Genomic DNA, 280,157 nt, shown 5'->3' with positions numbered 1-280,157 from the left:
TCGTCTCGCTCAACCATTCGCTGAAAACTGTGTGAAGTTTTCTGAATGCACGTCCCCATTCAAAACCCAACACACATATTTAGGGCTGCTTTTGTCCAGCTTGTTTTGTACTGAGGTGCATTTGTAAATCTTTAGTTTTGGGCCGTAATGATTTAAACATAAAAAGTGGCAAATGTTTTGCTTTTTTATCATACAATGTACAATGTGGCTGTAAGATCATTAAACTTTGATGCGTATGTTTTTTATTTGGTGTAAAAATGAGTCAAAAATATTTCTAAATAAAAACGAGGATGTTTTATTTTGAGGGGCATATACTATGGAGTTGTATTTTTATCATTCACTGTGTAAATATCTACATAATAAATGTATTATCATTGTGTTATAGTTCTACAATAATTATCAGATTAATGATAGCTAGATTTAATGATACCAATAGCATTTTACTTCAAGGCAGAGCTCTCATCAAACATGTGAAATGTTAAGATTTGAATTTGTGAAGTCTAGTTATAATAATTTTAACAAAAACTTGCGTCAAAAGGTTAAAGCAGTCATTTCCTGTTGCCACTAGGTGGTGCTATGATTGCGATTGAGTGTTGTCACATAGATATGTTCAGGCCAAGACTCTTTTTAGACAAGTGACGTTTGGTACAGATTTGACTATGTACAAGCTAGTAACAAAAACAAACACAAAAAAAACTCTATGTCACAGTGCTGTCAGCAAAAACTAAAACACCTCACAGTCACACATCATCAGTTTCTTAAGATCAGATGCACAAAATTAGAAGTCGATTGCCAAAGGACTAGTTCATCGAAGTAGGAGGTGTGGATAGCAAAATAAACATTTAAATTTGACCAATAAATTTAAAATGGCAGATCTTGTGAGGACATGTGCCTTTAGAACGTAGTATTGGGAGGCAGGGCTAAGACACCCCTTCATCCCCCACCCCCTTACACACAGATATTTTAAACACACACACACACGGCAATTTGCTTGCTAAAACAAAGTCATTTAGTTTGACTACTTATGAGCGATGACTCCAGCGGCAGCACACACACTTTTGTACCAGAAATGTATAAAGAAGGAGAGGGCCTCTCATCTCTAGAGTTTCGTCACTTCCAAGACGATAGCCATCCCGAGTTGTTTGAACCACTGTTAAAGGTGGCAGAGCTGAAGCAACCATGTCTGAGGACATGGAGGGGCAGGAGAGGACCTGGGACATCTATGAATGATAGGCGAAGGTGAGGTTTTGGGGTGTAACTTCAGCAGATGAAAATGAGCGCAGCTTTCCAGATTCCAACTCATGTCGCTGGTGGTTGATTATGCAGTATTGGCCCTCCAGAGTCTGAACACTGGGTGGCCCTAAGAGCCATGTTTTATTTATTTCATTTGATCTATTTATTTATTTATGACAGGGACAAAGCTCATTAATCAACAGCAAAATGACTGTAAATGAGCTAGAGTTAGCTCAACAGGCTAATTTCCATCTGTAGTCCCTGGCCAGCTACAATTAAAATAAAATGACTTGTTCTAGTCAACACATACAAACAATATATGCAGACTAATATTCAGACAGAAACAATTAATAACAATAAGTAACAACACAACAAACGATACAAAGGACAGCAAGTAAAAACCAAGACAAACTGCAGTCGGGCAGCAAAAGTCAGCAGGTCGTCAGTGGTCTAATGTGCACACATCTCAATAAGCCAATTCTTCAGCTGACCAGTAAAGGAACGATAAGTATTTACTCTTGTTCAACCCATAGATGTAGAGTATGGTAATAACTGAGATATTAAAACCAGCATTCATATGTTTAATCAAAGAACAGTAATACAATTGAGTTTACATCTTGGAGTGCAGGACGTGAATAACCATGTACTTACCTGCCACCACTCAAACAAAGTAAAAGTATGCTAAGGCACTTTAAACTTAAATAATTACAATTCAACTTTATGTCAAATCTTTTTTAACGTGTTATGTCAAGGTTACGTTGGGTCCCATCGATGATTGACCTGCTGCGCATGCCGGAAGCTGGTCCGGAACAAGGAAGCGACATCGTATGCGTGCTCCCGAGTGACTACCAAACATAGGGGTCTCAAAATATGCCTGAAGTGGTAAATAAAACAGGTTCCTGGTAATGCCAGTGGGTATAAGTGTAATAAACAAGAGAACCGAATCAAATATGAAGAACTCACTGTGTTACTAAGTGGCTCGGGGAACGGAAACGCAAAGCCGGAAGTGGCCTACGATTACTCTCACGGAAACTCTGTAATCTCTGGTTGGTGTTTGGCCGAGCCGGCAGACACTACGTCACTTCCTCAAGTTATTTCCATTTGTTTGTGACCAACGCCAGCAGTTATCCTGTACACGCCACAGATAACGTAACGGCTTTGTTTTACAACATGTCGGGGTGAGATATCGTTAAACTTCTGTTCTCTGAGATTTCGTCGGAGATCTGGTAGCTACCAAACGTGTTAGCTTGAGCAAAGGCAGGAAAACGTGCATCCGCGAAGATAAAGTACTTGTTCGGCTAACGATAGCTAGCTAGTTTAGGTTAATTGGCCACCTATTGTTAGCCTGGTTCCCGGTGCTGCGGTGTTGGATAACGTTAGCCGGCCTCGTTCACCGCCGTGGGCCGATGGAGTGTCCTCATCTGAGCTCGAGCGTGAGCTGCGCAGTGGACTCACCCGGGTTCCCTCACGGGGCTCCGTCCTCCTGGTGCTGCAACGGTGAGTCTGTCACTCTCTCTCATGTGACTCCCACCTGACTGGGTCTCACCTTTGGGGCCAAGCGGGACAGATGCTGGGACCATTTACACGACGCTGTCGCTGTGACACATGGAGGAGTGATCCGTTAAAAAACGGTCACAGCAGTGTGTTATCACTTGTTTACAATTAATTCAGCTTCGTGTTTTGTCTCCAGCCTGCAGGTCTAATAAAAGCCCTTGGATTTGCCTCACCTGTACCACGGTCCACTGTGGAAGGTGAGATACTATCTGATGTTTGTGCTGCAACTCCATCTGCCCTCAACCCACCACAGTAGAAACTTCAAATACTGGCGTCTCAATGCTTTTGCCTTTTGAGGGATTATTTAAACCCTGGCAAGTCAATGAAGCCTCCATGAAAGAGCTGCAATTCTTTTAGATGGATTGATTCTTTATTTGTCCCCGTAGGGAAGTTGCTTTGCAGAGAAAACATCCCTCACCAACATAACAAAAACATCAACTGACATAACCAACACTTACAATGCACCCTAAGAAGCTCTGGATTGACAGAGGTAGACGTTTGAAACAGACCAGCTAGAGATACTACTTTTGGAATAAAGGACATTTTTTTATTATTTTTTAAATGAGTTGGGGAGGGGACTCCTCATTGGCCACTGTGATCCTTGCCCTAACTCTGTCTGTGTATATACATTCCATACATGGTAATGTAAGTCCCAACAGTTTACTGGCTGTTGTTCAGTTTCTTTTTTCCCCCCAGACTTTTTTTTCTGGGCTTCAGTAGCCAAACCAATACAGAGCACCAAAACACTTTCCATACATAAATAAAGCTGTGTAGATGGTTCTGTTTACTTGGACAGCAATATTCAACATAAACATAGGTAAATATAACTAAGGATAGTACTTTTAACTTTTGGTACAAGCCATACTACAAATAAAGCAAGATTATATTTAATTTCCGTTGCCATTTCTATTTGGAAAAGGGATTGAAGTTGGAATTTAAGAAATGGTTAAATATCTATTTTAATATTCTGCAGGTAGATTACATTTTGACCCAAATGGTTGGAAAAGTCTTTAATCTGGAAATAATAAAATACAAAATAACAAAGTGTTCTTACACAGCCTTGTGGGTTTTTCAGAGATCAAGGATTTGTGTTTAGTTTTTTTCCCTTTCTTAGACAAACTTATGCTTAGCCTGTGTGATTTGAATGTAATGGAAATACATTAAAGGCACAAACACGTTATGAATTTGGAAGTTGAGAAGCAACTTAGGCCGACCTCTGTTGATGTTTGCGTGCTAAAATAACTTGTTTTTCATCTAGATATGTCAATGGACATGCAAAGAAGCACTTTGAAGACACTCAAGTCCTTGGCAACGGTCAAAGGAGGGTGGAGAAACAGGAAAAAGAGAAATCCCATCACTCTGTCTGCATGGACTGCAGCAACTTCAGTGTGTTTTGGTGAGTTTCCCTCATGACCAACCTATCTTCCTGTACGATCTGTGACTCACCATGGGGCCCTGCACACGGTCATTAAACAGTTATCAGTCAAAGCATTGAGATTCCATGGTAATGGGAACCAAATGTTTTAAACAACCTTCATTAATCTGTTGGAGCTTGATAAGATGCTTTGCAACATTCTTAGGTCACATGCCACTTAAACAGTGATCCAAATTTTAAACTGCATTCCCAAACATTTGATGACAATCACTCCTGCCACATGTACACCTGTGGTTCAGTGCTGAGTGCTACAACAGATACACACATGTATATTAACGATGACTGTTTCTTATCTAAGATTCTGATTCAATCCTCTGTAAGTTTGTTCTGTTTTCAAACGTGCATGTGTCTTTTCTAATGTGTCTTTTATAGTTACAGATGTGATGAATTTGTTGTCAATGACACTAAACTTGGGCATGTGCAGAAGGTGAGGGAGCATCTTCAGAGTTTAGAGAAGTAAGTACCAATCTCAAGAACTGAGTCTCAATATGTTTGTTTTCTCGACAATAATCTAAGTGGAGCATTAGTTTTGATTGATTGGTGGTTGTCATTAAGTGAAGCCTTTTCAGAAACATGAAGCATTTTAAACATGTTCAATAAAAGATCACTACCCAAGTTAAATGTTTTTCTCTCGTCCAGCTCAGCTCTGATGGGTGACAGACAGAGGAAAAGGAAATTTCAGGAAAGTCCAGCTCCAGACAGCAAACTGTTAAAAGACAATGTAAGTAAAAATATATATTACGATTGTTTTCATTTTCATGAAGAAGTTAAGTTGCAGCCGCTTTACAATTGTGCCCTAACACAACTGTGTACTTCTACTAACAACTACTAATACCAGCTTTGCTCAGATTTTCCTTTCATTAAACTATATTTACTCAGTTCTTCAGTGAAATAAGTCACAGCAGCCTTTGCAGACCTCTAGACAAACTGACTATTGTGATATCTTTAAATACTAGTTTAAATCATATATAATGTTTATATATAATAAACATATTAATGCGTGTCACTTGTCTCTGCCAGGACGGGGCAGCTTTAGGTGCTACAGGCCTGCGGAACTTGGGCAACACGTGCTTCATGAACGCCATTCTGCAGTCGCTCAGGTGAGGCTCTGTGCTGAGGATGAGGTCACATTAGTGGTGAACTGGTTTTGCAGCTTGGTTCAGTTCCTCCGCTCCCGTAGACCCAGGGCCCCACGACCAGTCACCCTTTATTAAGACTGTCTGGGGCACAGTCAGGGGGATTATTACACAGGCTGCTTGGAGACAGGACACAGTAAAAGGCCAGACTTTCCAACTAACACAGTTCCAAACTGTGTTCCAAAAGGATTATGCTGATGCGGTTGCACATTTACTTTATATGAAGAACATCTGATATTACTGCTGACTATTTGCCAAAGCATGTGATAGATAAACAAAATATCTGGTTTCCTACTTTCCTGGTACCATTTAGTTTCCATTTATTTAAAAATGGTGTTAACAATCTGAATCTTAGAAAAGTAACTTCTGACAGCAATTCAATATTGTGAAAATACATTCAGTTCTCCACATTAAAGTCAATATATCATCAGTGTAGTTTCACTACATCATTGTTTATGAAATACAATGTAAAATCTACCTTTGCAACTTCATTATCATTTATTGTTATTTTTAAAGATAAACAAATGGAGAAAAAAATAAGAAATATAACATGAACACTGTGTAGCTCAGACCACATCACATCATAGTTTACAGGACTGTCAGCAGTAAATTCACTTTGATGCAATGCATCAACGATTTAAATGCCAAAACAGCTTTTATATAGTTCAGCAAACTTAATTATTTCATTAACTTAGTCTGTTTACTCAGCTGTTAATAGTTTATTACCGTATGTAACAAATTGAGCAAATCTGTGATGTGGCACTCTTCACTAAACGTGTGGGTTTTTTTCAACAGCAACATCGAGCAGTTCAGCTGTTATTTCAAGGAGTTGCCTGCTGTAGCTCTACGCAGTGGTAAGACAGCAGGAAGAAGGATGTACCACACCCGCAGCCAAGGGGACAACACTGTGTAAGGTCCACTTCTGAAGGGGGGAGGGTTATGGGCTGAGTGCATTGATCTGAAAGTCATTTCAGCCAGTGTGAAATTGGCAGAATTCCTACTTGTAAATGATCATGGAAGACAATCCTCTCAGAAATCTTTTCTTATTATGCTCCTAACAGCCGAACTGAAAGTGTGCTACTCAATATCACAGACATAGTGTGATACAATGACTGACAAGAGAAGTAAAAATGAGTGTATATTGCATTATGTAAGAGTATTAGACTTTCTTTAGTTTCTGACTGCAGCAGTTCATGCAGCTTGGTAACAGGGTTGCTCTGTGTTGAACAGGTCGTTAGTGGAGGAGTTCAGGAAAACCCTTTGTTCGCTGTGGCAGGGCAGTCAGACCGCCTTCAGTCCAGACTCCTTATTCTATGCCATATGGAAAATCATGCCAAGTTTCAGGTAAGCCCACGTTGTTCAGAGGTTTGGCAGAATGAAGCTTCTTATACAGGCAATAAACTTTATTTTATTGTGTCTGTGTGTGTAAGTGTTGCATGTTATGGTCTGTATCCTCAAAAATGCACCACAGAAACAATCTGTTATGTGTTATTGCAGTCGGGTCATTTAAAGCTGTGTATTTTGTGTCCAGGGGTTATCAGCAGCAGGACGCCCACGAGTTCATGCGTTACCTGCTGGACCACCTCCACAGAGAGCTGCAGTACAGTCGCAACGGGTCGTCGCTCCCGGTCTCACCTCAGGATGGCGTCAGACTCTCCACAGCAGAGGGCAAATGCTGCATGCAAGTCCATCCAACTTTACAATTATTTTTGTGTTTTCTTCTCTTTCCAAGCTAAATTTATATTGAAACCTGTGAAGTGCAGTAGTCCTGCTGTCAGCTGTCAAAACCCAAGCGTCTTATTTTTTCTTGTTTATTTTTTTATTAAAAGCAATGTAGTTAGAGTTTCTTACCTTTTTTAGAGGTTGTAAAGAGCAGAGCCAGAGATGAGTAACTGTCTACTTGAGTACATTTTTAAAAAATGTACCCCTTTTCTAATCAGTAAACATCGATTGGGTTCAGAATATGTGGGGTTCTTAATTAATTTTCCTATGTGTTAATTGATCACAAGAATATTTGAATCTGTGCACATTTATTGATTAAACCTGCTTTGTTTGCCTTTTGATTCTCTACAGAAATGGGACTGCCAGTGTTGTCACTTCAATTTTTGGCGGATTGCTTCAGAATGAAGTCAACTGCCTGATATGTGGGACAGAATCTCGAAAGTTTGATCCATTTCTTGGTAAAACAACTTTTGTAATTGACTAAATGTTCACAACACGTACAACAAGTTGAAGAAAGAAAGATTACCAGTAATGTTGTGGTCTAGCAAAGTTATTAATTCAGCAAACTGCTCACCATTAGTGTAACATGAATGTAAATGTGACAGTTAATGTATAGATTCTTACTCTATATTATAAAGTCAATTAAGGAATGTAAATCCTGTCATTTTGGTGGAGATAAGTAAAGCAAGACAAAAACCTGATGATAAATGACATCCGAACATTTGTCTCCTTCTCACAGATCTGTCTTTGGACATTCCAAGCCAGTTCAGACAAAAGAGAAGTAAGGACCAAGAACCAGGACCAACCTGCACCTTACGTGGTAATTTCCCTTCTTCATAGACAATGACTCATTAGACATGTTTTTTGGCAGTGTTAGATTCTATTTGTAAACTGCTGAGATTAATGACATTTTATACTGTATTTTTAATTTTTTTATTAGACTGCTTACGTAGTTTCACTGACCTGGAAGAACTTGATGAAACAGAACTGTACTATTGCCACAAGTGTAAAAAGCGACAGAAATCCACTAAGAAGTTCTGGATTCAAAAGCTGCCAAAGGTAGGAGACAGAAAATCGCAATTCATTTACAGTAATTCACCAATTTGACTTAAAACGTGTGTACTGGTGTAACGGGGGGATTTATTTCCATCTGTAGGTTCTCTGTCTGCACCTAAAGAGGTTCCACTGGACAGCCTTCTTGAGAAACAAGGTCGATACCTATGTGGAATTTCCACTGAAAGGCCTGGACATGAGGGGTTACCTGCTTGAGGTGAGCACAAAACAGAAGAGATGCAGATCATGCAATTTTACATTAAAAGTTTTAAACTGTTATATCTCAGCCAAAAGATTTTAAAGAGTAGGAGGTATTTTGTGACAATAGCGATCAGTCTGAAAAGGATGAAAACCAAAGGAACAATACCTTTATCAAATGATGACTGCTGCAGCTGAGTCATTGAAAGCCACGCCAATTCCACAATTAAGTAGAATAATAGGTCAGAGGTCAGCTGCACCTCTCAGGACTCGAAGTACTTTTCTGTACCTATACCACAAAATGCTAAAAACTAAACATCAATAATACTTATTAATAGGCCATCCAAGCTTTTCTTTCCGTCCACTGTTTGGAAAGACGAGAATATGTTTGCAGAAGTGGTCATTGTGGACATTTTATTTGTTTTGCCTCCGATGCACCAACAACCAAGTGTACTTGTCTAAATTTAACCCCATTGTAATTAAGGTGGTTTGGTAATTTTAAAAATAAGCATAATGCCAGACAGCTGACTTTGGTAAGACATGTGAAATTTAACACTGACCTGTAATGACTGCATTGTAAGTTCAGCACAAACAGTGCAGCTGCGGACAGCATGAAGAATAAAATAGAATAGATCGTATAGAAGGTTTGTATATTTACAAAAATTACAGTAGCTCCTTTGTCAAACTGGTCATTTAGTCAAACTAAATTTCCCCCGTCACATCCAGCTGATGATGGATTTATATCCACAAAGAAAAACATGTCATGCAGAGATATACATTTTGGTTTCTTACAGACACAATACATCCAAAAAAGATAGGGATTTTCTTTTATTTGAGTTGTTTACACACACATAGAATATAGACAGTTGCTAGGAGCTCTAGTGTCTCCAGGGGGTGCTATTGCTTTGCAAATCAGTTTGACAGCCTTGACAATGGATGCAAGGAAAAATCACATTATTTTTGTTTTTGTTATTAGCTTGAAAGTTGTATCATGTTCAAGACGGTGAAGCCTCTCGTCTTTTTATGAAACACCTGAGTCCTCCATAAAGACTTATTGAATATTATAACATTTTATAAATCATTTTCATTCAGTTAAGTCAATATTTTGGGTAAATGGTGTGAGTAGAACTAAGAGTTGAGAAGAAATTCAATTTAGGTTTATTTGCGAATCTCCAAATCCCAACTAACTTAACTCAAGTCACTTTACATCATAAAGTATAGACCTTACAAAAATATAGAGAGAAATCCATCGGTTCCCACAATGACCAAGCACATGGTGACAATGGAGAGGGAAAACACCTCCGACAGACCTGAGGAGGGCGACTTTGAAGGGGAGAAATGGGAAGAAAAATCAGAGAGGGATAGAAGGGGTGAAAGAAAAGGGAAAGAGACCAGGATCACTTGTGTAAATTCTCATCTTGCTCTTATGTTTGTAGCCAGAGAACTCGGTACCAGGGAGTTGCCTGTACGACCTTGCGGCTGTTGTCGTGCATCATGGTTCCGGGTGAGTAGAACATTTTTTTAGACTTGATCTTATGATCAGTATTTCAGTGCTTATGAAATAGGAAGACTAGAAAATGCATTTTTAAAACTTATTTTTCTTATAATTTACTCTATCAATGAGCACTGACAGCAGCCTAGATGTGCTTTAGTCACTGTCTCTTAGCAGCTCTACCTACCACAGTCGGCTGTCAGTCACCCCACCACTATAAAAGCAGTTCAGATCCAGTTTTGTTCCAAAGCCTTGTAGACAGCTGAAGTTAAAAAATTCATGAAGCCACTAAATGCTGAAAGCCGTTAGGCTGAGAGTCCATGAAAAGCATTTAGACATGCCAGGAGGAACTGTTGATCAAAGTGCTGCTGTTTTGCCTCTGGCCTCTAAGTGGCGATGTTGCGCTGCTGCATCGCTCACCCCTCAGCAGCAGGAAATGAGGTCTTGTAGGAAGCCAGAGAGTAGAAGCTGATGGATGTGTCTGTGTTCACAGGGTTGGATCAGGGCATTATACAGCATATGGCAGCCACAAGGGCGGCTGGTACCACTTCAACGACAGCACAGTATCTCTGACCAATGAGGACGCGGTGAGGAAGGCCAAGGCATACATCCTCTTCTACGTGGAGAGGACTGGCCACGTGCCCTCGGACAAGACCACCACCAACAAACCCGCTGTGGACAACACGGCCCCGGACGGCGTTTCTTCAGGAGCAGGTGGTCGGGACAAAGTCCCAGCAGATGCAGTCGCTGCAGACGGTGTTTCGATGGATGCAGCAGCCTCACACATGGTGGATACCTTGGACGAGAAATCCCCAGATAATGTCAACATGGCAAATGTGGGCAGAGACATGGATGAAGCTGCTATAGATAGAGACTCCTCTGACAAGGCTGCAACAGAGGAGAGCAGCCGAGCTATACAGACGTCTGCTCAATGATTCAGTCAGACTTTACTGCCTTAGACCAGCTCCTCACTCCATGTCGGCTCCACGTCGGCCCCATCTCACACAGTGCTTGATTATAATAGTTCATTTTGTTATGTATAATAATATATGTGCAACAATTCTTCTTTTATGACTTGCATGACAGCACCATGTATAATTTGCTGCTTGATTTTTGTTTAGTAGACTCTTTGCATTTATTTCCTCGATGTTGTAATCCTCAGCTGAGGTAGACTTCTCCGTATGTAATAGATTACAAAGGTGATTGTTAAGTAATGAAGCTTTAGCCTTGGAAAACCTCAGTTGGTCCAATGTTTAGACTGATGAGACACTGTCATTGTGAAAATAATAGTTTTTTTTTTCAAAGTTTCTAACTGTATATTTTCCACATATTAAGAACCTGACAGTTCTTTTTTTTACAGGTATTAGTAGAGATTTTAGGATTTACAATCCAACACATTTATTGACAGACAGGTGCTCATTAGAGCTGTAGAAAGTTGTTTTAACCTCTTGACCAGAACCAATGTGAAAGAAATGTTCATTGTCAAATTGTTTTGTTTTTGTCTGTACTGGTGTTGGAGTATATTTGAGCTACACTCGCCCCAATGAACTTCAGAACATGTATCAGGCAAAGTGAACATGACAAAATACAAAGAAGAATCTTTTTTTCAAATGTTTGATGTTTTGTTTTTTTCTGTGTTTCTGAGCGCTGCTCCTTTTCTCCTGAGCCTGGCAGTGAGCCGTCACCACAATCAGACTTCCTGTAACACTGATGGCTAAACACACACTCTTCTGATACACCTGCTCTGAAGGTCCTTTTTTTAATCACGCTTCAATAGGAAGAATATTGCATCGAACGAGACAGAACAATAAGCTCATAGACTCACACAACCGCAAATGAGAAATGTCAGATTTTAGATCCAGGTTAAGTTTATTCCTGATTCAGTTTCTCTAAATTAGGCTCTCGGTTGCAGAATTATAAAATTATAATGATGCTTCAGCAGCTGCTATATCATTGATTTATGTGTAGAAGAAATGTTCAACTCCAGGACAGAGGGGCGGATAAAGTTGACACGGTCAGTCAATCGACAGAATATTAATCTGCAATTGATAAAACTGTTGACTTGGGGTTTCAGACATTTGATACTTGTGATGTTTTTATATACATTTTTTTTGTTCTATGACAAATTTCAAATGGCCAAAATGTAAAATAAATATAGACTACAGTACATTTTTCCAAATGTAAACATTTAGTTTAGTCATTTATTGCTGTTTACATATGATGTCTTTTGGTTTCGTAAGCTGGACACATGCACACCAGAAGGGACACTGTTTACATATTCAGTATAATTGTCCCAGCACCGGTATTATTGTTGTTCGTTAATGGAAAACAGCCTTTGATATGTTCAAATACGACCTTAGAGAGAAAAAAATGTTTTAGCATACCTCTTTTTTTCTCCCTGTCCTCTAGCGAACATCTCCACCCACACACATACTCATCCACACACACACACACACACTCATGAGCGCTCCCCTCAGGACACGTGCCAGCCAGTCAGCCTTCTCGCTCAGGCAGGAACAAGTGCTTCTGTATATGCTGGAGAACAGCTGCTCGTCCTCACCTGCTCACCGGTGGCTGCAGGCTCGCTGCTCCGTCCCCATTAATGACACAAGTGCCCTTTCTTTCTTTTCCCCCTTTTCTCTTGGAGGCTCAATCACAGCAGCTAATAATGAGCTCACGTTGTATTTGTTCGCATCAGGGGTCTGGTTAAGGACATCATGACACGATGAGTCACAGCACAGACTGTAATCAGCCTCCCAACAGTGCCATTTCCCACTGTCCTGCATTTTTGGGACATTGCTGCTGATAACAAGTGGAACAGGACTTAGCTGGTAATGGAGTGATGACACAGATATAATGGTGTTTTGCCTTTTGCCTTCTAGTGTTTTCTCGAGTTGGGGAGTTTTTCAGCCACACTGAGTCATGGTTCATCATCATTTCATAACCTGCTCCCAACAGGTTTGTGTGATGGTTTCTTCACTTTGATGTTTAACATTCACTGTGGAGTATTTATGAGCACAGTGTGACTCAAGACGGGTGTTTTCACATTCTTAGATTTTCAAAGAAGACATTTTAACAAGGGAATTAAAGTATTATCTTTAAAAACAAATATAATTCCATGTACTTTGAACATGATATAGAAAAGTAATGGAAAGGTAATAAACTGGGTCATTAAAGCTGTGTTGTTAGACCTTCGCTTAATCCAGTAAAATAGGTTTTTACCATTATAAATACTATACAGTGTATGTATATGTACTTTATATATATATATATATTTGATGATTCTGTACAAAAATAATGTGTTGTGTACTGGCACTACTGACTGAGTTGTATTGTAAGTAGATTTTTGCTCCAGCCTATATGAAGTGGACAAAGAGTATATCTTGAATATCTTGCACCACCTTCAGTTTGTTTTTAAAAATATGTTATAGATTTCACATGGTACATAACATCTGCTGCACTCTTGTTTGGATAATACATTTACTCTGACACGGTTTTTCCACAAAAAGTTTAATTGCATTGTTAAAAGTTCTTAAAATTACATTTACTCCTCCTTCATTAAAAAATGATGAATGTGACAACTCACTGTGAGTTAAACATCAAAATAAAAAGACATTAATATAATTATAATGTTTTAGTGAATTACAGCTTGGCTTATCAGCAGCTGCACATTTTGACCTGTGGATGGTTTTGCTTTGCGATGAATTATGGAGGCGTTTGTCTTTTTGTGCGTCATTCAGTGAGTATCTGTGTTTGAGAAGTGGATCAGGGCATTGTAAACATCTGGCTCAGTCCACTGCTGGCTGCCTGTTGAGAGCCACGACAGATGGAAAGGGAGCGTATGGCTGAAACACTTCCATCTTTGACCGTGCCGACAGTTGTCTTCCCAAAATAGCCCACGCTCACACGGCCTTATATGTGCAGGCCTCCAGCATGTGCCTGAGAAGGCATCATGTATCTAGGCCACACAATACGGGCTGCAGGCTCATTGTTGCTGCCTACCAGCCGGCCTGTCGCTACCCGAGGCCCCTCTGTGTGTCTCTGGACGGCTCACCATGCACCTCACCCAGCTCAACCACGAGTGTCTCCTCCACCTTTTCTCCTTCCTGGACAAGGACAATCGCAGGAGCTTGTCCCTCACCTGTCACCAGCTGCGCCAGATCTTCGTGGACCCCTGCCTCTGGAATCTGCTCCACTTCAGCTCGCCGTGCCAGCTGACGAGGGACAACTTTGTGCTGGGACCCTCGCTGCGGTACTTGACTATTTGCTGGTTCTCCAGCAGAGTGCAAGTGTGCAACATCGAGGACTGGCTGAAGAGTTCGTTTCAGAGGGACATCTGCAGCAAACACGAGAGCCTGGTCAGCGCTTTCCTGGCCCATGTCTGCTACATGTGAGTGTTTGTGTGGGGTGTCCCTGCTATGTCGTGTCTTTTAAAGACAACCAACAAGGGAATTGCCCGTGGAATAGACCAATAGAGGGTGGACAAAACGAGACAGGTGCTTTTTTGTTTTGTGACCCACAGTTTATTTAACCATGTATTTGTACAGCAAAGCTAAACATATGCGATAACTTTTTCCATTCTAACTGGCTCTTTTGCGACCACTCACATTTACCTTGTGACCCGTTGTTTGGGTCCCGACCCCTAGGTTGACAACAATACAAACCTGAATCTTAAATGAGGCCATGGAGCTAAATGAACATTCATTCTAACACATCCTCAGTTAACATGAGTAGATTTATTTTTATTATTTATTTTGTCAGCCCCTATCGCTGCTTTTATAGGAAGATGCTTTGTGGAGCCTGAGGTGTCACTGGTGTTACACATGATTATGTTTTTTGTTTTGTGGAAAAATATAGTTATTATTTGGCGAAATGTGTCTCAATCACGATCTCACAATTTCTGTGTTTTTCAGGGTCATTCACAGCCTCCACAGGGAGGAAAATTGTTTTTCTTGAAGAGGCACATGGCTTAGTGAAGCTGCCATGTTTAGCTGTAGGCAGCAGGAAACAAAAAATCATTAGAAACAGATGGTGTGTCCTGAGCTGGCAGCAGAGACAGAGAAATGACACATCTGTGGGACATGAGAGTGATTCCATTAACTAACATAACTGTGGTCAGATATCAAATTATGTTTGGTGAATGCTGTGACAGCTGGATTTGATAGGTCACTGAAACGTAGCAGTATTGGCGTCCGGCCTCGTGCGGCCGGCTGCATGCAGGAATCAGCCTGGAGAGACATAATGAGGTCTCTGGATAATTTCTTCACTGTAACAGTAATAACGGTTGATGTGAGGGAGCCAGGCCACCACTGCTGGCCGGGACCAGAGAACGGAAGGGAGGCTGGCTTATGGGTTCAGTGTATGACCCTGTGAGGATTTCCTGTATTGTGAAAATTGAGACGCAAGACACGAGGGCTGTGCGAGCAGTCAAAACTAGAACCACCTACTTTGTCTGGGTCCTGTATCTCAACGGGCCACAGGCACACTCGTTGCATACTGATAAACCCTCCCAAATAGTCCACAGGAGAAGAAAGCAAGTGCACGTGACACAGTGGGAGGGGACACGCAGAAGCTGGGGGGGGGGTGGTGATAAAGAGTGATTTGGCTGCAGACCCTCCCAGTCAGCTGCAGACTGGAGATTTACACAAGCAGGTGGAGCCTACAATTGGCTCTTTGTTGCTGTTGGAGGAATGAACATGTGCGTCTGTCTCCGCCTGCCTCTTCCTGGATAAAATCATGCAACCTCTGACGCCAGGCTCATGTCTGACTGTTTTTTTTTTTTATCTCCATGGAAAAAGCTATAAACCATTGCATGTCAATGGGCCTCTTTACAGTGTAGTTTCCAGTGTAATGCTCCCCTCGTACAGATGACTACAGCAAATCAATCATCAGGAGCTGAATCATTTGATTCTGATAATCTTGAGGTCAGAGTAACAGGATTATGCAACATGAATTGACATGCTAAACATGCCATGTAATGTGGGTTGGACAGTGGGCGGCACAAGAAGCTTTTATGTTTTTTTTCTGAGTGGGTTCGTTCCAGTTTGAGGTATGCGCCATTTGAATAAACGGATGCCTTCTCTTACAAAACAAGCTTCAGCACGTTGTTTGGGTCATACATTAGGACGTCTTCTTGCAGAGTTTAAATATTCCCTGCTGCATCCAGATAGTGAAAAATTCCAAAAAACCTATTCAGCCTGTTAAAAAGTGGCCGGAGGAGTGGAATGTTAAATATACGTCTTAGTTCCTTTTGCAGTTCACTGGATAATTTGATCAGACAGAATAACCGTCAGGAAACCAAAGAGCTCATTAGGGAGATGATTACAGGTTGGTGGTGTGGAGCTCTGCTTGTGCTCAGCTCCAGGGTTAGGGTCAGCCCCAGACTGCCCTCTGTGTTGTGTGTTTTAATCATGTAAACTGAAGATGGTTGTTAATGTGAACTGCATGCAGAAAGATAGACAGACAGACAGACAGACAGACAGACAGACAGACAGACAGACAGACAGACAGACAGACAGACAGATAGATAGTTGATGGAGGAAAATAAAATCATTCACTGGGTGTGTGTTTTTCTAGTGTTCAGTTGTGAAACACAGGGGACGTTGATGTGGTTATATTAAGACAAGGTGACATGCAGATAATTACATGCTTTTGGGGAGAAAAACAACACACGGACACACACACACACACACACACACACACACACACACACACACACACACACACACACACACACACACACACACACACACACACACACACACACACACATATGTCTGCACACGGTGAGGGGAGGAGCCACGACAGGGTGGATTATGTAACAAAGGTTGATGAAGTTTTTATGCCCATTATGTTTACCTCGGTGCCTCTGCTGTGGTTATTAGAAGGCAGCTGAATCTCTAAATGTCACCAGCTCCTCGATCCATTTATCAGGACTCGATGCCACCTTCTTCTACTTCTTCTTTCTTTTTATCTTTTGGTCGACGTCAATGCTTTGCAGTCACAACAACACAAAAAAAACAACACATTTTTCACGTGTAACAATGCAAACGGGGGCACGTGGATTGATTCCCCTGTCCCATGTTCAGAGGTTACTGGGGCAGCACCCTCAACACTTGAAGGCAACTGCAGTGTGTTTGGCTCACATGTGGTAAAGTGGTAAGATTATGTAAGTCTTTATGTAATCTCCATCAGCAAACGTGTATTACATCCCCTTTGCCATCAGGGTGTGTGTCTGCCAGCTCTGTAGCTGCCAGTAGGTTGCAGTGCACTTCATGGCAATGGATGGAAATGAGCAGTCAACACATGCAATGATTCATTTTAGGCAGAATTTCCTGAAAAAAAATTGAGCATGAGAGAATGTGCAATGCTGTTATTCATGAAATATCCTGTGATTGTTCTGTGCCACAGTGACATTCTCCATTTGTACACGGGAAAGACGCATAAACCCAATTGGGCTGTTTAAAAATATTATATTAAACTGCTCTGTTATAGAATCAGGCTGCTGCCTCTTATTGTCATTGTTCATTTCTCATTGATGGTCTCAGATCAGACCTCTAAACAACAGCATACATCCCCCTCTGTTATGTCCCAAAGTGGAATGACACAGAGCAGGTCTGGTTATACTCCATGTTTGGAAACCTGTCACTGTTTAATGATGTCACTCGCTGTGTCACAGGTGTCCCAACCTGCTGGAGTTGACCCTCTCTGGCTGCGGCCACATCACCGACTGGGATGTGGTCACCTTGCTGCAGAGCTGCAGGAGAATGCGCCGCCTCCACCTGGAGAACTGCGTCCGCATCACCAACCGCAGCCTGGGAGGCGTGGTGGATCACGGAGACAGTCTGGAGGAGGTGAAGGTGGACTTTTGCCGGAACATCACTCAGGCGGGGCTGCAGGCTATCAGGGAGAGGAGGCCAGGCGTCCAGCTGACGGCAGAGAGAAGCGCCGACATGATCCCTGACAGCAAGCCCCAGGAGAAGGTGCTGCTGAGGAGGGCGCTACAGAAAGTCCTGCTGTTCTCCTGAGGGAAGAGCCGCAGCTTCTCTCAGATGGACTGCAAGGGAAAACAATTCTGTGACAAAATTTAAGGACTTGATTGTGTGATATTTTTACTATGAAGTGTTTTACAGTTTTGATATCTTTTTTATGCAACACACTATATGTTGAACATGAATAATCCTTACAAAAACATGTTATGTAAGCTGCTTCTATTCCATGTTAATCAAAACACACACACACACACACACGTGTCTACATGACTTCAGAGGGCATTGCATTGACTTACATGGATTTCCTGGAGACTTGTGTATGGGGACTTGATTTTTGTCCCCATAATCTGACTATATAAACAGATTTAGGTCCCCACTACATGAGTAATACCTGGACCAAACACACACACACATGTTTTATATACACATGAGGCCTTAATCAATGAATATTGAAAGAGGTGCATTCATACGACATAATCTGTCATTACTACTTATTGACTTTACAGATGTGAGGGTGGTGTCAGTTATCTCAACAGTTTAATTAAAATATAACCTCCCCTGAGGGCGAGATCACACACCTTCATGATACAAAGAGAAGTCATGTGGTTGCTCGGTGCTCTGTCATGGTGAGACATGTTGAGAGGAGACGTTCTATCAGGGCAGAGGGGCCCTGCGCCTGAGCCCTGATTGGAATCAGATTATATAAGACTGTGAGACATATGAAAGTAGGTTGATTGGGGCAATGCGTCTCCCCCTGTAAATGCCATGTGACACTTTTATTGCAGACTGCTGCTGTGGAGCGCGCCACATCCTGTGATGTCTAAAGAATTACCATATCTTCTCACAGAAGGTCAATGTAATCAGGAATAAGCTTTTTTCCCTATCCGACCAGGACGCGGGCTTTTATACTAATACTGTATGAGGCAGCTTTTCAGTTCCCTGTTGTTGTTCCAGAAAGGTCACAATACTGTGTGTATTCCTACTTTCTGTTTTTTTCACCTTACTCTGTGTTTGTGTTTGTTTTGATTTTTTACTTATTTAATATCTGGAAAATCTAATTTCTCCAATTTTGTGATGGACAATAAAATTTTTATGGCTGTATAATTGAATCTCTAGAATGATGAACCCTCAGAAATTAAAATAATACAAATTATAATTAATGATTAAATATGTTAATTTGGTGCAATAATTAAAAACCAAATGAGCCATACAAAGTTTTGCATTGAAGTATTACTGCAGAATCATAGCACTGATGATAAATTGTTTATTGATACTTGAAGAGCAATTTTATCTTTGCATTTAAAACAAATCTTTGCATATTGGGTTGATAAGAGCGAGAACACATTCAAACGAGTGACCCTAACCCTAACCCTAACCCTAACCCTACACTGGGTTGCTCTGGGATAATACTTGTTATACGAGGCTTACTGAAAGCTATAATACACATAAAGGAAAGCCCCCAAGTGTGGGTGAAGAATAGCATGTGCTACTTTAATATACCATAACGCTGCTGCAGTGAAACAGAGGCCACGGTTTATTATTTACTATCAAGAAACATGCTTTAATTGCAAAGTGCTTGGCAGGCTGGACCATTAAAGAGTTATGAGCTGCAGGTGGGGAACTCCTGAGGCACATCTGGCTGCAGACACAACTCCAACACAACAACACGACTGAGACATGTAACAACGCGACATAGTCAGCGCGTCACAGCTCTGCTCGTTTCTACTAGAGGCCGGTTTGTCTTCTTAAAGGTGCGGTGATTGTAAAATAACACAGTCCTGATGCATGTCCGTCACTGTGTTATTCATTGTGAAAGCAGCTGCAGCCCTTTCAGCCGCCACACCAATGTGTAACTTTGTTTTGCCAATTGCGAATGAAGTATCCGAGCACAGCCTGCACTCCCATCGCATTTAGGGAGAAGTGAGGATTTGTGCGATCAGACAAAAGACAACCTTGTGTCTGACAAGAGCAGCTACTGTGTCGACAAAACAAACATTTTCTGTGTGAGTGATTGGATATTTGGTTTCTGCAAGAAATTCACAGTGTGTGACATTCACATCTCAAACATTTGATGTGACGCAAAAAATGCTCTTTTATAAGATCTCTGCTGGTACACAGTGGTCGCATTGTGTTCTTGTGTTGGCCTTATTTCGCTGTAAAGAAAGGATTGTTCATGTGAGAGCTGGTGCAACATAAATCCTCCAAGATCAAATGTGGACCCCCCCCCCGTGTGTGTCTGTATCCACCGTGTCGAGTTAAAGGCCTAACCCATGTTTGAGCAGCCCTGCCTGAGGTGGAACACTGGATTCGGAGGTTGGGACTAACTATGTCTTCAAACAGACCACACCACGCAATTATATCCCTTTTTATGAGAACAGTCTGCTGGAGGGTTCATGTACAAAAAGTGTCTATAAGTCGAATATTATTCCAATTGTTATTTGCACTGCAGGCATCAAATCAATCAAAGGGAAACATTTCTTCTTTATGACTCTGCTACTGAAAATATGTGTAAAAAAAAAAAGATTGATGACTCGAGGCGTGTTTCAGCTGAAACATTTGACGACACCACCGCACTGCCAGTTTTTTTTCTTTGTTATGTAACCCCACAACCGAGGACACAAACTTGTTTAGATTTAGCATCTGCTTTTATGCATACGTGCTTTTACACAAGACGAATAATCCACCGACCGGTTTGAGTCTGGATGAGGAACATGGGGAGTGGTGGAGGAGGAATTCAAATCCTTTGCTCAAGTAAATAATGCCAAAGCCCCAGAACAAGTCATGTTACGCAAGAAAAAGTACAAAAGGGTGGAATATGTTTCAAGTTATAAAATGAAAAAGATTAATTATTATACACTAAATTGTTACACAATTTCATTAATATGACAAATATTCTAACACATAAAAGGCACATTTTTTGTATATGTTTGGGAGTATAATGCCAGAGGATAGGAAAATTCAAATAAAAGCTCTTTTCTTTCTTGCCTTTTTCGCCCAGACAAGACTGAGCTCAATTCAAAATAAATATGACTCAATATTAAACAATTTTCTCATCCTTGCATGTAAATGAGAAATAGTCATCCTCCTGTCTCAGCCTGGTCCTTATTTAAGATCTACTCCGGTGATTTTTATTTGTCCCAAATAACGAGATTCTAGAGATAAAACTTAGACCTGAAATGAAATTTGATTGGATTACACATGAGCCTACACAATATCTGAAATTTGTCTCACTGATCAAATACAAGTGTGAAGAAAACTCTTAGAAGACAATGAGCACAGCAGAAAATACTTCTGGTCAGGATCTGGGGGGGGTCATATTTCATAAGCTATGTTTTGTTTGTAGAATCTTAATTTACATAGCAACTACAAACTGCAGCTTTCATATATATATATATACAGTGTAAAGGAGGAAAAAGTACAATGTCTATGTTTATGTAAAGTAGTGACGTAAAAAATGGAAAATAAAATCACCCATGTGAAGTATAAGTACACTAAATTAATAAATGTATTTATTTATCTGACCAAACACGCAATCTCACTGTCGTGCTGAACAGTGATCGGATGAAATGAACAGCAACATTGGCTGACAGCAAAACATATAAAAGGCCAGTTCCAAGGGATGGATTCAATGTGTTGCTCTCGCTTCATTAGAATAACAAATTTCATTAAATAAATTCAGCCCAGGGAATCGGCTAACCCTCCTAATTGTTTTAATGAGCTGCCACACTCTCAACAAGATGCTCCACAAATACAGATGAGACACTGGAATGAGAATGAGGCGGCTTTTACATGTAATCAGGAAGATATACATTTATTACAATTTAATGTGAATCCCAAACAACATAAGTGTTTATTGTCCTCTGCCAAGGAGGTTTACGTTTTTATCCGTGTCCATTTGTTTGCCTGCATGACTACACAAAAACTACGGAACAGATTGGACATGGATAATGAAAGACTTCATTCAACTTTGGGGTCGAGCTTCACAAAATTCAATAAAAAAATGATTTTTTGTCTTTAGTAGTGTTATACTGATCTGGCGTCCTGGAGCATATAAATTAAAAGCAACAGAGAAAAATAATCACAACTTTTATTGTTTGCATGAAGCCATTTCTTTTACCTCCTTTGAATCTCAATGATACTGTTTATTTATAAGCTGGTGTTGTGATCAATAAGTGATGTTAAACCTGTGAAAATGATCCTGTGCAGTTCCCTCTACAACTGCATGGCATTAGAGTTCCACTGTTTTTCAACAAACCTCATAAGAATACTTTTGTTTTTTGCATTGCTCTGAGCATCGTCACACTCACAATACTGTATTCCTCTGAACATCATCACAACAGAGAGATTTCCTTTAAAAGGTCAAACTTAAGGCCGCAGTGTCATTTTATTTCCATGCATTTGACTCTCTGTCAAAAGACTACATTGCCCACAATGCAACACTACTGCAAACTTGTGACCCAGAAGTGTTAGCAGCAGCTGGAGCCCTGAGCTGTTGGCTTCAAGCAGAGATGAGATGAGATGAGTGAGCTACAGAGGCCTGGTAAGTGTTTTATGTTCAGACTCTGCCTCACCTGAGGAAATAGGTGCTTTCTACAACAATTTACTTTGATGTACAAAACCAGTTCCCTTCTACTAAAATGTAGTTTACCAGAATTTAAAATCATGCATATGACCATGATGACAGATACCTTTACATTTAAAAGCAACTCCAAAAAACGGACAAATCTGCTTTTCTGATACAGGAAATTCTTAGTACAACCTGACGTATGTAAAGATACTTCTGCCTGATGCTGAGATGGATGTAGTCAAAAGGAACTAAGCTTATAGAACCCTACAAAAACTGTATTAAAAAAGCAGATTCATTCTTTTGGAAAATATGAAGATTTAATTGACTTAAAACCTGTTTGTGAGCTCAACGAGAAGCTGCACATGATATAGCAGAATTTTACACAACTTAAACTATATTATATTAGGCTGGGTTCAAAGAATGTGAAGGAATTCTCAAACTATTAGAGCACACACCTCCTTTCAGGCCAAACCCTTAAATTCAGTCAATCTGCACCAAATTTCATCAAGATCCATGACTTAGTCCCTGGAAAATAAGGTAGATACAACATCTCAAAATGTGTACGAAAGTGAAAACAAAAGAATCCTGGATCCGCCACCTGATGCCACCAAAACTTAATGGTTTCTTTCCTGACCTTTACCACATGCTTCACCAAATTTTGGATAATCTGTCACACTTCCCCTCCACAAAATGACATGGAAGTCAGCTGAGTAGTCTTTGCGTGTTGTCCTGCTTAAAAACAAACAAACCAAAATCAACAAACAAAGGAACAGAGGTGAAAACACAGCCTCTTCGGCAGAGGTAATAACATTTCAACAGAGTTAATGTCATTATGAATTGCAAAGTAATTTACGAGATAAACAATGCAGAGTACATTCTGCATCCTGCCATTAGCAGAGCAGATTCCCTACATGATATATATAGATGCTCTGTTGATGACAGCAGGCGATAGGATCCAGCCGGTTATCTTAAGGATTCGTGCTGGATAAAAAAAGACCTTTTTGAGGAGCTGGTACAGCACAGGCCTTTCCGTCATAGAGGGCCGAGGGTGGGGAGACGGAGGCAATGGAGGTAAAAGGCAAGAGGTATAGCTATCTGAGCCCTGAAACCCAAAATCAGCAGTTTCCTGACAGCCTTATAAGGTCAGCCATGAGGCATTTCCAGTATCCACTGATTACTCACCCACGGAAGGGGAGGAGGGGGCATTGAGGCTTTGACGAAGGAAAAGGAGGAAGTATGTGTGTTTTTTTTTGATTACTCATTTATTTTGGTGTTTGAGCACTAGTTTTTGAGTCCGTGCCTCGTACGGGGCCTGACTCAGACGGGGGGGGGGTTTGCTGATGTCACTCACTACAGAGGGCATCTGAGGCGTGTGTGATATCAGTAACCGTCACTAATCAGTAACTGTTACTCTTTACAACCTAAAGCTTTATGTCTTAACAGTCTGGGGTATAGGCTGCAACCTAAGACTCGATGAATGATGTTGTCTAGACAGTGGAAGCATTTGTTATCTTCTCTTTTATGAGACAGGGCATAAAGAGGCTGTCAATTCCTCAGTCCCTACCCCTATTATCACGCATAAATATTAATGATCCCTTATTGTTTGGCGACTATAAATAGATTATTACAAAGATGAAGTTTCACCAATGTTTCTAAAGCGGCTTTCAGACATGCACTGAACGCTGGAGATCCTCTGGACACTCTCTGGAGGGTCTTTATGTGTGAACGCAAGTGAGTGAGAGCCTCCGGACTTTCTGCGGACTTTCTCCGGCCAGCCCCGTAGTACAAAGTCTTCAGAATGTTGGAAAGGAGCCGATGTGAGGACACAGCAGGAGATCCTCTGCAGGATTCCCTGCGAGTGAGTGGGACAGACGCAAAAATGCAAAAAACAAAAAGAATACAAATAGCGGAGCCACACACTTTCTGTGTTGTTGTGAACTCACCTGACATGTTCATGTGTGAAAAGCAAACTCCTGAGAGAGTCCGGACCCAATTCTACAGACATTCTCTGGAGTTCGATCACGAAAATGCTTTAAGTTGAATATAACAAGCACATTTATTCCAGTACTAAACATACAATTTAGTTGAGTATTTTCATTTGACGTATTTAGTTTGACTTTTCTTTACAGTGTAGATGCAGTTGGACTTCTGTGAGGTGAAGGGAGATATCTGGATGTTCCCACATGAACCTGGAATGCAGATAAATCTTATCTGGGTTACAGACAGAGGAGGTGACGAGTGTAAACATCTCTGAATCGGCAATGTCTTGTCCTGGACTCCCTGTCAGAGTTAGATTAGAAAAACCTTTCCCTTCAGAGCTGTTTCGCTCCCCGTGTCCTTCAGCGCTCGTATGTGTGCTATCTTGCACCTGCTTGAGTGTGAGTCTGTCCCCGGGGCCCAATGGGATCATTTTAATAATATAGCAGCGCTTTGACGCCCCTCTCTCTCTCGTCCTACGATACTTTATTCTTTATATTTCCTGCTGGAGTAACTCAAAGGCTCCTTGAGGTCTCAGTAACTATGTGGCTCTGAGTCTGTCTGGTGGATATAAGGCCCACAGTTGTGAATTATTCAGAGAGCTGGAGTCTTTTGTAGCTACGTGACTGTATATATATATTATCCTAGATATTTATGATGATTTAAATCCGGGTGGACACACAGGGAATTTATATCAAAACTGAGAATAAGCAGCAACGTCTTTCGAGTACAACATCCAGGTGTCGCTTCCTAAACTTTAGAGTTAAGATTTGTCTTCTTCTCTGTCTCTCACCCCCGTGTTAATATGGTGTGAGGTGTTGAAATGGGATGTGTCGCGCAGCAGAGAGGGAGAGAAACAACAAAAAGGAGGAGGGATGATGCAGAGCAGCATCGTTCCAGACGAGTGAAGGGCCGGCTCAAGGACACACCGATTCCAGCGAGGAGACATTGTTTGTGTCTGTCACAACACGACAGCCCCCCCCCCCCCCCCCCCGCCCAAAAAATTAAATGGCTCCAGCACACAGACAGAGGTTTGACTCATACGTTAGCAGTCTGCCACCTCCCACTTTCAAACGCTGTGAAACCACATTGAGATTTTATACCAGTTTTATATGCAGACCGAGCTGAGAGCGTGACTGAATGTACGCAGTTAAATTGAACATATAGCGTGTCAAAAGGAGGACACAATAACTAAATTAACCACAGATTGTTTTCTTCCACATTATAATGATGTTGTTCAGACTCATCGTTTCCACATATTGTTTCAGTGCTTCAGTTCTGCTTCCTTCCTATAATCCACATAGCTTCATGTCTAAAAAAAGGAAGATACAGAAGATAAATACCTGCTTTCATTTTCCTTCTCTCAATTTATATTTTTGCAAATTATAAGAGAACTACCTGTAACAAAGTTGATATATTTGCAGCCTGTCATTTCAATTGAACATGGACCAGACAGTGTCATTGACTGGCAGCAGAGAGCTCCTGAAATCAACCTATTTTCATAACAATATGTATTTATGCACACATTCCTCCTTCTCCTTCCCACGATAGTGTCCGTATGATCTAATAATTCCAAATTTGATTTCCCTGTGGTTCTTCGCTAACTTGTTTTGGCCCGAGGCGCACATGAAATAGGAGGCAAGAGCACACAGAAGTGGGGCTACTACTCCCCTGTGAGACCGAGCAAGGGTCTATTTGTGGAGCTGTTTCTGTGTCTGTCTGCCAGAGCATCCACGCAGGCTGCCGAGCCCCGGCCACAGTGCATGTGCAGGGAGTAACTGGGGCACTACAGGTGGAGGACAGGGTTGAGGCTCCTCTGATGCAGGGCTGCAGCAGAGGACAGAATCAAACGCAGTGCAGGATGTGAAGGAGCTCGCTGGCGTGATATTGCACAGCACGTGTTGTTTTTGCTTCTCCCCCATGCGGCCTGGTAATTAGACAGGCGGCGTCTGTGGATCTCTACAGCGAGGTTTCTTACAGGCTGCCTGCCCAACTGGTCACTGTCTCCAGGGGGTGTAGGAGGACAGCCAGCAGCCGCCTCTGACGTGCGGCACGGACGGACGACGGAGCAGCCGATGACATGTGCAAATAAGAGTAGGAGGGCTGAATGAAGCACACGGCATAGGCACACGTATAATGACAGCCTTTCAACTTGAGCTCATAATGCATTCACTCTTTTGTTGCCAGCGCTCAAATTGCAGGGGGAACATTAATGGGAAGGATCCCAAAATTTTGGAGCAAAACAAATTTAATAAAATGTGTTTCTTGTGAACAGGAGGAGAGCAGCAGCAGGCTGATCTGTCACTGCCACAGGCGGCAAAGGTCAGTTACCTCCACTTGCTTTCATACAAAATGAGCTGAAGAAACACGAATCTAAATGCATGCACACCGTCAGACTCTAATTTCTTTGTAAATGTAATATGGTGAAAAACAAACTATGTCAATGGAGCCTCAATATGACATTAATCTACCTGTTTATTATGATGAATGTTAAGACCTCTAAACCTGCATCAGCTGATCATCAGAAATCTCTACTGGTCTCATAAGCTTTGGTGTAGCGCCACTCTGAAGGTCACATGATCAGACAACCGCTATCATCATTTTCATCATCTTCAGGGTGGGGAAGAAATATTAACATCCTTTACTGAAGTAAAAGCAGAATTACACCATTTTAATATGGGCCTATAAAGTCAGACATTAAACTGAAATAAACAGTTATTATCTACAAAGTGTACCTAATGGAACAAATGTAAAAAAAACTCATCAAGCCACATGGTCCCATTCATGGTGTCAGATCTCCATCCATCCGTCATCTACACCGCTACTTCTTTTAGGGTCGGGAATATAAACCTGTGTATGAAGAAGTTGATTATACTGAAAACAGATTGTAACATTGGCAGGAGAGTGAAAAGTACAACATTTAGCAGGATGATGTATAAACTACGGGACGGATTACCATGAAACCTGGTGGAAGGATGTGTTGTGGGTCAGAAAAGAATCCATTACATTTGTCGTGGATTTGGACAAAAGGAGGGATCCAGGAAATTGTTGTCACTTTCTGTTTCATTGTGAGATGGGATGTTTTTTTGTCATTGTCAGCAATTTCCCAGGAAATAGTTCTTGGACTTTGATTTTGAATGGTCGGTCACTTTTAGGTAACTGATATCTATGAGTGTGTGGAATTTACATTTAAGGGGACTGTTGGGCCTTGGCTGGGGTATGCACTTCTAGTTCCCTCGGAAATGTAGAGGAGTAAAATAATGTAGAAGGGACTCGCAAGAAAAAGACAAGCCAAGTCAAAACTGTACAGTTCTTCAGTAAATGTATTTAGTTACTTTTCACTGCTGGTCGTCTCCGATGTCCAAGCTGACATACAGTGTTTCACAGTGAACCCTCTGTCCTCTGACCTCATTCACATGATTTGCCGGATGTCATTTCTCAAGTGTGACATTTTAGCCGACTGCGTGTGAATGTTTTAGAAAATGCATTCTCTGACGCTGGGGTCAAGCCAGACCTCACATTTCACAATGTGTCTTGTTACATTCTGACTCAAAAGGCGATGCCAAAGGTCAGGTGCAGTAAGTATAGGAGGATTCTATTGTCAAAACCTTCCTGTGCACATGCGACTGAAGAGGGTCTAAGTCCCACCCCCCAAGGTCAGCCGTTGTGTTTCAAAAGAAAATTCGGCAGTGACACAATGGAAAAAGAAGAAGCCACGTATTTAAGAAGTTTATAATTGTAAAGCACTTGAACTGTCCTTGTGGGGTGGACTGAGTTTTTGTGTCAACCTCCGAGAGTTTTTTTTTCCAGCATAGAATTTCTCGCTGAGTGAACTTGAGGCATTGAGTTCAATAAACAACTGTCTGGTCTTTTCATTTGAATCATATCTTCAGATTATATAAAAGAGAGTTTCTCGTCTTTTCATTTAAAACATTTCATCATATTATATCAAGAAGGAGAGTTTCAAAAACATGTATAACAAGTGTCCAGCTTTATCCAAATTTATTATGTTCTCTTCAGGAATTTTGAACGAGCACATTTCCCAAGATGTCAAATTGTTCCTCTAAATACAATATAACTCTTGTATTCCATTACTCGCCAGCACTGGTTGTTCCCGGCAGCTCGGACTCTGTATTTTCATAAGAGAGCAGCACTAAAGCTCTGCTGAGGCCAAGGACAATGTGAGGTCACCGCATGTTAAGCACCAGCAAGTGCACAGTCACTTTACTTCTCAAGTGTTTCCTTATCAGGTGCAAGAAAGGAGCCGTTAAAGATACATAGCGTCATTAGTCATTTTGAGTTTGGCTGATGATTTCCTGGCCGTGAGTCTGGCATCTCCTCCCTGAGCTGCTGAATCTCATTACGCTTAAATCTGCGGCGTGACATAGATCTGTAAATGAGATTCCTTTTAAGTGAGATTACGTCATTTCTGCTTCAGTGATTGTGAGAATGGAAACACCAAAAGGCTTTGATTTCCGAATTCCCATTCAGAAATACACACTAATCCACTAATTGGATACTCTTAACGGAAAAAAAAAAACTGGGACACTAATACAAGCACACTAATGCACATGGAGTAACACACACACACACACACACACAAATGTACACAAACCCATTGACCTGTTGAAAGCCCATCCCCCCGCTCTCTGTTTCGCATTGCTAAGAAATACCAGCTCCTGGGCTCAGCCATCTGTGACACCCTGAACCGGCTGACCTTGTGGAAAAGCAGACCCGTAAATTAGCCTAAAACATTCGGCTGAAACCTGTCCTCCAGAGGATCAGCTGTCAGGCTCAATGTACGGAGCTGTGTTTTGAGGCTATTCCCCCTCTGTTCACACCCCTTCACCAACAAACACTGAGGAGTCCCAAACCAAAATATACGTTAGTTTCCATTACATCATGCATCCACCTTACGTTGTTATGTTTCCTCCTCTGCCTGATCCTGATAGAGCATTCATTTAATACCCATTAATCGATCACGTCAGGGTCACTTTTCTCAATCCCCATCGCAGATATTCATCACAGACGAAGCTGAGAGTCTGGTCTCACTGCACGGTCCTGTTTTATTGACTAAATGAAAATACCACTGAGAGGATGGGCTTGGCTCGGGCGTTCTCCAGCCAACACAGCATGAAACCATAAGCAGAAGCAGATTCACATGCAACAAAAACACATATAGGGAAAACTTTGTGCTTTTTTTGATGGGAACAGAAAACATATCATTGAGAAGCCTCTGGGCTTTTCGGCAAAAGCGGATTGAGCGCTGGATAAACGACCGCAACTGTTCCGTGTCCTTGACTGGCTTAGTTTGTGGCTGCACATAATTAGCGGTGTGACTATTAAACTGTTTTACCAGGATCCCGCTGAGCTGAGCTCCAACCGATGCTGCCTGACTGCAGACCTCCTCTGGAAGTTAATGGGTCGTGGGGGCGGCTCGAACTAAAATTAGGTAAGAGTGTTTCATCCTGAGTATGAGATTTGTGCTCAAAGTCCACAGAATCTGAGCCCCCCTCATCCACCCCTCTTCCCCTGTCACCACTACTCTTTGGGCTGTTGGCAGATTCATTTGCGCTTGACCTAGTTAATGTCTCTGGAGAGATGGAGGAGTAAACACTGCTCCTCTCCAGAAAAACCTGGAATTTTCCACACGCCCAGTTCACAGGCCAGTGTCCACAAGAAGGACCTTTTTTGGCTCGTGAGCTGCGACAGGGGAAAAATCCCCAAACTTTACTGATAAAACTTTGACCTTCTGATAGTTGGGTCATCGAAATCTCATACACTCCCAGCTTCAAAATATTCTGTTCAATGTGAATAAACTCTGTTGGATCCAGTTTGTTGCTAGTGTTCTCCTGTACGGAACTGGATTTTTAGGGCCTTCTTATTCTGAATATATTATCTAGTCAAATTAAATGGCAGGTTTTTCTCTTTTCTTTGGTTTGTTATATCAGTTTTTATTTACATGTTCTGTAATTCTGCTAAGTCACAAGTCTGCAGCAAAGGGAGTCCTTCTCTCCAACGAATAACTCTGACTGTGCATAAAGATGGACGACACCTCTCCACTTCCTCTTTCTATCAAGAAATGAAGCCGGCGTTCATCAGGGCATGGAGCCACGGTGGTGAGGTCCCGGCGATACATGTGTCTGACAGAATTGTCATTCTCAGCTGTCAATCATGATGGCTCTGCAGCCATCCACCTGATGGACATGGAGACACTTTGGCATCACATTTTGGCAGCTGTCATGTCTTCCATCTTTATATACAGTCTATGGTTGGAACGCCTGATTTGCATTTCTAGCTTATTTACCATAAACTGTTTGCATCACAAGCAGGTTTTACTGTGACTCAAGCTGCTTTCAGTCCGCAGTTCCTCCATATTTTCTCTGGAGGAAGAAACGCAAATGTCAGAGTGAGACCGTTTCTGCGGACTCGCAAGCGAGTGGGGGTGTAGATGATGCTTTTAATAGGCGACAGACGCAAAAATTGAAATATACAAATAGACAAATATAATAAATATCTGCTGTGAAAAAGTGGACACACACGTAGAGGACACTGACAAAGATGTCAAGAGAGTCTTTGGTGAAAAGAGCTGAAGACAGCGTCTGTGTGTTTTCAAGAAAATCACGTGATCTCCACAGCTGAGTTAATACGTCACTTCCTGCCTCACCCGGCTGCTCCACCTCTTGCCTGAATAATACTGAAGATTTGATGCTCTTGTGAACGCATCTGTGCAGGGAACCTCCTGCTGTGTTGTGCATATGTGAGAGGCAAACTGCGGGTAAACTCCGTAGCCAATTCTTCGGATTTTACCCGCAGGTCTTGTCTGAAAATGGCTTTGGAGAATCAGAGGCTGAAATAAAGCAACTAAATAAAAACATATCACTGTGAAATGTCTTACTCCACTCTTATTTTCAAGTGGTTCGGGTCTGCTGCTTCGTCCTGACTTTCAATATCTGACTATCCAACAACTGACACCATTGTTACCATGGCCAGCTGACCAATCAGAGCAAACTGGCCACTTTGGGAGGCGGACCAAGAGCCTAAACAATGCGTTTTTGACAGAGGCTGAAAAGAGTTACTGCAGCAATGTATGGTATGAGACAATATTTATTTTGAGCATTACAACATGTAAACCTATTATAGAGAGTCCCAAATTAAAATGATGAAGTATTCGATCCCACGTCATAGAAGCTTTTACCCTTTTACATGTTGTAATCCAGTCAAAGCTGATACATTACTCCAGGATTTAGAATTTGGTTTATCTTGGCAGATCAGTTTTGAATGAACAGTGACCAGTACACTGAGGTCCTGAAGTGAGTGTATCAAGAACATTTATTCCTTGAGGCAAAAGTACTCTGTCTAGAATGTCACTCATTCACCCCCTCCTGTACAGTATGATAGACACTCACTAGTTTGAGTGAGGCAGTCCTGCTTGGGGCTGCGCACGTCGGCTCACAGGGAAACTTCAAGTATATCAGTGCTTCACCTAGTGTGAGGGGTCAAAATGTCAAGTGTGTGAAAATGGTGTAAATTGTCCAAAGCCTTCCACTTCCTGTACCCGGCATTCACTACTGACTGCAGAGGACTGCATAGTGCGTGCATCATAAACAAGAAGACTTTCAACCTGCTCTCACTGGACAGTCAAACAACTATCCAGTAGACAACAGCATATCATGCAGTGAAGTGCAGTTGTGTCTGATAAGTTAACAGTCTTGTAAGAAGGATTCACAAGCTCTTTTTGACCTAAATATGGGTCACAGGGCTGAAAATGTGATCTGAAAATATCACAATACTAGCTGTGATGCCACTGTGGAGTGAAAGGTGTGAAACATGCATGCCTGTACTTGCATTTCTATGTATGCTATTTTTTACTTTTTCCAAACGAAATTGAAATGTTATGCTTTATTCAGGAAGATGACGTGCACCTCCCCAAAAAAGTAACTACAAGTCGAGGCAACGCAGACCGCAAGAGCCAGATTGGTCGGCTTGGTAGCGTCACATCTCCGGCAGACTCGCCTCGCCTTTTTATTGAGTTGAAGGAACGAATATGGGCAACGTCTTTCTTTTCTTTGTTGCAGTTTTTTAACAGAAAAGTAACAGCTCTTCAACATCTATCAGCTCCAACTCCAACATGATCCACTCTGTAATACTCACCATTCTTCTGGAGTAAACAGAGACGCCAGAGAATTTGTAAATAAGCGGAGAAGACACTCATAGAAACTCTACAGCCACTGGCTAATTGTAGTGTGACTTACACCACCCCCCCCCATGCGCACCTGTGGTGTAGCTCAGACGCAGAAGCATAAATCTGCCTTAAAGGGATAGTTCACTGAAAAATGAAAATTCACTCTTTATCTACTGACCACTATGCCGATGGAGGGGTGGGTGAAATCCGGCGGAAGTGTCTAAGCTAGCGAACTTAGCTACACAACGGTGTGTCCGAGTGCCATTGAATGCACCTCGTAGGAAGATATCAGCGGACATTTAAGCTAAAAACATGGTGTAAATGATCTTGTTTGGAGTCAAATATAAATGTCGGAGCTTGTGGACACTTGGATGACACCACATGAGCAGTATGGAGGCATGGTATGTTTTTACTGTTGTTTTATTACGTCTGAAGTCTCGGTCACCAGTTGCTTCGATTGTATCTGATTCGGGTGATACGAGGTTAATTCTGAGACTCCAGAAGTGTTTTGTGAACTCAAACACTTCACCCACCCTTCCATCGGCACAGTGGTGAGTAGGTTATGAATGAATATACATTTTTCAGTGAACTATCCCTTTAAGTTTCAGAGATTCAGATCAGAGCTGCGGAACAACTTTGATATCACATGATTCGCAAACTTGCAAATTTGCGGGCAAATCTCTGAAAAGCGGGTGTCGTAAACTCATCTCTGAAATAACAGACTGCAATAAGAGTGCACATGTGCGTCCGCGAAGGTTCAAAATAAAGATTGGCCAATTCACATCAGTTTTTATTACGTTTCAGAACTTTTTTTCCAATGTACGAGCTCCAGTTTTCAAATAATCATTTAGATTTCAAACCTGGAAAACAAACGGATGCACAGGAACACACATTTGAGTGCTGCAGTTTTAAAGGACAACAAAAAACTTTCCAGCCTATCAAAACACTATGCAAAGGTTCAAAACTTGGTTTATGTTATGCAAGCCCTTTTTTAAAATCTTATTCTAACCTTTCAAAGCCTTTTTATCTTATTCGGAATATGGTAGATGATGGACGTGGAGGAGGGATGCTGCTGTTCATGCATGTGTGTACTTATGGGCAAGAGGGGATGGCACGAGAAAGAAGAGATGGGCGGGCGGGCGAAACAGGCTGTGGTGACTGACTGAAAGATCACAGCAGGAATGTGGAAAGGAAGTATAAATATGTGATAGAGAGCAGTGAGGGGGCAGGAACAGGATTAGTGTACTGTGTGTAGAGTGACAGGAGGCATGTGTGTGTGAGTGTGAGAGAGAGAGAGAGAGAGAGAGAGAGAAAGTTGCTGGGGGCAGAGGAGAGCGAGCGAGCAGCGTGTCACGTGTATTCCAGAATAAGCACGGAGCTGCACTGGGGCCGATCTCCGGACACAGCGGCAGCAGCCAGTCAGACCCTCGGTCCCTCAGGTCCCTCAGGTCCCTCATGCTCCTTCCACATGGACTTTTCTGTAGCAACCATACTATGTCACCTGTCCTTTCCCTCGCCCCATCTAATCACACCCCCCGGGCTTTTCTCTCACTCTCCATCCCTCTCTTGAGAATCACCCACCTCGTGCACACAGCAACCACGAATCAGAGCCGTCTTGCTGCAAAGATTCAGTTTACGTTGCCAAACATTTCCCCCGTGTTTTCAAGGAGTTCCTCTCTGCATGTATAATGTCAGTGCACATGCTGTTGTGCAGAAGACTTTACCATAAATGTACAGCATGTTTGTGGCATTTGAAGGCCATTATATATCCACTGCCTCGTGCATAAGTTCAGCTCCAACTCTGTGGCTAAGTACAGGGAATCCACTCATCGCTTAAAGTGCCATCCTGATGTGTATGTTTCATAGGATGTGATGGAGGAGAAGCAAACGCCTCCCCAGCCCTTGTTGAATCTCACTGCTTCTCAGAAGAAGGTAGGAGGGATGCCAGGTGCACTATAAAAGGTTGGGATGACATCCAAAGAAAAGAGCTGCAGTCTTAATATGGGCCTTGCGATGTTATGCAAGTGTAGAGACTCCAGTAGCAGCACAATGATAATAAAAAAAAATTAAAAGCCCACGTTGAAGCTTTTCTGTCTCTGTTGGTGAGGAGAGCAGAAACCTCACACGTGTTGGCTACAAACAGCCCCCGCTATACCGCAGATGTGCTCTGGATGGAAACGTCTGAGGTCTGACTCGTGCACGGTAGCTGCGCGGTGAAGTAGCTCTGAATGGACGACTGCTGTGCTCCACGTCAGCTCACAGAGCAAACATGATTATTAATGACATTCAACATAACGTTACTGGCTTAGCTCGTGGAAAAGAATACACGGGGGGATTATCAATGACATGATCAGACTTGACATTGTGCAGAATGACCTGTTTAATTTTGGTAATCAGGTAAATTTTGTATGTCTTATCTTTTCTAATTGTATCGGGGCTGCGACATTTAGTCGCCTCATGAATTAGGTGATTGATGGAAAATGTTTATATCATTTTTCAATTAAAAACGCTCAAAAGGTCAACGCAACTTCAATAGAAAGTCAAGAACGTATGTTGCTCAGCTCCTGTGAATTATGTTTGCCAGGCCATTAGCGATGGAGTTTTTGTTCAGCCCAGGACCCTGAGACCAAATAATTGTGTCATGATGATAAAACAGTTAACTTTTTTCTTTGTCTTGTTTTTTATACTGAAAATGAATATTACCTAATAATAGGAACAGGTCACTATGTGTATTTGAGGTTTACAATAATCAATTAAAAATCTCCCCGACCTCTGACAGGACGTGTCTGTGATGAAGCATCAGCTCCAAACTAACTATGATCACCAGCTGCTCTCCGAGTGAGGCTGGACGGTTGCCCACTAAAATAATTATCAGCCCATATCGCGCCACTTCTAGATCTCGCACTAAAACGCCCACATAACGATCCCATAAATGTGCTAGCAGAGGGAGCGTGGGCAGTTCTGCATTGGACGTAGATTTGGCGGCCAGCCGGTTGTCAGCCATCTCATCGGCTCTCCACAGGGAGACCCAAGTATAAGACTTGGTCAACCTATATGAAGAGAAGTGTCTGCACCAAAATGATCCAGTGATTTCGTAACAATCCACGGACCAATCTCGATTTAGCAAGTGTGAGTGAGTTGATCCGTCCGTTCCTTTCCCCCCTTATGTAACCCTGACCTTCACAAAAAGATTATATTATACTGGTGCTATTGACTGAAACGTTATATCATCTGAAATCAATAGAAACACATTTGCTGACGACGGAGATAAGATCTAACAGCTATGAATCACACCAGAGCGCAGTCCATGCACATTGGCCAAAGTTCCAGCCCAGTGAAGGATTATTCAACGTGCTGCTGCGAAAGGCAACGCTTGTGGTGAGCTCACAGTCCTCTGCATCATGCGTGGCCCTCCTCATCTTTGTGTGTGTGTGTGTGTGTGGTAGGCGCAGGCTGGAGCACTTACATAACCCAGTTAAAACATACCCCAGTCACATGTAACGTTCAGCCCTGCAGATAGATATCCCACTGTCGCTTGAGCTGCTCTGGCAGCCCTTCAGACGTTAGAGAGTGTAAACACACGCACACACACACAGAAAGAGAGAGAGAGAGAGAGAGAAATAAAAGATTTGACAGTGATTCGCTGCCAGACATTCTCAACTTCCTGCATGTGAACTGAACTGTCTGTGTGGAAAAGGCTCATGGAGCTCTCTCTGTGCATGTGACTGACTGGAGATGGACCGGGAAGAAGCCACAAAGGGAGTGGGCACATGACGAGCTGCCGGAAGTCCAACCTTTTAAAGTCACAAAAAATGCACCCATGTATCACTTCTCCTCCAACTACATAACCTCCGACACCAGCTCCAAACACTATTGGCTGAGCCTTGCCACACACAACTGGCAGTTTTTTTCTTTTTTTGCTCCACACGCTGCTGCAGCGTGCCCACACTACGTGCAGTCACATTTCTGCTGTGTGGGCGGGGTTAACTGGGCGGAACTAACATTTACTGTAAGAGGATGACATATCTGGAGGAGTGAGCAACGAGTGTGAAAAGGAAGATGCGTCCTCTGACTCAAAGAGTTTCAAGGGTCCAGACTCAGTCTTTTCCAACATTATGCAAGAAACATATTTGATTTTCAAATGTAAGATTCAGTCCATTGTAATATAATTGTTTTGTTATTATGATGTGAAACATCTGTGGAAAATATTATGTAACAAGATATATTGCCATGTTTTGAAAATATGAGTGTGAGATCCAAGCTGTAAAAAAAAAGTGAATGCACCATGGTTTTAATCCTGCTCCTAGACCTTTAAAACTTTTACAGGAAAAGTTACATAATCTTGTGATTACACAGCTATGAATCGCTGCTAAAGCCTAATGTCAACTGTGTCCGGCCTCTGCACGTGTCTTCAAGGTCTGTCCCACACTGTCATGGCTCACATGTTTGTGTTTACGTTGCTGTTCCCTGAAGCAGTAGCTTCAGCTGCCGTTAACACAGTTATGCAAATTCCAGTCGTTCTTCTTTTCCACCGAACCCTGTGCCTGAGTAACAATAGGGACTGTTAGTGGTGAACAGTCAATATGAATAATGCTGTGGAAAACTGATTGGTGTCCCAACATTAGAGTACAACCTGCACACACACACATGCTCGTGTCACTATAGGTCCAGATTTGGGAACAGGACAGCATATGGCCCTAAGCCAGGGTACACAGAGCTGAGTCATATGCACAGCTCATCCATACTCTGGTACAGCTGCTCGTAAGACAAGACACACACAAACATGTTCCCCTGCCAACAGCACCCAAAGACTCTCACATATATACGCCCGTATCTGCTTGCAGCCTACATGCAGGTAAGGACAAGTTCTCCTGTTATACAGCCTGCAAGTAAGATGAGGGTCAACTAAGGCTATCAGCAAGCGGTTCCAGAGAATGTTTTTGGCAGTTAGACTCTGAAAGTGTCTGTAAATCGGAAAATGAGAAACACATTTTGCAATGCCTCACATAAATCGTACACACATGCATGAAACCCCCACAGGGCCCGCAGGGTTTCCAAAGTTTCTGTAGGTTGAGGTGTGGCGTTGATGTGCACCCACGCACACGTGCTGTGCTTTACTGCTCGGGAGAGTTGGGACAGATGTTTAGTGCATGCCCTGTAATAAAGTGGGTGTGAGTCTCTGATTTGGCTTTTATTTTTTATGAATGAGAGCGGGAGACATGCAGTCTCCGTGGGATACAGAATCAGCCAGCCTCTCTGACAAATTGAAAATCACAGCGCCTGTTTGTGCTGTGTGACTCATCTCGGGTCCTGACAGGCGAATGCACACGCACAACCTAAATCCTTTGTGAGAAGATTGCAAATTGCTGCCGTTGTTCCTGACAAATTACGGTGCAACTGAATGCAGCCGGATTAATGTTAATACATAAACGTTCCTGGAGATCACACATTGGATTTACTGGAACCTCTAGAAGAATCTGCGGTTTAGCTCTGGAAAACACTTTAAACACTGTAGCTGTGGAAATCTGTTACTTATATAAACACACACACTGTTTTCTCTGCATTTCATACAGTGCCCGTGTTACTGCAGTTTAAAATGCTGCATGTGTGTGCCCGGAATATCTCTTTGATCCAAAACCCAATAGATGTCTGTTTCCTGTGCTTTGAAGTGGATGTGATGTATTCCACTGTGACATGGAAGCCTTGAAGACAAAAAAGGGAAATGAGCGTTTGCTGGGAAGCTGTAGGAAGCTCTCGGCCGTCACAACGTCTGGGGTCACCGAAGGACCTGGGCCTGGGGAGCAGAACAACCGGAGACTGGGCCGACTGTATGTTTAAAAGAGTGGAGCGGCCACATTGGACAATTAAAGTTCAACATTAGTGCCAGGCGTGCCACCTCGGCCGGCTTCATGGGTGCTCTGGTGTCTGAGGGTGCAGGATGTGATTAAAAGCGAGACACCGCAGTCAGGACACTGGGCTGTGGGTGCCCTTGTCCTGCTGCTCCTCATTCTGACAGCTGCACATAAAACAAACGTAGCCACATACGCTCCCCTATGATCACTTAACCATAAAATGCTCTTAGAATCTAATTACCATGGCACAGCCTCTTTACAGAAAGCTCAGAAGACGCTCCAAGACGTCCTCATGCATTTTATGTCTGACAGATTTGCACCCAGTTGTTAAAAAGAGTCTGGGCAGCCTCTCTGCCTCTGTCAACAACGACACACACGCCTTTGGATTTGCCCATGTGACCTGTTCACTCTGCAAAATGCATTGTCTCAAATTCGGTTTTGACCCCATCCTCAATCGTGGGGGGGGGGGGGGGGGGGGGGGGGGGGGGGGGGGGGGGGGGGGGGGGGGGGGGGGGGGAGACGAGGTGAGGAGTCTGGTGGGTGTCTCCCGAGCACACGTGACCTTGTTTGCTGCGAGAGGGTTCGTGACTCACTGGCTCCAGGCTCAGGATCCTCGTCTGACTGAGTGCTCCTAATCCCTCCCTCTCAGGCAGTCAAACAGAGGTCCTGTGAGTCACGCCTTTACCGCCACTGTGTCCCAAAAAAAAAAGGAAAAAAAGAGATGCAGCCCGAACACACACTGCATGTCGACTGCATCACCAGTTACAGAAAGTAAAGCTTGTAAAAGGATCGATAGGCGGCAGCTTTTAAAGATCAACAACATGATGCAATTCTTCCTCATTCCTCACCAGTCAGAGACCTCTCATGACTCATACATGTGAATTTCCCCTGTACATTTATTCAGGTGGTTGTGGTAATTAAGTATAATTTTCCGGTAGGTGTACGTAACTTGAATATTTCCATTATATGCTTCATCGTATTTCTGCTCTTTTACATTTCAGAGGAAAGATTGTAGCTTTTCATTTGTCATGTATAGGCACTGAAGAATAATTACTAAGTAGTATAGTATAAGTATACTTCAATCCACTGTGTAATTATACTATGGTATCATTTTGAGGTACTTCCTTTACATTTCAGAGGAAAACATTGTAACTTACTTTTCATTTGAAATGTAAGGATGAAGAAAATCTACAAATTATTGTAGTAAAGTATACTTTTGAGAGTACTTTACTTTACGTATTTATTAAATTGTATGCTTCTTTATATTTCAGCTCTTGTACATGTCAGAGGGAAACATTGTACTTTGCATTTCCCCAAAGCTGTAGTTACTACAATTCAAACACAAAATGTTTGATTTACCGCTCATATTGAAGAGTCAAAATTAGGATCCAGTAATAACACTGACAGGGGTCTGTCTATATATAATAAATACTTATACTTTTGACATCAAAGTACATTTTCTTGTTTGATGTTTGTTTCTATAGTGTAGTATTGCTATTTTTATTTGAGTGAGATCTAATCTGCATTATAACCGTAATCAAATGATTGTCCAACAGATGAGCGGAGATTATTTATTTAAATATAGTCTGCTCAAGTGTCCTGGAACAAACTCGTGCACGGGCCATCTCAGTTGTTCCTGAATTTGCTGACTGTGCGTGAGGAGCAGGCCGCTCAGATTACTGACATGCCACAAGTCAGCCATCATCTTCATCTTCATCCCCATGGTGTGGGTGATATGACGATGAAGAATACCTGCACAGTGACCGAACCCAGCCCCGGGTTGACTTTCCGCCCGTGGCTCGTTGAAATGAAACCGATCCGCGTGTCCACGTGTTTGTGTCATTTCCATGACATTTGCATATGTAAACGGCCCCCGCCTATCGCTGCGCGGCCGTGCTCGGGGGGGACGCGGATTGGTCGGCGGGGGTCGACCGCGGAGCCAATGGGGGAGGCGGCGCGCCGCGGTCCCGCCCTCCCAGACACGTTGCGCTGGGAGAAGCAACACGGGCGCGCTCCGCTGGCTGTGTCCTGGCTCCTGCGCTCGCTCACTCACACGCCGCACGTCCCGCACATCAGCTGCTCGGAGAGGCCGACGCGTCCTGCAGGATTTACCGCCGAACAAAGGAACCAGCCGCTCCATCCTGAGGGGAAAGGTAGGCTGCACCACCTCCGGCCGCCTCGCATCCCCACGATCACCCCGGAGCATCCGGATCAACTGCATCGATTACGCGCGCGTGCGGAGGTGAAATCACGTTTGTTTATTTTTTTATTTTTTTTAAAAAATCATCCAGAGGAATTTGACTCGATGACGCTCGCGCTTAATTCGTGGCGGCTGGAATGATGATATTAATAATGATGTGATATTTCAGATCTGTCGTGATGGAGATAATCACATGTGTGTGTGTGAGTGTAGTTTTATGTAACCTTCACTGTGTGCGCTGCCAAATTTACTATGACTGATGAGGAAGTCTTTTGTGCCTGTTACTGATGTGAAAGCTGCGGTCAGGCGGATTGATCCGAACATTGTACTACTAGCCGGCGAGGACAGATGCTGAACCCCTGGATGCTGAATTTCTATTTCATATGATTCGTGTTTGTGTCCATTTTTTAATAAATAATCAGTGTACGTGTTGAGTGGTGGACATCTCTATCCAGCTGCCCCACCTACACAGGTAGATGGAAACAGAGAGATAATAAGGGTAGGGTTCTTCTAATCAATTATGTCTTGTATATAAATATAAATGTGTGAATTTGAATGTATATCAGGGGATATTGGAAGTTGTTTAGGCCTATGTGGTGTATGATGTTATTAGAGTCAAATCAGTGATAAAAACGACTATATTTTAGGATGAATTGAATATCCCGAATACAATTTGATTTTAATCTAGGAAGAGAATGTTGGGTTCTCACTGATATTGCATTGATTTCTCTTCTTGTAGAGAAGCATCACTTTTGACTGAGATCAACTTCTTATTACAGATCGGATTAGTGTGGCGTAGATACATGTGCCACAAAAGTTTGACCATAAATACTTTGCTCATCCACTGCTTTTAATGAGATTAAACTATTTCTTCTGATTAACCTGTGTGTTACTTGCTGCTTCTTTTAATCTTTTCAAGTGTATACTCCTTGAAGTGCATATTAGTTTCTTGAAACTCTGCCTCTGTACGTTTTAGAAATCTTCATATTCAGATAAATGTATTTAAATCTGTTCCCTTGGCCTCGTCTTTGGACCTTTTTGTTTTGTTTTCGGTAAAACTGCTGAGCCGTGCGTGGTCACAGTTACCCAGAGACCATATGACAACCAGCAATCGGACGCGTCTAAATGTTCCCCCTTTGTGTCTTCTGTGTTTGTGTAACGTTAGAACTTGTAAAATCAGTAAACCCCCGCTCCACCCTCCTCAGCAACAGTAAGATCAGAAGGTGGCCGTCGTCTTGAGACAAAGAGCCAGGGAGCAATTAAAGTCTCCTGCCCTCAAATATCACAGCAAACCAAATGACATACCAGGCGTTCACTATACAGCCACCAGAAGTAATCTGTGTGCTGACAACGCTGATCTCCCTTCCATTATCTAGCAGTCAGTGCTGGAGAGATGGACAGATCCCCATTGAGCATCTGTGAAGAAGAGCATTTAGTCTGAGGAGTTTTACTCCACCAGGCACCATCTTCATGTTGGGAACACACAGTGCCACTTTCTCTTTTTCTAAAATCCCCCCCCCCACAAGTGTCACTTGTGTTGATGGAAGGCCTGCAGTCTGAAGCGCTGGTCGTCATGGTATCAGACCCCTGCCCCCTCTTTCTGAATAAACAACCTTACAGTGTTTATGAATGAGTGCGATGGGAACAGCTGGCCGCTGATATATAAAATGTTGAGATGTGCTCCTGTGTGTGGCGTCGCGGCGTGGAGATTTACAGTGACAATAAAGACGCCGGAGGCCTTGGGTTGTTGTGGACACTCGGGTGTTTGGCATTTGCTTTTGATTGCAGCCCGTGTGTGTTTACTGGCTCAGGTGTTGCTTCTGCAAAACAGACAGATCATTGTGGTTTCAACAACTTTGCTCTCAGAGCCACCATCTGCTCCGACCGCCCGGCTGCGTCTCTTCCTCTGTTCATGTCTGCTGGGTTGGCAGGAGGATTTTTTTATCCACACAAACCTGCACATTTCAATATTTCACATACATTTCCTGATGGCTGCTGATTAGATTTAAGCTACTACAGTTTCTCATCTTCACTTCTGCGCTGCCTGCTGCTTTTCACTACTTTCTGTTGTTGCATCAAAGTAACGCTGGTTTCCTCTCTCTGTCAGGTCAGTGATGGTCAGTGCTAGTTAGAGCCTGCAGCCAAGGATGTCTGCTACAGATTCGGACACCTCCATTGACTGGCTGGCTAGTGACACCGAGGACAATGAGAGCGAACGAGAGTTTGACTGTTCCAGAGAGCTCAGCCAGACAGAGGCTCCTCCGTCCCCAAGCAGCCCGACACACCTGGGTCCGTCTGACGCCAGCTGCCGCCAAAGCAGCGAGATGAAGGGGGAAGAGAGTGACTGGAGCGAGGTCAGGGAGGCCTCCAGCCGGGGATCTTCCCCCGGCCGCACAGAGACATACGACATCGCCATTGGACTGTGTAAAACACACCAAGGTGAAAAAGCGAACGGCAGAAATGCCCAACAAGCACTGAAGAGACCTCGCAGCTCCGCGGAAGAGGAGTGCGAGGAACGGCAGCTCATTTCCAACATGTCGGAGAGAGACCGAATTTTCAGCAGTAAGGTGAGGCCCCCCCCCCCCCCCCCCCCCCCCCCCCATGATGAGTGTCCTCTTCCCACAAAAGGTGGTTGACGGTGTCGGCAAAACTAGAGCGGGCCCTGTCACCTAGATTGACTCCCCTGCTGGTTTCACTGAACATTTCATGCATGTCATTTCCAGTCTTTAGGCATAATTAGACATGCAGTTATTCTTCGGAAGAGCTCGAGTCCCTGAGTCATGAATCAAACATTCAATAAACTGAATAGCAGAAGGAATTTAGAGTTATTTAAGTCACGTTGAGCACTTTGAATCAATGATATCAGGATTTTAAATGTTTTTTCATCACATTTTGGCAGCGATATCACTTAAAAATTATCTGTTTTCCTTTTCAGTGCATGGAGCTACAATGCTACATTCACCCACTGTCATTAATCTTGAATGGCCTTCGTTCAGGGAGATACAGAGAACGTAAGTCTGTCATTTCTTATCTTTTCTTCTGTTTTCTCAGTAGATTCACACTGTTTAACAATGACCTCTGTTCCTCAGCCTGTCTCTCTTGGTTCACTGTCCTTCTTGTGGCTCGGAGAAAAACAATAGACCTGATAGACAGTGTGCCATACTAACCACAAGTATTTGCTCACTTGTACGCCCGTCCAACTTCTGTAATGGAGCGTGTTCTCTATAAAGAACTCCACCGCTTAAAAAAAAATTTCACCAGTTGGAAATGAGAAATGTCTCATTTCAGAGTTGCTTGTAAATTGGCAGTGAGAGGGAGAACACTCTGTACAACCGTCTCCAGAAAAACAGCTGCTATTTGTGAGTTGTCCGATAGGTGCAACGCAGTCCTCTGGAAGACAGCTCCATGTTCAGACAGGCTGTGAAACTGCTTAGTTTGGGATCTTTGTCAAACCAAAACCTTGTGTGACCCAACACTTCCTGGCCACAGAGGCAGGGAGTCTGTTCCCTTTACACACAGTTCACACAACCCATCTGCTCCGCAGAGTCGGCCCTGCTGTCAGCACGTTTCATGCGGCTCATGGTACAACTTTCTTCTTTTCCAGGACTCAGCAGTTTCCAGGAGAGTGTGGCGATGGACAGGATTCAGAGGATCATGGGTGTTCTGCAGAACCCCTGCATGGGGTAAGTGTCCTCAGCACGACCCACATACTGGTCTGCGTGCAACAATGGGCTCTGTCATGTTATTGTTCGATATATTTCCTACATATATAAACAGTATAAAATAGAATAGCTCTCAGTAGAGCACATACCTCCACAGAGGCCTAACAGTCCCTTTATGAAAAGACCAAATTGAATAAATATCCGTCCCCTAATCATTTTTTTTTTTTCAACATCCATAAAGTATTCTCTGAGAAACAAACGAAACAACAACTTAATGTTAAATGAGTAGTAAAAAGATTCCTGGATCTGCCCCCTGATGTGGATCCGCTGACACATCCTGCATCCTTTCACTAAGTTCCGTGGTGATCCGTCCAGTAGTTTCTGTGTGATCCTGCTAACAAACAAACACAGATAAAAACCAAACATAAATGGGTAATAATTATCGCAACATGATGTTTATCATTGATGTCAGATTTGTAAAAAGTTGTAAAGTGTTTTTCTCTTTTCATAATGAAGAGTATAAAACCACAACCTTCGCTCAGGAGCAAAATGAGTCTTTACAAATTAAAAGAAAGAATAATGTGACATTAATCCAGCCCTATATTTGCATATATATACATGTGTATATATAAGCAGATGCATTTTGAGATGTATCAGTGCTTTACCTAGTCTTGTTTTTACACAAATTTTATGTTGGCTGAATTAAAAAGCCTATTTTTCGCTTCTGAGCTGCTCTAAAGCAACAACTACATTCAACCACCATATTGCACTTAATTATAACAGCTAGAAATGGCCCTTGCTATCCGTAGGTGAAATTGGTCTCCAGAATGTCTGTGACTCGTGGTTCACAGCAGGTTGCCCTGCGAGGAGTCGCTACCCCCACACGTTCAGGATGAATTTACTGCTAGGATGGCTGGGTTTCACTATAGCTGGCCATCTTGTTAAAAATGTAACAGGCTCCACTGTGGGAGCAGCACACTTGTGTCTGCTTGATTAGCTCTCCACTGGCCAGACAGCATAATGGAGTATATCACCCCTGTGAGGAGAAAGTCTTTTAGTCTCTGTAACGTGATCATTTATCAAAGGGTTTGATATTGTAAATCTGTTTTACATGATACATTAGTAAATTGCAACCTTTTTTAGGTGCTTTACCATCAGAAATTGTGTAATTAAATCAATATCATATTATCAATAAGAATATTTTCTGATAAACAGTTTTCATGACGATATGTAAAATCCATATAAAGATACATATAAAAGAATAAAATGAATGTTGAGTACTTGATATTGCATTCGGGAAAAACACAAAAGCAAAAACCATCCTAACAATCTCAACAAAATACCCATCATCATTTTTTCAGAGCTCACTGTGACACGCTCAAAATGTTTTGTCCAATTTATAATGATATAAAAGCAGGAATCCTTCACATTCTTAAAGCTGGAACGAGTGATAATCACAAATCAAAAAACGTGTCTAGCAAGATTCTTGATCGACAGAGTAACCAAATTATATAAATTGGAACAATGGCACAAGACAATAATGTCCATACAATATAAAGCTGACAGTCTGTAAATGAAATAACCGCGTCTGGGACCATTTAGCCCTCAATGTAAAGCACCCTGGCCGATTTCTGTAGGGGAAGCAGAGTGAAGGGAAAGCAAAGTGTGTCCTGCTGGGCCGAAACTGGCCGTGAGCCTCTGCATCAAGGTGCACTGACGTATAATAAAGTGCTGCTGAGTGTGGCACAAACTAATTGGAGTCCTCACCCACCAGCTGCTGCCCTCATATGGGAGACAAAGAGTGGGTGTGGCAGCATCCCCTGCAGACAGCAGGGGCAGAGGCTGGAAGGTGGACTGCACCCCTCCCTCCCTCGCTGCATCGCTCCCCGTGCTTTCTCTGTGTTGCCAGCTGGCAGCCCCCGCCGCAACACAATGGCAGATAGGATCAAAGTGACTTTTTTAGCAGTCGCCGTGGCGGATAATCTTTCACATGAATTTAACATGCCCTGAATGGAGTATAGCATGAAGGTCCTGATCATATGACACAGGCTAATCCCTACCCACCATCTGGGTTTAACTGGTAAATGGGACGCAGCTCTGTGCCCACCTCCGACGAGACCTGCGTCAGCGCGGGGAGTTTGTTTTCTCAGTGACACTGCTGGAGACCGTTGTGGCTTTAGTGTTTATATTTAGAAGCGAGCAGAACTATTATGCATCATGCCACGTGTGCGCTCAAAACATGTGAGAAATGTACTTAAGACAATCATTCCCCTCCTCCCCTCCCAGCACACACACACTCATGCGGCAAAGCCTTTGCTAAATGTGTGCAAGTGTTCATGGGCTTTTCAGGATTGCATATTTCCTGTGTGAGCGTGTTGGAGAAATGAGATTTCAGAGAAGAGAATTGTTTTGGTTGATTACTCGGATTCACTGCTTGACCAAATGTTTCTCTGGTTTCTTTCTCTCCTCCTCTCTTTCCGTTTCATTTTTCAGAGAGAAATACATTAATATCATTCTTAAAATGGAGGAAATGCTGAAGAGCTGGTTCCCTAACGTAAAACTCCAAGACCAACTTGCTGTCACGCAGACGGAGAAAGCCGCTCCTACCAAGAAACTGAAGGTAAAGGTAAAGGTGTGTGTGTGTGTGTGTGTGTGTGTGTGTGTGTGTGTGTGTGTGTGTGTGTGTGTGTGTGTGTGTGTGTGTGTGTGTGTGTGTGTGTGTGTGTGTGTGTGTGTGTGTGTGTGTGTGTGTGTGTGTGTGTGTGTGTGTGTTGGGGGGGGAGCGAGGAGCAGAACTGTTGTGTAACAGTTCTTTGCTGTGACATGGTCTGCTGCCAAGAACACATGCTGACAGTGCAGTGAAGGAGGGACTAAAATATCAATTGTTATTTAATCACAGGTCTGGGACAGGGAGGATTAAAGGCTATTTTTACTGAGGTATTACTGCAGTCTCAGGTTCGCTAAGAACAATGGTTGAGGAGAACAGGTAGTTTTTGAAGGAGTGTTCCTATGGGAATAAGAAAGGTCAGAATGCTCTGGAACATTCCTCCGCATTTTTTAGCAGTGAGGATTTATATGGCTAATCCTGACACGCCCTTCATTAAACAGGTACTGATTTAGTTCCAGTCAACACAGAGACGATGTTTATAATAGGTTCATAATACAAAAGCTGTAACTTTAAATTTGATATAATTAATATTTTATATAAACATAGGACTATTTATAACGTTAAAATTATCTCTTATAATGACCAATGCCCAGGGAGTTATCATCCAAATCTCCAGTTCTTTGCTCTACACAGCATTTTTATTTCTTTTAGCTCATTTTTCACATTTTACAGCCGACGTCTTTACGATTTTATCAAGGGGATGTTTTCAGCCACAATACATATTCGATTAATCCACAGTATGCTCCCTGTCCAGGCTCCAAACACCAGACAAGGGTTAACAGATTTTAATATGTAGCCACAAATGCCAGAGACAGAGATTTTTGGTGATTTGTTAGACCAAAAAAGGAGCTAAAAGAATCGTGAATATTAGTTTTGCTAATATGTTGTTCACAGCTCCGGACGAACGCCAATGTCGCTTTGTGTCTACTTCAATTGTAAATCGGCAAGTGTTTGCCAACAAGTGTTTTCTAACAAACTGAAGAGTTGATGATCTATCAGTGTTGTATTAGCAGCTTGTCACACTGCCCCCAAGTGGCCAATCAATCAGTTATTCCAAGACAGTCCCTATGAGGAGCGGTGCTGGTGTGTTGGTGTCAGCCTTTTCATCAAATCATTTCTGGGTCAGACTGGAGGACTGGGGAGGGACCACTGCTGGAAAAATTTAAATTCCAGTGGCTTTTTTTAGAAATACTTTTTTTGGGCGTGCCTTAAATATCAGATGAGAACATCAGATTGTTGTATTGCTCTGACAAATGTAGAGTTTTGTTGTTACTCAGGGGCCATTGATCCTGGCTTATAAATTAGTAAATGAATTAAACTAAATCATGTTTTCTTCTTTCCCCACAGCTGTCGCCAGTGAACGCCACTGCAGCCGAGAGCCCAGTCCCCGTGAGCGATCCCCCAGTCGGTGCCAAAGCCCTGAGAGTCACCGACCTCACTCCTGGTGGAGCCTACTCCGCCAATAACCTGAAGTGGCTCCACACGTCACCCATCTGCTCCCCCACAGCAGAGCAGGCCCAGGCTGGCCCCAGGCACCTGCTGCCCCCCAGAGACAGAGACCTTACCCAGGTTAACGCTGTGTCCTCCAGCACAGACGCCCACACTAAGACAGACTCTGTGCCGCGGGGCCTTCCGCCTGGCAAAATCAACGCGCCCTGCCTAGAGAGGCTCCTTAAATCGACAGAAAGCATCATCACCCGCAGGGAGACACGGGGTTTGATGGACAGCAGCTGGTCCTAGTCCACACAGAGGGCTGGGTGTCCAGCTGTTAGCACTGCACAGCCCGGCCTTGCCTTGCCCACCTTGCCTGGAGCCAGTCAGCTTGCTTAGCCCATTCCAGCCTTCAGGGGGAAAACGGTAGCCTTCAAAAGGGACGTCACATTTTCCTCTTTAATGTGGAAGGAGTGTCGACAAACACGTTGTGCTCTCTGTATGGGAATGTGCCCACTGTGACATGACAAGTGTCTGCTTTAGTTCCCTTTGGTTGAATTCTCTTTGTTTTTTTTGTTTTTTTCCCCCCCGTTTGCACTCTTGAATAGCGTGTGTTAGAGTGGGAAGGATAGATTTCACCATGGCGGGATCACCGAAGCTTGTGATTTCACGAGTGAATTGTTCCCACTGGCTTGTAGATGCAATAATACAGCTTGACTATCTGTGAAAACGCCATTATGTCAGAAAGGGAAAGAGCTGCAGGAGTAGATGGTGCTTGAAGGGAGTATTTCAGATATCCAGACATGTCAGTGGTCTACATATTGTTGTGCTGAAAACATCGGTGAAATGTGATGTAATCCCACCCACCCACCACCCACTCCACTTTTAAGTTTATTGATGTGACTGTTACTCATTTGTATACTTTATAAATAAGTCTTTTGGTACAACTGTTCTACCTCAGTGGGCACCACGTCATGGTTATTGAGTAGGAATGTGAACGCTAGTTATCCGCAGCAGTGAGCCCGTCAGCCCCTGACAGCGAGGTTTGCCGTACGAGCCGTCCCGCTTGTACAAACAGAGGATGCTCTCTCCATGGGGACGCTATTGTGGCCTGACTGGTGCCATTGTAAAGAATGTCAACTGCAGATTTCGTTTTTTGAGTTTCCCAGTCGAAGGCAAACAGTGCCTGTAATGTCAAGCTGTGCCTGTAAGCTGGTTTGATAAAGAGAGAGAGAGAACCATTCAGAATACCTGCTCCTCTGTGGGATGTACAAATCAGGAATTCTCACGCTCCTGCCATTTTCCTGTATCGATTAAGTTATTCAGATCTTGCCAACTACTTTCTGTGGTGGAGTAGAGCGATTTATAATTATTTTGCCACAGAACTGGGCAGTATGCTAGACCAGCAGAGAGCAACAAGGTGTTTCTCTGTGTAAATCTTACAGAAAGGTTGTCGATTTACCCTGAAAAGTGGCCTTTATAGTGTGAAATTTTATACTTTCAAAATAAATGTGGTTATATTTGTTTGATGCAAATTGCCTTTTTTTTTGTGTGTTTCCCGTGCGCAGCCTGGTCGCAGTTACCATCAATGTAGAGAACCTGCAATCGTGTTGCACTCAAGCTCTTTCACCTTTACGTTAAGCGTCGTATTCAGCACCACTTTGTTACAGCATAAAAGGCACAATTCAAAGGGTAAGACACAGGGAAAAGACCCAACTGTGTCGGCAAAGGACATGAAAAAACCCCATTGTTAAGTCTCAACTATAAGATCTAAAGCCAGTCAATCCACCATCAAAGAACCCCTACCTGGTATATATCACAGGTAGAGCAATTATAGGGTGGGCTGACTGGGAACACTTCAAGCGAGGCTTAGTTCCCAAATGAATAATAGGATTTATTGTTTGTGAGGAGGATGTAATTTTCAGCACAGTTCTGCTGTAAGTGAAATGGTTTTACAGAAGTGCAGTGAAATATGCCAGCGTGGTATCACTTCATGTTTCTAAGAAAGTGTTGCCACTCGGGGGAGGTTGGCTTCGGTTATTTCCATTCTCACACAGGAAAGTACTTTCGTAAGCCTGCAGTCAAACCAGTCTGCATAGCTACAACTATATTTTTTAATTTTATTGCTATTTCTTTATTAGATTTTTGGTTAATCTGGGCAGAGTCATTGAGATTTTTACTCTCTTTTTCAAGAGAAACATGAGAACAGGAAAGATTCACAATCAGAAAATAAAAGCAGCACAACAAGGACTTAATTAAAACATGAATCTTGTAAAACATCAGATAACGAAGACTTAAAATCCACCAAGGGGAATGTTAGACTGTAGTCTCCCGTCTCTGTTTTATTTAAACGGTGCATAACAGCTGAACACAGCTCTGCAGACATTAGAGTGAGCGTGGGGGATATCTAAGGTGCTGTAGTTACTGGATCATGTGCTGTAGTGACCAGATTTAAATGAGAGAAGAGAGGTGAGGTAGTTAGGAAGTCTCATCACTACACCTTTTATAAAGGAATAACATGAGATGACTGTGAAGATGTTCAATCAGCCAAGTGACGCAGAGAACAATGAACTATATTATCTCCCTATTGAGATACAACACATTCATCTCTCTCATGGAATAATACAAATAATAGAGGTAATGACAGATAGACAAGCATCATTTTCAGAGAAAGAAAACATTGGAAAACCTCTGCATGTATAAAACATGATTTAAAAATGTCTGCTGGAGAGAAGTGTTGGACTGTGCTCTGTGACCTACATTCGTTACAGCAGCAGCTAACTTTCCAAAGTTCAGTGTGATGAAAGAGACGATTCCCGCTGCCTGGAGCTGCACGATAAACTGCGCCTCAAAGAAATTATACCTTCACTGCCAGAAGAAGAAAAAAAAGGGTATTTCTGCAAAGTAGTCTTGAAATGACTGGTGTCCCCAAATCTAAAACCGAACACTGCCATCTATAGGTGAAAACCTCACAAACACAGAGTCCATCCTGTGTGAGAATACATTAGCATGAACTATTTTCTTCTTTTCCCAAATGAAGCTGCTTTGGAGTCACTCTTATTCTGTCAGAGGTAATTTGAAAAAAGATTTGCAGGACCATCCGTCAATGTCAGATATCTCAGGAGCTATGACTGAAGTTTGAGGGGGGGGGGGGGTACCGTGGTCTGGGAAACAATTTGCGATGTCATTATGGAGATAGTTCAGGTCTTCCACTTTTTTCTTTCTTGATGCGTCGTTCTCTAAATTGCAGTGTATAGTCACGTGTCTCATTTTCCAGATTAAAAGGGGTGGCTTACTGGAGGTCCATTACCCAGACAGCATTGTTTCCCTGCATTTCTGCCCCAGATTCCCTCTCCCAGGGCAGGGCTAATGGCACTGGACTCACGTGCGCAGTCGACCTGACAGCATCTGTATCAGAAGGCGGCTGGCACAGAGCTGCATCACTCTCGCCCTGCAAAGGGAAATTGTAATGAATGATAGAAAGAGCTGCAGCTACAAAAAGAAAAAGACACCTCTCTCATACGGCTCTGTGAAGGGAGTTGTTGTAAAATGGCTTCCAATGGTTCAAATGTGATGTGGAAATTGCACAGAAAACAAAGGGCAAGGGATCTTCAGATATGCAAATATGGGTGCACTTAAAAACACTCTAATTGTGAAAGATATCCAAAATAAATGCATTACCAGAAGCATGTACACCAAAAGAGGAAAGTCGGGCACAGAAAAAGGGCTACAAGGCCAAGCTCTTTAAAAATTCTCTCCAGAGGATACTTGTCATATTTTGTGAACATAAAAATACTCTGCATTACTAGAAGCATGCCCCGTGCACAGAAAAGCCAGCAAGTGCCAGAAACCCCCATAAGTGAATGTTTTTAATTTGTGAGTGGTCTCAGAACCCAGAATTATCTGCCGATGTTCCACCTGATGACACAATGGACCAGAAATCGCATCTCCATTTTAAAGGTCCAGGGAGGTCACTGATTGATGTCAGCGTATAGTTGCCTCGAGGCCCACATGTGGGAACAACTACAAAGCCTAATCACCACTGGAGGAGCAGAGATGGGAGTCTTTTGTTTGAAACATTGAAAGGCGAGTGGGAGAGAGAAAAGGGGAGAGAGGGAGGAGAACAGGTCCGCTCTTCCAAATTGCAAAAAAGCCGGAAGGAATAATAAATAGAGCTTAATTATCTCCAGCTACTCTTTCATTGTAAATCAGCCTTGATTCGAGCTCCAGCTGACTGTGAAATGACAAGGCAGCACCACGCTGAACGGGAGCCAAGGTGGCGGCGCTTCTCTTTGCTGCAGTTATTTATATGCACTGTATCTATGTAATTCATTTTCTTCAAGTCCTCGCAGACAGAAAGGGGCAGATGTGAAGTCACCTCCCAACCGCCAAGGCAAAAGAACGTTAGGTGTCACTTCAGGATGTAACAGGGTCTAATTAACCTCGGTTCAGGTAGTGAATTACAGGGAGATAATCCCAGCATCTCCCCTGCAGACCCTTATTCCTCAAGCTGTAAAATCACATTTAAAAAACAACATCCTCCTGTGATTCAACACTTAGACGCACATGATTGTAGTCTTTAAACCTGCACTATGAAAAAAAAAAAGAAGCCACGACCACACAGTCATCACAAGCATAATTAAATACTTGCGACCATAACTGAATTGCCATCAGCAGATTGTCAGCATTGAGGTTTAAAGCTTAATAACCACTTGAGTCGTTGGACGTAGAATCAAGGCCCATCGACTAATTTCTAAACGTTTCCATCAGAACAACAAATACTCGGCCTCCTCCAGGATTTACCGGTTGTCAGAGCAGCAGGAGTTGCAGGGGAGAAGAACGTGTTTCAGAACACCCGGCAACTTCGCATGAGAATGTCACACATTTCCATCTGATCTCAAAAGTAAAGAGGGAACTCATTATGTTGTTAGGAAGCGTGAGGCCAATTCATTCACACCCTACAGAGATAATGGTCTCTCATCTGTCAGAGGACTGAACACCTTTAATTACGAGAGAGCCGTGAACCCAAAATATCCCCCGCTCAATTATTAGAAGAGCGGGTTACACAAATGATGACACAACCACCGCTGCAATCTGCTTCCCACTGAGGGAGGGGCTGGTCGCGTCTCCCATAAAACTTCTGAGCAGTTTGCATGAACACTGGCGAGGTCTGGTCTTGCTTACTTTTATGGCTTATTAGCTAAATTGTACAATATATTTATTAGGGTAAATCAATGCTACTTAAAGGAGGCTAGTTACTGCTTCATCCTAATATTGCAGCAGGAATATCCTGGTCTCCGGAGCCAAGTGACCCCCCCCCCCCCCCGCCCATTGATCCCTGGTACAGACAGCAGTGGGCCTCTCCTCAATAGGTTATCCTCAGCCCTTTTAGCAGCAGAGATGTTCAAAGAGCACTGTTGCTGTTTCTGCGAGGCTCTTCCCAGCAACATTGAATTTGGATATATCTTCAGATCTTAGGCTTTTCATATTTCAAACAAATGCATTGCACAGAAAAAAGGTATGAGAAAAAAGCTTGATCATATGTAAGTGGATGTCCGACTATACCTTGAATACAATTTTAAACTAACAATTTAGTAGCACTTAAATGGCACTTACTTATAGCACTTTGTAGTTTGGCTTTCTTGAAGAAATTGTACTTTCTTGATTGTTATTGTTCTGGGTTTGTACCCTCATGGTTGAATGCACTTATTGTAAGTCGCTTTGGATAAAAGCGTCAGCTAAATGAAATGTAATGTAATGTAATAATGTCCATGAGGCTATTTAAAGGCTTGTTGAATTTTTCACGTGTTCGCGGCAGAGATGATGATGATCACATTGGAAATTATTCACTTTCTCAGTGTGCTCTCATTGTGTGGTCAGCTGTCCCTGATTCAACATTGTCCACAAGCTTCATCTTCATCATGGGGTTTAATTTGTATGCAGTGTTTCAAGCTGTGCACCGCCGGGGCCTCGGGGACCAATTATGGGAGTGTGGCATCGTCAAGCCCCCCCACACCACAACCTGCCACACACTGCTGGCTAATTACCTGCACTTACTCCTGTAGCAGAGGAGCACGACCCGCTCTCCTGAGGCTTTTGATTTTCCTGGAATAAGCAAACTATCCCTTTTAAAGAACCTACAAGAGGCATTTTAGCTCGGTGCATCTGGCAGATCTCACATCCCGCTGGGTGAGTATATACAGGAGATACTCCGTCAGGACCTGGATGTCCTGAAACATGTACTGTATGTGCAAAACAACTACAGCATTAAAGCCAGTGTATGGACGACAATTTCTTCAACAACGACTTCACACAATCAGATAAATAATCAGACAATATAAGAAATCTACTGTTATGCTGTGATTAAGACATGTATACGTCTTAATCACAGTTACGTCCTGTTGGAGTTTTCACAGCATTTTCAGACGTCAACATAATCAGTTACTAACAGCTTGATGTCAGAATCAGACTCTGCTCTGTAGGATGTAAACAGGAATATGAATGGAAGATTCATCATAAATATGATAATTGAAATAATAGGACTAACAATAGTCAGATTGTATGTGTCCAGACAAACAGTCAGTGTTGCACTTTAAAGCGTTGCCAGATCCACAGTTGTTTGTAAAGCTGCAAAACATAACTTTGATGTCATCTAATGAATTTAACTGAAGGGGCGTCCTCCATTCATCCTCAGCATCCTGAGGTGCACCACCTGTCCCCTCCCTGGAGTCTCATCAGCAGGTCCAGGGGACGCACATCGCTGAGGATGAAGCACAGAGGGGGGCGATGAGACCCCCGATACAGACACACCAGCCGGTGACATATCAAGAGCCCAGAGCCTAAATATGGCCCCCCTTCATTAAATCTCATCTCCAAGAATAGGGAGCAGGCCGTGCTCTCGTAGGTATGAATAATGGAAGCAGCCTCCAGGAGCTCATTTCCAGAGTGATCATGGAGCTAAAGAATGGCCCGATGATCACACAGATAAAGTGAGAGGCTGACATACAAGATTAATGCCTCCAGGTCTGTTTCCAGAGATTCACGGCCTCCGCTGTCAGATCTTCTGACGCCTGTGTTCCCCGAGCGTCCAGGATCAGATGCTCATAGAAAACAAGATCCACTATGAAACACTGGAGACGTATTGTTGACATTTGTCAGTGTGCACACAGCAGCTGTGATATCAGACGTATAATATAATTACACAAAACTAAAGGGACGATCATGCAATAATAATATATGACATATGGTGGATTGTTGTACATAAATGAGAGCTTGATCTCACAGTTTTGTTGTTGTGCTGTGATAGTTGCAATATTTATGCAATGCTTTTAATATTCATTCATACACAATTAATATTTAGTTTGTCACATGTTCGAACAGGATTCATCTGGTTAGGTTGTGCTCAACTGTTTAATTACTGCTTCTCTGAACATATTTCTGATGTTCATTTAATGTTGTGGCTCATTGATGTGAATCCTTTGTAACTTAAAAACACAGAAGAAATGGATCATCAGCTCTTCGTATTGACCACTAGGTGGCACTGCTCTCAAAGGAAAACAAACTCACTGCTGTGCAGCTTGTAAAAATAAGATTAGATAATCCTTTATTATATATTATATAAACACAAGGAAATATAAATATAGGAATAGAGCAGAAATAATAAGTGCAGTGTGAACAGTGTGAGCAGAATATATACAATGTACCTGGATTGCACATGAAGGCTTTAAATTCCACACATAGAAATGAACAATGAACAGTTACATGACTTCAACCTGAGTGAGTTAATGGTGCAGTTCCAGAAGTGATGTGTGTGGTCTACTGTGAGTAGAGCTACTTGATAACCCTCAACAGCTCAATGATAAGGAAATATAAATATATTGAATCACTTGTACTAATGGTGTGGTGAACAAGGGAATCCATTTTTACAAATAGGCAATCTATGCGGTTATCAATACGTTCCCGCATGGCCTAATGTTTATGATCTGTTTTCAGAAGTGACTTTGACAGCTCACTCTTCAGATTTACCTGTGTGAATATTTACTGAGGATCATCGTTGTTTGTCTGCCTCCTGCAGACGACATCACATGTTCCCGTGTGGCCTCCTGTCTGCTGCTGCTTCAAAGACATCTGTATCTCTGCTGATGAAGGACACGGTTTAGTGTTGCAGTAAATACATGCAGCGTCTGATATGTGACTGGACGCCTTATTTGTCTGTGTCAACGGACCACGCATCAGGTCATCTCACCGCGAGCCCGCTGGAATCTCATAAGCCCACAGCCCTGTGTCGCTGGTCGACCACAGAATTGATCCCAGCATACCAGCGGCGACTCTGTTACACGAGATGCTGCTCAGACCGATCTGTAATGACTGACTGGAAGGCATCTCACTTCACTCTCTGCCCATGACAAAGCTGCAAAAGACTCGGCTCATGTTGCAGTGAGACATGGCTGAAATATTTACAGTCACCAGCCCGGGGACTGACTCCATCAGGCCCATGGCAGACAAAGTGACCAGAGCGTGCTCTAAATCTTTTCCCTCATCTCATCCGGTGCCAGTAACTCACGGGTTGTCATCAAACAGGAACAGACTACTGTAGAGATGTAGTGTCACTATGCTCTAATAAGGACCTGACATCCAGCAGTGTGATACTGGCCATTACAGCCTGACAGCTGCGGATTTAACACCTTCAACTTTTTATGAGAGAAATATTAATCCAAAGAATATGCAAACATGCTAACGTGTTGCAACAGCCCAGGCTAAAGCAGGCTATTACCAAGAGCCCCTGAGAACAGCTTGGTCCATAGCAGCTTTTGTGAGCATCCCCTTAAATTCTATGATTGGCTACATACAGCAGAGAGCAAAGACTACATGGTTACAAACCTCCGTAACGAGGCCTCGTGTCAGTATTTTTCTGTTTTGAAAAGCATCATAACTTCAGAGATTTGGTTAAAGACTAGAACATCGAAATGCGTGTGTGATGTGTCCGGGGTTGGCAATCATTCAATTTACTACTTAACTATTATTTCCATGTACACACAATAAGTGCTTTGCTTTTTACTTTTGATAATAAAAGAATAGTTTGAAGATTCGATGATGTGTATTATGTGTTTCTGGGGTGGGGGGGGGGGGTCGCTATGGTTTGATGTAGGGCCAAGTCCCTTTTGCCCGGGGTCCCCCAAGTCCCTTTGAAACGCTCTTGATTCCATGACATGTATCCGGCTGTGTGTTCATTTTTATTCAAAATGTGAACATGAAAGCACATCTCTGAGGGGCCATTCGGGGTTCAGCATCTTGCCCAAGGACACTTCGGCATGGGCTGGGCTTTGAGCCGCAGACCTTCTGGTTGGAGGAAGGCCGCTCTACCCCCTCAGCCACAGCCCCCGCAATAAAGTTTTATATGTAAATCTTATGTGTGGGGGGGTTTTCATATTGTTTCTTAAACTCATGGCGACACCACCAACTTTACACACCTTGTCAGTTTAGTCATCACCAAGAGGAAAATGACTCAGCCTGTGAAAACGATTGTTTCTTCCATCACAACGGAGGAGCTTTTTCATTTCATTATTTTGTTCAATTTTTTTAATTTTTTGTGTATCAACACTGAAGCTACGTTGTCTTTAAAAATGATCTACTTGGCCCTGAAGACATTTTAACAGAAAGCCATATTGTTGATTCTTTCCACAGAACTTCATGAAGCGAATCATCCATGTGGACCCCCAGACCCTTTTCAAACTTTTATGTGCAAATACAGTGTATAAATGAATCAATGCTGTCATGGATCACTGAAGCACAAACAGGCCTTCAGATTTCAGACCGACCCACTTGTTGATCACTATACTTCTTTCTTGCAGTCTGTGGAATTGACCTATATTGTGTTGCTGCCAAAAATCTATTTAGTTCAGATCAAATGATGCCTCTGATCGTTTTCAGCCCAGCTGAACTCAAACAACATCGCTGTTGTGAGACCAAATAACGGAACAGCGGCCAGAGGAAAAATTAGAAGAAGAGCCCGACTACAATTAGAGCTCTTTGATGTCCAGAGAAGTAATAATGAATTTATTGTCAGGAGCAACTGGTGTCAGTGCAGAACACTTTAAAAAGCCCATGTGAACATAATCTTCATTGTACTTCATTGTACTAATAAAATGAGAGTTCTAAAAGAAAAAATAATGGCAATAACCAATAATTGGACCGTGATGGCGCCACTGATTCTTTATTTTATAAAAACTAACAGAACAAACAGTCACGTTTCATTAATTTATTACACAAAAGCTCCATTTACAATACATACAAGTGAACAGAAATACGTGTTTGTGACAGTGAACGTTCCTTTTGAGCTAAGATATGAGTAAAACTGAACTTAAGACATTTGGCTTACATTTATGTATATTTACACCATAAATATATAGATGTCAAGAAAGTCACAAGTGCATCATAAAGGTATTTATAAACTGTATTATAATGAAATGCAACTATTTTCCCATTGGAAAGTAATTGACAGTATTTCAAATGTCCTATATTCAATACAACCTACAGATATGTCTGTATAGTGAACAATGCAGGTAATTATGATGAGGCAAATACAGAGGTCGACAGTAAACACTGTGTTCACACAGACATGGCTGTAATTTAAGCAGAACAACATGTAAACATTTGTTTATGAAGACCTGCTAGCATCTTGTCTTCCCGCAGCAAGACAATGTGTCTATATACGTTGGACAATACAAGTCTTTCAGATCCTCACATGCACCCGACAATAAAAAGAGAGAAGGACTTTTACTGAGGCGTCAAACAACAGCCGAGGGACTTTTAAGACTGCAGTTATTAGAGGAAGCTGCCTACGCTCTTGTGTACGCGCCAACACCGGCGTCTCGGCTCCTGTCAACAATGACACATGTTACATCTTTAAAACCTACATTTGAATTTAGAAACAGCAGGAGGTCGTCTATCGTCTGCTGGTTTTTATGAGTGGAAAAAGACAAAGTCGCCTTGACCAATAAAAATGCTGCCTATTCAGCTGTCACTCAAACGGACACTGTGTCGGGCTCTTTGAGAAAACGTCAGCTGCAACGTAAAAAAAAAAAAAAAAGATGCTAAGTCACTACTTGCAACCGGAACATGAACCAACAGACTTGACACTTGGGCTTGAACACGCTGGTTGTTGCTCTCAGGAAGTGTTGCTTCTCTTTCTGGATCTTGGCCGTCTCTTCAGGACGTCTTCTTCGTTGTCACTTTCACAGTCACGCTGAGAAAAATAAAAGTAAAATCTAGTGTTTGAATTTAGAAACATTTCTGATTAATCTATGGGCTCATAACTGCACAGGTGGTACAGCTCTATGACTCCACACAGATTCAACCTCTGCTGCAATTATCACGGTTACATTTACAGTAACAGTTTAAAATACTATGAAATATGCTCTCTTGTTTTATTGCTGACAGTTGGATGATGAAATTAATTTGATTTTCACGTCCTTACAATAAATTAACGATGTATAGCTACAGCCAGGATCAGCTAATTTTAGAGTAAAGAAATATTTTGCCTGCTCTGTCCTAAAGTAACAAAATCCACCTACCAAACATCAACACCTTACATCTTGTTTGTTTCATTCAAACAAAAACTGGGGTGTAAAAATTAAAAAATTACTTAGCAGTGATTTCCAGATGTCTCAAGACAAGTCATCTGGCAAATAGCCCTCGTAAAAACACAACTAGTGGTTTTTATACTTCAGTTTTGCACGATTTCAAGATCCATTATGCAACTATTTTACCTTCAAACGATGAATGTTTGGTGAGGGGGTTGGGAAATACTCAGCAGGTTTACTGTCGGCATTAGGCCCAGTAACTTCAAAAGTAAGGCCAAACTGTCAAAAGCTACATAGTGCTTCTTTAAAGTAAGAAAATACAAAGTGAAATTTAATGAGCTTTAGAGGTGCTGGCAAGAAAGTTGTGTAAAATTCATGCAATTTGACATTTTAGTCAAGTTTCCAGATTTGCCAGAAAGCAAACGAGCTTGTTGAACTATTGTTTTAACTCCTGACTGAGCCGTGGCTGTTACTTTTACAACAGTGTGTTCATACCCCGTCCTGCTCAGGCAGCTTGTTGCCCTTCTTCATGATCCGCGTCAAGTGGTTGCACAGAGCCACAATTCTAAATGAGAACTGTTGAACAGAACAAAAAGAGAATGAGTTACACCATAAACCAATGATATACAGAACTTCGATTTACTGTAAGGTCGTAAATACTGCACGCCACCTTCCACCTGCGTCGGGCGTACTGTCTCCTAAAGTTATCCAGGTTCACCACCGACAGCCTCTTCACCATGGCCTGTCTGGTATTCAGAGGCTACAAAGACACAAGGAGCTTTCATGTTAATTTCAAATTTGGAGAATGCTTGTCAAAGGAGAATCTCAGGAAATAAACTGAAATTGCTGAAAAATCAAAGCAGATTGGAAATGGGGATATGTAATAAATAATGAACATTTATTTCAGAGGTTTTGACAACAGTTAAAAATGTCAGTGTGCACATCAACGGCGAGACCAAAGATCTGTGAGGTGTGAACATCTGTTGAGATGATGAAAAACACTGATAAAGGTGAAAAACTGATAAACTCACAATATCTCATCATAGATGCTGTTGTAACATCTCCAAGAAAGAAATCAAAAGGATTTTACATCAAATAAATAAATTCAACCTTCATTAAAAGTGCCCTTTGTTAATTAATAAGATCTATAAAAAGAAAGAAAAAATAACATTTATGACTACAAAAGTTATTTTACACATTTATAACCATTGTAAAAATATGTCTGTATAGTCTAAAAAAGAGACTGGGATAACAAAAACAATAAAATCAATCAGAAAATGTGAACTTCTAATACATTCAATTGAAAATATCTGCTGTTTGATTCTGTATTCATGTAAACATGACACAGTAAAAACATTCAGAACCATTATTGTCTTCATTGCTACAGTATGAGACACCAAACCTGCTCCATCAAAAAGAGCTGTGCGTAAATTTAATCAGCTTCTGTTAATAACACTTCAAGTTTAGTATCATTTTTAATATTGTACCACATAAAATAAATGACATTTTGTGAAATATGAATATTTGCTCTCTAAAAAACTAAATGTAAATGTCGAGTTGGCATTTTACAGGAGATCTTCAACTGGAAAGTTAAATTATTTTTGTTTTCACAAATAAAGAAATCTAGAAATAAATTCAAAAAGGAGACTACACAGCTATACATTCAGAAGTTTGTGTCTCCGAAAACAAAAAACAATGTGTAAAACACGTTAAGATCTATAAGTTCAATGAAAGCGTGTCTTCGTCTGTGCGTGTTAACCAGACTCGCTGAGCGGCTGCTGGGCCTCTGGGCACAGTTCCCCCCCGCAGGACTGACTCAGCAGCTCCTTCAGCGCCTGCTTCACGTCCATGTTCAGACTGCTGCTGTGGATGCTGCCAGCGCCCTCTGGATGCAGGGAGCTCATCACGTCCTGCAGCCACTGCATTTCAGAATCCAGCTCCAGCCGCAGAGCGTCCATCTGGCTCTGCCTCTGGTTGTATTTCCCGCTGATGCTCTCCAGACCGGCATCTACGGCCTTCACGTCCTCCTGCAGCAGCCTCCTGGTGGCCTCCACTTTGCGAAACTCATAGCGGACCTGGGAGAGCTGCTTCCTCGCTGCCTCGCTCTCCTCCTTGTACCAGGCCTCCTTGTCGTTGTAGATGGAGAGCAGCCCCTCGATGTCCCCCTGAAGAGTGTGGTGGGCCCCTGCCACCTCTGACAGCCCTGTCTCCATCAGGCTGATGTCTTCCACCACATGGGCGAAGCGCTCAAAGTTGGCATACGTGTTGTTCTGCGGAATACTGGAATGCAGCTGGATGGTGTACTCCTTCAGACGCTTAGTCTTCAGTTGCTCCGCTTTCTTCTCGGCCTCATGGGCGGCGCTGTCCTCCTCCGTGTGACCGCAGGACTTCAGACAGAGGGGTGGAGGAGGGGGAGGACACTGAGTGAGAGTCTCATTGTCTTTGAAACACACGAAGCGGGGAATATCCCAGCAGATGTGGTACTGTAGGATTAGTGTGTGACCCTACAGCGAAAGCCATGGCAGTTAGGAGCACCAAAAGGGACAGACATTGTTGTTGAGTGTGTTAAGTTTCCTGGTTTCATGCTGATGCGTCCACACAGGATGAAGACTCCACTGCAGACACTGCTCCCATGCATTTCAGCAGCCGACACTGGAGTGGAGTCCTTTGACGTTACGGGTTGTTAAATGTCCATGCCAGTAAAAAACACGATTAGTGACATGTTGCTTCACCTTGACCTCCAACTGCGAACTACAGATCTATTAGATCTGTGCTGCTGTGATGATCCCTATTTAAATCTAGTTATTATCACCAATGCGAGAGAGAAATATAATGAGAATCATATAAGCTCTGTCTTCTCCTGACCTAGAAAAGCTTATTCATGCCTTCGTCCTCTCACACCTGGATTACTGCAGTGCAGTATTTACTGGTGCCAGTCGATCCTCAGGGTCTTTGCTTCAGCTGGTGCAGAACGCTGCTGCTCGCATTTTAACCAACACCAAGCACAGGGCCCATGTGTCTCCTATTCATGCCTCCCTTCATTGGCTGCCAGTTAATTTTAGGATTGATTCTAACAACCCACTGTTATGTTATGGATCTGCTCACACCCTATGCTTCGGACCATAATTTAAGATCTTCCAACCAGCACTTACTGGTAGTTCCTCAGTCAAGACTGGTAACTAAGGGTGACCAGGCTTTTGCCATCAGGACCCTGAGGCTCTGGAACTCCTCGTCTGAAGAGATGAGACTTGCAAACACTTTACATGTTCAAATTATTGCTGGAAACTTATTTTTGTAGGAATATCTTTTAATCCCTGATTTTTAACTGGTTTTAATGGTTGTTGTTTGTTGTGATCATTTTCTTTTATGTTATTTATATCTCTCTGGTGGGCAGCATAGACCACAAAGGATGCGGTCTATGGGGCTGTCTACTGCTGAGTCATCAGCTCATCCTGCCCTTATTACTGGAGTTGGACACGACAGGAAAAGTTTGAAGTCCCTTGGTTTTGTTTAACATGTGTAACCATTAGCTGTTGAGTTGAGTTGAGCGTGAAACTGAAGCACTTCGTCAGTGAAGTGCAGAGAATCCTGGGATAGGTTGGGCTGCGAATGATCGAGCGGTTGGAGCCTTCGTTTCTCGGGGATGGAAGGAGGCATTTGTCGGCTGCATTCGAAGGAGACTTCGAAGTGGGACTGTCTATTTGTGCCACTGTGACAAAATCTGTTCTTCAAATGCAGCCTCAGAAGAATGCGGCCTCTGAATTGAGACACAGCTTATATAATGTACAGTCACTGTGATAAACTACTGTATGTTCCCAGAACATATAGAGTGAAGTTAGTGTTTGAACTCTCATGAGCCTGAAGTCACATTTTATTTTGTTCAAACAAACCTGCTTCCCTGTTTGACATGAGCTGTCTCGTGTTGTTTCACGTGTGTGGGTGGGGAGCTGACCGTAGTTATTAAGAACACCAAACACATGCTACAACACGGCACACATGTAGAGCATACCTTGATCCAAGGATGATTGAGGGTTTCTTGTATGGTCAACCGTTTTCTGGAAGAAGAAAATGCAGCTGAGTAAATACAGGAGGGGGGAGCAGGACGTCAGTCACACATTCTGCTGTGAAACATTCGGGAATACGTTCAGATGAGTTGAAAATTCACAGGAATATTCAGTTTCTGGGAGGGCGTTTTAAATGGAAACACTTGTTAAGCAACAGCACAGGACCACACGGTGCAAAAAAAGACAAGTATTGCACAATGGCTCGCCTGAAGTAATGAGGTTCCTTTGTAAATAATGTTTATTCAGCTTATCTTATTTAGTGTAACACAGTGTGTACCAAAAACAAATGTGCCCAAATCCTTGCTCTAGATTTCTGTGGACTGGCTGTGCTTTCATTTTCATTTGGATCAGGACTTAGGATTTATGGCAGTGAAACTGAACTAAAGCCGGGCTTTGTACTGGCATTGTCGGGACTTGACCTTTGGCTTTCAGCTGTTTGCCAGCGACCTGTTTGGTTTACCTCGTGTCCTTCTCCAGGAGCTGTGTGATGAAGCTCTTGGCCAGCTCGCTCGTGTTGCTGAAGAACTCCTCGTCGAAATCGTAGTTCATCGCTGAGATGTTTCCCATTGTTTCCTGCTTGGTGTCACCCAGGAAAGGTGACGCGCCGCTTAACCTGAAACAACACAGCGATCGTTCACACACTGACTAAGACCCTCCTCGATAATCTCCAAAATTCCTATTCATAATCACGAATCGTGGCAACTTACAGTATATACGTGATGACTCCGATGCTCCTGTGAATAACAGCACAAGGTTAATCCCAAGTTCTGCCCTGCAGCCTGTTGTATGGAAGGCAGCAGAGTCAGAGGTAATTAAAGGATCTTACCACATGTCTGCCTCCAATCCCAGTTGCTCGTAGTTGACTATCTCTGGAGCTGAAAATAGACAGGACATGGTTGTGCACCACAATCAGGCCACCAGACACCACACTGTCCTGCGGTGAAAACAAATCTCATACAAAACACTTACCGACGAACTCAGGAGTGCCAAAAATGTTTTTGAAATCTGCGCCAGCTTCTATTTTGTGTGCCAGGCCAAAGTCTATGAGTTTGATGCGGGGTAGAGGAACGTTCCTGTCCAGCAGCATTATGTTTTCAGGCTGAAGGGTGAGGAAAACAAAAGAGAGAGACGCACATTTGTAAGCTGATTTGCTCTAATACAGAGATTGATTAATACATAAAGACAATAAATAACTCACGTTGCCTCTTTAAAGCCGTCTTTTGTGTAAGCATTAACGAAAAACATTGCAACCGTTATACTTGTTATACTTGTTAGACATCTTTAGTGGTTTCAATTTTCTTATCTAACTCATGGCAAGAAAGTGGAAGTGCTTAATTTTTGCCAATTTAAGTTTAGACTTGTGTTTGCGTAAAACGCATGAAGAGAGAAGAGGTAAACAGGATGGTGGTTTTCAGAGAGCAGCGACGATGGCGACACTGCTCTCTGAAAGGGAGGAGATAACCTTGTGGTGTTTGTATCTGAGAATCTGGGCCTCAGCCAGAGCAAACAGGAAGGAAGTGAGATTCAGAAAAAGTGAGACTCTACTGACACGTACATTAGACACCTGCTATATATATTATAATGTCCTTGCATGTACAGTATGTAATGGTAGAGTTGCTGCGGAGGGAAAGAATTTCATCTGCAACCCCGGGACAAATGTAGTCTTATACGTGTGATGCACAGATGGAGCAGTTCGTACCTTCAGATCAAAGTGTGCGATCCTCTTGGAGTGGAGGTACTGGACTCCGTTCAGGACCTGTTTGATAAACTGAGTGGCCTGCTCTTCACTGAGAGACTCCTTCTGAGCCAGGAAGTCAAACAGCTCTCCTCCAGAGACCCTGAAACACACACACACACACACACACACAAACACACACTTGAATTTGATCTAAAGTGTGAATGGATGCCTTGTATACGTTTGTTTGTGGTACCAATTTAGCTCAGCTTTGCGTCTGTTTGACCAAATCATAAACGTTCCCCATTAACTTCACAGAGCGACATAAAGCATCCTTTGACCAGCTGGCATCCCAGAGGCATGATATTCTTTCACTGTCATACAAAGACGACATAATGGACGGATCACTGGATTACGCACACAGTTTGCGATCCCGCCGCTAACAGTCACAGTAACAGTTCACCCCTGCTTTAATTGGACCGAGCTTTCAATTAGTCCCAGTTTTCGGGTTCTCCATGTTCCCATGCAGGGGCTGGCTGGACACAGACAAGGTCCTCTCAGGACTCTTTTCAACACAACTATTACTGTCGCTGAGAGACATTCAGTTCTTTTCTGGAACAATGCTGGACAAAGGATTTCAGCAAACAAAACGTGGACAAAACTCTCATGGAGCAGGACACGTATTGAATGTTACAGAACTCTGTAAACACTGCTCAACATATTACACTCGATGTTAAACAGGCTGTGATCAGGTGACTGCAGAAGAAATGGATACAAATCTCTACTGTGTGCAGATGTTTGGGGGGTTTTTAGGGAGAGGTTTTTATTGTGGGAGGCGATTCTCCCAAAGGAAACAGTTTCAGGGGAGACTCAGTTCAATGAAAGTAAAAAAAATATTACATAAGTACGGTTGCTCTGAAGTGCAAAACACAAAATACGAAAACAAATTACAAAACACCTGCAAATGATAGCGCTCATCCCTGATTGGATGGATGCACTGTCGAAATGTGTTGTGATTTGTTGTTGTGTTTTCTTTTTGCTGTTGTGTTTTGTGATTTGTTGTGTTTTCTTATTTGCTGTTGTGTTTTGTGATTTGTGGTGTTTTCTTATTTGCTGTTGTGTTTTGCCTTTATTGAATTAGTAACCGAAAGGATTTCAGCCTAAATGCTTGTGATTTGGTAAAGTTCAGAAACACAGCGTTTGTTGGGGAATGTTTCTGTTTTACAGAAACTAATAAACTCCTGTCTTTACTTGCTTGTACTTGTTAAATTCTTGGTTGGCCATTGGATCAAATAAAATAACCATGGTCACAGTCGGTTAAGGGTGAGTGTAGGGGGTGGACTTTATCCGGGTTGTTGAATCATGCGGCGACTCACAGTTCGAGGATAAGCACCACGTCTGTGCGGTTCTCGTACACATCGTGCAGGGACACAATGTTTGCGTGCTGGAGCTCCTGCAGGATGGTCACTTCCCTCTCGATCTCCTCTCTCCTCACGCCTCGTCTGCTGGCCCGACTCTGGCGCTTCTTGATGAACTTGGCGGCGTATTCGGTGCCCGTGCTCTTCTCTGTGCACCGCTTGACTATTGCAAACTGTCCACTGCAGACACAAAATAAGACACAAAAAAAGGACACTGACATTACTTAACAACGTTATTACTGTTTTTTTTTATGTGGCAAATGATAAAAACCTTGTACTATCATATATTTGTGTAAATTTCAAAATAAGATTCTTGGTAATCAACGACAGGATATAGCTGCAGGTGAAGAAAGCCAGGGAGGAAGCCGTGTATCACAACCAGATGAAATATCGTGGTAGTTCATCATCACTTCCTGTTTCCCGACCAGACAAAGAACAATCACGCCTGTGTGGACAGAGCTGGTGTCCTCCCACTTCACCAGCATTCCTGCCAAATCTCAAACTATCCTCCAGTGATCAGTCCACAGAGAAAATAAAATCCCAGGAACTCTGAATATTTCACAACAGAGGCGTGGCTCGGGGGGAGCATCTCTCAGAGGACGATTGTTTCACTTTTCACTGAGCTCTTGTTTCGCGTGTTAGCCTCTGACATGCTCCTTCAGTGTCACTCTCCTCCAACATAACTACACGGTACTTTCACTCATAATTGACTCACTGACAGACAGATTGAAGAGTGTGAAAACATTTTCCAGCGTCGTCGCCCAGTTAAATATATGTGCAGAGTCTCTGTGATCAGAGCAGCACATGTAATCTCAGGCCTGACTAAGACAGATCTAGGACCTGAACTGCCAACACTGTAAATTCAAACGTCTTAGTCACTGATCCGAAGGCGACAGAGACATGAGGGTGAGTCCTGTGGTGGCAGAGATGTCGTTCTGCTCAAGGAGGGCGAGCATTGTGGCGACTTCGGTTAAGGAGGTAGAGCGGTTCATCCGCCAAACAAACAATGAAGTTGATGGTTTGATCCCCGGCTCCTGCAGTCAGCACGCCAAAGTGGGCAAGATACTGAACCCCAAATCGCCACTGATGTTTTTTTCAGCAGAGGGAAGAGTTTGATAGAAACAATATATAGTATCGCTGTAGGAATTCGTGTGTGGGTGGGTGAATGAGGCTGGTCGATGGCAAAAGTGAGACATAAATACAGTCAATATACCTTTGTCTTTGAATAATAGAGACACTTTGTATTTTTAGACATTGTGAAAAAACGCCCAGAGGAGGAGAGAGATAATAACTGGCATTTCATATATTTCGGACATAACTGTCGGAGATTCCAGGGTGGCTGTGAGAAGCTGTCCAATCTGTATCCACTATCATCATGGTGTCTAGTGGGGCTAAGAATAGCTCAGCTTCCAGGCTCATTCTGCTGCTGTGGAGAAAGAGAGAGGCGTCCTGCTGAGCGCGGAGGAGTGGAGAGCGGGGATGAGTGGAAAAGAGGAGTGCTAAGAGGAGCTGCTGGATAAAAGACAAGAGTCTACAAACGCATGGATGCCCACTCTGCTCCTGCCACACTCACTTTCCACTTTCACTCTCAAGTAGCACTCACACAGAGCTCATCACAAAACAAACCTCCGCCAAGGCCCAACAGTCCCTTTCAATTCAATCAAGCTGCACCACATTTCACGCAGTCATTGATATCAGTCCACTTAACATGCCTGTTTTTAGTTTTTCATAAACTATAATTAAAATGTATATAATTAATAATAATTAAGTATTTGCTCGGAGATTGGTGAAAAGGACCCCCCCAAAAAAATCTCGCAATGTTGAAAAAAAATGCCCTAATCTGGATCCGCACCAAAATTAAATGAGTTCTTCCCTGACCTATACCACGTCCCCCCAACCAAGGTTTGTTGCAATTCATCAAGTCATTTGTGTGCTATCTTGCTTATAAACAAACATACAGACCAACAAACAGGGGTAAGGACAAAACCTCCTTGGCAGAGATTAAATACCAACCAAACAACAGTTATCCTCTTTGTGGTTTGAATCAACCCATACAGTGAGTTTAACCTTTCCTTAACCACATAAGAGCAGGACGGGTGAGCCCATTTGCTCTTATGAGGCACACCCTGTCCTGCGCTCACTCAACAGTCACATCTGGGAGCAGCTCCACTGTACACGCTAAGCTCCCTACTAGATTTACCTCACTCAGAAACAATGAAACAAGTCACTGAGGTTTGCTTTTCATGCAAGCCAACAAAACTGTATTAAACTGAAGGGAAAACCCTCCGTTATGAAATGATAAATAGACGTCTCCCTGACAACAAAAGGTTAAAACTGAAAGTGGACAGAATTTTTTTTATGAGTCAGTATGCCTTCCGGATTCCAGAGCAGTACGTCGTCAACTGTAAAGCACAAGGTAGTTATTACGATTATTTCATTCATATCGGCGCAACTAAACGCCATCGGAGGGTGTGAACGTGTCCCGACAGAGAATGCAGAAGAGTAGGAGAGAGAGAGAGAGAATGGGGGAGAAAGCATCTTACATCATAACAAAGAGTCTCATGCTGCAGAGGTAACAACAGGGAGGGTGGGGTGATGAAGCAGAGCAATGTGGAGTCTCAAATTCTCCCCCTCTCTGTTCCATTCGGGCGACATCTACACCTCAGAGACGTCCCCGAGAGGCTGACAATGTTAAAGATGACGATGATAATGTGTGAACTGGAGAGGAGGGTAAGCCGTCCAATGAGATCTCTCTTGCCAAAAACAGGCAGCCCAAGGGGAGGAAGAGTCAAATGGCAGGAGCGGCAGCAGTGTCCTTGATTTGCCTGTTAGAGCAAGGCCGAGCAGAATAACCCTTCGCGTTGATGGTTGTCGCCAAAATGTGAGAAAGTGCCCGACACGAAGGTCTGCGGCGGGCTTTGCTTTAGTGTGGCTGCGAAAGTCGTGTAGAGTAACAGCAGAGAGCAGTGATGCTGGGAGTGGTATTCCACAACGGGCCAGGCGTGCCGGCTGTCTTAGCCTCTAAGCCGGGGCCGGTGGGGCTGAAAGTACCATCTCTCCGCAGAGTTTCCACTTCCAACAGCTGAAGGTTATTATCCACAGCCAAGGTTGGAGGAATGCTCGGACAAGTGGCGCCGGCCCAATATTTAAACACATTTCTCAACTGAACAAGCTCGGGGGGGCTGCGATGACAATGAAAGCCAGATTCATAATTGGCCAAGCCCTGTCCACCATCTGTAAATCGACGGCTGGAGGAGCAGCTCGGACTTCTAAAATAAGGATCCTCACACTGCAGAAAACAACAATTATTTTGTATTTAACAACTTAGAATACCGCTTTATCAGCCACCATGCTTTTGTTTTGAAATACTTCGACTTAAATGCCCTTTAAATTGTTCAGGATACTATAGATCCCCACTGGTTTTGAAGTGGTCCAATGTCAACAAATCATCTCCGGCTCAGCGAGGCTTTACGAGTGTTTGCTGACAGTAACGGGAGGACCCCTGTCAAACGGGAACTCCGGGAATGTCCAAGAGGTCAACGCGGAGTTCCCTCTGCCAGGCTGCGTTGAATAAACACATTTTTTTCCCACTCAACAGCAGGAATGCGTGTTCCTCAGAGCTGACTACGTGCATTCCCGACCTGCTCCGTGCACACCCTCCCTCAAAGCTATAGATAAACCTCGTACAGTAGATCCCATTGGAGAAATTCTATCACTTCACTGCATTCACCAGGAGCACCTGTTGCACCTCGCACTTCAACACATCCCAAGTGTGAGCGCTGCGGCCCCCACCGAGCATCGCCGCCCTCCCTGCGTCCTCGCCAAAGACAACAAACGTCTGCACATTTCCCCATTACATTTCCTTCTGCATTCGTTTTCATGTGTTTCTAGAAATGACATCAACCAGAGAGGAATAGGGAAACACCTTTGACGTCAGGTGTGGTGAGATCAGACCTCGTCAGTGTTTCTGCATTTGAAATGTGTCTAATTGAATCATGAGCATAGGGCTCTGGGAGATCCAACAAGATAGCCTGCTCATGTTTAGCCTTATGTTCACCATCTTAGCCATTGACTGTAAATGAGGATTAACGACATGAAAGCTCCCCCCCCCCCAACCTCCCTCGATTAAGACACCCTGCCTCTTCCATGTTAGTGGGTGAGCCGTAGACCAAACTAAAAAGTCAAAGTACATGTCAACTAAATTATTCTTAAAGACGGTTTCTGTAATTTAAGTTAGTTCTCATCACACCAATAAGTTTGTCTTCAATTAGTTATTTGATGCTATATAAAAGGAAGGAAACATCATGATTGACAGCTGACACTGACTCTTGGTCGAGCATGTGACATAACTAATCCGCTGCTGCACAGACTGTGGATCCAAATGCACAAAATGGCAGCGTTCATATCCTGGATATTTTGGCAATTCATTTCCCGATAGTGGGAAGAAGTGGAGACATGTCGTCTATCTTTATTCACAGTCTATGATCTTAGCTTAGCATGTTTGCTAACATTAAGTGCAAAGTACAGCTAAGGCTGATGGAAATGTTAATAGTTTTGTTGTTGTTTTACTATAAAGATTTTACCATATGGTGGTGCTATCATGGAAGTGATTATAATTCATCATGACGTGGACATAATAGATGTCATGGCACTCCATCTGTGGTTCAGTAGTTTTTTAAACAAAAAGGTCAAATTCATGGTGGCACTAGAGGAACAATCTTTATGATTCAGCATCTGGGGACCATGAATGCAGATTCAAAACTTCTTGTCAATCCATCCAATACTTGTTGAGATATTTTAGTATGGACCAGAGTAGTGAGCCGAACAACTGACACATCCACAAAGACATGCAGCCAGTGTAGATAAACACCACAGACTCAAGGCTGTGAAACCTGCGTAGTAGACATCATACTCACATCCGCCATGGTGTCAGTGCAGTATTTACACATTTCAGTAATTAGAGGAAGTTTACAAGTCTTTTATTTGTGTTCAGGAACGCAAAGACAATGGCACTTCCTACCCAACGGTGCATCCTGTGAATTTTTGTCGTTACTTGCTGATGACTTACAGAGATGGTGTTTTGTTTAAATCAGTAAGCGCTGCATGACCAACACGGAAATAACATCTTGTAAATGTACTAAGGTTGTCAGACCGAACATGGTGCTGGTCACGACCAAACATGGACAAGAACGAGTCTGTTGTTGACAGGTAGAGTTCACATTCTTCAGCACCTTGCCTTAATGGTCACTTGCACAACAGCTCACCACAGGTTCGTCGGGGGGGGGGGGGGGGGGGGGGGGGGGGAGCAGTGGCAGCTGTGGGCCAACACTCACACACTTCCTACTGTATGTCATCATCAGTGTCATCAATCGCATGTTAAGACTGGTACAGTTTCCGGTGAATGCCTCGTTGCACAGGGTTGTCCTACAGATAGGTTTACCAAACGTTCTCCATCGGTGGAAAGAAACAGCGAGTGCAACCGTGTGGGGTCCTGTGACTTTAGAATTTGTCAACAGTGGGGGGGGCTGATATGATGAATGGACTTTCCTCTCGGCTCAACAGTTCCACAGAGCACAGAACATTTAAATACACCACATCGATCAATGTCTGGCCCCACTCAATTTCCCCACTCTCTTGAGAGGACGATTGAGCAACAGTTCCACTGTGGAGAGGTCTGAACCCATGAGGTCAACACAAACTGAGGGCGAACTCAAAACTCACCATAAAGCTGTCTAAACAACACAGAAGAGCTACGAGCGAAAGACTCCGGCTGAATTTGTGATTAAATTCTCAGATGTGACCTGTGACTGAAAAAACAAAGTTTTGTGGTTTCAGTCACAAACATCTGCAGCGTTAAAAACCACAGTAGATGTGAGTTTCTGTTTCTCACGATGGTGAAGCTGAACACGTACAAACCTCAGGTCTCAGTTCTCCTCTCAAGCAACACATTTCAGCTCAACCACAACTCACTGACGATTTTCCAAAACATTTAAACAGTTGCCAGGTTATGACGTGATTAGTCTTTTATTAATCAGGAAGCTACAATATTGGAAATTCATCTGCAATTATGAATCATAATTTGTCATTAATTTGTTGCAGTTTATAAATAGTTAATACGTTATTAATAAGTGCATTCAGATCTCTGCAGCTCTTCTCATAGAAAGTGGTCAACAAGTAATTTGACTGACTTACAACTAATCGATAAAGCATTTATGAATAAAATCCCTATTTCCACCTAGTAAACCCTGAGTAATGGATGCCTTTTAATAATTGTGAAGTCATACCCAGTTTACGTCCAGTAAATTTCCGCTTTTCAATGCATTTGCATTTGAATGTTTAAATAAAAGAGGAAATATGTAGAATCTCAATGTAGCATACAATCAAAGTGCTGGACATGAAACCTCTCCTGAAACGCAGCTGAAGCACTTCCAGAGCAGATGTTGGTCTGTGCTGTCAGGGTGTGTCAGAGAGTCGGGGGCCAGCAGACACTGGGACACAGTGTGTATTTTGACAGGTAGCGAAAGGTCACAGGTCAGACGCTTTTCCCTCACACCCTCTCCGTCTGTTAACAAGTGCTGCGTAGGTCCGAGCTGTGCGTCCGTGCAAAAAACGACTCTGCAGCTTCCTCAGGCCCCAATGCAGTCTGCCAACTTCCTTTAATTTATTTCCCCATTAGACGCTGTTTCCTTGATGTGTGCTCTGAATTAACACCCCTCCTTAACGTATAAACTTCAACACATTGGTTCCACCACCGCCCAGAGTCACCTTTGGCAAAAGTCACATTTCATTCTCTCTGCTGGACTGAACCCAGTTGGAGCTTGTTTTCATAGAGAGCGTTCACTTTTCAGACTTTATCTCTGGCTGTAAACTTCCACCTAGTTTTGACACCGTGACACTCCCAAGTCAAGCTTAAACAAGCCAGCTGTTTGCACACATAGAGGCAAGCAGGGGGCTCCTCTCACACTCTGACGCACACAAAGTTTTTTGAGCATTAGTAATAAATATTTTCTACTGTACTCACCTTCCTAGTTCCTCCCCAATTTCATAGAAATCATCCACATTCTGTTGCTTGAAAACCGCCATGCCAAGTGTCTTCATTGATGTGCTTTATCTGATGTGGTCTGTCTGTCCAGCCTGTCTTTTCTCCACCAGTCCGGCCCTGTGGATATACAGTAAGAGAGCATTCACATTGATTTCTAACAGGAGCACAGAAAACCCTTATTACATGTTGCAGCTTGCTGTGGAGCATTCCATCTCAGAGCTGTACCTACTTTCACCTTCCTGTTCAGAAAGTCTTAACAACACTAGAACTTGACCAGCAAAGGAGAAAGTGCACTTGGTTTGTCTTTAATTTGTCTAAATACTGATTTACTGGCTTAAGATGCAACTGTGCCAAGCTGAGCCGAGTAACAGTGTTTCCTTCTTGTGATTATAACAGGATTACAAATTAAAAGATAAGAGCATTTGGGGTATTGAGGGCAGGGTATCTGTTGTGAAACATTTTTGTCTGACACAGGCCACAGCATATTCTTTGTATTGCTATTATTCCCTCTATGAATAGGAATGAATGAAATGAATAATGAAGTAATAAAATAGAATATAGAATAAAAGGCAATCTCATCTTTTTCACAATCTTAACTAGAACCAACTTCCCATGTTAATCTTCATGTCCCACATTAAACTGAGCAGCAGCCACATCTTACCTCAGTGTTAAAGCTTCTGTCTGCTGATGAACTCACATCTGTCCCCACGTCTCCAGCAGCTGCTCTGCTCTCCTCATGAAACTGGCTCCTTCACCGTCTCTGTTGTTTTCTGTCACTTGTGGCTGCACCATCAGGCTTTTGAGTCTGCACAAGTCCCTCCCCCTGATGGCTCCACTATGAAACTGAAGCATGAGAGGGACAGGCTATGAATAAAGATGACTGACATGTCTGCTGTTTGGTCTGAAGTGAGGATTACTAAAGCGTTCCTTATAAACACCTACAGAGGGGACGACAAACTCAGTCAACCATTTTTTTTATTGAATGTGTGCTACGAAAACATAAGAGTGGCGTACGCTCACTTCAGTGACATAAAAGCTTTGCACTTTATACTGAGTAACAATGAACAAGGTAATTTAGAGATTTACAAACAAATCAATGGACTGCACAATAATATTCTGACACTTTAGGGATGTGAAAAGAAAAAGAGGACGAAAAGAAAAACTGAAGAGGAGAGGGTAGCTTTACATGTAGCTTATTCGATGTGAAAATAAAATGACAAAACATGAAAAATGCTATTTAACAAGCATCAGAACAAGTGGCTGTGCATTGAAATAGAAGTGAACATTGGCATTAATTTTTTAGCTTAAACTGAACAATTGCTAGAGAGACCTGCTCTCATGAGGATCATTTCATTTCATTTGAACCTAGTTTTTTAAATCTACATTTCTATTTTAATAACAATTTTAACAAGGAAAAGAAAACATGGTCAATTTTGATGCAAACAAATGCTCTGTAAATAAAAGTAAAAGAAAGATAAAAGTTGTAAGCTGTAAACAATACATCAGCGAACAAGGGAAAAGGCTACGTGTCCAAACCTCGTAGATTTCAAACAATAACAAAATGTTGTTTAGCCAAATGAAAACATGGTTCTTTGTGTTTGTAAAATATTTTTTGACTGTAGTTAGTTGAACACCATGAATCATAAACCAGATGGTCACAGTGCTGGAGAGGAAACCGTCATGTCCTAGTACCTGGATGTGGAGGAGAGACAGCTGTTGCTCCACATGTTAAACAATCTCCATAGATGACAAATCATATCATCACTTCATTCTCACACAACAACCACACTGAAAAAGTGACTTCTCATCCTGAGCTGAAATCCAGCACAGTGATCGGTACCTGTGGACGCGTGTAAACACTGGACAGAGACCAATGTTGTACTGCCACACTGTGGACAACGAATGCAAATACATCAGCAATTTGAGATGAGGCTCAGAAATCCCAGCATTGGAAAGAAGTTGGGGTCAAATGTATGAAAAACACCAGAATCTTTGGGGAAAGAAGAATTACTGAAACCTAAATAATACATTAAGATTAGAACTCTGAGGCAGAGGTAAATTACAATGCACATGTTTTAAAGAAGTTATGATAAAATACTCAGGTAAACAGGAATCCACTAATATGGGTGATACTATCAAATGTTCTCCTGACAAGGTCCAAAGGCTGTAACACAGTTTCACACAAGCTTAAGTGCAAATGTAGATGCACATCACTTTGACCTTTAAGACTTTTCTTTGGAATATGTAAATATTGAGTTGTATTTAATAATAAAGTAATTTGCAAGCATTAAAAATGAAATAATTCTGCCAAATACAGACAGATGATATTAAATGGACTTAACAATATTATCTCTTGTTATTTGAATCCAGAGATAACAACATTCCACCTGATTTCAAACTGATAAGACAGGAGTAAGATTTTGTTTTTGATCACAAGAGCTTCTGGACCACACACACACAACATGGAATGATAAACACCCATTTATGATTTGAAGGCTCTAACACTTAAAGTTTAAGTTTTAGCAACATATGAATTTCAGCATCAATAGTTCAAGTTCATCAACAGACAAAAATTGTGTTGTTCAGAACAAGTGGAAAAAAGACATTTCAGAGGAAATTTGAGTTGCGATGAAAAGAAAAGAAGAGTAAACAATCATTTCTTCGACAGGTATAAAAATCTCCAACTTATTACAAGTTCACAGCCATGATTTCGAAAATACTGATTTGGACTGAAGTGAAAGTTTGAACTTGGCATTGGAGGATGAAGAGATAATAAGACAAACACAGTTTTGGCCGTCAGGTAAACACACAAGCATCCAGCAAATAAAGTATTTAGGAAATAAGGCAGGAATACTGATAGTAAGCCACACGGCCTGTAATGTTTTGGTCCTTTGACACGATTCCACCTCGACTTTGTATGAAGTCGATTGTTCCAGCATCAATGTGGAGACCAACTCCAACAGCTCTTTACGACAGAACATCCCTTTTACAACAGCGACACATCACTGGTGTGTGGAGGAGGTCTCTTCGTCTTCAGCTTCAGGTTAATTATCCTCCTCATCGTCGCTGACGAAGCTCCGTCCGTCCTGACTCGACTCCCTCTCCCTGAGGAAGGTCTGTCTGATGGCCTCCAGCTCCGTCAGCTCCAGACGGACCTTCTCTAGGTGGAAGGAGCGGCGGTTCTGGATTTGCCTCATGGGGAACGGGTTCATGTCCCCGAAGGCGATGCTCATCAGCTTCCTGGAAAAAAACAGAGACGGTGGAAAAACTGTTGTGTCAGTCTTGGATGTTTCATATTGTTGTGCAGACACTGTGCTGTGGATAAGTACTGAATTTGACATCCTGTTGTCCCTGTGTTGTGTATTTGTTTTAGGTTACTAAGTGTATTACTTAGTCTAAAAGTGTATTAGAGTTAGAATTTTTACCTCTGCCAAGAAAGTTGTGTTTTTGTTTGTTTGTTTATTTATTTGTTTGCAGGATTACACAAAAACTACTCAACCAATTTCCATGACATTTCCTGGAGGGGTGGGGCGTGGCCCAAGAAAGATAACAAATTTTGGGACAGATCTGGATCAGGGAGTGGATCCTGGAATTCTTTTCACTTTGTTCAACATTGCCAGACGTTTTTCAAAATTGTCCTTGATCTCTAAGAGAATAATTCCTGGATCTTGATGAAAGAAATCTGGCAGAAAAGAAAAAATATGAGATTGATATATATGAGTGTGCAATTTGGAGCAGTTCCAAATAAAATTCAGGATCTAGTGAATTTAAATGTGGTTTCATAAGGAGACTGTTGGGCCTTGGCGGAGGTATTCAGGCTACTGAGTGCCCTTCTGGTTGATTCTTGATTATTTAATGCTTAGCTACAGATGCAAACTCATACTGTAGATGAGCAGTATGAGTTGATATGCTCAGTAACAGAGCATGAGGACACAATCAGCTACTCCAGTGTAAATGACCTTGCTCCTTATTACTGCAGACACACTGGTCTGAGTCAGGCTGCAAATACCAAAACAAACAGTTAGCAGTGACTGTACCTTGAATCCAGGATTGTTCCTGTGAAGTATCGGAGATATTTGAAGATGGTTGTGGAATCCTGCAACTTCAAAAACTCTTCCTCCTTGTACTTGAAGAGAGCGAGGGCGGAGCGAAATATGATCTGTAGAGGGGAAAGTATCAGAAGCTGTGAAATCGCCACTGGACTTTCCTGTGTGAACATAAACGATAATCCCATCATCATCTTTAATATGCAAGGTCCATTTAGAAGAATGGAGTTTTTCTGACTTTTAGAGGAATGTCTGAAGGTAACAATATTTGATCAAAAAGTGAAGGTTCACCATTGTTGCATTTGCTTAAATGTGACCGAACCTTAAAGGTGGAAATACTCAGCTGTAGTGTTGACTGCTCATTTTACTCAAAATGTGTCTTTTATCATATAAAAGGTAGAAACTTGACATGTTAATATGTTTAAAAAGTCTCACCACGGGACTTTAACTTATTCGTTTTTTTGGACTTCAGTGTTTTGGGCCATTCTCACTACTCTGACTGCTTCGTTTTCAGTCAATGGAAAAACCCACTGGGCACTACACAGATATTGCCTCACACGGAGACCGAAAATGAAACAAAAATAAAGTGAATACTAAACATCGGGGAGCAAGAATTACTCCTAAAGACTGCTAATGTTGTCGTATATGCTGGATGTGTGACTATCAAACTGTGACCTAACAAGTTTACCATACATTACAAGAAGATAATAATAATATGCATGTTGGTGCTCTGTCCACAGTTTGGTTCTGTTGCCACCAAAGGGCCAAAACAAGTCCAGGTTTAATGTCGTATTCATTTATTGTGGTTAAAAACTGCAATGTAAAAACCACAGTGCCGACATGTAGCATTGATTTAGCCTGATACCAAAACTCCTTTTGGTTGGGTTTTTTTTGGTGCTTTGTCAGAGCTTTTCTAACTGAACATAGATGTGTGATGTTGTCGAAAATGAGAGTATATTTAACTTAGATAATAGAACCAAAACAAAAAGCTAAAATAGGCTAAAAAGCTCAGCAGCTGGATAGTTAGGGGATAATTTCATGTGGGCTCCTCATAAAACTTTTTAATAACACAAAAGCATTTGACCCACTGTAAATAAAAAAAGTCTATAAATAGATGTCTGGAGCTATACAAACACAAATGATTTTGAAGTTTTGAGACACAGTGAATTAATATGACAAGCAACTAAATATGCACTTGTGGGAACTTGTTAACACCCCAACAGAAAACATGCAATATATAGAAGGAGCATAATTTAAGCTCATACAAATAAACAGCTGCATTAGAAGTTCCAAGACGCTCACAGCATGCCCGGACAAATCCCAGAAATAGAGCGACAGCGTTTGAAAACGGAGACTCTGAGTTTTACTTTCTCTTTTGCCTCTTACCTTTGGACCTTCGTACAGGAAGGCGTCCCAGATCTTGAAGAGGATGTCGCCCACCACGCTGTCCACGAACACCACCAGGAACCAGTTGAAGGTGATGAGGGAGAAGTCGACCTTGTGCTGCTCAAAGTGGGCGTGAAGCCGCGGCAGCTTCTCGAACATCAGGTCCTTGAACACGCGCTGGTCAACCTGCAGAACCAAGAAAACAGAGGATTTTATTTTCACAGCAGGAGGAAAAACTTCAGAAAAAAGTCCAGCAGATAGAAAGACTGATCAGTGCACTGCATTCCTGCTCTGGTATGTCATGAGCAGCAGGCTCGGTCACATGAATATGACATCACCATCACAAGAAAAGAAAAAAACACTCCTGAGGAAGCAGCAACTTGTCCCGTGTTCTCCAGTATCACAGTATATCATTTCAGCGTGTTTACCTGTGAGCCAAGCAGAGTCTTGGTGTAATAGTCTCTCGGCATGAACACTTCCACAATAGCTATGAGGCTCCAGAAGGCGTCCTCTTGGTCCAGATAGAGCAAGGCAATGGCAGCCAGCCTGAGGAAATACATGCAATAAAAATGAATGGTTACAAGGCATAAGAGGAGAGAGGGAAGAGCAGGAAAACCAGATCCCCTCCAGTACCTGTTCAGTCCCTGACAGTAGCCAATATCTGGGTTCCTCCAGGAGAACGCCATCAAGACGTTCCTGAGTTTCTGGATGCCGCCCGCACTCGGAGAGGAGTAGTGCTTGTTGTTGGGCAAAGTACGCAGCAGGTCCAGCTCGATCTGCTTCGAGGCTGGGTTGGGCTTGTCCCTGGCTACATTCAGTAACGTCTCGTAATAGTCCGGCGCCAAATGGTCCCGAAATTTCTTGACGTGGAAGGAGACACACCAGCGCCACACCTGGGACCGGTGCTCGTGCGGCACACCGCAGCGAATCAGGGCTTTGAGCTCAGGGGAGTGCACCAGGTCTCTGTTCATGGTGCTGGCCAGGTAGTTCTCCCACTTTACTCCTACGGACACCTCCTGGTTCGTCATGGACAGCGACTTCAGCTCCAAGGCTCTCACCTTCGCAAACAGCTTCTCCTCCTCCTCCTCTTCCTCAGGCACCGTCTTGAAGCCAAACACGTCGTACTCACTGAGGTTGATTCAAAACAGAGAGACAAAGTAGTCAAGAATCAGTGACGCTCACTTTAATGCAAAAGATATTTAAACTTAGGCAACTCTGTTCTATCCAACATGATGTAAGGATTTCCTGAATTTATAATAACGAGTGCAGTGCCTGTTTGGAATGAGCTGTCCTGTGCTAGTGCTCCAGAGCTACTTCAGAATTATGAATTATTCCTTGTCATACGTGAGTCCTCCCTTAAACATGAAGTTTTTATAAAACAGTCTATGGTGCAGAGTGAAGTTAGAAAAATTGCTTTATCTGCAGTGAAGATTTTATAATCAGTGTTTTTCATCAAAATGAACCTGAATTTGCTTTAGTCCTGTTCACATGTGTGGCTTATATATAAGTTTGAAGTATTTATATAACATCATCCAATGCATGACGGCTATTTCAGAGTCTGTTAAACAGTTGGCACAATCTTCAGTTCCAAGTTCTGTGGAACTTGATGAAGCGTGGTGAAGCGTGGCACCTGTTACTTGTCAGATCTGCGTGTGTCTGATATGGTGAAATCAAAATTATCAAAATAGTTTGGTGTAGAGTTTGACCCAGTTACAGAAGTTTGCTTTAGTTTATGCAAGGACATAGAAGAACTTGATCCGTGGACTGACTATTAGCACACTGCCCCACCCCCACCTACTGCTACAGGGGCTGGTCGCCTGTTTAACTTTTTATTAATAATGAACATGTCGCATGTACAAACTGCACCAGATCAAACACTGCACTTCCCTGGACCATTAAGAATACACATGTCAAGTGTGAAGTTGATAAGACGAATGGTTCTTGAGATATGCTTTACACCGACAGAGAGAGATTCATAGAGCACTAGATATATTATTAGACCCATTCAGCAGAGCCTGTTTTTCTGGTTTAATAAATGGGTGTCGCTGTTAATCAAGGTACAACAGGTCTTGTGACTCTCATGCAACAGTGTCTGTTAAGACTACTGGGATAATATCCGTCTCTCCTGAAATAGATTTTTCCATGATTTGTGAAGTCTACATATAACAGCATGTCCAGGGACTGACACATTTGCTTCTAATGTTTCCTAACGTTTAATGTCCATACCTGACAGTGCTTGGTTTGAAGATGGGGTGCTCGTGCTGATCGGAGCCCTCTACCTGCAGAGCATCCTCTAACAATCTGGAAATGACGTCACAGGCAGGGCTCTGCTCCGAAGACGAACACACCGGGGTCTTCACTTCTTGAAGCAGCACCAGATATTTACTCTCCACCTGACACAACTTGGCCTCCAGGGCCGTACACTGCAGGAAAGGAAAAAAGCAGAGGATTACAATAAAGTTTCTGATTGTTTTGCACTTTAAGAATTAGGGGGCACCAGCCAAGCTCAACACTGGACTTCCCCTACCACTCAGACTTCCTGTTTCTATTAACAGGAAAATGCACCATTAACCACCAGAGACAAGACAGTACCTTTGCTTCTAAAGCTTTTTCTCTATTCTCTGCATTTCTGCGTAACACTGTCAGCTCCAGGATCTCTTTGTTCAGGAACTTGTTCTGGGATTTGTAGCCTTGAAGACTGTCCTGAAAATAAAAAACACATAGTTTGTCGGGTTAAACAGTGAGAACTTAACCACAAAAAGAAAATAATAATTGTGGATCATACACTGAAGCTAAAGAAAAACAAACTTTTCCTGGACTACCAATCGATTCCCACAGAATCAGTGCTCATAATCAGCAGCTTCATTGTCTCTCTCTAAAAATCAGGTTTAAGTGTTTTCCTCTGCACCTTCAGGATGTCCAGCTCCGGCTGCTCTTTGATTGGAGACAGTGAACTTGCATCATTTGGATTTCCACTGTCCTCAGGGCTCTGCTGCGACAGCTTCATGATGACTTCATCCTTAGCCTGGATGGTCTCCATCATCATACCCAGCTGCTCATTCATCTCCCCTACTTTAATCTTCAAGCCTTTCAGCTCCTGTTGCAGGCTCTCCTTCTCCAAGGCAAGACGCTCCATGTGGCCACACAGGGCCTGGATCTGTCCGTCTCTTTCCTGAAGCAGGTTCTCCAGCTGGGCGATTTCTTCCTGGGTTACTTCAGAGGCCTGGGCCTGGGCCTGGGCCTGGGCCTGGTCTGAGGCTGTGGATGGATCAGGAGCCGGGGCCGGACAGCGGACTGTTGGCCGCTCGCTCTGAGACGTCCTGAGAGTCTGCTGCAGAAGTCTAACCAGCTCCTGGGTGATAAAAGACAAAGTCAATTTGTCAACACATCAACTTGTAGGGTCAAAATTATGTTTTGAAATGACGTTGCCTGGTTCACAGAAAACATGCATTTGAAGTCATAATATTACAAGAGTAAAGTCTTAATTTAACAAGAAAAGAGTCATATTATGAGAATAAAGAAAAAAAACTATTTAGGAGAAAACCACCCAGAACACCCCTACTTGGCAGAGTTCCACTCTTTCTGGATCCAAAATCTTGATTACAGATCTCACTGTTTACGAAACCCCTTTGAATATCACTCAGAGGTAACCAACGATAACGTCACAGTCAACACAATTTCCTCGAGGATATATCCTCAAGTCTGTGTGAATCTTTCTTCAGAGCAGATTTAAATTTGTTTAAAGCCCTGATATGATAATGTGGTGCTGATGTGACAAAAGATGAAGTATTTTGTTATTTGTGAAACCTATAATACAGTATGCTCCACATTCGTCATTTTAACACAGACGACAGGCTGTTCTTCTAATATTACTCCTTTAAAATTACACTTAACCTAATAATAACAACTTAATAATAAATAATAAACTTAATAGATACTAAATGTAATATTGTGACATTTTCCTTGTAATATTACATCTTTATTCTCAGAAAATTATGACTTTATTTTCACAAAAATTACTACTTCTTTTCTATTACATTTTTGAAAGATTACTTTTCCCTTTAAGTGACCCCATTCTTCATCGTAAGATTTACTATGGACAATATTGAAATTACATTTAATATATTTGTTTACTCTAATCATTTCTGGGAACAGAGTAACTAAGCTTGCCAAATATTAAGGGTGTAAGTATTACTATTATGTAGTGTAATAATATGTAAAGTCCTACATTTTGCTCCACATACTAGTTGTATTCTAAATTAATCGCCACAATCTTGCAGCCTGTTACTGAAACTGACAACAAAACTCACGGAACAAGGAAGTAAATCTTAAAATGTCTTGACAAACATCAACTTGTTGTTCTAACCAAGCAGCCAAGTGTGTGCTAGTTAGGGTTTCCCACTAAGTTTTATGGCAGAGCTGGAAAAAACCCACCAACACTAATATAATAAAAAAATGTGTCGATGCTCATTTGGACCTGGAGTCAGGCTGACAAGAGAAACATGTGACGTTTATCCTCCACTATGCCCACATGACGTCTCATTCACATCAACAACAGAGGTGTACCATCGTCTAATATGCTGCACTGAGAAAATGTGGCTAGTGTGCTTCCACAAACACACCTACATGTGTGCTCACACAGATGGAGACACAATATGTCACATGCAACAAATTTGTATTGCATTTCCAGTTACACAGAGACAACAACCAGTTGTCTCCAGAGTCAGTTAGAAATTCCTGCCTAAGTTGGAGCTGCTGACTCTTAACTACCTCACAACTGAGGCGCACACACACACACACACACACACAAACACAAACACATACACAAGCTAGTCTCTTAACACTAAAAACAAGAACAGGGAACAGCTCACTGGTGACTGTTTTGAGGAGAACTGTTGTTCCATCAGTTCTTGCTTTAGCATGACTTTACATTTTTTGTCTTCCTGTGTCAGTGAGAGAGTCAGAACTACTCATAGCTCCAACTCAAACACCACCACCACAGGCTCCAGCTAAATTCACTGAAATACTATTTCAAGCACTAAATTCTGTTGGGTAATCCCTCTGAAGTGGATGAGTCAGACATTATGAAGTCCTGACAATCTATCATTGTGAAAACCAATGAATCCTTGCTACATCCACTTAGAGATGACACAAGACAGGTTGAACAGAAGAGATTAAATGGAAAAATGTGCACTTGATGTTTAATGATAAGAACTACTTAAACAAAAGAAAACATCTTTGAGAAAATATATTTGACATGTTATTGGACTTTTTAGTTTGGTCCGTGTCCCATCCACTAACATGGAGGAGGAGGGGGGTTTATGATCTATATTGCATCCAGCAACCAGGGGGCGATCAAGATGATTTGGCTTCATAAACAGTCATGGCAACATGTTGATATAAAGCAATCAGAATGTTTACATTGATCAACAGAAGTTTTGTGTGTTTAGCAAACACAATAAACAATAAAATTCTAATACATTCCATACTCATTTGATTAATCACACTCCTTTTTGAAATGCTATTACATTGGGAGAGATAATGACAGTGTGTACCTTCTGACTGGCGAGCTCATCTCGGAGTTTGGCCTGTTCCTGCTCCATGCGGCTCAGTTCTTCCTGTTGGCTCTGGAGGCGAAGCTGCATCTCCAAAGGTTTGCTGCCGTTACACTCCACTGGCGAGCTCTCAGCACTGCGTGTCTCAGCACTGCGCCCAAACCTCCCAGAGGCCATCATGTCCCGAAGCAGCGGCTTCTTAGGCCGGGCCGAATTTCGCACAAAGTCAAATGTAAATGCAGATCCAAAGGAATCTGAGAGAGAAGAGAATTTTCTTACTTGTTGCCTGTAAACACAGTTTTGTGTAAGTTATGAAAGAGACTTCAGGAGCTGGATGCAAAAAATGGATACATTTCTTCTATGGGGAATGTAAGCAGAGTATGAGTATTAAACCAGAAGTGTTTAAGGAAACATGAAGTGGACGTACGTCTGAGTGTGTCTGGGTGAGATTTCTGTTCAATGAAGTCCTTGGGCGGGGCGTCCACCAGCTCCCACTCCTCTGTGCTGTTGTTACCAGTGTAAAACACACTGCGCCTGTTCTCAGCTCCCTTGCCCTGCCGCAGATAAGACATGGAGTTCCTGACAGAACAAAAACCAGACAGCAGGGTGAGTAAGACCAGGAGTGGAGCTATAGTGACTGCTACTTTGTGCAAGCCGTTCAAATCCACAGACATCACGGACTAACTGCAGGGAACATGAAGTTCTACTCCTTGCTGAATAGTAACATAAGCACAAAGAAATCCTTTGTTAATATATTAAGAGTGTTGCCATAAATTCTGCTGCTGCTAATGTCTTTTTAAATTAAATACTAATCAATTATATCATCGCATTGGAATAAATGGGAAGCCATGAATCATAGTTATAAAAGCATTCTTTAAAGTGAAAACAGCTGTAAAAGGCCACGACAAGTGTGACACTCGAGTTGTCGCCTGCCTCACACCTCGTCAGCAGACACATCGACCCCACAACCGTCACACATTAAGGACACATTTTAACAAGTGTAGCTGCCCACAGAGCCCACATGATGAATCGCACTTCACTTTAGGCCTCAATAAGCATCTTTTAACCTCAGGGCTCTGCTGTTACAGTAAAGGCTAATTTATGCTCAACGTTAGATATGTGTACTGAAATGGACGGAGCCTAGTGTCTATCCTCGGCGCTCATTTTGTGCTCATCTGTGCACGTCTTCTGAAAGCTTCAGGACACAGATGAAACAGACGAAATGTAGCAGTACCAGAAGTAATCCTGGGGGGGCAGTGTAGCCAATAGTTGAAAAGAGATGATCATAGGACACGAAGAAGAAATTTCAACAATGGTGGAGACTTTACGAGTTGGTAAATTGAAACATCGCTGCTTACAACACGGCAGCATTTGCGTCTTTCTTAAGAAGCACATTATCAGAACCTTCTCCACTGTCGCCAACATAAAGGATACATGGAAGTATGTGGGCAGCGACAGTTTGAAACCCACGTATCACTGTTCGTACGTTAAGGCAGCATAAATGAGCCTTTACATTTTTTAGATTTAGCCGCTTCTGATCGCATCATTAGTTCTACGAGCAGAAAATAACACACTGACAGACACAAAACAGGTTCAGTTAGCAGCTCTACGGACCCCATTTCATAAACATTTTATTAAATTATCAGGACACAACTAGTTGCTCTGTATGTGTCTCAGGAAACACATTTTGCCTTTTGAAATGCCTTTGAGGCTAAATCATCTTAGAGCAGACTGGTATGGAGGGATGTCGTGTGGAGTCAACAGCATCGCAGCTGAGTTTCTCCAAGATTACCAGAAGGGGAACTCTTGATGTCTCAATACTGGAGCAACTTGTGAACTGGATGTAACCATTTCCTCTCCTGCTGACAACTTCAAGAAGAACGGAGGAGGTGTTTTGTTTCCTCACTACAGCTCTCTAGGGGCACACGCTGCAGCGGACAAACTAGCTGCACCTGTTCAGCAGGGACTCGAAACAAAGACCTGAAAATGTGATATCTTTTTTCAAAAACTGTATGTACGATATAACTGAGCCTTACTTGAGTTCTGTACCAAGGTTTTTGAGCGAGAAGTTGAGAGGGTTGGTGGACACAGCGGAGGCTCCTCTGGCCGTCTGAATCCCCACCATTGAACCGCCCTCTGTCTCCGTCTCCATGGCAAAGTCGCTGCGGACCTTCTCCATGCTCTCGCTCAGCTTCTCAAAGATGAAACCATCTGAAGTGCAACACAGAGACGATGAGAATAACATCGGATCAATACGACAGCACTCGCCTCACCACTACTCCTTCTTAGGATCTTGGATTCATCTTGTTATTTTTAGATTAAATGACACCAAAGGATTCCAAAATAAAGCAAAGAAATATTTGGAGTTACCCACAAAGCTATTTACAGCAGGATACATGCCTGTGGGTTCATGAGCAACTCTCTAACAATCACTGTGTTGCATTTCTAAGCCCAGCATGCTGACTATACATTTTCATCTTTGTATGAAATTAACTCGGAAGATGTGGGAACGTTGTATAAAAGGGAAAAATGGTCGCAAATGTGTTTCACATGATCTACAAATGTCAACAATGCTTTGTATGTACTTGTGTGTTATCACAAATGTGTGTTTGTAATTTAAGTAATTTGAACACATTTAAAATCATTTCACAAATGCACACTTCCAAACCTGAATACATTTTTACCTACAGCCTTTTTTAACTTGGCTGCAACGCTGTTTACCCCCGAGACTCCAAAAGTGTTTTGTGGACTCAAACACTTCACCCACCCCTCCATCGGCACAGTGGTGAGTAGATAATGAAAGAATTTTCATTTTTGGGTGAACTATCCCTTTAAGACATTATTCTGAATAAGACATCATGTGAACAGCATGTTCTGATCTTATCCCAGATAAACATAATTCAATTTAGACATGTGGAATATTCTAATCTTAGATAATAACGTCCTGCTGGAGTTTTCACAGCATTGTGCGACAACAACATTCAACAGTTGCCAACTGCTTGAGGACGCATTGTCCTGAGTTCCAGTGTAAACAAGCAGTAGCCTGATCAGACTATGCTATGTAACATGTTGCTCTATGAAGCTCTATAAATGCACTGTACTGTAAATGCTAATGGCCTGGATTTATTCTGACATGTTTCAGCATCAGATGTTTGTGAGTAAACGTTGCAAACAGCAAGCCTGATCCACAACAGAGCACTGAACTCCCGAGATCCTCCTCCTACCCCTCCTCCAGAGTTTCTCTGGAGGAGGGGTATATGTGGACGCAATTTTCCAAATGAGAGCCTCTGGAGTTTCTGCGGACTTTCTCCGCCTGGCCTCCTAGTATAACGTTTGCAGAAACTCAATGTGAGAGCACAGCAGGGGATCCTCCGCAGGATTCACCGCTCGATAAAACCACTCCTACATTCTCTTACTGTTAAAACTTGGGAACCTGGCAACAAAATAACTCGACTGGTGTTTGCAGCAGTTGTGTCAACATCAACCCATCAGATACAGTTGTTTACTTTCAGCTGGTGCCGGGACATGATGAAACAGAGCAGTGACGCGAGTGTCGTGTCCACAGCGTACATTCACACTGTGTGTACCTGTGTGTGTCTGCCTACCATTGTCTTTGCCGACAAGGCCAGTGGGAGGGTAGGCCAGGGTCGGGGAGCTCCAGCTGTCTCTCTGACCGGAGCTCCGAGTGCTGCTGTACTCCCAACGTTTCTGCTGCAACTGCTGGAGCCAGAAGTTCATCACCTGCCTGCTGGGGGCCTGGAGACACAAACACAACAACACGAATAAGAGTTTTCAGACGACCTGTGGATAAAGTCCGGAGAATTCGTTCCGCACTTTACTCGCCGTTTGCTTTTCACACATGCACAACGCAGCGGGGGGCTCTCAGCACCGACGCGTTCACAACAGCAACAAATCCTCCATATTATTCAGGTGAGAGGTCGTGCAACCGGGTGCAGCAGACAGGGGCAGGAAGTAACATTAATTCTGCTGTGGAGATTACACATACACTGGTGTCGCCTCTTATCACCACAAACTCTCTAGACACCTTCGTCAGTGTCTTCTAGGTGTGTCACCGTTTTTTCGCCAGGAGAGATTTGTTTTCTTGTTAATTTTTCATCTGTTGCGTGTAAGAAGCGTCAACAACCCCCCACAGAGAAAGTCTGCAGATAATCCGGAGGCTCTCACTCGGACATTTATGCGTTCACACATGCACCTCCTGCTGAGAAAGTGCTGAGAATCTGCAGAGTTCAGTGCATGCCTGAAAGCACAAAGGGTGATTCATTTGCATGGATAAAAAACAAACACTTCCATTAGTCTCAGAGGGCCAAGTGTTTGCCCAGGAGGCGTTTTGAGTTCAAAGATTAAATGACAACTCACACATCAATAGTAATGGAACGACACCCTGTCTGGATGCAAGATAACAGCTGTGGAGGCAAATTAAACATATGAAACAGTTTAAATATCAGGTTACTAAAAAGATCTGTCAAGTGAAAGAGCGCAGATCCTGGTTTCAGTCTCTGTTCCTGCCTCAGGCCATGCAGGCGGGCCTGGTGTTAACCATTCACTCCATCTGCTTCAGCCTAGGCAGCAGCCAGGAGGAGTGAGACCACAGGGCCCTGGTTTGGCACTGACCCCGGTCACAAGTCACATGACAGCAGCAGAGAGGGCATCACATGAGACACTTTAAATACAGTCTATAGCTGTGACACTTTTATATAAAGCCTATGGCTGTGACACTTTTATATACAGTCTATGGCTGTGACACTTTTATATAAAGCCTATGGCTGTGACACTTTTATATACAGTCTATGGCTGTGACACTTTTATATACAGTCTATGGCTGTGACACTTTTATATAAAGCCTATGGCTGTGACACTTTTATATACAGTCTATGGCTGTGAGACTTTTATATAAAGCCTATGGCTGTGACACTTTTATATACGGTCTATGGCTGTGACACTTTTATATACAGTCTATGGCTGTGACACTTTTATATAAAGCCTATGGCTGTGACACTTTTATATACGGTCTATGGCTGTGACACTTTTATATACGGTCTATGGCTGTGACACGTTTACATACGGTCTATGGCTGTGACACTTTTATATACAGTCTATAGCTGTGACACTTTTATATAAAGCCTATGGCTGTGACACTTTTATATACAGTCTATGGCTGTGACACTTTTATATACAGTCTATGGCTGTGACACTTTTATATACAGTCTATGGCTGTGAGACTTTTATATAAAGCCTATGGCTGTGACACTTTTATATACGGTCTATGGCTGTGACACTTTTATATACAGTCTATGGCTGTGACACTTTTATATACAGTCTATGGCTGTGACACTTTTATATACGGTCTATGGCTGTGACACTTTTATATACAGTCTATAGCTGTGACACTTTTATATACGGTCTATGGCTGTGACACGTTTACATACGGTCTATGGCTGTGACACTTTTATATACAGTCTATGGCTGTGACACTTTTATATAGAATCTATGGCTGTGACACTTTTATATAAAGTCTATGAGCTCATGTGCACTTAAATCTATGTTTAAAAGTAAACACACGGATCTGGAAGACATGACACTTGCAGGCTGTGACTGTGTCCAGTGTGAATGGGTGTGTCTGCCTCCCCTCACTCAGAGGAGGAAGTGAGAAATCACAGCAACACAGCCTCAGCGCAGCCAGGAGTCATCACACCTTCAGCTCCTACCTTCAGGAGGAACTCCTTCCCGGCGGTGCGGATCTCAAACTGACCCTCTTCCCCCTCCACGTCGTAGCAGAAACACGCGTCTCCCACCTCGATGTGTCCGAGCGGCAGCCTGTCCTGCGGAGTCTTGAAGTAGTACAAGTAGCACTTCCTCGGGTCGTACACGAACCACCTCGGCTTGTAGCCCCTCAGTGGCCCCTTGCCGGACAGTTTGTTCAGGTAGCCGCACAGCCTGGAGGCCTGCTCCTTCGCGCCCTCCACCTCGGCCACGTCCATGGACCTGGCGGCCGTGATCCGCGGGGCCGCCGCGGGGCTCGCGTCGCTGCCATCCTCCTCTTCGTGCATCTTTCCCCAACTTTCCTCTTCTTCTTCTTCGACTTTTCTGTGCAGCGGCGGATGCCCACTGCTACTTCCATCCGCATGACTGTCTGCCTCCTGCCCCGGGGGAGCACGGGAGATGTAGTTCACTTCAAAGTGTAGTTCATGTGTGAGGCAGGAGCACCGCTGGGTGGTGCTGTTTCACAAGGAGAGCAGCAACGTGACTTTTTCTTATTTTTCTACTTTTGATTACAACCATGTGCAAACAATTTGTACCAAAATAATAAATTCAATATAAATTAAATTAAATTATAGAAAAATATAAAAAAGAAGTTAAGTTATAATTAAATTTGTATAAAATATGTTCTTCCTTGGGTCATGGCCCACCCCTCCACAAAACTTCATGGATATCAATTGAGTATTGTTTTTGTGTAATCCTGCTAATAAACATACAAACGCAGGCCAAAACATGACCTCCTTGGCGGAGGTAATAATACACATAATACACAAAAAGTAAAAAAGAAAACGAATAGACTACATTTTGATGCTAGGGGATAACTGAAAGTGAAATAAAATATAAAATATTTATATGAAAATATTTAACTTGTTACCTGCTTTTATAGGTTTGATAGCTTTTTGTTTTGTGGGATGTCAAATTGAATCAGCGTATCGTCAGAAATCCCTCCTGAGTGCTACAAAGTCTCCTACAGTTTGAGAGAAAAGTACCACTAATGTTAAAATGCATTGTGTCATTGGGCTGAACGAGGGATGTTTTTTATTCTTTTCAGAGTTTAACAGTTTAATGATATGAGATCTAACATCATCAAGACTTTGTAGTGTTACTGCACCTTCTCTGTGATAAAGTCTCAATCTGTAAAGTACCCCTGTAACTTTACAGCTATAGATAAATGTAATAGTAAAATTAACCATGTATGATACTGGATGCTTTATAGTTGCACTCTTGTTATAACATGATGCATGTGGGAAAGAATAGTAGATGGGTGGTCTATGTTTGGAAGTGCACCTATACATTTTTCCCATGTAAACTCTTTTATATAACTGCAATGCAGTTTTACCCATTGTTTAAAGGAAGGTGTAAGAAAAACTGATGTGGTGCTTTTGCACTGACATTTAACAGGCATCAACACACTTGTGACCTTCTAAAGACCCACATCCTCCTCTTGGATATGTCGCCAGAAGACTTCAAAACGATCTTAAACCGCCTCCTGGCTGGCAACTGTCTGATGAGACAAATCTGCCTCTTTTTTCTACATATATCAGAAAATACTGTACTGCACTGCAACTGTTGAAAAACATGTACGTTTATGTTCCTTGAGCATTGTTAACAATTCATTATGTTCACATTTACATAGTATGCACAAATAGTGATTATATGGTAATTTACAAACACAACAGAGAAAGCATTTGACCCCAAACCTGTTCACACCCCCAGAGGAGCAGATGGTGACTCACAGAGACATTTAAAACCAGAAGACGGCACCGTTAAAGATGATGTTGAAATTCTAGGCCCTGGTGTGTTGCAATACTTAGTCATACAGGGAAAATATGTACAGTATGTACTTAGTGATAGGGCTGGTATTTGTTTCCTCTTCATGTCATGATAGCATTGACAGATGAAGTCGTCTGTGTCCCTCGCAGGACTGTAATAAACTAAATAAATCTTTAAGTGTTATATGGCCTTAGCTTCGACGAGGGGGCCGATAGGAGGAGGGTGGGAAGTTTTTTTCAAAGTGTGGCCTGCTCTTGACTTTTCCAGGATTACCTACCCTAGCTTTAATGCCGGCTGCATTGGTGGATCACGAGCCTCTAACTTAATTTGATTGTATTTTGTAATAATATAAACATAAACAAAATCCAAACCACATTGATCGCAGATGTTTTATCAGTTGAATTTACAGTAATAAAATCCAGTCTCATCCCGCTCAGTATGACACAGACTGTTTCTGGTCATTGTTCTCCCCCACGGGGGGTTCCTATACTGCTCCTCGCCATGGAGCTGGAACTGCTGGAAGTGACTCATGACGACTGTCTCAGCAGTGGAGGGTATGAGTATTTATTTATGACAAACACGGCTGGGAAATATCTGATTTAATTTGGGTTACGACTTCCAATGTCTTTGCAAGTTTTCTCAGATATTTCCAGTCCTTCATACCTGCCTCAACAACCATAACCAGAATGTATTGTAAAACCAAATGAGGAAACACAAGAGATCAACATGGTGACGCAGCTCAGCTCCCATTACTACAGTAAATCAAACAGTCTGTGGGTAAAACAACCTCCTCCTGCAAATGAATGCACCCGTGTGCACAAACCACATTTTCTGTACAGTTCTTTTTCCGTCTCTCTTCAGGAAGCTCTTGTTTGTTCAGCCGCCTCTTTCATGCAAATGAGACGTACAAACTGTTATTGTGTCGTTGCCGAGCATCACTGCTTTCCAAGCTGGTGGAAAAAAGTATGTAATTCTAAATGTCATCTGTCTATATCTCCTCATGTCTGGGAGTTGAACTCCCTCAGAACACCTTTGATAGCAGATCACAGGCTAATGAGAAGATGAGAGAAGGGTTTTTAATGTTTGCTGAAATGGCTCCAGGTTCAAACCCCACACGGTCAGTCTCAGGGGAAGGTATGAACTCTATCAAGAAACAACAGCATCAGAGCTTTATATCTAAACAAGAAAGAATCAGTGTTAATTTCTTTTCTTTTCCTAGGGGTTGAGAGGTGCGCACCGTACGGGAGACAGAAACCCAGATTGGAAAAGATCTTCTCAGGGTCGAAGGATCCAAAATCACCCTCCTTCAGGAATTGTCTGAATCTTTTCTTCAAGGTAAGAACACTGCTTTAATGAACACTCACTTATCTCACCTAAAGAAAACAATTTAATAACATCAGCAGGAGAGAAAGTCTATTATTACTTCAATTTTACTATTTTAAATCTACGATTATCATTTAAATTTAGATAGTCTTTGAATGAATAGGGAATACAGCATTATTTTTAAAGTCAGAGAGTTCTTTGAACATTTTGGATTCCGCATGGATTTGTGATTAAACAGTTAATACATGTTATACAGTATTAAAAAGTTGCACATGTGAGTAACAGTGAACAGTTTTTCCTGCAGCAGTGATGATATCATCGAGCTGCTTTGAATTTCTGGTTGACACCTCCTGGAAAATAAACAAATGAGTTCTGGATGTTAGGAGACAATAACAGTCTGTCGTCACTGAGTGTCTGTGTGGCTCTGATTAGGACCGAGCGAGGATGGAGCCCAGAGAAAAACACAGGAGTTCTCACGCTGAAGTGACCCAAGGAAAACTGAGGGAACTGGCATCAAAGTGGTTCCTAGAGACTCAAGTGCCCCACATCGTCCACAACGGTTTATTCCCCACCTGGTTCCTGGGCTTCATCACCAGAAAGTAAGTATCGATTGAGGAAAGCGTGTTAAATATTAAACTGCTCGAGACTACTCACTTTCTTTGGACATAAGCCACCTTTCTTTCTCTTTTTGAATCTACCACTCTGTTCCTTTAAACCATTTACATCATGCATGTGTACAAAAAAGTATTGAGTATTAAGTTTTGCGTCTTTTCTACTTTTATCTACAGGGATGCTGAAGACATACTCAGAGAAAAGGAGCCGGGCTGTTTCCTGGTGCGTCTCAGTGATAAGGCCATCGGGTACATACTCTCCTATAAGTAAGTAATGACTTAGTATGAACATTGTGTTGTGTTGTGTGGGTTGTTGTGTGTTTCTGTGTTATTTCAGTAATTTCCACTAAACTCCAATTCAAATTGTTATCATTTTACAATCAATAGAATCCAAGAAATAAGCATAAAGTTTTTGACGCAAAAATTTGATCAACTGAACAAGGATGTATTGTGCAGAGACTTGAGGCTTAAACAAACTGTTTTTTCTTGTTGCAGAGGCATAGATCGGTGTCGACACTTTGTGATAAACCAAAATGAAGAAGGGCAGTTTGTAGTCTGTGGAGACAGTAAGGGACATGACACGATACCTATGCTAATAAACTTCTACATGTCGAGCCCCATCGAACCGTTTGGAGAATTTCTGACATCTTCCTGTTCTGAGGTGAGTTTAAGTCACTTTATTGGGGTAAAATTTATCCAGAATGAATAGGTCTGACTTTTTTTGGTTTTTGCCTTCATGCAGGTGCTGAACGAAGAGCTTTACGATACCATCCAGCTCTCTCAAAAAGAAAAACCTGTGGCTTCCGACAGAGCTGGTAAGAATGTGCCAAAACAACGGATTGACTTGCCCGCTGAGCGGCCACGCACTCAGCCAAGGCAGAGCAACAGGACACTAGAGGTGAGTACAGTTGAAGTAAATGTAGAAGAATCAGTATCTCTGAGCAGATTTTAACAAGATGGCTTGTTGTGTCAACCAGGAAGTACCACCTTTGCCTCAGAGGAACAGGCACTTCGACAACGGCCCCCTGCACAACCAGGACAGTGTTTTGTACGCTCAGCTCAGGAAGCAGTCACCCAGGGAGAAACCAAGATCCCAGCACGTCTTTCAGGGCCATTTACCTGGAGACAATCCAACGAGGCCCGAGAGATCCACCAGCCAGAATCAGACTGTCAGTCGGTGTAGTCCTCCGTCAGGACAAGGACCGTCTCTGTACCCCCAACTCAGCCTGCCAGAGAGCAGCAATAGAAGGTCTGGTCCGGACTACAGCTCTGACGGGGAGCAATTTTACAGGCTGACTACACCCCCACACACCCCACCAAGACTTTCCCCCAAGCCCATCAGACAAGCCACGCGCAGTCTCCCACAGTCAGACCCATGTGGTCTAGGCCCTGCCCTTTATTACCTGGCTGGTAAATCTGGCAGCCCACACAGTGCAGCGCCTGAGAGCAGCTCACTGACATCAGAGCAGAGCAGTGAGTCACTGTACGCTGAGGTCCCTGGTGTGGCCCTCTTCAATCACCCCTCTGAAGACAACACATACGAGCTGATTCCTGTGCACGAGGACTCAGTTCATCCGAAAACCAACAATAACACTTACGAGCCTCTGGAGGACTTCAGACCCAAGGTAGTAAAGGTTAGCAATGTATTCAAATGTTTTTCATTCAAATTCTGAATTCTTCACATATAATTGTCATTCATCATATTTAATAATGATAATCTTCTGCAGAATGAGAAACGCAAATGGCATTTCCCTGAGGCCAAGTGGAAATGGTGAAGAGGCTCAGTAACCAGCCGCTGAAGGACATGTTGACTCTTGCCACTCTGACACTACTGTGCTACTAATATACAACCTGTGACAACTTATTTTATATGTTCAACGTAGACTTACGTGTTCATAGATATTCAAATGTCTTTTTGTTTTGAATGTATTTATTTAAAAATGATGATGCATTTGCATTTTCCAGATGAGCCAAATAAAATGCACATTGTATACCGAACTTTCCCAAAACCACTTATTTAACATAAATCCATACATGGATCAATAGGGAAATTGTGTTTCCTCAAGACCTATTTTATTTCAACAGAAACCATGTGGTCAGATAAAGATGACAGAGTCTGCCAGGCAGACGAAAAGAAGAGTTCAGGCTCTACAGTTTAATCACTGCCTGCTCATGACCCTCATTTCATTATTATTCAGCTGATACGGAGCTGGGTTCACTGCAGGGATTTAGGATTTGGGATGTGATCATTTGAATCCTTCTTGAGATAAAGGGAAACGATGTTCAGCACAGACCTAAATATGGAAACTTAGTGACTGTACAGAGGGAAAACATATGCTGTTTACCGTGCACACTATTGTGCAGTGCAATGTAGTTTTTGTTTAGGGAAATTTTCCTCATCTGCAGATACAATATTGAACGTATTCAATGTGCTCTATGATTTTCAGATTTCTCCGAGTTTTGGGGATAAAAGGAGACATGTTAAAAAGTTAAAAAGACATCAGTATAAATATATTTCCTAATAAGAAACAAAAATTCAAACCAGCTGCACCAAATTTCACACACTTATAAATTGCAGTTCAATAAACATGCCTGATTTTTTTCAACAAGATGCATGAATTATTCCCTGGGAAACTGATGAAATGTAAATAACACTGAGAAATAACAGCCTATCTTGCAATTCTAAAGAAAGTTATGCACCTACATGAAAAGTATCCTAGTAATACATGATTATGTCATGATGATAAAGGGGGAAATGGGGAAATTCTACAAAACCCTCATGTGTAGGTCTATTGTATTTACCACTTCACTAACGGGAAACTTGATTTGCATACAGTTTTCAAATGTCTGTATATGACAGCAATGGAGAGAAATGAGGCTCAAATGTCATTTATTGTATTCATCATTTACTGCTCTTTTCATTTCCAATTACAGTTTTTGTGATCTCAGTAGAATTTCTGTGAAGATAAAACTTCAATGACAATATTTAGATATTTCTGAAACTTTTCACAGTTGAAATCCTGATGATAAAGTGTAGATGGGAAACAGAAGTTAGTGTTTCTTATAAAGACAAAGAAGATGCCATAACTGCCTCATTGTCTATAATGAGTTTGTGCGATTTACACAGTTTAATGCAAAATAAGAGAAACACTGAATCATATGTGCTGTGATGTGGAAATGTGAATTACAATAACTCAAGAGATTACAAACACATCAAAAAAGCATTTCCCCTACTGGTAACACTTAAATCCCCATAAATGTAACATTCACAAGGACATAAACATGTAGTTAATTGTGTTAACTCACTCTAATATTGTTTTTAACAGATATAAGGCTAGTTTATCAAAGTAAGTTAATAAATGACTGGTAACACATTTTACAGACTATTCTTTAAAATACTCATCCTCTATAATAACTTTTTTAAACTGTTTAAAAATGTGTTAAGAAACTTGTGAAGCCATGTTAAGGTTGATTCTTGGTCTCAGAAATAGTAACACATTCAACTCAAAGGCCACTTACTGGTTTTCTCTCTGCACTTTCCATCACATGGCATGGCCTTCATCAGCGGGGGAGTTTGCTCAGTCATCGTGGAGAATGAAGAAGTACTTACGGATGAACTATCGTGGCTTTCAGCAGAGAACATACCTCCACCACATCCAAAACAAGCCTGCACATGATTACCTGGTTCTCATTGAAGAAATATAAACCTGATCATCTGAATGGTTTATTTGTCATAAAACATAATTATAGAAAATTCTGTATCCGCCCTTTAATCTGCACCAAAATCCTACTTTCTTTCTTTCTTTCTTTCTTTCTTCTTCCTTGGTTCTAAACCAACCAACACACAGACAGTGGTAATAAATATTTCCTAAATACTTCCTTCCTTCCTCCACTGTCGTCGTCACCATCTGAAGCAGCTCAAATGTAAATAAACAAGGTCCCGAGAAGAGAGACCAGCGTGAGGTTCACTCAGTTTCCTCAGAAAGTGTTGCTTACCGTTGGGGCTGCTTTACTGCCCAAGTATCACAGCGAGCCAGAAGCTTCTCTGCTGGAATCGTAATTAACAGATGTTCTCGGTTATTTAATGAGGCCACACAATCAGCACTGCTCAATCCTTGATACTGGCCTCATAAAGGGAACTGGAGATAATGGAGTGAATTAACTGGCTGCCCTGCGGATTGCACACTATTTAACTGACATCAACATCCGCCCTCCACACTCAGTATCAAGTCCTCTCTGTTTTAGCTGGGACGGTCTTTAAGATTGTGGCTCTGTTGTGTACACTTATATTTTGATGTTTGCTCAGAAGCTGCTTGTTTGTTTTTTTGTCTGCTGCCACATACAAGGTCCATCTAGCTCCCCATCTAGCAGGGATAAAGACAGTGGTACTGTATTCCTGAATCTGCTCCCTGATCCAGATCAGCACCAAAATTGAATGGGTTCTTCTCTGACCAATAGTGCATTATTCCATCAAGTGTTGCAATCCCTCCAGTCCTTTTTATATAATCTTGTTCACAATCCAACAAACATACAGGCAGGGGTGAAAACATAACCTCCTTGGCTGAGGTAACAATAGATCATCACAATCTGAGTGAACACAGTAGAAATGTTTTAATTATTTATGTATATGTCTTGTTGCAGTACATATTATATATAATATATTATTACAAAGAGCTTCAGGCAACTGGAAACAAACCTGAACTGTTTCCTCCCAACACACACCGCTGACATGTTGTTTGTCATATGTGTTTTTTTTGCTGTAGCTTGCGACCCAGTTTCTACTTTGTAAATCTGTCTGACTCAGCACCAACTAACCAGGTCACAGAAAGACGACTACAGTCAGACTCTAAGCAGATGCCTGGTCTGACCATCTGAGTGATTCATAATGAAATATTCTGCATGTACCCAGCGTCTGACTCCTTCGTGCATCCTGTACCAGAATCCTCCGCTGCACAACGACAACACTGTGCACTGTACCTGGTATAATATACCTGATGCAAATCTGCAACCAACAGCCTGGAAACCAGATCCCATTAATCATTGACCCACATGACAGAGGCCGTTTCCTGCAGCTTGCACTGAGATGAGGTGTGGGTGTGTGTGTGTGTGTGTGTGTGTGTGTGTGTGTGTGTGTGTGTGTGTGTGTGTGTGTAATGCAAACATGCCTGTGAATGCTGAGGCAGCTGGCTCTTGATCACATCCTGCTTAACAAGTTATTACGGCTCTTATGATGGGGAGGTGCACTCATTCATTTCCTGATCTTTACTGTGCACTCTCCTTGATCATCATGGGCGGGTGGGTTGAGGCAAACTGCTCGTAAGGACGTGATGTCGCTGCCAGTGTGGGCTCCTGGATTCAAACTATTCATTCATACCTTTTTTTCAGTGACAACAACAAAATCCCACAGATGCATTGACACAAATGCAATTCACCACACAAACTACCAGTACACACAGGAAAAAAAGCATTTATCAAAAATACCTGAAGTCACATAAAAATACTGTAACATGTGTAGTAACCAAAGGATGGCTGTAACTACCATCTCATGATAATGGCTGAGGCAGATGAAAGATACCACAATGAGTTCAGAAGACAGAGCCCTTCATTTAACCCGGAGAACAGGAATATATGATTGTCAACGTGCTCGAGAAACACAACCTAGCATGACTTAAAGCAACACACCGCATGTACAAATATTGCATAGCTCAATTAGAGAATATCTGTATGCCCTTAATGCCAATGCTGTGCTTGCATTCACTTCAAGCTTTAACCTTATATCTACTGTGTCATTGTAGGAAGACATGTGCAATGTAGGTAGATAAGCATTTTAAGTATAAGCAGCAATCCGGAGACGACTGGCTCATTTTAGACTCGTTTCATTTCCCATTTTTCAAACTTAAAATGTGGAAGAATTAAGTTTTCTCCCAATGAGAGACCGAAGCAGGTCAAGCCCTTAATAAGTAATAGGAGGAAAATACATTTTCATCTACAGTCGAGAAATCCAGAGTCCTGGGAATCCAGCTTTACCCAATATCTTGATTTCTAACTCGGCAGACTTCGATGGAGCCAGAGAGAACTGATGTGTGATTTTCTTTTTGACGATGGGAATGGAGGACAGGCACTGTACTGTGGCCAGGACACAGTTCAGGTAGAGTCCTGAGGTTCATCACGCCGTCGCCCTTGGAAAGCTTCCACTTAGCCCTCTCAGATTCGTATATGGAAGGTACTGGAGTAACAAAAGAGACAATATGAGGGACATTGAAACAGTGAGGTCATTGCACATGGAAACTGATTTACTGGATATCTGAGTATAAAGACACCAGAATCAGGAGATGTGTTCAGTGGAGACAAACAGCGGCGAGGTTATTTACATATAAATAATTAGTAGTAATTAGTAGTAATTAGTAGTAATTAAGTAGCGAGGGACACAGAGCCCACATTGCTGCAGCATGAGGGGTAATGCATGCTCAGCCCACTTTCAAAATGCCACTGCTTTTCCTATAAAATGAGTTGTAAACAATATATTGCCACATGCTTTTATACATGCAATCTTAAAATGTTACTTTATGGTACATTTATTACCTTAAAAAGTCAGGTGCCCTAGATATCATATTCTCAAAGTCAGCAAAGGAGAGTTTGCTGTCTCCGTCCAGATCGGCCTCCTCGATGGCTTTCTCACACACCAGCTCCACCTCCTCAGGAGTCAGCTCCTCCTTTGTCAGCCTATTCAGAGTCTTTTCCAGGTCCTCTTTGCACAGGTAATTGTCCACATTGAAATCTGTGGGTAACAGCGGTTACAGCAAACAATGGCTGACTTTCATTTTACACCGTTCTGGGAACTTTGAAAGAAAATGAAAGAGTATCCTTTAGAAATGCAGCAATACCATATATTTTGAAGGCATATATGGCCTTGAGTTCTCTGGGAGCCATTTCACTGAGGACTGAGAACATGTCCACGAATTCATTGAAGCTGAGATTGCCCATCCCGTCTTCTGAGAAAGACTCGACGATCCTGCTTCGAAACGGATTTTCCTGCAAATGAGTGCAACAACAATTAAATAAACACCAGTGCAAATATTAATGCGAAGGTAAGACTTGCTGCAGCGAGGAGCACATCACAATTTAGAGCTCAGAGTCTGGATGAGAAAAGAGTCTTCCTCTAAGGAACCATAGGTTTCATGACCATGTGGTTTTATATGCCGTTGTTTCACATATGAGCTGCAGCGGTTTTCTGCTGATCACAGGGTTTGTCTGAAAAAGGCTGACTCCTTCTCTTTGCAGATGTGGCCAAGCCAATATTTTCTCCTCTATTGCTCAACCGTTGCGACGAGTGGTTTTATATCCCAGGTAATTAGCTGATTTGGCACAATCTGCAATAAATTGATGCTGTCGTTGAGGCCATCAAAACAGACCTGTGTGTGATGTAAGGAAAACTGTTGTCCTGATCACAGATAGCATGTTCGAGCTCACTGCAAGCTCAGCCGCCATTTAGATAAACAGCCATCTAAAGCGATGCCATTTTTAATAGGATATGCTGAGACACGTCAGTGGAGCATGAATCAGGCCAATCGACTCAACACAGCTCATAAAAACCTAGTGAGACAGGAATGTATTTATGGGAATGTAGCTGCCCAGGACGTTGGGTGAGCATGTCTGGCCGAGGTCACATCGATCCTGCCTTGACTGGACTCCATCTTCTTCCTGCCACCCTCACACCCCTGTAATCACACGACAGTTTCACAGGAAAAGGTGCTAATTATACCCAGAGCAAGGACACATTTTGACTGTCTGAGAAAAACCCTGGGTGACAAAATGCGACATGGCATTTCTACAATTTCTGGATGTTCTTTTTCAAATGGCAGGTGCTTCAAAATAGGGAGGGAATCCATCTGTCAGGAAAAAGAGGCAGAGCATTTCATGGCACGTTAGCTTTCATACGCTGTGTCATACAATCAGATGTGTGATGATGATGATGGTTAAAAATCAATTCTGGCTTCTAGAAGAGAGTGTGTATTGATTCGGTGTCGGCCCACGTGAGTAGTGGGTGCCACGTTTGTGTCCTTTTGGCATATGTGTTGTTTAAGGCCCAATGAAGAGCAGTGTCGAATTTGCTGCGATTTGTAGACAGGTTACTTAAACTTTGATTAAACATGCAAAGTGCCTTGCAGGCAGTGAGGGTCAACAAAGTAAATGAAAACATTTGTTTTGTTGCTGCAATGCTTTAAAATCAGGCTGAATTACGGAGCTTTTATTTTGACAGTAATAAAATATACTCAGTTTAATTTTATGAAAAACATTGACTGCAAAAAGACCAAAAAGTGGTTGATCCAGATGGACAACAGCTTCACCGTTAAACCAGGTAGGATGAACACAAAGTTTTCTAACTTCACTCTTCACCATTGACTGTTTATAAAAAGCTCTGCACACAAAGTCCAGCACAGAAACACTAATAAACAAGGAATAATTCTGAAGTAGCACTGCACTGCTGGCGGGCACTGCACTAGTTATCCAAGTTACACCACAGGACTAAAACCTTACTGAGGTATATAAAGGATTATTTTACCTTTAACTCTGGCATGTTGACTATCAAGGCTAAAGGCACTTTGCAATCAGGCTCCTTGGTGTAGTCCATTGGTACAAGATGTGGAGCCAACTCATGGTATCTGCCATGTAACCTAGAATATAAGATAGAGACCAATTAATGTGCTGAAGTTTTTTACTCAACATAGACAGGTAAACACCTGAGACACAGAGAAATGTGTAGCATGATTGATTTACTAACATGAAGTTATCTTTTGATTTATAAAAAGCACAGGTAGAGAGTAGCAATTAGGGAGTAGACAAACTAAACACACATAGGAAGATACACTGAAATGCTCCAGCGTTAATGCTGGATTTGTCATAAAGCCGAAAGGCTGAAATCAGTGACCTCATGGTTACCAGTGACAACCTGATGTTACATAACTGTGATGTAACAGCTGCAGCCGGAAACACAGAAACAAGCAGTGTTTTATGAAGGTCATAAAGTGCGGGACCCTATTACGCCCCCTGCTGATTGTCAATTTGGTTTCCAGTCCACCGCTGACCACAGAATCAAGGTCAATTCAATATCACAAAGGAGAAACATGTACATGCATATGTTGATCAGTGATAAGAGGGTGAACAAATACTGAGTCACAAGTGAGAAAAAGGCATCTTCACCTTTCTTTCTTTTTTCAACATTTTCTCTGTTTCTCCCAGAGATCTTGATGAAGACAATCAGACATAATAAAGGGACTGACAACTATGACTGTGTCTAATATGGGACTTAATGGTTCCATCAAGGTTCAAAAACCTTTATTGCACATTAGGGCCAAATCAGACCCTAACTCCCTGCATGCCTGGAATCACATAACCTTTATCCTTAACTAATGTTGCCCCACAACATTCTTGAGTATCTGCATTTAATTTCTTTAAGTTGCTGCTTATCTTCCAGCATCAAGAACCTCCTGACAAAAGACACTGAAACATGAGCATCACTGGTCAATTCAATTAAAGAGAAAAGCAGGCGTCTTTTTTTAATTTATGCACATGGTCCTGGGACTGAGTGACAGGTAGAGAGGAATGATGCTAAACCCAGTGAGCCATGATACCCAGTGCAATCACTAAGAGCACGTTCATATTTATTTCATTTTTTAGGTGTTGAGGATGCACATGTTGACGGAGGTAGAAACGTGACACTTCATCGGGCGGTGCTGAAAACAACACCACAGTCAAAAGGTCAAAGTGACTTTCAGAGGTTTGGGTAACATCCTGATAATGCTGCAGGACGACATGGGGAGAAGATGGAAAGATATGAGAAGATCATGAATGTATTGGAGAAAAGAATCATTTACTTGTGATTCTAAGAAATGTAGCAGCCACTAAATAATCATTGACAGTGTTTGACCGTTTTGCTTTATTTATTTTGTACATACACATTGAAAACAATGTAATGTTGTTAATTTGATTGTACTTTTTTGTACTATTTTTTGTATTAATTCAAGATTAATTCCAAACTATATTTAGGATTCAATAACACATGTAAATCAGTTGAATAAGCCAGATTGAGACATGTGACATTTACAAAGAGTCAGTGCAGCTTTGCTCTGTATTATTCAATTCTTCGTGAGGTAAATCTATAAACAAACCGGGAATCTTCTTGCTATGAGGCAACAGTGCTAACCACACTTTGCCACCCAAACATTTAAAAAATATTACACATCAATAGTCTGCATTTATGCGAAAAAGCAATAATCAAGATGTAAACTACATAAAAACTTACCGCAAAATTTCTTTGCGGGTGAAAAATGTACAGTCCTGCAATGAGAAATACACATGTATGAGTTTGATAAAGAGCTGAACTGTACAACCTAATGCAGAAGGTACATGGATTACATACTGTACTCTCAGTGACACGTGTGTGAGTCATATATAATAACATTACTCTTCCTCTGACAGTCATGTTAACAGCCCTTACTGTAAAAGCGCTCATTGAGGTGTCCAGTTTCTCTTAAATGAGGAATGTGTGTGGGTGTTGTCACCTGCCACTTACGGTAGGAGCGATGAGGCAGGGAGGAACATGATCTGCCGTTGTCTGACATGCATGTACTGGCACACGCATTATCCAACAGCCCGACTGGGAGCACCTCAGTTTACATTTTCCCTTGTGCCAGTTGTGTCTGAGCTGTGTCTCCTGAGTGTGAGGCCAGCTGAGCTCCAGAGACAATATATGTATATAGGAAGAAATAAAAGGAAGGAGCCCTATTCACTGTGGCAGCTCGAGTCTAAAACAAGCCTACTGAGGATATGTGGGTTAATTAAAATGTGTGAGAATGTTTATAGCAATATCTGACAATGATATCAAAGACAACTGGTCTCCCTGATACAATATGATACTGTAATTGGAGCCTATACACATAGAAAAGATAGAAAGTGTAATTACAATATCAAGCTGTGAATTTCTTAGAGGAGAAATCTACAAAACATTGGTCAGTTGATTATGTATCGGGTGGTATATCTAAAACATTTGATTCTACAAAAATAAGAAGTCTCATCGGTCGATGTTGAAGTGAGGCTTAAACAAGAAGCAACAGTATTGTAAGGAGGACTTTTAACAACCAGGAGTAACCAGAGAGGCTCTTGAGAACCAAACTGTCTCCTGAGAGTAGAGTTTCACAGCATATCACTCTGACTTGGCATCAATTATTGAGTCCACACCTAATCACATGATAAACCTGTGCACATGAAGATGCGTTTCTTCACAGGACAAACCTGGATTATTGTTCCATTGAGAACAGAAAAAGGTCAGATGTTCTCAGATTATAACTCGACAGACAGCAGATCCTCCACTTCGCAGGGAAATCAAGACCTTCAGCTGTAAGACTTGATTTCATCTATTTAAACAGTGGAGTCATAAATGATAACACGTCAACTGGTATTTGCCTTTGATATCATTTACTTATGTGAAATACAGGACCACCTTCTTCCATTAGATTGATGTTAAGCGATATAGACGACCAATGTTGAGTAAATTATTTCCCTTCTTACAAATTGTATTCCTGGTGGGTTGAACATGCACAGTATATGTATGATGCACGTACAGACCCAGACATGCACGCTCACCTGGTAGGCATCAAGCTGCTCGTCAGTAAATATAGTTTGTTTATTACCCATCTCGATCAAGTGATCTGCTGCTTGAACATCCGGAGCCTTTTCTCAATGAAAGGCATTTAGTCTCCTCACAGGACAAGTCCAGGACGCTGGATAAGTCTCACTGAAATGTCTCTGGTGTCCTTACAGCTGATGTCCTCCTTCACTGCTAACTGTAGAGCATGTAGTATAAATGAAGAAAAGGTCAGAAAGAAAAAGCATTGTACCGGATGTGTCCAGCTGTGTCAGTGGAGCGAGTGGAGTCTGACAGCGGAGTCCAGGGAGAGCAAACTGATCTGCTTCTCTTTAAGCCCCTCGGCTGCTCTGCACCGGAGTCAAGACTGACCAATGACAACGCAGGTAAATAAATAAATAACCAAACAAATAAATAAATAAAGACACAAACTGCTGCTAAAAGGAGAAGCTGTCCATATATTCAGGCTGAAGTATAACGTGGATATATAATAATAATAGTAATGATAATATTAATAATAATGATAATAATATATGATTTTTGTTATTTTATTATCTATTATTTGTATTCATAATAATGTGTATGATAATAAATAATATTATATAATAATATGTATAATAAATAATTGTAGTAAAGAAAAATAAAAAACAAAAAATTATTATAAAAAATATTTTAGATACATATATTTCTGTATACTATACTGTGTATTAAATCATTTATAACATGTAACACATTATTATTATTACTGCTATTATAATAAGCATTGTTATATTTTTATATCCAATAATACCATCTACATACTCTGTTATCAACTATGTATATGTGTTTTGTTTTAGTATGGTAGTATGGTAATTGAAGGTATTAAACACATAAAGGCTAATGTTTCCATCTGAGATGAAGTTATTCTGCAGTGGATGTATGTTCAACACGATAATAACATAATGTCTGATTCTACAGCACCTTTAAGATTATTTATAATAATCCCATTTCAAATTATGTATTTTTCCTCATTTACTTATGATCCTCTTTGATGAAATCCTTATTTACAACCACAGTTTTCTGTTGTTGTTCATGCTGATCCTCACACGGATCCTCTCAGTCAGGGCTCCAAGTTTACAAGCTCCAAACTTCCCAGTGACACAGAGGAACCTGTTGCTCCGAGGCAGCATCTCACTCACAGACTCCTGCAACACTTGCTCTCTGCAGACGTGTCTCCATCTTGCAGCGGCCTGGTGAACACAGAGCGTCCCCCTCCCCGTGTGCTCATCCCGGGCTGAAGCGCCGCAGACACCGAGGTCCGTCTCACCCAGCATCCACCTGCCTGTGACTGGCTGCGGTACAGTACCAGTGAGTGTGTGCGTGTGTGTGTGCGTGCGTGTGTTAGTGGACACCCCGGGACAGATGCATGTTTCACACTCACACCAGCACAACCACAGCCTCGTCTTGTCCCCGCGCTGCTTCGCACCCTCGCCCACCGCCTCCACAGGCACATTTACAGGCAAACTTTCCCGCGATGGAGTCGAAGCGCGATAAAGACCAGGGTGAGTTGTGATGGATGGAGCTTGTTGCTACGTCGCTATGCTAGGCGCTAGCGGCGTATGCTAAAGGCTTATGCTAGGGTGAAGCTAACATGGTGACGTTTGTTCCACAACATGTTTTTTTGTTTTTTTTACGCGTGTCGCCTCCAGAGAGAGAAACAAATAATTAAACCGAACAAGCCCACGTTTCATCAGCTGAGTCATCCTCGTGAAAGCACGCAGCGTCACGGCGCTCTTAGCCGGGACACAGGTAGCTAACCCAACACGAACCGGTGGCCACTTGTACGGTGTCTGCAGCTGTCAACGCGATGTACTTGTTGTTTCCCCCATGTTGGAGTGACGCAAACAGTCGCCAGTGCACCTGTCATTGCGTTATTTACATGCAAAGTGAATGCAATGGAGTGTGAATCTGTTAATGTGACAGAATGGATAGGAACTGTGGAGCTCCGGCGTCGTTCCGTGTGGTTAACCAGATGAGTGTGCTGCTGCTGCTGCTGCTGTCTGCAGGCTGGTTGAACTCAGCAGGCTCAGGCTGCAGCATTCATGTGCACTCAAGAGTTATGGACTTTCTCCGCCTGAGGACGAAGAACCCAAATATAACCCCCATGCAACTGTTGAGACCGTGCATCACACAGTCATCCCACAGAACAGCACATCAGCCTTGTTTGTTTGTGACCCTTCCCCCCCCCCCACACCCCCACCCTCCCTGGAACTGCACATTTCCACTCTGCTGCCACATATGAAATCCACGGATTTGCTTGGATTGGTATTTGCCATTTGGAGAAGATTTGCACGAGCTGTTTTCATGCGCCACCATAAACGGAAGAGACACTGCGCCTCCAGCATTGAGCTTCTCCAGCGCTGACTCACTAAATAAGATTTCTTGCATATATAAGAATAGAAAAGTGAATGCTCTTCGCTGTTCCGCAGATGCCGACTGTGAGAAGATAACCGCCGTGCTGCTCAAGGGACGTACGGGAGAATTTGATCTGGAGTCCATACTCTTTCTCAAATTGAGAGGTCTCGGTAAGATGAAATTCGTATTTCAGTATTCTTTGTCTTTCCAAATTGCATCAATGTTTTCGTATTCTTATTTGTTTGGTTTGTCTTACAGGAATACATGATCTCGGATGCATTGGGGACTGTGCAAATTTGGAGAAACTGGACCTCTCTGGAAATAATATCACAAATTTGGCTTGTTTAACATCGCTGCGGCTTCTTTCTGTGCTCAATTTGTCTGCGAACAGGATTTCCAATTTAGGTAAGTTTTCAGGAGCAATAGTTTTATTGATCTTTACTGATCAAGCAACATTCTTTCATTAATATAATTGTATTTATTTATTTTTATTTAATGTGATTACTTTTGTACTTCCAGAGCCACTGCGCAGTTGTGACAGTTTACAGAACTTAAACGTGGCTGGGAATATCATATCCAGGTACTGCTGTAACGAATACTTTACCTAAATGAATGAGTCAACATGGCACTAATTACAATGTGTATTATGTACTGTAAACAATTTACAGCCAATGTTTGGCATGAAAATATTAAGTATTGTATTTTATGGCCCTGTAAAATGATCTTGTGTGTGTTTTGTTTTTCACCAGCATTGAAAGCTTTCACTGCCTTCAGTCTTTGAGAAAGCTAGAAAATATACGTTTTAAAGACAACACTTACAATTACACTAATCCAGGTATGTTATTCAGTGATTTTATTTATTCAGTGGATTGAAAATCTTGTTTAGTGAACTCACATTGACTCTCCTTGACAGTGTGCAGGAACACATCATATAGAACCATAGTTCTGGAGATGTTCTCCAACATTAAGGTGCTGGATGGTAAGATGTTGTTTTATTTTTTTTATTCTTATGCATTGCAACTCTTATACTTGTGAATGTTTCCCAAGGTCTGTGGATTTGTTTGTTTGAACTGTAGGTGAACGAGTGGTCGGACGTGGCAGTGAATTGTACCAGTTATGCAAAGACATTGATGACACCATCAAAGGTACATTTTCTATAAACACTAAGCAAAGCAGCATTTTAGATATTTAATTTGCAAATGTATTAAAAAGGAATAACTAAAATATCTTCATAGGGGCCTCCCATTTCTCTTGATCATTTTTGAAATGTTTCAACCAGATTGAACATCTCTGGAGACACATTAATGTCACATTAAACCTTATCCCAATGCAGCGAGAGCGCCAGAGGATTTGTAGAGAAGAGTGGCAGAACAGCTTTATTTGTGCCCGGAGGGAAATGCTTAGGCACATAGAGCTTGAACAAAAACAAGAAAGAAAACAACGAGGACATCAGTGCAATGTCCACGGACAGTTAGAGATCAGTGCAGTGTACTAACATTATAAAGGGAGAGTAGTGTATATGACTCTAAAAGGACGGTGAACAGGATAACGGCTATGAAACCTGATTGTAAGAACGTAGATAAAAACTGAATGATTAAATTGATCAGAGTGCATTGAGGTAAGTAATACAAACATAAATTATGTACAGTTAAGGTGAATGAAGAATATATGTGCAGGACCAGGTAGTAGCAGATGATTAAATACTGTAGCTATGAATAAATATATATGCAGCAGATAAATATATATACAGATTATGAACAGTTAAGTTCAATACTAATGATGAAGAATGTATGCACAGGATATATTTAAGCATATGAATATTGTATGTATGTTTGTATGTAAGAATGCACTGTAACGTGACAGAGTCACATTAGATGTAGTATTTATATTACATACCTACTCTACAAGCATTACCAGCCTGTGATGTTTTCCTGGTAGAGTAAGATGTTATCAGATTTAAAAAAATGTTTTTATCTCTCTCTATGAATCTTTAGCTGGTTTATATAAGAATGGACAACTTGTTGAACGTCCTGATTGCAAGCCATGGGTGGAGGATAGTTACTGGGAGATAAAGCGATCAAACAACGCCATTATTGAAGAAGCCTACAAACAGTTTAATGGTAAGATGTTTCCTGGGTGACTGTTTTACATGTGATCCAATCACCTGTCAACTCAACCTCTCTGTGTTTGCTGTATTGCAGTCTATGTACTCATTGTCCTTCATTTTACTCTACAGATGTTCTTCATGAATGCAGACTCCTCAACAACAGAGCCACACATGTCATTTCTCAAACTGAGAGATCAATGAGCTTGAAGAAGCAGCCAAAGCAGTATGCCATCTAAGTTGGGCTAACTTCAACGACCTTCCTTTGTATGATTTCCTATGTCTAATGTACTGTAGGCTTTTTAAATTACTAAGCTATATCCAAATGCTTGATAAGTATGTTTGCCAGATTCACGTTCTCTGTGTTGCAGTGCAAGCATTTGTTGAAACTTTATCGCATCCTATGCATTGGGTAGTGGACAATACATGCAAGTGTTTTAAAAGCCTTTATCCATACTGACACCCCTCAGTTTGGTTCAAAGATGTCTTTACTTGCACGGTGTGCATTTTGTACCATGTTGTAGCCTGAATTTATGCTGAGAGCTAATGCTGCTCAAGAATTAAGAGCTCTTTTCCATTTTCCATTGCTGGATAAGTTTGGGAGTTAATGTGTCCCATGCTGTATGCTTTCTTTGTATGTTTAACTTTTGCAAAAAGTGAATGAATGATTGTTCCAGCTGTTTCTACTTGTTTTATACCATAGACTTTATTATGTGTACGACCAACTTGTAGAAAATACAGTGCTTATAAAGGTGTTAATGTGTACTTCACTATTTTTATTTTACAAATTTTTACAAACTTTACTTTAATACTTATACACACACTGTGTACACATCCAGAACCAAAGAAAGTGTATTAACAATGTGTCTTAAGTAAAGAAAGGAGCAACACACTGAAGGCAGCCATGCATGGTGGAATTCATAGACTCTCAGTAACAGTATACTGGCGCCACCTGTTGGCGGTAATGTATGCTACAAAATTGTCTGAGGCACTCATATATTTGAATGCCACAGCTGCAAAGGACAAGTGTTTTGAATAAGTGCCATTCTCATAGATGAGTTAAATGACCCACAGACACATTAAACAGGATCAGCGGTGGCAGTGTCCAATCAACAGAGACCTGTGAACCCCAAACTGTTAGTATGTGCATGCTGTAGATTTGGATGCAATACTGGTTGTTGTATTGTGTGCTGGACAGACACCACGTTAGGTATATGTGAGGATATAATTTTTTCATATAAACATAATGAGTTAGGCACTAACAAAAGTCCCCTGATACATTCAAGAGTATCAGTCAAGCAGAGGAGGTCATGTTCATGTGGATTCCTGCACATTAAAAAATACTGAAGTAAACAATCTGCCACAATCTGAGTGTAGAAAATAGCCTTTTGGTAGCTGGGCTGTTTAAAGCATCAGGACTGGAAGAGAGACGTTTGACAGTTTGTTTATTTTGCAAAGTTAAGTTGGATGTTATGGATGGTTTAAAGTGGTGAAAGACAAATAAAAGCAATAATCAGTAAACAGTAAGTACTCTAAAAGGAAATCATCTAATCAGAGCACTTACTATTCAAAAAGAAAGAACAACAACTTAACAGATATCAGTGACTTACTCAAATAATGCATCTGATGCACAGTCAACTACAGGTAACAAAACTCCAGGTGGCATCACGAGACCGTTCACGTGCTGCAGTAAACACAGGGATGCAGGTTAATGATTGAGAAGACCTGGAGTCCTGAGGCAGGGCAAGATATAAGGTTTTCAAAAGACAGGGGAAATCTTAGTGAGGAGGTAAACTAAGAGTGGTGGCAGAATTTGGATTATAAAGCCAAACAAAGATATTATAGTAATAATAATAACCCTTTTATTATATGAAAACGTCCCAAAGATCATGTGTCAGACTCAAGGAGAAACTGTACATGTCATGTCATGTCACACTGCTGAAATTTAGGAAATTGTTGCAGAAATTGGGGTGATGAAGAATTAGTTGGGGCAAAAAATGGCAAAGAATACAGAAGCAGTGGGCAGGAGGGAAGATTTCAGTTTTAATCCTAGACTTACAATTATTATTGTCATTTTTAATATTATTATTATTACAATTTTTTAAAGATAAAACATTATTAATCCTACCCCGGGGAAATTCCCTTATTACAGCAGCAGATAGTCAGAAGGATATAGAACACAGAAAAGTATAAAAATAGAATAACATTTTATGAAAATACAGAGAATGTGTATATGATATACGCATAGCGGCTAACGGACTAACACCAGCAGGTGGCAGTAATGTGACACTGAGGCTGGAGACCGTGAAAGCCCAAAGAAGAAGAAGCGGCTCCTCTCCTGCTGCAGTACAGGATCGACCTTGGTCTGTAAGTTGATGATGGCGGGGAAAGCGTGGAGGTCAGGGGTACGTACCGTCAGTCTGTCAGTCTGTCACATGTGTTGTACCAAACCTCTGCGACTGTGTCCCAACAACGGTCAGTTGACTTCAGCCTGTTTGACCGACGCTCCTTCATTCACAGACTGACATCTGCTACCTAGCTAGCCATGCTACTTGCTTTTAGTTACTATAGCAACCTGATTCCTGACCGCCAGCCTGCTACTACGACATGTTTTCTTTTGTGTGACAATGCATGTAGTGACGGTGTATTGCTGACTGCTCAAGTTTGACATGTTACTGTAAATCTACGCTAAGGCAACACGTGTTCATATCATCTGCAGATTCTTAATCTACTAAGAAAGTGGGGTTTATCGGTCAATGACAAGGATAAAATCAAGGCCCAGGAAGTAAGTTAAACATGTAAAGTTGACTGTCCCCGCTGGGTTAGCACGGTAGCTAGCTAGCAACGACCCTCAGTAGAAATGCTACTCAGATCAGATCTGAAGTTGACATGTTATTGAAACTCGGCGCGGCTAAGACACGCCCTTCCCTGTAAACTGACAGCTCCTCTACAAAATGAAACCTCTCTTCACTGTTGTTCAGCTACAATAGCAACGTTACATTTTCTATCTCATCTAACCTTTACCTTTAATATAGGTATTTGTGTGGGTCCTTTATCCATTGTCCTTCATTAAGACCAAAACATTGTATTTAAGGAGGCCTTGCAGCTCCTGCTGTAATGAGTATCCTCTCCAAGAGAATGTATCTATCTATCTGTCTGTCTGTCTGTCAATCTCTCTGTCTGTCAATCTCTCTGTCTCTCTATATCTGGCTATCTGTCTGTATATATTAATATCTGTGGGCTGTAAAACACAACAATGCATAATTTTTGAGTCACCCTTTTCCTAGTACGCTCGCTGCCCCAGTAAGTTCACTGTGCCCAGTCTTCTTCAGTTCTTAAAAGTTTCCTCAGTCAGAAATACACAGCATAGTATTCGTGACATATTCCTGCAATATAAGTGAGACGGTAAAATAAAAAGTATTTGATTTTTATATTTCTGATTGTCAGGTGTCGCAGGTGGTTGGAGTTTTGATGAGAGAGACTCCACAATCCAGGACGTTCATGCGTGGGGTATTTATCTTCTACTTTAGGGATTAAATACATTTTAAATTGAAGACTTTTTACATATAACTCATTAAATTGTGACTCTGAAGTGAGTAATTGTTCTATCATCACTGAGTGTTATTTGTCTTTGTTCTGCCTCACAGATGCAAACTGTCACTTTAATCCCTGGTGATGGAATTGGTCCAGAGATCTCCAATGCTGTCATTAAAATATTTGAATCAGCTCAGGTAAATACTTATATTATAAGTCGGTATTTTTTAATTTATTTTTTAAATGGCTCTGTTCAAACTAATCTTCTGCTGCTGTACACTTTTAAATTAGGCACCTATTCAGTGGGAAGAGAGAAATGTTACTGCCATTCAAGGACCTGGTGGCAAGTGGATGATTCCTCCTGATTGCAAAGAATCAATGGACAGGAACAAAATTGGCCTGAAAGGTACATATTTACAAATATTTATTAAAAGTAGGATAATTTGCCAATAAGTTATTGCTAATGGTGTTGATGATATTGGTACAAATTTTTTCTAGTGAGTATTAACTGATTCCTCTATACCTGTAACATTTTCCCCATTAATTCCCACAGCAAATGTTAGGGATTTAGATCATTTAGAGATGTGAATTACATTTGCCAATGACACTACAAGATCAGTTATTTTATCCTTTGTGTCAGAGAAGGTGCTTTAAAGTAAATAACTGATACATTTCTGTAAATTGCTGTTAAAAATAATCATGGCACATAAATATAAGATCTTATCCATCGGATAGGTGTTTGTGTTGAAAGGTGAACAAATAAATATTATTGATTTATTTAACAATAAACAGGTCCTCTGAAGACACCAATAGCTGCTGGTCATCCCTCTATGAACCTGCTGCTTAGGAAAACCTTTGACCTCTATGCCAATGTGCGTCCCTGTGTGTCCATTGAGGGATACAAAACCCCCTACACTGATGTGAACCTGGTCACCATCAGGGAGAACACGGAGGGAGAATACAGTGGGATCGAACATGTGGTAAAAATCTTCACACATTACTTGTCAAGTTTTCACATTAAAATTTTTTTTTAAACTTGTTTTCTGTTTTGCCCTTTAATTTTACATAGACATGCATATAATCAAAATATAGGCAGTTTTCTTTAGCTCAAAACACTTATATTAATGTCTTTTTTAATTTAATTTCTCAGATAGTTACTGTAATTAATCTGTAGTGTGGTATTCACATTCACTATTGATAATATTCATTTCAGATTGTCGATGGAGTTGTACAGAGTATTAAGCTCATTACAGAGCAAGCCAGCCAACGCATTGCAGAATATGCTTTTGAATATGCCAGGAACAATCAGAGGGCCAGTGTTACTGCTGTTCATAAGGCCAATATAATGTAAGTTGTTTTTATTACAAATTAGTTTTAGAACTTTATTTTAAAGCTGTTTGCGGAAATTAAAAGGTTGTCCTCTCTTTTTTCTACAGGCGCATGTCAGATGGGCTTTTCCTGCGAAAATGCAGAGAGGCCGCTGAAAAGCACAACGATGTGAAGTTCACTGAGATGTACTTGGATACTGTGTGTCTTAATGTAAGTCCCAGTAACTTGTATGATGAATTAGTTTTAGATGGATACAAAGCAATATTTCACTGTAAATATTGTATATTTAACATCCAATTATGTTTTTACAGATGGTGCAGGACCCCACTCAGTTTGATGTGTTAGTGATGCCAAATTTGTATGGAGACATCTTGAGGTAAAACAGATTGTGTATGCATTTAAACACAACTGTGCATTGTGTCTTTTTGTTTTACTCTACATGTAGAAATGTGTTAAAACCAGGAGAGCAGTGCTGACTAGGTTGAATCAAGCAAACAATATATTAGCAGAAACTAATAATGTGTAACAATGACAAAAACGTTACTGTACGAACAAGAAATCTAAAGGTAAACCCCATGTGTTTACTATTACAGTGATCTTTGTGCTGGACTTATTGGAGGTCTTGGAGTGACTCCGAGTGGAAACATTGGAGCCAATGGTATTGCCATATTTGAGTCGGTATGTTGTTTTTATATCCAGAAAATCATGGTGTGGGAGGAGTTATTGAAGACACATGAACCTTTTGTCTGCATGTTTTTTTTAATCTTCATCATGATGATTGATTTTGATTAATTCCCTCTCTCAGGTTCATGGAACTGCACCAGATATAGCAGGACTAGACATGGCCAACCCCACTGCCTTGCTGCTTAGTGCCGTCATGATGCTGCGGCACATGGGTCTGCACGGCTACGCCAAGAAGATCGAAGCTGCCTGCTTTGACACCATTCGAGACAAAAAGGTAAACTTCTTCTCAAGACATTAAAGACACACATGTTCATAAGTTCCCTTTCTGACTTATTATGTTTTTTGTCATCCAACTTCAAGGTTCTCACAAAAGACCTGGGAGGAAACTCAAAGTGCTCAGAATTCACAGATGCTATATGTCAACGGGTGCGTGATATGGACTAATAGGATCCTTATGTGGCTCTGAGTCGATCATTAGTGTTGAAGTCTATAAACTTAATCATGGCATGTTGTATCTGCACATTTTTAACTGAAATATGTATTTAAAAAATACTCAAGATTTTGAGATCCTATATGTTTTATTTTTTCCGCACTTTCCAAAGCATTGTCTTAAAACGTTGGACCAACATTCAACACTGTATATGTTATATGCATATACTCTAAAAGAGATTTATCTGTGGTGGACATCGTCTATTTATTGGCTGTATTTAGCCTCCTGTGTGATGTATTGGACCCTTTTATTTTATCATTGAAGGCACAATTTCAGCTTTTATAATTTGAACATTATCCTTCACATGAAACTTGAAAATGTTTTGCACTCGTCTTGTTGTTCAGGTCTTAGTGTTCTTTGCTGCAAATATCAAGAATGTACAATATAAAGAAAATGAGTATTACATCAGAACATGTCAGACTCTTTATTTAATGATATGCTAATGACTATTCTTGGCTTTATTAGCGCCCTCCACTAACAGCAACAATCCCTATGATAATGATGTTTTTTGGGTTATTGTTTTTCATTTGTTCACATTGGTAAAAACCATGTACTGAATATTACCAAATAGCAGCACAAAATATGTACATTTTTAAGATCCTTTCAAGGAAGCACCTGGTAAGATTTTGACTGAAAAATAAATTATATGTCAATCAGGACAGATCTAAATTGAAAGATGAACTAAATGTATTGCCATGCTGAATAAGAGATTGAGTGATGTGATATGCACGAGTCTATTTGATGCTGAGGTCTAGACACTGGTGGTGGTTGATGGAATCTAGAGAATGTTGTGGATGTGAATGAGATGAGATTAGTGAACTCAGTCGAGCTTGACCAGACTGCACATGAAGACTGGAGGAGGCTCACAGTAAGTCACTGAAATTACAGCTGACAGACGCAAAGAGGAAAACAGATTTAAAGTTTGACTATAACAAGACGATTGGCTGATTAAGATCATGGCAAAATCTGATTTGATTACTATAAACATCCAACTGAAAAGAGAAAATAACATTTGTACATAATAAAAACATTTCACTGAGGAAATATTGTTTGTATCAAAATGTAATTGAGTAAAGTGCAGTGGCACAGGAGGATTGCACCAGGATGTTGGTTGATTGCACAAAGCAGGCATGGTACAAAAAATTATATGAGTATGCAACGATATGTATATATATATATATATATATATATATATACATATGAGGAATAATATAATGTAATATGAGGTTAATTTTGAACAGTTTCCTATTATTTGCCTTCAAATTTGTTATGGTAACTTGTAAAGCACCTTGTGTTATATACATAAATACAGTTTTTATTTTTGTTTGTATTATTATTGTCATTGATTATAATTATAAATGATTATTGTTGTTGTTGTTATAATTGTTGTGACGTTAATATTGATGAACTCCCATCTGAAGACCTTGAGGGGATATTTTACTTGTTTAAACTACTTTTAAATGAGCTGCCTGTGTCCCACTAAATGCTTTATAAGCCTCGGACCCTGGCACCACGGATCCAGTGTAATTTAACCCGAGGCAGAGAGGCAGAGTCCCGGCCTCCTCTGACCACACCTCCTTCGTGTCCCTGCGGCCTCAACCGACGAAACATCCGGCGCCTCTCCTGGAGCCCTCCAGAAAGTTCTGCACCGTGGAGAGGTTATAAGAGCCGGCCATCTTCCCCCAGCAGCCTCACTGTGCACCGAGGGAAACACGGAACCGTAACACCACAAGGTAAAAATATGTGAATTCATGTGTAAATGTGTACGAATGCCTTTGCTGCGTGGCTGTTAAACGCTGGTGGTTCAACGTAGGAGAACAAGAGCGGAAGGAATGAATGGTCCCTGAACGCCACATGTCCTGCAGCTGTTACCGTGTTTTTCATATTTAACGTCACCTTTGTCGCAAGGTAACATCCGCAAACGGTCATTTCACATTTACTGAAGAGCAATATTGATTTTGTTTCCCCCTTTTTCTTTTGGGGTTTGTTGTAGAGGAGCTACCATGGTTCACGAAACCGGCTTCTACGACCTCCTGGGTGTCAGCCCCAAATCCACGCCGGAGGAGATCAAGAAATCGTACAGGAAGCTGGCCCTGAAGTATCACCCCGACAAGAACCCCAGTGAAGGAGAGCGGGTGAGTGACGGACACACGCGGAGCCGCTGCAAATGTCTCTGCTAATTTTAAACACTTGACAGCAGGAAGTTTCTGGAAAGACCGACGCCATGTCCCCTGTCTCTGGCACTGTGTTAAAGCCAGGGGTCGATATGGTGACATGTCCTCGTTCTGACTCATGAGCCCAATCCATCAATCACATTTCTTTGTGTGGCCCATATTCACAAATCACCATTTGTCTCATAGGGCTTAAAGGGATAGTTCACCTAAAAATGAAAATTCACTCATTATCCACTCGCCACTTTGCCAGTTGAGGGGGTGGGGGAAGTGTTTGAGTCCACAAAACAATTTATGAGTTTCAGGGGTAAACAGCCACTTCTTCAACTTATAAAAACCATGAAATGCCTCCATACTGCTGCTGTGGTGTCTGTAAGCCCCGACATTCATGTTTGACTTGAAACAAGGTCATTTACACCAAGTATTCGGCTTAAATGTCCCCTGTGATCCTAACCCTGTGTTCGCACGTGGATCACAGCGGACATTTACTTTAATTGTATAGACTTTGGCTGCATCGCTGTTTACCAGAAGTGTTTTGTGGACTCAAACACTTCTTCACCTACCCCTCCATCTACATAGTGGTGGGTAGATAATGAGTGAATTTTCATTTTTGGGTGAATTATCCCTTTAACAAGGTGTGACGTCCTCTGTCCTTAACCCTCAACAAGAGTAAGGAAAAACTACCAAAAAAAACCTATTGACAGGGTAAAAAACATAGAAACCTCAGAGAGAGGCAGATGTTTAAAGTATTTGTACATGAGAAAATGTCTGAAAGAGATAAAGGGAGCAGCAATGGCCGATGAATTGAGGAGTTATTGTCAGTAATGGTATGTGAGTAGGTAAATCCTGCACTTAACTTTTTTTTTAAAGTGCATTTAGTATTCTTCCTCAGTAAGACGGCTGTCGAGATGTATCATTATCTTACTGTCTTGAAAGGTATGGATATTGCAGAATCTCTGTATTGTGATATTATTGAAAAATTGCCTATCATATTGTTAAAAGGGAAGATTGTTTCTTTTTTTTCTTTGCAACTCGTTTTCATTAAGAGTGATTGTTGGAATGCTATTACAGTGCGAGGCCAGTAGAGGGCTCCAGCACTATTTGCATAGAGGGGATTAGATAGTCATGTGCAGAGTGTATGTGACCACAGCAAGGAGAGGCTGTACTCCTATGTTGGTCAAGTTGTATGGTGGTACTTGCAATAAAGCCAGTTCACTAGAGGTGGAAGTCTCTGCATCTGAAGATATCACAGGTAGTTAGTCTTTCTGGGGTTTATTTGTTTGTTTTTCTTCCTGGTGATTCCTGTTCGACGTCACAAACTCACTGGAAACCGAAAAGCTCTCTCACTTTGCTGTCTTGCCAGTGTTGCATCTTGCAGATATTGAGTAACAAAATCACACATTATTACCAAGATGTAAAAACACCAATTACACAACCATTCATTCAATGCACGTTATAATGTTGCGCTGGGAAAGGTGCAGCATCTACACTGCCAAAATAAAGAATAGGTAATTTGTGCGTTCACCCGGGGCCTCATGGCCTGTGTCTACTGCAGAGTTATTTGAACTGGGAGTGAATCCTGATTGCATCTATTGCCATGGCAGAAAAAAGTGAGTCGTAAGTGGGTTTTTGTGGGATTTTGGCTATATAGTGGAAAATAGACTTTATTGATGAGCGTGTAAAGAACTTTACACTGATACCTACACATTTGTTTTATTTTTAGTACTGTCATCATGAAGTATGCTAACTAGAACAGCACTCAGTAGAGTGCATACCTTTGCCAAACCACATTCTTATATTCACCAAATCAACATTTTTGATCATTTTTATCTTAAATATTAGTCCACTAAAGAGGCCTGAAATTCACAGTCAAATTTAATGGGTTCTTCCCTGACCCATACTGCAGCCCTCCACCAAATTTCATAATTAAACTCCATGTGTACATCAAATAAATCTGAAAGATCCTATTTCAGGAATAATGAAACCATTATCAGTCATTAAGACTTATACTGAAGTATGTCAATTATTTATTTATGAAATGAATGCAGTCCTGTTTTCCAAAGTGAGGTAATGTTTTTTTTAAATTTTTAATCCACAGTTCAAGCATATATCTCAAGCATATGAGGTGCTGTCCGATCCAAAGAAGAGAGACTTGTATGACCAAGGTGGAGAACAAGCGATCAAAGAGGGAGGCATGGGCGGAGGAACATCGCCAATGGACATTTTCAACATGTTCTTTGGAGGTGGGGGACGGATGCAGAGAGAGAGAAAAGGTAAGATTTGTATTGGCTTAATAAGTAATCTACTTGCAGACTGTTTAAGTTTATATATTCCAAATGCATAATGTCTTTTAACCTACATACACCTATTTTTTTTATATTTTCCTACAGGGAAGAATGTTGTTCACCAGCTTAGTGTTACTCTAGAGGAAATGTACAATGGCGCCACCAGGAAGCTTGGACTCCAGAAGAATGTGATTTGTGAAAAATGTGATGGTACGTATTGGTTTGTTGTTAATCTTGTATCCAAACAAGTTTGTTCAGAAGTAACAAACTGTCATTATTCTCTTTATGGCAGGTTATGGTGGTAAGAAAGGTGCCCTGGAGAAGTGCTCGACTTGCAAAGGAAGAGGAGTACAAATTAAGGTGCAACAGATTGGGCCCGGCATGATCCAGCAGATCCAAAGCATGTGTTCAGACTGCCAGGGACAGGGGGACAGATTTAACGCCAAAGACCGCTGCAAGACCTGCAATGGACAAAAAGTAGAACGCAAGAAGAAAATTCTTGAAGTTCACATTGACAAAGGTTCATTTTCCTTCCATCTGAGATATTCTTATTGCTTTAAGAATTGTCGTTAGTATTAAATGTGCAAAGCAAACCAACCGGAAGATAAATGTGTTTCGCAGGTATGAAAGATGGTCAGAGATTGACATTCCAGGATGAAGGCGACCACGAACCTGGACTGGAGCCCGGGGATGTGATCATTGTGCTGGATCAGAAGGAACACTCTGCATTCCAGAGACGAGAGGATGTTTTGACAATGAAGATGAACATCAAACTTGTTGAGGCCCTGTGTGGTTTCAAGAAAACCATTCAAACCTTAGACGATAGAACGCTTGTCATCAGCTCACAGCCAGGTAACTGATCAGCTGCTCTCCAGCCTCCCTAACCCTTAAATGGAGTATTTCAAATTCAGAGTTCATTTAAATGTCTTTTTATCAACAGGTGATGTCATCAAGCACAATGACATCAAATGTGTTCCGAATGAGGGCATGCCAATTTACAAGGATCCCTTTGAAAAGGGAAAGCTTATTATTCAGTTCCAGGTAAGACGCTGAACGGTTTAACCAGTGTTACACCGGACTCTGGATTCAAATCTTTCTTCGGTTATCTTGTAGGACAAAACATTCAGATCAGGTAATTGTAATTTAACCCCTCAGGTGGCATTCCCAGAAGAAGACTGGCTTCCAGAGCACCTCATGTTCCAGCTGGAAAGACTGCTTCCTCCCAGGGAGGACGTGATGATTACTGATGATGCTGAGGAGGTGGATCTCTGTGAGGTGGATGAGCGGACACAACAGAGAAACTACGGCAGGGAGGCTTATCAGGAAGATGAGGAGGGTCCCAGAAGCGCAATGCAATGTCAGACACAGTGATTGTACACTATGATATCATAGGTTGTAGAGCATGTGGGGTTTTGTTGTGAAATGTTTTTGTTTCTTTAAAGTTATGATTTTGAAGTAATGCACAGCAGATTGTTCACATTAAGTTTAAAACAGTAAACAAACCATTTGTGTGCTTCTTTCCTGAAACACGAACATGCAACTGGGGTTTTTGTATTTCACATTTTAATTGTGCTCCCAAAGTTATCAAGTGTATGTTGTTGTTGTTGTTGTTATCTCATTCTCTTTTGTGGACGTATGCTTCTGAAGAAAACCAACGCACAAAAGATTTCTTTTCACTCAAAAGCTGAAAGGACTACGTGTATGCTTTCTGTGAAGGTAATTTCAGCCATGACAAACATTTTATTATTTCCCAATAAAGGTCCCAGAATGCCTAAATCTTTGGTTTTGGATTTATTGAGATCTCGCATGTCATATTTAACATTTTTAAAACTTTGCTAGCAAGTTAAAACATTTGCACAGAAACAGAACTGTGGAAAAATAGGGTATTTATCTTAAGCATTGCTGAATTACAGACATGATTGGGTATACAATCCCTTTTTATGTGGCTTCCTCCTGAAAGGGCAACCTGAAAAACGAATGAATTGGACTTCTAAGCCCCCCAGTTCCAACCCAGGAGATGCAATATGTCAGCTATGTGGCTTAATGCTCACCAGTGTTCTAAACATGCCTGTTTGGAATGAGCAGTTAGCTTGTGGTAAAGCTGGTTGCACAGTTTACTTCTGAAACTGTAAATGTGATCTGCGGTGATTGAGCAGTTGCAAGCAAAGAACAGCTGCACTTATCGGTTCACAGAAACCTGAAGCTATGCCACAAATATTTGTGACCGATTTTTTTTTGAAATAATGAGACTATTGAAATGCTCTTAACAATGTCTGTTTATCCCCCGCTTTACATATTGGTTCATGTGGGTTATGATTTCAGATCAAAACGACAGCGACACGGGTTCAAATTTGCAAAAATAAGTATGAATGTCCCTCTTGGCATTTAAAATGCGGTCAGGAGTAATTCACTGCTTGTAAAAGCCTTTAAAAGCCTCTCACAAATTTCTTGTGAGGTGTCTATAAAATGAGAGGGGGAACATTTCTACTTTGTTTGCGATATGGCACTGGGGAAACAGATTTAAAGTAGCTAAAAGTCCATCTCCAGCGCATGTATAAATAGCCTATCTGACATTAATAAATGGATGATTAATCCTAATTAATGTTTCAGCATTATTTTTAGAGAAAAACCTCTACTATCACACATTATCATGTCCTGTTTTACCTAAGACATGAAAGCATAACAGCCATAATGATTTGAATATATTTTATTGAAAGTGAGAATGGCAAGAACATTTGGAACTGTTGGGATTTATTATACAACATACGTATAACCATAATAAGCATTAAAACACGATCAATCGAATTACATTTTCATTTTTAAATTTGACCTGGAACAGCCTCAATGTACAAAAGTTTCTATCACCTGTACGAAAAGTATAATATATATCAAATTTCAGGCTAAGAGAAGACATTTAGAGTATTTTTACTTCTGTCAAATGTCACAACGGGACAAATCTGACCCGAACAGTATGTAAGGGTTAAACTGATGACTGAGAAACACACACAGGCCTAACTCTTAAATCTCAGAAGTGTAGCTTTGTCCAGGATGTCCTCTCTAATTCTTGTATAATTTGGATGAGCGGCCAGAACCTTATGACACACAGCTATGGCATCGTCATGCCTCTTTGCCATTAAGTAGTTGAAAGCAAGCTTGTATCCAATAGATGGGTTAGTCTGAACCCCATATTTCCAAGCCAGTTCATAGTTGTGTGCTGCATCATGGAATTTTCCATCTTTTTCCATCATATAGCCCAGATATTCATAAGCTTTACAGCATGACTTGTTATGCTTGAGGCATCTCTTCAGCAGGTCCCCAGCCATGTCATACCTCCCTGAATGGATGTAGATGTCTGCCAGGAGCAACCAGCTCTTTTCAAACTCATTGGCATCAACAAGGCTCCACTTCATCTGAGCTACTGGTTGGAGCTGGTTCCTGGCCCGCAGAGGTTCTTTGAGCATCATATAAGCTATCGCCACGGCCAACAGTGCTGGGACGTTGTCTTTCTCATTGTTGGCAATCTCCATGAAAACTCTGAGGGCTATTTCCATGTTGGCCTTCTTTTTGGTTGCCAGAAGGCAGTAGTTCTTCAGGATGCGGTGCTGTAGGTGTCCACAAGGTGTGTGAGGCTTTAACTCCTTCAGCAGTTTCTTAGCTGTTCTTATAGCAAGGTGCTGTGCTTCCCGCTTCTTTGTGGAGTTCTTCATTTCACTATCTAGATTCCCAAAGATTTGTTCTCCCATGGAGTCAATGTCATGGTTAAGGTAAATTTCAGTCATGTTGTACATAGCGTTTTGACCCCAATCGTTGTCTGTCCGAGCTTTATTAAAATGGTGTAGGGCATCATTAAGTTCTCCTGTATACCAAAGATAAAGTCCTTTGCAGTAGTTAAACCCAGGGTCAAACGCAGTCCTGGAAGAATTTTTTTCTGCCATATCAAGAAATCTGGGCCCTTCTTCCAACTTCCCAGCCCTCCTCAACAAGTCAATAAGACATGACAGAGTTTGGTAGTTGTCTGGTTTGCACTTCACAAGTTTTCGACAGTGGAAAACGGCCTGTTCAAAGTCCTGCTTCCTTGACATGATGTCAGCCATCATCATAGTTGCGTCCTCATTAAACTGGTCATTCTTCAGAATGAGGCAGCATTGCTCCTGGCACGCATCAACTTCATCCAGAGTAAGGTGCAACCGAGCCAACTCCAGCATCACCTTGCAATCATTCTCACAATACACAAGAACTTCTTTGTAGAATTTGACTGCTGTCTTATAATTCCCCAGACTTGTGTAGTGTTTAGCGATCTCAGTGCAGATCTCTGCAGCAAGCTGCTTCTGCATGGGGACAGTGTCAGGCTGCTCCAACTGCACCTGATTAAGTACCTTTCCCTGCACATCCCGGGCTCTTTTTAGGCAAACTAAAGCTTCCTCATTTTTGTCAACCTTGTTCTGGACATTTGCTAATAGGAGAAGATATTGGCAATACTCTGAGAGTACCTTAACTTCATTCATTGGTTGATGGTCCAGCGCTTCATGCAATACCCTCTCACAGTGCTCATACTTCTTCATCCTTATCAGCAGCACAGCCAGGTCATAGCGTAGGAAGTTCTGTTGCTCAGTTTTCAACGCAACTTCATAGTAATGTATTGCCTTGACATAGTTATTAGTCTCAACCAGTGCTTTTCCAATTTTGCCGGCTAAAGCACCATCTTCTGGGTTTTTCTTCAGAACATGGTCATAAATCTTGATGGCTTTCTCGTGTTCTTGAATCGTCACATAGGCATCACCTAGCAAGAGATATGTGTGACAGCTGGGCATCTTCCTCACTATTTCTTTATAACAGCTTGCATACAATTTTTTATCTTTTCTGTGGTTCAGATATATATCTGCCATTTTCTCCTTTGCTTGGATGTAGTAGGGCTGCTTGGGACAAATACTTCTAAGCATACTAAGCGCCATCTCAGAGTCACCACGGAACAGGGCCAGGTCTGCATCTGCAATAATGACACGTGGCTTCTCAGGGGTCCCAGAGAACTCAATGATGGCATCTTGTATCACCTTTGCTGCTTCATGCTTCATTCCCTTGAGCCTCAGGGCCTCAGCCAACTCCAAGAAGACAGAGACACAGTCAGAAATGCTCAGCTCAGTCTTATTACTCTTGGACTTGGACAAGGATCCAGCTCTGTGAACACCTGGGAGACTCATGGCCATCTGCAATGTTTGAATAGCCTCTGTCAGTTTGCCCATTTTCTTCTGACACTGAGCCTGGATCAGGTGGCACAAAAGATGTTCTTGAATCTCAAAGTTATGGTTGAGGCAGGGTTCAAGAGACTGGGAACACAATGTGAAGTTACCCTGCAGCAGATGGATCTGTGCCATTAGTAGATGAGCTTCTGCATGAGAAGGGCACTTTTCCAAGCAATGACGGAGAATCCTCTGAGCAGCGTCAGTGTCGCCAGACAGATATCTGACTTTGGCTAACAGGAAGACCGCTTGGTGGAGACCTGGCACAATCTTGACAACAGTATCCAACAATTTGTCACATTGCTGGAGTTGAGGAGCGAGAGTCTGGCCCTGGGCCAGAGGCTTAGCAGGACAAAGTGCAAGATACTCTTTGACTATCTCCAAAAGGAAGTCAGGGTTGAGCTTCTCCAAGTACTCTACTCCCAGAGGCACACCTTGCAGTTTGGAGAGGTGTATGTCCACTGCCTCGTTCAGCAGATTGGTAACCTCTTCTTGTGGTCTGCACTTTTTCACTGCCAGTAAAGCATGTAGGTACAGCAGCTCTCCTGATTTTTCAATAGATTGTTGATTCTCTGCGAGAAATTCCAATTGTTGTTTTGCATCCTCAAGGTGGCCCTCGATCAGCTGGCAATGAATTATGCCAGTCAAAGCAGAAACACTGGTCTCATCCAAAGTCATGGCAATCTTGTACCATTTCATAGCCTCCTTTATACTTCCCTGAAGGACCATCTGGTAGCCCAACTCTGTGGCTAAATATGAGTTCCTGGATGCCACAGAGAAGGCTCTTTCCACCATCCTGGACGTTTGCTCAATCACTTTCTCATTTCGTCCACAAACACGAGTGAAGGCAAGAGACATTCTGTAGATTAGCTCGGGGTTGTGGGGTTCCAGATAATCCAAGTTTCTGATTAGGGTTGAAAGCTGTTTCACTGACTCAGTAATATCTCCATTTTTACATAAAGAATGCAGAGCTAACATCCGTACTGCCTCCAGGTTATTTCTATCCTTCTCTAAAAGCCTGCGTGCTACCTTTATAGTTTGATCCCAGTCTTGAAGGCTGAGCACCAGTTTCATCTTCTTGATGAGCGCAGGCACAAACCCAGGGGAACTCTCAATGACCTGGTTGACCATTATTAATGCTCCAGAGTAGTTCTGAAGATATTCATGGTATTGTGCCTTCCCCATCAGGGCAAAAACATCTGCTTTCTCTTTCAGTCCCTCATCAAAGTATTTTCCAGTCTTCCTGGCATAGTCATCTTTACCAGATGTCACATCTATCCAGGCTTTTAGGATGATCCCCTCTCTAGAGCCATTGGAGAGTTTGATCATTTTCTCTGTGTACTCTCTTGCCTTATCATTTCGCCCATATAGCCAAAGAAACAGTCCAGCATAATAAAGACTCTTGGGGGATGCACTTTTACGATCCTGTCTGATCTTAGCAGTAAGTGCTTGAATGACTTCCCTGTCTGGGTTTGTCTTTTTTCTCTCAGCATAGACAAGAGCCATAACTGTGCAGAGAGATACATCTTGACTATCTCTTAATGTGTCCAACTCCACTGAAGCTTCTTGAATTTGGTCTTGCATCATGGAACCATATGCATGGAAAAAACTGTAGATGGGGTCATTGCCAAACTTCCTCTGAGCACCTTCTGCTGCATTTACAGCGTGATTGAAATACTTTTCATAGCAATAGAACTTGATCAAAGCCAACATTGTCTCTTCATCCTCTATGTTAGCCATCTTCCAACAACTTATTGTCTGGTAAAATGCAGCCAGTTCTTCTTCTTTGTTCGGTTTATTGGCATAGGCAACCAACATCAAGGATCTGCCCTTTCTTCATCTGTGTGGAGTCATATGCTTATGATGCCTCTGATCTGACTTTGAAGTTTTATTAAAGGTCTTTCTCAGATTTTCTAGAAAAACTGTATTCTCTTGTAATCCCCTTTACTTCACACATATGGCTCATTTTGTAGATAAATGCACGCATGCACTCTAACACTGTGGTACTGAAGTAATAAGACTTGTAGTTTTCTCACAGTGACACTAAACAACCAGATCAGCTTTTAAACCACCCATTTCAATGTTAACAGACCTCTGCAACTTCAACTTCTATCTCTCTATTTCACATTATTTACACAAATCTTGAATATCTGTTAGTTTTAGTTTTTGTGTAAAGTCTAGTTGTTTGAGGATTTCCTCTGTGGTGATTTATCTGCTATTAGTGCTTCCGTAAATGAAGATGACTTTAACAGCTGATTCAGTTCATTAAATACATTCTTTACTTCCCCCGTGGAGACAACCCATTCATATAATACATATACACAGTGTCATATTTTGTGTGGTTTATTTATTCAATAACTTTTTGCACAAAAAAAACAACTGTTAAAGGTGCCAGTGCCTGGCTGCCCATGCCCGCCAACCCATATATATATAAAATCACCGGGTGCCAGGTACCTTTAAAACATAAGCATAGACTACCAAAGTAGATAAAATAATAATTATATGGGCATAATTTAAATAGCTGCATTACACAAAACAAAAACAACAATACAGGAAGTTGCTCCAACACTGAATTAAAAATAAATTTCAGCAAAAGCCATGACAAAAGGTGTTTGAATTATCTAAACAATAAGGAAAGAAGCTTCCATGATTCCCATCGTAACTCCTTTAGCTGAGTAAACAATTGACCATACTTAATGAAAGTAAAGAACAAAATGCCGACCCACAATTCACTGCGGCAGCAACATTTAAAGCGAAGCAACATTGTAGTTGTACCTGGGAAGAAACATAAAAATTATAAATATTTAAAATAATTAAAAAAACCTGCAGCATTGTTCTCGTGACACAACACAGACCTAAATCTCCCATGAATGAGCTCCTGATTTCTCCTCTGTCACATCTGTTTATTCAGGAGTCAAGTTGAACAACATGTGAAGAAGAAGAAGTTTTCCCAAATATGACCTGTCATTTGAAGTAGTTCCTTTCACACTGTTAGATATGTTTTGGTGTTCATGTTTCCATAAGGTTTGTTTTTAATTAGTTGAAAGATTGTGAATATGTAAGCTCCCTGAAGGTAATGAATATCATGTCACTTGTGCAGGTAGTTTGCAGGGTCACAGATCTCCTAGCTGGTGTCCAAATTCAAACACCATTGAGCCATTGAGGTCACAATAAGTGGGTGGATGGATGGATGATTTTTCTGAACAATAAACATAAATTAATTAATTACCTTGCATACCATTACTTTCATAAGCTATGCATCCAGTAAGCCAACAAAACATCTCGTCTTCATCAGGAACACATATTTCCCTCTTTTGGGGGCGGCTGTGGCTCAGGGGTTAGAGCGGTCGTCAGAAGGTCAGTATTTCGATCCCAGTCTTCCCTTGTCCACATGCCGAAGTGTCCTTAGGCAAGATACTGAACCCCAAATTGCCCCTTCTAGTAGAGAAAGTGCACATAGATGCAATGTATGAACGTGTGTGTAAATGGGTGAATGTAAAAATGTACTGTAAAGCACTTTGAGTGGTCATCATGATGAGAAAAGAGCTATAGAAAAACAGACCATATATCAGCCATGGTCTCAAACACAGGAATGGGCCTTGGTTGGTATTCTTTAACATTAGTTTTTTGACACTATGAAAATGAGGTGAAACATTATGATTGACAGCTGAGACTGACTCGCGGTTGGACGAGAGTGTATTGGTGGGCTCTTGCTACGGCTCCATCTCCGATCCCCTCTGCACATTCTCTGGCTCCAAATGTGCGAGATGGCAGTGTTCAAATCAGGTTGGTTCCAGGAAAGTGGGAGGATTGGAGAAATGTGGCCCATCTTTGTATCCAGTCTTATATACAACACCGCAGGTTATTCACATAGTTTAAAACAGTTAGTAAAGCCATTTTTGTCTTACTCTCCTGAAACATGAACATGCAAGTAGAGTTCCTTTTATGTTCACATATTTAAGATACATATCTTTGTTGATGTATGCTTCTGAAGAAAACAAACACACTGAAGATTTCTTTTCACTCAGAAGCTGACAACTTGTATGCTAAGGGTAATTCCAGCCATGACAAACATTTATTCCGCAATAAAAGTCACTGAAGGCCTCAGGTTTTTATAACAGCTTTATTTATTGAGATCTCTCATTTCGCATTTTAAAAAACTGCTAGCAAGTTTAGAAACTCATCTTAAAAGTTGAACATTTGTACAGTGACAGTATCATTATTGAATGAACTACATTGTAATCAATGGAAAATGTTATCAACGCCATGGCTGAATTACAGACATGATTGAGTAGGCAATTCCTTTTTAATGTTGCTTCCTCCTGAAAGAGCAACCTGTAAAACAAAAATGAACAGGAGTTAGAAAGCCTTCTAGTTTACAACACAGGGGATATGTCAGCCAACTGGCTGTTGATTGTGACTGTTAACAAAGTAAACAGCTCTATCTGTACACTGGAATTAGGATGTTTTACCCTCTGTCAGTCTGGCCTTTCCTCCTTTTGGCTGGCACAACACAGTTGAGCATCCCACACAGAGAACCACCGTCTGTGCATGGCTGAACACAGTGGTGATCTTGTAGCAGCCTGCAAAAAATATGGTGTTAAAACTGTGAACAATAGGTCAAACAGGTAAAGTGCTAGGTAACAGGTAAAAGATATATCTGAGGGGTCCCAAGATTATAAATACTACAGAAATTTGAAGGCAGATCTGGTTAAGTTTCTTTTTTTCGTGAAACATTGGATAATTTTACCTTTTGGGGTTTTGCAATAATACACATGAACCATCTGAGAAGTTTAAAGTGGATAAAAGTAAATATGACGGAAAAAGTTCATATCACACAGAGTTGTCTTTGCTAACAGCTGTTAGTCTGTGCAGTTAAATTCTGCATTTTACAATAATACAACTGCTTACATGCGTAGGATACAAGCTATTATTGGAGCAATCTGCAACAACTCCCGTGTCCAGAGGGATGGGCTTGCCTTCCTGTTTCCACAGCATGCGCATGCCCAGTGTATGTGAGGGGTTATGGACGGAGATCGTTTTAATTTTCAAATTAAAAACTAGTAGTATGGATATAGCCTGAATGTCATATATGTAATGTTATCTACACAAGGGTTAAATCTGTGCATAGCAATGACAGGCAAATGAGTCACAGTGTGACTTAACAAAAACACAATATCTGACCTACAATGAAACTAGTCTTGTGAGTAATGTACTGTATAGCTGCTTTTCAGACATGGCCTCGGGAGGATGTCCGGAGAATTGGGTCCAGGCTTTCTCCAAAGTTTGCCTTTCACACATGCAAAGCGAAGCAGGAGATTCTCCACACAGACACGTTCTCAATAACACAGAAATCTCTGGAGCGTTCAGGTGAGGGGTGGTGCAGCAGGAAGAGGCAGGATGTCATGTATAAATTCTGCTGAGGTGATGTTTTTGTCTACACCAGCGTCGGCCCTTCTGACCAAACTCTCTTAACATCTTCGTCTTTGTCTATTACTTTTATGGCTCCGCTTTTTCATCCTTAAATAATTTTTAATATTCCTCACTTGCGGAGGATCTCCCCTTCTGTGTATTCACATCTGCTCCTCCGGACTTTTTGCAGACTTTCTACAAGGGAGCCACATGTAGAAAGTCCACAAAAATGTCCGGAGGCTCTCAGTCGGACATTTTCATTCACACACACATACACGACCCCTCCACAGAATGTCTGGAGAATCTTTGGAGTTCAGATTATGTGTTAAGACCTGAATCTATTCTGCCATCACTCACCTGGACACTTCACATCCATGAAGTAGGAGTTAGGACTCTGAACAAGTCTTTTCTTCTTGTGTTGTCTTCTCTCATAGTCGATAGCAGGGTGGAGGAGGTCTTTGGCCAACTAAAGTCAACGACAAATACAAATCAGGGGACACTTGACAGTTTTCAGGACATCCAGACCCGGTTGGTCAGATAAAAGTACAACAGTGGATTTCAGTGGATTTGTAATGTACCAAGTACTTTTGTCTGGTCTCACGTTATATACGGTTTATGAAGATGACTACATCTTCCTCTCGAGGTAAGTTGTCATTTGTTCTGTTTTAAAGCTTCAAACAACATGCAAATAGCTGATATTAACTCATATTGAAGCACTGATAACAAGACACAGAGAGCACACACTGTACTTTCTCCTTTTCCCAAGATGAATATTAGTGTTAGTAAAAGATGTAAATCATCTGGTTAAAAAACACGAGGGTCTTGTGTAAAAGCTTCGGGTGCGGACTGCTTCTTGGCCGCCTGTGTCGCACACGCCTTTGATACCGCTGTGTTTCAGCAAATAGTCGCCTCCCGTGCCTCACGCAGCTACGCTAGCTAACCTCACGTAGCCCCATGTGCTGCGGCTGCTACGCGTCAACAACACAACTCCGAGGCTTCGCTAGGTGAGAAGTCGACAGTTAACAACAAAGATAGCCGACATCACTGCACAGGAACACGCACAACACACGGAGCGGGGAACTTTTCAACTTACAGGCATTTTGTCCGTGTTAGCTTTAGCTTTCCTGCATGTACGTGGTGCTGCTGGGCAGAGACAGGAGGAAGGGGAGGAGGAGGAGGGGGTGGGGGGTGTTCATTCTGTCCACAGCGTATCTTCAAAACATGTTTACTGTTCTGTCAGACATCATGGAAAAGTCTGGCACCTTCCATGCCAAGTGTGTAAACATTTTAACATTTTATATTAATGAATTCTGTGCAGTCTTTCTCTGCAGTGATTGGGGATTTGATCCATCAGCCATTAAATCATAATAATAATAAATAAACGTTATTTGTGTAGCACTAAACGAGGTTACAAAGTGCTTCACAAAAAATGCCCATGGCAAAATGAAGAATCAATTGTATAAAAGATATTCTGTTCAGTCCAATTTAAGAGCCCAATCATAACATGATAAGGTCAAGAGCTTAGGTTTATAGAGAAACCCAACAGTTCCCACAATTAGCTAAATGTGTGAATATTTCTGATTGCAGGTGCTTTAAGAACAACATTCCTGGAGCTATAGAGGTTCTAAGAAACCCACAATGATGTTTGCAGTCTCCTCACAATTAACCTTAGTAAAATGCAGGAAAGATAACGGACAAGTCCAATACACAAATACAACTTTTTGTTCATGTGAAGTGGTTCAATAGAAGGGGGGAAAAAAGCAAATATTATTAGGCTACGTGTAGTTCTGCAGCACTTTGTCCTTTTTTTTGGTGCAAATTTACAAAACCCAGCAATAAATCACTACACCATACAAGAGAGCACAACATATAAATAACCCACAACAAAAAAAAGCCAAAAAACTAAACACAATGGCGAAAAAGAAATTCCCAACGTCAAATAAGAAAACACAATAGCAAAACAAAACACTACAACAAAATACCAGGGTAAACTAGAATACATAATAGCAAATAAGAAATCAATAAGGCAAATAAGAAAACACAACAGTTATTAAGAAAACACAATGGTTAATAGGAAAACACAATGGTAAATAGGAAAACACAACAAATTACAAAACGCAAAGGCATTAAAGAAAACACAATGGGAAAACACCACAGCGAATAAGGAAACAACCAGCTTGTGATTTGAGATTTGTTTTGTAACATTTGCTGTTAAATAATGAACAGTTTGTCGGCAGCAGCTGACTTCCTGTTTAGTGTGAAATTAATGTCGTTATGTTTTGGGCTTTGTTGTGCGTCTTTGATGTGCTGTTGCGATTTGCGCTTCGGGGGCCACCGTACCTCAAACTACATTGCCCACAATGCAACGCGGGCAGTGACGCCACAGCACCGGTCTGGCGCTCTGTCACACACAGACAGCTGAGGGGGGATCCCGGAGCGGCTCGGCCTGTTTCACATCGAACACGTTGGACTTCATGCTGCGTTCAAATGGCGAAGACGTACGATTACCTGTTCAAGCTGCTGCTGATCGGAGACAGCGGAGTCGGCAAGACATGTCTGCTGTTCCGATTCAGCGAGGACTCCTTCAACACCACCTTCATATCCACAATAGGTGAACACCCCTGCAGCCGCCCCTCGGGACACATCTGCCGTAATGCATGCCCATATTCACAGGTTGCGCTGCTTTGCTGCCATTGCTCTAATGTAGGTTGAATGTATGCAGAGACAGCAACGCATTTTGATACTAGCACAGACGTGCATCGTTAAATGCAGCATAAGACTAAGACAATGGGAACTAGTGATGAGCTCCTGTCCTTGATGCTTCAGAGGCATCATTAGACCTGGATGTAGAACGAGATCAAAACTGTAGTCATGATGTTCATCCGTCGGAAACCTTATTGAAATGTGAAGCCTTTAAGAACAGTTTTGATGCCGTTATATCCTCGTTAGTTTCGTTGCAGCTACATTTGCTGTGAAATTAAATTACGTCCTTCAGCAGGCTGACATATAGGATGGATAATTTGTCCCTAAGCATCATAGACATGTGACCGTTCACGATCATTAGTTGCATCCATCATGCAACTAATGGATGCAGCAAACATCAACTCATGCAGCGCTGCCTGTTTGTGTTCATTCTATTACAGGGATAGACTTCAAAATCAGAACAATAGAGCTGGATGGGAAGAGAGTCAAACTTCAGATTTGGTAAGTGTCTTTGTAAATGCAAGTGTGACGTGTATCTGGCTAATTTGATAACTGACATTGTTGCTTTGGTGTTCTTAGGGACACTGCAGGACAAGAGAGGTTCCGCACCATCACCACAGCTTACTACAGAGGTGCTATGGTAAGTCCTCCCTTCATCATCACACACCTCCTCACTGTGTGTCTACCAAAAATATCAGGGTTTGGAAATTCTTTCTGAGGTTGTTTTTCTTCACAGGGTATCATGTTGGTCTATGACATCAGCAATGAGAAGTCCTTTGAAAACATAAAAAACTGGATCAGAAATATTGAAGAGGTGAGCTCTCGCTTTAAAAGGGTTGTATGTACGGTTTTGCCTTTGCTAGATAGCAATGTTACAGCATTAACAGTTGTGTATCTACCAATCTACCAGAAACATTGCAAGTTCAGCATAAAATTGTATCCCTTTACTCACAAAATCAGTTTCTATTGATGGACGCTGTTGAGGGATGTGTGCTTCTGCTGAAGTTAGCATTTGAACCAGAGAGTCTTGTTGCGGCTTGTTACTTTCTAATAACGAGTCACTGTAGTCTGAAGACGTATCACAGTTCACAGGGTATACCTCTTGTCCATGTAAAAGCTGGAACCAAAGAAACCACGTGTGGCGGAAGAGAAAACTTGCATATAGCACCATTACCTAATATTAATAGTTAAACAAAATCTTTTGCAAAAAATGTATTTATTTTTGTTACAAGTGCTGTTGACATTGTCCTTGTTCTGAGCAACATACTTTGCATAAATAATCTTTTCATTTCTCCCAGCATGCCTCGTCTGATGTGGAGAAGATGGTCTTGGGCAACAAATGTGACATGAATGACAGGCGACAGGTGTCGAAAGACAGAGGAGAAAAAGTGAGTCTCTGCAGCCGCTCATTACTAAAATCAGTCTCAAACCAGTAAGGTGCACTTTTCCAGTTTGCACTAAGTGACACTAAAATTGCAATTTTTTTTCATCTCACTTAGCTGGCTATTGATTACGGAGTGAAGTTCTTGGAAACCAGTGCAAAGTCTGGTTTAAACGTGGAGGAGGTCAGCAGAAATGTTTAACCCTGGAAGTGTCACGTAACATGAGTGATAATGTATTTGCAGTTAACATTTGATCCTTTTTTTCTGTCACTCAAGGCTTTTTATACCATGGGAAGAGACATATTACATAATCTGAGCTCAAAGACAGTAAGTGATTAAGAGTTTCTTTTAATAGATTCTACAATGTGTGAAGGCTCACTTGTTTAATACTGTATTTATTCAATTTCTCCCCGTTCTAGACTGACAACGGTGCCGGAGGGTCAGGCAAACTGGTCAAGATCTCAGAGAAAAAGTCAAGGAGGATTAAGTTCTTCAAATGTTCGCTCCTCTAGGCTGCTCCTCTGTAGCGCTCGCAGCTCACAGCCTGTGTGACTTTGCTATTTTGGAGCGTCACTGCCCCCTCAATGTCCTCACAGCAGCGGCAGCACTGGTCATAAACAGAGAGCCTTACTGCTGTCATGAAGCTCCCAGTGTAATGAGTGGTTGAGACGCCATCGTGATCTGATGAGCAGAGGAGCATCACAGAGGAATGAGGCTCGATACTGTAATTGGCCTCGTGATAAGACTTGTGCGTGATCATCAGCAGTGGTTTGTAGCTGGCCATCAGTACCTGCTCACAGGGGGCCGTGATTCTGTCGGCATTCATGATACCTCTGGTGGAAAATATTCATTACAATATCTCAGTTACACATAGTTGTTGTAAAAATGTAAAACGATGTGGGGAAAAAAATCTTTTTTTCATATACTGTAGCATCATTTTATCCACGATACCTACTGTCTTATTTAATATGATGATTGTGTAAGTCTCAGCACTGATTGTATTTGTCTGTGTGAATTACTGTGTATTAATAAGCTTGGTCTCCTGTTGCACTTGCAGCATTTCTGCTTGCTCATGTGTGCCTATAGAAGGACTTACAGTATTGTTTAAGAAAAGACAAAAGTATGTATACATACAACCTACTGTATTCTCTCAATTTTTATTTATTCTTTTCAAACAGAACCTTTATTTATACAGGTTTGTGTGACAAAATGAAAGGAAAAGGTTCTTTGTTTCTTGGAAGATGTACTTAATACATATTGTTATGCAGTTGTCAGTATTTGCATGGAAGCTGTAGGGACGCCTCAGAGTGGGACATTATTGAGCACATTATACATTATATCTCAAAAATGTTTACAGACTGTATTTCAAAGTGTCAACCATATATAGGACATTCATGTTTTTGCTGTTCACATTGTGTACACGTGATTATTAAGAGTTGTATATATCCTTTAGTTTCACCTAAACTGTAGACATCAAACATGTTGCCCTTTTCGTCTCTACAGTGAAAACACAATGACATGGGAAAGCTGTAATGTGAATGATTGTCTTCGTAAGCTACTGTATGTTACACCAATGAAAAGAGACAGTAAAGAAAGTGGATCTTCAAAAGAGAATATTATGTTGGTTTTCACTATTTTGCAACAACGGTTAACATTTACTGCAAGATTGGAGAGTTTAGTAATCATCATCAAGTTTAGGTCGTGGTTGTGAACATTGTTTCATAGACACAGTCATCAGTGGCCTCTGGCTGTAACACGCCTCGCAGTTCCTCTTCCTCTCAAATACCTTCCTCATTCTGTTTTTTTGTCCCCTATTTCTGCTCTAATCAACCTCCTCTCTTTGTAGCTCTCATTTCTTTTCCTGTGCTTCATCTTTGCTCTTCTCTGCCTCCATCTTCTTCCCCACATCTTCCCCTCCGTCATCTGCCACCCTGTGGACTTCAGTGAGGTCTCTCTCGCTGCTGGCGGCTCCGGGCTCCTTGCAAACCATCAAGCTCTTTGTTTTCCTCAAGCTTGCGTTCCAGCTCTGTGACCTGTTAGATGGCAAGTAAGTTGCATCAGCCACAGTCAGATACTCAGTGGCGTCTGAGAGGTTTCTCTTCGCCTTCATCTTGGTTTGATCTGGCATGGGCTCTGCCGCCCGCTCGCTTTCTGAAGGACTTGGATCAGTCAGACTTTTCTCCTCTTTTTCAAGCACTGCAGGGGCGGCGCTAGTTTGAAACTGCTGGGCAAGAGTCCTGACTGTTGATACCTTAGGCAAATGCCCCAAAGTGCTGGGGTGCACCTGATACTCTAAGTTTCCCGGCCACTGATTTGGCGCTTTAGTTACTTGCTCCACCAGTGACCTGTAGTCTGCAGTCTGCAGCACATCGTCACCTGCTTCTGCTGGGTTGTAGATAATGCTGCTCATTGCCCTCTTCTTTGTGATAGGAGAAGTTTGACTCTGGGTTCCAGTGGGGACGTATCTCAAAGATTCAGTTCTCTTTGGAGAAGAGGACGCTCCCAACAGCATGGAGCCTTTTTTCATTTGTTCAGCTGGTTCATCAGGAGGGCTGATAATGATGGTGCTCATAGCCCTCCTCTTCGTCAAAGGAGATGTGGGTTGGTCTTCAACCGGATAGTACCTCAAGGATTTGGTCCTTTTTGGAGAGGAAGAAGGTTTTAGTCTATCCTTGTCAGTTAGGCTGTCTATCAGCAATGTGCTGCCTTTTATGTTGGTTATGGTCTCTTGACTTGATGCTGCAGAAGCAGGCTTTTGTTCACATGGAGATATGAGAATGTCAACACAAGAGCTGGGCCTCGATCTCTCCAAACCTGCAACATCTAAGGTCTGACCACCATCCTTTGTGTTGAGAGCACTGGAGGCTTGCCGCAGACTCCTCTGCCTCTCTAGACCAGTTTTGGTCATCTCATCGGTGTCCTTCTGCTTCTGTGCAAACTCCTCCATGTCCATGTTGAAACGATAAAGGCTGTAACCATCGGCACTGTTAATACTGCCCTGACGAAGGAGAGAGGACGGGTCGCACACTGAGGAGTTTCGTGAGTAGGTTCTGGTCAGCTCCAGTCTGTCCACACCTGCAAGTTTTTCAAGGGCGACTGCCATTCGTCCGTGGATCTCTTCCAGTTGAGCCAAACGCAGATCCACGGTCTGAAGAGAGGCCTTCATAGTGTTCTCCCTCTCATTTACCTCCTCCAGACGCATGGACATATTCTCAACTCTGCCACAAAAAACAAACGAAATGTATGTATGTATTTCCTGGAACTGGTGTTTAGAAATGTCTGTACACAAAGGAGGCTCACCTTTCTGAGGTAACCTTGATGCGTTCGTCACTGGAGGACTGCTGCTGGTCCTCTTTTGCACGGAAATATTCCTCCACACACTGTTCTTCGAACTCGTAGAGACTTTTTAACTCCTCTGGATTCAGCCTGAGCTCTGGTAGAAACAAAGCGCAACACTTTTTGTCAGTCTGAGGCTACATCTACGCTACTATGTTTTTTTTGAAAATGCATCAATTGTGCTACGTATATGCCTTGCATCCATACTACTCCGGAGATTTAGCTTTTAATAAGTTTTGTCCAGGCAAAAACACAGCCCCAAACCGCTTTAGATTGGGGCTGTGTTTTTGTCTGGACGGGCATAAATGGAGAGGTGGGACACTCGTAACCGTTTGCTAGTAAACAATCAGCATCAGCCTCGGGTACCATTGTAGAACGCAACATGGATAATCTATTACAAGCATTGCAGACCCTGTTATCTTTGTTAACAGCTGTTGTGCAGTTAAATTCTGCATGTTACAATGATATAGCTGCCTTCATGCATCCTACAAGTCTAAGACTGATCTAAATGTCAATGAGCTAAAACATGATCGGATTAGTTTTATTGAGCCAGGATAAGATTAAGATCTTGATATTAAAGGTTAAGGTATACATTTTTTTAATTATTAAAGGAAACTAACTGAGGCCTCGGTCCTTCTCATCCAGCTCTCCCTCTTGTTTCTTCGTGGCACACCGACGACACAGCCGGCTGAAGATGATGTAGAGGTGGCTGAAGATGATGAGAGGTGGAGGAAGGATGGGACGGTCATGAAAGGTCATGATCAGCTGATATCTCTGGAACTTCCATATCTGGTTGGAAATGGACTTGACCTCAAAGAAGGTGTTGCTGTGGAACAGGAAAAAAAGTGAGTATATAAAAATGAGTATAAACCATAACTGTGCAGTTGATGTTTTATGTAAAATACCAGAGCAGTCAGATACTGGAACATATACTTACTTAAAGACTGCAATGAGCAAGTTGACCAGAAGAATGTTTGCGACGAGAAGGTAACAGGCCATAATAGCAGGTGTGAGCCAGGCACCCGGGATGCAGGGAGGCAGTTTCTTTCCATCTTCGTCATATAAATGTTCACCACACGGAGCTGTGGGGAAGGGAGGTTACAGCTGTTGAATTTATTCCGAGAACTTTAGATAATTGATTGGAATTACATAAGTGACTTAAAAAGAACTTACGGTTGATTTCCATTGCATAGACTAGAGAAATCCGAGAAATGCAGAGTCAAGCAAAAACACGTAGAAAGCGTTAAAATCAATAAATGTTGGATTTTCATATCTCGCTTCTGTCAAGGTCAAGCTGACGTGCATCATCAAAATGTTTCTTCAACTTTCCAGCGAGGCAAGCATGTTTTTTCACTTTTTCACAAAGATCCAATTTCATATTTCACAGCCTCGTTGACATTTTTTTTAAAGCTGTGGAGCATTAGTCTTAAATACATGGAGCATCAAACATGATTAAATATTCATATTTATATAATAACCCAGATAATTCTGTTTTTTTTAATTGCTGCGTATTGCCTTCACCCTGACAGAAGAAACTGACAGAACTTGAAGGCAGATGATCATTATGCCGGGGCATGAGATAATGATACCTATTCTACTCTCCCTCAATGCAAAATTATGGACATGCATTTAAGACAGAGCCTATTATAAATCTACCAGCAGAGGGAGACAAAGTATGAGAGGTCCTAGCATAACATATTGTTTCACAGAATTAGACAAATACATTTATCTAACGCTGATCATCTGCCTAGAATCAGGAAACAGAATCTTACTATGAATTCTAGTCTTACGGTCTATCGAGTCCGCAAAAATCTCTCCATAAATCATCCAGTAGGGCATGTAGAAAATGTTTCTGGCCAGGCGCCAGGTCGGCTCCTCATCTGGGTGAAGGATGGCCTGTCGAGCCACCCCGAAGCTCATGAGCACCACCAGCATGATCACTACAAAGTACATCATATCAATCATCTGAAAATAAAGAGGAACAAACATTTGAACTCCATGAGAACTGCTGTTTATTCTGTTAGTTATGTATCATGTCTGTCACGTGACTTTCATAGGATTTAATTAAAACACTTAAGGTTATTACCATCTTCCCGATCATCATCACATAGGGTCCCAGGTATTTGTTGACTCCAAAGATGTCCAGGACACGAATGTACCAGAAGATAATGTCTATACAGTAGATGACTCGGCCATAGCCCATGTAAGGCTCATGCTGCAGCCGAAGCATAAGCCCAAACAGGAAGGTGGCAATGGCGACCATGTCTGTTATGTTCCAGTACTCCTCCATCCACACACTTATCTTCTGTCTCAGCTTTCCCGGCTCTGACATCAGAATCTAGACACAGTTCAGAGACCACAAGTGATCTTTAACACACATAGTTACTTGAACTTGATCAGACCATAAACTGTTCATAAATAAAGATGTCATGTCTCCACTTTCTCCTCTAGTAGGAACATTTAACTTAAAATATCCTGCATAAAGGTGCCGCCATCTTGTGCTTTTGATGTCATTTGGAGTCAGAGTCTGCACAGAGGTGATAGTAGTGTGGAGCCCAAGTATTGAGGTCAGCTGTCAATCATGACATAATCACCCTGGCTTTATAGCACCAAGTAACTAATCAAAATTAGTTTGGCCCATGTCCCATCCACTAACATGGAGGAGCCAGGGTTGTTTGTTGGCCTATACTGCAACCAACCACCAGGTGGCAATCAAGAGAATTTGGCTTCACTCTCATGTCGCTCATCTTTATATACCGTCTGTGGATCAGACTGATAATATCTTGTCCTTTTTACCTGTCTGACTTTTTCAGCGCCAAGCGTGATGATGTATGCAATGACAGTCCACTCCTGTAAACATGGCAATCGCTCCATTTTCACCAGGATTATGTAGTTGTACAGCATCAAATATCCCAGATAGCAAATCTATTGGAAGAAGACAAACGTTATAAGTTAGACATTTTTTATTGTAAGTTAGACATTTTTTGTAAATGCTCACTATAATTTGTCTCATGCACCAAAAGGGAACTCACCGTGTTGAACCAGAATTTGGTGAAGGGTGCGTCGTAAAACTCAAAGATCCTTTTGCCAATCGGAATTTTGCGGACGTGCGTGCTACCCTCCTCTTCGTCTCCCTTTCGGGAAGTTGCATCCGAATTGGGATCCTATAATGCAAGAACAATCTCTCAGTTCATCATCTTTCATCTTTGACAAAAATGGCTTATTAACAAGATGTAAAAACTGATTAATCTGACAAGTGCAGCATGATCCTGGACCTTGCCGGATTTTGCGTCGTCGTCCTTGTCTTTTCCCTTGTCTTTGCTGTCAGGTGCGTGATAGGATGCATCATCGCCAAGACGGAAATCCAACAGTAGAATCATAGGAGGAAAGATGATTCCCAGAATAACCTTAAAGAAAATGTTCAGTTTTTACAAGACAAAGTGATTTTTTGTTTTTTTCTTGTTTACAGTGATATGTTTTACTCCAATGTGATTCCACTACTGGGAGAAGTATTACAACTACTGATGTCACTGCTATCGTTCCCTCTGCCAAGGAGGTTATGTTTTCCTTTTCACTGTTTTTCTGAGAGCAGAATTACACCACAACTACTGTACTGATTTTCTTGAAACTTGATTAAATTTAAAGGGGGATTGTTGGGCTTTGGCGGAGGAATGAGACCTATCGAGTCTCATTTTTAAAAACGTTTTTATGATTGCTTGAAAGGAAAAAAAATTGTGTTATCAACCTTTAGGCCTGGATTCTTGCCGAACCTTAAGCAACCCATCCACATCTCAGTGAGCAACATCTGGCTGCAGGTGTGGGCGATGAAGTCGCGTTGCTTTGCAGCCACAGCCAGCTTCAGACAGGTGGAGTTACTCCAGTTTACCAGCTCGTATGTTAAGAGTTTCATGGCCACCTGCTCATCATGCTTGTAGGATTGATCTAACATCTCATACGCCAACTGGCCAAATTCTCTGTGAAGGGGAAGGAACAATGACAATTATTTCAACTCAGCACTTCTCCAAACAGTTTGAGTAATATGCTTTATATGTTATATAGAAATATAGATATTTTAATGCAGACTTGTGAGAGGCGAGAGAGAAGTTAGAGTAGTGGACTGGAAACCAACATAAAGGTGTTAAAATGAGAGTGATAGGCACCTTTTTGTTTTTAACCAACAAGTGAACCATATGTGAGAGACGTTATCTGTACTGACTTGGAGTTGTTCTCCAGGTCTTGGGAGATGTCATCCACCAGTTCACTCTCAGAGCAATCATGAGCCATGGCTTTGTATAGTTTACAAGCCACCAGGGCCTTTGCCATGGCCTCCTCTCCACGTTGCCAGAGGAAGAGCGCCATCTTCTGGCGCTTCATCAGCACCCCCCACAGCATCAGCTCGTGGAAGGGGAACTTGAAACGACAGACCTCAGGGTCATCCGCGTCGATTTCAACTTCTTCCTCTTTCTTCTTTTTTGCCTTTTTCTTGCCTTTGGTCCTGGGTTCATCGTCCTGATAAAGTTTTTGAAAATAAAATGAAGATGATCGATTATTCTGCTGTATGTGTGAGTTGTTGTTTCAGCTAACTGACAGAGTTGTAAAGGAAACCTCACCTCCATTCCAAGGAGCTTTAGAGCTTTTGGCTGCAAGAGGAGGAAAGAAAACGTGATAATCAATATCAGATGTCACTTAATATAATGAGCAAGTCATTGTCATTTATTTTCTTCCAACCACGCGTACCCTTTTTAGTCCATACAAATTATTGTAGAGGTTACGGAAAGCCTTCCTGGTGTAATTGCTCCTGTACGCTCCACCCATGAGGTACTCCAGCACCAGACCAATGTCAATCAGAGTGATCTGATAATCTGGAGGAAGGTTTCCCTGCAAATTCACCAGAGTCATATTTAACAAAACTGCTGTCTGAAGATGAAACCTGATATGATCTAAATAGTCAAACATTATGCATTAACGATTAATGCTCCAGGAGAGTTCATTTGTACCTTTTTGACGTCCCTAACCACAGCATGCAGGGTGTTAGCCGGGCCTAGTTTCTGAGAGAAGAGAAGAGGAGGAGAGGCGAGTGTCAACCTGTTTCATATTTGTCAGACCTGCATTCAGATTTGGTTTCTTTTTATTTATTGAATTTTTTCGCTGCGGTGTGTCATCTCCACCGTGTTGTATAACTCCTCCAGTCTGGGAATGGTGAGAAAGTGGTGAATATTGACACCATTCTCAAGAAGCAGTTTGACAAAGTCCACTCTGTCCAGCACCAGAGCATCCATCATCGCCTGCTCCAGAGAGTTCACCTGGGAGAAGTCAACACGAGACACAAGCCGATTATTATTTACACCACACGGCCTTCAATCTATTTACTCACATTTCAATCATGAGTAAAGTTTTTGTTGTGAACCCTGCTCTTACCCAACGAATACACTCCAACTTCCTGGGGTCTGTTTCTTCTGGAGGCTCAGGCTTTGCCTTTCCTTTCCCTTTGCCCTTCTTTCCCCGGGTCTTACTGCGAGGAGCGCTGGCGGGACTCCTCTGCTTTTCCTGCGTCATGGCTGTAGATGTAGTGGAGGTCATCATACCGGCAGGCTGACCACAAGGAATAAGAGGGGAGGAACGCTATATCTCTTCTTCGAACAAACATTCACAGAACATTTCAAACTTCGCCTTTTGTTATAAATATTTCTTGTTTATTAAATCATTGAATTTTTGTGTATAAGAGAAACACAATTCAGTTCGCTCAAAGTTCCTCTGTCTTTCCGCCAAAGTTTGAGAACACGTTGGAAGCATTTGTATTCTATTTCAAATATAAAACAAACAAAAACAATGATTGATGACCTTGCAGCTGTACTGCTCTCATTTGGAATCATTTATTCACATTATTCAGATGTGGTCACCACTCACGGGTAAATTGTGTCCGTAGACAAAGATGTGATTGCGTGCGATATCCACTCTGTTCCAGGCCAGAGCCAAACTGAGCTGATCTGCTGCTGAAGCATTGGTGCCTGAAGCAAGAGGAATGGAGGAACAGAGGGAAGACAGAGAGAAGAGATGGTATGTAATACGTGCTGTGCTGCAATAGCACCAATATTGTTGTGACGTATCGCCAGAAAATACCTTTTAACAAGGCTGTGAGAATGGCCATTTCAATATCTTGTTGTCCCTCAGAACCCATTCGAAAAACTGTGATCTACATGTGGGAGAAAAATTAAAAGAGAGGAGGAACGGTTGCAGCAGCACCATGTGACGGTGGGATATGTTTCTTAACAAACTGGATAGATGAATTGGTGAATCAATGAACAGATGAATGTGTATAACTGTCAGTATCGCTCACAAACATGTGGAGTGAACTGGTGGGACACTGTTTCAGCAGGACCTCTCGCTGCAGCACTCTGTGGCTGACCCCTCACACGCTAACAGCTCCTTTATTCGTCAGACACAGTGATAGTGCTTTCCTTGTTACAGGCTCGACTATATCAAATGAAGTTACGCTGACGGCCCTGTCACATGTGCAGCCGTGGTGAATGGAATTAGCTTGGCATGAATATGCGGCACTGTGCCAGAGATCTCCGAGCTGGTCTCGAGATGTGTCTATAACCGGCCGTTAACGTCAGCATCAGGACTGAAGACTTGTGTTGCTCTTCCAGACAGATGCAGGATGCAAACAGGGAGACAGTGGACTCCAAATTCAGTTAAATGATGTGTCCTGGTGTAACATCATTGTCTAACCCAGCTGTTCACATGCATTTAGGATGAGAGGATTAAGCAGGGCCTAGACAGTGACACTGATTCACCTGTAGGCTAGTCATGGCACTTTAGATAAAGAGCAGGCAATGATGGGGCCTCTTAGTTGTGTATAAAGTTCTGCCACATTGTCTGGGTCGGGTATCAGCGAGAACTAAATGGCACATGGGGGGAAAAAAAGGCCGCAGCAGCTTGATCTTTGAAAAAAAAAGCCGTTTAAGTTGCTTATCTGAGTGTGTTGGAGCATTAGGCAGACTAATACACCAGGGATAGAGGACACAAAGTCACTGGTGAAGAGATAGCACTCTGGGCCCTGAAAAAGAAAAGCCTGGGGAGTGGAGAGAAAGAGTAACCTGGCTGAGGATTAGGGAGATGGATCCTCTCCTCCATCTGTGTGCTGCATGTTTACCATGAATGGATGAAGTAAGAGCCTCTGCTAAGCAGTGGTAGTGTGCTCTGATCTTTCCCACCCAAATGTATAGAGTCTGGAGATTATATATCCCGGGTATTACAAACTACTAATCACATCACATGGAAATCTGCTGCGGATCCTCAAATGGCGCCGCTATTTATGCACCAAGGTCTCCCATCAAACACTTCTGAGAAACACTCATGGCTTGGGGGTTAATCTGCTATCTGTGGAGCCCCATCACTTGCTTCATCATATGAGCACCGAGCTGCATTGTTTACATCAAAATAAATACTATAAACTTGGCAGAAATCGAACATCAGCCGCCACCTCGCAGCTTTGCACTTATGCATGAGCATTTATTACTGGTCGGCGGTGAAGCTGCGAATGACCCGGATTACATGCCATGACCACGACAAGGAGGAGAGATGACAGGCAGGTTGTGGGGATTATGTTTATTCAATATGTTAATGGAAACACACAGATGAGTGGAATGGATGAATGACGATGGAGACCAGATGTTTCACAACAAATGATTTATTTATTGACACAGACAAGTTATTTTTCCTATACAGGATAACTGTGAAATACAAGGAGCCTGGAGATATTAACACATCATCCATCGCTTGTATTCTCCTACTCACCAGCTCCCTTTTCTTCATGCACTCCATTACCATGAGCAGGATCTGCTGCGATTGGCTTTTGGTGTAATTGAAGGTCTTCTGAATAGTCACCAACAGTTGGTCTCGGACGTCATCATTAACCAGGCTGGAGGGTGTGGGGGGGGGGGGGGGGGGGGGGGAGAATGACATTTCAGCCTTTTAACCAGAAGAGTAATGTGAACATAAAGAAGGAGAACTCATCGTCTAAAATCTCACCCTCCATCCTCTGAGAACCTGTGCGCGAAGGAAATGATGTCAGAAGCTCGGCCGCTGCCGTCGCACACCACCACGGGGATGGGAGGATCGTCTCTCAGGCTCTCCAGGGCGATGGAGATCACGTTGGGGCCTCCCTCCACAATCAGACACACCAGGGGGACGCCCTGACCCAGACCTGGAAAACAGCAAAAAATAAACAGTCTGTCGCTGAAAACCCATCCATCTGTTTTTATCACCCAACCTTATGATAACAGAACTTTGAGAGTCAAACGTTGAGCAAACAAAACGTTGATGTGATGTGTCAACAGGCAAAACCTTAGGAGGGAGGTGGTGAAGTCAGTGGTGACGGCTGAGCATCCCTTTGCTGTCCCTGCCTTAACCAAGCTCCAGGCATAGGATGACAAAGGGAAGCCCACAGGTCACAGAGGAGCTCTCTGCCCACGCGTCCAACAAGAGTGTCTCACAGTCACACAACACGGAGGATGTAGGAGCATGTTTCATTACGTGTGTGCAGCACCGTGTGACTTACGAGTGTTAATCTTCTGCAGGGAGATGTGCTTCTCCAGCAGTCGACGCAGTTTGACTTCAGAGCCATACTTCCCGCAGGTGCCGTTGTCAGTCAGGATGAAGTGGGAGTGGCTGTTGTTGAGCACAGCCAGTTTGCTCAGGGGGTTTGCCATTGTCTGATAGGGTCTGGTTACCTGCAAACGAAGGAAGAAATCTGTTTATAAGAAGAAACATTTGCATGAAAGTTTAAGAAATGAAATGCAGCTGCAGATGTTCTTACATCTTTCCCAATGAGGTCCTCTTTGTTCTCCAGGATCCCCCATGGAGCAATTCCAATTGCACACACCTTCCCTCGTGACTTGGAGGAGTGGTCCTTCAAGGCATCTCCCACATGACGGATCACCCCTGAGTTGTAATAATATAATATATTGTTAAACACAGCCTCATGGATAATGACGCTCTCAACTGCCTAATGGGGCTGCATCATGGGACACACTGGAAGACCCGCTGATTGTCTTTTGCGCTCAATTTTTCCACAGAAGCTTTAATTATAGAGCTTAAGCTGTGACAATAGGCTGGTCAAATCTCCCCTAGGAAATTGCAGAATTTGTATTATGTAATGACAATTTAGAACAAAGGTAATCTTCTAATGTCACAAATGGTTTGTTAAGGGAACATTAAAAGCATTGTCCTGAGCCGTCAGTGTCCTACCCGTGTTGACTCCGCCTGTGAAGATCCACGCTCCAGTGGTGACCGCAGCTTTGATCAGGCCTTTGCCAAACACCTGCTTGAGTTTGGGCTGGAGGTCGAAGTTCTGGAGGCCGCCATGAACAGAGATGAGCAACGTGGGCAGCTCCAGCTGCCAATCCTTCACCATCAGATGCAGCAGGTTGTCAGGCTTCGTGTCGTAGGAAACCCTGATGTACTAGTTTAGGAAAAAAAAGTATTTGATTTGTATTAAAACATATTGCATTGAGACTTATTTGAAATGAAACCACATTGTCACTTCATCTACTCTTGGCCACATCACGTCCACTCACATCTCTTAGAACCTCTTACAGCGCCATCTACATTCAACACAGACATTATTTTCCATTAGCTGAGACTCACCATGGCCTTGTTGATGAATCCTCCACCCTGGAACTCAATTAGGCCAAAGGCGTCTGTTGGGTACGTTCTGGTGTATTTTAACAACGTCCATTTATCCTTTGGGGTGTCGAGCTGCACCAGCTGGTTCGTTTCCTCTACCGAGTTGGCACCAGGAGGAATGGCCGCGTGCTGCGTTGTCAGCTGACCACAGGCACATCTAGACATCACAGAACAACAATCACTCTGTTAAAATATCAGAACTGATCCCTGATGTCTAAACTTAAATAAACTGTCTTTGTTTCTCATAGAAATCCCTGAGCGTTACACTGTCAAGTGTTGAGTGGATGAGAGTGACCTGAGTCAAAGAATGTTGTTTCGTGTGCCCATGCGACTGTGTCTTTTCCTCGAAACACACATTGTGCAGGCTCTTTCATGACTGTGCCCATTTCTGGGAAATAATGTGCCTCATCGAACAAAGGGCTGCGCTGCCTGACTGCTCTCAGCCTGTTCTCGGAGCCCAGCATAGTAACCATGTCCTACAATGAACTCTGAAAAACCAGGTTTAATCTCAGTAAATGGTTGATAACCTGTCATAGGTCTCATGATTTAGTGAATTACTTAATTAATTAAAAGGAAGAAATGAAACATTACTCATAATGAGTATAAAACATGATTAATATTTTATACATTATTAACATTGTCATGATTCTATAAAAACTGATCTTTCTATAGACTTGCATGACATTCACATTCTTTTCATATTCTACTCAATTAATTTGAGTGAAATTAAAATAATTGACCTAAACTGTTTCAAGTAGATAAATATAACTTGGTTTGGGATCATGCGCTTAATGTAAACTCTCATTATAAATGACTAAAGACAAAGCTGATGTTGCAACCTGACCTGAGTTTAGCACAAGTGACAAACAGTCATTAAATTGAATTACCTGGTTGGGTCCTTGGTGGGAAATATGTGAACACATTCTCTTTTGAGAAAGGTCCTCTCAATCCAAGCTTTCTGTGCCTGTCAAGAGAAACATTTTGAAAGAAAGAAAGAAGGTGTTAGTCGACATAACAAGTTGCCATACCACAGAGAGATCAGCCGTCTGTTTTTTTTAGTTACACTCTGGAAATCCTCTTAGCGGTAATCCTGGCTAAAAGATGAGGACTTTTTGTATCTTTCCCAAAAAAAAAAAAAAGAATAAATCAAATTAATAAAATGACAGAGAAGACAAATAAGACTTGTAATATCAATAGGCAAAAATATCTTCTGTTATTCCTGAGATTATTATAGATTGATGATACTGTGGTATTAGACACTTTGTCATCATCTGCTCAAGTTTGATGAGCAGCGCTGAGTTCGAAGCGAGCGTTGCTCTGAGAGCCGCTGTCGTTGACAGTGTTGACCAATTAAAACTGAAGCATTGGAGGCGAATCTGTCCAAACAAAAGCTGAAAAGTTAAACCAAAAAAAAGAAGGTATTTAACAACAGTAAACTTTATTTAACTTGATCTATAAATCTGAAGTCATATGAGCATAAATGAACGGACATAAATAAATTCCAATGCAGTCTTGTGACCAGTGACACCAAGTGCCCACAACACAGTGGAGTTACTGTTTTCTCTCGCTCTCTCTCTCTCGCTCTCTCTCTCTCTCTCTCTCTCTCTCTCTCTCTCTCTGGAGGTACTGCAGGAGGGTTGCTGCAAAAAGATCAACTTTGTCATATATATATATATATATATATTCCGCACATACATTGCAAAATCTTTTCATGAACTATAACTATAATATAAATCTTTATATCATACTCTGATTTCTTTTGCTGATCTGCGGCAGAACTGCAAAGACACACTTTTGTGTAAATAAAGAAATATTAACCATTATATTGTTTATATTGTAGAGCTGATATTATACAAGATTCATTCATTTGAATTTGTCTTTATCCCAAACAGTCATCTAAAAATGACTTGGTTCTGTAGATTTAATTAGTCAGTAATGATTTGCTAAATCAGAAGATACAATTAATTTAACTAAGAATATTAATCTACACAATCCAAAGTATTCTTTAGTCAATAAGTGTCATATATCAATTTAAACTATTCCTTTAAGAACACAATAATGCTGTGTGTATGTAAATTACAAATACTGCCCATCAGGTTTTTGTAAAAATACTACCATCCTGATGTATTTTTTTAAAAGACCAACTGGTTGTGGTTGTTTCCGTCTATTTTGTGTCCGTCTTGTCTCAGCAATTTTCCATCTCAGTGTTGTCGTGCATCATTGAGCACTCACAACTCAAACTGTGCTGCCCTGCTGACATTCACCACATCTAAATTCAGATTCAAGGTACCATAAATCGAACAACATCTCCTGCCACTCGCCAGCATCGAAATAATTCTGTCACAAAAGTGTTAAAAATAAAAAAAGTTGCTGCTGTAGATTGTAGATGCACTTACGGATAGTCTTCGGTCCGAGCTGCGGAGTCCTATCGTTAAGGCTGCTGGAGTTAAAGCCTGGAGAGTGGAGAGGTCTAGCGTCTGCTGAGTCTCTGCCAGAGCTTTCTCCTGCTGCTGCTCTCCCAGTCAAGTGCTCTTATTGAATCCCACAGGACATGAAACTTCTTCACTTTATGAGGGCCAGTTAATATGATGAGCATGTGAGCAGGGTCTTTGTTCGCCCAAGTCTCATGACTCCAGTTCAAGGTAATCCTTTTGGGAGTCCCATGACCAACCTCTCCATGCCCACAGGGTATTTTCATCCTTCGCTTGAACAAGGCACAATAAATCTACTTTGATACCCGGCCCCTAATCTCCCAATTTGTTGAAACTCCTTTCTTTGTGTTCACTTCATAGTGTGGAAGATCTTTAGTTTGTGTGAGAAGACAGAGCAGAGCGGCCGACCACGCAGGGACTGCAGTGTCGTTCAGAGGCTCTCCAACTATTAATTTGAAAGTTTTTACCCCCTCCAACTACTTTGATTTCAACCCAATTTGCATAATTGAGAGAATTGGATGCAGGCATTCTTTTGGAAGGCGCCTTGTTAAGACATGACTGGTCTCCAGTTGGGGGCAAGGTCACTCGCTGCTAATTGCAGTTAATCTCCATTTCCACCCACCTTGTTTTTGTGGTGTCAAGGAAAAACTCAGCAGAGGAGCAATTCAATACTCTTTTAATCCTCAAAGAACGATAGTGTTAAAGAGATTCCAGTACACATGTATAATAAATACCCAACCAGCAGGGTGAATTTAACAAACAGCAACATTACATTTAACATACAGGCAGCAGTTTGACTTTCAATTTTTTAAAGCTAAATGGCGGGGGGGGGGGGGGGGGGATTAGGCTTCTTTTTTATAGGGGAATGTCAACTCAGATCTTTTAATGAGTTCAAACTGAATTATGTGTATTGTACATGGTGAACTTCAAGTTTTAAATCAGTTTAAACTGAATTATGTTTATTGTACATGGTGGCCTATCAGTTTAAAACTATTAAGGGCTTCAGGTACGTGCTGAAATAACCAGAGGAAGGCATTAGGTGGGCTGGAAGCTGAGATGGAGTTAAAAAGCTCCGAGGTGCAGATACTCATTTAAAACCTTCCTCTTGTGAAAGGGTTTGATAATCGCTCCTTTTATGGTTGAAAGGAGCAGTTTGAGCCCGACTGTAATAAGTCTTGTTGGTGAAAAAAGACGAGGGAGGTCGGTGACTGATGTCTCAAGGAGACAAAGAGAGAGAGAAGCCTGGCACACACACACACACACACACACACACACACACACACACACACACACACACCCACCCCAACTTGCCCCGTTTGGTCCTGGCAACTGGTAGAAAAATTTGAAAAAAAAATTGCACATGGGCCACTGTTAATTATAGCTGGAGAAAACAAAGCGCATTTCCAGAAGGGTTTGGCCAGTATGACGCAGTTATTTCAGCTTACTTAAACTCATTAACCACAGCAATTAAAACCAAAATCCAGTCAGCAGCCAGCCGCCTCGTTACGAGCTGCCTCTGAGCACTTAGCAGCAAAAACCTTAAAGAATTAGATACCGTGGGATCAGATTGTGTCACGCCAGGCATATTAACACGACTTAAGACAAGCCCCGGAACAATAAACAACATTCATTCCAACGTGCTCCGTTTTCTGAGGAAACGCTGGTGGAAAACAAAAGGCAACTGTGTGAGATGAACATTAGAAGTGGTGCGTTGCTGAGGAGGACACAGGAAACAAATTCATGACTATTTCATTAGCTGTACTTGATGCAATGTTCCTTCTCTTAAATATTAGGCCACTGCTTTGCAATACTGCAAATATGCATATCATTCGGTGTGTTGGGGAAAGTCATTCCACCAGTTTCACAATGTTGTAAATACCATGTTTGTATTAAGTGAAGACACCTACAGTCCACATACACTGTGTGCCATACATTAATGCCTCTCTGCGCTGGAATCACATGGTCCCGGTCTCCTGACCCACGGCTTAGCGAGCAGCTAAATCACAGCACATTTGTTCCAGTTCAGCTACAATTACATGGACCATTCAGCCCCAGCAGTTTTAAGGAAAGGGTATAATGATGCCTGTATTTCTGTATGCTGATATGTGACCGGGATGCACATGATGCATGCTTTCGAGTTGGTGGCTTTATAAAGTAGAGAACGACGAGGAATCATTCGTTCTGAATATTGATTTCAGTAACGACGGAATTCGAACAACAAAAGCCTCATCAGCACAAGTGAAATAGATCAGAAAGGATTTGGGGGTCCTGTGAGGAATGTGATGTCTCCAGGGTCGAAGATAAAAGCAACTAATTGCTCAGCTTTGGTATTGAATGGCGACGTGCTTCGAGTTTGATGCTATGTGACAGGAAGGAAACCCATGAAGACTCCCTCACTGGCGAAAAAAAAAATATTCCAGACCCATGGTCCATCTCACGTGAACCGAATAAAGCGCTGCCTTTTTACGTATTTTCACTTGAGGGGAAAGATATTTGGAAGAAGGCGACACAACTCGAGTTACAAGCTCTGGATAGGCAAATTTGCATTAACTGTGAAGCTAACTGTTTTCACTCTGCCCTGTTTGTAAATGCTCTCATTGTGCTTCTGAGTTTGAAAATCCAGTTAGCCATCACATGAGTCCAACATGTCACTGATTATCCCCGAGAGTTGAGGGAGTCATAAGACGTTTTTTAAAGACACTGTTTCCCTGTGTTTTTCCCCTAAAGAAAAACCCTGATAGGAAAAGAGAATAAATGGAGATTTTCATGGAATCGGCGTAGAGATAACACCTGGGCAACGGACGGTTATTTATAAATCTGCTGAGGTTTGACGGCAGGTCACATATTAGAAGAAAAGTGTTTTTTTGACAGTGGTTGTTTTATTAAACGTTTGACTTGCATGCTGGGTTATATTTTTAAAAAACTGTTTTTCAAACACTCTTTGATTCTGCAGCATAAATATAAAGAGAGTCATCCTATTGCTAACATGTCACCATGTTTAGACGTGTTAGTGTATAGGATGTAAAAGTTTTACCATCTACAGAGCAGAATCAACAGATTTGCCCTTCGCTAAGACCACAGCTTTTATATTTTCCACTTGGTCTGCTTCATAATTTAATACAATAACTTCTCTATGTTTGTCCTTCAGTGACATAAACCCATTTAACTTGTCTTTGCTGCAACATTTGAGGCTCTTACTCCTTTAAGTCTTAGTTTTCACCAAACTCAGAGCTTCAGCCCGGCTCTGGTCCCACAGCCCCAGTATAATTCATGCTCAACCCTGACCTGAATCCTAAAGCTTTTTAAAGATTCTTGGCCCTCACCTGACCTGAGCCTGATGCTTACATCACACAGTCATATGATCTCACACAAAGAAAAAAAGCACTGTGAAAAATGCTGAATTTCTCAGTCCGATTTGTATTGATTTTGTTGCTTGAACAGCTTTTATTAATTTAGTTAATTTGGTTTTCTAATCGTCTGAATACAAAACTTCTCTCTGATCAGTCTAACCCGTTAAACTAAAGACGCTTTCAGTCCATTTCTTTCCTCACTATTGACATATTAGATATAATATCTCAGTAAAATAGGTAAAAGGTCAGTAGTCAGCTGGGTAGATGGGACTTTACAGGCAGCATCTTTATGGCAACAGACAAAGTAATATCATGTGAACGTATTTAACTGAATGTGCTCTCTGTTAGAGACTTTTACCCTCAAATCTAATCTGTCCAAACACTTCCAAGGGATATTGCCTTCAATTTCTGATGCACTATACCATGGATGAAGAGTAAATCCTCATCCTTCATACCACGGCCCACTGTAAATAATGAAGTATATCGTTTAAATAAAGCAGATAAATCCACGATTAAAGACTGTCAAGCATGACAACTATGCATGATCAGAAAAAAAAGGACAATGTTGGCTGTCAGCCGTCTGGTTTGTGCTGCCAATGAGTTTATATTTAGCAACATATCCGATCTCATAAAAAATTCAGCGGAGAGCCATGACATTGCTGGTTGCTTGACGGAGTAAAAGCTCATATATATAAAGAGGCTGTGGATTGTACACAGAATATTAATCTCACCCAATAATGCCTCCATTAACGTATAGAAACCCTCTCCCACTGGATACTTTTAGGGACGCCAGTGTCAGATGTGCAGCTGAAATGTACATCAGGAGCTGATTTAGCCACATAGTGAAGAATCTGCCTCAGTAATAAACTAAACGTTTCAGTACAGGAAAATGTTGGTGATGGTTATAGATAGGAGGTACATTTAATCAACAAAAGTTGAGTTTGAAACGCATTATGTGTTTTATATTTCAGTATATCTTCCATCTTTTTACATTTTAGAGAAAGAAATTTATATATATATGCAGTTCTATAGTAAGATGTTTCCACAAAACAGACACCAAGTGAGTGAATTTGTGGTGTGTGTCAGCGTGTGTATGTGTTGTGTATGTGTGTGTAATCCCAGCATACACTGCTCATTGGATTCGAGCTAGAGGCGAGCATGAATATAAAAATCACATCTTTCTTGCTTTCAAGGACATGTTAATAGGAGTGTGTTAATCACATGAAAGCAGACTTTAGAAAGATATAAAAGTCCTTAATCTGCCGAAGCCATGGTCTTCCATACTGGGCCATTATGAAGGATTAAAGTGGTGTACTGGAGTGAGCTGCTCGCTCGGCTTCCAACACCACTTAGCACTAAGTTTGCAGGGGCTGGGAGTGCAGACCATGTGCTCACTAATATACAGCCCACAGCCCTAAAGGATGCATGTCATTACGCTGTGGGCAGAAGCTCTCAAATGATTGGTTAGGCCCTAATATGGACTATAGTAACGGCTCCATGTGACACAAGCTGTGCAGCACCAGTCATTCTCAGAATAATCATGTGGTTTCACAAAAAGCCGCCAAGAGTTCACAAAAAGCAGCCAAGATAAAAATCCAGTTGTTTGTCATTGATATTAAAACTCTACTCTCTTTATATAATTAAATAGAACTCAAAGGGTAACATAAAACAAACTCTTAAAGACAAATAATTGCACTCCAGTTTGGAGCTAACTCAGACAGGGGACACTGAATCACCTGCTGAATGTGACCTCATCTTACCTTCTGCGAGCCAGATGTGGTTCGTTTGAGCGAGGACCTTTTAAAGGTGGAGCCCGGGCCCTTGGCGTCCATGTTGACGACGGACAGTTTGAGTCAAACTGACTTCGACAGGGATCCTTGGAGAGCGGCGACAGGTCAAGGTTCAGCAGCAGCGTCAGCATGAGAAACACACAGAAACCCCTGGATGTCCACTAAAGGAGCCAAGGCATGGCCACAACTTCTGTGTTCACACATTAGAGAAAAAAGAAAGCATCAAAGTTTCATCAGCATCATTGAAGGCTTCGGTGCTTCGCTCTCCTCTCCGCAGCTTACGCCCGACTGACAAGACAGAGATCCCAGCCAGGGATATAAATCACTCGATGACACACTTGACACATAGACCCTTTCCCTCTGCCGGGCATCCCATAATCAGGCTTAATGCAGCTGGCTCTTACGAAGCCTCAGAGTCTAATGGATAGAGATTTAATAAATGGTTATTGAAGGTAAATCTACTTTGGCACACCACAACCCCAAAAAAGGCTTAGAGAGAGAGACCATGAGAGCTGCAAGGCTAAAGTTAGCCGGCGCAGAGCCAGAGGTTGTCCCAGCAGATAAGGCTCAGTGTGTCTGACAGGGGGACGACAGGAGGGTCCCAACAGAAAGGTGCAAACACACACACACATACAAAATGTGATGCAGAGACAAAACACCAGAATCAACACACACACACCCTGAACAACAATTGAATCTAGAGGGACAGCATCAGACTCATCACTCAGTTTGATTACTACAGTTATGAACACAGCAGAATTTAATGAACAGTGGAGTTGTCTCATTTCCACTCAACAGCAGAATTTTACATGGATAAAGTCGTATCACAGCACAGATTCAAAGCAGCTTGATATTAAGTATTGTTAAGAGTTGTACCTGTTACATAAAACCAACGAAATTAATGGAAAATAAAACTAATATGGCCTAATAGGAAATTGAATTTAGCCAACGCTTACAAATTAGAGCAATTATTTTTGCTTTTAAATAACAAAGCTTGAAAAAAACCTGAAACCATTAGCCGTAAGGTACTTTAATACAGAACTTGTTGCAACTGCTCATGCAACATCATTTAAAATCATTTTGCAATGTTTTATTTTATCAAGGTTTTACCCTTTTCTCATCTGTAACATTTTATTATTTCTGTATTTGTGCACTATTGCTGTGTGATATTCAAATTGATTGAAAACATTTACCTATTGTTTATTTTTAACTGTTTCCTTTTGTTCACCTTAAATTTGCACTTGTTACTGTGTCATTATCTGTATTATTATTATTATTATTATTATTATTACTATTATTATTATTATTATTATTATTATTTACTTCTACTGAATCTTTATCTATCTAAAAAGAGACTATGATGTGTAAGTAACCTCGACCTCTACATTTAAGAACCTGAACAATATATTGTATATATTGTAATGTAACAGATCTATCATATGATGCTCAATATATAAATATTTAAACATTATAAATATATATATATTGATATATATATATATACACATTTATACATGTCTACATTTTCTTCTTTTCTTCATATATATATATATATATATACATTTATATTGTATACATGTATATTTATAATCTTTATATGTTTATATATTGTTATAGATAATCTGAAAATTATTCTAAAACCTCCGACCTCCTGAGCCACAGATGGAAAAAGAGTCAGATCAGATAAATTAGAAATCCAGTGACTCCCTCTGCTGGTTACTAAATTGAGCTGTAGCAGGAGGCAAATAAGGACAATTTCCATGGCAACAGTCAAAACTGTCGAGAAAACATTTAGAGAAAAACAAACCCACTTCTGCTTGAAGCAGGGCGGTCTATGTCTATGTCAGCGCCTCAGATCAGATAATAATCCTGTAAAACTGTAATGAAGCTCACATAAGCCTCAGGAAGCAACTGTACCTGTTGTGGCGAGTGAAGAAAGTCAGATGATGTTTTCTTGAGGTCAAAATCACAAACGATCAACAACAACCACCACCATGCATCTTTTTTTCTCTTGTCCATTGCAGCCATGTGTCTCAGTGTTGTCTGCCTGGATGAAGGATAATGCGTAATTTCTCCTCGTAAGCAGACACAAATGAGCTTTATCATCTGCTGGTGGCTTTGTGTGTGTGTGTGTGTGTGTGTGTGTGTGTGTGTGTGTGTGTGTGTGTGTGTGTGTGTGTGTGTGTGTGTGTGTGTGTGTGTGTCACTGCAGGAGATTATTTATCTGCAGGAGAAGGTGCAGCACTGAGCTGAGCAGAAGCAACGAGAGCTGCTGAGTTTGAAGTGTGGTGTTGACCAAAAATACAAAGGGGAAGTCAAAGTGCAACAAAGTACATTTACCCATTACTGTACTTTAGTACATTTTTCATGTATCTGTACTTCACTACATATATTATCAAGCATTTGTACTGTCTACTCTATTACATTTTTACAAAGCATTCCGTTACATATTCACATAAGTTTTTTGTGTATTGTTATAGAGTGATCAATAAGGGGAACTGGTCACATCTGACTCTGCCTGTAGCAGCAGCATCACTTGTATAGAAGAAACAACTAGAATGGATTCAGAAGAGGCCGAGACTCAGCCATAATGATGTAGTAGACAGTTACATTATGGAAGAGGATAAGAGGATAGTACTCACTCAGTAAGTACTTTTAATACTTAAAGTATATCTAAGAGGAAGTACTTACTTCTCCTCAAGTAGAAAAGTCAATGTTGTACGTTTACCTGTACTCATATTTTGTATATTTTGGCTATTTATTTGTACTATTACTTAGCACTGCCGTCCCCTTAGATCAGAAACAGATGGATGAATCTACATGTGGACATGACACTGAAGCCTGAGGAAAACGGACAATTTGAAACTACAGGCGCATTGATCAACAAACGATGGATTTTCAACAAACTGCAGTGAATGATATAGAGTACAGAAGATATTGGAGCCCACAAAAACAGGATGTTGATATACTATCATCTCTTCACTGGTGGCAGGTGACATCTAAAGTAAATCCAACCTGACGTGAATGCATCACTGAAGAGGTTGTTGTTGGCAGAGGAGGTTCATTGATTTTCCTTCCTTAGAAAATACATTGTCCCCTTTGCCCAAATTCATGTGAGAAAATAAATAACGCCTTATAAAGTTTAATTAAGATTATGTAAATAATCAGTACATTCATTTGTCAACAATAATAATGAGCGGGAAGCTTTGTGAATTTAAGGTATAATCTCATCAAGTATTAATATGACTGTATCTCCGTGCAGTACACAATGTACAGAGTACGATGCGGACGACAAAGAGCATGTAATTCCCAACTTCGGCCACAAGATAGCGCTCTGAACTATTATATGACCTGGGGATTTGTGCATCACTGTGAGTGTGGGGGGTCACACACACAGAGGGATTGACCTGCCATCATGACAGTCACTGTGGTTTCAGATCTATCTGGTGGTGTCTATATGAGATCCACCAGCAGAGCCACAAGCAGAGATGTGCAAACAGAGGAGGTGCTTCCTTTGTATTCAATACTTTGTTTGGCATCAAGCCCGATCTACCTGTGAGTTGCTTCACTTGATAACTTGTAAATATCTGGTGTGACTAATTTCTTCTATTAAGCCAGATGGGATGAAGCCAACAACTGGAAGGCAGGTCTAGGCCGAGCCGACTCCAACGTGTGATTCTCTGGAAGGAGACAGTGTTCATGAGAAAGAGAGGACGTCTCACTGTGTGCAGCTCGTTGAAGCCGTGGAAGAGTTTCTTTGTTCCTGTGAGGTGCTGACAGGCATTTCAATTCATTTAAACTTACAGAACCAGAGCAGTGCAGAAACCTGACGGAGACAAACACCAAACTAAGGGAATTACGTCAGCTTGTTCTCGCACGTGCTTTTTTTTTTATCAAGGTGATCTGCAGTGACCTAAGCTAATAAAACAATAATAAGTAGTGTGTTTTGTTTTTTTTGACTTGGTGAACACCCAGTGTTTCTGCTGGTTGCTAGGGAGACGGACAACACCCTCACCTGAGACCTTGGTGCTTCAGGTGTGTTCAGTCCCTCAGTACAGCGGGGGAGGACAAACACACCCGGCTGATAATAACATGCACGCAGTTGGACTGATAGATTACAGAAACGCTGCTTTACATGTGTCGAGGGAGATAACACACCACAAGGATGTGTAAATGAGTGAGTGTTGACATTTCATCTCTCTTTACAGACCAAACACTGAACATGAACCTGAACTGAAGGGCAGGAAACGTTCTTCAGTGTTTTGTTATGAGCGGGTCGTGTCAGGACATGTTCTCTCTGCACTCTTCGTGTCCATGTCTAGCATCCTGAGTTCCCCGCACAATAACCGCTTATTTGACACGACACGAGTAAAAGCTTGATTTGTACGTCTCAAACCCAACGGGAGGTGCATTTAAGAGGTGTGCAACACGGTCCTGAATATTGTTTAACTATCATTTCAAGCCAGACAATTTCACTTTTTATTATTTTGAAAGAAATGTCAGAATTGTGCTCTTGAAAGCTGAATTTATGAGCAACTCGAATGGCACACTGTAGAGTTCATATCCCTACTGAGGCCCAACAGTCCCCTTATGAAACCACATTCAAATTCACTAGAGGTCCTGATTTTTATTTGGATCTGCACCAAATTGCACACACTCATAAATATCAGTCCCCTACACGTGCCTGATTTTTCAAAACCAAAATACATAAATTATTCTAATTTGAGAAATCAACAAAAATGCTGCGAAAAGCCCAATCTTTCAATGTTATTTTAGAACATATGACAAGATGGAGGATATCCCTTGTACGTTTGAAGGTCTTCCGCACAAGTTAAGATGCCAGCCAGCAGTTAGTGGATGTTAGTGCTAAAGAAGAACTCCCTATCTGTCAATGTCAAAGAAAGTTGAAAAAATAATCCTGCATCCACACTGAAATTGAATAGATTCTTCCTTGGGTCAAGCTCCTCCTCTAGTTTTTGCGTAATCCTGCTAACAAACAAACAAGAGGAAAACATCCCCCCTGGGCAGAGGTAATAAGATGCACTTCAGCAAACTCAGGAATTAGCCTGCTACAGCTTTACTTCTGGTACTCGGTCGCCTGACTACAGTTCAAGTTACTAATGTTTGCCTACAAAGCAACTTCTGGGTTTGCACCCATCTATTTCAACACTCCTTCTAAAGGCACTGTGTTCCTCCCAGGATCGCGTCTGGCTTTGCCCTCCCTGCAGACCAGGCAGTCAGTCCAGACTGTTCTCGTTTGTGGTTCCCTGGTGGTGGACTGAGCTGCCAAATGTGATCAGTGCAGGGGTGTCCCTCTCTGTCTTCATGAACCTCTAAAGACTTGTGTCTTCTGAGAGAACCTCCTCTCCTAACACCTCTAACACCCAAACATGTCCCACTAGCACTTACTGTGCACTTTCACTTCACTTCTTCACCTGATCTCATGCACTTTGTCCTTTTGAACAGACTTAGTACTTCAATGTTTCCTCCTGCACTGTGTTTGGTGTTGTCCCTCAGTGCCCCTCAGTTCTAAGTTCCCAACAGAATTAATGTAAAATGTAATGTCACGTCCAGTGGCTTATTGTGTCTAATGATAGCAAACTTATGATAGATATTGTTGCGTAACTGACATTGTTATTTGTTAGTTTGCTGACTGTTGTCTGTAAAACATTTACTAAAACACAGCACAAAATGCAACTAGTTGTTTTTAAAGCCATGCAACATGGCAATATGGTTTTGAAAACTTAAAATATTGCGTCTGTTTTTGTCACTGTGACAATTGTGAAATCCCTGAAATTATCCACATTTCTGTATATCGAGGTCTTACAAAGATAATACCAATATTTCTGAAGTGTCTCATATTATGATTTATCATTTTTGTGACCATATTCAACTGCTACTACATGTAGTCTTCTTTTTACACTGTTTATCCTGTATAACACATAATTCGACTCATTCTACGCAGTGGACAGTACATTACATTCCATATATATCATCACCGTATATATACTTTTACTATTACTACGCCAATGGTATCATTGTTCTTGTGTCCATTTGTTTATCTTTTCATATATCTACAGTAAATGCACTGTTGCTACTTTGTGATGCCTTTGTGAACATGTTTGTGTGCAGTACCAATACGATATAATCCAATAGTCAAAGTTTATGGCTAACACTTGTTCACTGTATTGCAGAAAAACAAGCTAATCTAACACTACATCTAAAGATGCACAGGAAAATAAAAGCAGATTGTTGTCAGGAGCTGGAAAGCTTAGATCTTCTCAGGTTGAAAAGGGTCAAGGGTTCTTCCTCTCAAAAATAATAACTTATACTAATATAGAGTATACATGTGCGTAAATGATAAGGAGCTTTTTTTTAGAAGGTGAAGGAGGAAGAAGCCCCCTATGGGCCACGTCTCAGAGCTGAGGGGTGTGTCCACGCATGTCAGAAAAAGGATGTTTACAATGTCTGGGGCTCGAGAGGGGGCAGAATTGGCTGAAGGGTAAAATTGCGGACGTGTTGAGCCCTTGGTTTTTCCTGAAGGTTGCAGCTTATGAGGATAACACTGATGATAAGGCATATGTTGAGAGGAGTGGTCGCTCTGTACTCCACCGTCAGCACAAAATGGGTTTTAGGGAAGTGGATAGGAAGCAGGCGTGGCAGAATGTAGGTCTGTGTGCACAAGGCTAACAGCTCCTCTGGTGAAACACCACGGCAGGCTCGTGCACACCCAGCTCTGCCTGCCTCTGCTCGCGGAGTGGCTCACTGCACACCACTTGAGCAAAGCTGTTCCTGGAAACCTGTCCCCTGGGAGAAATGCATTCCATGAATCTCCTGCTCGGAGCGGTTAATCGTCTAGCCTGTTTATGTATCTCTATTCTGCCTGCTCAGTGATTGCATGCTGGCATAAGGCATTTCCGCGATTGACCTGGGGCCCCACACAAAGGTTAAGAGGGAATCCATGTGCTGCAGTGGAGCTGTAAAAGTGCCGCTCTCTTGACCCGCAGGAAGTTTCTCCAACCCATGACTCCATTTCACGATATCTGTCAAAACGAACAGAACAGTGGCTCCTTCCTATGATCAGAGAGGGGTTTCATAAACCTCCGTGTTTGTGTTTGCAGCGTCTGTGCTGTCAGGGGAAAGCACATAAGCCCTTCCCCAGCAGCTCTTTCTCACTGGAGGAGGGGGGGGATGTCGAGTCCTGTGCTCAGCTGCGTAAACTTCCAGAATCAACTTGTAGTCCAAGATCCAAACAACCAGATGCGGGATTCACACTCAGAAGCCCTTTTCCCCCCTACTCTTTCCTTGACCTTTTAAGGGGCCGACATGTGATGGACTGACGGAAAGAAATATTTAAACTGCATTAACACTCTGGAGATGTGAGACGGGAACAGACAGCTAGACTGACAAAAAACACAAAAAGTGCCGATCAGCACTTTTCGCACCAGGAACCGAAGCCACTCGACACAGTCACGGCCTGCGTCAGACGTCTCCAGTCACAGAACACAGTGTAATAGATGCAAATGAATGTCAGAATTGGATGTAAACAAGCAAAATCAATAGTCATTGCTGTGCTTGTTTGATTTCCTCTACAGCCCAAGTACTGCTGTGAGCGAGATTACTGGGAATTACGAGCCAAAAACGGTCAATATTTTTAGAGCTTCATCGGAGCCACAGGCTGTTGTTAATGCCACGCCGGCTCTGTATAATTCACAGAGATGTTTCTATGACTGGGGCATACAGAGAAACACAGTATTATGTGGGAAGAGAGAGCCATGAGCTTGGACTGTTCCAGACTCCTCCAGCCTCAAGTGACTCAAACATCAAGGCGGACGTATGTAAATATTATTCACTGGACCTAACTGCTTAAATGAGAAATAGAAAACTGGGGGGGGGGGGGGGGGGGGTGTTCTCAAACCTTTGACCGTCAGTGCAGGTCTGCAGCTGTGACGTGGAAGAGAAACACCCGTTCGTTAAAAAGGAAATAGCATTGTTTGTGTGTCTGAGCTTGAGACAAAGAGCCAGTGAGGTTCTCATCTCCTCATTGATTGGGCACAGTGTCTTACAGGGCGGCCATAAAGGCCCAAGTCAGAGCAAGTCGAGCATGTGTCTAATCCTGCTGATCATAGCACCATTGTCATTATCTATGGGCTCTTGCCTGTGACTGTAATTAGAACTGCCTGTGGATGATCTGAAACACAGATGGTGCTGGGAGACTATGCAAACAGCAGTAAGGTAATCGGTCGGGGCTGCAGACAAATCTTTAAAGACCTCAGCTGACTGAGGCTAAAGGCTACGTTCTCTTACGTTCTTTGGGGGCGTTTTCAAACCAGAAAGTTCTCTGTCCACACTAGCGTTTCGGCTCATTATCTGTTTTAATCCCCGTCCATGCTGACAGCCCCACCAGAAAATGTGAGTTCAGTAAATGTCTGAAAGCAGCTTTACTGTCATGAGAAACCTCTTCAGCCATGTGACAGCTGTAAAATGTGAATGATGGGTCTGAAATGAAACTCAAGGATGTGAAATGCAATTAATCAAACGTTGCCGCTGACGATTGATTCACACCAAGTCATGTCCTCGTGTTCATTAACCTTATCAACCGCGCCACACTCCCACATTATTCATGCACCTGCTGTGAATCCAGATGTTCTTCAAAGCTCGAGGGATTTTGGGGTCTTGAAGTTATGCTGAGGTCTTAATGCGAGCACCAGCCCGCTCTCATCTTGAGCAGCATGTGCAGGTACGTGTCTCTAAAAGTCTGTAAATCAAATCATTGCCCTTAAAGTCAAACTGTTTTCTCACACCCACACAGGAAGTGGGGTTTGACTGAGACACAGCTGCTGTGACACAGAACCTCCCCTGCAGCAAAGCATGTAAGGTACATGTTTTAGTTGCTTTCATGATTCTACACGAAACTTCAGGAAAAAATGTGATTCTCAATCAAAAACCAGCAGCTGCCTGTTCAGGACACAATCGCTTCTTCACATGTATACGCTCACGTTGATTCTCAACAACAACAGCAGATGACGAAACAAATATGACTCAAGGGCGATTTAATTTCAACTTTATCTTCACCAGCAGACTGTGTTTTCATTTGCTCCCGAACCTGCAAATTCACATTCTACGCCATCATTCACCAAAAAGTCCGGAGGCTTCTTAAACTCATGCTAAGTTAAGCTGTTTTAATGGGAGCTGAAGAAGCTCATCTCACCGATAAAGCTCCGCAAAAGTGGATTCTACTGCAAAACTCCCACTTCCCACATCTGCATCATTTGAGTCACTTTACAGGATGTTTCATTTGGCGTCTGGAAACATGCATCTTTCCAGCGGTGAATGCCTTGACTCATGCGCTTGTTGATGCAGGTGTGGGGCCGCTGTGCAGTCGCAGTATCAAAGGGATGAAATTAAAAGACATTGGGCTCAACACAAGAACCACCCTCACGACAAGACTGGTGGAGGCACAGGCCCAGTCTGTCCGTTTACAACCATTATGTAAAGATTTGCACTGTGGCGCTGCACACATGCACGTTGCCTGTGTGCTTTGGGGCTGCCTGAGTTATTTCACTGTTGCTGACCTACATACACACATTGCCATGTCAGCCCTCAAAATTCAGCCTGCCTCCATAGATCCTCCAGACAGGAGACATCCAGAGAACATAGCAACAGACCCCCCCCCCCCCTCTACCACCACCACTATTAACCCACCCCCTCCTATGCAGCTATGCAGGCCAGGACATGGGGGAAGGGACTGAGTTAACATATGGCTTATTGTGTATTGTGGGGCTATGGCTTTCAGCTCATCAACAACACTGGCTCTCCCTCCTCCTGTCACAAAACTGTGTTGCACTGTCGGGCTGGAAAATCACTATGCGGAGTTGTGTTTCTGAAAGAGTGACTCATTGTGTGTTTATACATGGACACAAAGTGACACTAAAAACTCCCTGAACGCGCACTGGCTAAACTTATTGTCCCCCTCTCACCTCCTTAATAACAACGTGTGTGTGACACTTAACAAGTGGTATAATCACACTGACTGTGCGCGCCAGGCGCAGACAGCTGCCGGGGAATGATGACTACCTGTTTTATAACCATGTTTGCTTTGGAGCAGAATGTGTTGCTGGCACAGTTTGTGGCTCCGTTGCGTGTCTAGCAAAATGGTCCGCCACAGTTTGGTGACGCAAGGAGGGCTATTAATATCGCAGGAACGGGATGTTCTCGCCCCGGCATTGGGGTCATTCGAGGATAAACAACGTGCATCCCCTGTAGATGGTGTTGTTACGGCGAGGAGCGGGAGCTGGGAACTTTGAGAAGGCGAGACGCTGCCGCAGATGCTCCCCCTTCTCATCTCCAGGCCTCCAGCGCGCACCGGAGCGCATCCACGCGGTCCGCCTGGTTCATAAACCGAGCAGCAGGGCTGCGTGTGCACCAGTCTGCGTGGAGCCTCGCCCACTTGTGAACCCGCTGACTTTTAGAGCGCACTCGGGTCGAAGCGGTGAAAACAACCATGTGATGCAAGAGCACCTCTGTGGAAAGCGTATGTTTTGAAATTAAGCCTCCCTTTTTGAACTCTAGCTGCCTCACATAGAGTTGAAGGCGGTGGTTCGTGCGCCCTGCTCGCTCCAAACTGACCCATAACCGTGCGTAAAAGAAAGTGGAAGACATGTAAGGAATTTGCACCAAACACATGGGCAAAGGGGGAATGAGGTCACATCATAAAAAGTCATGGACGCTTGTTTATGCCACCCATCTATCTATCTATCTATCTATCTATCTATCTATCTATCTATCTATCTATCTATCCAGGAAATATTTTGTCACTTTCTTTAACAGTGCTGAATATATATTTTCTGGTTTTCCCAGGAAGAGTCTTGGATCGTGATGGAAACAAATCAGGCATGTTAGCAACTGAGTTCTGTGAGTGGGTGAAATGTAAGGCGACTGTTGGGCATTGGTGGAGGTGTGTGTTCACAGAGTGCCATTCTACTAAAACAAAAGTCATCAGCAGATAAATCATTGATGAAAATGATCGCCAGTTGGAGCCGTAATGTCTCGCATCAAGTTATATATGTCTTCAGTTGCAGTGTTCAGTGCTGTCACAGGCCATGTTCATTCCTCGTGGATGACATGCCATATAAGTGCCTCTGTTGAATGGCGCTAGAAGAGATACCCTCATCCCCACAGCATCAGCACAGTGGATAATGCAGCGCCCGCGGACTCACCACCGAGCTGAATGGTGTGTTTCTGAGCCACTTCCCCTCACCAGTGCCTGCGAGGCTCATCCCCCCCCCCCCCCCCCCCCCCCCCCCCGCCACTGCACTGATCAATGCATTCTGAATAGGGCCACTACTGACCAGCAAATGGGAGCAAAAACAAAACTGTGTCCGCTTCACTTTGCTCTTTTGAGCTGTATTGTGTGCAGCAGACAAAGCCACCACGCTGTGATGTAAAGGGACAAAGATGGCAGTACATACTCATGGCTCAGCGTTAGCCTGGGGTCAAGCAATGACGTGGAGTTTGAACTCAACGGCACATACATGGCAGTCATCGCTTTCACGTCATAGGATAGAGTGGATTGTCTTGAGGAGGCTCTTCTGCTCTCATATTTTACAACGGACGATTCAAAATGTTCCACCGATGGGTGTTGGGCCGCACTCTGTCCTTTGTGGTGCTGTGCTGGGGAGGCAGCACCAAGGCGGGGGAGGCAGGCAGGATTAACATACTGGTGAAAAAGGCTGCCTCTGTTGTGTGGCTGAACGTGGACGGCCTAGAGGCACAGGCAGAGGGAGGATGACGACCAAGCTGAACTCCTTCTTCGACAACAAACACCTCCCACCCTTCTGTGAACTGATGCAGCCAACCCCCTTCCCAGTGTGCACCCTCTTCGTGCAAGGTGCCTCACAGAGCACCTTTGAGTTCTCTTTTGTGCTACACTTCCTCATCTTTCTTCCGGTCTCAACTTACTAGTTGTTGTTGAAGAGTGACACACCTGCGGGACAGCATCTACACAAACGGCCCTGCACTGCTTTTGTGTGTAAATCTGCATGTTAACTGCCCGAGCAGGTAATTTCTACCTCAACCCATAAAATCATTTCCTTATGTGCACAAGCAGCTTTTACAGGCGTGCAAGTTGTTTACACAAGGCATTTACTGTCTATGAACTGCATATACTATTGTCTGACCTCGTTAATGTGAACACTTTATAACACAATAAAGCTGCTGAAGGCAAGATTCAACTACCTCCAGGAATAGTTCGATGAATTTGGAAAGAGTTTTACCTGGTTACTCACTTTCTTGCTAAGAGTTAGTCTACATCAATACATTTTCGTTTTCATTTGAAGACCAGTTTTCAAACTAAAACAACCTCTGTCCACACAGCAGTTTTGGCTGCTTATTAAATTGAATCTAATCATATTAACATCATGTGACTGCTCACGTACACCGGGCATGCATGTGCCGGTGTAAACAGGAAGGCAATCATGTGCCGGTGTAAACAGGAATTGTTGCAGACTGCTCAAATAACACCTTTTTCTCCTATGCATGTGAGCAGTTGTATCATTGTAAAATTCAGAATTTAACAGCACAACAGCTGTTAGCAAAGACAACAGGGTCAGCAACTTGTTATTGATTATCCATGTTGCGTTCTACACTGGTAGCAGAGGCTAATGGGGGTTATTTTATTCCAGAACGGGGTCATGTGACATGAGCCTGACGAATCAGCGAGGTCTACTTCATGACAGAAAAGACCCAGTCAGCAAGCGAGTGGGTCTACTTCATCATTTCCAACATGTCTGTTTCTGCTCGTCCAGACTAAAACGCAGCCCTGGAGTTTTCAAACTAAAACGTGGCCAGCAGCGTTTCCAAACTTAGCAGTTTTAGCGGCTCTAAAACTTCGGAGTAGTGTGGACGGCTGGTGAATCTGTAGCAGTGTTGATGCGTTTTCTAATGAAAGGACAGCAGTATGGTTGTAGCCTTAGATGACAAGTACAATGCCACTATCCTGTTTGCCTGCTAAATCTGCGTAAGGCCTGCATGAGGACAATTAGCTTAGCATCAAGACTTGAAGCAGGTGGAAACAGCTAGCCTGTCTCTGTCTGAAGGTCACGACAGCCTCTTAACCTCATTACAACATTATTTTGTGTGTTTAAAAGCATGTATACATGACAATTTGTGGATTCACAGAGAGTTATGTGCCAGACCATGTCATGGATATATGGATCCTGTTATCTTGACTGAGACGGGCTGTTTCCCTTCACATCTTTATGCTAAAATAAACCAACTGGCTGCTACCTGTAGCCATGTATAGGCCTATATATCATTAATATATATATTTCATTAAGATCATGGAAAGAAAGAAAAGAAAAATGTTATTTTAGAAATTAAGCTCCACTCAAGATACACTTTTAGAAAAAACAAACTTTAGAATAAGTTGACTGACAAACAGCACTTTGGTAATAATCCTTTCTTAATAAAACACGAGAACGTTTCTGACCAGCATGGAGAGGAAGAACAGACGTGTGGGCTTGTTTGGTGCCAACTCGTTATTTGGCTTTCACTTTTGTCCCGAATTCTCAGAAGTATTTGTTCAGTCTCCTGTTTGCTCTATGCGTGTCTAATGGAAATGTTAGGACAGTAGAGGCTTGATGATAAGGACCCAATAAAGTAACCAGTATATCCTGCTCGACAGCAGCCAGGCTGCACTTTGTCACAGTTGCACCTGACTGACTCATTTGGCCTCATGTGATCACTGCGTTCATATATATGCTACATGTAATCTTAAATCGTAAAAACCTTGAAACTGCGGTTCATGTGGTTTGTTGTTACAGTGACCTACAGAGGGAGTGTGTCAGACTCACACTGTTGACTTATATGATCATGTTTACCCTCCGACACCTATTTAACGTCTTGTGCGTGACTAATCCTCTTTTCTTCTATACAGGTAAAATTGCCACCTGTTTTGTCAGTATTAGTCATGAGGCCCGACTGCTCGTGTGTCACTAAGGATGACTGAGCTTTGTAGAGCAACACAAAGAAGTGGCAGCATTGTGGGGCTGACGCCATAGCACCTCATGTTCTGTGTCTGTTCTCACAGCTCAAATAACGTCATACGCTGTTTTTTTTATCAGAGAGTTGTGGTATCTGATTTTTACTTGTCGAGTCGGTAACAGATAAGGCACATGACATTTCCAGAAAGACTGGCTCCGCACCAAAACATCCTTAAGTGCTGTGCTTTTTTCAGTTCTGATAAGAGCTGGCTGATTTTCCATTTAAGGGAAGTTGGATTGCCCAAGCAACTTCAGCTCTGAATTAAAGGAAATCCAGTAGAAACTTTTTAGTTAATAAATGATTACGATTACAAGAAAAGTTCTGTTTTGATGAAAAAACATAATAAGTATTGTAAAGATGTATGACGTGACAGCTCCCCAAAAGTGAGGCCAAATAATCTTGATCAACCCTTGGTGGCTAGCTGCAGTAGGGGTTATAAACCCCGCCTCCTTTAGGTTAGCAGATGGGACGTGGCCCAAACTAAGATGTCACACATATTAAATAATCTTTTCCTTAAAGATTATTTCAGTCATTTATAGTTAGCTCTTATCACATCGATGTTTGTTCAGGTGCGGATTTTTCTGGTATGTTTGGTTTTAGTTTTTTGATGCTCTAACAACGCAATGCTTGACAGCTTAGACTGACTTGCGATTGGTCGAAAATGATTATTGGATCTCCACACCAGGATCACTACTGCACAAACTCTGGCTCTAAATAACGTTAAAAACACAAGATGGCCGCACCCGTCTGTGGGCTACTTTATTGTCCTATAGGAAGTGGGGACGCATCGTCTATATTTATTTAGAGTCTATGTAAATAAATAAAAATACTAAATAAATACTAAACCTCCAAACATCAGCATGTTAGCGTTGTCATTGTCAACGTGTTAGCATGCTGATGTAACAGTGGAATGACACTCAGATAAGCCCGAGATCTTTGGCCTCTGCTGAACATCACCATCTGCTGCAGGAAAAACTCTCAATCCAAGTGTTGTGTTTCATGTTATTTTTATTGTTCTTTTTTGTCTTTTTTCCTCCTTGCCTTCAGAGCCAGGCCTTGACACAACATGCTCGACCAGATTGCTAATAGTGGTCAGACTGTCCTGTGCCTGAAAACACATCTCTCCCATTACAAACAGAAGCGAGAAGGCCAATCAGATTGCGAGAACTTCATGTCAGTGCCAGACAGTGTGCTGTTTAGACGCTGCCGCACTGATGAATCAGCACTGGGAATTTGGGGAATTTAAAACTGGTCTCTTGAATCATCAGATCGCAGTATAGCTACAGAGAGAGAGACTGTTGCATGTTACCTTTGGAGCTGCAGCCGCTCTCCTCGGGCCTTCTTGTGCCTAACACCCTGTGGGAATTGATAAACACTCGCAGTTTCTACACAGCTCTGGGAAATAACCCTGTGAAAGAGGAACTACACCCTCTTGACGTGCTCTAGCTAGAATAGGCTTCCTAAGCACCACGTGAAATACAAGAACGCCGCGTTTTTTTTTTGTGGTGAAAGAATATGTAAAATAATACAGCCAGATGGCCCTCTGAATGCCACATCGCCTTGCTCTCTCTGAACACTGGGAACTTTCTAGTGTGGGCTTTTGTGCACGGTGCTGAAAGTGTGCATTCATTCTCACAGGAGAGCATCAGCTGCTGCAGGGAAGCAGGTCTAATCCTGTATCACTGCAGTGTGTGTGTTTTTTCTTATTCTTAATAAACGTGTTTCAAGCGACCCCTTTTGTTAAGTGGTGGATAAATAAGAGGTGAAAAGCGGAGCACAGGGTGATCGCTGAGAACATCATGCACAAAGCAGAGTTTGGTCACGTTCTTCATCTGAGACGATTGATTCCTGAAAATGTATTTGAGATATAACCAGTGGGGTTAATTTGGGTGCATGAGCTTATCAGGGACATTCAAGTGTGTCCTCGCTGCTAATCAATAGCACCAGCAGGTTTGTTTTCTGACAGGACTTTGCAACTGGGGACATGTTATTTTCCAGCACTGCGTTTGAAAACCTAACATTGGAAACCTGATGAAAAATTGACTTGTGATTTTAACTCCAGGTTTCTGGGAAATATGTTTCCGACGGACTCGCTGTAAAACTAACACTGCGAAAATAAATGGCCGTCTGATAATGACAGAACCCTCATATCGCACAGCTCTGTATCTTGACTATTTCCTCCCCACAATGGTGTCACTTGTCTCTCGCCTGAGGATAAATTGAAGAAGACATTGCCTGTGGTGGCTGGCTGCCTTTCAGTTGGCAGAGACCACAGAGCTGCTCAGAGGAAGGTTCTGAGGTAAATTGCTGGTTCTGTGGAGAGTCAGCCGCCATATTTAAAAAAATAAATAAAATAAAGAACAAGCTGTTGGTGATAAATTTAGCAGAATATTACACTCGAAAATGGATCATAATCGTGACACATAGCAACTCCTGAAAAACAAATGTACACACAATCCCTGAAGAAGAAGAAGAAGGTTTAATCAACATGTTAAACAGGTATTTGAACCACTGTAACAGCTTTTGCCTGTAATGTTTACACCACTGTCTCTTCTTTGACTGAGGTGTAATTAAAAGCTTTTGAGAGGTTGTGAAGAAGAATTATCAGCCCTGTGGAATCTCAGCAGGCTACGCCAATAATGTGGCCGTTGGAAGCAGTTGAGCCCACTGCTGGATCACGGTCTCGTTGGCCAGGGTCCCGGAGGAGAAGATGACACAGTAACATTCATAGAATCAGGAGGAAGTTCTTGTCGATGATGATCTGCGGCAGCCGGTCTTTTATGCAGACCAGACAACTCACTCGCCTCAATGTTCCTCTGTGACGTGTGTGCTTTTCTTTATTGTTTCCTCATTTGTGATTGGTCATTTGTTAATGTGACACGGAGAGGAAGTCAGTGGCATACTTGTTTCAGAGATTCACCTCGAAAGAAGAAATTGCTGCTGTTTACCATCAAAGCACATTTCCTGTAAATTCCTCTGCAGACACTATCACTGCCTCCACTAAAGAGGAGGTGTTTTCATCTCTGTTTGTTAGTTAGCTGGATTGCGCAAAAAGTACTCTACCAATATCCATGACATTTTGCGGAGGGCTGGGGCTTTTCCCATGCAAGGAAGACCTCAAGAATGTCATTTTCTTGGGTGTTTTCACAGATTTCTCAGAGAACAATTCATGGATTCTGATGAAAAAAACCCTGACATTTTTATTGGACTAATATTTATGAGTGTGTGAAACTTCCAAAAAGGATCTGGGTCTAGTGAATTTAAATGTGGTTTCATGAGGGGGGACTGTTGGGCCTCGGTGGAGGTATGAGATCAACTGTATGAGCATGTGTTTTCTTCAAAGTGTATGGTCAAAATGTAGAATCAAGCCTCAATCCGATTTCTTTGTCATGAGTGTTTGATAACATGTTAACTATCATTGCCAGTAGTTCTTCTAGCAATTGTTTAAAATCTTTATTGTCTTATATATCTGTATTGGTATTCTTTACTTTCTAATATCAGCATCGGCCTGTATGAGCTCTATGAGTGCCATTCTGTTCTGGTTTATTTTGTTCCAAGGTTTTGCTTTACATCATTGCAGAGCTTTTATTATGTCTGGTTGTGATATAAAACAGTTTGAAGGCATCTGTCTGGATTGTATTCAACGCATTTCACTATTTTCAACACTTCAGTGGAATGAAATGAAAATGACCCCTGCATTAACGTTACGAGAGTCTTCAACGTTTCATTGGTTTTCTGATTCTCAGAGAATAATTGCTGGGTCCTGATGAAAACAAGACAGGCATGTTTCGGGGCCTGATATTTATGAGTTTGGGTAATTTGATGCAGATTCAAGTAAAAATCTGGACCTAATGTAAATGCTCTTTCATAAGGGGACTGTTGAGCCTTGGCGGAGTGTCAGTCTAATTGTTCATGTGTTTTCTTTAAAGTTTATGGTGAAGCCGTAGAATGTGAAGCCTCAATTACATTTCTTTGTCATATGTGTTTGACAACAACTACTCAGCTACTACTCTATATTGGCTGATAGATCTGTATTGGTACTCTTTTGCTTTCTTAAATTGGTATTAGCATCGGCACCTCGCCTTGGTGGAAGTATGTGCTCTACTGAGTGTCATTCTTGTTGTGGTCTGGTTTCTTTTTGTTCCAATATATGTATTTGATGCTTTCAGTAGTTTCATACCATTGCAACGTTTTTCTTTTGGACTTTTGGTGAGATAAGACAATTTGGAGCCATGATTTTGGAAAGGACCCCAGCATTAACGTGACCAAATTTGGCGCTTTTCCGACATCTTCACCGATTTTTCATTATATTGATGAGCATGTGCAACCTAGTGCAGGTCCCAAAAAAACAAACCGGTTCTAGTGAATTTAAATGTGGTTACATTAGTGGATGTATGTGCTATACTGAGTGTCATATAGTTTATATTATTTTTTTTTCCAATGTTAGGATTTGCTGCTTCTGTGTTTAAAAAAAAAAATTAATAATAGTTTGAAGACATAATTTTGCATTTCGAATGACACTATTTTCCCATGGATAAATCAGTAGAATGACATTAAAATGACCACTGCATCATCTGCATGTATTTGCAAATGTTACAACACGTGTCAGCGTGCATGCATGCATGCGGACTAGGATGCTGCAGAACGATCCATCCCGCCCAGTGCCAGGAGACAGCAAAACAAAATACTGTCATTGTATTGCACATTTTGTTCCTGAAATGTCTCTGCAGTGCATGTAACCGTCTCGCCCGTGAGCAACCTGTGGGGAAACTTTCAAGCAAACTCGTCCTGCTCGGTGCATCTGAGGACACGCGGTGCCCAATGAATGAGCGGCCACTCTGACGATGCTGCCGAAGCTCTGCCGGTCGACACGCCCCCAGCGCGGATACAACCAGCAGGAGCAGGCGCTCAGGAGACACACACACACACACACACTCACTATGCCGGAGTGTTTGAAGCCGCGATGGGAGTTAACACATCCAAGTTTGTAGAGTTCCTGTTTCCAGCGTCGTTGCACTAAACAAAGACTCTGCCTCTCTTCTTGTTTTTCTCCATCTGAGGGGGTTTGTCTGCATTTTTGTCCGAGGCGTCTCTCTCACAGGATGTTGATGATACTGGAAAGCCGGGGTGAGATCCTAAAGTCACTTCTCCTCTGACGAGAACCACCTCCTCTTCTCCACCACACAAAGGGAAACACGGAGCAAGTACTTTCCCCAACGCGCCATCATTTTCTTTTTTATATCACTGTTGTTGTTATTGTTATCTTGAATGTCATTCAGAAGCAGAGGGGGCTGTTTCAAAGACACGATGGATCACTTTGCTGCAGAGTGCCTTGTTTCCATGTCCAGCCGTGCAATCGTTCACGCTCCTAAAGGGAATAGGGAGATGAAACCAGAGAGCCCGTCCTCCTCCTCCAGGAGCGGGGAGGAGATGAAGGAGCCCCTGGTGAGAGACAACTCCTCTCTGTTCGTGGTGGCGCGGATCCTCGCGGATTTTAACCAGCAGCAGACTCCCGGCAATGTTGCCGAGCAGGCAAAAATAAAGGATGAGAGCATGCCGAAGCTGCTAGATGAGGATGATGATGATGATGATGATGGTGGTGGTGGTGGTGAGGATGATGGAAACTCTGCCACACCTACCACCATCTCCGATCCTTCGCTCAAACAAAGAGGCAAGAGATCGAGAGGTCGAGCAGAGCAGGAGTCCCCCCAGAAAAAGCACAAATGCCACTATTCAGGTTGTGAAAAAGTTTATGGCAAATCCTCCCACCTCAAAGCTCATCTAAGGACGCACACAGGTCAGTCTCACCGGATGCGAATGTTTCTTGCTGTGAACATCATACTTGTTGTGGTTCCCCCTTCAATATACACGGGAGCGGATGAGATGATTAAAACTACGAAAATACAGATTTGAATAAAGAAACTGGTTTCTGGTATACACCCAGAGAGATATGTGTGCAGAGGAAGGTGGGTGTGTGTCACATGCGTAAATACGCACGGATCCACCCTGGGATGGAAATAGACAGACGGATTGGGGCAGATTTGGCTCATAGTTTAATCATTTGCCTTTAAGTTGTGTGAACTTTGGGTAATGTCATTTTGATTTCGGGGAGGGAGGGAGTCGAAAACAGTGCCACTCCCACTCAAGTCTCCGAGCCTTGTCACGGCTTTACTCCCCCCCACACCGCCCTCATTGGACGGTGCGTATAAACCGAAAATACAAAGCAAAAATGCACAAACATCCCATTTTTCTTTCACGATCTCTTATATATTGACGTATATTCGTGCACAAAGTAAACTTTGGTTAGTTTAATGACATCCTGACAAAATAAATAACATTCAACAACACGCATTATGCACATCCCAGAATAAATAAACAAGTGTGCACGAATATGCGGATGCAAAAAAAAAAAGTTTTCAAGATCAATCCAGTGCGTCACACTGCAGAGAGAAAAGAGAGAGATGGGGAGAGAGGCTGCGAAATGCGCTCCAGATCGGAAGTAAAGGCTCGGTTAGCTTTGACCTTCCTGGAGGACCACACCTCCACATATGCGCTTTGCATTCCGCAGGACAGGGAGCTACACAGAGAGAGAGAGATTGGAGGGAAAAGAGATGTAGATCGGCTCAAATTGGGGGGTTTGATAAGCGCCGCGCAGTCCTCTGCCTGCCCAGAGCCCTTTGTTGTGATGTGCCACACCCCCAAGCAGACAGACTGCCAGCTGATCTGGCCAGCAACAGACTCAGCTAGCTGAGCCTCGACTGAGGAGCCTCTGCCTCCCTGTTACATGACTGCAGCTCTCACTCCCTTCCCTCCTCTGCTTCTTCCCACACACACACACACACACACACACACATTGATCACATGAAAACCTTATTTGAACTTGACATACATTTGAGTCTTTATGAGATTTTATGTAATAGGGGAAAAAAAACACCTGCTCGACTATGACCCCTTTCTTCCTCTTGTCTGTGACTCTATATACAAAGGTAGATTATTGTCTGTTTACTTATCAAGACCTTTTTTTCTTTATGCCTGTCTAACTGTGAGGGTGCACTCCCCTTTCCTGGCTTTGTGACTGGTTTGCATCTGTTTATATCTCCAGATGTATTATCCTTTAGAAGAAGTTCATATGGATGCCATATGCCTTGGAAATAAATTGAAACTATATAACTGCCAGCACACGCTACCTCAGGCCTGTTAGGAGGTGTCTTTTCTCTGATATGTGTGGTCAATCCTGTCGTGCTGTTGTGTATTTTTGTGTTTTTATCCATCAGCTGCAGCCTGGTGCTGCCAGCTCTGGTGTATTATCAGTTTAAGAGTCTAAGAAAATGAAGCCCTGATTTGACTTATGTCTATACATAAAGTGGGAGTACATGATACTAATAATAGTTTGTGTTAGTGCAGTTCTATAACTGTCCATCATTCCTGCCCCTGTTTCTTTGCTTATTAAGCCTTTCCTTTCTTTCAGGACACACTCCTGTGTCTGGCTTTTTGTGATTGGCTTGCGTCCGGTTTCTTCTTATTTGATTGGATAGTCACAAAATGTGAGTCATCTCAGTTCATCTGAGCCAGACGTGCAGCAGCGCCTCTCTCAGTGTGCCAGCCTCCAGTGCAGTGTGCTTCCCTTTAGCCCCAGCCATGTGTTTTAAGTGCAGTTTTATTGCCCTGAATTTGCCCAATCTCTTGTCTCTTTGCCTGCTAAGTGTTTCCTTTCGCCTGCCTCTCTGTGTCGATATGCCCGGCGTCTGGCTTCACGATTGGTTTGTGCCCCATAAATTCCCATAATAATGACTCTTGCTGCTTATTTGATTGGATAGCCTCAGAATGTGGGTCATCTGAGTTCAGCCAGGCTGTCTCAGCCAACCTTGCAGTGCTTTCACAGAGCCAGACTCTGGCGGTGCACTTCCCTTCAGCCCCTACTAACAGAGTCAAGAGAGAATGGATCCCATCCCCAGCCAAACACCACTATCTAATTGAGGGGGGTAAGCACTGTTATAGACACTAAACAAAGAGCTGGGAACAAGGTGTCCTTACTTGACTTCTCTAACGCCCAAAGCCTCATCATCCCACCTTTTCAAATCCTTGGAGCTAAAACCTGAGCTGCATTTTATTTCTGATGCACACATTTTGTACAGCACATCAAATAATTGATCTCATTTCAAACACAGAATGAACTTTATCCTTTTCATTTTAATCCATGCAAAAATCATATTTTAGTTCATGTTATGATGATTTTGTTGAACAATATTGGCTGTCTACTCGTTACTTTTATTGTCAAGAAACCAAAATCTAAACTAAACTAACACTTGCTAGTTATATACTTTGGTCAATTACTATCAGTATATTGTATATTGCAATGTATGTCATAGTTTCTTTCAAACTACTGAAGCTTTGTCGAGGGTAAATCTAAATGACAGATAACCACTGCTATAAATATAGATTCAGGGTTTATATATAGTTAAATATAGTTTTCAGGGTTTCAGTGTTTCTGATGCCAATCCAGTGTAATGGACATGAATAAAGGTTTGTTTACGGAGCTCAAAGTTTTTAAATGTAACTTTTGGAAAACTCTTGTCTTGTATTGTATTTTGGATAATTTACAACCCTAAAAAACATTCCACAGTGGATTTTCTCGAGAAACTGGTAAATTTATCTCTTTAAAGGTGTTAAAAGGTTCCCGGTTAAATGTCTAATTTTAGGTTTCAACCACACTTTGTGTCCTTCAGCCCAGAGTAAGATGGCCAGTAGGATGTAGCAGACATGGGTGTTCAGGCTGAATTTAAATCACTCATTATGTTGCATCTTGTTTGATGTCGAGGAATCCACAGCAGTTTAGGGGTCTATGGTTACCAGACAGCTTTTGTCTGATCTCCCGGTGTGGGAGGTGGGACCTTTTTTCCCTCCAGCACATACACTTATCCTGAAGTATGGAAATTGCAGTTGTGTAATGCTGATTCACAGATAAACTCTGCTTTACAGTCAAATGGAGCAAAGGAAGGCCAGAAAGGCAACAACTGCCTCTGATTCTTTCACAGGGAGTTTCTCGCGCTAGTTGGTTTCTTTTTATTCAATCTTTTTCTCTCTCTTCAACTGTGGAACAGACCCTTAACAATGAGGTCCCACTTTCCCAAGAGGTGTCTTGCGGTCATGGGGTACACAGTGTTTTCTGTGAAGGCTCATTACCCTGCTTTAGTCATGTCATGCAGACGGCCACGTCCAAAGGAGAGATGGCCCCTGACAAGCTCATTACAAGTCATGTCTTCTTCAGAAAGAACAGCCCGGCTCCTCTGTGCCCCCCACAGCTGGGCCTCACAAAAGGCCATCTTGTCAGTGTACAAAACCTATTCGAAAACTATTTGAATCACTGGGAGGAACAGGGTCAATATTTCTCAAAGACAAAGAGCCTAATGACATTTTACAGTTCGTTTGACGTTTTGTCTAGACATCTTTTGTGTTATGCTGGGGGTACCTCTAATACCGAGAGATTGCTGTATAGCCTTTTACTGTCTGTCCTAAAAACTAAGTGGCACCACCTGGCAGTACAGTTTCACCATCATGTAGCTCCAGTTGTTCATGCATGCTTTCTATTTTCGGTCAAATAACTGTGGTTAATGACACTATTTTAAAACGTAAAATTATCCCAAATTGGGTACGGAAAAAGAGAAGCAGGAGTCTCTGATTTTATATAAACTGCATCTCCGCCAGTGGTTTTATATTTGGCTGCACGGCTACACAGAGTGCAGTGTTCCTGTGTGGCTGGTGGCAGTGATGAGGTAGCAGGGTGGAGATGGGGTTTTCCTGCTCTTTCCCGAGCCTGACCTTGGTGCACTAATATGCAAAAACAAAAACACTGGGGCACAAGAGGTTAGTCACTCTACCTGCCACATGGCAGGATTTCCACCATCCCTCCTAGTTGAGTAATATTTCTACTGAAGTGAAACAAAAAGCGATGACTCCTTAGTCAGGAGATTCCCAACACTTTCCATTGACCTCCATTCGGGTGAGGCTACAAGTTAAATGTCTGTTTTAGGGCCAGCTAGCGGTGTGTCGTGCACCACTTAGGTCCAGACTGAAATATCTTAACAACTATGAAATGCATTGCAGTTAGGTTTGGTATTCGATCATGAATCCTAATTACCTTTTGATGATCATTTGCAATTTTATCATTTGCCTCTTGTTCCACCAGCAGGTTGACATTTGCAGTTTTATGTGCAGCGTCTCATTTATGACCAAATACCTGCAGATTTAATCACATTCCTATTAAGTTTAGCTGCACACTGGGTTTAGTGTAATTAGCGAATGTTAGCATGCTAAAGCACTATACGCTTAACATGGCACATGCTCATCACGAGCATGTTAGCAAATGTGAGCATGTTAGCCGGTGTCAGTTCAGCTCAAAGCCCCACTGTGCCACTGAGTCTGCAGCATGGCTGTTATACATTTAAAGAAGAATACATTTGAGTGTTTTGTCTCGCTGTAAGATAAGACTGGATGAAATGTGGTAGGCGGCGGCCCACAGTATGTCCAGTGGAAACAAGGTATTAGTTAAATCTACTTGATCCTTGGGATGCAAATACAACCAGTGGAACCACCATCTTGTCTGTGCTAATCCTCTGGTCCATGAAAGACCCCACCAAGGCGTGACGTGTTCTGGTGAACGCACTGTCCCTATGCTATCTTACATATGGACATGTAAAGATGACTGTAGGACAGTTCCTCGCTAATGTCAGGATATAAACCTGATTTAGCCATGATTAAGCATGCATGGTGGACACTCATAATACTGAAAGGCCCCTGTCAGGCAGTTCCCTGGCTTCGCTGCTTTCAATGGCCCACGGGGCTCATGTATTCTTTAGTTAGCTCTGGAGTACTACTATAAAAGCTACTCTGTCTGTTCCCCCACCAGCCCCTCCCACGCTTCTCCAGCCTGCACAGCAAAATAGGTGCTGAAGCGTGTTGTGTTCCCAGGCCAAGACCCGGCCAAGGCTCGTGGTGTGGTGTTGATTACCAGCGGCAGGAAGAGAGGGATACAGACCTGTGGAACACTGTGCATTTTTCACCTCTGCTATTAAAAAATTGCCAGCCGCATCTCGCATGCAAGGGAGGGATCTGCAGTATAGAGACGGAGAATGTACAGTGTGGCGGGGTGGGGGTGGGGTGGGGTGGGGTTAGATACTAGGATAGTCACTGTCAATACCCTCCATTGATGTAGGTCATATATTCAGCTGCATGCATCTGCAGCTAATCTGATTAACATTGACGGGCTGTGACCTCTGCACCAGAGAACACCCCTGTCAGGTCGGCGCTCAAAGGGTCCCATCTGAAAGTTGGACTCGGACCGGGTCCACTGTGTTCTGTTCAGCACAGCTCGAATAAGGGGGCAATGGCTGAAATTTGCTGTGGAGCTGATGTCAGAGGGAGTGTTTTTTCTCTAGCTGAGCCGTTTGTGTTCCCTACAGCATGTAAGGTGTGTCCCCTTTCTTTGCGTGATAAATCAGACTGTGGCAGACCACGATACACTGGGGTGAGGCCCTCGGCACAGAACGAGGAGTATTTTGTTCAGTCTTGGGGGAAGGACGGCATAATCATCTCCCTCGTGAAAATATTTCTCTCCCACTCACCGTCAGAGTATCAGGTATAACAGTGGGACAGCTGGCACTATCCCCAGCCTGTATCTGCTCTTATCGCGTGTGTGATGAGGCCTCCCAGGATCTAGCAAGGCTATGGCTCTTTGTCTGGCACCGGGCAGTGAGGATGTCTATCTCATAGGAGATATAATGTCAGGCTCCATCAATGGAATGAGCTGGCATTGTCCCGTGAGAGTGGGTTATGGGGCATCCCTGCTCCCACCTGCTTATGTAGACCAACTGCAGACATCCATTAATACAGTAGCTGCAGCTGCCTGCATGTCCTAAGTTCACCAGGGCTTAAAAAATGAGGCGACTGCCTGCAACACATCAAGGCTGCAGGTTGTTTTACTATTCACTCAAGGCTGAAAGAGAGTGCCCACTCTAACTAATTGAAGCAATTGTGATGAGCTAGTCAATGCAAGTTATCCCGGCAGTTCTCTTAAAGAGTTGAGGGGATGAAGTAATGTATGTGCAGGAATCACAGACAGTCACACTCGACCCCCGCTGCATGTCTCCCGGTGAATGTCAATAAGCCCTGTGCAGCGCAGACCAAGGGGAGTGAGTTACGGTTAGTACGCACAGCCTGTCTGATTGAAATGCATTACAGGAGTGCCTCTCCTGCTGGGTGCGAGGCTGCCGCTATTGTTCACAACCTGACAGCTATAGGCCCACGAGGGGAGCCGGGCTATTCAACAGCCAGCAATGTCCCCCTCAATAAAGACAAAAGATGATAACAGATCAAATGCTCGCTGTTGTCAGAGCTTTCTCCCACTTTGGAGCCGGACCTCATCACGAGCACCTGACCCACCCAAGGGTACTCTGTTCCTGCAGGGAGGTCTAATTCTTTATCTTTTGCAACAAACTCTGAAAAGAGCCAAACAGTTTGCAGTGGCTGATTTTCTTGGAAATTTGACTCCACTCCCACGGAGTTAATTTTTCATAGACAAACAGCCACGTAAACAGTTGTTCTGATCTCAGATGTGTTTCAAATCAAGTTTTTTTCTTCTCTACAGACCGCAGCACGTTGTAATCCTTTGTTGTTATTTTTGTGAAGCAAGGCCTGTGTATGTTCTGCTGCATGAACAAAGAAATGGGTCGCTGCAAAAACCTTAATGTATGTTTATTGTTCTGCACACACATGTTTGTGTTTATAACATCTTGGCATGTGATGGTGAGTGTGGAGGGAGAGGCCGGGCATGGTTGGGTTACCTCGTCTGCTTCAGTGGTTTATGCTGATGAGGGACTCGCCAGTCATTTTAGTATTACCCAAAATCACATGAATGCTTGTCTCCTGGCAGAGTGGCTGGCTCCTGGTTGGTTACAGGTCATAGCATGTTGTAAACATGCATCCAAATTACAGGATTCTGCGGAGCCCTACCACTGGAGTTAGTGGTGTCCCTCTCATTTCATGTTGCCAAGCTGGATGTGCAGCTAAGCCAGCAGTGAGGTGAGGTAGCTCCAAATCTAATGAGCTGTGATCTACTGTCTGACTCCAGTCTTACTTTCCCTTTGTCTAGGCTTGTAAAAGTCTGTGCAGGTCGTGTGCATGCGTGTGTGCATGCGTGTGTGTGTGTGTGTGTGTGTGTGTGTGTGTGTGTGTGTGCAGCTTGTTGTTGTCATGAGCTCTGTAAAAGATATTTCCTGCTCTGTTTCTCACAGCCAGAACAAAGTTAACTTCAAGGTGATCTCACATGTATCCACAGGAGCTGGAGTTTGTTCCCCTCTCTCACCCTTTAGGAGCTATTTACTCAAGTTCTCTCATGGCACGCACACGTGCAGGTTTTAGCTGTGGGAGTTTGGCCCATGCCTTAGGACACACCAGGAATGTTATCTCCTCTGGTTTGAGATGCTGGTAGCCGCTGTTGGAGCAGGTGACTGAGTTGAGTTCCTGTGCCGCTGCCGCTGCTCACGTCAAAAAGAGATTTGATCTCGCCTTCACAGGCCGCATCTCTTACACCGGGGAGACAGATTCCGTTTCTCTCGGCCGTTTCTGCAGAAACCGAGGAGCCGAACTTCTAAGATATGAATGAGAGGAGGGTGAAGGGAGACGAGCAAGAGATGAGTTGTTTATTTACTGACCCAGTGGCCTCCGAGAGAACAGTTATATAACAAGAGTACCTGTGACATAATCACATCGCCTTGGAGGGGGGACACTAATGCCTTGCAGTGGTACAGTTTGCATGCATGATGTAACTCACTTTACGGGTAACTGGGTCACTTTGTTCGTTAGGGAAAAGCTTCCCTCATTACGCCCCGTACTACCCCCCTTTCCTTGCCCTCTGCAACCGACACATTCTGAGAAAGACAAACCCCACCCTGGAAATGGCACTCTGCCAGAAATGGGTGCCTGGCCTCGGTGGGGCCTGGCGTCATGGCGGCCACAGTGCCCTGCTGTGACAACGCTGGGACTAGTTGGGAAGAACAGCAGTGTAAGGGGAGTAGCTAGCAGCATTAGTCCTTTAAACGGAGATGCTGAGTGATAGCTGCAGTTAATTGAAATATCTTGTAGAGTGACATCCTCCTACAACAACAGGGTTATAGCCGCTATCTTCATTTCCACTCAGGATCGAAGTCTTTGTTCCCTAAACCTCCCAAACTTTATGGATCCTTATGGTTATGAAACAAGTGCAACAACCAATTGGGGCACTGCATGTTTGTTTTCTTCATGCAAGAGAATCTTCCAGGGCGGACATTAGAGCAGCAGGATTTGAATGCATATTCATATTGTCGACCCAAATGCCAAAAGCAGTTTAGCATCAGATGAAAATGGTCATCGTATCGGTTCATTCTGTATTTTCTAAGAAGTCACGTCGCTCCACATAATTCGATGCGTCTCTGTGAGTAGCTGTTGGATACCTGATGCTTCCACTATGACTGCATTACTGTATCAGAGCAGTTAGACTGGATATTTCAGCCAGGCTCTCTGGTGTCTGGTTAAATATTAATGTTGTTGGATCCTTTACACTGGTTATTGAGCCTTAAGCTGCCTACGTAGCTCAGCTCTTCTTTTTCAGCCAATAACTCATTTTGCGGGGCCATGTGGCAGCATGGGCTGCTCCTCTTGATTCTAAGGTCTGAAATCAGATAATCCTGAGTCTTTGAGAATTGGTAACGCCAACGGATTAGGAGGTCATGTTTTCACCCCTGTCAGTTTTTGTTGGTTGGTTTGTATCTTGAGCACGGATGGGACGGATTAGCACAAAATGTTGTGGAAGGTGTGGAAATTATGCACCAGGGAAGAGCCCATTAAACTATGGTGCAGATTTAGATAAAGGGGCAGATCTAGGAATGTTTTTATTTGTTGACATTTTTACTGATTTCCCGGGGAATAATTCATGTAAAAAGGAAAAAGGCATGTTTAGGGTTCTGATACCAATGAGTGTGTTCTATTTGGTGCATTTTGAATGCTGGGCCTTGGCGGAGGTATGAGTGCTGTTCTTTTTGTGTTAACTCTTGCGTGAGAGTGAGAACAAGATTTTGCAAGAAACAAGGTGGTATGCAATGTGCATATATGCAAATGTCTATATGTCAGTTACAGAGTTTACATAGGCTGAGCCCTCAGGATCCGTAGTGGGCAGGGCCGACGGTGTTTGTCTGGAGCTGAGGTGAGGCGTCAGAGGCAGGAACACAGACCGGGTTGTCTAGACCTGCTCTGTCTGCCTGCATGCTTTGTAACCGTGCAGTATGGGGGGAGGGATTGAGACTATAGTGAACCGAGTTCTTGTTTTTGAGACTCACTGGCATCAGGTAGCATATGAGTGTTTGATGCTGAACAGCACTGTTTCCATTGTGGCCCTCGGGGAAACCACAGAACAAAGAAAGCATTTGGAAGACCTGCTCTTATGTGCTTATTTGTCATGCCACCCATAAACATTAACGCATCCCGTAATCTATTCCTTTTCAAAACTCAAATCCTTGGCATATACTTACACATGATGATTGCTTATTCTTATTCTCCAGAAAGAACCATGACATTTAAAGAATATGTCCTGCTCTTTGCTGTGTAGCACTGCAAAGTAAAATTAGCATGCTGGATTATTGTCAGGCAGAAACTCAGTGAAATGGAACTAAACGGAACACAGTATTACACATAATGGCGGGGGAACGCACGGCACTGCATTGAGGCGCCACGCTCTCTGTTTCCAAATCAGAATGGAAGGAAACCACAAGATATATAGTGCCATCTGGCTTTGAGTATATTTGTGTCAAAGCCCACTTTTATTGCCTGATGGAGGGGGGAAGGGTGTAATTTCCCATGTGCCGAGTCACAGATAGTTGCATGTTGGAAAATGGGCAGGGCAACCATTGTGAGCGTGATTAGCATCTGGAGCTTAGATAATTAAACTGTGTCTGCTCCTCCAGTGCAATTTCTAAGTGATTTACCCCCAAAGTCCCCCGAGTCACCACAGACTTTTTGTCTCACTTTAAAAAAAATATCCGGAAGAGGTCTTTTGTGGTTTTTGACATCCCTCCCCTTACTGACCTATTAGTGACAACAGTAGCCTTGGGATCATTATTCCCGGATGACTCACAGTTGACTCTGTAGAGAAAACAGCACAGTCTTGTTGAGCCGGACCTGTCGTGTGTTTGCTGTGCATGTCAGTGTTCATGACTTGTCAACCTGTAAACACTTCACAATGAGTCACTAACTGTGGTAGCAGAGTTGTTATCACAGTGCAGACGTATGAATAGACATGAGTTTGTATTTTTCCATGTTACACTGACACTTTCAGGACTTCTGAAAAGGCTTAGTGCATATAAGGAATTCCCTTTGTACTAAATCTGGAGCATGCAGAGTGGATTTAGCACATTTTGACCTTGTAACACAAATGTCAATACTTTACATTACTGCTCACCATTTGTCCAATAATACTAACGGGAAAAAAATAATTCATCTTGGCCTGAAAAACATGTTCAGAGATGGTTTTATTTGAGTGTGGTGTGCCTTAGAAAATGGCCCTAATATTAAGTATATATGATCTGTAGTACTGTTTCTTTTTACAAATTACTTTTAATCTAGTAGATCTTACCGGCTGATTATTTATTTGTAAAATTATAATTATGGAGGTAAAAACATTAAAAAGCACTGGTGGTTAAAGTCATGCTGCTGTAGTCTTGTGTTGCTTCAGTAATTTATACAACGTCTCTCTTCCTTCTCTGGTTTTTCAGGAGAACGACCTTTCCCGTGTACCTGGCCAGACTGCAGTAAGAAGTTTGCTCGCTCCGACGAGCTGGCCCGTCATTACCGCACCCACACGGGGGAGAAAAAGTTTGGATGCCCACTCTGTGACAAGCGCTTCATGCGCAGCGACCACCTGATGAAGCACGCCCGGCGCCACTCAGATTTCCAACCCGGCATGCTGAAGAGGCCTCATGGCGGTAGCGGCGGCAGCAGCAGCATGCGTCCCAGCTCCCTCAGCGACTACAGCCGCTCAGATGCCTCCAGCCCCACCCTCAGCCCCACCCTCAGCCCAGCCAACTCGCCTTAAACTGAAAACCAGTCGCACTTTCCGCCTCTAACCTGCGAGGCCTGTGTTTTCATCATAACACTTGTGTTGCACAGTTGTCTGCAACCCCCCCTTTGCTATTCCTGCGCTTGCTGTGGTGTACCATACTGTACATAACTGCTTATTGTAGTGCAATTACTTGTGTGATCCTAAAAGAAGGTAATGCCTTTCCCAGATGGCAATATTTACATTCTGTACCATATGTCTGTATTTTTTTAGCTTCTAATGATGGCTAGTTGTCCAATATACGTTCGCAGTCAGCTAAACAAAAACACAGACGCCCTGACAAGTCTTATCATGTTTGATTTTCTTTGTTTTTTAAACCGGTGAGGAGAAGGGGTTTACACACACCTCAGGATCGAAGACAGTTACTTTTTCTGGAATACCACAGTACTGAACAGTACTCACATTGACTGCACAATATACTCATCACTTTACTCTGAAATTCAACAGGGGTTGGATTTAACGCCCTGCTCAGGGATGGCCTTGTTAGCTTGAAAGAATGAACACAGTAAAGAGAATCATACAGTACATATATAGCAGCCTTACACTCAACACAACTTGCACTCTATGGTTTTATTTTTGTTTTTTTCTTTTGTCGGTTTTCACATCCAAGGAAACTAGCCCTATGGTCATACGGTCAATCATACACAAAGCTCATGCTCTGGACTCACGTGTGTTCTGGGGATTCATATGTGATGTAAATGCCGTGTATTAAGAAATCAATATCTCCATACCCTCACCTCAGTAAACACATCTGTCCACAGTCAGTTGCCGTAACACTGGGTTAAACATGTTTTTAGCGTGCAGCGTGTACTGTGTAAATCTGCACAGTGGGACGACTGGGATTATAGTGAACAGTTTTTATACATGCACTCAGTTGAAGAAACCTTTAAATAGACACAGTTAAGTTTCAAAGCAGCTGTTCATACGTTTTTTTCAAGCAAAAGTGCTGTGTCATCAGCCAGTATTTCACACAAAATGGACACAGAGGGACTGTGGTTGAAACAATATTTATCCCTCTCTCAAGCACATAGGAAAAAGTACCAAAGACAAGAGTGAAAGAAAGCTTTCTACTCGGTCTTGTGAGCCGCCCTTCATCGGGGCTTGGGGCTGGTGGTTGGCAGTATCACAGGTAGAACCAGACAGCCTGCTCACTTCCCTCCTCCTGCCTCTGACTTTTTTGCGGCCTCCCTGAAGGAAACAGCTGCATCCCACAAGAAGCTATTCACAACCCGCAGGAGGAGTGCGATCATGCCATTTTTCAGGGAGTCCCTCCTTCACTCATCTGGCTCTACCTGTCCTGTCAGGGAGCGGAGAGGCTGCAAGCCTGCCAAATTGCATAAGTGCGCCTAAGTAGTAGGTCAACTGTAGGCCGGGGTGTTGGGCCGAGCCGGGCTGGGCTGCAACACAGTGGAGCGCAGACGGAACAAAGCAGCTATCTGCAGTAGGCAGCGAAGAGAGGGCAGGTCCTGATAAAGGAGGAGAGGTTTATCATGAGCTGAGCAGCACTGAGGAGGAGACACCCAGTTGCAGACAACCCCATCTCCTCCTCCTCCTCCTCCTCCCGCGACACCCTTCCTCCTCCAACTGTAGGAGATGTGAGTGGAAAAATGGCTGTAATTAGTGGGTTGATCCGACCTGTAAGATAAGAGTAGAAAGAGAAGAATATGAACAACGGTGCTACCTAAACAATGCCGGCAGTGTGGGTAGGATGTACCCAGCTCCATCCTAAGCACAGGTAGAAATCCTCTGGTCCTCCTGAGGAGTCAGATTTCACTATGCCAAGAAAACGATGCGCCAAATTCCCACCAGTAAAACCGGAGCCGTCAAACAGCTGCTTTCAAACTTCTCTCTTTAGCAACAAGGGGGCTTTTAAACTGTTGTAAAAACATCTGAACCAAAATGAACATATCAGCAAAGTGCAGCGTTCGCCAGTCTCACGTTGTCCTGCCTGTGAAGCTCAGATGTCCCCGTGAGAAAGCTCACTTGTGTTTTCTAGACGGACATGCCTCAATAAGTCGGGCAAAAGGCACAGTAAACCTTCCATGCAAACAGGCACCACTATCAAAACGGCTGCAGACCCGCCAGTCTGTGTTATGCCTACATTTTCTCTTAATGCTTCAGCACTATGGTCGCAAATAGTTTCATGCATGTAGTGTGGTCCGGACTGCAGTCATCGTGAATCCCGTGCATTCGCTTCATCTTACCATCTCAACCCTCACCCCTGCGGTCCGCTGTGTGCATGTTAACAACTTCGCCCTGAAAGCGTGGAGGGTCTTTTTTGAGGCGGCGTGGCAGGTGTAAGCTAATGAATGGCAGGCCTTGTCCCTCACTCGCCATAGTGGCCATCTCCTCTTTAAAGTCGTAAAGAATCAGCTCTGTCACATCCGCCAGAAGGAAAAACCATCCCTTATTTTGACCGAATGCAGTAGTTTACTCAACAACACCACATGTTAGAACAAGAAAACTCTGTGAGATGTTAAATAAGGTTCCAGGCTGCAAGATGACACTTTGAATGCCACTAATCAGTCGCTTCCAGTGAGGGAAGCACTGAGAGGGTTTTTACTTTTCACCATTTCTGAAAAAAAACAAAAATGACCTCGGATTTTCACAAACAATTTCTTCTAATTGCTGTTGAGCAGCTTTTTGTGGTATCTATCCATGGCTTTTGTTTTATTATAGCCAATTTTTGACTTGATTTGTAGTGTAACTTTCTCTTTGCGAAAAAAATAACAAACAAAAAAACGTCTGAGTGGCTCAGCCCTTAAGCAGGTTTCATGAATCACTTCTTAATCCATACTCTGCACATTTACCTCAGGGTCGACATCCGCAGAGCAGACAGGGACAGTTTGTAGATTTTGTCGTAACATCCGTGGCTGCACAGAAATGTCTCTGCCGGCCTTCCGCAGTGTTCCTGGGTTCTCAGTGCTCACTGCTGGTCAGTGTCCGACCACACTGGAATCACAGGAAAGCCTCTTTACGGGCCCAGCTCCTGCCTAATATGTCTGCATAACATTCAACAGTCCTGCTATATGCCTCTTTAAGCACCGGGCAACGATGATGAAATGCTCCTTTAAAGACCTTTGACCATTAGCGCCGGTGGACGTGCTGTACAGTATGCAACCGGAAGCTCATACCATGAGAAAATAAACTGACTGCGACAGTGTAGACATCCATCCATCCATCCACCTATCCATCCATCCATCCATACTGCACCAGTGACATACAGGCCTCCACAGGCAGGGTGTCTCATTGCTTTTATTCTCACTGTACCAAATCTACTTGAATAACACAACACAAAAGGCCATTGAACACAGTTTTGTACATGTCCGTTTTTACTGTACTCGCATATGTTGTCAAATAATTCATAACCTCTCTGGAGAAAGGTATATAGAGTAGTATGTTCTTTTTTTTGATGGTTTTTTTTTTGATGATTTTCCATTGTCTTCAGGTCATTTCAGCAATTCCTTTAACTTTGTCACAGCATTAAGGTTGACTGTTTTGTCGGGCTGTAACGGCAGCATATTTTTCTTGAATACAGAAACACAACTTAAACCCTGTTTAACTGGGGTTCACCCCTTTAACCAGATACACTTACTACTCTGTTGATGTCAGGATGCAGGTTGTTCCAGTGAGCCTGTTATCCAAAGTTCCTCCACGTTGGAAACTGAAAGGGTCGTTGGGGGGAGTGATTGGGGTCACGATGAGAAACGGAAACTTCCTGACCTCTATGTACGTTGATTTCCCAATGTAGTGACTTTTTCCTTGATTACTTAGATTCTTTTTTAAAGTTTTCCATAAGAATAGAGAGACCACAGCATTGTGAGTTAGCAATGTAGTCACGATTTTTTATTATTATTATTATTTTTTTGTCTCATGTAAGAAGTTTTAAGCTTGTATGTTTTTCAAAAATCATACCTCTCGAAATATTCTACTATTGTCGTACCTTCATATCTTTTCAAAGCATCCATCATGTAGCTTATATTTGCTTGATGAGTAGCACAATTAACTGGTGGTTTTATTTGTCCCTACTTGAATAAGAAAGGAAAGAGAGACTTCTTTTGTAAACAAAAAACAAACAACAACAAAAAACACTGGGCTACATTTTATATAATCATCCCATGTTGTCAGGGTCCTGCACATCCTTGTAGATTCAAAAAGTAATCTTTCTGGGAAAAAGTATAACTATGGTTTTTTAATTATTTTTTTTAACAGAAATATTTAAACCATCCCTTCCCTACTGAGCTCCACAACTTTGTCTCGGTCTGAATATTTACTGTGATTGGGATGATGTCAACTGTATTGGTATGAAACTCAATTTCAGCATTTGTTTTAATCCATCTTTATGATTGTAATTGTAATCCCAGTAAGATTACAGATTTCAACATCTGTCAAAAACAACTTTAAACGTTGACAAAGTGGAAATGTGAGGTTTCTACAAAAATGTTAACGGCGTTTTCTTCTAAATGTAAAAATAAAATACATTAAAAGAGAATTGATTGTTGATGAGTATGTAAAGAACTAACATTTAATATTATTTAAGAAGTTGATATTAATGACATGAATATATTCACTGATGAGACCATCTCAGCTGAAATCTTGTTGACTGATCACAATACAAAAGCATGATTGATGCAATTGTGTGCCAAAACCATAATGGTAACTTCATAAAGATCATACAAATGTTAAGGATAAAAAACAAGCAACTAGCTACTATCAGACATTTAACAAAGGTGTACAGTTTTATAAAGTGTGACTTGGTTTTTTTTACGTTATGTACAGGATTTAATGAAGCAACTCTGCATATTTGATATGCAATTGTTCTAAGTTAAATATTTCTTTTTCTGCTTAATGTAAACATTTTTTTTTGACTGTGTAGATTTGTTTTTATTTGGTTCTTGTTATTTAATTTGTTTTCTTTTTTTTCTGCTGTACAATACTCAAGCAATGTATAATGGCTTATTACAGGTATTTTTTGACATAAACAATCTTAATGATAATGAACGCCCAACCATTCCAAAGGATTGAAAACTTTGCATTTGCTATAATGTGCTGCTTACATTGACCTGATGCATCTTGGTAGGTTTTGAATAGAAGTTCGTCTTGACTGTGAGGTTTTACCCATTGTGAGTTGTGCACAAGGTACGTTTCTCATTGTCAACATTTCCCGGGTTTAATCTCTCCTTTCCTCTCTGCGGGCTCCTTGTGCAGGCTTAAGCCAATTCAAATGAACACAACATGCAATATTTTTAAAAAGTTCAGACAGAGCATGTAAAGACAGAGCATGTCTTCCCTCATGGCAAAGGCCTGAGGCTTTTTAAGGTGGGAATAATGTTTAATCGGCAGCCATGAAAGAAAAGAGTGGTTCTTGACCGGTGCGAAGGAGCCTTTGGGTTCTCGCAGCTCGTTGGCGGCTCCACAGTTAAAAACTGTTACCAAAGGCTTTGAAGGGAAAGATGAATGTTGCAGTAACTTTGAACCCAGCCCAACATGGACCCCTGGGTTCAACTTTACATGCTGTAAGTGTTGATCAATGGATGTTGTGCTTCATATGGACCTTTTTCTGCACCTCAACTTTTTTGAACTTGAATGAACAAAACTCATTTAAATAAGAGCAAACGAATACTCAACGACTAAAAGACTATTAACTAGAGACTGAGTGAGTAGGAACGTGCAGCGTGGCAGATCAGCAGAGCACATCCGTCAGTACCCTTCACTGACCGAGTGCTCTCGCTCGACTGCCACAGCTGACACTGTGCAGAATTTGCTCTTGAAAAACAGGCTGACAAAAAGTCTTTTACTCGAGCGTTGGATATTTTATGCCCTTAAAGGATTTGTCTTGTTCTAAGTTCTGCAGCACACAGTGCTGTCAATGACCTCCCTTTGTAATTTGATTACAAAGGGCCTGTTGGTTCCAAACCTGTTTGTCTTCAACGTACCTCCTTAGTGTAATGTTGCTCTCTTGATACCTCTGTGTGTTCCTCCTCTGCCCATCACCATCAGTTGCCTGTTGTAGTGACTCCATGGTGCTGCTCTCCCTCTCAGCACCGATAAAATCTAATCTGTAAATAACTCTCGACTCAGCTATGGCCAGTACATCCACTTATGACCTCACTCTAACCTTCAGGTGTCATTTTTTTTGTTTTTGTTTTTTTCTCTCAGCAAACCAAAATCATGCATTCAAGTATTACAGTTGTACAGTTCCTTGGATTCTACACACTTCTAATGTGCTGGTCTTAGCTGCTCTGCTGTACCTTTTTATGGCATTATTTTTTACATGTTAGACAATATATTGTGACCATGTCCTATGCAAATATGAAAAATAACAGATTGTTGAATAATGTATGTTGTCATAACTTGTATGCATGAAATAGTGAAGTTTACATTTGGAAATAAATTCATAAAATAAGCAGCTCAAAAATTTGATTTGTTCTCTTTTCCCTTTTGGTTTATGTGACAGCTACAGGACAATGATAAATGCTAAAACAAAGGCTAGTAGTAGAAGAAGATGAGAGTCATTGGCCAAAAGGTTTGTTCACCATCTTTTAAGAGAACTGAGAGTGTTGATATCATGGCTGTGACCAAAATCACCACTAACCCCTAGTTTACTATATAGGGGTTTCTATATTGAGCACTATAGAGTGAGCTCTTTTGAAAAAGACAAAAATGCTTTCGGACACTACTAACTATATATCCTCCATATTCACATTGATGCGTTTAACTGACAGAGTGTGTGTACCGGTTGTGTTTGCACAGAGGGATTCTGTACCTCTTCCTAGAGTTCATCCGAACATATTCAGAATTCAGATAACATCCTATTGGCCTGCCTAATGGTGGACTGCTCAAAAAGATCCTGGGGGGAGGTGGGTGTGTGCATTCCCATAATCTTCACTGCCGTCGGTCAAGTAAATGACTACAAGCAATATCCCTGACTGCACTGAGCTGAGCATCGGTGTTTTATTGCTTGTGAATTCAACTTTATGATTAGAGGAAGATGTTTTATAAAGTTAAATATCTTTCTTTAACTTCAGGATTGAAAATCTTGCAGTGTGCTCTCACAGTTACACCAGAGAACTATATCAAAATGATAAAAATGTCTCAGTTAGAGAGCCTCTTCTCACAAGCCTGCCTTTCACTTCAGTATTATTCCCTGAAAGAGGAAGTACACCTTGTTCCCTCATGCAAATATTTACAGCAACTGCTGGGGTATCAATGATGGGTGGGGCAGTGCAGCGCTGGGTACTCCTTCCTTCCTTATTGTGTTTTCAGGTCAAATCGACTGATAAACCGTGTGAAGTTTCCTGTAAGTACTCACTGCCTTTGCGAGCAGAAGAATAAATGATTCACCACAAACTTGCAGCCTCCGCCCTGTGAAAACTGCACTTTTTCATCTGCATGTTCACCAGCCGACATGTGCTTATAGTGTGCGCCCGCCCCCCCCCCCCCCCCCCCCCCCAGCCTCCACCACCACCACCAGCAGAGACCACAGGCATGGCCTATCCTGCTCACAATGAATCATGCGATGTGAAGTGAGACAGGAAGGAAGAGAGAGAACGACAGCATTAAAATTCGTGATGAGGAGGCCTGCGTGGTGTTCTCCCTGCTCAATCTGTACACCTCCTGTCTCCTGGCAGGTTGGAGCCACTAGCACACCACACTGCACAGACACACAAGCTGCCGCCCCTGGCATTGCCACAATTTGATGTGCCATCATAGCCAGCATGTTCCCGGAGCTTGTTTTTATATTTGTGTGCTAATATGCCTGGTTAGTTTTAATGTGGGTCTATTTACCCGTTTTGAATAGTGGCAGGGAAATGTTGTCAAGGAAAACTGAGCTGCTAAATGTACAAATCCTGCAGAGCCTCTGGTCACGAGTTTCACCAGCACACACCTTGTCATACTACAAGAGAGATCTTTGTACCGGTTGCATGGGTGAGACACGTGTTCTCTCTGGGCTGCAGGTTTGTGTGTATTTTCAAGATGACACATGTTCTCTTTCATGTGAGTTAAATTGCTCCAGATGCAAAGCAAAGTACAAAGCCTTGAGCGCTCATCTCTGCTGGTGACACCCTTCAGACAGGATGTGGGGGCAGAGGAGGTGGTTTCACTTTGACTGATTTATCACCTCAGGCACACCTTATCTTTGGATTATTATCTCCAGGTGAAATTTACCACGCAGAGCAATCTCAGGAACTTACGTGGAAGCGTGGAGGACCTCGACCATCAGTTATTTTGAATGCATTGTACCAGAGAAAGTACAGTACGGTGTGTGAGAGAGATGGAAGATAAAGACGAGGGGGTGGGTGGGTGGGAGGTGTTACCCGGCGCTGATTGGTGCACCCAAGCTCGACACACTCACAGTCTAGAGCGTGGGAGGCTCTGCAGGCTGGAAAACGGGTCTATGCTCCACTGAGGTGTGTGGGCATCGCTGACTTTGAGATTCAGTGGAGTTAATCCACAAAAAAAGAAGAGGGAGATGTGTTCGGCAGAGGCAGCAGCAGTGGTCCTAATCACACAGAGGCCCATGCATGTGTGTGTGTCCGTCTCCCTCCATGCCGAGCCCCAGAAGGCAGGCTGAAGGGCCATGTGATGCCACCCACTCTCAAGTGCAGTGCATGGCAGGGCTGGCGCTAGATCCTGCGGAGCGGGTGGGATGAGCTCAGATATTGGAGGCTGGCACTGGCTGAGAACAAGGCTTAGCTCTGGGAGGTGGGGAGGGGGTTGGCATTACCACTCGCTGCAGCACAGACTTCAAAACGCAGCAATCCCTGCTTAAAATCCAACAGCACTGTAAATACTGTCAGGTGGAGTTGCTTACAGTCGAGTTGATGAGAACAGCTTGTTGAGAATAGTGCAAGGAGGATCTGAATATTCAATTTACATACCCATGGTTAGGCGTAATTGTCCCACATTTTAATTTCCTCGTCTTAATGAGCCAACTGCTCACCATAAGAATCAATATTTATGAACCGTTATGTTAAGGTCTGTAATGGCTTCTAATTACGTGAGGAAGGAGAGAGATGCATCTGAAAGGGAAGGCAGTTAAGAATCAGGGCATCCTGCGTGATTCCAGAACGAGTTGAGAACTGAGAGAGAATTTGACAACCCGATGGCTCCGCCGTACTGTTTGGGAGCATGAGTCCTGCCAAACGGACGCTGTATGCCTGATAGAGCTCTTTGTTGCCTTGAGAAGCAAAGGGAGGTCCCCTCATTCAAATTCAAAGGAAATTCTGAGAAAAGGGGATCCAAGAAAGTAGACAATGTACTCCCATTCAGTTCTCGGAAGATGCAGGATACAAGATCTCGGCCAATATCGCTGTGAGGAAAGAGACCCTCGTGTGCCATTGTGTGACTAATATTAGGCGTCACGTGGAGATGTAATTCATCTTCAAAACTTAACAAGTCAGTCTGTATTATTAGCTGCCAGAACCGTGACCCGAAGCACGGGGCAACAGTTGGGAAGGAGAGTCTAACCCACATGATCGTCTCTAGCAGCCCGGTCACGAGACTCTCCTCTCAGCCAGAGCTATGCAAGTCATCCCACACATAACGGGCCTCTGCCCACCGAGCAAAACCGCCCCCCACTCTCACTCTCACTCCACCAACTCAGCCTGAAGCTGCTGTACAGACAGTGGACACTCAAAGTAAACACTCAATCTTTACTTCATACTCATTTTCTGTTTATTGGAAAGTTCACCCCAAAATGATAATTCACTCATACTCACCCATATGCTGATTGAGGAGTGGGTGAAGTGTTTGAGTCAACAAATCACTGCTGGAGTTTCAGGGGTAAACAGTGTAGGAGCCGAATCCAATACAACTGAAGATATTAGGGACTTATCTTATCTTAAACTTTTCTTTTATTGCTAATAAGTACTAAACACAAGGGAGAGGTGTGGCTGACAGGAACGGCTAAGTTTCGCTTTCAGGTGTTCAGTCATAAACTCGTCAATTTTGACCTCATGAAAAGTAAAAGTATAACCAGAGTCACTGGGATTTATCCTCAGGTGACTATGAATATCTGTAAAAGAAATGCGCGATAATCCATTTAATTGCTTTTGAGATACTAGTGCAGCGCCTGTTCTAAACCTGCCAGTTTGGAATGGCCTGCTCTCTTTGTGTTAAAGCTCCGGAGCTACTTCAGAATCATTCCTTGTCTTCAGTGAGTCCTCCTCATACAGGTCAACAATGCACTGTCACTTTTTTATTGTTTGTGTGCTGGACGTTGTGTGCAGAGCTTATTATAAACAGTCTGTGGTGCAAAGGGAAGTTAGTATTTTAGAGGACATCTAAGCAACAGACACCTTCTTCAGACCCTACTTTTCAAAATAAAATTCTGTAATTCAGCCTGATATATAAAGCATTGCAGCAACAAAACGGATGTTGTGCTTTTACTTTGTAGAGAAATTGCAAAAGAGGAAGTGATCATATGAATGTAAGTGCTATGACAGAGATCATCAGAATGTCTGTGTCAGTTTAATATGGTGATATAAAATATTAAAACTATCAAAATAATCTGGCTGTGATTTTGACCAGTGGTTTGACCCAGTTTCCGACCATTGCTGTAGTTTATTAGACAACGTATGACTGACGCCCCAACAGGCTGTTGAACTGGTCGATTGTTTATTCAACTTTTGTTAATATTTAACGTCCCGCTTGTTCAAATTCTACCAGATTCAACACTGCTCTTCCCGGAGCGTATAACAATACACATGCCAAGTATGAAGTGGATAAAATGAACGCTTCGTGAGATATGCGATACACACACAGACAGACATAAGTTTGTGGAAATAGATTTCCATGACAAAAGTGCACTGAAACATCCCTCACAGCTCGCACCATACAGACTTTCAATATTTATAAAATCATGGTTCCTTGTACAAAACCAGGGATGATAATCTGACTGGAAGCCTTTAGAAAAAGCTTTAATGCACCAGGATGAAACCTTTCTTACTGAGCTATTCTCATGAGCTGTTCGTTTCTCTGCGTTAGAAGATTAAAAGAAGCTTTGAGTAAATTAATCCTAACATATCTACAGTGACGAATACATGACTAAACCTCTATGTGAATATCCTCTGAATCGTGTGTATGCTAAGCTTCATTCCATTTGTCTCGATGTGTGACACGCCCTCACTAGATTTAACCAACGTAGGGAATGAGAGGACATTTCAAAGACTGGTTCCACGCCTAGGCGTCCATTCTCTTGCTGGTGAACAAGCGTCCCTGGAGGAATGAGGCAGAGTTGCAGCTCTCGGTCAGGAATGCTGCCCCACTTCTCAGTTCACCCCAAAGAATCTCAACTCCCTAACCTCAGACCCGTTTTGGTGGGATTTCTCCCCTCATTCAGCTCTGTCTCATTCAATAAGCCGACCCAAGATAAATCACCTCCCATTAATGCTGAGTCTTATAAATCAGAGTGTCCTATTCAAAACTTCAGACTGCCTCTTAAAGGGGCGCGGCCCAAATTGTCCACATGATGACCAGTTTATTTGTCTGGGGGAGCGTTGCACGGCCTGTGAAAACATCGTTATAGCATCTTTTAGAGCTCAGTGTGAGCTTTGTGTAGTCTGACAGAAAAACCCAGTGATGTCATAGTGATGTCATGAATGTAAACTAGTTTGCAGCTTGCAGACACTTTTAATGGGAAGCCCGCGTCAGGAGAATGACGGTGGGTCATTTAAAAGGGCGTCACTATTTCCCAAGCAGAAGAGGTCATTATAGGAATTATGAGATCAAACCTTTTTGGAACTTTAGAGCAGATTTTCGGCCTCTGCTGCATTTTGACCATTATTTCAGTGGGTGAGATGTTCATTCACTCCTCTAATGCAACTCATGGCCTCCTGTAAGGCCTTTAAAAGTCTCTAATCTAACTCGAGATAACACTGACGTTCACTTTGTTTATTTTCACGGGCTGAGTGTTATGGGTAAAACAACCTGATTACAACAGTTGAAATTACAGGCTTCATTGTGTGTTGTGTCTTGTTAAGTTCTAACAGTAATGTCTCCCATAACCATCTGCTTTAGGGCCCTGCTAGAAAAAAGAAAGGAAGGCTAGAGATGGGAAGAAGACGCTGGTAAAAAGTGTATTGCAGTGTTTTTACATATTCCTAGATTCTTATAAAATACCCTAAAACTCTCAAAGCGCAGTACTGATTAAAAAATATTACTTACAATCCTAACAATATGTAAAAAAAGACACAGACACACCATGTTTGTAACAATAAACTATTTTTTTCATATTTACATCTGTACCTAATGTGCAAATTAATAATTTAAAGTAGTGTAAAACTCTTAAAGGAATACAAAATCATATCTTACAGTCCTAACATGGTGGGAGTCCATGAACTGGTCACATAGGAACAAAGAGGAGCATCACTGTAAATGTGTACAGGAGAGAGACAGAAGTGAACCGAGGGAGCAGTGGACATCCTTGGCCAGGACACACACTTAGTTAAGGACAGCATGGTACATTATCCAAGCATCACCAGAACAAACAGCAACACAAACACTGCATCTTTACAGTAGTCATGTCGAATGAGCAGAAAGCACTTGGAGGCCCGGGGCTTCACAAACCCACTGATTGATTAAAGCACTGATGATCACAAAGGCTTGAGGTGCTCGTAGCAGCAGGTGCTTCTTTTAAACGGCCTCTAGATATGGAGGAAGAACACACAATCTCACACTGGACGGGTGACACATGTATACTGCAGGTCACCACATAGTGCCTATAGCATGATTGCACATCGTGTGGCGTGTGTAGAGGGGGAAGAGACACGTAATCACACGTCAGACAAATACGCATCGGCCTGCTCTCACTACCCACAATTCTTCTCATCTAACACATCGACTGAATAAAGTAGTTAATAGGCGACTCAGAGACACACACCATAAAACACTGCATATTTGGAAAGCAATTTGTCCGATGCACATTGTTCAGTATTTGGCACAAAAAACAGTTGGAAAATTGGAATCAAATTTTTTTAAGAAGCCAGTTTTGGCAGTGCTTGTGGTCTTTAGGAGGTCGACTACGGGCAAAAATATGAAATGAAATCCTGCAACATATTTTGCGTCCGACTCTGATACAGCTAACCCTTGCACTGTGGTAACGACGAAGGTTAACACGTAACAAATGAGAGTTTTACATGTCATCCTAATCCAACATTACAACCTATGATGCTTACACGTTTTTATTCCTGTAGTTCAAATTGTTTACAAAAGCACACCGTGACAATCCTTTACAATTTACAAGACACAGATAACCTACAGTAATTATATTATTGGTGCATAGACAAAACTGGGAGAGGGTGTAGCAAAAATCACCAATTTATTGCTTTAAAGTCTAATATCAATCTCCCATTGAATTTACTTTGATTGCAAAACAACTACAAATTTTCCACAGAGATGTTGAGGAACCTAGCAGAGGTATTGCATTAAAACTGATTAAAAGAGCTAAAATGTTCCCTCCAGATAAGATGCAAATCTTTTTAAACTTTGAAAAATAAAGACCTTTCCCTCACATACAGAGAGTTACATCACAGAGATGACTTTTACTCTAAAACAAGTAAAAGACTAAATTCAATGAGACAGAAATCAAACTAAACAATCGCACAATATCTGGCCAAAGCTGCTCACTGTTTCAAGTTCTGCATCCCCCATCATAAAGTAATAATCTTTACCAACAAGGGAAGGGTGACAGGAATACAAGAGCATTCTTCAACAAAATAGGAAAATGTTTGCCATCATGATATTCTTGATGCAGAGTGCAGATGGTGTCTTCCCTCAAGTCTCCTGTGGCCTTGCTGACAAGTGGCTGAAGTGGCGGTGATGGCTACGCAGGCCTCTGCACCTTGCACTCCCTCTCCCTGCGTTTTAGCTCCTCCCTGTAGCAGTAGGAGCAGTAGTTTTCTGTCTCTGGCCTGCCGTAGAAGGAGCAGTTCTCCCTCTTGCAGCGGCGCTGCTGAAAGCAGTACAAAGGGCTTCCAGAGCTCCGCCCTTTGGTTTTGTCTTGGTTGAGCCAGGTGTGAGATGAGTTGTCCTCATCAGCAAACTCCAGGCAGTCCTGAATGTCTCCCGCATCAAATCCATTGGTGTAGGTGTGGGACTTGTGTTCGCCCGGCATATTGTAGGCCAGGGTGTCCATGGTGTTAACAGTGCGGACCCCTGACAGGCGAGCAGGGCTGTAACTCTGCGATGAGAGTGTGCGGTTCTGCTGGGGGTAGGTGGCGCATGTCTTTAGGGTGCCCACCACAGGCTTATAGGGGTCATCTTGGAAGATGGAGGTTTGCATGTTGACATCTTGTATGTGAATCACACTGTGCCTCTGGATGGGCGGTGTATGGCTGTAGTGGGCAGACACAGGTAAAGGCCCAGGTCTCTTAGCACCAATACTGGGGGAGGAGTAAGGCGCAGGGGCTGGGTGGGAGACATGGTGTGAGGCTGTTGGCGGTGTGAGGGGGGGCACTGGGACACATACTAGGGGGGCTGCAGGAATGGGACTGTTCCTTCCCGGCATCTTGAGACCCAGCGGGGGCTGTGAGTTGTGGTTGTAGGTGTGTGTGTGGTGGGGCAGGACAGGAGAGCAGCTCTCCGGAGGCGAGCTGTCCGATCTCTCCCTCTGGAAGACACTCTCATGCTCAGGTTTTTTCGCGGCCACCTCATTAGTGGTGGGGGGCTTCTTCTCGGCCTCCTTCCTCTTCTGCTCCTGCTCTTGGCTGAATCGTTCCTGGGCGTTGGTCAGATAGTAGTTGATCATCTCCTCGTGGAACTGGTGTCGATGGCTGGTGAGCAAGAGGCCGGCGAAGATGAACTTGCGCTCCCCCTGCATGGCGGCCCGCAGAATGTTGAGGCTGAGCTTGACATCGGTGCTGTATTTCCAGTTTTCCATGATCTTGTCCCCTGAGACTCTCCCTGCACTGTCCTGTCTCTCCGTGGGGGAGGAGCTGGAGGGTCTGTCTGTAGGAGAGGGACTAGTGGCCTTTTCAGAGGAGGTAGAGCTGGCTGACTGGCCCGACTCCTCCTTGCTTCCTTTGTTAGTCTTAGACTCCTTCTTCTTTGCTTTCTCCCCTCCGTTCTCCCCACTACGACCTGAGCCAGAATTGGATTTGTTCATTTTGCCGTGCACAAGGCCACCCAGCCCTCCCATGTTCTTCTTCAGCTTGATTCCCAGGGTTTTGCTGAAGCTACCTAGTTTGTTGGCTACGGAATCAGCTCGGCTCTTGTCTTTGTCCTTGCGCTGCTTGTCCTTGTCCTTCTCTTTGCTGGGCTTGCCCGTGTTGACATTAGAGTTGCTGCCGACAGACTCACGGTCAGAGTCCATGGACTCTGCCAGAGACTGGACGTCCTCACCTGCAGAGGCTGTGGGAGACTCTGGCTGAGCCAAGGGAGCCTGCACAGAGACGCACAAACACACACACAGCAATGAAGAAAACACAGATCAGAGCAGAGGTGATGATGTTTCAGGGTCAACTTCATTAAATTTTGATTTCTGCACTTTACAGAATTTCATGGAATTTTGATTTCAGGTATTTAGAAGTGGAGAGTTCTAAAATATTTCTATAAGTATTCAAATTCACACACACACACACACACACACAAGAGCTAATTTGCCTGTAATCTGAAGATTCATATTCATTACACACATAAATGCCGAAGGTTTATTGCCTTCTGACAGTAAATAACACTGACTGATTGGACTCTGTGGTTTAAAGAACATCTGGAATGGAGGAGTCTCTCCCGAGCTAAATTAACGGCCACGAACGCCTCACGAGCAAGAAAATAAAATTACCCTTGTTTCAGATGGAATTCGAATCCATGTTACATTCATGTAGTTGTGCAGCAAGTTGAGTTTGGCCTCCAGAGACAAGATGAGACTGTGGGAGAAAATATATTCACGATTATAAACAAGCAGTGTGATGTAGGAGTCTTCATGGCATCAACAGTGCGCTTAAGGGTCTAGTGCAACATGTAATTTTGGAAGTTTCAGATTTTTAAAGGTTGTACAAAGAGGTGCTATTAGAAAGTAGTTAAAGCATCTTCTCCCTATATATCTGTATTCTCCATTCTGCAGCTTGTATAAAGATAAGCTAACCCCCTGACCGGCAGGAATGTGAAACAGAAACCCTTACACAAAGCCTTTGCTAAACTCAGAGAGGGTGTTGCTGCTTTAGTGGGGCCATTCCTGGAAAACCCTATGGATGACTGACGTGACTCACAATTTGTTCTCTCTCTGCTCACTCTTTGAAGTAACCTGAATCCGGAGCCCGTAATCAAAGTTAAATCCCCCACATATATACAGCCTTGTGTGTGTAGACTGGACAGAACTGCCATCGCCTGCGGATTTTACCCTCTCACCTTCTCTCCGAGCTGCTTTCGTAGTCACTTGCTCTGTTGATAAGCATCAACACGCTGTGATATACTATACAGGACTTACTTGGCTAGCTTGGTGTTATCGTTGTCGTCCCTCCCCCAATCCCAGTCCCTGCCAGGGTCCACGGCAAAATGGAGTGCCAGCAGCTTGTGCTCCGAGTCAGTCAGAGGGATAACAGCTGGAAGAGATGAGATTAACAAAAGGTTACTTCCGTGTCGCCTCACCGACGGAGACTACATCGCACGCAACCCGTTCTCCCACAAGACCGTTGTGGTGTCAGAGCTGAGTTGACACCACAAGGCCTCACAGGAATGATGCCATGTTAATTATCCCAGATGCCTGTCAGTATGGGTTCAAGCAGAGGTGGGCAACCTCCAGCCTTGGGCCCATATACGGCCTGCATCAGTAATACAAAACAATTCTCATGACAAGAAAACAACATGAAATAATAGACAATATGTCCTTCACGGTGGTCTCTTCTGGGCGTATCAGGTGAAAACAACAACTGATTAGGTGTCATCAGGCTTTCTGCAGGTTTCCACAGGTTACATTTTTAGGACCCTTTTCAGACCATAATGAGTGAAGTTTTAGCCCTATATGTCAAATACAACAGATATGAAGGGATATGGGAGTCCCACATTGACTTACACAACCAATAACGCTTGAAATGTTATTTTTATAAAACTACAGTCAGAGACATTATGCATCATCTCTCAGGCATCCAAGGAGAGTGCACTCCAACAAATTCTGACCTTGGCGTTGTGCAGACTGGCAGTTATCAGTTCCACGTTGGTCTTGTTTGTAGTTTTATTACAGAATGCTAATATCTGTATCATTGAGAAAGAACTGCAACACAAATGGGCATTAAAAACTATATTCAAGACCTACCTAAACAAATCTAACACCTAGTAATCCATTCAGCGGATTTTGTGAAATCTTGTTTACAAACAAACAGGGGTGTACCTCCTTGGCACAGGTAGTGAAAAAATGAATCTAAACTTGGCATGATGAGAGAGCAGCTTTGATTTATAGAAACTGAGTATGTCTTCGGCTGATCGGAGCTGCACATGATTCATTGGTTTGGTAATAGAGTGCAATCAGACACAGGAGTACAGGTTAAGAGCAGGAGAGGTGAAGAAAAGTCATTCATCCTCCACTGATATGATCGGCTCCTTACTGGGAGGAAGAGGTTTTCATCACTAATCACTGGAGAGCATAAAACAGACACCCACACGTGCTTGCTCGCGTGGCTTCCTAGTGTGGGGGCTGTTGTCCACATGACGGCAGAGAGAGGCAGGCTGTTCAGGCCGAGGACATTCCAGCCTTCCCTGTCAGCCCCAGATGGAAGATACAGTCTCCTCCCTGCCTCATCAATTCTTCCACTGCCAAGAGGCTGCTCTGCAGGCTCCACACAGACATGGACACCAGCAGCAACTGCCCCTACTGCATCCCCGGTGGAACTGCAGGTCAAAGCCCCTCTCCATCCCTGTCGTGTCTCTTTCTGACGGCCTGTGTTCGGGTGCAAAGCACACGATGAAGCGTGCTCGGTGTCAAAATACTGGTGCTGCATGTATTTTGATGATGCCTCAAGTTCTTTGAACAGCCACACCCGGGCGAGCACATTTAACACTGTCAACATTGCTATTTATTTTTATCTCACACCATCAGTCGGAAGCTAAGGAAACACATTCCACTGTATCACTAGCAGCACTGCTGACGGACTAGACTTGTTGAGAAAGATATCTGCCCTAGAATGTCAGGCTGGGTAAATGACTGCCAACGACAATGCATCTTATATCATCGACTTAAAATGAGGGACTGAGTAATAGCTGCAGCCACAGAGACAAATACGAGCATTGGCAGGGCAAATCTGAAAAGTGGGAGGGAAAAGAAGTGGATTTACTTGCAGAAGGTTCTTTCCTAGAATGCACAAGGGCAATATAATTCAAAATCACACACACACACACACGCACACGCACACACACACACACACACACCATAACACCATAACACCAGTTATATAGCTCCCACTCAGTTCCCACTCAGGTCATGCAGCAGGCAGTGGAGGTCTGTGTCCCGGCTCCCACGATGCAGCTGTCTTTCTTTCTCCCCATTCCAGAGTGCTGTGTGTGCTGTTGTTCCCGCTTTGGGCCCGGTCCAGATTCACAGATTCAATGCTGCCAATTGAGCTCTGGGGGACTAAAGTGTGCTGTAATGTATTTACTATCCCTGTTGGCAGCCTAGTTGCGTCGTCCTTGAATGACCCGACTCCCATAGCTTATGCATGGATGACATCATAGCCCTCTGTGGTATGCGAGCTGTGTACTCAGCATCATAGTTGCTAGCCCGCCTCGCCTTGCTCAGTTTACATCTCTGAATCGCAGGGTTGGGGGGGGGGGGGTCCAGTCTGAGCGATAGGGAGGGAGGGGGAGACTTGGGTGTACTCAGTGAGGAAACAGCTGTTGGAAATGAGGTAGATATCCTTTCTATGAATTTATTCACATGAATTGGTTGGATATAGATATATTTAACTTGTCTTTTTTTACTGTGCAGCCCTCAGTTCCATCCTGCCATGTGCCGTGAGAGCAGAATGAGAGTGAGTCCTCCCTCGTCGCTCACTCCCTTCTATGAGCAGAGTCTCCCGTTACGAGCTTTGATTCAGAGCAGGAGCAGTGAGCCAATGTTTCCTATGTTTTGCGATTCAAGAACAATTTGTACTGTCTGGAAAACGCACAAATTTGAATTCCTGACTTTGGTCAGTCCGCACAGCTGCAGATTTTAAAGGGGCCTAATTCACCAGAGTAAACAGCAGTCGTGCATATAAACAAGCCTGAGCTTTTTCACAGCGGAACCGTGGTGGTAATTACATCACATTTGAAGTTACACATGAAACCACAACACATAACGTTTTAATTGTGATTGCCATGTTGGTTTAATTACAACGAGTGCATGGTGAGTAATACACTGGGTGTCTTTAATAGATAGAGGAGGGGGCTTGCCAGACCTGGATGGGTACACTGCGATGTTATGTACTGTAGGTGGTCTTTGTGTAAAAGACCACCATTTACTTAATTCACTTGGGTGTCAGAGGGTTGGTGATGGGATGCCAACGAAAACCTGGAAGTGTTTTGGTACTGGGACCAGAGCTTGAAATCGTTTCAGAGTTTTCCAGAGGGCCAGTTCCACTTCTTACGTCATTTAACCACAGGAGCGCAAACAAGCTGATAAAAGACACAGCCAACGGCATCTGCTGAGGAGCCGATCATTATCACACAGCAGGTGAGCGGTAAATGGGCTGATAGAAAGCATAGTCATGTGCACAAGGACTCTGGGTTCACCTGATGAACTCACCAGGGAAACCACTTGACTGCTCTTTTGGGAGACACTCAGAATATAAACAAAAAGTTTTAACCATCAGCAGTAACCTTTGACTTCAGTCACCCCTCCCTTGTTGTTTTTTCACCATCCACCATCAAAACAGCCCCAGCAGTCATGCAGGCCGGCCATAAAAGGGGCAGTAGCGTGACGTGTCAGTGTGATTTAGAATCAGGTTACTGGGAGGGACTGCTATAATCTTCCATACAGAGGGCTGAAGAAAGAGCCAGTATTCTAACCCAGCCTCTGGCACCTGAACACACACAGGCCCGATGCCCCTCGGATGCTCTTCGCTGTGCTGGGGAAAACTGAGAGCAGCCCTCCACCTGAGACGTCCACACAGTGGCCTGACTGTCAGCAGAGAGGCTTGGTTAGTTGGGGCCCCAGCGGTCCAGGACCCTGCCCATATGTGGCGATGTCATGAGGGCTTAGAGACAGACTGGGGCTACTCTGCCCTAATTGGCGGTGGAAGATTAGGTCTGCCTGTCTGACCCTTTGCTTGTACGGCTGACATCTGTTCAGCCGTACAAGATATGAGGCAGCATGACAACACAGTACTTTTCTTTCAATTTACAAATGATAAGAGCACCAGCCATTTCTAATAAAGTCATATAATATACAACTTAAAATGCATAAAACTGCAGATAAACTTATCTAGAGTAGCAGGGATTTGTATCATTAGTGTGTCATGGGATACATCACATGACATACACATGCATCTAGCTAAGTGTACAAGTGTTTTCATAACGTCCGGGAGTCAGCCTGCAGACAGAAACTCACTCGGATCCTGTCTAAGGACACAGCGCACCAGAATAATTAAATACAGTCATGCAGTGGGGTTGTGTTCCAGCTACAGTGGGTTCTTTGGACATATGCACCATCTGGTGGACAAAAGGAGAAGCCTCTCTGCCACATGATAACAGCCAATATACAAGGGTGCAGAATAGTGGAGGAGCCTGGCTTTCATGTGCTGCTGGCACAAAAGGGAATGACCTCAGGGCAGGAGTGGCAGGTTAGTGATCATGTCTGTCTGCTGGTCTGCAGTGATCATACCCCTGCCTTAATGACTAGGTTGGTGTTTATGGGCTGAGAATAGTACGTACTCAGACGAGCACAAGAGAGGAAGAGAAGGAGGAGGAAGACAGAGAGAGGAAGAAAAAGAGCATTTGCGCAAGTGTATCCGCATTTGAGGGTGAGAAAAAACACCGGGGGAGACACGGAGTTGGCCGGCTGCCCACGCAAATGACAAGTGAGTTCCACCCACTGAGTCAGATACAGAAGAGTGCCGTGACTGCTAACGCTGGTTGTCAAGGAGAAGCACTTTATTTGTCGATTAGAGGACCTGCATGTGAGGATTAAGCTGACCTCGAAAACAAGCCACGCATCTGGAGTAGCAACAGAACGGGCACAACAGGACAAAAACAAGAGTCACTCAACACAATGGAAAATCAACACTGACTGGCCACAACATAACAATCAAAATGGTCTGCACAGGAACTATATCACAGATTTCTGCGTGAGAAGAACAGACACACCCAGTTAGACAGGCTGAATTCAACCTCAGAGGGAGAAACGTAGATATGTAATAACATACAGGATTGAATTATTTTAACTCAGTATTTAGAAAGTCAGAAGAAGAAGAAGAAGAAGAAGAAGAAGAAGAAGAAGAAGAAGAAGAAGAAGAAGCAGCCTGCTGTCCTCTCCCCCTCCATGTCGGCCACTCCCTGGTCCCTGCTGCCAACCAGCCAGTTTTAATAATGGATCACAGGTAATTAGACTGCTGTCTCATACATTATTCACCTCTAGCAGGACAGGCGGACCACTCGCCCTCACTCCCACTATCCACGCACTTAAGTTAAAAGCAAAAACTGCCTAACTATTGCACATTACAGCAGGTGACTCTTTGGATTAAAAAGAAAACAAGAGGTCAACCAAAGGGTAACGTCACAGATTTACACCTGCAGACATCACCAGCTATTTTCTGTCAAAGAGAAAATTTCAGACTGCTGCTTTCAGACATGCACTGAGCTCCGGATATCCTACTGACTTTCTCAGGAGGGGCAGTATGTCATATGTCCGACTGAGAGCCTCTGGACTCTTTGCAAACTTTCTCCTCCTGGTTCCCAATGTGAAGTCTGCAGATAATCCGGGGGGGGGGGGGGGGGGCAATGTGAAAACACTGCAGGAGATTCCTCTGCAGGACTCACCGCAAGCGAGTGGATGTTTTTTAATACGCGACAGATGCAAAAATGAAAAAACAAAACAAATATCGCTGCATGAAAAAGAGTCAACAATCCATTTAAATTTTGTCCTACAATGGCCTAAGAGTGTTTTCTGTAACTGGGTTTCATAATGAGGTGCAGTTGCTTACCTTGCTCTCGCTGCTGGTCCCTCTGCTCCATGGACACCAGTGCGGAGAAGTGAGCCTGATCATAGGCCAGGACCAGAGGGGAGCAGTGACAGCGGCTTGGAGGCACCTCCAGGGGCAGATAGAGTCCCCCAAATGGGATGGGAGCAAAAGCTGGAGATTCAGTCACAACACCACATGCAGTGTCAGTTACCACAGCTCACCCTACTGTATTGTACAGGATCGTTAGACGATGCAGTCAGCCTACCTTCTCCTCCTGAGTCTCTGAGCATCGTATCAGCCACCACTACGATTGGCCTGCGTAACACGTGGGCCAGCACAAACACATGGAACTCCTCCAGACTCTCGTAGACGGGATCCTCAGAGTTATCCACACTGAGAAAATAAAAGGAACACATGAAACACTGTTGGATCATGGGACAGGTTCCTGACTATTGACTGGTAGAATAACATGTGCAGTCAAAATAATAAATTAATGTGCTAACCGTGCGCCGGTGTAATCTAATCTCATCCAACCGGCTCCTACTTTGTACCTCTTACAAACAGGACAACAATGCAAAACTAGAGTGACACTCAGTAGAGAGCATACCTCCGCCAAGGCCCAACAGTCCCCTCGTGAAAGCACGTTTAAATCAACAAGATAAAGACTTTTACATGGATCTGCACAAGATTGCACATACTCATAAATATAAGTCCCCGAAACATGTTTGTTTTTTTTTCATCAAGATCCATGAATTATTCTCTGAGAAATCAATGGAAATGTTGAAAATCTCAATTTTTTAATGTAAAAGAAAGTAAAAAAAGCGTCTCTGGACCGCCCCCTGATCCGGATCCGCACAAAATGGAATAGGTTCTTCCCTTTACCAATAACACATCCAGACAGACGAACAAACAAACGCAGACGAAGACATAACCTCCTTGGTGGAGGTAATAATCCATCTGTACATACATATATTGGAATAAAAGAGAGTGGGAGAGAGAAAGAAGGAGGGAGGGAGCGATGGAGAGAAACAGAGGCTCTCAGGCATGCAACCACCAGGGAACCGGAGGATGTGGAACAATTAAGTTGTCAGCCACACAAACAGCCACGCTGCCACATTTACTCTAATGAAGAGCCTCTTAATATGTGAATCCCACTCATCCCATTTAGTGGCTCATCTCACACTAGGACCATCAAACATCCCTGACCTGATTACTGTATTACAGTCAGACTCAATGAGAGGTTAGAACCACCAGACTAAATGAGTAAATTACGGTCATTAATGGGATATACTCAGCGATAGAGATCTTTAAAAGGGTTGTTCACCCAAAAATGAAAATTCACTCATTATCTACTCACCACTATGCCTATGGAGGGGAGGGTGACGTGTGTGATTGGGTGAACGATCCCTTTAAGCTGGACATCTAAATCTAAACAGAATTCTGTTGTTTTCAGATGTTACCATTGGCTTGTTTGTTATTAGGTTTGCACACTTCACATTCCCATCCATCCATCCATCCATTATCTATAGTGCTTATCCATTGAAGGTCAAGGGGAAGCTGGAGCCAATCCCAGCTGACATTGGGTGAGAGGCAGGCTAAAACCTGGACAGGCCGCCAGTGTCTCACATGGCCGACATTCACACATGCAGTCAATTTAGAGTCTCCAATTAACCTAACCCCAATCCGTATGACTTTGTAATGCGTGTGAGGGAGCCGGAGAAAACCCGCACAAGCCAGTTTGCATGTTCCACAAGCAGCAGTTCTTTCAGTCTGCAGATAGAGCATCATAGTCTCTCCCCCCCCCCCCCCCCCCCCCCTCCCCCCATCAAATGTGCTGCTACACCAAGCAACGATATGAAAACTTGTGTATGTTTGTTTCAGAGAATATGGAAACAGAGAAAACCACAAGGTTTCTGTGCGTAGGAGGAAGAAACCACAGTTAGTTTCCATGGTGCCTCTGTAGCCTGACATAAACCCACTCTTACGCTAGTTCTCATGGAGTGTGAGTGTGTGTGTGTGAGTGTGTGTGTGTGTGTGTGTGTGTGTGTGTGTGTGTGTGTGTGTGTGTGTGTGTGTGTGTGTGTGTGTGTGTGTGTGTGTGTGTGTGTGAGAGAGAATCACATCACCTGCAGCAGCTAAAAGTAACCCACTGCTCAGGGAGGCTGTTATGGAAGAAGTGATTAATGCTGAAGGCAGCCAGTAGATGGCACAGTCTCACTTGTGAGCTTCGGCTGATGTTATTAAATCAGAGAAGCAATTTGAAAGAGCAACAGTCCGAGTGGGACCAGTTTCCCCGACAAATCCATCTCAGGGAGAAGGTCACTTTTTGTTTTCAGTGTGGGCCTCCTGCAGAATTTCAACGCACAGCACATTAAAACAAGAGCTGTAATGTGTGACATGCGACGAGAAGCTGCACAACCTGTACAGCTGCTGTGGTTCACTGTGGTCTCCATCTTACACAGTGATTACAGAGCAAAAACTGCTGCATTCTGGTTAAAAAGTGTAACATGTGAGTCTTGGGAGAGTGTGTGTGTGTGTGTGTGTGTGTGTGTGTGTGTGTGTGTGTGTGTGTGTGTGTGTGTGTGTGTGTCCTTGCAGGCTTTTTCTTTTAAGGGATGTAGAAATTGTCTGTGAGTCAAACGGCTTACCCTCCACTGGTGTTGCCGTTTTTGCTGAGGTGAGTGCGAGGCTCGCTGGAGGCCAACTTCAGCAGCTCGTTCCACTCTCTCTCCCACTCCTCCTCAGTGTACACCAGCCCTGACTGCAGAAACACACACACAGAAATAGACATTCTCATGAACATGTGCTGGTGCTCACCCACACAATCCCTGTTATTAGTCATTTTTGACCAATTCCATGGTCAAATGACTAATGCAGAAATTGCAAAACTTTCCGTTCTGCAATTTCTGCCTGTTCTTCTTGCTCATGGAAGAGACTGACAGGATATATGGGTAATTAGATAAAAGGTGGATGACATGCAGCAAAGGTCCCTGCCCGGACTCAAAGTGGGACACTGCAGTTACATGGGTTGCATCTTAGATCAGCGGGCCACCAGGATGCCCCGGGCATTTTTAAAACATGAGCATCTGTACTACTTCTTTGCCTGAGCTATCTTTGGTGACACATTTTTTTTAATAGACTGGAAAATACTTTAATCCATGGACATGAAGAGAACGGAGAGGAAGTGCAGAGGATTTGACAGTATTAGAAGCACTGCTGTTAATCCACAATTGGTATCGTAGAAAGACAATTTTCCTCGCAGCAAAAATCCAAATGTGAGGCCCAGCAAGGAAGCTAAAATCAGTGCTATTAGCAGAGGTTACGAGTGGCTCATCCCTGGATGTATTAAAGTGTCATTAGTGAAAGAGGATGTGATGCTTTTAGAAGGTGCAGTGTGCCGGGATGGAGGCTCTCCCTGACCTCCTTGTTCTGTTGGGTCTGCTGCCACCTCCACCTCCTCTTCAGAGCATCCCTCTCCGCTCCGCTCTTCATCATGGTGTACAGGGACTTCCTCAGCATCAGGTCTCTGTCATGGAAGCCCCACATTCCTGATCAACACACACAACGGCGTTACTGCCAGTCAGGCTCAAGGACATAAAACAACACCACCATCGCATATAGATAAAACTAGAATTACCGCACTGCTTTGTATGCCTCCGCCAGCTAGTGCAGTTTCTGTGCACACATATTTCTACAATCTTTTTTTTCATATAAAAGGTCACTATAAACTCTACCTTTGACAACTGAAACACAGTAACATGAGGTCATTGTGACCTTGACCTTTGACCTCCAGTTAATCTCTGAGTTCAAGTGTAAGTTTGTACCAAATTTGAAGACATTTCCTCAAGCGGACCTTAACACATCATGTTCAAGAAAAACATAAACATTGCCGTGACCTTTTGACCTTTGACTACCAAAATCGAATTAGTTTTCTTGAGTACGAGTGAATATTTGTATCAAATTTGAGGAGATTCCGTTGAGGCATTCTTAAGATATCATGTTCCCGGGAATGGGCCACTGGCTGTCCCCGGCGCGGAGGCATAATAAAAGAGATGGAATTACGTTGATAGGTCGTTCCTAGATGACCTCAGCTGTCAAACTAAAAATGTCTTTTGTCACTCATCAGAGGGCCTCAGTCGTCTGAATGTCAGTGCTGATCACATTAGCTGTGATGCTTCTAACCCTCTGCTGCTGCAACAGTCTTCACACTGGGGAGTCAGCCATCTCCTCCAGCACAGACCTGCATATTCTGTCATGCCCTGAACCCTGCGGACGCTGCAGCCTTCATTTTCCCTGCAATGTATAGGTCAGTTATCTCCATCCCTTCTCCTGCTGCTTCCTTCATCTCTCTAACTTCTCCTGTCTCACTCCGTTCTCTGGATTCAGCAGCTCTGACGCCGCGTTGACACTCTCATTAGACACCCGTGACCCCGACTGGCACAGTTGTTCCACGCCAACCGTGACGTTTAAAAACCCCATGATAAGAGAATGAAGTTTTACATGTTTTTTAATCGTGTGTAAATTTTTCTTTTATCTCTTGTTATTTGGACTCGATCATATATATCATAGGGATCTGATCGCGGTCGTCAACTTCCTCTTGTTTCATCCCTGTCCTGTTCATCGGGGAAATCCGCAGGTTTAGACGAAGTTGGCGGCGAGAAGTTTTCGACAACAGAGAGCAGGCTTCAAATCGTTGTGACTGTCAAATCTGACTCTGATGCACAAAGCACATGAAGTGTAACTGGCTACTGTAAACATCAAGCTTACCTACCATAGCTTTATGTTTTTACCTGAAACAAAAATATGCAGAATCAACTTGCACTCTTAAGTCTGTTTCGTGGGGACTTTAAAGCTGTTTTCAAGAAATTATTATCAAACTATGGTTAAAGTGTGTATTGAATATACTGAAGTGTACATGAGTAGCTCACCTAAGGAGGCAGCGTGCAGGAGGCAGTTCCCGTCCCCTGTGGTGGCCAGAGGAAGCAGCTTCTTACAGCTGGTGCACATGGTGGACCACCAGTTCAGACGACCTGCACACACACATACAGTAAAATAATAAATACACAGAATCTGCACAAAACCCAGGAAAACACATTTGACGTTAGTCCATTTTCCATTGGATGTTCAAATGTATCTGTATAATGAAATATAATGTCTCAATATCAATGTGCCGTTGATCTCGAATCCAGCTGAACATCTCCCTGAAGAGAAGCATATGGTCGACAAGAAAGAGACCGCAACGCAAACTGAAACAAAAAAAACTTTACTAAAGAATTTTCCAGGGCCTATGACAGTTAACTATGAGCTCTTATATATACTACATGAACAGGAACCATAGGTTGGGGAAAAAAGGGAATGCAAATGAATGAAGAGAAAACCATGTCGATAATAATAGAAGGTCGAACAGCAGACTCAACTTAACACTTTTTTTAGCAATAAAAGTGTTAAATCCCTCAAAACGCGGTTTTACAGATTGGCTTTTACTTATGGTTCTTTTACCCATTTCTTTTGCCATTACTTTTAAATGATATTGTATGAATTTCCTTGTTGCCTTGGATGTTTTGCTCTCTCGTTTTTATTTGCCGTCTTTGTGAAGCACTTTGCAACGGCTGTTTTGAAAGGTGCCGTATAAATAAAGTTGTTATTGCTATTATTATTATTAATAAAATCACCTATAAGTGTTGACTGGGTTAAGATCTGGTGAGAGTGAAGGCCGCAGCATATGATTGACTTTATTTTCATACTCCTGAAACCATTCACTGACCCCCCCCTCGCTCCCTGTGTCCTTCTGCTTCTCTGCTCATCTTTCAGATTTTCCTTATATTTGACACCCATCTGTATCTGATCAGAACCGTCTTGTAGAGAGAGATTGCAGAATTGCTTCCTTCCTGATGATGGAACTGTGAACTCTTCTATCAATGAAATTCAACAAAAAAACGGTGTCACAGCTACTTAACAGAAGCCGTTTATTGTGCACGTGAACCTTAATATTCAAAAGTAACTTAACGTCTCTTAGTCGAGTACTGGAGCAGGTACAAGTGACGGCCCATTGAGTACAATTAGCCAAACAAGTATAATGAGCCTCCATGGCTGATCTTTGAAGGCAGTGATTAGCACAGGCAATATGCCTGCAGCCTCCATTCTGAATATTTTCCTCGTCGGCCTGAATTTCACAGTAAATCCAGTTTCTGCTCCATCACTGCCCCGAGGGAGAAACGACAGCTTCACGCCCCAGGTTGCTGCACGTCGCTTTACTGCAGACGGCCTCACTGCTCCGAGTCTGGGCTGATCTGAATCCATCATCAACGACAGTAAACACAGAAGAGGCTCTGAATGATTTACCCCTCGGTGTAGACAGGCCTCAAATTACACAGGGTTTGTCCCATCAGTTTGAACGTCATGATTTTAGTTTTTTACATTAGATACTGTACATTTTCTAAAAGGATGGACTGCTATCACATCCCAGTGCGTTTAATGATGTCACATCCTAGAATGACTATTACTTTTTACCATCCATGAAGTGAGGCTAATTCTTATTCACAGAGATATATATTTTATCGCCCTGGTCCTTCCCACAGTTTGTGATGCATTTCATTTTTGATTAGATTCATGACAGTGCTCAAACTTTTATGAGTGTAAATTCTGGATGCATCACAAGATCAGATACTGTCTCCTGGTTGGCTAATCAGTGTGGCTCCCATCTTTGGGAATCTGACAAACGCCATCACCCACAACACACCCACACTTTCAGTGCATCTCCATTGACCAACAAAAGCCATAAACGTCCACCTCCACCACAGGTTGTGTTTTCACCCCTGACAAAAACGACTGAATGGATTTCCATGAAACGCAATGATGCAATGATCTTGAAAAACGCATGCATGTTTAAGGAGCTGATATTGATGAGTGTTGTCAATTTGTCAATCAGTCAGTAATAAACACGGTTGTCACGGTTTCCTAGTTCAGTTTTGACCCAATATACTTCCCGTAGTTTTGCATATAGTTTTCCAGTGCAAAATCCAGTTTGGATCTAAATTCTTGTTTGTTGTAGCAATGATGCTGCAATTATACTCAGGTTTGACCATTTATCCTTTTAGTTATATACTATAACTAACTATAACATTTTCGATCCATCCATCATCCGACTGTTTGCTTGCTATGGTGCATGTACGTCAGGTTGGCAATCGCCATTTTGAGACACTATCAAAAATGTATCTAGAAGAATATTATGACATCCTTTTATGTTTTAATGGTTTATTGACTCGATATTATTTTTGTCGACAGCACTCGGATGTTGAACAGAATTAGGTGAGAAAGCCTTGACAGACTCTGTCGTCTCTGTGAGGGAAACAGTCGGCTGGAAGTTTGGAAACTTCACTTACTAGTTTCTCTTCATTATTTCAAAGCTTCAGCAGGGAGATGAATTCCTTTGGGATCCGGGATGTTTGAATTAGATGTTGTTGTGTTGCTGGTCTGATCTGCTCTGTCTCTTCTCTCAGTCTCATGCTCTACTTCTCTGTCTCCACTTTCACTGGCATTTCTGTTTGCTGCTGCTTTGTTGGCCTTCTGCCTCTCAGTGTAATCTGAATAAAGGCCACAGTGATGATTCTGTAACATGTCTTGTGTCAGTAGTAGGAGAGTACTACAAATGGATGTATTGTATTATATCCAGCAGTACTCACCAGCCTGCTCCAGAGCCATCATGGTGGACTGCTCTATCAGGTCTCTCTCTATGAAGCTCCTGAAGTCCTCACTGTACACGCTGAGGTCTGGTAGCTGGAATGTGTAGATGGGCATCTCGAGAGGGAACTGCTCGCTGGTGCACTCGCTAGCCACTTGCAGCCGCGCCAGGGAGACGATAGCAGAGCTGGCGTGGGAGATCCCGCGGGACAGACGCTTCTCTAAAGCGGAAAAGAGGGACGAATGGAACGGATGAGTGGGAAGCGTGTGGAGACAAAAGGGAACTTGTGATTGGTGGTGGGTAATCTCTGTTCCAGATGGTGGCCCTGCTACCTTGTGCATTGTCCTCCTGCTTCTGTGCACACGGCTTGTCGACCCTGCTGACATGGGTGGGCGTGTCACGTATCTCGGGCTGCTTGTAGTATCGGCCCTCATTGAAGACCTGTGGCAGGTTGGCAGTGTGGACCTGCCTGAGCTCCTCGTAATCATTTAGAGCAGCACTGAGGTCCCAGTTTTTACCTGTGGGACACGAACAAAGGTCAGGCTGATTGTTCGTAGACACAAGAAATAATGAGAAATAATGATATTCCGTCTGTTATGTTCCCACACAAAAAGTTGTTTTCATGATGCAACAAGACAGTGTTCACTACAGTTTAGTGTCAACATGATGATCTCACGGAGAAAACCTGAGAAAACATTTCTAGTAAACAGAAAGTATAGAGGGAAATAAGCCAGATTTCCTCCTAGCAATTCCTAAAAACAAAAACAATGCACTTGGTATTTGGTAACAAGATCTTTAGATTCCTGTCTTCCTCAATACTTTGATTAAATGCCTATAAATCTCTAGATCTCTTAACAGTCATTAAAAAAACGGTTACCCCCCACTATAACGGTACGTACAGTCTATATAGAACAATGCCATACTGTGCCTTTGTCTGTGTTAAACGTGCTGCATTGAAACGTGAATAACTAGGGGTTGGGGTCGGGTGGTGCCACAAAAAAATGAAGATAGTGAGGGGAGACAGATACTTCAAAAGAGTGACAACAATATCCTGATGTGCAGGAGGGACACGCACGCACGCACGCATGCACGCACGCAGAGACACAGTTGTCCTCTGGGTACTGTCTCTCTAACACAATCCCTTCCAGGTTTATGAGACAGAAGTCAAACGTCAGTCTTATTATATCTGAGCGTGCCTTCTCCTAATGCCACAGGACCTGTCTGCAAAACACTCTTTATAAATCCCACCTAAACGCCCTCGACTGCAAACATTAAGAACGCCGGGTCTCTGTCTGTCTGCGTGCAACCTGAGCATGTTTGTGTGTCAGGGTCCATTAATGGACTCCCTGTGTAAGAGACCTGGAGGAAGTTGTCCTCTCAACCCCACTCGGACTCCCAGACTTCTCGGCAGTCTGAACATGAAACACAGCTCCACTAATCACCATCTCTCATGCCAATCAATGCAAAACTGATTCCACTGTATGGATCTCAGCAGCTGTAGCCGCATGCATCCAGGAACACGACTTAAGGTCCAGCTACACAGCCACTCGGCACCTAATGCACGTTCTTTAAAACGCCTGTACATTAGGCTGCTACTACACTGTGGCAAGGAAAGCACAGTCCCTGCTCACTCGTTTGTAATTTGTAATGGGTGACGTCAGCACAGGGAACACTGATAAATTCATCTGCAGTATCAATATATATTAACCCTGTCTGTTAGAGACACTGTGCGTCTGTTTTATTCTAACAACATTCAGAATTAAACCTTTTTCAGAGGATTTACATATAGTAACAGTAGAAATAGATCTTTATGAACAAGTTTTACTGTAAAAATCTATTTTCTTCACGTAAACACAATTTAAAAAGTAATTTTCTCCATTCAGAGACAGCAGACATTTGTATTTGGCCCAGATGTTCCTGTTAACATTAACTATGGCTCTGCTCTATTCAAGAGTCCCAGTGTTAAGATAAATAAAATAAGGGGAAATTTACCATGGTACAGGAGCAAAAGGGAATAATGAAATACTCAGTAAGTAAAGGTAGTAAAAAGTTAAAAATATATATTGTATGTATATATGTACAATGTCAATTCAAACAAAATATAAACTTCATTATATTATATACAATTAAATTATATAAATTCTTTATTTACAACCCTCAGAAAATGTTCTAGTTTAACGTCTCGTGAATTTTAACACAAAGGTCAAGGTACATTCAGTGCTGCAGTACATAAACCAGCCTCTAGAGGGAAGCACCATATGTGACACTGTCATATTTTCACACTTCTCTGTTGCTCGTCTCTCTGTCTCCTCACTCACGTGCACACGCACACGCACGCACGCACACACACACACACACGCACGCAAAAACAAACACAAACACGCACACACACTCCTGCCTGACTTGGAGCAGAGGTTAACAGAGCTGCTGATTGATGCTCATCTGGAAAGCGATGCTAACAACAGATAAAAGCAGCAGGCGTTATTCTGAAATAGGGCATCCGGGCCCACTGTCTGTCTTGTCTTGAGTGCAGTGTCTTGTTTGGTGTCTGTCACATGAATGCCCCCGTGGCTCGATACCGAGGCAGAATCAGGGGGGAGGAAAAGAGGCTGAGTGGGAGGAAGAAGCAGACACCCAACCCTCTAATTCTTTTTTCAGACCAGACATCAGCTGCATTATGTACACACAGAGAAAAGAAAGTTTTCACATAGGTTGCTGCAAACATTCTACGAGGATTTCATCCACTAGTGGAAGTCTGATTAGCATGGTGCATGCTTTTATTTCCATAAAATCAGACCAAACTGTATCTGTGTTTGGACGTCTGCATTTCTTTACTGCACATTCTCCTGGTCAAAGTGCCAAAAAGGCACAAAAAACATCACTCTATATCATCGTCTCTATAGCGAAGTCAACCCAGCAGACCTGGCGTTCTGTTGCTGTGTGCACTTTTGCTCCCCTGTGTTTTTTTTCCACTGTATGTACGCCATATACAAGTGCCAGTAGCACTCTGCTCCTCAATGAGTTCCAATGAATGGGCACAAAGCTCTCCCTGGGGAGTGCACTCGTAAAACCGTCACACTGGCCTTTAAATCAGCGAGCTGGCCTACTGTTGCAGCCCCCACTCCTCTCCTTCCTGCCTTTGTTTCCTTTATTTTCCTCCACTCTCATTTCCTCTCCTCCTCTGTTCTTCCCTCTCCTCTGCTCAGCCATGTCACAACAGGGAGCAAATGATCAAAACAGTAATTCCCAAACATCTTTGTTGTCTTGTATTGAATAAAAGTTTCAGTTCTCTTGAAGAAGCAGGCCAGTGTCTCTCAGCGCTGCAGCGATCTCTTACCTTCCAGCAGGTCTCTTGCCAGACCCGGTTCTGCCCCCGTGGACCGAACAAAGTCTGACAGGACCGCGTCCATGTCCAGAGTCATGTGATCATGTGTGTGCGCTGCCCAAGGTGCAGCGGTGGCCTTGGTGGACGCCAGCCTTCACGTTCTCATCTGGAGAAAAAAAAACAATGATGAAACACAACAGGCCTTAAACTCACAATTCAACGTCTAAAAAGTCCCTTACCCCGGGAGAAAACTCACTCCACTGACTGTCTTACTGTATCCCCACCCTGCTTGTACTGATGTGCAATGCTTCACCGAGCTGATCATTCATAGCTCTGTGAATAGCGCTCCACTCCCCTGTGCTCCTCCCTGCTCTTGCTCACAGTCATAACAGAACATCAGGCGCTACAGATGTAATATCAACAACACAGCCAGTAGTCGTAACCAGGACACACCTGCCTATCTCTAAAGAGTTTGGCCCACCGCCCGCCGTCATAACAACGCTGACCCTCTTCCTGCGACTGGGTGTCAACCAGAGGTCTCTGGGTATGATCCAGCATCTTTAACCACAGCGACACTCTTTGCGGAGCTGGCCGATTCAGTGTGATGGTATTTTGTTTGTTTACATCATGGCTATCTAACACCAGGGGCCCTAATTAATCAACAAGCATCGCCCTGTTAGGTCAACAGCACTTCCAAGACGCACATGCGTTCACTCCCTCGGCCCCGGGAATGAACGAGTCCACGCATAGCTTTCATTCCAGCAACAGAGGTCGCAGCGTTGTCCATGAAGAAACAAACACCCACAGGTTTACAGCTCTGACACCAGGCTTCTGTGTGCGGACCAGAAGTTTGTAGATTTGACCCGAGCATGCTGGAGACCTACAGATCCTCCGCCCACGTCTCTGAGCAGCCAACAGGAGATAGCCGCCCCCCGCCCGCTCGCAGTGTGCGACATGACACGACTGCCCAGGTTTTGGCTCAGCGCTGTGAAGTGACAGATGCTCTGAAAATAGAGCCTGACAGGAAACAAATGCCGTTGTTTCCTGCTTGTGACGAGGAGGAACACAGTGGATTACTGTAACAGGAGGATATCATGTCATATTTTCCTCTAACCATGGTTGAACAATCTCAGATATCAATCAATCAATCAATCAATCACAGTTTGTCTCATAGGGCTTTAACAGGGTGTGACATCCTCTGCCCTTAACCCTCAACAAGAGTAAGGAAAAACTAAAAGATATGAAAAGTATCAGAGAAAAAAAAGAGACCCAGCAATTTCAGTCTTTATCATATGCATTATTAATGCGCCAAAGCACACTTAAGCAGTAGTTTAGCTGACCTACTTACTGTCAGCCATTTGTATTGTGTTGCATGTGCTTTACAGTACTGAGAGAATCATTGCAACCACAAGGAACACAAGGAGGTCAGATGAAGCAGATACAACCAAACCTTATACGAGATCATGAGATCATATATAGGAAGTTATCAGATTAAAGGGGAACCACAGTGGAACTCTTGCTTCTGACTCGTCTCTCTATTTGGATATCGACACTTTTAGTATCATAAAGAGAACGGAATCTCAAAATCCCTGTCTGTCTGTCTGGCTCCAGAACCGTTCATCTTATCGTCCTCACACCCGTGCATGTGTATTGTTCAGGGCCCAAGAAAGTGCAGTGTACATTTGGTGTGATTTGGACACTTGATACAGTCAATATGGATAAAATGAAACAGGGTGTCCACCACTCTGTAGCAGGGACTTCTGGGACTCATCAGCGTATATGTGACCTTGTTGATCACCACAACAGTGCATTCACGACAACGGCTACACAACGGATTCTGTAGTTCGGGGTTCTGTGTAGTGAGTCGAGCTTCCCTGAACTTTGAATAAACAGGCCAACAGCTCTTTGTGCAGCAGTGGCAGCTTCAGAGTCCTGCAGACTGAGTCCAGCAGCCGATCTTTGTTCGCCACGACTAAATTATACTGCAAGTCACTTTTATAATTTCAGAACGAAAGCTGCAACGAGCATCACCACAAGGCAAACAAACAGGAAGGTGGCTCTGTGAGGTATTAGCCTTCTATCAGCACCCAAGAGACAACATGTGCATAGGGTTAGGGTTCGATTTTTACACCCTCTAAGGATGGACACTCAACTCCATCCCTAATACAGAATAATAGGCTGCAAGTGAGAATCACAATATTGCTTTGCAGGGCAAAAAGCTTTGAGTCCAGTGGTGTGGAGCAAGTAAGAGAAATAGCTGAATATTAGAAGCCGAGACCTCATATTTTCCGTCATGAGCAGCCTTGTTCAGATCGCCGTCCCTGTGGGAGGTAATTCTGACTTGGAAACACACTAATGCATGTTTTTCTATCTGACAGAAAACCACGTGGGCCAGAGGAACCTGAAACTGTCCGGCTTCCTGTTATTCATAATCACAATTAGCACATTTGTCACATGCACGTATCAGTCGATCCAGTTAACTGGAAAACAAACTTCTTATAAGCACAAGGCTGACGCATTAAAGTGATTCCACTGATGCCAACAGTTCTATTCAAAGTTTTGGACTCACGTACCTCACATATGAAGGAGGCCCTCAGCCCCAAACAGCATTAATATCAATAATCAATAATAATAGGATATTGTATATGGCATTTCTCTGCAATAACAAATATGATATATGTATGATACTTTAAGTACATTTTGCTGATAATACTTGTGCTTTTCTTCTTTTCCTCTGCTATATTTTTTATCTAATACTTATAATAGAGTCATTTTACACTGTTGTATTGCTTCTTTTATTGATGCAGAACATCTGAATACTGACAGGAGGGTGTTACAGGGTTGAGCTGAAATAAACTACAGTGCCCATGAGCATGGTAAAGGAAGATGTTACCCAGTGTGCCGGTGTTGCTGATTTATGTGTTTTTAATAGTGTTTTTTTGGGGGCGACAATGGAGGTTGGGTTGTAAATCAGGCTCAGACTACACAAGCAATGCTCGACAACAGGATTCATTCATTGTTTGTTCTGAACACTTGAGAATACCTCCAGCCTGAAAATGGGAAAATGTGCAGCAGATGGTTGCGATTGAACCTTTTTCTGTGTCAAACCTACTTTCTGTATTTTCGCTGAGTGTGTTTGAGGAGCCATCTGATAGCCACAGGACTGTCAGGACCAGACACAGCTCTAGTCCATGGCTTCAGAGGCAACAGTGCAGAGGAAGACCCTGGGGAAGCAGAGGACCCTGAAACACAGAGAGAAGCACAGAAAGTCATCATCCTGAAACAGAAGGTTACGGCCCTTTGTTCTGATTGGGCGATTCAGTTTAAAGCTGCTGTAAAAAACCCAACTGTACACGTACGTGCGTCTGCATCAGTGTTCATACGCTAATCCAAAATGCCATTTCTTTCATTATGTGTCACTTCGAGGCCAGTTTGTCAGCTGACATTTCATTATTATGTGACTGACTGAAGATCATAGATTAATTTCCTAAGTCTACACCTTTTTTAATAAAAGGTGGCATTGTGATGTGTGTAACGACACCTGTCAGCTGGTGTATGGTCACAGTGAAGCTGCATCATTTCTTCTTAGATAAATCTCACGATAATTCCACAAAAGTCGGTCTGTCTGTCTGTATGTGGAACGCACATCTCATCGACTTCACAATTGGCTTGTGTTTTCTTAGTGGCCCGAGGAAGTGCAGTGTAAAATTTGCGATATGTTCAACAATAATAAAAATGGAATATACATTTATACATTGCTCTGTAGCAACCAGTGGGGGCGGGGCCAGAGTGCTAACAGTCAGTCTGTGGACTGAGTTGAATAATCTTCTATGTCCTCTGATAAACTACAGCAGTAGTTACGGCTACGGGGTCAAACTGCAGGTCAAAATTGCCACCAAATCATTTTGATAATTTTATTTTCTTTCACCATATCGGACTGACCCAGACATACACAGGAGGTGCTGAACTCATTTACAACAGTAACATTCAGAGTTCTTCAAAGTTAAAAGCATAACGTTCGTTTTGTTGCTGCAGTGCTTTATATCAAGCGGAATTACAGCTTTAAAAAGCTGTGAACTTGGGTCTGGAGATTGTGTTAATTGTTTAACAAACCTCTGAAATAGCCGACATTCAATGTATGAAAAATAACACAGGTTGGGTAAATCATTCAAACTTATATATAAGCCACACATGTGAACAGTAACAAAGTCAATTCAGTTCCATTTATTAAAAAAACATTGACTATAAAATCTTCATCGCAGATAAACCTGGTAGGATGATGCTGCACACAACGTCCAGCTCAGGAACAATAAAAAGTGACAGTATATTGTTGAACTGTTCGAGGAGGACTCACTAATGACAATAATTCTGAAGTAGCTCCAGAGCAATAACACAGGTCAAGCAAACAGCCAAAGAATAAACAAGCAGGTTTAGAACGGGCACTGCACTAGTTTCTAAAACTAAAACAACCTAGAGTTTATGTAGTATCATCATTTTAAAGAACTGCCTTCTTCCCCGAGACCCTGCCTACACTTACATTTTCATGTTCTCACACTAAAGACGCAGGTGTGAATGTGACACCACCACCGACATGGTAAAAAAAAAAGTGCAGCGCTAGCCTCACGATCTGTGCTTTTACGTAATGAAACACTAACATGCTGATGCGGGGGGAAGGCAAAGAAGGTCACCGGTGGGTTGTTGTGTTCCAGGATGATCCTGCATGACGCAGCAGGCACAGATGTGATTATGTATGTATGTGTGAGAGCAGCCACAACGAAAGTTCTGTGGATATTCTGCCGTCCTCCGCTGGATCGCACCGCACTTTCAGCAGAAGACTGGCAAGTGCTGAGCAGTAGGAGTCAAACCCCCCCTAAGTGGGGCTGAAGTATCCCTCAGTCATGCATAATTCACATGGAGCGTTAAAAGGTTCATTTACGGTATGTGTCCTCTGTTTATATGTACATTATCTCTTACAGCAACTTGGTTCCCATCACTGTGGGTTTTTGAAAATTTGTGGATATACCCATAATTATGTGTTTGTTGCTGTAGTTTAGCCTGAAGAACAACTGTGGAACAATAAACAACTGATAACGATATATATATATACAGTTAAACCATAAATCACAAAAAATAAACAGAAAACAATAATACAAGCAAAAATATAGAACTTGAAAAAAGAAAATAAACATGAATGATTATTTCACGTAAAAAGTAAACATAACTGCAATTTTGTTTTGCATTGTAAACCTCTTGAATTGATCATCGCAAATGTCTGAATAAATAATCATAATAATAATAATAAAGTTTGTTATGGACAAACACAATGTCCAACAGCCAACATCAATTTGTCTGTGAAAGGCTCAAATCTTCCAACTTTCATCAGCCTACCAATAAGCAGGTTGTACTTAAGTTGCTTAACTAAGTGAGATTACATGTGGGGAAAAATGATCAAGCAGAAGTAACAAAGTTTGTCCACCCTTGTCTCTTATAATATTGTAATTACAGGTCTCAGGTGCAGACATATCAGCAACACAACAGAGTAAAGTTCTCTAATGTCCTTATGAGCAAACAGACACACACACACACACACACACACTACATTGTTTATCTCTTCTGACCCACTGACCCGTGAGCGCTCTGCCCGCAGCCCCTACATATTTATGACAACACATAGACCTTGAAAATCACAAAGTAGTTTCTCTATTGTCCAGCTCACCTTCTGTTATCTCAAAACTGCGCTGGTTCAAAACACTGCATGATGAAATCCCAGAGTCTTAGATTGTATGTTAATTTAATAATAATAATTTTACCGTCAGATGCAGCCTTTAGGATCAGATTTCATGTCAATAAAATACCTGCTTAATATCTGTCAACTCAAATACATGTTGGTTTTCATAGACAGTCGACACAACCTGGATGCGAGGAGAAGGAATCAAATGGCACCATAGTGCACATACCCCCAGCAAGGCCACATCGAATTACACAGACGTATAGAGATCAGAACCATAAATGTGATTTCATGAACTATTCTCTGGGAAATCAGTAAAAATGACGATAAAACCTTTGTCTGGATCGACGTCAAATTTAATGGGTTCTTCCTTTGCCAATGTCCCTCCCTCACCAAGTTTCAAAGCGTAATCCTGCTATAAGCCAGACAAACAGACAATCAGAAATGAAAACATCATTTCCTCTGCCTGAGGGATGGGGAGGTGCTGGGTCTAACCCACTGAGTGGTGAAATACAGATGATTTATTTATTGACCAATAGAAAGTCACATTAAATATGCAGTTAGTTAGTTAAACATTCAACATCTCATCCTCTATGTAAACTTTATATCACAGGACAATAAACTGACCTTAGTGAATTCTTCAGATGAGGCTTTATAGATGTTTAAATCTAATTTACCTTTTAATTTAAAATACAGTATCTCTTCTGAACCTGTGGAACAATTAATAAAGCTTAAAAATACAGCAGCTCAACACAAACTATAATTAAATGCAAAATCACCCTACACTATGCACAGTAATACTTCACAGCAGCTCCCCACCCACTACTCTTATTTTCCCCGAAACATAGTTAGAAGTGTCACTACTTTAAACAGCAAGTTGTAAACCAGTTGGCTGATTAAAAAGTGTGACCCTATAAAACTCGGTGAGGGATTCCACTCCGTGAACACTTCAGAGTGCCACGCATACAAACACAGGAAGGATGATGCACAGTTTCTTCCTCACAGACAGAAGCTTATTCGTCATTTAATACAGAATCTCTGCTCCACGCAAATGTGCCACAGGCTGTGTTTCCATGATGTGAATGTATGTATGTAGCAGTCGGACCGTAATAGGATGAGTTATAGCAGAGATAATTGTCTCCATAGTGAGCGGTGATCGCCCACATGTGAGGCCGCTATACACAGCGAGCAGGTGGGAGGTGAATATACTGTACTAACACTTACACTCTACTCTTTGCACTGCAGCTCCCCCAGAACCAGAGAATGGTCAGGAAGTAAATCCTATACAGCATCATATACATCTGGAGTTATAAGCTTTCAATACCTGGTACTATTTAGGCTTTTAGTGAAAACAATAAAACTGATACAGTTTGGGAAAGCCCTTTATACAGACATTGATAGGTATCATTTTCTAAGGCTAATCAATTTCCTTCCATAAACCTGCTCTGTCTGCTTCTATTCATGATTTTCCTCCATTTCACAGACCCCTTTCAACAATGTGAAGATGAGAGGAGGGCATAAGTATATACTGTGCTGGGGTGGAACAAAAAACAACCTGAACACATCAATATTGTACAACTTAATACACTATTCCTTTTTTATAATTAAATTCACAGCTAAACTTATCAGGTGACACCTTAAGTTAGTTTAAAATAAAGTCCCACTCAAAATTGTAACTGCAGAGATCGAGTCGTATAACAGTAAACCAGTTTCACTGATGAAAGAAATGCCCAATAATCCAAATATATTTGGTCAATATTAACTCAGTTGTGATGGGGAGTCAATATCTTACACCCCTCACTCTAAAAGGTAAAAACTGGAGCCTGACAAATTTATCAGTTCATTGTTACAGTAATATCGATATCTGCGTTTATGTTTGTCAATTTGTGATTATATGAAAACTTTTATTTTACAGAATAAATAATGCAGAAAACATGTGCATTTATGTTATGATCATAATAATTATACAATCACGTTCTATATATTTGTTTTTATGTTTTTTGCCTAATATATTGCTATTCAAACCCCAGTATTAGTATCAGCCCCCAAATCCCCAATCCACATCGGTTGAGTAAAAAGACTGTAACTGAAGTATTAAAGATGATGATGGAGGTAAAGGAGACAGTCTCATACTGAATACAAAGTAAATCCTGTCACGATGAAGGTGTCTGATCACGCCGCTCCCCTGCTGCAAGACCATCTTGACTTGACACAGTGTAAAATTGATTAGTCTGATGATGGTGGATGAATTCTAACTTTTTATAAAGACTGGATGTCACACTGTGACGAGCGGCTGCTGAATCTGCCAGTGGCAGAACATCTGGTGTCAGCCTCACCCACCTCCTGCCAGGAGGAGAGGAGTGGATGGGAGGTAAGGAGAGGAGAGGAGGAGAGGAGAGGAGGAGAGGAGGCCAGGCTTTATGTTTGATGGGCCAATTTGATTTGGCCAATTTGTTGTTCATGAACACATCCATCTGCTTATCTTCATAGTATCTAATCGTTATTTGTATGATGAAAACATAACTCACTTGTTTGTTCTCATTAAAGGGATAGTTCACTAAAAAATGAAAGGTTAAAGCATGGTGTAAATTACATTGTTTCGAGTCGAATTTGAATGTTGGTGCTTATGGACAGGAGCAGTATGGAGGCATTTTATGTTTTTTGGGGCCACATCTGCCAAATTACCAATACTGATATATCAGCCAATACAGATATTTGAAAAATGGGTCATGACTATTTCACAATTTAACCATAAACCTCATTAAAAATAACTAAAGATAGAAAGAAAACACACACACGTCTAGAACAGCACTCAGTACAGTCCCTTTATGAAACCACTAAATTCATGAGCATATATTTTCTGCATGCTTATTCTGTAAAATAAAACTTTTCATATTGGTGCACGTCAGCAAACATTAATGCAGATCCTGTTATCTGTGGCTCAGATCAGCTGATAAATTGTTCAGGCTCGACTAAATATTTGAATAAGATAGCTAATCTCATTAAATGATTCAATGCATCCTGCTTTTTGAGGACTAACTCTCTTCACAGCTCCAGTATAGCAGGTGGCAATAATCCAAAGTGCCAACAGGACGTCTGCGACCTGAAACCTGAGCCCGGTTTACAAAATAGTGGCAAAAGACATGTTCTGCAAGGGATGCAGGCTTGTGGTTAAACACAAATGAAGTTCCTGAAACCTCAAAGAGTCCCCTTCCTGCGCTGGACAGAATATTTTGGATTCTTTAACCCGAACAAGGAATAAAATCTCAACACTCCATCGGGTCAAATGTGGCTTCACTGCCAGTGTGTGAGCTGAGCTGCAGTTAGAGGGGCCAAGCACCATCAGGCTGAAACTGCTTGGTTCAACATCCTGTGTGACATGTGTGAGAACATAAACATGCGTGTGTGTGTGTGTGTGTGTAAAAATCTCTCCACCCCATTCAGTGTGCCCTTGATGTGTTTACCAATATCACAGCTAACAGAGCAAGTGCTTCTACCAAGGACTGCCAAAACACTGAAGACAGCTAATAAAAGATGTGATTCATTCTTATCCAGAACTTATTCACATGCCTGTGTACAGCAAAATGTCAACCCACTCTCTCAGTTACGGCCAGAGGGGAAGAAAACGGCCTGTTTTTTTCCTACAACAATAGAAGCAGCTTTGCTAATTTAATGGAAACACTAAAACCACACAACAGTTTCTGAACGGCATTGATGCACAGCTATTATCAACCTACTAATTCCACAAACATCTGTCTGTCTGTCTTTCCCACAGATCTCGCAAACCGTTTAAATTGCCTGAGGAAGTTCAGTGTCAAATTTGGTTCGATTTGAACATGAGATAATACAAATTTGAATAAACAAGCGGCCGGCGCTCTGTAGCAGTCAGAGGGGTGGGGAGCGGGGTAGTGTGTCAGTCTGTGGACCGAGTTGAACATGTCTTCTTCAATGTCCGGAAATAAACAACTAGCTGGTTTGCAACTGGCAGCCAGTGGCCATTAATATCTGTCCCGCCAGATCATTTCAATAATTTGAATTCTTATACCCACCATATCGGACTGACACAGACATTCATGGGAGTCGCTGGTGCTGATCTCCGTCATGTCAACCAAAATTCATAAAATCACTTCCTCCTCGTTGCAATTCATTTTCAAAGTGAAAGCGCAACATTTGTTTGGTTGCAGCTGTGCTCGATACCGAGTGGAGTAAGAGAGCTTTTATTAAAGAGTTCTGAACTTGGGTCTGAAGATTGTGTCAATTGTTTAACAGACTCTGAAATAGCTTATATGCAAACCACACATGTGAACAGTAATAAAGCAGATTCAATTTCATTTGATGAAGAACATTGACCAGGAGGGATGATCACATGAAAAGTTTTCTAACTTCACTCTGCACCATGGACTGTTTATAAAAAGCTCTGCACACAAACAATAAAAAAGTGAAAATTCTGAAGTAGCTCCGAAGCAATAACGCAGGACAAGAAAACAGCCCATTCCAAACAGGCATGTTTGCAACAACCACTGCACTAGTTGATGTAGTTCAATGAATAAAGGCAGAAACAATGGAAAACACTATTAAATAATATATTAGACTTTTAGGGTAATTGCACGTTATAAAAGAAATGAGCACAATTCCAGACAAACAGATATTTCATTTCCACCTTGTATCAGTAGTGAATAATCAACACAATCCATTAGCATGCTTCATCACACAGCACACTTAAGTGGCATGGGATATTCATGTAATGGGATATCATAATGTCTCAGCAAACTACACACTAAGCACTTCCACTATTTCAAAGTCCCTGCTTGAGAGCACAAGATTCAATCAGAGAATTTCAATGGAGAGTTGACGTACCACTTGCTATTCAGCCTTCATATCAGTCAGTCAGCCTCAATCCCTGTCCTTCCTCCTCCTCCTCCTGCAGCCACAACGGTAAGCTTGTATTTATGGTGATTGTGTACGTGCATCACTAGTTACATGTGGCAGCCAACGTTTGCACACAGATGCTAGACAATATGATCGGCAGCGACGTGTTTCAATCAGTGCCTGGGGCAACATGTTCATGCTAGGGCTCCTCAGGCTCATCAAGTTTAGCCATGTGGATTTTTGAGAGCTCCATCTCCGTCTGTCCGTCTGTCCGTCTGTCTCCAATAACCATCTGGGAGTGTAGAGACTCCCTCCGTTATGCTCTACTCACCAGTGAGACGTTCCCTGACTTCAGCGCCCACAGAAAGGTATTTACTTGGCGTGAGAAATCAAACGCAGGGTCCCACTTTCTTCCAGAGACAAGGAAATGGAGAGATCGACCGAGAGAAAGCCAAGAAGGTGGAAGGAGTGACTAGGTTGCATGTCACTGATACACTAACCACTCCTGGTTAACGCACGAGAGCCAGTGTAATACTCAGAAGTCTTGACCTCTAGACAGCATTTGTAATAAAGCTGTGCACAAACACTCACATACTTTTTCTTTGAGTCTCTTATCCTCCTCTAAACTTAAAAGAAGTCCAGCTTCTGTGCAGCAGCCTTCCACATGCTGTGGGAAAGATGCTGCTGGAGGCATTAATGTCACTTTACATCTCATTGCTGCACTGCACACTGCCAGCACAGCAGTGAACGGAGTGGAGGGTTGTTGTCAATTTGCTCTAAATGCATCATCACATTAATATTTGAGGTAAACTTTGATAAACGCTGCGGTGGACAGCACAAGCAGCCTGTGTATATACCTGAGGGACACTGGTATTTCAAGAAAACTTTCCATTTTAGTTTAAGGAGACATATATAGGTTCATTATTTTAATTTGAAAATGTTCCGAAAACAATCACTAACCTCATACAGGCAATTGCAGCAGCTCCTCTTTTCAGACTCTGTCTGAAATGGTTCGGTTGTGTCTCTTTAAGCCCCCCCCCCCCACCCCGATAATGCACATTCTCCTATGATTGGCCAGCTGGCCCACTCTGTTGTGATTGGCCAACTGCGTCAGCCTCTATCTTACTTCACCTGGCTTTATCCGGAGGCGTGTCAGACTAGCTGCTAGGCGTGCATTATGCAAATGTGTGGAAGTATGGTCCAGACTACTGACAAGGGGTTTGGGGAGCTTCAGGAACAGTGTTTTGTGTGGGAGAGATGAGCTCCCTTTACCACAGACTTTGGGCTGTTAATCTTTGCAGACTTAATGACACACTAGAGGAATAAGAAAAGCCACAAAAAAAAACATAATATGTCTCTATTAAAAAAGTGAAAAAGCCCAGCCTATAAACCACATGAATCAGACAGAATGTTAATTTACCATCAGAGCCATAACTTTTACTGCTTTACCTGTGGTTTCAATTATTTACAGACACAGTAATTATTTAGAAATGACAGGAAAGTTATCCCCCCTAAAAAATGTGTTCAGTGTTTTCACAACAAGTAATAAATCATTTTAGCAAAGTAACGGTTTCTGTCTGATCTGGCAGTCGAGTCAAACCTCTGGTTCCAACAGATCCACAGACACGGCTCAGCTGTGTATGCAGCATGCACCCAAACAAAGAGCGGGTTGCTGAAGGGCACAGAAGAAGATCATAACCTCTTAAAATGTCAATCCCTCCAGCCCCCTACCACAGCGGCCAATGCCCCTTTTCCCGACTGGGCCCTTTCGACAGAGTGCCACGAGCTGTCAGCTGTGACCACAGACTGAGGCCTTACCAAAGCAGAGTGTTCCTGACTTTCTGTTGGTTTGAAGCTGATGCTATAGAGAGAGAAAACTGTGGATACATCCTTTGCAGCCATAGGTGTATTAAAGACGAGCGTAAGAACAGAAGAGACATAGAGAACTGCTTGTTTTCTGAATCTGAATGTTCTGATCCCACGTGAGATTAACACACCAACTAGCTGAAGCCAGCTGGTGTTTCCTATGTGAGTTTGTGCTGAGGGAGGGTGTCCTCTCAAGTGACGAACACACAGTCTTTCGCCTGCATCCACTAATCTCACCACCTCCGAGGCCTACGTGTGTCGAGTCAACAAACCTTAATAGGTAAACAAATCTATTATATTAACCATGTATCACCAGGCAGCCAGTGTGAGTTAGACTATACCTAATAAAAAGATCCCTAATGCTTCAGGAAACTCACACTTTGCTGTGGTTATCTAACAAAGATTTTGTGGCTTCGACTACACTGTTTGGGATATACACAAAACGATTACTGCGTGTATCAGAAGAGAAACTGCGTGTAACTGATGTCATGTTTCACTTGTTTGAGATTACCACTTAACTGAAATGTATGCATGCCACTTTAACAGTGTAGTTCTGGTGTGGTACTGAAGCTTCATTTTCAATAACGCTGTAAAGGTCTATATCCTTGCACATTAAAGGATGTAACTGACGATAACGTTTTTGTCCACCTCTTCACTGTCTTCGTAGTTTTAAAATACGAAACCCAACCAGATGTCTGCCGCCGCAGCTCCGGGCGTGTTTTATGTCCCTTGCGAGGCCAGATCTCATTGTGCAAGAAGGCCGACCACGAAAGACCAACAGTTAAAGAGTGCCGATCTGATACCAGTGCAGTAAAAGCTTCATGAATCCACAGGTAAAGGCCATAGACTGTGAAAGGTATACGATGAAAGACTGATCTCAGGATTTTATGAAACGATGCAGAATCATTTAAATCAAGATCCCAGCCTGATAGCACAGAGGTTATAATGTCTACTCTCAGAGATGAAACACACAGACACACACACAGGACCACATCTGGGTGAGCTTAGCAGCTAAGCAGTACTTGTGCTCTTGTCAACCTGATTATTTCATTTTGCTACCCAGAAAAACGACAGGACAATAGCATTTAGAGTAAAGCAGGATTCTCCCAGTCGCAGCTTTGAACAAGCATCCGAAATGTAAAGAAATAATTGTATTAAGCTGAAACTGTGCTTTAATCACAGAACAGCCAGAATGTATTTAAACAGTTTTAATGCTTGTTATATCTCACACTACCTGAATTGTCCAGCATGGCACCACTGCTGGATTGATTCTGTGCGTGGGTGCTTGCATGTTTGTGTGTGTGTACATTCAAGTAGGTGGAGAAAGCAATATTATGGAGTTTCTCTCCTATTGTTATTCAACAGCCTGGTTTTTCATTTTGAGAGCATCATTTCTTCATTTCACGCTCACATTTTGCAGCGCCTTCCCTCAAAACGCTGCCCTCTCTTCTAACCAGCAGCCGCTCGCGTGCAAATTTGCTCTGCTCCTGCACAACATTGTTTTTCTGCACTCACATATCCAGCTGTTTGAACAAATGTCCTGCGATTCAGTTTGAGTCCTTATCCCCCATTCTCAGGCTGCTTCCATGCACTTGAGCAACTCCTGTCAATCAACAGAATGGCAGGTATGACACTGACCAATTAAATCCTTTTTGGTGGTCAGTGGTCAGCCTCACTGTGACATCATGACAGCGTTTCCCACAGAATTTATTCAATCTATAGTGGTAACAGGGGTGCACATGCACGAAGGTCACTTTCACGTGCTACAGATTCCGAATGACAGCTCCACAAACGTAAGAGTGAAAGATAAGTTCTCGGATGATAAAAAAGAACTGCATTGCATTCCACAACTGCAGCTGCAACTATGAGGTCTGACTGCGTGGACAATAAAAATGTTATGGACCATAGCGTGAGCATGCAGTAGCTCGTGGAAAAACGACAGCGTGTGTGAGCATAAGGCAAATAGCGGTGCACACAAGTTTTAGACCTCTAATGTTATGATGAGAAGTGCAAAAAAAATGTTGGTTTATTATGAAACTGAGGTTGGACAAATAAGAATATGACAGGCCGCCACAGTATAGATAATTAATGGGAAACACTGCATAATGTTCTGCGAAAACAATCCTCATGTTGCTGGTGATGGAGCTGCAATACCCTCCCACACACCTGCCCACTACTTTGCTAATGTAAAAAAACACAAATAAATCAATACAAATATTATTCTATTTACAGTTAGGGCAAGCTGTATATTTTTATACATTTTGTACACACTACACCTATTTTATTGTCTCCCAACTGCATCTGTCACATGACGATTTCATGATCGAGTGCTCAACATGTGAATGTTTACTACGGTTGCTCCTGTTCCTGAGGTGCAATGCCATTGAAAAATGGCCTCAAGAGTGTTTTCTCAGAGCATAATGAATGCATAAAGAACCCAATGAAGCTGACCTCTGACCTTTGACCCCTAAATTACAATCAGTTCCTCCTTGAGTCCAAATGAATGTTTGTGCCACATGAAATAAAACTCCCTCCATGTGTTCCCAATATATCGCAATCACAAGAAGGGGACGGAGAGACGGACGGATGGACAACCACAAAATCGAACCACAGGCCCCCAAGTGCTTCCTGCACTTTACTGTGGTCACTTTTGCGGAAGGAACAGCCACAAGCTAACAATGAGAAGTGGAGCTCATGCTAACTGCAGTAGGCAACACCCAAACTGTGTCTGGCGAGGACCAGAGGACAAGTCACAGATTAATAGTGGCTGCATAAGAAGTTGAGATACTATGAATTTGATGCTTGTGTCATTTATTCCCATTACCTATAGCCACAATGGATTTTCCATCCATCCATCCATCCATCCATTATCTATACCCTTTATCCTTTGAGGGTGGAGGGGGAGCTAAAGCCAAACCTAGTTGACGTGGGGTGAGAGGTTGGGTGCACCCTGGACAGGTCAACAGCATATAACATTCACACAGGTAATGTAAAGTCTCGAATTGACCTAACCCCAATCTGCAAGTCTTTGGACTGTGGGTGGAAGCCGGAGTACCTGCAGTAAACCCACACAGACAGAAAGACCCCGGCCAAACTGGTATTAGAATCAAGAACCTACTTGCTATGAGGCAACAGTGCTTAACACTGCACCACCATGCCGCCGCCTACCATTGATTTTGAAGCCCAAAATATGTTAGAAGTTAATGGAGACAAAATCCACAAAGATATTCCATACAAACTTTTGCATCGGCCTCTCGAAAAAAAAATATCCTCACTCTCAGTAACTTTGCTGGATGCATGTTCTCCAAGCTTGGTTTAAGTGCACCCACAGGGAGGGCATTCAGTGGGCGGGGGTGCATTGTGGAGGAGAGATGTGTCATACCCAGACAGTAACTGACATTTGACAGATTATGTTGTGTGTGACTGATGATGCGAGCATGCGAAATGTTTCCCCTTCATCGTTCAAAGGATTTTCACTATGGGAATGTGTTTTACAACCAACAGAGATGTTTCCCTGTACAGTCCATGATCTGATTTCCTCTTTTACAGAAAGAGATTTCCCTTAAATCAAACACTTACAATGGCATAAATCTGGACAGTCCGTACCCACAGATGTTAATGTGAGTGTGAAAGGTTGCTTGTCTCTGTATGTCAGCCCTGTGTTGGGCTGGCGACATGTCTAGGGTGTACCCCATCTCTCACCCGATGTCAGCTGGGATTGGCTCCAGCTCCCCCACGACCATCAAGGGATAAGCACTATACATGTAGATCATGGATGGATGGATGCTCTAAATCTCGTTGTGATGCTTTTTATTGTAAGTGCTGGAGTTCCAGTCGCTACTTCAGCTGTTTGCAGACTTTGGAGACCTATACAGTATGTGCTTAAAGATGCTACTTCCGGTTGTGGACTTTTAGGCTTAAAACATGGTGTAAATGACGCCGTTTCGAGTCGAATATGAATACCTGGGCATGCAGACACTTGGATGTCACCACACGAGCAGTATAGAGGCATGTTGGTTTTTTTTTCTGTTTTATTACGTCTGAAGAAGGGCTAACTTTGGCTGCAGCACTGTTTACCCCTGAGACTTCTAAAGTGTTTTGTGGACTCAAACACTTCACCCAGTCCTCCATTGGCATAGTGGTGAGAAGATAATGAGTGAATTTAAAAATTTTCGGGAAACTATCCCTTTAACTGCACTTGCTGTTACAACTAGTGACAACAACCAACGTAAATAAACCAGGACTGAAACCTTCAGCATTTAGGGCCATTTTAAGACATGAACTCACAAATCTTTTCTTTCACATATTAAGAACGCAGCAGGAGATGCTCCGGCCAGGTGCGTTCAAAACAACAGGAAAATCTCCAGAGCATTAAGATTAGAGTAGAGCATGCAGGAGGGGAGTGTATGAATTGCACTGTGGAAATGACATGTTTTGTTTAAAGCACATCAACAAAAGCCCAAATCACCAAAACCTATCAAGTGTCGTTGTCTGTCTAATTTGTCTGTTTCTTCTACATGTATGACACCTCGCTTCCATCCTGACACATTTGTTCTCTTTTCATTTTTCCAGTTTTGTGTCTATCGCCCGTTAGAAATGTCATCCACATGCTCACTTGCTCACGGCGAATCCTCTGAATAATCTCCTGCTGTGTCCGGACAAAATCCTGAGCCTCTGACTCTGTGGATGAATGGTGCGTGGAAAAGTGCTGCATAAATGTGTGATTGTGACTTGCACTATTAAGTGCTTTGAGTTTTCCAGGCTTCGATAAGACTGGGAAAGTTCTATATGAATGCAGCCCATTTACCATAACTCTGAGGAAACCAGCAGCAGGGTGAATTATCAGAGCTGACCCCCCCCCCCCCCAGCTCATATTCTTGTGAAATGAATACAACTAAATGTATACAACAGTATGACTGCTAACGGGGAGCAACTTGAAAAAAGGTTTCCTGCAAAACTTCACAAGATAAATATAGTCCACAAAAACAACTCTACTTCATGGCCCTCTTGAGTCATCTCACATCTCTTCATTTCAGCAGAAAGGAGACAACAACAATGATAGATTCATTACTAGTTGATGGAAAGGGCAAAATTACTCCCCAGTATTACATACATGCATGTTTTCTTGAGATAGTTGATGAGAAGTGTGGAGTAAAAAGGAAAGAAAGTTCAGTGACAGTGTGAGACAGCACAGCATTTACTTTCTCTACTTAAGGAAATGAATGACGTAGAAGGCGAGCTGAACAGCACTACTGATCTTCCTTTTTCCACGAAGTGCCTAACCTGCATTTCCTTTTTAAAATCTCCTAAAACAAAAATAAACTGCAAGACAAAATGGAGATACATCGAGTTAAGTTTCCAACCAACTCAGCTGGGTTTTGCAAAGAAGAGGAGGCCTGACCTCTTTCCCTGAATGAATGAAAATGACCTACACAGTGGACCTGCATGAATCTAAATGGAGTCACCAAGGGTATCCTGTGCAACGGAGTTCTGTTTGATTTAGAAACTGCTCCCTTGCTGATTGGAGACAGGACAGGGGATGGCTGTGCCCACTGGGCCTTGAGGGGAGAACGTAACAATGCAACGTCTCAAGCAGCCAGCCTGAGTCTAGACTGAGCACCAGACGAGCAGAGCAACACACATGCAGTCAGGTGCAGGAGGTGAAGACACACACACACACACACACACACACACACACACACACACACACACACACACACACACACACACACACACACACACACACACACACACACACACACACACACACACACACACACACACACACACACACACACACACACACACACACACACACACAAACCATGGCTGTCACACACCAACACACAACCTGTGGATTCTCTTACTTTATGAGTGTCACACTTCCCAATACCAATACTGAAACCTGGACTTTGCGTATTGGTCAATAACGAGAGCTGATCCCGTACCAGTGCATTCAAAATAATATCTTATATAATACAATGTATTTTAACAGCTGCATGCTTTAGGGAAGTGATGATTGCTATCATTGTTGTTTGGCCTGGCTCAGGTTAAACCCTTTGAAAAACAAATTCATACAGAGAATGTTTGTCATAGAGGTTCTTTTAGTATCTAGTTTCACAGTCATTACTGAAAAAGAACACAAATAAATGAAGGTGTACACAACAATGACTTCCTTTAAATACTGTATCTTGAAACTGAAGTCTTGCTTATGGTAAGCGTAGTCGTTTATCTTGAAGAACTTTCCAGAGTGAAATGTTGGGTAATTGCTAGAATTGTAGCAGGTTCCGGCTAACGGTACAGCTATGACTTCCTATTTGCTGCTCTGAAAACAGTACTTGCCAGTGTCTGTACCGTACTGTGCAACTGCTGTTTTGGAGCAGTGAAGAAGAAGACATTTCTGGGAAAAGAAAAAATGCAGTTTTATCTTGGCGAAATCAATACAGTTTAATGACGTGGTATTGGATCTTTACATAGATTTGTGTACTGGCCGATAACCAAAACAATATTTCCGTCGGTATCACAGGCATGTCCGACACTGGTATTAGTGCATCTGTAATCACACTCTCAGCTTTAATAACAACACCTTCTCATTGGTGATGAAACTTCGATTTCAGACTATGTATGCAACTATAATAACAAAGTAAAACGGTTTATATATCGTTTTTTTCAATCCAAGAAGCAACAATTCAAAATACCAACAGTTTATTGTCACAGACACAGTTTAAATTTTAAAGCTTTTGGCCATATCACATATTTGCTCTGTGGTAGAATATTGTTAGAATTCAGGGTTGGTGTCTCCTGATAAATTTTATATTAAAAATAATGACATAAATTTCGATAGCAATCGTTTTTACATTAGTTCAGTTTTAAAACCTTGAAATCATTTTATATTGTTTTCAAGAGAAAATCCTCACATATGATATTAAAGTTTTAGCTGCTCAAGAGAAGCAAAGCACAATCGTAGTGATATTTAAAAAATCCTACATAAATTATAATCCAATGGTTTTCAGTTGTGTGTTACACTGGTATGTGTCTGTCTCAGCATCTGAATTCAACAACTTGATCTACAGGTATCAGATGAGGAGGACCAGACTGGGCTCCGAGAGGTTCGTCACCAACATCTGAAATCCAACAGCAGCTTTTATGTCTCAAAGCTGAAGCCCTAAAACAGAAGTTTGCTTTAGGACAACTGTATTAATAAACGTCCCTTTCAGTAGAACAATATTAAAGGTCTTTGTTGCAGGTCTCTGCTTGATTGACAGGTGTCGCAGCCTCTCACACTCAGCCACACTGGTTGCCCCTTCTTTATCCCACCTCAGCCTTCCCTAGAACTATATCCATACGTTTTCAAACTAAAACCATCTCTGTCCACAAAAGCTTTTTGGCTCTGTATCTGTTTTAATCCAGGTCCAAGCCTGAAAACGCATATCACGTGACCACTCATCTACACTTACACATTCACAGGCATTTGGTTGTTAGTGTTAGAGTAAACAAACAAATAATAGCTTGTGTCCTCCGCATGTAAGCATTTGTATCATTGTAAAATGCACGACAGCTGTTAGCAAAGACAACAGGGTCTGCAACTTCTAGCTGAATATCCATGTTGCGTTCTACACTGGTTGCGGAGGCTATTTATGATTGTTTTCCTGCGGAAGGGGTCATGTGATAGGAGCCTGACGAATCAACTAAGGCCCGTCGTTATCAAAAGACCCAATCAGCAAGCTGTTGTGAGTGTGTAGGTCATCGTTTCCAAATAAATGCTCGTCCAGATTATAACACATTTCCTCTAGCTTCAACATATGGCATAGCTAACGTCTAGTCATCCAAATAAGACGATGGTCACAAGCCACAGGGAGACCCCCTCTGTTCCACTCCTGCAACTCACATATCAAAATACGACAAATAGAAACACAAGCTCAAGCCTTGCAGATAAACACTGTCAAATCCAGCTTTACTATAAAAAAATCCATAAATCACTGTTAGATGGTTTCTGCAGTCAATGTATTAAAGCCTGTCTGCGGCTGCAGCCTGAAAGGGAATACTGGTGTAGGGATTTATTACATCTTTATGGTGCAAGGTTTACAACTACATTTGTCTGTGATTTGGAGGTGCAGTTTCATATTTCCATTCAAAACGCAAATTTGAGAATGGGTTTGCTCAATGCCTGTGACCACCACAGTGCAGTGACTCTGGGAAGGTGACCTGTCGCCCCTCCACCCTCGTCTAATTTGATGTGTGCATGAGAGGAGCCCCTCTGCCTGCCTCCATGGCCTCTAGCTGACCTCCCTCCGCCTGCAGACAGAACACTTAACATTGCCTCCCCACCTGTAGAGATGTCTGAGGAACAGGGCCAACTTCAAAGCCCTGCAGTGATTGGGCCGTGATTACCACGGGGCACTTGACTCATTTCGTCTCCTCTGAAGGACTAAACTTTGGAGGAATCAGGCATGGAGATGTGGAATTCTTCTGAAAGGAAATAGGACATTTAAACCCCCTTCACAGGTGCATTTCGATTTATTTTGATCGTTCTTTGAGATCCCTGAGTAATGCATCAGTTCAAAAACCCATTGCCCCAGTGCAATATGTGAAGAAATGTAAACTGGAAATGTTTCGATTACTCAATCTTTTTTTTCTCCTTTTCTTTTTTTTCCAATGCAAGCTTATGAGGGTAATTTATCTGCAATTGCACAGATGTTTGCAGAGGATTGTCATTTTGCATCAATTGAAAATAGTTCAATAAAGCGGCACTGCTGCAGTGACATGAAAGCCCAACTGAGTTCAACAACAACCGTCATCTCTGCTCTGCTTTTCTGCAGCTAAATACCAGTGACAGGAACAGAATTCACTGTGGTAACTGATCAGGTGCCAAGCGCCCTCTCCCCAGTGCCTTTCTGCACCGGAGCCCTCTGTGGAGCTGGCATGGCTTGGCCCATCCAGGCCATGCCAGGGGCCTGGCAGCCACGGGCCCTGCTTTGTAGCTCTGCCCTGTCTATTGGAGCCGTCTCCAAATTAGACTCGACAACTGTCAGCTGCCCGTCTCAAAGACCTGAGCAGAGACTTTAGAGGGGGGCAATAGGTGGACTGAATAAGTTGTGTGGGTAACACAGCCGACAAGCCGATTTGATGTAAATCACCAACAAATGACCCAAAAGAAACCGAGAGAGACCTCACTAGTGTTATACCCAGCTCAAATATAAGCTGATATTCCTGACAAACAAGCATTTACTATGTCGATATAAATAAGGCTGGAGTCAAAAATTAGAGCCTTTGCAACACAAACACAATTGGGAGATACTGTGAACCAGGCCAGCATTAAAAGAATGAAATCAGACAGAGGCTTTTGTGAGGCTTCCTACATTTGAACAGGAACAGATAGGTGATGGAGACACTGCTGAGATTTACTCAAACATGCATGATTTCCTCTCCAGCTACATGTGAAGCCATCTGGCCCAAAATACACTGTGATGATTAATATTCCATATCTGTAAAGAGAACTACAGCCCTCACAGCCTCAATAAGCTAAAGGGACATGTTTTGGGGGGGATATGCTACCATCACATCATAAATATATAAATATATATACACACTACATCACAAAGGTCTGTGACTAAGCATACAGATACTAGAGCACATCCATGTTTACAGCAAATAAGCGCACGTCTCACCAGAAACCGTCGATGAGATGATTTGTGGCCTCGATGTTTTCTTTGCCTTCGACCTAAATCACAGGTTTTCGCACGGAAGCTGAAGTTGAATTGCATCGAGGCACGTACACGCACAGAGAGCCAGGTGCACCTGTCTGCAGCGGCAGCCTATTGTGTCCACTGTCCACTGAGCCATGCATCGGCCTGTCGTGTATGTGTGTGTTTGTGTGTGTGTGCGTGGGATAATACAATAAATAAGTGTATTTCTAAGAGCAGGTCGGTGTCTTACCGTGCAGTTTTCACTCATTGCTCCCCATCGTAGCGTTTTCAGTCCAGACCTCTGACGAACCGTTAATTCCTACCTCTCTCTCTCTCTTTCTCTCTCTCCTCTCTCTCTCTCTCTCTCTCGCTCATCCCCATGTCATATTTCTCCGCTGCAGCAGAACAAAGCCACGCCCCCTCCGACAGCCACAGCCGCGTGACGTCAGCCGGTGAGCAGCGTTGGTTGTGCACACGCCCTCCCATTGACGTGCAGTTAGAAGCCGCTAGAGGCCGCTGTGACTGATAAAAGAGAAGAAAAAGTGCACACACACACACACACCAAAGAGCTCAGAGCCCATTGATACATCTCTAATATTTTATATTTTCACGTGAAGACCTGGAAATAATTCAACGTCTTTGAAATAAAGAAACGTAGAGGGATTTTTTAAGATTCTGCACTTATTTCTCAGGCATAGAAAATACACTATATCACAAAATAAATCAGTTACTGCAGTCAGTGTCGTTCCCTGTTCCAACCTTATATATACAGTCAAAATGAATAAAGTATTACTGCAGTCTGTGTGGTTCCCCATTCCAACCTGTACATGTATATATACAGTCAAAATAAATAAAGTATTACTGCAGTCTTTGTGGTTCCCCGTTCCAACCTGTACATGTATATATACAGTCAAAATAATTAAAGTATTACTGCAGTCTTTGTGGTTCCCCGTTCCAACCTGTACATGTATACATACAGTCAAAATAAATAAAGTATTAATGCAGTCTGTGTGGTTCCCCGTTCCAACCTGTACATGTATATATAGTCAAAATAATTAAAGTATTACTGCAGTCTTTGTGGTTCCCCGTTCCAACCTGTACATGTATATATACAGTCAAAATAATTAAAGTATTACTGCAGTCTTTGTGGTTCCCCGTTCCAACCTTTATATATACAGTCAAAATAAATAAAGTATTACTGCAGTCTTTGTGGTTTCCCGTTCCAACCTTTATATATACAGTCAAAATAATTAAAGTATTACTGCAGTCTTTGTGGTTCCCTGTTCCAACCTTTATATATACAGTCAAAATAAATAAAGTATTACTGCAGTCAGTGTGTTTCCCCGTTCCAACATTTATATTCATTTTGCTTGTTTTCCCATTGTTATGGTTTTAATAGTGTTTTTTTTCCCAGTTGTTATATGGTTTTCCAAATGTTACAGTTTTTATGTCTATTTTCTTTTCCAGTTGTTATGGGGTTTAGGTGTTATGGTTTTCCAAGTGTTATAGTTTAAATGTTTTATTTTCCTGTTGTTAAGGTTTTTAGGTGTTGTGGTTTTCAGTGTTTTTTTGTCTTTCATGTTTTTTTTGGTTTTCCAGGGGTTTTGGTTTTCCAGCTGTGTTGTCTTTTCAGTTGTTATAGATTTCCAGGAAGCATGTTTGTCCCTGGTGTTTTGGTTTACCAGGTGTGTTGGTTTTCCAAGTGTTATAGTTTTTACATGTTGTGTTTTTTTACAGGTTTGTTTGGTTTTCCATGTATGTTGGTTTTCCATGTGTGTTGGATTTCCAGGTGTGTTGGTTTTCCAGGTGTGTTGGATTTCCATGTGTGTTGGTTTTCCATGTGTGTAGGTTTTCCATGTGTGTCGGATTTCCAGGTGTGTTGGATTTCCATGTGTGTTAGTTTTCCATGTGTGTTGGTTTTCCATGTGTGTTGGTTTTCCAGGTGTTTTAGTTTTTTCCAGGTTTGTTTGGTTTACCTGGTTTGTTTGGTTTTCTATGTGTGTTGGATTTCCAGGTGTGTTGGTTGTCCATGTGTGTTGGTTTTCCAGGTCTGTTGGATTTCCAGGTGCGTTGGTTTTCCATGTGTGTTGGTTTTCCATGTGTGTTGGATTTCCAGGTGTGTTGGTTTTCCATGTGTGTTGGTTTTCCATGTGTGTTGGATTTCCAGGTGTGTTGGATTTCCATGTGTGTTGGATTTCCAGGTGTGTTGGATTTCCATGTGTGTTGGATTTCCAGGTGTGTTGGTTTTCCATGTGTGTTGGATTTCCATGTGTGTTGGATTTCCAGGTGTGTTGGTTTTCCATGTGTGTTGGATTTCCATGTGTGTTAGTTTTCAATGTGTGTTGGTTTTCCAGGTGTGTTGGTTTTCCAGGTGTTTTAGTTTTTCCAGGTGTTTTGGAACGTGGAACCTCCCTGTTTTCATTCACTGATACCAGACGCCCCTTTCAAGCAGACACTGGGATGTTTAGGCACACAGAGAGTGGCTGTTCGCTCCTGTTCTCCTCTCAGGATCACTTGCTGAATGCCGCTGCTGACCGCAGTCCCCGCTCATTGTCCAGCCTCCGCTCGGACAAACTGGTCCTGCGAGTTATTCTCTCGGCAGGTGTGTGTGTGTGTGAAGCGCCACAGTTGGTGGTGTAGCCTTTCACATATCGAGCCGGCAGCGCACCGGATCAGGAGATACCACCACCACCACCGCCGCTGCTGCTGCTGCTGCTGCACGGACACTGCGTCTCTTTGGGGACAATCCTATTTTTGTTTTTACTCCTCCTCACTTCCAGCCAAAGTCTTCGGGCACAGCCATGAGGTCGGTGGCCGCCTGTCTGCTGCTCGTCCTCTGCTCTGCGGGATTTATTGCGGGTAAAAAAGCCTCGTCGCCCTCCTGCCCGAGCGGACGGTTCATGCTGAAGAGCCAGTGTGTCCTCTGTCATCCCACCTGCTCCGAGTGCGTCGGACATGAGCTGTTTGAATGCACTACCTGTGGAGTTGGTGAGCAACATTTCACTCACACACACACACACACACACAAGCACGCACGCACTTTCAACCCACAATGCATGACCGTGCATACATAGGCGGCACCCCCTCGAGTAAATTGTAGCTTATGATGGATATTTTAATCATAGGGGGCTCATAATATAATATAATGCTCTTGATACGGCTTCAAAAAGGTGATTTTTTTTTTTCGTTTAGTTTCCAGCAACAAATAAATATTCAAGGCTTCGCAACGTTTTTGTCCTCGTATGAAAAATGTCACATGTGTCTGTCTCTTCATTTATGGCCACTGGCTGATATAAGGTCCCCTTTTATGGCAGATTGAAACAAATCCATGTCAAAGACTCGTTAATCCATCTGAAAGGGAGGTGGAGTTTTTCCTTTCAAAGCAGCACTGTACTGGAGGCAAAGTTGTTTCAAGGCTTTTGCATTAAAGGAGTGGCATTCAGCTCTGGTTTATCATCTACTCTTAAACAATCAAGAAAGTGCAGCCTCCAGAACTTGTTGATTTTTTTCGTCTTCTTTTTTTTGGAGTCACAGGGGCACCTTTTGAAATCAAGGTGTGATCATTTTTCTCCCGTGTAATCTGATCACGTCAGAATGGGGCCTTTGTTAATCAGAGGGAAAAGGAGAAAAAATATCCCCTCGGGCTGGAAGTATTACTGTTGCAGTTCACTGGGCTCAACCTGGGAAACCTGCATGTCTCTCTTTCTCTCTGTCCCTCACCCACACATCCCTTTCTTTGTGACCGAGCCACAGCCAATCATTTCTACTGATTCTAATTAAATGTACACTGCCGTTGAGATTTTTGTGCACAGTGTGTGCTCCTGGTGTGTGTACCTGTTAGCTGTCCTGTGTGAAGGCACATAAAAATGGTCTGTACCCTATTCCTCATGCTCTGTGGTGTGTTCTCGTATAGAAGCCACAGTTCTCTGTACATGCTGTTAGAAGGGCTTGTGGTTCCTCTCCTTCCTGTCTCACACATCTCCTGAGTGGATGAGACAATGCTGCAACTCATCGGCTTCCAGAGGTGCCTCAGGTGCCACAGCTAGGCTAGTGGCAGGTGGCACAATATTAATCACCAGGGCCAACACAAGCCTCTCTCTCTGCCCACAGCTCTGATCCCTCATCTGCCTCCGACTGCCCTTGTTTACGTTATTTGGAGCATCATCAGTCGGTGATCTCACATGACGAGGTTGTCATCTGCAGGCCCTGCAGTCAACATGCTGGACCGCAGACATCGGTTAATGATGCTGTTCATGAGTTTGACATGCGCTCGCTCTGCCACAGTTTCTGTTTTTTCCGTCAAGGACGCACGAGCAGTGAAATGTTGTATGAATCCTCATTTTCCGAATAATTGTGCTGGTCCACATCTCTGCAATATGTGTCATTACTTTGGGCCCTGAACTTCCACACTGCTGACAGCAGGGTCTTTCATCTTTTCTTCATCCTGTGTAATCATACGGCTCTACCTCTCTCTTTATTAAGAGAAGCTCATTGATTTTCCAGTTTTATAAAAGCATTGCAGGAGTTCCACATGGTCAACGGCATCTTAACCGGAGGAAAAAACAGAGCAGGCTGTATGGTAACAAGTCCTCTGTGCCCTCCTCCTCCTCCTTCTCAGATGAAGATGGACAGGAACGTTTCCTCCACCAAGGTCGCTGTCGAACACATTGCCCCCGGGGACTCTATCCTGACAGGGGTCACTATGCCTGCCTGCCCTGCATCGCCAATTGTGAACTCTGCACAGATGGCAACATATGTGCCAAATGCCGGGAACACTACAAACTCCAGAATGGGGTCTGCCAAACGGCGTCGTGTAGCACGGGTAAATCCAAAGCATTGTTTCTGACTGTAGGCTGTAAGTTGAGAGAAAGACACACAGGCTCTTACTGGTGGATCTCTTGTGTTTCAGGGCAGGTGCAGGACCCTGATACAGGAGAGTGCATTGACTGTGAGATGGGCTGTAAAGCGTGTTCCACAGGTAAGTTTCACATGACTCCTGTATCAGGCTAACATTACGGCACAGTGAGGAGAATAAACACTGTATGTCAAAACCTCCGTGATAATGATGCACAGTGCAGTTTTTTGTTTCACCATGAATTTTAATTAATCACCTTTTCTCATTTGCACACAGGCGACCCTGAGATCTGCAGCAGCTGTCTTGAAGGTTACTTCCTGTGAGTTTCTTGCTTTATTATTCCATCTTCCCCTATCTGCCGTATTATCAAATGTATTCTCAGGTATTCATTTAGAAACCTAACAGTTAGTAACCTCGGCTGCAGAAAGCAGCTTCACTTATTCTGAATGTCAAAATGCCAATTGCGGTTTCCCTGAAGCTAAATTGTCATACTGTGCAACAACAACAAAATGCTTGTTTTGTCTGAACAATGCTCCAAACCCAAGAACATTGAGTTTACAATCACAGAAGATTAAGTAATTGGCATTTTTGCTTAGAAAAATGACCTGCAATTAACAATCACCAAAAATGTTTCAGATTAATTGTCGGTCAATTGAGTGATAGTGTCTATTTAATACCATAAAATGAATGTTTGATTTATTCATAAAAAAAAATTTCAGCAGTTTTAAATTATGGACATTAATTAACCTCAAAGTGACCTTGTTTTTTTTGCATTGCCATTGTCTGGGTAGATAAAGAGTTGGGTAATTCAATATGCAGTATGTAGAGTCAGATACTATGCCTTTCCACCAATTGCACAGCAGCATTTGGTATGTTATTCTCCACACTGCAATGAGCCACATTTCACCTGTATCCCTGTTTATGCCAGCTTATCGCTTGGACCCAGCGTGTAAAGCCGGCTGCAGAGCAAGAACAGACCTCCAATTGTGCTCCCACTCCCTTGAGTTTAGGCTGAGTGGTATTGTGTGATTCAGGTTACCCTCCATTTTGAGTCATACCCTGTTACCTGAGCCCTGGTTCGAGCACAGAGCAGTGGTCTGCCTCACGGAGATACTGAGTGGAGTGTGATTCCATGTTGTATGTGAGGAGGAGAGAGACAGAAGAGAGCGAGTGTAAGTGGAGAGCCACACAGCCACCAGAAGTGTAATTATATAGGGTGCGTGGTCTTGACTTCTCTGCCTGCTTTCTGTGAATCACAGCAGAGGAGGGGTTGAAGGAAAATACACCTCTTCACTGCTTGTCCATCGGTGCAGTGAAAGAAGCTGCTTTCAGACATACACTCAACTCAGAGATCCTCCAGACATATTCTCCGGAGGGGTTGTATGTGTGAACCCAAATGTCCAAGTGAGAGAGAGCCTCTGGACTTTCTGCAGACTTCCTCTGGCCAGTCCCTCAGTATAAGGGAGCCAATGTGAGAACACATCAGGAGATCCTCCGCAGGCTTCACCGCAAGCAGATGGGTTTGTTGATGACATTTCTAACGCGTGACAGATGCAAAAATGAATAGAAGAGACTCAACAGAAATAATAGAAATACCTCAGGATTAAAAAGTGGTAGCATACACGGAGAAGACATCAACGAAGATGTCAAGAGAGCTTTTGGTGATGAGGGCCAACACTGGTGTCAATGTGCTGTAATCAAAAACATGTGATCTCCCGGCAGAATGAATACGTTGCATTCTTACTCTGCCTGCTGCGCCACCCCTCCCCTGATAGCTCCAGAGATTTCTGCACTTTTAGTGAACGCGTCTGACCAGAGAATCTCCTGCTGTGATGTTCATGTGTGAAAGGCAAACACTGGCAAAAGTCAGGACCCAATTCTCTGGACATCATCCAGAGGTCATGTCTGAAAACGTTCTATAGTCTTCTTTGGAGAAGAAAGACTATAGAAAATCATAATCGATTTTTAGAGATGTGGAGCGACAAGTCATCTCAATAATTTCTGTGGCTGCAGCGCTCGTTGCATCCTCCACGAGAGGCAAACAAAAAATAAAAGAAATCCGATGGAGCACGGGCCGATCATTAACTGCAGGAAGAGCCTCACTGTGATAGATCATGACACTTTTCAGCACTTGCAGAAATTCTGCTCTTTGAGGTTTTACTCATACTATTGAAAAATGTCAACATTAGACAGCGCTGGCATAACTGTGAATCGACTGGGCCAGTGTTACTCTGGCATAAAACACCGCCTATTGAAAAGAGCCACAGCATGATGGATGCTTGGTATTTATTGACATTTACCTCCCTCTCCAAGGAGCTAGGTTCAGCTAAATCAAAAAGAAATTGCTGTGATTCATTCTCAATATGGCTTATACCAAGCGTTCTTAAGTACAGGCACAGTTTCACCTCTTCACAGCTAATTCAAGGAGTGAAGGCTCCAAACAAAAGTTGCTTTGGAAATGCTGATGTGCTTCCCTGGAATGGATCGTTTGATATTTGCACAGAGGGATTCTTAAACATCCCGCAGATTCTTAAGCCGTGCACTGTTGCCAGGCCAGCTGCTATTGTAAGTGAGCTGATGGATGCTGTGTGGCGCCTCCAGCTGCGCCCGCTCAAATAACCACCACATCCTAGCACCAAATCCACGGCAACGCAGTGGGAAGGCCAGCTTGACTTGTCAGCGGTCAGGTTCTCTCATATAGAAAGACGGCATAGGGTGTTGAACTGTATAACTAACAAGCTTATTGCTCTTCAGCCTGTTTTGTTTCAAGTGTTAAAAGTTGGAGTCATTCTTGCTTTTAACGTTTTATGTGTGACATCTTTGCAACTCAGTATCTCAGCTGCTTCAGGCTAGATAATTTTTTAGGACAGTGGTCTCTTGTTTAATAGCTCAGTTAACCCTAAAGGACTGTTGGGGAAGGTTAATGACAGAAATCTCCCCCGTGCCTCTGGGCTACAAATAAAACACCAATTAACTTCCTGCCTTAAGAGGAGCACAGAACTGCGATAAGCTGAAAGGAAAGCTTGTTATCTCTGTTTGCTGCCTTACTGATGACTGATATAGTTGCACTTTTTTAGCATTGAAGTCAACAACACGGACACATTGCATGTTGGGCTTGCCTCTTGCATTTGCATGTCTGTGTGTTGTCATCCATTTGGGCAGACGCTTCCTTCAGCAACGTGATCCTTCTTTCACTGTAAAGCTTTTATATTAAGCTCCATGCAACGCTTTACTTTGAAATAGCAGATTAGGTTGATGGTTCACTGACCAGCAACAGGCAGAATAGTGCACTTATCACTTCTTGCTGTATGTAACTTTTGTGAGCGGGTACGATGTATGTGAGATCCGGAGAAGGTCTGCACCATGGCGTCCTGACTGTCTCCGGTATTTGCCTTTCACACACGCAGGAGGAGATTGAAAGCAGCTTGATAGTTGTGGCTTTAAGGGCCAGATTCAGGCCCAGAAAGTTTAAGAGTAATGCTGAATCAGTTAAAAAGACAAATCAAAAACCAGCGTTTATCTTTGATATTCAGCAAGGACACTTTAAAATACAAAAAATTCAGAGTTTGGTGTATTTGCTACAGCATGCAGCTCTTCTGGTTCAAGAAGCCAGGAATCATGAAAGCCAACAGAATGAATCACCCCTTGTGGCTGCAGAGGTCGCTGCTGCTCAGTAAAAGTTACACAGCGTTGCTATAAATCACAATCATTAGGTTGATATAGCTTTGTTCTGCATGATTGCTTAACGAAATAAAAAAGTTATTTGTTTGGTTTGATAGCTATGACGACCAGTTTCAGTCCACACCGTACTTAGACATTTTCACTCTCACACACCTAGTTCTCCCTGAATGATTTGCAAATGGAAAATGGATCAATCAATCAATCAATCAATCTATATTTATATAGAACATTAGAATAAAATCAGTTAAATGCCAAAAAGTGCCATATATATATATATATATGAAATTATAGATAAATATAAATATAAATAAAAACATTAAAATATAAAATATTATATAAAAGTTGTGTTTAAAAATATATCAGAAATATTCAGCTCCTCTGAGCTCCTCTCGAAGGCTGTTCCAGTGATTTGGAGAATAATTTTTAGAACGGTCTTGACTTTTGTTTTGAAATTAACCTTTGCTTTTACAGTTTCAGACATCAGTGTCGCAGACACTGTCCCCAGAGCACCTATGAGGACTGGGGCAGGGGCGTGTGTCTGTCCTGTCCAGCTCTGTGCACAGATTGCAGGAGCGATACACGCTGCCTTGCCTGCCAGCCTGGTTACTTCCTCAACGGTAACATAATAATCACTTCTTTTATATATATATATTGCAACCATATCACAGGGATTAGATGACCATTTCGTTTTATCTGTTCAAAATAATCTTACAAAATGAGTTTGCATTTGAGAGTAATGAATCAGTCTTGTTAAAGACAAATGATGGTACTCTGAGTCTTTATTTGATTTGCAACTCAGGTCTGTGTCAGCTAATCCATAAAATGAGATATGCAAATATTTGGTTTATGTAAACAAGGATTAAGTAGTGTAGCTAGGTTGTGTTCTCTTTGGGCCTCTCAGTCTCTACATCTTCTCTACCCATATGATCTTGTTTGTGCCTGGTCAGTCAGATGGACTTTGGAGAGAGAGTGAGCTCCTCGCAGGGTAGACAGGATAGATGTAAGGAGATGAGTTTAAATCACTTAGAAATACAGGTTGAAAAGATCAATGAGTAATAAATTACATATTTTCTTCCATATAGTGTCTGCTGGGTTTTTAAAGAACACCATTTCAGGAATCCAGTCATACAAGAAAAATAATTTCATTTTACTCTGTGTACTGCTCTGCCATGTCAGGAGGTGAGTGCATCAAACAGTGTCCACAGCAAACCTTCGGTGACTCCAGTGGGTGGCGCTGTCAGCCTTGCCACAGCTCATGCCAGACATGCTATGGACCCCGATCATCAGACTGTGAGCTCTGTCTTGGTGGGAACCCTTCTCTGCACGGGCAGTGCCCTCTGGTTAACTGCCCATTGGGACAGTACTTTGACGGTATGAGGAACAACGTTTTTTAAGCTTTTGTTGATTTATCTAAAAGAAAAGTTTTTAGTAAATTTACAGGCTTGTGAGTGGCCTAATATGAATATGTGATTGACTGCATTCCAGTAAAATAAAGTAAAAACATGAGCAAAGGGTTCCATGGCAAACATGCTGATGGCAAAATTTGCATTATTCTGAATTATATCACAACATGTATAGTGCTGAATAGAGAGCATAGTATGATCTCTAAGGATGTGGCACAGGAGAATGAATGGGTTGTTTACTTCGTATCGGGTAAATCACCATGGTAACTTGTGCTGAACAGCTAACCTGCTCTGGAGCAGGTTAAGTTGGAGATGAGAGATCAAGCAGTATAAAAGCACTGGCCACGGATCAATCAATTCCATTAGAACATGACGCCACCATTCTTAAAGGATCCTGTGGAGCTGGGTGTGGATTGTTTGAGGGTCTCTGAGGAGGACAAGGGTCTTCAGAGACCAACCAAATTATTATACCTACTCCGATGAGTATCTTTATTAAAGATATAGATTCTCATCGGAGGGAATGATAAACCTCTGTCAACTACTGGAGCCGAATATAACCAACCTGACACGTAGGAGCAACGTACAGACTGCTTTGCTGGGTGTGTTAGCGGCAGGATAACCAGACATAGTTTTATACTTTTATCCTTCCCTTTTAAGTAGGTTTATCCTATGAAATTAAATAGTTATTTGGAATAAGGGATAGATAGTTTACAGATTTACCTTGTGACAGGAATAGTTCATCAAATAATACATATACTGCAAAAGAGAGGTTCTTGTCGGCAGAACCAGTGGTTCCAAAGATTCCTTAGATTCTGAAATGAAACATTTGGTGCTCGTGCATTAAGCATTTTCTGCTTGCAGTTCTTGAACAAATCTAAACTCATCTGGATGGCCACCATCTCTGGTGTTTTTAATTTTTAAGAAGAGATTCAAAAAAATATGGTCGCATTTTTGTTTGGTCACAGCAATTCAGAGGGTAGTAGAAAACACAGGAAGAATTCATAGGATAGATGGAAATTTCCATTACAAATGATACTTGACTGATACCCTGATCCAAATAATTGCTTTTCACCTTGGGGAGTCAGGGCAGAGGTCAGTACTGTGGTACCAGGAATCTGGAGGGATTTATTGTCTTGCTTGAGCACTTTGTAGCACGTTGGATGCTTGCTGCTGAGACAGGGGCATCTTGGGACCTGTAATCACCACTTAATTAAATGCATCGTTCCAAGACAAAAAAATATAATTTATTCATTTAAATAAACCTAAGTTGCAAAACATTATTTTGTTGAGTTATGATGAAATTATATTGTTGCCAAATCGATCAACTCAATATTGTGTGTAATTAAAAAAATTATTGATTTGTAATAATATTTAAGTTGTAGTTACTTCATAAAGTTGGCTTGACAACTTAATTTTTTTCTCAGGATTTTAAGTCCCCTCCCCTGCACATTTAACATCTTTGATAAATTCAGACGGTTGAGCCTGTGTCAGAGAACCTACAGGCTGAAAAAAATAAAATAAGAAGCACATTTTCAAGGCAAGTATCATTTAATTTATAACTAAATTCTGAAAAGGCAATATATTGAGGCGTTCTCAATTGTATTGGATGGATTCAGCTGGAGAAAGAGAGTGGATCTCTTATGAGAGGTGACAAATAGGGATAATTTCACGGTGGCTGCTGAGAAAATGGACAAGACGTACTCTCTTCGTCGATGGGGAAATTATTCATGAGGCCCCTGCAATCAAGGACTAAATGGAGCGATGCCCTGCATTATTTGATGCAACTCAGGTAAGTTTTTTCAGTTATATGTTTTATATATATAGTTATATAGTTATACATATGTATGTATTTTGAATTTAAAACCATGATATTGGTTGTTTGTCAGCAATTTACCAAATTTTGGATTGATTTCCCGATCTTCAGGCTGTTATTGGTTAAATTTATGAACTTTATGTTGATTAAATTCACATGATCCTTTTCTCAACATCCGTATAAGCCTGTATCTGATTTTCTAATAACAATCCTCATCAATGCAAGAAGTTATAAAATATTACTGAATTTACCAAGCATAGTTTTGCAGTATAATATGGTAAATAACAAAACAAAACAAAAGAAAATGTAAAAGAAGCTAAATGTTAACTGTGATGGATTTTCTGTCCACAGTTATACAGTAAACTTGTCAGATGGGTTTCAGGAATAAACATTCAAAATGTAGCATATACAAAAATGTCTTTTGCTTTGCCATATCTGGCTTTTGTCCTCATGTCCCTGCTTGATAATTTCCTGGATTAACCTGGATTAAGTTCATTTTATAAATGGGAGAATTTGGTCTCATAACATGCTCTTTAAATTGGGTGATAAAAGAAAAATAAGCAATTGTTATCTCACCATTATTGTGTTTATGATAAAAGATTTTTTTCTCATGTTTGTTGTTGCAATCTTTTCAGGCAATTTGACTAATTGGGTACTTGTGTGTTTATGAGGGTGAAAAAAGAATAAATAATGACCAATTGATCAACTGAATTCACTAAGAGTGACAGTGTAAAAAGTCTGCAGTAATCCTCCATCTCATTATCTTGAACACGCTAATGTATCTTTTAATTTACTTAACAGGACATCCAAGAGTTTGAGGCAAGCCTTGAAAATTGCCACCATCGGTGATCAGCAGTCAACCCCAGTATCTCGCCACAAGATGGCAACCATCGTGGTTGAGGGAACAAACATTTGAAGTGTTTCAGAAGCTGTTCCTTGAACTTGATGGACTGAAAACCAGTACCAAAGTGACAAATCTCAAAAACAATATTTTGATATGTTTAGTTAATAAGTGTTAAGTACATATCTGCAGTTCAAAATAAAAAAGTTAAATTGCCAAACAATTTTGTTGTTTAATGAATGAATTTCTTTAAAGCTAAATAAAAAAATAATAAAACATTAAAAAGCTAAAAGCTATCAAAGGAAATCTAACCGGAGCAAATCAACTTTTTCAAATGGTTGTCAACTTAAAAACTTGTGTTCATGATTTTTCAACTTAAGAACAAAATCCTTAAAATTACTTTTCAATAATGTGTAGTTGGAACAACTTAATTTTAAAGAGTAATCCACTTAAAACATTGTTTTTATTGAAACAATTCTTAATGAGTAGTAGTTAAAAATACTTTTGATTGCAGAAAAGGTAATTCTTTATAAGTTCTCCTTACTCAAAAAAGATTTATGCAAACTGTTGCGTAGATTTTTTTTGTTGAGCCTAGACAATATTTTCTAGGACCCTTCCACTGTACTGCGTCACCTTACATTCAAGAGTCTTTTTATTGGAGCACTTTCTCAAGGCTTCTCTGACTTGAGCACCTGCTTCCCCCTTTGGTGTAATGACAACTCTTCACGTTGGACTCAAAAGCCGGACTCAGACGAGTGAACTCCAGCACTTCAAAGGCTGGTTTAGTGTAAACTTGGAGTAGAGTAACGTGGAAGTTGAGCCGGAGCTGACTGATGAGCCATGCAAGGTGAGGCAGCAGAGTAAACAAGGAAGAGAGCGTAACTGTAGAATTGCAGAAAACAATGTTTATGCTTGCACAAATATTCAGTCAGTAGACAATTGTGCAGGAGTATGCTTCATACCTGAGAATAAATCCCAGATAAGAAAAAGTCAGAATCCTCGTAAAAACTGCGTAACTGGGTTTTAAATGTCTGCATCAGTTGGTGAATGAGGCCCATTGTTTCTTGAGAAACTACAAAACCCCTGCGAATAGCAAGCAGAGTTGCAGATGGAACAAACGCATATTGGTAACTGTCTCTATTGTTTCACTTTCAGGGGGAAATAGTGAATGTCACACGTGTGATGCATCCTGTAAGATCTGCTTTGGTCCTCAAGCACAGGATTGTTCTTCTTGTTTCAAAGGTACAAATAGTCACTCTTGTCGGTCATGACATTTGATTTGATCATAACCCCTGTGTGTGTGTGTGTGTGTGTGTGTGTGTGTGTGTGTGTGTGTGTGTGTGTGTGTGTGTGTGTGTGTGTGTGTGTGTGTGTGTGTGTGTGTGTGTGTGTGTGTGTGTGTGTGTGTGTGTGTGTGTGTGTGTGTGTCTTTACAGGGTATTTCCTGGACCAGGACAGTTCTTGTGTTGCACAGTGTCCATCTGGCTCCTATGCAAACTCTGCAACTCAGCTGTGTGAGGACTGCTCTCCAAACTGTGAGGCCTGCATAGACACCAGTGATAACTGCGTCAGCTGCGCCAAAGGCAGCTATAGACTTTTTCTCCACCAGGGGCGCTGCTGGTCGAATTGCCCTGAGTAAGCCATTGTAATGATGTTTTGTAATTATGGTTGATTTTTGTTAACTGTATCTGTCTCTTTTTTACGTATTAACTGTCTCTTGATGCCACTTGCAGAGGTTTCTTTGAGACAGCTGAGGGTTCATGTGAAGCCTGTGACAGCTCCTGTCTGACATGTGATGGGATCAAGTCCCAGTGTCTGTCCTGTGCTGATGGCTACTACTTAGGCAGCGGTATGTGTAGACTTAACTGCTCACTGCGGACATACCCTGCGGAGGATGGCACGTGCAGACGCTGTCCGCCGCACTGTGACGTTTGCTCAGATGACAGAACCTGTTTCAGTGAGTTATCATCTTTGGGAGCAGCTAAGAATTAGTAATAATATCCTTAACTATTTTTAATTTTAAAATATATTGTGATCAAATCCTCAAATCCCTTGGTACCTGTCCTCCACATCATTTCAGAATGCAGTTTCCTCTACTTGATGCTGAATGGCGTGTGTAAAGCTAGTTGTCCCATGGGCTTTTATGAGGATATGGAGGAGGGCCGCTGCGGTCAGTGCCATCCTACCTGTGCCAGCTGTTCAGGGCCCTTGTCAGATGACTGTGAGACCTGTTCCACATTTAGCCCCAAACTCTACAAGGGTGCTTGCTCCAAGGACTGCCTCACTGGTACTTACTATGAAACTGAAGCCAGAGAATGTCAAGGTGAGCCACAAAAGACAATGATATTTACATTTACAACAGCATCAGTACAACAGTATCACTTCCAGTGTTTTTAAAATGATCACCATCTACCATTCAAACATGGCCATGCTCACACACACACGTGTCTTTTGATTATGTGCAGAATGCCATCCGACTTGCATTAGCTGCTCCGGCCCGGACGCAAACCAGTGCACACAGTGCGAGAAGGGTCTCGTGTTGGATCCAAACACGCTGCTGTGTGGCGTGACCGGCGACACAGACTGCCCACCAGGGACCTACCTGCACGATAACCAGTTCACCTGCGTGGGTTGCCACCGCCACTGTTACTCTTGTGAGGGGCCAGGCAACGATGAATGCCAGACATGTGTCGTCCCCAAATACCTACACAGTGAGCTTTGGCAGATCTACACACTAAGATAACAGTCTATAATCTTGATGTATGAATGGCATTTGAGACTGAATATTTCCTTGTATTGCAAATATCTCTGAAATTATTATTATAATTTTTTTTAGCATGAAGCTGCAACATTAAAGGTGAAAAAGTGAAAGTCTGATTCCTCCCTGAATCCACTGTAGATTTTGTGGGTGTTTGCAGTTGATGCCGTCATTTCACCTTGAGAACTGGCTACAGAATGATGGCTTCTGTATCTGTGTGCTTTCCAGACAGGACCTGTGTGAGCGAGTGTCCTGCTGGTTCATACAACACAAGGCAGGAAGCTGATGGGCAGGAGCTTGGATTCTGTTTGCCTTGTGAACATGTTTGTTCCACCTGCACTGGGGAATCGCCCAGAGATTGCTTAACTTGTTCTCCAGGACACCTGCGGCTCCTTCATCTCTGTGTCACTCAATGTCCCACAGGGTAATGACATTTCTGATCAACGATAACAACATCCTCTATTGAATGAATAGTTTTCACAACCCATTCACTGACTTAAAACCAACTACGAGTGGCTTCTCTGCTTCTCCATAAGCACATTTTCTTTCACATTCTATAACATTGTGAGATAGGACGTTTTTTGACACTTTCACAGTTTTCTCAGGGAATAATTCATGGATCTGAGGAAAAAAACAGGCCTGTTTAGGGGACTGATACTTATGAGTGTGTGTAATTTGTTTCTGTTGTTTGAATTGAAGGGGACTGTTAGGCCTTGTGAAATCTGCTCTACTGAGTCCTATTGGATTTTATAATAAAGTGTATGGTTAGACTGTAAAATATCAAGGCTCTATTACATTTCTTTGTCAAATGATAACGACATCTTAGGAATCATTGCCAAATTTTAATTTATGTATGTGTCAACCGATATATATTGCTATTAGAAATTCTTATTGGTATCTGCATCAGCCTCCAAAAATCTATAATGGTCAGGCTCCATTAAGAAACCTATACAACAATATTGGAAATGATTATTTCTGCAAAAGAGTTTATGTTCATTGTCCCTAGATAAGATTTAGTTGCTCATGATGATTTTTTTGTGATTTTGAGTTCACCATCTAAATTCTCATTCTCATAAGTTGATGCATTTCTTCAGGTATTACAAAGACGGATCCCACTGTGAGAAATGTGACCAGTCCTGTGAGCTGTGTACAGGACCAGGGCCCGATTCCTGCAGGGCCTGTCCGCCTCCCCTCCTGGAGCTGCAAGGCACCAAGCTGTGCGTTGAGAGCTGCCCGCACCGCTTCTATCAGCTCCATGACATGTGCGAACAGTGCCACACGAGCTGTCAGACCTGCATGGGTACATACTTAGGAACTGTTAATACTAATATTTACTTAATTTAACCATTGTTTAACCTGGATTATCCCATTGAGATCAAAGGTATAGTGAGACCTGCCAAGATGGGCAATAAAAATGTGTCAACCCGGGTGATTTCTGTTTGACTTTACATAAGCTGACACTCTATTGTGCATGTGCATTTGCAGATGCCTCACCTCAGAGCTGCCTGACGTGTGACTGGGGCAGCACTCTTAAGGACAATGTTTGCTATCCACGTTGTGAGGAGGGACGGTACTTTTCAGATGAGGTGCAGTCTGAGCTATGAGTCACGAAGCAAAATTATTTTTTTCCCTCTTTGTTGCCAAACAACAATTTACATCCAGTAATTATCTACGTGGAACAATTAATAAATGCTTAAACAAACAAAAACTGGTTATCTCTGGTTGTTGTTCAGCTAATAATGAACATTTGACTCCATTGAGAAATACTTAAGATCAGATATCAACTTTTCAGAGGCATTTAGTACCTGACTAAGATTTAACCCAACTCTCTTTTTCAAATCAGGAAACCTGTGAGTCATGTGACAGCTCATGTCTGCATTGTACTGGCCCCAGAACAGACCAGTGTCTGACCTGTCACCGTGATTCTGCTCTCCACGCCGTGGAGAACCGCTGTGCCCGCTGCTGTCAGGCTGGAGGGAATGACACTGACTGCTGTGTTTGTGACAGTCGCTCAGGTAGAGCTCTACCCATCATACAAAACACAGGATTCTTTGGATACAATTTGCTAAAAGCCGTTGTCTTCTTTCTTCTAGCTCTGTGTGTGGAGGCCCCCCAACGCAAGTCAGGAGATGACCCGAGAACAGACGTGAACATGTCCTCCAGACCTCTGAATCACACCTCAGCTGCCTTACCTATTTCCCTGTTGCTGGCTCTGGGGTTGGCTCTGGCTGTTTTTGCCTTGGTCAAAGCTCACTCCCGGAAAAGGCTTTGCTGGGGCCAAAGCTACGAAAGACTGAGCGGCAGTGCCAGTGTCAACATGCCCCACGGTGTGCCTGAGCCGGACAGCGGAGATGAGGTGGACGTGGTGTACACCAGCAGAGGTGGATCAGTCTATCGACGCTACAGCTTCATCCATGAGCAGGACACTGATGCAGACCAGGATGTGGATGAGAGCACTTGTCTCAATCAATCTTAAATACATCCAAACCAGAACTTTAAGTGAGGAATGTATTGTGAATGCACACAAATACAAAGATTGACAGGTGAATTGAAAATAGTTTAGTTAATGCTTAGATGAGAATGTGGTGGTATGTTTCTTCTTGAGTTCTGGTGTTTATTCTACAAAGTGCCTGTGTCTTTATAATACACATTCTTAGATGAGGCATTTATGACTGAAGAAAAGAGATATAAATACATATATCTGTGTATACAGTATGTGTGTACATGGCTTCCTTTTTTACTTGATATTTAAGAGGTATTTGTGAAACAGTGGAAAGATGATGTAACTTAAACAACTAAAATTTGTACGATTTGTTGTACATACAAATATAAATTAAATAAAGTCCACCTAATGCGCTCAGTTCTACTTAACAGCTGGTTATGTTGCTGTAATCCTTTGTTGTCTTTATTTGACACACCTACAGCAAATAAGGCCTGACAGAGTTTGGTGTCATTTGTCTGACAAAGCAGTGTCATTGATCAGTCAGGTAACCTGCACTGAGGCAATCATCACCTCTGATCTAAGGAGACAGCTTCTGTAAGGATGGCGTGTCACAAGGGCCCTAAGCTGAGGATCCTTTGTCTCATCTCCATGGGTATGTTCCTTGCATTTGTCTTTTGGGAAGCTGGCTCTGGCAAGTGGTCATCGGCTGATCTTGTAATACCAGAGCAGTTCTATACTGACCTGCCCGTCTGCTTAGCCATCATCAGTGGAGACACAGAGGGCAAGATGAGTAAATTAAAAGAGCTTCTAGCATCTGGGACAAAGCAGAAGAGGTTTTCTGAGGATTTCTACCTTAATGTGACAAAGGACTGTCCAGCTTACATTAAAAAGAGAGATTTCATTACAGTGCCTCTCAGTGAAGAGGAGAATGACTTTCCCATTGCCTACTCCATTGTGATCCATGAGAAAATTGAAATGTTTGAGCGACTTCTTCGAGCGGTTTATGCACCTCAAAACATCTACTGTGTGCACGTGGACCAAAAGTCCTCCGAAGAATTTCAGAAGGCTGTGGAGGCTATTGTTGCCTGTTTCCCCAATGTGTTTATAGCTACAAAATTAGAAAAGGTGATTTATGCCTCCTGGTCCCGTGTGCAAGCAGATCTGAACTGCATGACAGATCTGTTGAAGTCACCCGTAAAGTGGAGGTACCTGCTCAACACCTGTGGGACCGACTTCCCTATAAAAACCAATAGAGAGATGGTTAAAATACTCAAGATCCTAAATGGAAGAAACAGTATGGAGACTGAGGCGGCTGGAGGCTACAAGAAAGGCCGTTGGCAGTATCATCACATTGTCACCGACAGTGTCATCAGGACAGATGAGATGAAAAGTCCCCCGCCGATTAGCAGCCCGATGTTCACAGGGAATGCCTACTTTGTGGTCTCAAGAGCCTTTGTGACACACGTGATGCAGGACACAGAGGTTCAGAAACTCCTGGAGTGGTCGAAGGACACATATAGCCCTGACGAGCACTTGTGGGCCACTCTACAGAGGATGCCCTCTGTACCCGGATCGACGCCTGCCAACAGCAAGTTTGATTTGTCAGACCTGCTAGGCCTCGCTCGTGTGGTGAAGTGGGGCTATTTGGCAGGTGATGTAAAAAAAGGAAATCCGTACCCTCATTGCACTGGTGTTTACAGACGAGCCATTTGTGTGTACGGAGCTGGTGACCTCCGCTGGCTGCTGAGTCAACAACACCTTCTTGCAAATAAGTTTGATGTTGAAGTTGATGACATTGCCATCAGATGTTTGGAGACAGTATTGCGTTTCAGAGCTTCAGGCCTTGACCCACTGCTAAAAGGTCAATCTTCTACCATGTTGTAATGGTTTTGATCATGTAAAATGTATAATATTAAAGATATATTCCATAGTCATTAAGAAATGGCCTAGTATAAAATCATAAGGGGTCTTCAACTGGGTTGTATTTCCAAAATACTACCCATTGTGATGGGATGTTAACATTAATAATAATTGTTTTCATGAATCTTATATAATTTTAGAATGTTCTGAGCATTAAATATGATAGACAATGTGTATGGCTGATGTTTTTATGTGATTTCTTTGATGCCTTTGTGTAGGATTATTATCAGTGTATTTGTGGTACCATCTAGTGGATTCTGAGTTCTGTCAACTTGTTTTGCCAGTTGTCGGTTTTGTTAAAAAATGGGATTCAGTGTTTCTATGACTTAAATCCTGCCACGCATACTCAGGAATTGGTCACTGTATTGCTTTGGTGCTGCTATATGATTATCTTCATCATGTTACCACTACAGGTCTATTTTGAATAAAAATCCAAAACAATGTAGTTCAATGGATGATCATAAATGTTATTAGAGCAACAAGTCTTTAAGCTCAAATTGGCTTCAGTGCACCAGTGTACTGACATGAATTAATTGTGTCCTGCTCTCTTTTGATTTATAATTAAAGTAATTTGCATTAAAGCTTGCCCTTAAGAGATTTTAGCTTTTCATTGCTGATCACTTTTTCCAGTAGGAACCCCCACCGATCAGACATTACTCCCAGTCAAACCATATTAACTGCCCAACATAGCTGAAACAAGATAATCAATCAATCGATTGATTGATTGATTGAAACAAGATAAACACTTGTGGGACATAATGTAGAACAAAGTTCCTCCTTCAACAAATGCAGGAACAAATATTTACCAAGAGTGTATTATAATGAACAGCCCAGTTGTATGCTGGAAGAGTTCCAGACACATCTAAATCATGTGACTGCCAATTATAGGAACGGTGATCATGGTCTCAACTCCATACTCATTTTGCTTTTATTTCAAAATAAGAGTGCACTGTTATAACTAATCCAGGATTAACAAATCAAATCTCGAAATCTGATCAAGTAACTAAATTATATTGATGTAACAGGATAATTTTAGTCATATGAAGAGCAGAGCCAACGAGTAAAGTAATGTTAAGACCTACATCTTTGCTTTAGTCTGTTTCTCTCACAAACTTCCTCCCTCCACAAGTCAGAGAGCACATTCAAGTGAAGGGCAAACAATAAAACTTTATTTTCCCCAGGCAGGATTTTATCAGAGAACGTCAGCAGTGAACAGTGAAAAAGGTGCCATCAAAACTTCTATGAAATGCCACTCAGTGGGTCAGAGACCTAAAATGCAGTTTAAAATCAGAGCAATCATAAAAATATATTAATTTCTCTCCTTTGTCACCTTTTGAATATAAATATATATATTTTAAATGTAATAAAGCAGAGCATGCATCAACCATTTGTAACAAGAGTGCCTTAAATAAAGTGTAGATACAACAGTAACTAGGGAACACCAATAAACTAAGTTGGACTTGATACACCGGCAGGAAGTAAAAAGGATTAAAAACATTTCAGACAGCATGAGGGGAAAATGCTGAAGATCAAGCTGCTTGACACAGAAATACAGCAAAAGGTTTCAATGTAACAGGCAGCACAGTTTCAAAAAGGCACTTTTCTGATGCTCGGATTTAAGTCTTCAGTCACGTCGCCCAGAACAAAAACCTAAGAGTGGCTGAGGTTCAAAACATTTTTCATCGCTCTCGAAGTGGCAATTGGGGGGGGGGGGGGTTGTCACTCTGGAACAGCAGCAGCCGCAATCTCCACTTTGCCGTGCATGTCCTGGTCGATCCTGCAGACAGATTCAACAGACCATCAGGTGTCTGCGTCACTGGGACGCCAGCACATCAAACAGGTTGAAGATCATGAATCATCACAGTAACGACAGGCTTCTACACTTCCCACAAACGCTTGTCATACAATCACATCCTGGAAAGGGATCATTACATTTCTACCTTTAAAAACGGAGTTCTTCCTCTGTGAGAGAACATTTCTGTAAATATATCTTTTTATTTGACTCACCAGAGATATTTCTTTTATACGAAATCAATAAAATAGATCTAAATAAAATTAAATAAAGTCTGTTAACATTTTCCTTCCTGAACAACCTTGATTATTCATGTGCTTTTAAATTAAAACACATGAGGGTAATACAAACCATTATATAATTTGTATCATTATGATATTCTCACTTCTCCTGAAACCTTGTAAGAGAAATGCAGTTTTCATTATCTGCAGAACACACTGCAAAAAGTGGTACAGTCCAGGAGGCAGGGTTTATGACCTATACTGTAGCCAGCCAGAAGGGGGTGATCAAGACTGTCTGATTCAGCTTTACTTTTGGGCTTTAGCTGTCATGTTATCTTTATGTACAGTCTCCAGCTGTTTCTCAATTCAGGGGACCATCCCATTTAAAAAGGATCCTTTCAATGTTTCCTCCAATCCCTGAGAAACAAAGGTTTCAGTGAATGGATCCTTCCTGGCGGTGTTAGTATCTGTGAAATGCCGCGTAAATTGTTATTATGAACAGTTTTTGCTAACAATGGGTAGCTGGCTAAAGTATTCAATGTTCCTTTGCAACTGGAACGCTATCAACTCAGTGTATTTGGATGTGACGTCATTCCGAGGGCCGATCTCCGAGGTGTCCCAAATCACCCACTCACTCACTATTGCCTACTTCACTATACAGTGACTACTATATAGAAGACTATAAAGTGAGCTCATCAGGAAAAGAAAAAGACTTTTGGACATTACTCTGCGCTTTTTTTCTGCACCGTAATGATGTCACATTAAATTGTAAATGTTTATTTTACACTTATTAATTCTATAAGGTTATAAAACATGTTGAATGATAATCTTTAAATATAGAAATAAACTTGTTTGCCGAAGTTTGTGCTGTGATGAGCTGCTGTGCTAATATTTATATTTGTACCACAGGTCGGGCTGTTCCTGCTGCCCTCGCTCCTCTTGTCTCTCCACCGAAAGCGCAATGCATGATGGTATATATTGTTCGGTTAGTGACACATCTAGACCATAATGTCTCATTTCAGTTCTGCCCTCGCGGTCTACCTGGCCTTGACCACCTCCTTTGGGGGCTCGGTAGACTGTGTCCTCTGAAGGATGCAGCCCCTGAATTGAGACGCAGCTTATGTGTCACACCGACACAATTACTAATTATAAATATGAATTAAAGATTAATTCCATGGCAATATGCGAGGTTTTAGTGCATTCATCTTCCAAGTTTGTCAGTCAACTTAGAAACAGGGAACAGGGGTGAAACTCACTGTGGGTCCGTTTACACCTTGAGAAAACACACAATATTAAATGTTAACCCACAATCCCTTGGACCCCGAAAATTGCCTGGTTATTTTTTTCTCTTAGGGTTCTAACATCCCTCGACATATCTGTGAATGAATAACCTCAGCAACTGAACATTCGTTACTCATCAGTCATGAGAAGAATATCTCGGTTTGCGTGAACAAGGCTGACAAAGGTTTGTGACAATTACCAAACATCCGCAGGCAGTGGGTATGCAAGTGAGTCATGCAAAGAGCTGTGAGAGTAAACAAGCTGGGTGTTCAGTGAGGATGAATTACTGAGGTGAACCATGTGACGATATGGTTACAGTGCAACGCCAAACCACAGTGAATAAGACAAGCCACTTCTTGTAGTTCAAGTCCACCCTAATCAGCATGATCAAACTTACCCAACATCAAAAACATCAAATTTTAAACCTGGTATTAAAAAGACATATGCAAGTGAGTGAATTACTGACATCTTATAATCGTGTGAATAAATAACTCAGTCTGCATTATTTTTCTCAGTCTAAGATCAATATGGGTCAATATTGTCATCATGATTATTTAACATAATTACTCATTGACTTTGCATATTTATAAAATAGCACATTTGTTCAACTTTAAAGACAAATAAACCATTTCGGCTTTCACACTGCCTGAGTGAGCAGGGAAGAACTTCTCTCCTGTCTGAAGGAGAGAGAGAGAGTGTGTGTGTGTGTGTGTGTGTGTGTGTGTGTGTGTGTGTGTGTGTGTCTACTCGTCTCCATTGCTCGTCACACAAACTGACAGTTGAACTGCAATGCGCTAAAAATGTAGGATTTTTTCCCCCATTGTGTTTAAACACACATCTCATAAACTGTATGGCAAATCAAATGAACACAAATTAAAACTTTAAGTACTCTGATTAGTGCTGGTGCACATTGTTAACGTGTAAAGAGAGTGCAAGTCAGCGGGGGAGTGAGGTCATGCGGCAGCAAGGTAATACAGCACGGTAATACAGCACGGTACAAGAATACCATGACTGTAATGTGTGTCTGCCGCAATCCTGCAGCAGCCACAGCAATGATTTTGTAATGGTGGGCCGCTGTATTGTCCTAGCATTTAGTTGAGTGCATAGCCCTACTTTTATCAAAGGAAATACAGTCGTTATAGCAGAAACCTCACACAGCATAACGCGGCGCAGCCAAGCGCTGCTCCCGCAGGCAGTGTGCCCCGTGCGTCATAAGGCAAGACCGGCAACGAGCGCTTCATTGCAAAACAAAACGCGGAATAATAATTGTTTTATGTCAATTATTTGTTTTCATAATCGTTGGAAGCCATAATTATGATTGTAATTCAATTAATCGCCCAGCTCAGGTCTGCATAACAATAAAGTTCAACAGTATCTGGCAAAAAAAACCAACTCAGCTGTATAGTCGTACACGGTATATTTAACCATATTCGGGGAGTTGATATTGTTAAAGCAACAGTTGAGTTAAACAATCAACAAGCCACCTATTTTTGGAAACCAATCAAGCAGCTACTCAGTCTGTTCATTAGGAATGCCCTAAATCTACTCAGAATAAAATGCTGGACAATACAAAATACAATTAGAGGACAGTGGATTTTGGCCAAAAGGTATCATTTAATAAAAAAGAGTAGAGAGAATGAGATGTCGTGGTGCTTTTCTAAAAGCCAATGGATACAATTTTATTGTTAGTTTTGTGAAAAGCAAAAAAAAAAAGAGCCCGACCGATATGGATTGTAGGGGACAGATGCAGATACAAATATTATCGGCTGGAAAATAAATTAATTAAAGCATTAATACAAATGCAATTATATTCTGCATCGTTTATCCTGTAAAATCCAATTTTTCATATTGGTGCATGTCGACAAACATAAACGCTGACAGCACAACAAGGCTAACATTGGCCAACCAGTAAATCGGTCGAGCTCTAGAAAAAAAACTGACACTGATCCTGGGTGAAAGTGCAAATACCTTTTACGGCTATTCCTGTTTTTTTCGTCGTCAAACCTTAAGAGGGGGCAGGGAAATGAAGTTAAGGAAAAGAGAAATACACAGCCAACAGCAACCAAACATCCAAAAGAGCAAAAAACCTTTTTTGATATATTTGTGCCGAGGTCTTTTTCAAACGCCACGAGAAAACAAGACCTGCCTCGGGTTAAGCCACATCAAGGAAGAATACAGCATCCGTAATGTCTCAGCATGAGCTCAACAGTTATGCATATCAGTAAAGGTTATTGCTTAAATACCTCATAATATATTCTTTTACAAACGAAAATGTTTAAATATTTGAGGTCTTCGCTTTATGGCAGTGTAGGCCACATAAGGGACAATGCCAACTAGAATTTGCGAAGCAATTAAAGGAAAAACGGCAACGATGAGCCAGATGAATTTAGAGGGATCATTAAACGGTGTTTATTGCAGGTTTGGTGAATGAATTTTATAGAAGATGGAAGGCAGCCTATTCTTTTGTGGTCCTGTTCTTTTATTTACTTTACTAATTTTATTTACTAATTCATGTGAGCGGTCATATATATTTCCACTGCAATGGTCTGAATCACTAGGTTCACATATGATTCTATCAGGGACACGTACCGCTCAGCCAAAAACCACCCCGAGTTTTCAAGAGTATATATATATTTTTTCCATATCACCCAAACAAGTTTAACTCACATACATCATATGTTAACTGCCATGTACATTAAATCTCGTTGAAGACAAACTTGGGAAATGCTGGTGTGGTAGAGTAAAACATACTTACTGCTTGATACAATCTGGTATGGACACATACTCCATAGGAACCAGCCCTGCGAGGTCTGTCAAGCTGTACACATACTTGATTTTCTGACTAAATTTGGTGCTGTGAAGAGAAGAAGAAAATGTGAGAATCTCAGGCTACGTTCATAATAATACGCATTTTATAAATCTGAGGTAGATCAATAGTGTGTTAGACCTCCTCACTTTGCTTACACAATGAATAAGCATTATATTGATAATTATTTAACTTATGTTATATTGGCATTGATGAAAATTATATTGCAATAATTATTGATAATGTTTTATTGACCAGCCCTATAAGCGCCCAACTACAGAGTAGACAACCTGATTCTTTTTTACACCAGTACACGTATGACCAATCTGCGTGAATGGTCATGTGATATGCGTTGTCAGTTGGGCAAGTAAGGATAGAGATAATTTCTGATATGGAGCAAAACTGCTCATCTGGAAAAAGACAGTTTGCTTAAAAATAAAACCATATTAGAACGAACATAGCCTCAAGGATACACAAAGGTCTTGATTGAATCATTCTGATATAAAACAGTTACCTTATGAAAGGTTTTGTGAGTGCCAGCAGGGTGCGAATAAACCAAGACGGATGGACAATTATCAAAGACTTCAAGTTCTTTCTTAACCTGCAGAAATAGAAATTGGTTACTTTTTAAAGTAAAAGTGAAATCACAGCATGAACATATTGATGCCGTTTCTATTCGTGTTGAGTGTTGACCACTAGAGCTGCTTTCCAGACATGCACTGAACTCCGGGTAATCTCCTACAATCATCCAGAAGGGCTGTATGTGAAAACACAAATGTCCGGGTGAGAGGCTCCAGACTTTCTCCTGAGTTTCTCCTGCCAGCCTCAAGGAAAAACTCCGGACAATGTCCAAGTGAGCTCAAAAACAAGGGACTCGCCGGAGGATTGACCCGAGGGTTGACCAACAAATTCTAATCAGGTCATCCATGAGTCATAGTGAATTGTTGTAATTGATGTAATGAAATTCCCTATGGGCAGTACTGATACGTCACATTCACAGAAACATGAGGTCAATGTGATCAACGTGAAAGGCAAGACCTAATTGTGCGGACACTCTCCGGAGTTCATGTCTGAAAACGGCTTATGACTCACCTCCTATCAATCTGCTGATAACACTTTCTGAGCCAGCCGACAGTTGGCATCTTTTTCCGAGAGGTCGCCCCATTCAAATACACTATCATATAGTTCTCAGCAACCAAAAGCTCCAGTGTGCCAATGACATACCTGAGACAAGAAAATCCCATTAGTGACGGCCCTTAAATGTTTGCTCACAAGGCCAAAGGAATTCAAATAAACACTCACTTGAATAAATTGTCCATGATGTATCTATAATTTGGTTGATTGCTCTCAGGCATAAAGCAGACAGCAAACACAATTATGGCATTCAAACCGTCTCCATAGTAACCTGCAGTGAAAGTCAAATGTTACAAATTGATGTTCCAGTATCAAAATAACATTTTCAGTATCAAGTCTTTGTAAAAAAAAAAAGTTTGCTTAGTATTAAAAGAAAAGTAGATTTAACGATTCATAATCGAACAAAATGAAATATACTTACAATTAAATTGCTGTATTTATGTGACTGTGCTAATGTATATGAATATAATATGCCACTGACCTCCATGGCTGATAACCCTCTTGTAAGGTTCAATGGCTTTCATGTCCACTCTGTGTTCCTGGTCTCCGAAACGAAACACCCTCCAGCGTCGACCCTCCTCCCTTTCCTCCGAGGCCGATAAGTCCTGAACCGACTCCACACCTTTCTGAAGCAGCTCGGTGGTTTTTGGTTTTGGGAGATCGTCTAAAGGAGAAGACGCATTTTAAAACACACAGCATGGATAATGTAGCCACTGGATCTGAGAGTTGCTTGGTTTAATCAAATTACATGTGTTTTGATTGAATTATTGCTTTGTGGTTCAATTAATTCTCGCTTAGTCTTCTATTAAGGTCAGCCTTTTCCTGAGGGAATATCTAAAATTTCATGGGAGAAATGATGAATGGAAATAACTTTCTCAGCCAAATGCGTCTAGTGACGCACTACTTCTTCAGATATGTGAGACATTCTGCTCTTTTTTGGGGGATATATAGCTTAATGATGAAGGAGTCATAAAGTCTAATGTTCAAATGATCATGTATGTAAAGCATGCAGCAGGCAATGATGAAAAGAAAAAAGGGAAAAATACAACCAAATCACACCACCACACTTTCATGAAGCTCTTCAGTGAGCGGCACATTCCCTAAATATATCGAATACAGACGTTGATCAGGGTTTCTTATGTAGAGCGCATTCCACGTACTTACAAGTCTGAGATCACAACTCTTCTATATGTATATACATTTGAGCTGAAAATAAGTAAGTAATCAGGAGAAGTTCAAGTTCTGCTTCAGAAACAGAAAGAAAATTGATGTGTCGACAGACATACTGGTAACTTCATCACCAGTAGGTTTATCCTTAATTAAATCATTTTCGAGTAACTTATCAGATTCTAATTTGTCTCTCTCTCCCTCTCTCTGCTATCATCATTACATATATAAATATCACTTATCATTTTCATTATAACAACCAGTCTGACAGAGCTTAAATGTGATAGTTACTCCCACCGGTCATCCCAACCAGTCGAGGCAGATGGCCGCCCACATCAAGTCTGGTTCTGCTAGAGGTTTCTTCCGATTCATCAGGGAGTCTTTTCCCCCACAGTGCTTGCTCATTGTGGGAGCTTCTGTATCATTTTTAAGGTCTCTGCCTAATATGTAAAGTGCCTTGAGATAATGCTTGTTTTACTGTTAAAATTTAATTTAACAGTAAAAGAATATGGTGCAAATTCAGTGGTAAAATGAGAAACATAATATGGAGCACATTTTTATATTAGATGATAGGGCTGTAACGATTCTCCAAATCCACGATTCGCTTCGGACCTCGGTTTTAGAGCCACGGTTCGGTTCATACATCAACGTTTGGAGCAGAAAAGAGAAGAACACTAAAGAACATATTGGACTTGACTTCACATAAAACTACTTAAACAAAAATAACCAAAGAAAAGGAAAAAAAGAGGTGAGGGTGTGTGAATGTGGGTCTCCCATAGTCTCAACGTCCAGAGTTCAACCTGTATATTTACAAAGTCTGTGTCAGTCTCCCTCACAAGCCCAACATAGTTCAGTCCAACCCAGTTCAAACAACAAAACACAGATAAAACTAAAATAATCCCTTCCGGGTTTTACCGCAGCTTCATAAACCAACAACTCGGGAAAGTAAACGTGACACGCTTTTGCAAAGGTAAAACAGACGATTGCTCTGAAGCTACTAGTTTCTTCTGTGTGTTGGTTCAGATTATGCAGGCTTGTGATTAACGCTCATAGGCACACATGCAACAGACTGCACCTGCTGCTGTGGCAGAGTGTGGGATTGGGCCGGGAGACGTCTTCACATATCTTCTGGACAACGATTTCGGTTCGATTTCGGTTCAAGAATCGTTATAATGTATTCATTTATTGTGCCATTTCTTGTGATGTGCAATACCTTGTAAAATGTGACACAATGACCAATAATCAGCACAGATTAGCAAATGTAAAAATGGCACCAATCTGATGACCACAATTTAACCCATGTGTCGATATTGCTTGATTATTTTCTCAAATGCAGGGAAATTTCAGGAAAAGTAAAGGAAAAATAACATGCACAAAAATACTGAGTGCAAATGAAAAGGTATGACACGTGAAACACCCACTGATTTGTTTGAACGACCGAAGACGGAAAATAATCTGGACAATAGGGGTTGATTGACTTATGAAACAGGTGCTGTCCAAGAGACCTTACCACAAGGATAAGAGAAACCTGTTGCTGGCCTGCAGCCTGTATCCAGGCAGAGAACGGAAACAATTCTTCCAAGAGGAAAAGAGGAAGGCAGCAGTGTGGAAACACAAAAAAACAACAAAGCATATTTTAGCTACGCTTTAGGCAGACAGCTGCCTACCCAAACCTGTACAATCAAGAATGGAAATGCCAATAGCTCAGAGAACCGGGATATAAAAAAAGATACTTATATTTATATCACTTGCCAATAAATAAAGTACTTTTAATGAATAAATAATAAAACATTGCCTTGGACTTTTACCTATGGGTCCAAAGGTTAAAGGTTTCTTTGCAGTTCCCACCCAATCACGTCAGTTTAAACTTTGCTGTTTGACATTTTTTTGTATTACCTAAACAAACTAGAACAAGCAGGGTTAGTCTACTCTAAAAGTACTAATACTGTCAATACTATCATTGTCACCACATGATATAAAGAAGTCTTTACCTTCCCATTCAAACTCATTGCTGTTGTCTGAGGGTGTGTCAATGTCATCAAGGTCAAGCTCTGTACTTTCATCCAGCTCATCAGAGAGAAGCGAACCCTCACTGCGGTCAAACGTCAGGCTGATGTTCGGAGCTGAAAGCTTTTTCTTTGGCTTCTTGCCATGGTCCATTACATAATCTGGGGTAGATACCAAGACATTGATGGTCACCTTTGTTATACAGGTTATGTTTTTTAAAAGCCTATTATAATAGAACACTTGGAAGTCTTTAATTTCAGGTATTGGGGACAAATCCAGAGTACTTGTGAAGTTTGCACAAATCAAGTGGCATCGTCCAGTGCTAGTTTTCACAACATAATTGTCTCCTTGTGTTACTCTCTCTCCCCAGTAGCGAAGCAAAAGAGTACTGCCTACGCAGATTTTGTACTCATGTTCTTTGTTGGGAAGACTCTCTTTTGATCTGGCTAACTCTGACTGCTGATGTCTAACATTAGTTTCAGCTGAACTTTTGAGTTCATTTTGGCACAAGGGAGACTGAACAACAAAGTACAGGAATGATTGCAGCAATGCAGTACCTCTCAAGGTACTCATGTCAGCATGTACATTTGAAGATAGACTTGACAATATCTTGACATGTCCTTAATATAATAATATCTTTAAATGCACCATATACTATTCTGTTTTCATTACCCGGGTCTCTCTCCTCAGACGTCCCAGCAAAAAGTTCATCTTCAAGCTCCTCCTCCTCTGGTAGGGGCCTAATAACAAAACAGGAGGTGTGATCAGGTTGTCAGTAGGTCTACGGTTCATGTGACTTTTAAAACACAAACATGCGACACAAAAGCTGTGAACCGTGAGCCATACTATTATCATCAATGACTGATTGAAACAATACCGTGGAAAGTCCTCATCCTGCCACTCTTCCTTAAGTTCCACTCCTTCCATGCGTAAGCGGGCTTCTGTTGTGGCGACTGACTCTTGGCGCTCAAAACTGGATAAGAAAGTACAAAAAAGGTTAAGTTTATGTTTAATGGTTTCTTTTTAAACTCACTGAAGGGCTCTCTTGTACTACAAATGTAGTAGTATCAAGAGCAGGGCGAGCGAAGATTATCTGTAACAAACTAAATCCGTATACGGTCTGTTATCTGTCAGCACTTGCTTGTGACTTGTACAATCCTAAAAGGATTATGGGGGGAAACACTGAAGTCCTATTGATCTACTTAGAGTCAAATGCAATTTCTGTTCTTGGGTTAATACCTCTGCTACAAAAACCTTTAAGACGTTACTGGTTATGAACATGAAAAAGATAATGGACACACTTGACTGTAGCGGCACAAAAGCACATAATTAACTCTGCAAATAAGAGTGGGGTTCTTCAGGTCATAAATTATAAATATGATAAATTATGTTAACAAATGCTAAGTCTTAATTCTACCTGAAGTGTAACTCATGTACATGTAAACAAAGTTTGGGAAAAAACATTTTGCCTTAAATGCAAACTTCAGATGCCTGCTGTCAAATAAAGGATAGTATCTGCTTTTCATTTTGCTGTGGCCAACCCTGCCCATTACTTAACATTACATAGAGTCAGGAAGGACCTTTGCTTGTGTCGACATACCAAGCAGCATGTGGTTCTTAACTGTGACAAGTACTCCAAAAAACAACCATGGCACCTTGTGGAACCAGGTACTGAGCAGACGCAGTGCCAATCACGACATGATTCTTAATCCTGACTTGTGGGTGGCTGTGGCTGAGGAGGGGCCATTCACTCACAGGGAGGTCAGGCCCAATTTACCTGTTGGCTGTGCCATCGTAGTGTGAATGGATGAGTAAATTAGCAGCATTATACACAGCAGTAGTAACTGCAGAGTAAAGCACTGCGAGTGTTGAAGACTAACATGGGATATAAATGCAGTCCTTTTCCAGTTGTCTCCTCGAGAGTGAAGGCTTGCTGCTGGCCACATAATCAGATCAATGGCTGTTTGAAAAGCTTACGAGCTTGTGTTAAGGGCTTAGGCATAAACCATAAGGCTCCTTACGAATGCTGATTGAGGTATCTTTATCTTTGCTGTACAGAGCTCCCTTTGATGCATAAAGCACACACACGCCTGTTATTTGTGCTCCCAGACAATCAAACATTCAAGGCATTCGGTACTCAACATTTCATAAGGCATCAGTTTAGCTGTTTGCTTATGTATAGCGCTAATCACCACATTATATCTCAAACTCAAATGAGTGAGTTATGAGTGCCATAGGAATGTGGTTTCCTGGAAAGATAGCTTTGAAATCAAAGTGTGTTGGGGACCTGGCTGCATGGAAGTGGAATCAGCCACATTAGAGACTAGAGGCGGAATAATGAAAAATAGGTCAGTTTAAAAAAATAAAATAATGTACTGATAATGTAATGTAATGTACTTAATGGTGACCTCAATTAAGACGCAGATCAGTGATTTGAGATCATTGATTGTGATTATGCTGACATCATGATATTTCACATATTACACATATTAAATGCTAACCTCTTTAAAGAAATGTCAAAAATATGGTAATTCTGTATAAAGATGATGATCAGATGAGTTGACCGATATGTTTAAGTTTAATGAGGAGTCATTTTTCTTTTCTCATCGGTCTTCATGGTATCATATTGTTTGCTGTTACAACTCTTCTTATTATGTCCCACGTTCAAGATTAAAAGGGAAGGGAACGTTACTTTACCACAACCATAACCTTATATTTGCATTTAACTTCTTAATAACACTACAGTACAAGCACTTTGGACTGGCACTAAGACAGTCGTGGGTTCCCATGGCATGGTCTACAGCTTATGAAAGTCTCCATGATACGCAAATCTGTTTCTGTCTAAAGAGCGACCCATTTTGGCCTAAGTCAAGCACTCTCCAAGTTGAATACTTCTGGTAATGAGGTTTAAAATCTATTCTGCCATCTTAATCTTTCAAACAAAGCTCAAGTGTGTTCAGGAGAAGAAAAGTTGTTGAAGTGGCATCTCCATGATGTGAAAACTTGTATGTGCATTTCACTACAGGTTCCACTCTGGTTCAATTAGGATCACGTAGTCATCATCAGCTAAATGCTGTATATATGTGATGTTGCTCAGACACCATTACACACTATTACATCTATAAAATATCACGCAGGAAATTAAAAAGCCCTAAACACACAAGTTCTAAAACTCTGATTCCCTGTTTGTTTGTTTTTAGATTGAATGAGAAAAGTGTTGAATCAGCTCAGTTTTCCTTTTTGATGTCCTAGCCTAGTCTTGTTATTCGTGAGACTAAATTATAATCGACTGAACAGATTTGTCTCTGCCCCCTTCATAAAGTTCAAGAAGTCAATACCATACTAACCTCAGTGTAACTCGCTAAATTACCTGCTTTTCTGGACAGTCTAAAGACATGAACATGCCAAAAGGTTTGGATATCTCCTCCCTTAATGGGAAGGGCCCAGCATAGCTAATACCAGCAATTAGCACTGGTGTAAGGCTGGAGGAGGGCTGGCGGTGACATGTCAAATAACTTTCACATGCAGCGCATTGGAAAACACTCACAGACACTTAGTCACACAGTCATTTAGATCCGGTGCTGGAGTCTGGACGGAGGAGATCGTATGTTTAAGTCGCACAACACGCATGAAAGAAAAATAAAATGTCCACATATACAGACCTTCCAATGGGTCCAGGCGGTGAACGTGGCTGGGGCAGGCTCACCGGGGTAGAGCTTCTTGCTCCAGGCTGCTTCTGCTCGTTGTCTGGAGTCGTCCTTTCCTGTGGCGTACCTCTTGTTTTGGCTGGACTCTCTTGAAGTGCCTCTTCGCCATTTTTGACAGGAGGCACCGGGCTACTTTGTAAATCCTCCACTTCCTCCCCATTGCCTTCTCCCGACACCCCAGAAGGCGAGGGGCTGGAGGCCAGTTTGTCTCCCCGCTCATCGTGAGTCGTCCTGGGTGTGACACAGTCTGGGTTGCTATTGTTCAAATTCATATCACCTACCCCCTTTAGCACGGCTTCACTCTCTATCACGTCCGATGCCATGAACCTGTCCTGTGGCTGGAGCGGGTTGGGCGCGGAGAGAGTCCGTCAGTGACACGTTTATAACACCGATCTGATCGTCGCTTTAAACCAGTCAGATGATCGCTCTACCTGACTTGCACAACTTCTCGAGAAGTTTGAGGCTAGCGTGCTAGCTCTTCCCCGCTGTACAGCTAGCCGGGTAGGGGTGGGGGGGTGACCGATGCTGACAGCCAGCTACGCCATCTAACTGCGATTTCTCAAGAAACCAAAACCGTGCTAAATGTCACACGGGGCTAAGCAGAAAGTCACCTCTTCGACATGCGTCACACGGTGAACTCGGGAGTCGGGACAAAAAGTGCGCTGGCTTTGCATAAGCGGCGGCGCGCGGTGATCCAACTTATCAGCTTCCTTCCTCCCTCCGAGTCACACTGTCCTCCTGCACGCTAGCCCGCCCGCTACAGTTAGCTACTTCAGCCGCAGCGAATCCCAAGCTAATGTTGTCCACATGACGCCGGCTACAGTCCGCACGGTGAAGACGCGACAGCTGTCAGCCGCGACCCAGCCGCCACACGGAGCCGCGTACAGGACTTAGTAAGTATAGTAAGTAGATTTAACTAACCGGGTCTACGAGCAACGTAACAACAGAAGACTGTTATTTGCTAACAACGCTAGCTACGTAACTGACGCATTCCGTTACGTAGCTAGCGTCTCCTGCTACGTGTAGCCAGCCTTCTACGGGGGTTGCCAGGTTTGTCTACTTCAGGTACGTATCTAATGTTACTATAAAGTTCGCGGGTTTACTTTGCATTTTAATCGTACAAATAATCTGTTTTCACTCCCTGAATAATAAAGTTTGTATCTGCCTCCTCTCACGATACAAAACATGTTTTCATTACATTATCATCGTAAATAATACTTTGTTTTCACTACCTGAATAATAAAGTTTTAAGCTGCCTCAATTTGCAAAACTAAAAATGCAAAAGGTAAAAATGTTCAAATAAGAGTTTATAAAGTGCATTGCTCCCCAAGTTTATTCAAATGTGTGTCACAGGAATTTACTTAAGTTATTAGATGGTATATAGGTGTAAGGTTTCTGACTGCTGGAAAATTGGCCAACCTGGCATCCCTGTCAGTCTTTCCGTGAGGTGTCACTCCTGACCAGGCTTCACTCCCCTCTGCTGAGAGCGGAAATCAACATCATTTTCATTCCACACAATAATTTAAAATGTATATTGTCCTAATTGTAAATTACAGCAGTACGTCTCTTACAATAGTGGAAAGATAGTATATTAACATTTACAATATAAGTTAATTTTTGTATGTTTTTAGCTAGGCTACTAATTTGTGTTATTTTAGATTTCTTGGTGACTTCATTTCAGAGACAGTTATTGCATATTTTAATATGCTACATTTAACATAAGTTCAAGTTTGCACTGTTATTAGCAGTGACACACAGCTTTAACAGCATTAACATGCTGCTTACATCCAACTAATCAGTAACAATTCAATAATGTACAGTACAGTACAGCAAGGGTACTATTCTGCATTAAAACTAGTTATACTTTTGCTAATTCCAACATAATTTTAATTTGACAATTTTAAAGTTAAACTGGATGATTTTTACTTGGAGCAGAGTTCATACACTATGATATTTTGTACATAGATCTATGAGTAGTGCTGTATGTTGACTTTAGTCCAAAAGACTATGCCATCATAAACAACCCAGATGTTGTTGGTTAACATGCACTGATATATTGAGAAAAAAATATAGATTTTAATTGCTTGATGACATATAATATAATTGATTGATTACTCTTCATTTGTTTGTAACACTAATCACTTGAGTAGATTGTAGTCTTACCATCATTGACTAATCTTTGCCACTAGATGGAGGCAAATGCTTACTTAAATGCTGCAGTCAGGGACTGTGGCATAGTTCGTTTGAGCACAAGACTTTTCTTGTGGAAAGCAAACTGTCTGAAGTGTAATGAGGTATTTTTTTTGCATTTGCAATTATGATTCAAGCATCTTTAGTAGGAAACCTTATTTATCTGAAATAAGCAATGACAGCAATGCTGTGTCTTCGGTGTAACTGAGGAATACATATCATTACTATTTATTCAATAGTGATATATATTGTGGAAATTATAGTAATTTTCAATAAGAAGCCTATTTCTGCAGAGACAAGAGCCATTTAGTTTTTTTACTTTTAAGAGCCTCCACACTGAATTGAGTCAACTCCAACAAATGCACAATCATTTCTCTTTTGGGGATAGGTATAGGCTAATTGGCATTTTACTATAAGACCTAATTGTAAAAATGAACAGACAGCTATAGGTCTAATATAATGGTGCTGCTTGGTAAATACCTCCTCTGTGTGCAGCGGATCATTCTGCATGATTTCTAATTAACACCTTGCTATTTATTCTGTGGGATCATTAGGCCTCATCACAAAAGGATAATCCAGTCAAATTGAGAGTGCTTGCCTTCCACCTTCCACCATGGTGCTGTTTGCTAATGAGTCATGTTGCAATTATCAAACAAATTAAGACAAATGTTGCCTGTTTAGCAGAGATGAATCTGTGGAGCCATGCTGTGGTATTCACAATATTGAACACGGATAGAAGAATCCTAAATATTTCTAGAAAATTAACAGGACTTAAAAATAAAACAAATGGATTGGACATTTAATGATGACTTTCAATTCAAACATTTTCTTGTTCTATTTTATTTTTAAATATCCCTCCAGATGTTTTGTGATGCAGTAAAAATGCTTTAAAAAGGTGATACGGAATTTTTTGTAAAACTAGAACCAGGAAAAGGTATATTGTCAAGCAGGAGCTAAAGCAACATTCTAAAATGTGTGTTCCATTCATGCTCATGGTTGCTCTCAGGTTATATCCTTACAACACAGTGCATCTATTGCAACCAAAGAGCTAATGTTGTACTTACAGGTCCAGTGTAGCCTATCAGATTGTTAAACAATAAAATCTAAAGTGGCATTTTCTGATTCAGAAGTGA

The 280,157-nt window shown here is 42.3% G+C and overlaps 19 protein-coding genes across 34 annotated transcripts; 11 read left to right on the top strand and 8 right to left on the bottom strand.

The window, feature by feature from the left end:
- Positions 1 to 2,271: 2,271 nt before the first annotated feature.
- Positions 2,272 to 11,434, top strand: usp3 (ubiquitin specific peptidase 3). Its single transcript, XM_034587490.1, has 15 exons — positions 2,272 to 2,730; positions 2,924 to 2,984; positions 4,046 to 4,183; positions 4,595 to 4,678; positions 4,862 to 4,943; positions 5,243 to 5,322; positions 6,154 to 6,267; positions 6,589 to 6,702; positions 6,890 to 7,039; positions 7,432 to 7,538; positions 7,820 to 7,900; positions 8,021 to 8,139; positions 8,237 to 8,350; positions 9,768 to 9,835; positions 10,317 to 11,434. The coding sequence occupies exons 1-15, from the start codon at positions 2,640 to 2,642 to the stop codon at positions 10,756 to 10,758; spliced, it is 1,845 nt and encodes a 614-aa protein (XP_034443381.1). The 5' UTR covers positions 2,272 to 2,639; the 3' UTR covers positions 10,759 to 11,434.
- Positions 11,435 to 13,619: 2,185 nt separating this feature from the next.
- On the top strand, positions 13,620 to 28,970 carry fbxl22 (F-box and leucine-rich repeat protein 22). Its single transcript, XM_034587486.1, is given in 4 exon segments — positions 13,620 to 13,840; positions 13,842 to 14,213; positions 17,502 to 18,072; positions 28,936 to 28,970. Coding segments are annotated over 3 exon segments (786 nt in total). The 5' UTR covers positions 13,620 to 13,775; the 3' UTR covers positions 17,851 to 18,072; positions 28,936 to 28,970.
- Positions 28,971 to 40,369: 11,399 nt separating this feature from the next.
- On the top strand, positions 40,370 to 49,891 carry LOC117763339 (circadian-associated transcriptional repressor). Of its 2 annotated transcripts, none has more exons than XM_034588375.1 (6): positions 40,370 to 40,637; positions 42,703 to 43,162; positions 43,531 to 43,606; positions 44,200 to 44,278; positions 46,751 to 46,877; positions 48,273 to 49,891. In XM_034588375.1, the coding sequence occupies exons 2-6, from the start codon at positions 42,743 to 42,745 to the stop codon at positions 48,663 to 48,665; spliced, it is 1,095 nt and encodes a 364-aa protein (XP_034444266.1). In that variant the 5' UTR covers positions 40,370 to 40,637; positions 42,703 to 42,742; the 3' UTR covers positions 48,666 to 49,891. The 2 variants fall into 2 exon arrangements, with proteins under 2 accessions (XP_034444266.1, XP_034444267.1); XM_034588376.1 differs by having other exon boundaries at positions 40,382 to 40,545; positions 42,701 to 43,162.
- An 8,662-nt stretch (positions 49,892 to 58,553) lies between these two features.
- Positions 58,554 to 74,991, bottom strand: dapk2b (death-associated protein kinase 2b). 2 transcript variants are annotated; one of them, XM_034587930.1, is made up of 12 exons: positions 74,799 to 74,957; positions 74,117 to 74,254; positions 67,054 to 67,275; positions 65,702 to 65,840; positions 64,972 to 65,101; positions 64,829 to 64,877; positions 64,710 to 64,736; positions 64,463 to 64,615; positions 63,948 to 63,993; positions 60,609 to 60,698; positions 60,434 to 60,514; positions 58,554 to 59,601 (listed from the first exon to the last, which is right to left on the bottom strand). In XM_034587930.1, the coding sequence occupies exons 2-12, from the start codon at positions 74,191 to 74,193 to the stop codon at positions 59,524 to 59,526; spliced, it is 1,092 nt and encodes a 363-aa protein (XP_034443821.1). In that variant the 5' UTR covers positions 74,194 to 74,254; positions 74,799 to 74,957; the 3' UTR covers positions 58,554 to 59,523. The 2 variants fall into 2 exon arrangements, with proteins under 2 accessions (XP_034443821.1, XP_034443819.1); XM_034587928.1 differs by lacking the exons at positions 58,554 to 59,601; positions 60,434 to 60,514; positions 60,609 to 60,698 and adding exons at positions 60,707 to 61,083; positions 61,117 to 62,325 and having other exon boundaries at positions 74,799 to 74,991.
- A 103-nt stretch (positions 74,992 to 75,094) lies between these two features.
- Positions 75,095 to 91,284, bottom strand: tbc1d2b (TBC1 domain family, member 2B). The gene is made up of 14 exons (XM_034587927.1): positions 90,851 to 91,284; positions 88,730 to 88,880; positions 87,161 to 87,335; positions 85,552 to 85,703; positions 85,125 to 85,378; positions 82,478 to 82,921; positions 82,162 to 82,272; positions 81,796 to 81,992; positions 80,203 to 80,697; positions 79,998 to 80,115; positions 79,570 to 79,755; positions 78,175 to 78,296; positions 76,518 to 77,377; positions 75,095 to 76,154 (listed from the first exon to the last, which is right to left on the bottom strand). The coding sequence occupies exons 1-13, from the start codon at positions 91,190 to 91,192 to the stop codon at positions 77,182 to 77,184; spliced, it is 2,943 nt and encodes a 980-aa protein (XP_034443818.1). The 5' UTR covers positions 91,193 to 91,284; the 3' UTR covers positions 75,095 to 76,154; positions 76,518 to 77,181.
- A 2,310-nt stretch (positions 91,285 to 93,594) lies between these two features.
- Positions 93,595 to 96,604, top strand: LOC117763726 (SH2 domain-containing protein 7-like). Its single transcript, XM_034589093.1, has 8 exons — positions 93,595 to 93,809; positions 93,895 to 94,010; positions 94,431 to 94,597; positions 94,787 to 94,876; positions 95,105 to 95,270; positions 95,352 to 95,507; positions 95,587 to 96,243; positions 96,337 to 96,604. The coding sequence occupies exons 1-8, from the start codon at positions 93,653 to 93,655 to the stop codon at positions 96,382 to 96,384; spliced, it is 1,557 nt and encodes a 518-aa protein (XP_034444984.1). The 5' UTR covers positions 93,595 to 93,652; the 3' UTR covers positions 96,385 to 96,604.
- Positions 96,605 to 99,229: 2,625 nt separating this feature from the next.
- cib2 (calcium and integrin binding family member 2) lies at positions 99,230 to 108,722 on the bottom strand. 2 transcript variants are annotated; one of them, XM_034588728.1, is made up of 7 exons: positions 108,078 to 108,722; positions 106,253 to 106,452; positions 104,913 to 104,947; positions 103,173 to 103,284; positions 101,494 to 101,641; positions 101,192 to 101,387; positions 99,230 to 100,835 (listed from the first exon to the last, which is right to left on the bottom strand). In XM_034588728.1, exons 2-7 carry the CDS (start codon positions 106,301 to 106,303, stop codon positions 100,814 to 100,816), a joined length of 564 nt encoding a protein of 187 aa, XP_034444619.1. In that variant the 5' UTR covers positions 106,304 to 106,452; positions 108,078 to 108,722; the 3' UTR covers positions 99,230 to 100,813. The 2 variants fall into 2 exon arrangements, with proteins under 2 accessions (XP_034444619.1, XP_034444618.1); XM_034588727.1 differs by lacking the exon at positions 108,078 to 108,722 and having other exon boundaries at positions 106,253 to 106,698.
- On the top strand, positions 107,332 to 111,510 carry lrrc61 (leucine rich repeat containing 61). The gene is made up of 9 exons (XM_034588725.1): positions 107,332 to 107,794; positions 108,722 to 108,817; positions 108,906 to 109,052; positions 109,167 to 109,227; positions 109,397 to 109,482; positions 109,561 to 109,626; positions 109,724 to 109,792; positions 110,642 to 110,767; positions 110,884 to 111,510. Exons 1-9 carry the CDS (start codon positions 107,659 to 107,661, stop codon positions 110,988 to 110,990), a joined length of 894 nt encoding a protein of 297 aa, XP_034444616.1. The 5' UTR covers positions 107,332 to 107,658; the 3' UTR covers positions 110,991 to 111,510.
- Positions 111,511 to 113,044: 1,534 nt separating this feature from the next.
- idh3a (isocitrate dehydrogenase (NAD(+)) 3 catalytic subunit alpha) lies at positions 113,045 to 117,197 on the top strand. 2 transcript variants are annotated; one of them, XM_034588759.1, is made up of 12 exons: positions 113,076 to 113,156; positions 113,471 to 113,536; positions 114,199 to 114,261; positions 114,399 to 114,482; positions 114,577 to 114,691; positions 115,078 to 115,265; positions 115,499 to 115,632; positions 115,722 to 115,824; positions 115,926 to 115,990; positions 116,208 to 116,292; positions 116,420 to 116,572; positions 116,659 to 117,192. In XM_034588759.1, exons 1-12 carry the CDS (start codon positions 113,127 to 113,129, stop codon positions 116,740 to 116,742), a joined length of 1,170 nt encoding a protein of 389 aa, XP_034444650.1. In that variant the 5' UTR covers positions 113,076 to 113,126; the 3' UTR covers positions 116,743 to 117,192. The 2 variants fall into 2 exon arrangements, with proteins under 2 accessions (XP_034444651.1, XP_034444650.1); XM_034588760.1 differs by lacking the exon at positions 113,471 to 113,536 and having other exon boundaries at positions 113,045 to 113,156; positions 116,659 to 117,197.
- A 1,167-nt stretch (positions 117,198 to 118,364) lies between these two features.
- dnaja (DnaJ heat shock protein family (Hsp40) member A) lies at positions 118,365 to 123,020 on the top strand. Of its 2 annotated transcripts, none has more exons than XM_034587478.1 (8): positions 118,365 to 118,521; positions 118,784 to 118,923; positions 121,058 to 121,232; positions 121,350 to 121,454; positions 121,537 to 121,764; positions 121,866 to 122,096; positions 122,185 to 122,285; positions 122,400 to 123,020. In XM_034587478.1, exons 2-8 carry the CDS (start codon positions 118,792 to 118,794, stop codon positions 122,613 to 122,615), a joined length of 1,188 nt encoding a protein of 395 aa, XP_034443369.1. In that variant the 5' UTR covers positions 118,365 to 118,521; positions 118,784 to 118,791; the 3' UTR covers positions 122,616 to 123,020. The 2 variants fall into 2 exon arrangements, with proteins under 2 accessions (XP_034443369.1, XP_034443368.1); XM_034587477.1 differs by having other exon boundaries at positions 118,770 to 118,923.
- Positions 123,021 to 124,255: 1,235 nt separating this feature from the next.
- Positions 124,256 to 128,221, bottom strand: LOC117763208 (tetratricopeptide repeat protein 21B-like). Its single transcript, XM_034588168.1, has one exon. The coding sequence runs from the start codon at positions 128,219 to 128,221 to the stop codon at positions 124,256 to 124,258; it is 3,966 nt and encodes a 1,321-aa protein (XP_034444059.1).
- Positions 128,222 to 130,587: 2,366 nt separating this feature from the next.
- Positions 130,588 to 133,135, bottom strand: rps27l (ribosomal protein S27 like). The gene is made up of 4 exons (XM_034587481.1): positions 132,987 to 133,135; positions 132,251 to 132,359; positions 130,954 to 131,064; positions 130,588 to 130,816 (listed from the first exon to the last, which is right to left on the bottom strand). The coding sequence occupies exons 1-4, from the start codon at positions 132,990 to 132,992 to the stop codon at positions 130,788 to 130,790; spliced, it is 255 nt and encodes an 84-aa protein (XP_034443372.1). The 5' UTR covers positions 132,993 to 133,135; the 3' UTR covers positions 130,588 to 130,787.
- A 1,103-nt stretch (positions 133,136 to 134,238) lies between these two features.
- LOC117762831 (ras-related protein Rab-8B-like) lies at positions 134,239 to 136,891 on the top strand. Its single transcript, XM_034587479.1, has 8 exons — positions 134,239 to 134,504; positions 135,037 to 135,097; positions 135,176 to 135,236; positions 135,333 to 135,410; positions 135,895 to 135,984; positions 136,096 to 136,161; positions 136,255 to 136,305; positions 136,398 to 136,891. The coding sequence occupies exons 1-8, from the start codon at positions 134,381 to 134,383 to the stop codon at positions 136,488 to 136,490; spliced, it is 624 nt and encodes a 207-aa protein (XP_034443370.1). The 5' UTR covers positions 134,239 to 134,380; the 3' UTR covers positions 136,491 to 136,891.
- Positions 136,892 to 136,937: 46 nt separating this feature from the next.
- On the bottom strand, positions 136,938 to 174,313 carry LOC117762829 (transient receptor potential cation channel subfamily M member 1). Of its 3 annotated transcripts, none has more exons than XM_034587474.1 (28): positions 171,929 to 174,313; positions 156,547 to 156,766; positions 149,892 to 149,968; positions 148,966 to 149,161; positions 148,567 to 148,780; positions 148,136 to 148,260; positions 147,878 to 148,049; positions 147,349 to 147,523; positions 147,115 to 147,238; positions 145,435 to 145,507; positions 145,222 to 145,322; positions 144,733 to 144,906; positions 144,483 to 144,617; positions 144,312 to 144,362; positions 144,052 to 144,192; positions 143,925 to 143,954; positions 143,531 to 143,823; positions 143,060 to 143,288; positions 142,590 to 142,721; positions 142,347 to 142,478; positions 142,111 to 142,239; positions 141,401 to 141,652; positions 141,105 to 141,279; positions 140,488 to 140,508; positions 140,252 to 140,396; positions 139,935 to 140,140; positions 139,279 to 139,411; positions 136,938 to 139,196 (listed from the first exon to the last, which is right to left on the bottom strand). In XM_034587474.1, the coding sequence occupies exons 2-28, from the start codon at positions 156,616 to 156,618 to the stop codon at positions 137,828 to 137,830; spliced, it is 5,076 nt and encodes a 1,691-aa protein (XP_034443365.1). In that variant the 5' UTR covers positions 156,619 to 156,766; positions 171,929 to 174,313; the 3' UTR covers positions 136,938 to 137,827. The 3 variants fall into 3 exon arrangements, with proteins under 3 accessions (XP_034443365.1, XP_034443366.1, XP_034443367.1); XM_034587475.1 differs by lacking the exon at positions 171,929 to 174,313 and adding an exon at positions 158,494 to 158,654; XM_034587476.1 differs by lacking the exons at positions 156,547 to 156,766; positions 171,929 to 174,313 and adding an exon at positions 151,401 to 151,859.
- A 1,157-nt stretch (positions 174,314 to 175,470) lies between these two features.
- On the top strand, positions 175,471 to 194,180 carry klf13 (Kruppel-like factor 13). Its single transcript, XM_034587795.1, has 2 exons — positions 175,471 to 176,416; positions 187,419 to 194,180. Exons 1-2 carry the CDS (start codon positions 175,888 to 175,890, stop codon positions 187,736 to 187,738), a joined length of 849 nt encoding a protein of 282 aa, XP_034443686.1. The 5' UTR covers positions 175,471 to 175,887; the 3' UTR covers positions 187,739 to 194,180.
- Positions 194,181 to 199,968: 5,788 nt separating this feature from the next.
- On the bottom strand, positions 199,969 to 243,410 carry otud7a (OTU deubiquitinase 7A). Of its 3 annotated transcripts, none has more exons than XM_034587459.1 (13): positions 243,256 to 243,410; positions 223,969 to 224,098; positions 220,869 to 221,022; positions 217,864 to 218,049; positions 217,533 to 217,751; positions 214,779 to 214,880; positions 213,271 to 213,398; positions 212,499 to 212,611; positions 210,116 to 210,243; positions 209,872 to 210,021; positions 204,189 to 204,303; positions 203,544 to 203,628; positions 199,969 to 203,144 (listed from the first exon to the last, which is right to left on the bottom strand). In XM_034587459.1, the coding sequence occupies exons 3-13, from the start codon at positions 220,951 to 220,953 to the stop codon at positions 201,588 to 201,590; spliced, it is 2,868 nt and encodes a 955-aa protein (XP_034443350.1). In that variant the 5' UTR covers positions 220,954 to 221,022; positions 223,969 to 224,098; positions 243,256 to 243,410; the 3' UTR covers positions 199,969 to 201,587. The 3 variants fall into 3 exon arrangements, with proteins under 3 accessions (XP_034443350.1, XP_034443351.1, XP_034443352.1); XM_034587460.1 differs by lacking the exon at positions 243,256 to 243,410 and adding an exon at positions 242,988 to 243,210; XM_034587461.1 differs by lacking the exon at positions 243,256 to 243,410 and adding an exon at positions 236,332 to 236,351.
- A 2,025-nt stretch (positions 243,411 to 245,435) lies between these two features.
- Positions 245,436 to 261,217, top strand: LOC117762822 (proprotein convertase subtilisin/kexin type 5). Its single transcript, XM_034587458.1, has 16 exons — positions 245,436 to 245,993; positions 247,624 to 247,827; positions 247,915 to 247,983; positions 248,137 to 248,179; positions 252,013 to 252,158; positions 252,718 to 252,912; positions 256,754 to 256,840; positions 257,035 to 257,233; positions 257,332 to 257,555; positions 257,679 to 257,921; positions 258,064 to 258,309; positions 258,585 to 258,780; positions 259,451 to 259,656; positions 259,842 to 259,942; positions 260,200 to 260,371; positions 260,450 to 261,217. The coding sequence occupies exons 1-16, from the start codon at positions 245,807 to 245,809 to the stop codon at positions 260,830 to 260,832; spliced, it is 2,901 nt and encodes a 966-aa protein (XP_034443349.1). The 5' UTR covers positions 245,436 to 245,806; the 3' UTR covers positions 260,833 to 261,217.
- Positions 260,450 to 263,160, top strand: gcnt3 (glucosaminyl (N-acetyl) transferase 3, mucin type). Of its 3 annotated transcripts, none has more exons than XM_034587468.1 (3): positions 260,450 to 260,477; positions 261,344 to 261,451; positions 261,959 to 263,160. In XM_034587468.1, exons 2-3 carry the CDS (start codon positions 261,400 to 261,402, stop codon positions 262,681 to 262,683), a joined length of 777 nt encoding a protein of 258 aa, XP_034443359.1. In that variant the 5' UTR covers positions 260,450 to 260,477; positions 261,344 to 261,399; the 3' UTR covers positions 262,684 to 263,160. The 3 variants fall into 3 exon arrangements, with proteins under 3 accessions (XP_034443359.1, XP_034443358.1, XP_034443357.1); XM_034587467.1 differs by having other exon boundaries at positions 261,344 to 262,391; positions 262,500 to 263,160; XM_034587466.1 differs by having other exon boundaries at positions 261,344 to 263,160.
- Positions 263,161 to 263,866: 706 nt separating this feature from the next.
- On the bottom strand, positions 263,867 to 277,842 carry bnip2 (BCL2 interacting protein 2). Of its 5 annotated transcripts, none has more exons than XR_004614085.1 (13): positions 276,790 to 277,157; positions 274,005 to 274,100; positions 273,800 to 273,867; positions 273,112 to 273,288; positions 270,435 to 270,617; positions 270,122 to 270,224; positions 269,912 to 270,043; positions 269,334 to 269,420; positions 268,769 to 268,867; positions 267,982 to 268,017; positions 266,411 to 266,438; positions 265,774 to 265,849; positions 263,867 to 264,496 (listed from the first exon to the last, which is right to left on the bottom strand). XR_004614085.1 is itself a non-coding variant. In XM_034587465.1 (12 exons), the coding sequence occupies exons 1-11, from the start codon at positions 277,155 to 277,157 to the stop codon at positions 266,426 to 266,428; spliced, it is 1,362 nt and encodes a 453-aa protein (XP_034443356.1). In that variant the 5' UTR covers positions 277,158 to 277,830; the 3' UTR covers positions 263,868 to 264,496; positions 266,411 to 266,425. The 5 variants fall into 5 exon arrangements, 3 of the variants coding, with proteins under 3 accessions (XP_034443353.1, XP_034443354.1, XP_034443356.1); XR_004614086.1 differs by having other exon boundaries at positions 265,774 to 265,833; XM_034587465.1 differs by lacking the exon at positions 265,774 to 265,849 and having other exon boundaries at positions 263,868 to 264,496; positions 276,790 to 277,830.
- Positions 277,843 to 280,157: the final 2,315 nt, after the last annotated feature.

Source organism: Hippoglossus hippoglossus, chromosome 6 (genome assembly GCF_009819705.1).
Source record: "Hippoglossus hippoglossus isolate fHipHip1 chromosome 6, fHipHip1.pri, whole genome shotgun sequence".
NCBI classification, from domain to species: Eukaryota; Metazoa; Chordata; class Actinopteri; order Pleuronectiformes; family Pleuronectidae; genus Hippoglossus; species Hippoglossus hippoglossus.
The sequence above is the reverse complement of the archived record's forward strand: the minus strand, read 5'-3'. Positions and strand labels throughout refer to the sequence as shown.

What these genes read in the sequence shown, in the direction of transcription:
- bnip2 (XM_034587462.1), bottom strand. Translation starts at nt 277,157, where the DNA reads ATGGCATCGGACGTGATAGAGAGTGAAGCCGTGCTAAAGGGGGTAGGT. An exon ending in CCGCCTGGACCCATTGGAAG is followed by an intron (nt 274,101 to 276,789) that starts GTCTGTATATGT and finishes TTTCTTATCCAG; the next exon opens with TTTTGAGCGCCAAGAGTCAG. An exon ending in ATACCAGATTGTATCAAGCA is followed by an intron (nt 268,018 to 268,768) that starts GTAAGTATGTTT and finishes CCCCCTCTTAAG; the next exon opens with GTTTGACGACGAAAAAAACA.
- klf13 (XM_034587795.1), top strand. Translation starts at nt 175,888, where the DNA reads ATGTCATTCAGAAGCAGAGGGGGCTGTTTCAAAGACACGATGGATCAC. An exon ending in TCATCTAAGGACGCACACAG is followed by an intron (nt 176,417 to 187,418) that starts GTCAGTCTCACC and finishes CTGGTTTTTCAG; the next exon opens with GAGAACGACCTTTCCCGTGT.
- gcnt3 (XM_034587466.1), top strand. Translation starts at nt 261,400, where the DNA reads ATGGCGTGTCACAAGGGCCCTAAGCTGAGGATCCTTTGTCTCATCTCC.
- cib2 (XM_034588728.1), bottom strand. Translation starts at nt 106,303, where the DNA reads ATGGGTAATAAACAAACTATATTTACTGACGAGCAGCTTGATGCCTAC. An exon ending in TCAACATGCCAGAGTTAAAG is followed by an intron (nt 101,642 to 103,172) that starts GTAAAATAATCC and finishes ACTCATTTGCAG; the next exon opens with GAAAATCCGTTTCGAAGCAG. An exon ending in ATATGCCTTCAAAATATATG is followed by an intron (nt 101,388 to 101,493) that starts GTATTGCTGCAT and finishes TGTTACCCACAG; the next exon opens with ATTTCAATGTGGACAATTAC.
- LOC117763339 (XM_034588375.1), top strand. Translation starts at nt 42,743, where the DNA reads ATGTCTGCTACAGATTCGGACACCTCCATTGACTGGCTGGCTAGTGAC. An exon ending in TTCAGGGAGATACAGAGAAC is followed by an intron (nt 43,607 to 44,199) that starts GTAAGTCTGTCA and finishes CTTCTTTTCCAG; the next exon opens with GACTCAGCAGTTTCCAGGAG. An exon ending in CTCCTACCAAGAAACTGAAG is followed by an intron (nt 46,878 to 48,272) that starts GTAAAGGTAAAG and finishes CTTTCCCCACAG; the next exon opens with CTGTCGCCAGTGAACGCCAC.
- LOC117762831 (XM_034587479.1), top strand. Translation starts at nt 134,381, where the DNA reads ATGGCGAAGACGTACGATTACCTGTTCAAGCTGCTGCTGATCGGAGAC. An exon ending in CACCTTCATATCCACAATAG is followed by an intron (nt 134,505 to 135,036) that starts GTGAACACCCCT and finishes ATTCTATTACAG; the next exon opens with GGATAGACTTCAAAATCAGA. An exon ending in CTTACTACAGAGGTGCTATG is followed by an intron (nt 135,237 to 135,332) that starts GTAAGTCCTCCC and finishes TTTTCTTCACAG; the next exon opens with GGTATCATGTTGGTCTATGA.
- LOC117762822 (XM_034587458.1), top strand. Translation starts at nt 245,807, where the DNA reads ATGAGGTCGGTGGCCGCCTGTCTGCTGCTCGTCCTCTGCTCTGCGGGA. An exon ending in ATGCACTACCTGTGGAGTTG is followed by an intron (nt 245,994 to 247,623) that starts GTGAGCAACATT and finishes CCTCCTTCTCAG; the next exon opens with ATGAAGATGGACAGGAACGT. An exon ending in GAGCTGTCAGACCTGCATGG is followed by an intron (nt 259,657 to 259,841) that starts GTACATACTTAG and finishes GTGCATTTGCAG; the next exon opens with ATGCCTCACCTCAGAGCTGC.
- rps27l (XM_034587481.1), bottom strand. An exon ending in CATGGATGTGAAGTGTCCAG is followed by an intron (nt 131,065 to 132,250) that starts GTGAGTGATGGC and finishes TATTTTTTGCAG; the next exon opens with GCTGCTACAAGATCACCACT. An exon ending in AAAGGCCAGACTGACAGAGG is followed by an intron (nt 130,817 to 130,953) that starts GTAAAACATCCT and finishes TTTGTTTTACAG; the next exon opens with GTTGCTCTTTCAGGAGGAAG.
- usp3 (XM_034587490.1), top strand. Translation starts at nt 2,640, where the DNA reads ATGGAGTGTCCTCATCTGAGCTCGAGCGTGAGCTGCGCAGTGGACTCA. An exon ending in GTCCTCCTGGTGCTGCAACG is followed by an intron (nt 2,731 to 2,923) that starts GTGAGTCTGTCA and finishes TTTTGTCTCCAG; the next exon opens with CCTGCAGGTCTAATAAAAGC. An exon ending in TGAGGGGTTACCTGCTTGAG is followed by an intron (nt 8,351 to 9,767) that starts GTGAGCACAAAA and finishes TTATGTTTGTAG; the next exon opens with CCAGAGAACTCGGTACCAGG.
- idh3a (XM_034588759.1), top strand. Translation starts at nt 113,127, where the DNA reads ATGATGGCGGGGAAAGCGTGGAGGTCAGGG. An exon ending in GAACAAAATTGGCCTGAAAG is followed by an intron (nt 114,692 to 115,077) that starts GTACATATTTAC and finishes AACAATAAACAG; the next exon opens with GTCCTCTGAAGACACCAATA. An exon ending in TGGATACTGTGTGTCTTAAT is followed by an intron (nt 115,825 to 115,925) that starts GTAAGTCCCAGT and finishes ATGTTTTTACAG; the next exon opens with ATGGTGCAGGACCCCACTCA.
- lrrc61 (XM_034588725.1), top strand. Translation starts at nt 107,659, where the DNA reads ATGTTTCACACTCACACCAGCACAACCACAGCCTCGTCTTGTCCCCGC. An exon ending in GAACAGGATTTCCAATTTAG is followed by an intron (nt 109,053 to 109,166) that starts GTAAGTTTTCAG and finishes TTGTACTTCCAG; the next exon opens with AGCCACTGCGCAGTTGTGAC. An exon ending in GCTGGGAATATCATATCCAG is followed by an intron (nt 109,228 to 109,396) that starts GTACTGCTGTAA and finishes GTTTTTCACCAG; the next exon opens with CATTGAAAGCTTTCACTGCC.
- LOC117763208 (XM_034588168.1), bottom strand. Translation starts at nt 128,221, where the DNA reads ATGGCTAACATAGAGGATGAAGAGACAATGTTGGCTTTGATCAAGTTC.
- dapk2b (XM_034587928.1), bottom strand. Translation starts at nt 74,193, where the DNA reads ATGAAGACACTTGGCATGGCGGTTTTCAAGCAACAGAATGTGGATGAT. An exon ending in GTGGTGCTTATCCTCGAACT is followed by an intron (nt 65,841 to 67,053) that starts GTGAGTCGCCGC and finishes TGTGTGTTTCAG; the next exon opens with GGTCTCTGGAGGAGAGCTGT. An exon ending in TGGCACTCCTGAGTTCGTCG is followed by an intron (nt 64,878 to 64,971) that starts GTAAGTGTTTTG and finishes GTCTATTTTCAG; the next exon opens with CTCCAGAGATAGTCAACTAC.
- LOC117762829 (XM_034587474.1), bottom strand. Translation starts at nt 156,618, where the DNA reads ATGGACGCCAAGGGCCCGGGCTCCACCTTTAAAAGGTCCTCGCTCAAA. An exon ending in TCTCACAGCCTTGTTAAAAG is followed by an intron (nt 145,323 to 145,434) that starts GTATTTTCTGGC and finishes CTCTTGCTTCAG; the next exon opens with GCACCAATGCTTCAGCAGCA. An exon ending in TGAGAAGGACCGAGGCCTCA is followed by an intron (nt 139,412 to 139,934) that starts GTTAGTTTCCTT and finishes TGTTTCTACCAG; the next exon opens with AGCTCAGGCTGAATCCAGAG.
- tbc1d2b (XM_034587927.1), bottom strand. Translation starts at nt 91,192, where the DNA reads ATGCACGAAGAGGAGGATGGCAGCGACGCGAGCCCCGCGGCGGCCCCG. An exon ending in CCTTGTCGGCAAAGACAATG is followed by an intron (nt 87,336 to 88,729) that starts GTAGGCAGACAC and finishes GTTGCACTTCAG; the next exon opens with ATGGTTTCATCTTTGAGAAG. An exon ending in TACTGTCAGGGACTGAACAG is followed by an intron (nt 80,116 to 80,202) that starts GTACTGGAGGGG and finishes GTATTTCCTCAG; the next exon opens with GCTGGCTGCCATTGCCTTGC.
- dnaja (XM_034587478.1), top strand. Translation starts at nt 118,792, where the DNA reads ATGGTTCACGAAACCGGCTTCTACGACCTCCTGGGTGTCAGCCCCAAA. An exon ending in GATTTGTGAAAAATGTGATG is followed by an intron (nt 121,455 to 121,536) that starts GTACGTATTGGT and finishes TCTTTATGGCAG; the next exon opens with GTTATGGTGGTAAGAAAGGT. An exon ending in AGCTTATTATTCAGTTCCAG is followed by an intron (nt 122,286 to 122,399) that starts GTAAGACGCTGA and finishes TTAACCCCTCAG; the next exon opens with GTGGCATTCCCAGAAGAAGA.
- LOC117763726 (XM_034589093.1), top strand. Translation starts at nt 93,653, where the DNA reads ATGTCATCTGTCTATATCTCCTCATGTCTGGGAGTTGAACTCCCTCAG. An exon ending in CTGGGCTTCATCACCAGAAA is followed by an intron (nt 94,598 to 94,786) that starts GTAAGTATCGAT and finishes TTTTATCTACAG; the next exon opens with GGATGCTGAAGACATACTCA. An exon ending in GGGTACATACTCTCCTATAA is followed by an intron (nt 94,877 to 95,104) that starts GTAAGTAATGAC and finishes TTCTTGTTGCAG; the next exon opens with AGGCATAGATCGGTGTCGAC.
- otud7a (XM_034587459.1), bottom strand. Translation starts at nt 220,953, where the DNA reads ATGACTCTGGACATGGACGCGGTCCTGTCAGACTTTGTTCGGTCCACG. An exon ending in AACGGCAACACCAGTGGAGG is followed by an intron (nt 210,244 to 212,498) that starts GTAAGCCGTTTG and finishes TTATTTTCTCAG; the next exon opens with TGTGGATAACTCTGAGGATC. An exon ending in GGACCAGCAGCGAGAGCAAG is followed by an intron (nt 204,304 to 209,871) that starts GTAAGCAACTGC and finishes CATCTCTTCCAG; the next exon opens with CTGTTATCCCTCTGACTGAC.